The 288358-nt window shown below is 38.4% G+C and overlaps 23 protein-coding genes, 4 long non-coding RNA genes, 1 other non-coding gene and 4 pseudogenes across 34 annotated transcripts; 20 read left to right on the top strand and 12 right to left on the bottom strand.

The window, feature by feature from the left end:
- Window positions 1-9947: 9947 nt before the first annotated feature.
- Window positions 9948-12184, top strand: LOC121811254 (patatin-like protein 2). The gene is made up of 5 exons (XM_042212077.1): window positions 9948-10375; window positions 10450-10631; window positions 10957-11137; window positions 11219-11380; window positions 11495-12184. The coding sequence occupies exons 1-5, from the start codon at window positions 10262-10264 to the stop codon at window positions 12047-12049; spliced, it is 1194 nt and encodes a 397-aa protein (XP_042068011.1). The 5' UTR covers window positions 9948-10261; the 3' UTR covers window positions 12050-12184.
- Window positions 12185-17014: 4830 nt separating this feature from the next.
- Window positions 17015-18352, bottom strand: LOC121742644 (transcription factor HHO6-like). 3 transcript variants are annotated; one of them, XM_042135844.1, is made up of 5 exons: window positions 18092-18352; window positions 17849-17994; window positions 17586-17775; window positions 17404-17480; window positions 17015-17314 (listed from the first exon to the last, which is right to left on the bottom strand). In XM_042135844.1, exons 1-5 carry the CDS (start codon window positions 18234-18236, stop codon window positions 17168-17170), a joined length of 705 nt encoding a protein of 234 aa, XP_041991778.1. In that variant the 5' UTR covers window positions 18237-18352; the 3' UTR covers window positions 17015-17167. The 3 variants fall into 3 exon arrangements, with proteins under 3 accessions (XP_041991778.1, XP_041991779.1, XP_041991777.1); XM_042135845.1 differs by having other exon boundaries at window positions 18182-18351; XM_042135843.1 differs by having other exon boundaries at window positions 18056-18348.
- A 17955-nt stretch (window positions 18353-36307) lies between these two features.
- Window positions 36308-37222, bottom strand: LOC121810384. Its single transcript, XM_042211168.1, has one exon. It carries the CDS (start codon window positions 37220-37222, stop codon window positions 36308-36310), a length of 915 nt encoding a protein of 304 aa, XP_042067102.1.
- A 6201-nt stretch (window positions 37223-43423) lies between these two features.
- LOC121741954 (serine/threonine-protein kinase SRK2I-like) lies at window positions 43424-49670 on the top strand. Its single transcript, XM_042134944.1, has 8 exons — window positions 43424-43799; window positions 46788-46862; window positions 46936-47037; window positions 47128-47181; window positions 47274-47366; window positions 48057-48149; window positions 48590-48793; window positions 49147-49670. Exons 1-8 carry the CDS (start codon window positions 43623-43625, stop codon window positions 49414-49416), a joined length of 1068 nt encoding a protein of 355 aa, XP_041990878.1. The 5' UTR covers window positions 43424-43622; the 3' UTR covers window positions 49417-49670.
- Window positions 49671-53627: 3957 nt separating this feature from the next.
- TRNAW-CCA lies at window positions 53628-53699 on the bottom strand. Its single transcript has one exon. It is a non-coding gene; the product is annotated as a tRNA-Trp (tRNA).
- A 904-nt stretch (window positions 53700-54603) lies between these two features.
- Window positions 54604-56961, top strand: LOC121811602 (pentatricopeptide repeat-containing protein At4g37170-like). The gene has a single exon (XM_042212472.1). It carries the CDS (start codon window positions 54686-54688, stop codon window positions 56720-56722), a length of 2037 nt encoding a protein of 678 aa, XP_042068406.1. The 5' UTR covers window positions 54604-54685; the 3' UTR covers window positions 56723-56961.
- A 1693-nt stretch (window positions 56962-58654) lies between these two features.
- Window positions 58655-60713, top strand: LOC121811603 (L-ascorbate oxidase homolog). Its single transcript, XM_042212473.1, has 6 exons — window positions 58655-58795; window positions 58908-59017; window positions 59085-59358; window positions 59437-60233; window positions 60306-60384; window positions 60462-60713. The coding sequence occupies exons 1-6, from the start codon at window positions 58655-58657 to the stop codon at window positions 60654-60656; spliced, it is 1596 nt and encodes a 531-aa protein (XP_042068407.1). The 3' UTR covers window positions 60657-60713.
- Window positions 60714-68134: 7421 nt separating this feature from the next.
- Window positions 68135-68805, top strand: LOC121810383 (annotated as a pseudogene).
- Window positions 68806-72888: 4083 nt separating this feature from the next.
- Window positions 72889-73820, bottom strand: LOC121741131 (dof zinc finger protein DOF3.4-like). The gene has a single exon (XM_042133831.1). It carries the CDS (start codon window positions 73569-73571, stop codon window positions 73011-73013), a length of 561 nt encoding a protein of 186 aa, XP_041989765.1. The 5' UTR covers window positions 73572-73820; the 3' UTR covers window positions 72889-73010.
- A 4299-nt stretch (window positions 73821-78119) lies between these two features.
- Window positions 78120-79854, top strand: LOC121741235. Its single transcript, XM_042133946.1, has 3 exons — window positions 78120-78800; window positions 78922-79407; window positions 79767-79854. The coding sequence occupies exons 1-3, from the start codon at window positions 78426-78428 to the stop codon at window positions 79782-79784; spliced, it is 879 nt and encodes a 292-aa protein (XP_041989880.1). The 5' UTR covers window positions 78120-78425; the 3' UTR covers window positions 79785-79854.
- Window positions 79855-96108: 16254 nt separating this feature from the next.
- LOC121741896 lies at window positions 96109-99910 on the top strand. 2 transcript variants are annotated; one of them, XM_042134843.1, is made up of 2 exons: window positions 96109-96360; window positions 96770-99910. In XM_042134843.1, exon 2 carries the CDS (start codon window positions 96934-96936, stop codon window positions 99694-99696), a length of 2763 nt encoding a protein of 920 aa, XP_041990777.1. In that variant the 5' UTR covers window positions 96109-96360; window positions 96770-96933; the 3' UTR covers window positions 99697-99910. The 2 variants fall into 2 exon arrangements, with proteins under 2 accessions (XP_041990777.1, XP_041990778.1); XM_042134844.1 differs by having other exon boundaries at window positions 96109-96430.
- A 1195-nt stretch (window positions 99911-101105) lies between these two features.
- On the bottom strand, window positions 101106-103840 carry LOC121741744 (annotated as a pseudogene).
- Window positions 103841-104006: 166 nt separating this feature from the next.
- On the bottom strand, window positions 104007-107967 carry LOC121741745 (splicing factor U2af large subunit B-like). Its single transcript, XM_042134630.1, has 5 exons — window positions 107828-107967; window positions 106151-106264; window positions 105090-105382; window positions 104882-104995; window positions 104007-104143 (listed from the first exon to the last, which is right to left on the bottom strand). Exons 2-5 carry the CDS (start codon window positions 106193-106195, stop codon window positions 104059-104061), a joined length of 537 nt encoding a protein of 178 aa, XP_041990564.1. The 5' UTR covers window positions 106196-106264; window positions 107828-107967; the 3' UTR covers window positions 104007-104058.
- A 4889-nt stretch (window positions 107968-112856) lies between these two features.
- LOC121741746 lies at window positions 112857-115450 on the top strand. The gene is made up of 4 exons (XR_006037919.1): window positions 112857-113632; window positions 113712-113780; window positions 114725-114787; window positions 115247-115450. It is a non-coding gene; the product is annotated as an uncharacterized LOC121741746 (long non-coding RNA).
- Window positions 115451-116416: 966 nt separating this feature from the next.
- On the top strand, window positions 116417-118824 carry LOC121810382. The gene is made up of 3 exons (XM_042211167.1): window positions 116417-116642; window positions 116721-117245; window positions 118778-118824. The coding sequence occupies exons 1-3, from the start codon at window positions 116417-116419 to the stop codon at window positions 118822-118824; spliced, it is 798 nt and encodes a 265-aa protein (XP_042067101.1).
- Window positions 118825-120934: 2110 nt separating this feature from the next.
- LOC121741747 lies at window positions 120935-123003 on the top strand. The gene is made up of 4 exons (XR_006037920.1): window positions 120935-121193; window positions 121273-121341; window positions 122278-122340; window positions 122800-123003. It is a non-coding gene; the product is annotated as an uncharacterized LOC121741747 (long non-coding RNA).
- Window positions 123004-125155: 2152 nt separating this feature from the next.
- Window positions 125156-131684, bottom strand: LOC121741743 (splicing factor U2af large subunit B-like). 2 transcript variants are annotated; one of them, XM_042134629.1, is made up of 14 exons: window positions 131526-131684; window positions 130608-130740; window positions 129634-129911; window positions 129428-129541; window positions 128340-128407; window positions 127694-127764; window positions 127562-127606; window positions 127420-127479; window positions 126981-127041; window positions 126774-126886; window positions 126196-126642; window positions 125932-126070; window positions 125630-125697; window positions 125156-125520 (listed from the first exon to the last, which is right to left on the bottom strand). In XM_042134629.1, the coding sequence occupies exons 2-14, from the start codon at window positions 130719-130721 to the stop codon at window positions 125383-125385; spliced, it is 1716 nt and encodes a 571-aa protein (XP_041990563.1). In that variant the 5' UTR covers window positions 130722-130740; window positions 131526-131684; the 3' UTR covers window positions 125156-125382. The 2 variants fall into 2 exon arrangements, with proteins under 2 accessions (XP_041990563.1, XP_041990562.1); XM_042134628.1 differs by having other exon boundaries at window positions 130608-130721.
- Window positions 131685-143236: 11552 nt separating this feature from the next.
- On the bottom strand, window positions 143237-148370 carry LOC121811689 (protein TPX2-like). Of its 2 annotated transcripts, none has more exons than XM_042212589.1 (13): window positions 148052-148370; window positions 147797-147934; window positions 146843-147008; window positions 146580-146682; window positions 146090-146145; window positions 145912-145996; window positions 145745-145807; window positions 145515-145565; window positions 145139-145189; window positions 144990-145073; window positions 144855-144899; window positions 144701-144768; window positions 143237-143501 (listed from the first exon to the last, which is right to left on the bottom strand). In XM_042212589.1, the coding sequence occupies exons 1-13, from the start codon at window positions 148203-148205 to the stop codon at window positions 143483-143485; spliced, it is 1083 nt and encodes a 360-aa protein (XP_042068523.1). In that variant the 5' UTR covers window positions 148206-148370; the 3' UTR covers window positions 143237-143482. The 2 variants fall into 2 exon arrangements, with proteins under 2 accessions (XP_042068523.1, XP_042068524.1); XM_042212590.1 differs by having other exon boundaries at window positions 144990-145055.
- A 424-nt stretch (window positions 148371-148794) lies between these two features.
- On the bottom strand, window positions 148795-149905 carry LOC121741122. The gene is made up of 2 exons (XM_042133823.1): window positions 149165-149905; window positions 148795-149083 (listed from the first exon to the last, which is right to left on the bottom strand). The coding sequence occupies exons 1-2, from the start codon at window positions 149819-149821 to the stop codon at window positions 148973-148975; spliced, it is 768 nt and encodes a 255-aa protein (XP_041989757.1). The 5' UTR covers window positions 149822-149905; the 3' UTR covers window positions 148795-148972.
- Window positions 149906-164708: 14803 nt separating this feature from the next.
- LOC121741071 lies at window positions 164709-165391 on the top strand. Its single transcript, XR_006037768.1, has 2 exons — window positions 164709-164935; window positions 165071-165391. It is a non-coding gene; the product is annotated as an uncharacterized LOC121741071 (long non-coding RNA).
- A 434-nt stretch (window positions 165392-165825) lies between these two features.
- On the bottom strand, window positions 165826-170713 carry LOC121741331 (annotated as a pseudogene).
- A 5409-nt stretch (window positions 170714-176122) lies between these two features.
- Window positions 176123-177894, top strand: LOC121741200 (probable pectinesterase/pectinesterase inhibitor 46). Its single transcript, XM_042133898.1, has 2 exons — window positions 176123-177128; window positions 177215-177894. The coding sequence occupies exons 1-2, from the start codon at window positions 176123-176125 to the stop codon at window positions 177892-177894; spliced, it is 1686 nt and encodes a 561-aa protein (XP_041989832.1).
- A 4126-nt stretch (window positions 177895-182020) lies between these two features.
- LOC121741020 (65-kDa microtubule-associated protein 3-like) lies at window positions 182021-186884 on the top strand. Of its 2 annotated transcripts, XM_042133702.1 has the most exons (14): window positions 182021-182226; window positions 182611-182627; window positions 182710-182797; window positions 182939-183145; window positions 183496-183744; window positions 183959-184168; window positions 184255-184410; window positions 184538-184697; window positions 184794-184945; window positions 185031-185118; window positions 185222-185295; window positions 185385-185459; window positions 185572-185854; window positions 186116-186884. In XM_042133702.1, the coding sequence occupies exons 1-14, from the start codon at window positions 182086-182088 to the stop codon at window positions 186607-186609; spliced, it is 2394 nt and encodes a 797-aa protein (XP_041989636.1). In that variant the 5' UTR covers window positions 182021-182085; the 3' UTR covers window positions 186610-186884. The 2 variants fall into 2 exon arrangements, with proteins under 2 accessions (XP_041989636.1, XP_041989637.1); XM_042133703.1 differs by lacking the exon at window positions 182611-182627 and having other exon boundaries at window positions 182097-182226.
- Window positions 186885-187762: 878 nt separating this feature from the next.
- On the top strand, window positions 187763-191376 carry LOC121742345 (AT-hook motif nuclear-localized protein 1-like). The gene is made up of 5 exons (XM_042135460.1): window positions 187763-188579; window positions 189376-189443; window positions 190295-190426; window positions 190576-190737; window positions 190845-191376. The coding sequence occupies exons 1-5, from the start codon at window positions 188246-188248 to the stop codon at window positions 191133-191135; spliced, it is 987 nt and encodes a 328-aa protein (XP_041991394.1). The 5' UTR covers window positions 187763-188245; the 3' UTR covers window positions 191136-191376.
- Window positions 191377-195464: 4088 nt separating this feature from the next.
- LOC121810381 (peptidyl-prolyl cis-trans isomerase FKBP53-like) lies at window positions 195465-200716 on the bottom strand. Its single transcript, XM_042211166.1, has 10 exons — window positions 200701-200716; window positions 199823-199893; window positions 199407-199654; window positions 199091-199227; window positions 198028-198170; window positions 196979-197289; window positions 196536-196847; window positions 196296-196411; window positions 196158-196209; window positions 195465-195759 (listed from the first exon to the last, which is right to left on the bottom strand). The coding sequence occupies exons 1-10, from the start codon at window positions 200714-200716 to the stop codon at window positions 195678-195680; spliced, it is 1488 nt and encodes a 495-aa protein (XP_042067100.1). The 3' UTR covers window positions 195465-195677.
- Window positions 200717-215633: 14917 nt separating this feature from the next.
- LOC121742022 lies at window positions 215634-218410 on the top strand. The gene has a single exon (XM_042135034.1). It carries the CDS (start codon window positions 215916-215918, stop codon window positions 218133-218135), a length of 2220 nt encoding a protein of 739 aa, XP_041990968.1. The 5' UTR covers window positions 215634-215915; the 3' UTR covers window positions 218136-218410.
- A 17740-nt stretch (window positions 218411-236150) lies between these two features.
- LOC121811137 lies at window positions 236151-237505 on the top strand. The gene is made up of 2 exons (XR_006052511.1): window positions 236151-236475; window positions 236757-237505. It is a non-coding gene; the product is annotated as an uncharacterized LOC121811137 (long non-coding RNA).
- A 7600-nt stretch (window positions 237506-245105) lies between these two features.
- On the top strand, window positions 245106-245803 carry LOC121810380. Its single transcript, XM_042211165.1, has 2 exons — window positions 245106-245162; window positions 245237-245803. Exons 1-2 carry the CDS (start codon window positions 245106-245108, stop codon window positions 245801-245803), a joined length of 624 nt encoding a protein of 207 aa, XP_042067099.1.
- Window positions 245804-250187: 4384 nt separating this feature from the next.
- LOC121741258 lies at window positions 250188-251171 on the top strand. Its single transcript, XM_042133968.1, has 2 exons — window positions 250188-250327; window positions 250423-251171. Exons 1-2 carry the CDS (start codon window positions 250271-250273, stop codon window positions 251008-251010), a joined length of 645 nt encoding a protein of 214 aa, XP_041989902.1. The 5' UTR covers window positions 250188-250270; the 3' UTR covers window positions 251011-251171.
- A 400-nt stretch (window positions 251172-251571) lies between these two features.
- On the bottom strand, window positions 251572-260411 carry LOC121810379 (annotated as a pseudogene).
- A 6287-nt stretch (window positions 260412-266698) lies between these two features.
- LOC121741204 (putative late blight resistance protein homolog R1A-10) lies at window positions 266699-270459 on the top strand. Its single transcript, XM_042133907.1, has 3 exons — window positions 266699-267205; window positions 267890-270131; window positions 270298-270459. The coding sequence occupies exons 1-2, from the start codon at window positions 266792-266794 to the stop codon at window positions 270116-270118; spliced, it is 2643 nt and encodes an 880-aa protein (XP_041989841.1). The 5' UTR covers window positions 266699-266791; the 3' UTR covers window positions 270119-270131; window positions 270298-270459.
- Window positions 270460-271202: 743 nt separating this feature from the next.
- Window positions 271203-272862, top strand: LOC121741205 (40S ribosomal protein S20-2-like). The gene is made up of 4 exons (XM_042133908.1): window positions 271203-271360; window positions 271451-271585; window positions 272009-272122; window positions 272634-272862. The coding sequence occupies exons 2-4, from the start codon at window positions 271474-271476 to the stop codon at window positions 272774-272776; spliced, it is 369 nt and encodes a 122-aa protein (XP_041989842.1). The 5' UTR covers window positions 271203-271360; window positions 271451-271473; the 3' UTR covers window positions 272777-272862.
- The last annotated feature ends 15496 nt before the right edge of the window (window positions 272863-288358 follow it).

The raw sequence follows: 288358 nt of genomic DNA, 5'->3' as shown, positions 1-288358 counted from the left end.
ATGAATCTCGACTAGAAAGTGTCTCACCAGTGCAATATTAAATTATTGCAACGTAAACTTGCTCCTACAGTTATAACTCAACGGTTAATTCATATTTTCACAGATTTAAAATGCTTTTTAATTTTAAGTCAGATATTTAAATGTCAAGACAGTTTATTAAAATGTCAACACAAATATGTGTTGAAATTTTAATGTGATCGTATTGACATTTTTTAGAAAATGTAGCATTTAAACACACTCTTGTGTCTATGTGGGGTTAATGTGATTGAAAAAGTATAATCCAAAGTAAGAGGATGTCGAATATTCTTTTGTTTATCATTTCACAACTTTTATTTCGCAAATGAAATAAATATGAAGAAATTAAAATGACCCGTGCATCGCACGGGCATGACACTAGTTAGTAATTTAAATTGGACATTTATTTCTCTTTAAGAATTAAGAATGACTGATCAGTATCCTATTTATTCATCCTTCAATTTAAGTAGTATATAAAATAAGATAACATACAATGAATTAAACACTAATTAAACGATTTGATTCATTTTCAGCTGCACATATTTTTAATTGACATTTTATGAAGTGGGACGAAGAATAAAACAAAATTTTTAATTACTTTGTATATTTGGAATATGACATTACACAAAGAATCATATACTAAATGGTGTGAGTTAATACAAATTCTTTCAAATGTGGTCTGTTGAAACATATTCCCGATATCGTATTTCCAATCTTCTTTCGGTGTTATGTGCTATTGTGTTTATTATATTTAATAGGATGAGTTGATAAAATAATTCAGGTTAATTTTGAATTTGTTTGAATAAATTATCATTTGAATATTTAATTTTATTGTATTAATTGATGTATTAATTTTTTTTAATATAATATATATATAAATGTAATATATATATTACAACATATTTAATATTATTATTAATATATATATATATATATATATATATATATATATAGGGATGTATTAATTTCTTTTTGCATCTTTTCTCCTATTTCCTTCTTAATCTCGGCCATTCATTATAAGGATCTAACCGCCCAAATTAATCCCAGATTATATTAAATTAATTCATTAAAAATTGTGAAAAGGCTAGTTTAGGGAATTAACGTTGGCGGTTGTTATGAAAAATCCCATAATTTTCTCTTCCAAACTCAGCGGTTATTTTGATTGCAGATCACGTTCAATTTGTGGTTCTCTTCCATGTGGTTGTAAATCCTCAATTCGTTCCATCTATCCTCAATTTCATCGGAAACTGCGTGGATGTGCTGGAGATTCGGTTTCAGAATCCTCCGCTTATCCTTCTTCCTAATCCTCAACACGAAGCTCCGGCTTCCGCTGTCTCTCTCCACTCGATTCAGCCACGAGACTCTCGTGCCGAGGAAATCGTCGTCGATCGTCTGATTGTCGTCGAGCGAAAAAATGATGTCGTTTGATTATCTGATTGTGTTGCATGCGACATACGAAGTATTCATTTTCTCCTTTGTAATTTTCTCAACATTCTCTATTTTATATCAGTGCTCCTCTAGTTCGAATAAATGCACTGACTTTTGCAACTTGCTTCGCAGACTCCTCAAGGTAATTGCAATCTTTCCTGGGATCTATTACCTGCTGTTGTTTTATGTTATTTCTACTATAATTTCTATGCTATTGGATATCATTACACAATAACTAGGTTTTTGGATCTTTTACAGTTTATACGATGCTGCATTGGCATACTCCAAGCGTATCCAACATTTGGTTGTTTATAAAGGATACCAAGGTTGTAAATGGATACCATTTTCTGATTAGCTTTTCCTATCTCTATGCAAGTGGTTGTGTTTTTACAATATCTAGTATGCAGGTTTGTTTTTTATCTGCAAATTGGTCTTACTGCTAAGTGCTAAGTCCTGGGAAAGTCTTTGTTGGGACTGGACTTTTCTTCCCAATTGCTTAGTTTCTCCAGTGCCAAAGAGACAATCTATTATTGAATGCAGTGAACTCACGAAGTCACATGCACTGTCTGCAGAGAATAGCGCGTAGGTAGTTTTTTTACTGATACACATAATGTACATATTGTATAGTATAATGCGTAGTTTTGTTTCTGTAATGCATTATTTGTGATATGTAATGAACATTTATCCCAGACCCGTTTAATTTAAGTTGTGTCGTGTTTCGATGTTTGGCGCACGTTTATTGTTTTCCCTAAGGGTTTAACAAGCCTAGGGGCTAGGGTGTAGTATGTTCATAGTCTAAAAAACATTGTCCAAATACACGAGCTGCATTAATTCGTCTGTGTTGCACATAATGTATATTTTGTATAGTATAATGCGTAGTTTAGTTTCTATAATGCATTATTTGTGATATGTAATGAATGTGATTTACCGTGTTTCGTTGTTTGGCACACGGTTCTTGTTTATCCTAAGGGTTTAATAAGGTTATGGGCTAGGGTTTAGTACGTACACATTAATAACGAATCGTAAACAGCTACTAATAATGCACCACATTGAAACGAGTTATGGATATAATTGATATGTGATATGCATTGCATACGAACAAGATGTACCGTGTTACGATGTTGGCACACGTTTCTTGTTCCCCCCAAAGGTTTAATAAGATTAGGGGCTAGGGTATAGTACGTACACATTAATTACAAATTGTAAAACAATTCGAATAATGCACCAAATTGTAGCGAGTAATGCATATTATTGACTGTATAATGCAAATTATGTGAACTGCAATGCATACGAATAAGATGTACCGTGATACGATGTTTGGCACACGTTTCTTGTTTCCCCCCACGGTTCAATAAGACTAGGGGCTAGGGTATAGTACGTACATATAGCAACTTCTTGTGTCTTGCACTAGGTCATGTTTTTGTTTTGTTATTGGAACTTTATATCTGTCATAATGCAACGTTTGGTTTTTATTTAAAGAAGTCAACTTTGTATCAGTTGTGTTCTGATGAATTATTTTGTTTGTTCCCAATTTTTATTTTTTCTAGGTCATAATGCAATGTTTTAGTAAAATAATGCACTAAAATGTCTATTGCAGAATTGATATCCGATTTTAATATTCCATGGACCCCTGAATTCTGGCGAAATGATTAAATTAAAAAATTCACTTATTGGAATAAATAATGCAGCCCGTTGATATGTCTTATTCAATACAAAATTTTAAATAATGATAATTTCTTGGTAAATAATGCAACGTTTTAATCAAATAATGCACTAATTTATCTAATGTTGAATTTATATCCAGTTGAAATAAACCATGCACCCCTGAATTCTGTCGCAACGTTTATATCCACTTTAAATTTACCATGCATACTTCTTATAATGCATAATTAACTGTAAATAATGACAATATAATTACACATAATGCTCAGACTTTGCATATACACAATTATTATCGTAACGAACACTATATTGCAAATAATGACAGTTGATAAAGGAGTAATGCACAGATTGTAAAACACAATGCACACTCTTTAATGCTGAATACGAACAATTTACACAGTCTCAAAATCATTAGCTAATATCCAAACGCACTTATTAAGTTGCGAAAAAGTACAGTTTTAAATTGAAACATCTATTCGAATATCAGTTAACCCATTAACCAAGATCTCCCTATAGCCGAACCAAGACTCACTCCAAACCATAATTCTCATCAACTGGAATAACATCGTCAACTGCATCGTCAATGTCTGATCTTAGCCGCTTCTCTGATATGGAACAAACAAAGTAATACATCAAAACATTATCAATAAATCAGAATACATAATGCTGCTAGCATTTTACAGATTAATGCATATATCATATGAAATAATGCATAACACAACCTCATAATGCATTAAAAATTACTAATAATGCATTGTCTAAACACAAAAATGCACATGTGTTACACAGAAAATGCACAAAAAATGTACGTAATGCACATTTTAAGTTATATAATGAACAAAAAAATTTTCTTGCTATTAGTCTGTACATCACTCATTCCAGTAAATACACCTTTCAAAAGCAAAAAAAACTGCAATAGGAAAGATTAATGCATACAAACCAAACACATAATGCATAAGATAAAGCAAATAATTATCGCACATCAAATCATCAAATACACCTCCTTATCTACACATAATGCATAAGATACAGAAAATATATAGCTTATTTACTACTATGAATCAGTCCACAAGTACAATAAACCACATCAAATACACAATCACATTTTCATATTACACTGCCACAGCTTATACGGTTAATAATGCTTAATATACTTTCAGTAATGCATATATCATGGTACATAATGCACAATTTAAGTTATATAATGAAAAAAAAAAATTCTTGCTATTAGTCGGTACATCACTCATTCCACTAAATACACCTCTAAAATGCAACAAAAACTGCAATAACAACGACTGATGCGTACAAACCAAGCACATAATGCATAAGATAAATCAAATGATTATCACTGTAAATTCACATTTAAACATTTTATATGCAATCATCAAACTGAATCCTCTGTAACAAATAGGATATTGAAAAGCACAAGTAGCGACGCCAATATACATGAACCCTGTGATGCTTGCGAGCGTGGACGTCCTCTTTTCGACATTTTGGATCTGCCAAACAACAAAAATATAAGAGACCTAAATCCATGCCTGTTCAACACATCTCATTGACTACCCGTGATAATCATAGGCAACCGTAGACGAATAAGTAGGAAATTGTGAATTTAAATAAACACGGTAAAAGCGAAGCTACATTTTTTATTTTTCGGTACTACAAAATCAAAACAAAAAGACCCAAAATCGCAGGTCAAACAAACCTAATCGATTTGTTGAAAATAACATGAAACGAGTCAACGATGGTCGATTTGGGTTAGACGAAATCACCGGTAGACTTGAATCGCCGAAATCTGGGTTGGCTGCTGTCAATTCTTCACGCTTGAAGAACGACTAGGGTTTTAGAGAGTGGAGGGAGTGGGGCGAGTGGAATCTGATGAGAGAGTGATGAATGAGGGAGGTTGAAGAGACGGATGATTTCATATCCCTCAAAATTCGCGATTGCCAAAAATATGGCGGTTCAATTTTCACCCAATTCCTATATTACCCCCATAATGCATAAAGAAAGGACCTATAATGCAACACGGAACCAGTTTTATAGAATCAATCTGATCCGTTGATGCCTTAGATCTAACGCGTAATATTAAGAAGGAAAAAAGATCTAAGATGTGAAAAGGAGAATAACGCTCCCCTATATATATATATATAATAATCTATCGGTATACCACGGTATACCACGGTATACCGAATCTTCGGTATATACCGAATATTCGGTATACAACGGTATACCGATATACCGTGGATTCGGTATATACCGAAGTTTCGGTATACCGTGGTATACCGGTATACCGTGGATTCGGTATACCGCGGTATAGAAAAATTGATACCGTTACCGTACCGAAACACTGCGGTACGGTATCATACCGTACCGGAAACTGCGGTATACCGAAAAATCGGTATTTTCGGTATTTTTCTGGTACGGTAAGTCCGGTATTACGGTATTTCGGTATAATTTCCCACCCCTATCTATAATGCCCTTTTGAAGGCAAATTTGAATAATTTGAGGTGTGAAATTGACTAAACTAGTTTTCCGAACACAAGCAGTGCTCAGACAACACAATTTTATTGAGCACAAAACCTCTCATTATTTTCTAGCAGCGGAACTATGTTTGGACAAAATGTCTCTGTTAAGCACATATGTATGAGTTTGGAAATGAATGATTCGCAACAGCACACGAGAACTTTAACCGTCAAAAAATTGTCCGAACGCATTCATTGCGACCGATAAATTCTCGCTGATTAACTGCACATTCCCGCGGCCCTGAAATTGCTAGGAATTGGACATCAACAGTTTCATCCTTTTTCTTTTTCTTTATAAAACGTAAATAAGATTTAAGTTAGTTGAAATAAAGGAGGAGACAGAGGTTAAACATTAAAAAGTTGAGTTCGTCTCGTCGTGGACAAAATAAAACCACCTACCTGAATGTTGGGGGCCCCATAGTTTGTTGCGCGTGCCATTATCTTTAGCTTACCGCCCAAATATTAACCCTAAAATTAAAATTACTTCAATTTAATTTCTTTGATGGCAAAAAAATAAAGAGATATGAATCAAATCCATAATAAATGAAGCCCAATAAATACACTTCCTTCCCCCTTTCACATCTTGAACAGTTGGATATTTTAAAAGTAATTCTTGAAAAAGTTATGTAGCTTATTTCGATAAGCATATTGTATAGCTTATTTTCATTGAAAGGCGACCAATTTATTTACCCATGCCTAAGATGTAAACTTATTTGTGAAACGGAATTTAAATCTCTTTTACGTAAATGTATGCTCTCAGTACCGTGCTTAAATACATGTCCTATTTTGCTTTAGACCATCTCCAATGGCTTATTACATAAAAATAAATTTTAGTCAATTTATTCAAACACAGTAATTCGAGTGTCACCTAAAAACATGATAGTCGTTGCCCGTGCACACTCACAGTCACAATAGCAAGAATTGTGCCAAAATTATTAGTGCTGCATCTCCCACAGACATATTGTAGAAAATATAATAAACTTTTCCAGCTATATATGGTGTGAAAACTAAAAATAATGATGATGGAATTTTTAGGTGTGTTTGATTAGTAGTGTAATGAGCTAATTGTGTAATTAACTTACAACGTTTTGAAGTATTGCATCCGGCTTGCCTATGTCAATTTTATATCACTTTGAAATCATGACGGGGATATAACACATAGTAAAAAAAAAGAGCATATAGAAAGAATTGAGAATATGAAGGACCATATTGTATAGTAATATTGTGAGCTAATAAACACAAAACTCAAGTTCGAGGTTGCCTGAAATCTGAAGCATCTATCATACTCCTAGTACATAGAAGAGAGAGAGGTCAACAAATCCCTTACTTTGATAAGAAACATACATTTCATGCATGCTTACACCAACGATCCATCACTCTCAAATTTCGGATAAGTAATTGTCTTTTTGAATGGAACATACTACATATAATTGCTACTTTTGTTTTTAAAATATACTCCCGTCCTTAAAAGTTTGTCCCATTTTTCTATTTCCGTTCGTCCTACAAAATTTGTCTCATTTCACTTTTTACCATTTTTTACAGTGAACCTTATATTCCACTAACTCATTCATAGTCATATTTTATTATAAAACCAATATACAAACATAGAACCCACATTCCACTAACTTGTTCAACTCACTTTTTATTATATTTCTTAAAACCTGTGCCCGGTTCAAAATGTGACAATATTTGAGGGACGGAGGGAAGCAACACACCTCTGCATTGACAGTTTCTAAACAGATTTTGTATCGTGAATCTCAACATATATTGTTTTGGCTATTGGATAACTAAGCTTTATGGATATTTTTTTGTTAAAAAACGTTATTTATTGTAAATCTCCATGTAGTAGTATTAAATAAGATTTTTTATATGAATTTAATAAATAAAAGGACATATAAAGTAGTAGTATAATATAGGGGTTTTTTATAATATATTATGTAATAATGTGATATGGGTTCCTCAAAATCTGAGGTATTATATATTTTAATTTTTAGTAGAATCTTCCTATTTAAAATATAATGATTTCTTTTTCTAGAAGAATATGATGAATTCGTTGTCAAAATCAATGATTGCAAAAAATTGGAATATACGCTTTCTATTTGATTCGAATATAGAGTAATCATTCACCGTAGTTTTCACAATACAAGTGGGATGTGAGTGTAGCCCGCAACTCATAGGCTGACGCGAATAGTTTGCCAAATTTTTGGATTAGGGTTGGAAATTTCTAGTGCGATAAAATCAAAACCCGATTAGCCTGCACTCGATTAACTCGCAGCCCATTAGGGTCAGTCACAAAACCCCGAGGGGCTGGCCCGAAAATTCGGCTAAATTTCTATTATTATATTTTTTACTCGTAATTCAACACTTCATTAATTAATTTTATAATATAGATAACTAAAAAATGACTCTCAATTTTATATTAAATATACAAATTATATATTAAATTTATATTAATATAATAATTAATAAATAAATTATAAACTTCAAATTCACTAAAAAATATTTAAATTTCTAAAACATGCATTAAAATTTCACGAAATATCTCAAATATTAGTATTTAATCATGTTTATGATTGAGTTTAAGCATATATCTCAAATTTATCATAATTAAATATTTTACATTTTATGAATATAACTAATGTTCATCATTATTTATTAGATTGATCGTATGTTAATCTTATCGGTAGCAACCCGATTAACCCGCTGGGCTAGCTCGAAACCCGAGCTTTTAGAGTTAAGGTTGAACTTTCATAACCTGGAAGAAATCACAACCCGATTAGCCCGCAATCCGAATAGGATTGACCCGAAACCCGACTGGCCAACCCGAGTGACATTCCTAAATACAAGAAGTATATAAATTTTTATTCTTAAATAGTACTCCATTCTTAAAATTTAAGTTTTCACCGTAGTATATTTGTATTTAATCTATAATTGGGCTAACCATTCACACTTAGCTAAGCAGATTTGGCCCATTAGAAGGCAGCTTAAAGGATCCCAAACTTGGGCCATAGGTTGGAGTAACTTGCTGACCTGGCCTAAGGTTGGGAATTTCATGCCCGAGTTACATTCGATTTCCAAGCATAGATATAGGGAAAAAAATTAATCCTTTATTTCTAGGTTCAATAATCCTTTTGTGCTCCACTTGATATTTATATATGTGGCCAAATTCAAGATAATAAACTTTACTCGTCCCAAGAAAGCTATTTTTGTCATTTTTATTGTTCATCCAAATTTTACTTTCACTAATACGATTTTAACTATTTTTTTCTTTTTTTTTAAATTATTAAGTTTGCATTAAAATGTCATTCCTGAAATATTTTATTTTTATAGGACATGAGAAATAGCAAATTACAGTCAATTTTTGAGTTCTTGTAAAAATGCTCTTGGCAACACAATAATTTCCTAGATTTATTTAGCCGATAATTTCTCTCTCCTTATAACTCCCGAACACTATAATTTATTCTCTCTTTATCTGTGACCAAATCTTCTCTCCATCTGCATCAAACCATCTTTACAAAACTCATCCCGCATTTACCTTATTAGCAAATGGCACTTCAAAATATTACAATATTAAAAATGAATGAAGATAATTACAGTGTTTCATTATATAAGAAATTAGATACTCCTTAGTTTATATTGTACTTACATATATTGTCTAATTACAGAGTTTATGGCATGTGAATAATCCTTAGGCTGAAAGGGCAAAACAGAATTTCTTGAAATATCAATACTAAGCCCCAAAAAATGAAATACCGATGTTAATTCTTGCAAGGCATGCAACCTCTGAGCCTCAAAAGCAACAAGGAAGTTGCAACATTTGCGTATCCTACCTAATTTAATCATTAATCAACCAATGAATTATGAAACATTCCCCTCCCATTTAAGGAAAGTATCGCCCAAAGTTGAATTGTTCCAAGTGTAGCTATGCAACCTTATGTTTTTCACCCACAACCCTATTGCAATGGGGATTCATTAAAAGCGAAAATAAGGCAAGAATCAATGAACCAAAATCAATTCAAAATAATATACTTACTAGAAGTCTAGAACTAGAAATAGAGTCTATAAATTTTTTTTGTAACAATTGACAGTACATACTCGAGTATAATACAATATATTTATGATTCTTCTAGTTTTTTATTTTCTGCATTAATCTTTTTTTTTCATATTCTGTTTTCTGTCAAACCCTACACCATCCATTATAATTCATTGATTGTATTGACATCCTCAATCTCAATATATTTCCTCACTTGAATGATGTCATCATGCAATCAAAGAACATAGAGTTGTGAGATTAGAAAATTTTGAACACTAAACGTTACACTACTTACATTATTCATGAGTTGCACAATTAATTTAAGTACAAATTTACTCACAACTATTGAGCACAAAAAACAGAGCATTTGCAGTGTGTATAGGCCCTACTTACTTTTTCTGAATTCTTGATTTTTTACTTTTTTATTTATAAATTAATCTACCTATTTGACACGGTAGACACAAGTTTTATTGAGACGGAAGAAACATTAGATGTAATAGAAGAATCTAGATTAGAGCCGTGAAAAATGAGAATGATATTCCTAACCCAAAAACCATCCTATAAGTGATGATGAGGCCTTGATGAGTGTTGCACAAGAGGTATGACTCCTGATCCCAAAAAGGGAAGCCTTGTAACCATCCTCAGCATCGACGGCGGCGGCATCCGAGGCATCATCCCTGCTACCATTCTTCAATTTCTTGAATCCAAGCTTCAGGTCTTTTTTTCTTCTTACTGAAAAGTAGCAAAATTTATATATGTTGATTTTTGCATGACAAAGTAGTTTTGCAGGAGCTAGATGGTGCAGATGCAAGAGTTGCAGATTACTTCGACATAGTAGCCGGAACAAGCACTGGTGGCTTGCTAGCCACCATGATCACCGCCCCCGACCACAATAAACGCCCCTTGTATGCCGCAAAGGACATCATCGACTTCTATCTCAACCAATGTCCCTCCTTCTTCCCTGGTTGCGAGTTAGTATCTTTCATCTCAATATTAAATAGCACTACCCTATCTATGAAAAATAGTCATATATTTTTTTATTTTAGGTTGTCCACCCAAATTAGTTGCAGTCTATTAATAATAAAGTCTTTTTTTTTTCTTTCGAATGAAGTGAGCTCCATTTTCTTTAATAATAGTAAGTTTTTTTTTCTCTAACTCTCATGTTTTACCAATTTCACATTAAAATTTATGTTGTTCATTACTAAGTCTATTTTTTTGGACGGAAGTAGTAGTAGTATATATACACGACTTGGGTTGTGATGTTTTAATTTATTAGAGCTTGTGTGTTGATTGAAGCCGGCATAATGTGCTCAAGACTCTGAAGAATTTATTTGGACCCAAGTATAACGGGAGGTGTTTGAGGACATTGTTGAAGGAGCAATTAGGAGACACCACAATCAAGGAGACCTTAACAAATCTAGTGATTCTTGCTTTCGATATCAAGCGGCTGCAGCCAGTCATCTTCACCACTAAAGACGTGTGTATCCCATCTCAATTTTCATATTTATGCTATCAAAACAAAAAATGCCAATTAACAATTTTTGCTCACTTGAAAAAGGCCAAGGAGAAGGCTTACAGAGATGCCAAACTGTGTGACATCTGCATAGGCACCTCCGCAGCTCCCACCTTTCTACCCGCACACTATTTCGAGACGGTTGATGAAGCCGGCAACACCACCACCTATGATCTAATAGATGGCGGCGTTGCAGCAAACAATCCTGTAAGTGATTGAAATGTTGTTAGTAAAAAATGAGGAATATTTTTCTATTTTTTATTTATAAATAGATAGAAACTAATTTTGGTGAACAGTCTAAAATGAAGCTAATAATTGCAGACGTTGATAGCAATATCCCAGATATCGAACGGGATACTGGCGGGAGATTCAGATTACGCAGAGATGTCAGCGTTGGATGGGAGCAAGGTGCTGGTGCTGTCACTGGGGACGGGGATACCAAAGCAGGCGGAGAAGTACAGCGCGGAGGCGGCAGCGGGGTGGGGGCTGCTGGGATGGGTGTACAAGTGGGGGAACACGCCACTGATGGATGTTTTCGGAGACGCGAGCTCGGACATGGTGGACATTCATGTCTCCACGCTCTTCCAGTCGCTTCACACCAAGAAGAATTACCTCCGAATACAGGACGACACGCTCTCCGGCGACCAGACTTCGCTAGACATCGCCACCTCCAGCAATCTGCAGGAGCTCGTCGGCGTGGCGCAACGGCGCCTCAAGATGCCGATGTCGCGAGTTGACCTCGAGACAGGCCAGTTCGAGGAGGTGGAAGGAGAGGGCACCAATGAAGAGGCTTTGATTCGATTTGCTAAACAACTTTCGGCTGAGAGAAAGCTGAGAGAGTTGGGCGAAACTCATACAACACTTGTTATCCATTGATTCATATTAAAATATTTAATAATAGTATGATTCATTATTTAGCATTGTGTGGTGAAATTCGTCCTCATCTTGTCATTTTCTCATTAAAGCTATATGCATATATACCATAAATGTTTAGATATTGATTTTCCTCAACCTTTGTTTTGCTGGTATATTGATTGTTGTCTTGTAAACTACTTCTGATGAAGCTGCTGATTCACGGTTCAACCGGTCCAACCGGTTTAATCACTGATCGAACCGTTATACTGTTGCAAATACATATAATTAAATATGCAATATACAAAAATTATATTAAATTTACATATAATTAATAATATATCAAAAAGTATTAACCTTATCGATAATTAGTTGTAAATAAAAATATTAAAATTTAATAAATGATAAAATTTCCTAAATTTTTTGTCGATAAATAAAATTAAATATATAAATAATTAGTTATTGTAGATAAAAAATAATAATACTATATATATAAATAGATAAAGTTCATTTTAACTAAAAAAACGTGTTGGAAGAAATAATATTGGAATACTCACCCTGTCCACTATTTAAAGAGCTATTTTGACTTGACACGAGTTTTAAGAAATTGTTTGACTTTGTGAAGAAAAGTAAATGGAGAAAGTAAGTGGAATGTGAGATCCATTTAAAGTATTAGTTTTATATTGGATTGTGAGTGTAAAAAATTGGTGGGATGTGGGATCCGCATACTAAAAGTGGAATAAAGTAAATAGTTTTATAAATTGTGGACAAACTAAAATGCCAAAATGGTTCTTTAAATCGTGGACGGAGGGAGTATGAAGTAAAACATGAATCATTATTTATTTTAAGTAAAACTATATATTAATATCAATAGTAAGTGTATATAAATTACATATATAAAATATTAATATCAGGTAATAATAAATTATAATCAATAATATTAAAAACTATTAAACTATATGTATAATTATAAATTCCTATATTGTAAAGTATAATTAAAAATTTTCTTAAAAGAATATAAAATTAAAATGGATTATTAGTTTCGGTGGACAAAAAATTTCATGTTTAATGTAAAACAATAATTAATGTTCATAATATTTCAAAATGACCATGTAGTGGAGTGGTAAATGAGTTTGTATTTAGAGATGACGTCATGTGTTCAATCCCTAGCAACAACAAATTTTAAAAAAAGATATTTTGAAAAGTGAAAAACCGGTTCACGGCCAACCGGTCGGTTCCACCGGTGCACAACGGTTCAACATACTAGTGGTTTTTAGGGGTGAACCGGACTACCTGCCGGTTCACGGTTGAACCGGTCAAACTGGCCGGTCCAGTCCGGTCTGGTTTTTAAAACACCGGTGGGAAGAGATGTCGTGTACACGTAGACTCCTGCTAATATTAGAATGAAAATACCAAAAATGAATTGAATGGAAAAAAAAAGAACGAAATTAATGGGGGTGTATCTACTACACAAGGTAAGTCCAGCGAATATCTGTCAACTATAATGGTGAATCTAGGAAACAATTTTGGAGATGAGAGAGTTGAATTAATTGCATAGGAGTGAACGAACGAGGGTGAACAAATGAAATGGAATGGAGTTTTTCTTTATACATGAATGGTGGTTACAATTGTTAATTTACAAATCAAGCTTTAAACTATCTCAAAACAATATCGTTTATCGTCTTTTTCTTTCAAACAGCAAATCAAGGTGGCCACCATAGCGTTTCGGCGTTTCCTACTTATGAAACAATTGGTCATCCTTGCATAAAAACTGTATGATATCCTGAGAACTTGCGCCACATAACTACCATATATATAGGGAATGACTACCATTATTAGGAATGAAAATATGAGAAACTTTAAACATTTTATGGACCAAATATGATGACTAAGATATAATTTTAAATTAAATTAATTCATTTCAAAATTCACTTAATATTATTTTAAGCTGTTAGTATTAACTAAATCCTAGTTACATTTTATTACAACTCTCTCTATATATAAAATACAATTAGTGAAAAACACATCTAAAAACTAATCTTTTTATAAAAACCTAACGCAACTATGATTCTAAATTTACATAAACCTAATACAATTAGGATAAACACATCTAAAATCCTAACGCAACTATGATTACAAACATAGGCGGACCCAAGTGTATTGGGGGAGGGGCTTAAGCCCTCAATTTTTTTTCTATTAATTGTTTTTAAAATTTATTCAAATCTAGTGTAAATTATAGTGTAAAAACCCCTACAAATTATCTAAGTTACTCAAATATATAGTTTAAAATAAAATTTAGAAATCTCAGCCCCTATCGATAAATATTTCTGCCCCTTATCGATAAACATTTCTACGTCCGCCACTTATTACAAATATACCTACAATGTTCCTAATAGTTTCATAAGACCATCCACTACGCTATCTCTATATCGTCCCTTAACTACTATTTGACCACTATTTGAGGGCCCCACTGTCCTTTTTTCCTCAATCCCTTAACTAAGGGACGGAACCTGCAACACTCCATCCCTTAACCGTCCCTTAATTACTATTCATTCAATTTCATTTTTTATTTTTTTCAACCCAATTCAATTTAAACAAACACAATTTATTAAAATTAAAACAACATTACAACTTAAACTTAAAAAAAAAAGAAAAAAAGACATAATTAAAATTCTAAAAAAATAAAAATGACATAATTTAATCTTCTCAGCTAAAGTTTTTCCAAATGTGCTCAATTAGATCCTCTTGGAGTTGGGTGCGGGCGCTAGAGTCGCGTGTCCTTGCCCGAATAGCCAACCGTTCTTGTATAGACGGATGCGCTCCACTTCGTGGCGGACTACTTGAAGTTGAGCTTCCGGGGGATTCGGGGTCGAACCAATTTCCCGCATCGGGTCCTTCGTCTCGGACAATCATGTTGTGCAAGATTATGCACGTATACATGATGTCGACCATGCTCTCCATGAACCACGAACGAGCCGGGGCTTTGATGATGTTGAAGCGCGCTTGGAGAACCCCGAACGCCCTCTCCACATCCTTGCGCGCAGCCTCCTGCTTCTGCGCAAAAAGAGCCTGCTTTGGGTTCGCAGGCCTGCTGCACGTCTTCACGAAGGTCGGCCACTTCGGGTAGATGCCGTCAGCGAGATAGTACCCCATTTTATACAGTCGGTTGTTGGCGACGAAGTTGATGGCCGGCGCTTTACCATCCAAAACTTCGGTAAAGAGGTCGGACTGGTGGAGCACGTTTACGTCGTTGTTCGAGCCAGGGACCCCGAAGTACGTGTGCCAGATCCAAAGCCGGTAGTCGGCAACGGCCTCGAGTATAACGGTTGGGTGGGTGCCTTTGTGGCCGCTCGTGTAGGACCCCCTCCAAGCCACCGGGCAATTCTTCCATTGCCAGTGCATGCAATCGACACTGCCAAGCATCCCGAGGAATCTGTGCACTTGTTCGTGCAGGTTGAGGAGGAACTGACAATCGTCCGTGCTTGGCCTCCGGAGAAATTCGTCACTGAAGGCTGCCCGGACGCCTCTGCAGAAGTTGAGCAAGCACATGCACCCAGTGGTGTCTCCGATGTGGAGGTATTCGTCGAATATGTCGGCCGTTTGTCCAGTCGCAAGCTGACGGATGGCTGCAGTACATTTCTGCAGCGTCGTGTGGCTGGGACGACCGACCGCGTCGAACCCTTCTCGGAAGAACTCTTCCCGGGCCGCCAAAGTATTCGCTATGTGGAGAAATAGCGGTTTACTCATGCGGAAACGGCGACGGAAGTATGTATCTCCCCAAATCGGGTTATCGCAGAAGTAGTCGCGTACTAACCGTGCGGCAGCTTCCTCCCGATTCCGATTGATGTACTTCCGGGAGCGTCGTGGGGGTGGCGCGACTTCCTCCGCCTCTCGTCGTCGATCTTCTTCAAGTGATTGTTCCATTAATTGACGCATTTGCTCAAAAGGATCCATTTGTTTGAGTTGATTTAAGATGGAAATTGGAGTGATAGAGAGGATTTGAGAGGAATAGATGTGTGTTTGTGTTTGAAATGAGTACGAAATAGGATTATTTATATAGTAAAAAAAATTTTAAAAAAAGAAAATAAAAAATTAACGGTAATATTACCGTTTGAAAATTAATTTTTTTTATTAAAATTCAATTTTTTTTTAAAAAATGAATTATTGCGTCATCCGTGACGACGCCCACTCGCGGGCCAGCGAGTGGGCGTCACGCATGCATTGGGGGCGCGTGACGAGCCGGCGCGTCCCTTGTCTCGCGGATACGGGCTACGGGACGGGACGAACGTTGCAACGCGTCCCGCGGCGGAACCGTCCCTCCGGGACGGAACGCGAGCCGCGCGGGACGCGTTGTGGATGCTCTAATTGTGTTACAAACTTACAATGATTGGAGTCAGGTCCGTGTTCGTACTTGAAAGTTACGATAGTACCACACCTTCATTTTGAGGAAAATAATCTAGAAAATCCATAACGACGTTGGATATAATAGTAATAATCTACAAAATCATTTGCCGACTATTATATCATGCTATTCTTACATATGTCCCATATATTATACTAATAAAATGAATATGTGCACTCTGCACTTTTGTAGTAATTTTTATTCATCAAAACACAAAGTTAACTCCCATGAATCGACCCACGAACTTGAAGATGCATTACATTTTATAACTAGAATCATCTCGACAAAAAGCATAACTTTTATAATACTATACTTGTATAGGTGCATGCCTATATATGTATTACTACTGCTACTTTTACTAAAGCAAAAAGTGCAACCATACTTGTGTTGTACACTGGCTTGAAAATTTTTATTTGACTTTATTCTCTAAACAAGTTATATTCCAATTTTCCTAACACATGCACTACCGGCAGGTGATGAAAAAAATTTGATACAAGAAGACAGGAGAATAAAATTAGTGCATGCATTTGAAAAACATAAATTAAATTGGCATCCTAAATGAATTCCTCAGAAAAACATGGTACTAGTAAATATCTCAAAACAGCTTTATATGAAGCAATATGAAAATCGATTTTAAATTGTCTTGCAAAGTGTAGAATGAAAGTAAAATTAATTAAGAAGTAGGAGGAGTATATGATGTGTTTTTGTATGGAAAGCAAGGTCCTTGTTGCTCTCACCAACTAGTCGTCGTTTTCGTCTTCATTTCCGATACTCTCACCGCTGGTGGCTGCAGAGCCCCCTTTAACCACCTTGCCACCATCCACAGGGAACCCTGAAACTGCTATCGGCTCCGCTGAATCAACTCTCTTCATATAGATTCTGTATTTCTGAAATTTGCAATCCAAATTTATTTGCTTAGAATAAAATGTAATGCATGGAATTAGGTGATCATAACAGTCTTGTAATCTTAATTTACCTGTAAATGACTTTTAACTTCATCATTAGTGAGTCCTTCAACCTTCATACGCTCCCTAATCTGCTTGGGTGTGGCCGCTGCTAGAATTCAACGCATTATAAACTTGGATTAAACATTTATACTTATAAAAATACATTAAAAAAATAGTAGTAGTATGATTATTATGAAAAGAGATATGTTACTCTGCGCGCCACCAAGCTGTTGGAGGGCATCAACAAATATCTTGTGCAACTCCGGAGACCAACAACGCCTTTGTTTCTTCTGATCTTGCCTAGGAGTTCCATCATCGCTCAAATCAGCCTCACTCTTTGCTCTCTTGAATGCCGAAAATGCCCCTCCTTCTTTCCTATTTCCCAGCCCTTCCGTGAATCTCTGAAATCGTAACCTATTTTTAATTCATGCAAATCCAATTAAAATGAATACCAAATATGAAAGATAAATTTACTGATTTCAGGGGAAAAACAGAGGCTTCATCTCTTGACATCGGTGTACAGATCTGAATACAAGTCCTCCAATCTTTCTTCTCGGTGAATTCATTTGACGCTTTTACCCTTCCATCTCTTCCGCTCTCTGCCTTCAACCTTTCAATCACTGCAAAATAAATAAAATCAAAACAAATGTAAACAAATGAGAGAGACAGAGAGAGAGAGACCATGTTTGAGCAGGTGCATGCAGTGAGGAAGTTCACGTTTGAAAGCTTCAATCTTATGCAATTCTTCTTCCAATGCATGGACATGAAAATCCAGCATCGATGATTGCTTGATGAAATCATCCATACCCGAAACTTCTGTGAGGATCTCTGGAATGTTTTTAGAGCCCAAATTAAAATTCATTGCGTTTCAATTCTCACCAATATTCCCCCTTTCAAAAATGCTTTTTCTTCACCCTCAAAAATCTGTTTGCCTAGTTGGATGTAATATACTCATACATGAAAGGTGGCTACATACGAGATTACACACAAGAATAATATGCTCTAAATAGTGGCTTACTTGGTACTATCACACATGTATATTGAGATATTACTATATTGCCCTTGGGGTCGGTTAAACATAGAGAAGGGGATGATCATGATGGAGGGTAGAAAAGGCAATGCACGATGATTCTTCCAATAAAAAGATTCTAGCAGCTTCCAGATTTCTTTTCACACTCTCGATTCCTAACAAAACCAGTGGTTAGTACGGTCAAATTGAGGAATCTTGACTCTTTTGTCTGGAGATATCATCTTTTTTACAAAGAGTGCTTTTTCAGATTTTATATCAAGGGTGGGGATTTTTATATGCAATTTTTATCTGGGCCAAAAGAGAGGGCTAATTCGTCTATTTGCGTTAAGAATCACTTTCCAAGTAAGAATATCTGATTATGTGTATTTTATCATTCAGATAGTGTATCATACACTCAATCTCATCAAATATTGATGTAATACTAATATTCTGTGTTTCTTTTATTTTTTCTTTTTATGTTCAAAATCTTGCCATGTTACTTTTCAATTTCACATATACTTATAGTAAAATAGTCAAATAGAAACTTTCAATTTTCTACCATACCTTTATTGAATATGATAATAGCATTTTATAATGGAATGCAGAGCATCATTTGCTAGTCCAATACGGATCAAGAGTCACAAAATATTTAAGGGATAGTATATTTTTTTATCATAATAATATTATTAGGGATTATGATTTTTCGAAATATGATTGTAGTGAATATGATCCTAATAAATTATTTATCGTGTGTTCGAATATATAAAAAAAAGTTGTTAAAATTATGAATTTACAGTAATATATTCGTCCCAAACATATATACTGTCCTCAGACAAGAAATTATTTAATTTTGTTCTTTTAAATCAAGAATCTTCTTTTAGAGTTTTTCTTTTTGCGATTTCTTTTTCTTTCTTCTTTTGGTCCAAGAAACCTATGGGTTTTGTCACTACATAATCAGCCTATTGAGATTGTCTTCCAATACAATGACAATGAGTATGATTTTGGTCAAATGTCTATTCTCTTATAATTTTCTAAATAAATAAATATTTTTGTATATGTTTGTATTTAAATATATATGTTGGTAATGGAAATTAATTGGATTGTGTGTATCAGTATCCAGAATATAGACGTACCACATACCATTAAAAATTAATAAATTATTAATTACGTTATTCTTGAGCTATCTGGTTTTAGGTCTAAAAATTTATTGAATCTAGTCACTCAAGTGTGATTAGCTCTTATTATAGACATACCACATAAGTTGACTATTTGGTTTTTCAGCAGCTCATATGTAATACGTGGATTTATTTAATCTAGTCATGTATGATTTTAGCCTAAAAATGATTTACAAAAATTGATCATCAATGGAAGGATAATCCATTAGGTCTCTAGTTAGTAAATGCATTGGAAAAAATATACTGAAATACCCATATTTATCGTAGCGAAAAAAATACAATATTGCAATTTTGATATACCGAAATATTTTAGTATTGTAATTATATGAAATTTCATATAATACAGTATAATGTGCCATACATACCAAAATTTTGGTATGTACTGGATATTAGGGTACGTACCGAATATACACCGTAAAATGGTATATATCATAAATAAGAAATATATTTGCGTATATTATATGTTTAATCCGTAATTGACAATTTATAAAACGTGCATTTTGTATAACTATGAAATTAGACGTCCATATTTATTAAAAACTTAGTCTTAATATGAACATGTTCTGCTGAAAATTTACTTTTTGTTAGATTTATAAGTTAGAGCTTTTAATTATATATTCTTTTAAACCGGATCACCATTTTCCCAAGAGAGTTTCCCTGTGATCGAAAATTTCTTGGTCATGGTCAGTAGCGTATCCAGAATTTATGATTTTGGGGTACGAATTATAAAACAAATAATTACGATATACTAAACTATAACAAGAATTTTTATTTGATGTACAAGTTGTATTGAAAATAATATTATACTATAAAATAATGAATATAATATAAAAAAACAAAGCAATTAAAAAAGTAAAAAAAAATTGAATTATGAGTCTTACTACAAGTAATATTACATAAATGATCAACTATAGTAATCCGGTGTTATATAGAAAATCAAAGCAATTAAAAAAATAGGCATAATATGAAAAACAAAAAACAATTACAACATACTAGCTATTATTATAATGTAATATCTAGAAAAGAAAATAGAAGTACAAATAATTACATAACTACAAGAACTAATTTCATAACAAAAGAAAAGAAAATGTGAGTTCAGAAATAAAACATTAGAAATGCATGTAAAAGTACAATAAAAAAAACATAAAAAGCAGAATAAGTATTACTCCCTCCGTCCCATAGTAGATGTCACACTTTCCTTTTTAGTTTGTCTCACAAAAGATGTTACATTTCATTTTTTTGGAAAAAGTTCCCTCTCACATTAATATAAATATAATATTTTCTCTTTCTACTTAACATACAAAACAACATCTCCTAAAATCCCATGTCAATCTCCAAGTGTGTCATCTATTATGGGACGGAACACGGGAATAATAGGTAGAAATGTCAAGCCAGTTGCCACTAGAGGCACTAGAGCAAACATGATTCATGTAAATCCATACTAAAAGTTATATTAATATTATCAATTTTGGAGATACAGTTATACCCCTCTTGTTTCTACCTAGATACGCCATTGGTCATGGTATTATTTCTTGTGACTTTCTACATTACTCATTAAACACAATTTGATACTATCAATCATATGTTTACAAGTTTTCCTAAAAATCACATGTATATGAAAACTATATACCACCACATGTTTAAGTGCATATCCAAAATCGACTTTTTAGCCATAAATTATATAGGGGTGATCATTTGATTTTCCATTCATTTTTTAAAAACTGAATTGAACAGAAAATCAAAATTTTGGGAAAATTAAAATCAAATCTAATTGAATCATACGAAACACCAAACCTTAAAATCCGAATTAAGAACTACAAAAACTAATTTGAATTAAAAAAAATGAAAATCGTACCAAAATTCTGAGAAAAATAAGAAACCCAGAAATTATTTTTCCAATATTTACATAAAAATATCATATCAACCAATTTGCATATCCAATAAACCAACATAACTAGGGTATTTTAAAGTCTAATATATTATAGTATATAATATTATAATTAAATTCAGTTTTTCATTTTTTTTATTGTATGTAGATCTGAACTGAACTAAATAAAAAACCAAAAGTTTCTAAAAATATAAATTGGACCAGATAAAAATCCAAAAGAGCTAAACTATTTTTAAATTTCAATTTGATTCGATTCAAATATTTAATTTTTGAATATTTTACTTAGCCTTATATTATTATAATAGAAAGGAGGTTCATACTCAAATTAATACTCCATCTCAATTACTATGTTGATAGCAAAGGGGCAAAAGTCCCAAATAAATTTTTGAAAAAATACAAGAATCACCAAGTTAATCAATTTAAATTTCTGTACTACATACCTTTATTCCCGATCCTGATTAATACTCCATATTATTATTTCTCACCATACATTCATGCTGCAAAAGCAACAGCATCAATTCTCCTCTATATTCTTATAATCTTATCAAAGATAATCACTAGAACACGTATAAATACTAGAATTCCAAAAGATCAATTCGAAGCCAAATAATGAACAAGAATCCTTTATTCCAAAGATGTTCTATTTTCTCATCTCGATAGAATAGTGTTGTAGTATTAAAAAGTGACACTGTGACACGGAAGTTGCAACAAACCTGAAAATTGTTGAATATTATCATGTGCAATTAAATAATTAATACAAAGGTCCAAAAAAGAATAATTTCAGAGCAGCACCAACAATGGCATGGAGATGATTTCAACAAATTCTCTTACTTAAAAATCCTATCTATATTGTGATTCCACAAAACAGATAAGGAGATAGTCTTAAAAGGCAGATTCCATAAATATTTGGTTTAAAATTATGGACATTCTAAACTAAAGCAGGGTCTATGATAAAAAAAATATGAGGACCTTTGCTTCCATGTCTGCTCATTTTAGGGAAAAAACTACGTGTTTCCCACTAAATCTCTTGTTTAATAACCGCTAATCAAATTCCAAATACTTGGACTCGGTTTATATGCGTTCACCTTTTTAGAGAGGGCCAGATTTTGGATTCATCTTGAATTAAATGTAATTACTCCTACAAAGTTTTTCAAATTTAGATTAGGTTGTAACTTCAGTTGTACGGCAGAACTCGTATTGCTGCAATAGTGTGTTTTGATACACGAGATTAAACTTGTCCGAAGAAGTTAGCAAGATTAATTATGTCAAAAAAACTAATCCCTTCGTGACACTGTTCTGAAACTAAGTACTATGCTCAATCAAACTACATAATGAGACTAAGTCCTGTCTAATGTCTACTTGTCAAACTATGCAACCATGCGAGCGGTCGCAATGAGAGAGATATTAGAAATTGACCACTCACCCCTTAAAACGTCTTATAAGGGGGAGGATTATCCACACTTATATAGGTGAACTAGGATCGTTACCAAGTCGATGTGGGACAAGAATTATGAATTTTAACACGCCCTCTCACGTGTGGGCCAGAATGACACATCAGACTTCCATCACGTGGGTAGGCAAGAGAAGAGATAAAGAGATATAATCCATCATCGATTTGGACCCGCTCTGATACCATATTAGAAATGGGTCACTCACCCCTTAAAAGACCTTATAAGGGGGGAGGATTATCCACACTTATATAGGTGAGCTAGGATTGTTACCAAGTCAATGTGGGATAAGAATTATGAATTTTAACAAGATAGGTTATATTGTTGGATTTATTAGCATGACCTTTGGCCTTTCCGCTTGTGAGGCTTTGGCTTTTTGGTTGTTCGCAATCACCAATCACCATAGACCTTATATTGCGTGTTGATGGCGAGACCTTCCATGTTCTCTGTATGCTTGCATATAGACGTGATCTTAGAATATAAAGCCACACCCACACTTATCTTACAGCATTCCTTAAATGCACTGCGTCGATAATTCTGCCTACTTGGGGAAATTTTGCTTGTCGAAATCTTTCGTACCCTTTTGTTGTTTTTTGTTTAGATAATTTAGGATCCAATTTGTTTACTTTATTGACTCTCTCAAAATGATTTACCCTTTGATATTCAAATTTTATTTTTGTTATACTCTTAATTTTAAGAGTTGTCCCTTGCCCTTTCATGTATATATCTAGTCTAGTTATACTCGAGTTGTCCCTTATCCTTTCATGTACTATTCTAGTTATGCAGCTTTTAGCTTTAGTACTTTTAAGTCGATCTTTTCTAAGTTAATGAGACCATCCACTACGCGTCCCGCGACGAGCTCGCGTTTCGTCTCGGAGGGACGGGTCCTCCGCGGGACGCGTTGCGACGATCGTCCCGTCCCGAGCCGCGCGCCAGCCCGTCCCGTAGCCCGTACACGCGAGACACGGGACGCGCCGTCCCGCCACGCGCCTGGGCGACGTGTCGCACGCCCGATGCATGCGTGACGCCTACTCGCTGGTCCGCGAGTGGGCGTTGTCACGCTGACGCAATAATTCAATTTTTTTTAAAAAAAATTGAATTTTTTAAAAAAAATACTTTTTATTTATAAAAATTGTTTTTATATTTAAAAACAATTTTTACAAATAAATAAATACAAGAAATTCGTAATAGCCAATATATATCTGATGGGCTTGCGAATTTATGAAACTCATTCTTGATTGTCTCTCTTTTATAGAGAGATCCTTGAATGTTTTATGTTTCACTTTCGATGTGGGACAAACTCATTCTTGGTTGTCTCTCTATTATAGAGAGATCCTTGAATGTTTTATGTTCCACTTTCGATGTGGGACAAACTCATTCTTGGTTGTCTCTCTATTATAGAGAGATCCTTAAATGTTTTATGTTCCACTTTCGATGTGGGACAAACTCATTCTTGGTTGTCTCTCTTTTATAGAGACATCCTTGAATGTTTTTTGTTCCACTTTCGATGTGGGACAAACTCATTCTTGGTTGTCTCTCTTTTATAGAGACATCCTTGAATGTTTATGTTCCACTTTCGATGTGGGACAAACTCATTTTTGGTTGTCTCTATAAAATTGTATTTTAAATTATGTCATTTTTATTTTTTTAGGATTTTAAGTTGTTTTTTTTTATGTTGTAATGTTATTTTATTTTTTTAGAATTTTAATTATGTCTTCATTTTTTTTTAATTTTAAGTTGTAATGTTGTTTTAATTTTAATAAAGTGTGTTTGTTTAAATTGAATTGGGTTGAAAAAAAAATTATAAATGAAATTGAATGAATAGTAATTAAGGGACGGTATAGAGACGGTTAAGAGACGGAGCGTTGCAGGTTCCGTCCCTTAGTTAAGGGATGGATGAAAAAAGGACAGTGGGGCCCTCAAATAGTGCTCAAATAGTAGTTAAGGGACGGTTTAAGAGACGGTATAGAGACAGCGTAGTGGATGGCCTGAGTCGTCTTAGGCCATCCGCATCGCGTCTCGATGCTGTCTCTATCCTGTCTCGGAGAGACGAGACGGCATCGAGACAGCGATGCAGCCATCCATCTCGGTCTCGTCTCGGCGGGCGTCTCGGCCCGGATGGTGGGTTGGCGAGCGCTGGCGCTAGGCGTGACGCCCACTCGCCGGCCCGCGAGTGGGCGTCGTCATGTCGACGCAATAAATATTTTTAAAAAAAATTCGATTTTAATAAAAAAATAAAAACTAAAAAACGGTAATATTACCGTTCAACGGTAATTTTTAATTATTTATTTGTTTTTTCTTTTTTTATTCTATAAATATTCCTCTTTCATTCTCATTATACACACAAACACACATCTATTCTTCTCAATTCATCTCTCTTTTCTCTCCAATTTTCATCTCAACTCTCCAATTTTTATCTCAAAATGTCCGGCGACGGAAACTCTGGCTGCTCCGGCGGCTATGACTTGAACACGTTTGGCGACTGGGGGGCATGTACAATGTCTTGGGTGCTTCCGGTTCCGGTTTGTCGACGTCGGGCACCCAAGGCTCGTCGACGCCGGCGGCGTACCAACCACCCTATTTTGATGTGGATGCATACTCTCGTCCCTCCGCCCCGTGGTATGGGCAATCGCAGGGATTATCCCAAATTAGGAAGGATTTTCCGGATGAACCCAATCCGGAAGGAGGACAAGGCGGTGGAAGCTCTGGGGGTCGCGCATTCGACGCCGTGGAGGAAGAGGAGGAGGCGGCCGAGGAGGAGGAGGAGGATGTAGGCCGTCATCCATACAGCCGCAGCGACACGATGACTTTGTTCAACGCTTGGGTCAGCGTCTCGTACGATCCCATCGTCGGGAATCAACAAACCCGCAAGTGTTTTTGGAAAAAGGTCATCGACGCCTACAACGAGAACAAGCCAAAGGGGTCCCGCCGCCGCACCATGAAGATGCTCCGCAGTCATTTTGACCGAGTCGACAGAGATGTCAAAAATTTTTGCGGGATCTACAAGAATAAAGCGGCGAATTACCAAAGCGGAGCTAGTGGAGCCGGCATTCTGAGAGCGACTATGCGAGTCTTTTTTGACGACAACAACAAAGAATTCAAACATGTCGATGTCTGGGAGGCGGTAAACGATGTTGAAAGGTGGGCTGGCTGTGTCCAGTCCAGCACGGGCTCGAGCTCGAAACGCACGAAGCACACAGCGGGTGGCCAATACTCGTCTAGTGAGGGCGGGTCAAGCAACGCCTCACAAGAGGTTGAGGGCACGACCACCGATGCAGGGGGCTCCTCCAGTGGGCGTCGTTGGCCGCAAGGGACCAAGGCGGCTAGAGGGAGGAGGGGCCGAGGCGAATCAAGCCAGGCCGGCTCGGTCTCGGGCTCGAACACCCTATTGTCCGTGTACTTGACCGCCACGATGGTTGACACTTCCCGCATGACGCCTCCCCAATATCAAACCCATCTTGCCAGAATTGAGTAGATGGCAAGACAAATTGGTATTCCGCCTACAGGTGGCTTGAGTGCACCGCCACCGCCTTCGGGGGATGATTCGCCAGCGGAGTAGTTTTTAAGTGTGTAATTTTTAATTTTTAGTATTTTAAATTATGTCTTTTTTATTTATTTTTTAAGATTTTAATTATGCATTTTATTTAATTATGCAATTTTTTTTATGATTTTAAATTGTAATTTTATTTTATTAATGAAGTGTGTTTTTATTAATTGAATTTGTTGGAAATAAAAATAAAAAATGAAATTGAATGAATAATTAAGGGATGAGATGGTTAAGAAACGGTTAAGAGATAGAGGGATGCATGTGCTGTCTCTTAGTTAAGAGATGGGGTGAAAAGTACAGTGGGGCCCATGAATAGTGAAGAGATGAGACGGTTAAGAGACGGATAAGAAACATGGATGCGGATGACCTTAGTCTTAGGAAGTCAAGTCGTAGCCTTGAGAGAATGTCATTTACTATATCATGTATGTCAAGCCAAGTTCAATTTACTTGTTTTTCATTTTGTCTTTGACCTTAATTACTTCTCACGCCTTAGCTACCCAACTCAAGAGAGTTAGTCGTATCTCATCCGAAATCAAGATGTGGGGTACCGCCCAACTCCAAGACATAAAAGCATCCCCATCACTACTCGATGGGGCGGACGGCGTCCGTGATGGCACGGCGCTGCTCGATATATCGAGCACGTCTGTGCCGCTGAGCAGGGCGACGTGGCAGCATTCTATTGGCCAACGACATTGCCGTTGGCTTTTTCTATTTTTTTAAAAATTTGAATTTAATTTAAAAATTATATTTAAATAAAAAAAATATTTTCCCACTTCCCAATAAATTATATCCGTTTTCTCTCCACTTTTACTTTATTTTTCAATTTTCCCCAAAATTCACATTTTTCATCTATAAATACCCCTAATTTCCACACAAAATATTTCACACCACACTATACAATTCTTATCAAAATTCTCTCATCAATTCTCAATCTTTTCACTCTTGCAAAAAAATGTCCGGCTTCGGCGATCACTCCTCCGACTCCCGCAGATGGAACCACGAATGGTTCAACCCAACACCATTCCCTCATCCGGATACGGAATTCTTTGCCCCTCCTCAAACCCAAGGTTCTCAAATTCCGGGTTGCATCGGCCTTATCCGGTGGACGAGAAAGATGCCACCGATGGGCGATACGGGTGGACGCCCGAACAAGGATCGGGAGGGATCGGCGGCTCCCAAACTCCGGAGGACAACCCCAGCACTCCTCGTCCTCGTCCTCATCCTCGTAGTGTTCCTACTCATAGTCGTGGCGGTGACGTTCACGTCCGCACCGCGTACACTCCGCCAGAGATGGAGAAGATGTTCAAAGTCTATTTCGAAATATCCGAATATCCGGAAACCGGCACGAACCAAATCTCCCAGAGAGGTTTTGGTGGCGCGTCTCTCGCCGGTACAATGCCAACCGACTGGAGGGAACCATCGAGCGCAACGAGAGTATGGTTTTCAATGCCATCTTCAAAGCCAACAAAGAAATCCAAAAGTTTCAAGGGTATTACCTCCAGGAACAACGGTTGGCGGGGAGCGGCATGAGCGAGACCGACATCATCACGGCCACCATGTCGACCTACCATTCCATGCATTACAAACCATTCAAGCACCTCGGCGCTTGGCAGTAGGTGCGTAGAAATTCGAAGTATAGGGGAGGCTTATCATCCTCCTCCAGCAAACGGTCGAGGTCGTTATCCCTATCCGACGGCGGCTCCGATGAGGTGGCTAGCCAGCTTTCCGGAGCTAACTTGGGTAGCCCCGACGCCGGCACGAGCAGTTCCCAACGCCGGCCGCAAGGAAGGAAGAAGGCGACGACCAACCGCCATCGCGTCGAGACTCCATCCACCCCGCTCCCTTTGTGCCACCTCAACCCCCTACCAACTCGTTGTGGACCCTTTTGGCTCAACTCAATTTGGCCGATAGGTCTCGGATGACTCCCGAGCAACTTGATTCACATTTGGCAATGATATGGGTCTCCGGAAAATATTGGGGATATGGCAGATGACTAGTCTTCCACGGGGGTATTTTTAATTATGTAATTTTTAATTTGTAGAATTTTAATTATGTAATTTTTAATTTTTAGGACTTTGATTATGTAATTTTTATTTTTTAGGATTTTAATTATATACTTTTTAATTTTTTTTGTAATTTGTAATAGTATTCCGGGTATTTTTAATGCATTTTAATATTGTGGAAATATTTTTATTTAAATTGAATAATAGAATGGTGGGACCTTGAGCATGTTCTTGCGGAATAGTATGAATGTGAGTGTTGTGCTCTTGGAGAAGAGTAGAGAGTAAAAAATGAATAAAAGTGGGTCCGGACCCACTTTCATGCTCTCTTGTCTAAGAGTATGGAGGTCTAAGGCAATTTGCAACATCACGTAACTCTTGTTCTCTGCAGATTTGACCCTGCTTACTTTATACTCTATAGAGTCTGAACCATCAGAAATTTTGAGGCACTAGTTTGGAAGCTGGCAACAACCTTAGGCCATCCACAATAGGAATAGCCCAGCAATAGCCCAGCCATAGCCTAGCCACTGCCACATCATCAGCACTAAAAATCCTCCTGCCACATCATAAATAGCCCAGCCATAGCCTAGCCACATCATAAATAGCCCAGCCACATCAATAGCCACATCACTAATAACAATTATATAAAATGACATAATTAACAATCACACAATATACGGAATTTAATTTACGAGACATATACGGGAAAAGTTTAATAATACTATTAAAATTTAAAAAAGTACAATAATTTAAAAAAAGTAAATTAATTTTTAAAAAAAATACATTAATAAAAAAGAGTGACAATTCACTCCTCGTCTCCGTCGTCGTCGCCTCCGTCGCTGTCGCCTCCGTCGCCACCATCGCCGCCGCCACCATCGTCGTCGCCTCCGCCGCCTACGCCGCTGCCGCCGCCACCGGTCTCCCTCCGTATAGCCTCCAACTCGTCCTGCAGGCTCATGAGCAAGGTTTGAAGCACGCTCTTCTCCACGGGATCCGTCGCCACCCGCCATTCGGCCATCGTCTTGATCAACTGAGCGCGCGTTTGGGCGCGAGCGAAGAATTTGAGCTCCTGGGTGGATTGGCCAAGGGGGGATGCCGACTGGACCTCCTGGGAAGCCCCGGCGTTCCCTCTCGCCGCCTGCTGAGCGCGCTTGCGCCCAATCGGGCGAGGTCGGCCACCGACCGAACGCGGCGTGGGGAACTCCTGCGTCGTCTCGGGGAGGTCGTGGGAACCTCCGCTGCTGCCGCTGTAATCGCCGGTGTAGTTCAGTCGTTGCTTCTTCGGCCAGCCAGAGTCGACACCTACTCGGAACTTCTCGGACTCGCTCAGTACAAGATAGCAGTTCCAGTAGGTGAAGTCCTTGTATAAACCCTTCAGTGGGAAGGCTTTCTCCGCTATTCTCCTGCAGTCATCCTCCGTTTGGCCACTGCTCATCATGCGGAGTGCGTTGGTGTACAAACCCGAAAATCGGGAGACCGCCGCCCTGATTCGGTTCCAGCCCTTCCGGCAATCCTCCCCGTTGCGGGGCCTCCCCTCCGGGCAAAATCTCTGGTAGGCTGCTGCTATCTTGCCCCACATGTTGACGATCCTTTGCTCGTTCGAAACGAGAGGATCGTCGCAAACACTCACCCACGCCTTGCTGAGCGCGACGTTCTCGTCGTCCGTCCACCTCCTCCGTACCTCCTCCTCACCCGGCTGCGACGACTCGCCGACCTTCTTCTTGCCCTTCTTCTTTGGGGCGCCACACCCCGGCACTGCCCCTCCCCTTGAACTAGAGTCTCCGGAGCTCCGAGAGTATCAAACCCCAACTCATCTAAGGAGAAACTATCAAACCCCCAAGGGTGTTTGGGTCGATGTGTGCGAAGACCCAGTCGAAAAATCAAAACTGGGGCGATAGACATCCCCCGCCGTCGCCGGGGACCCCCCAGGAGTCCCCTGTGTAGCCGGTACGACCCCCGGAGTCCCCTGTGTAGCCGGTACGACCCCCGGAGTCCACTGTGTCGCCGGTACGACCCCCGGAGTCCGCTGTGTCGCCGGTGCTCCCCCGGGCATCATCTGCATCCCGGGTACCTACCCCGGTATCGGCGGAAACCCCCCGGCGGACTCCCCCCCATTGGGGCCCCGGGCATCATCTGCTGCCACGGGTACATGTTGTAGTACCCGGGCACCTGACCCCATCCACTTCCCACAGGGATCGTCGGAGTTTGTGACCCGCTACTCCCGGAACTAGGCTCGTTGTTGAGATCCATTTCCCGTTGTTGATCTTGAACAGAAATTAAGATAGAAAGAGTACTCGTTAAAATGACGAGCAAAGCGCGTATATATAGTGTTTCGGAAAAAAAAATTAATTTTCGCGCTAGGCGGTGCGCTGGGCGATCCGGGCGCTGCAATAGCGCCGAACGGACCGCCCAGCCGACCGCCCAGCGCCACATAACCGCCCAGCGCTGCGCGGTTTCTCTCTCCACTCAGCCGCTGGGCGGCTGCAATAGACCGCCCAGCGCCGGCGCTCGGATGGGCGGTCGATGGGCGCCTATTGTGGATGGTCTTAGAAACGGATATCTTCACGCTGCCCGATTAGCTTCACTAGCCCAGCCCAGTTTACATAATATTTCCCAAATAAGAAAATTAAGGTGCATGCAAAACAATTGTTTTTGAACATGCTTTTCTCTCATACTAATTCTTATGTAAAAATCCATTAATTACAATCTGTTAACATGACTAGCACAGTCTTTTTATCGCTAGCAAATATGGGTTGTTCGGTTTGCAAGATTATATCCTGGATTAAATATGTTGTGCGTTTGGTTCATGAGATTCAATCCCATAATTCAATCCTAGATGAATAATCATGGGATAATTAGTCATAGCTAATCTCATATGACTAAATTAATATCACAACTCAATCCTAGATTGTATGTTGATATTATTTTATCTAGGAAACCGAACCCCACCATAAAGTTCACAAATAATGTATTATAAGGACCACAAATATATATAGATATCGAATCTAAATAAATTTTTCAGAAAAACGATTCAGTCGAGCAATAATTGATTAGAGTAATAGCCAAAACATAAATAAAACCTGTTGAATCCAAGTAGCATTTTTAGTTACAGATTAATTTGATTTTTTTTATTGAACTTAATTTAGAGTTGACTACTGCATTATCATACTCATGTAATCATGTTTTACAAATCACCCAGCATATATATATATAGAGGTTAGTGATCAAGATATAACTAATCTTAAGTGTGTAACTAGAGAACAAATCTCAGTCACACATCATCTTAATCCAATGATTAATAAAAGTACACATTATTAGTTAATAAAAATAGCAGGGGGGTATTTTTGGAAATAACCGATTTGTGTAAATTTGCAGGTACGTGGATCATGTATTGGCGAGCGAGAGGGAGAAGATGAAGTGTTGCAGCATCGAATACATGATCCTTGAATTCTGATTTCTTAGTCAGAAATTTTAATAACAAAAATACCAGTAAAGAATGAATCATTGCACCGACTGTATTGTGAAAGAAACAAAGATATGAGCTCCAACAATGAATCCGGCCTCCGCTCAATAGCCGAAAGACTACGCCGTCACGACAACACCAATTCTTCACCAACTGCCGGCGAATTGGAGACTAATCGAGCTGCGGTTTTGATCTGCTTGTTCCAAGGAAAAGACGGGCATAATCGCGTTCGCCGCAGCAAACTCGCAGCAAAACGACAACATCCTGCACCAATTTGTTCAAATATAAGCAGATCAATGGAAGCTGATTCTGGAGAAAAAAAACAGAGAAAATATTTTGGAGATTGAATGTGCATATCTTAATTTTTATTACCTCAATTACAAATATAAAGATAAAATTAGTAATACATAAATTTATTATCACATAACCAGATAAGGTTTTTTGTAAATTCAGTAATCATGTAGAACAGTGACAATTTTTTCACAAGTTAAAGTAGATAAAATATTTTATATTCATAACTATCTATAATTAAGTTCAATGAAGTTAAGAAATTAACAGCATGAGTAATTTCAAGGATGGTACCTTATCAAGTTATGCCTCACTTCCTTCAGGCAACGTAATCAAACGAGTCTTGGAATCGTACACCAATGATCTTACTTCATTGTTGTTTACAAAACACATCACTCTTAGCATGATCTTACTTCACTGTTGTTTACAAAACACATCACTCACTGTTATTTACAAAACACACCACTCTTATTATGATTTTACTTCACTCTTGTTCACAAAACACATCACTCTTATTATGATTTTACTTCACTCTTATTTACAAAACACATCACTCTTATTATGATTTTACTTCACTCTTGTTCACAAAACACATCACTCTTATTATGATTTTACTTCACTCTTGTTCACAAAACACATGACTCTTATTATGATTTTACTTCACTGTTATTCACAAAACACATGACTTTTATTATGATTTTACTTCACTCTTGTTCACAAAACACATCACTCTTATTATGATTTTACTTCACTGATAAGGTTCCTTGTGAGGGAAACCTTCCATGTGCCCAAGAAATACCCAAAGCGGTGTTTGATTTCAATTTTTTTGTGTTTTCAAAGATAAAGTAAAGATAAAGAGCCTAGCCTCCAAAAACTAAACTCAAAATGGTTTTGGATGGAGAGAAAGAAGGTGAGAAGAAAGTGTAAAGAAGGAGGAATCCTCTTTGAGGACCTATGACCTCCCACAAAAAGATGTGGGCAACCCTAGGCTACTTTCACCCAAAGCAAATACTCCATTGGCTCCACATTCATGACTACACAACCATAAATGCATACCTATACTTGATTTAGACAAATGAACATAAAACAAGCAACCTACAATGTAGGAATTTGGATAGAAATCTCACATGGGAGATGCTCTCAAAGGAGTCTTCATAATAACATTCATCAAAGTCTGCCCTTAAAGTCTTACAAAGAGGATATTTATAGTTAGGGTTGGAAACCCAAGAAAAGGGCTAAAAAAACAAGGAAAAACGGCTGTAAGAGTTGAATCGCCCGGCCGGGCGTTTTGGGAAAGTGAAATCGCCCGGTCGGGCGAACTTTCTGGATTCGGCGCTGCTTCTTCAAACGCCCGGTCGAGCGTTCTGGGATGGTGAAATCGCCCGGTCGGGCGAACTTTCTGGACTGTGGACGATGCTCAGCGCACAAACGCCCGGTCGGGCGTTTTGGAGGTGTGGATTCGCCCGACCGGGCATTCCATCTGCCTCCTCCATTCCCCTCCTAATGAAGTTTGAAACGCCTTCCCGAAGCCTTTGTCTCATTGATCTCGTGACGGGCCTTGCGGGCAGCTTAAGGGGAGTCGTGGTCGGGTCAGCCCGGGCCTTGGACTTCCCGTTTGTATCATCCTCTCCCTCTTGAGAAGGATTTGTCCTCAAATCTGGGTCGTCCCCTACAAAATCAAACGGGCTCAAGTCAGCCACATTAAAAGTACAACTCACGTTATACTCACCGGGAAGATCAATGATGTAGGCATTGTCGTTCACACGCTCTACGACCATAAATGGGCCATCCCCTCGCGGGGCAAGCTTGGATCTTGCTTTGTCGGGAAAACGTATTTTCCGAAAGTGTACCCACACCCAATCTTCGGGGTTGAACAACATTTTCTTTCGCCCTTTGTTCACCCTTTGAGCTACTTGTTCCCCCATCTTGCGGATTCGTTCTTGCACTCGAGTGTGCACGTCTTGTACAAACTTGGTCTTCTCCATCCCACCTACATCAACCATATAAGACAAAGGCAAATCGGCCGTGGACAAGTCCAACGGGGTGAGTGGATTGAAACCATAGACAACCTCAAAAGGGGATTGTTGGGTGGTGGAATGTATGGTCCTATTATAAGCAAATTCGGCTATAGGCAAACATTCTTCCCAAGAAGTTTTATTTTCAAAAACCAAGGCACGGAGAAGAGTTCCCAATGAGCGGTTTACAACTTCCGTTTGACCATCCGTTTGGGGATGTGCGGTGGTAGAGAAAAGGAGTTTGGTGCCCATCCTACCCCAAAGTGTTTTCCAAAAGAAACTCAAAAATTTGACGTCTCTATCACTTACAATAGTTCTCGGGACCCCATGGATTCTTACAACCTCCTTGAAAAATAAACTAGCAATGAATTTAGCATCACTTGTCTTCCGACATGGAATGAAGTGAGCCATTTTGGAAAACCTATCCACCACCACAAAGATGCTATCATTTTTCCGAGGAGACATTGGGAGACCTAGAACAAAGTCCATGGACAAGTCTACCCAAGGATGTGTAGGAGTAGGCAAAGGGGTGTAAAGACCATAATTGTTAGATTTAGACTTGGCTTGCCTACACTCTAAGCAACTACTACAAAACTTTTCAACATGCTTCTTCATGCAAGGCCAAAAGAAATGCTCACTTAGTATGTCAAAAGTTTTAAGCAACCCAAAATGACCCATTAGGCCCCCTAGGTGAGCCTCCTTAATCAACAAATTTCTCAAAGAGCTTGAAGGTATGCACAACCTATTCTCTCTAAAAAGATAGCCATCCAACTTATAGTATTTATCAAAAGCACCTTTTTCACAAGCTCCGTAAATAGAAGAAAAGTCATGATCATGGTCATAAAGGTCTTTAATAAACTCAAATCCAACATATTTGGAGGCACACATAGTAAGCACACGCTTTCTCAAACACACGGTATCACTCACAAGTAAAGTGCCATCATGCAAGGTCTCAAAAGGCTTCCTAGAAAGAGCATCGGCAACCACATTGTCCTTTCCCTTCTTGTACCTAATGACATAGGGAAAAGTCTCTAGGAAAACACTCCATTTAGCATGCCTTTTATCAAGTTTGTGTTGACCTCCTAAGAACTTAATAGACTCATGATCCGTGTGTATCACAAACTCCTTGTGCATCAAGTAGTGTTGCCAATTCTCAAGGCAACGGACTATAGCATACAACTCATTGTCGTATGTGGGGTAGTTCAATTGGGCTTGATTTAGTTTTTCCGAGAAGTAAGCTATGGGCTTACCCTCTTGCATGAGAACTCCCCCGATCCCCACACCACTTGCATCACACTCAAGTTCAAAAGTTTTATCAAAATTAGGGAGTGCTAGTAAGGGAGCATGCGTGAGGTCATTTTTCAAAGTACTAAACGCTCTCTCTTGCTCCTCCCCCCACTTAAACTCAACATTTTTTTTGACAAGGTGGTTCAAGGGTGAAGCTTTTGTGGAAAAATCCCTAACAAACCTCCTATAGAAGCTAGCAAGGCCATGAAAGGACCTAACCTCACTCACATTCCTAGGTGTTGGCCATTCCCTAATGGCTCTCACCTTTTTCTCATCTACCCGCACTCCTTCCTTTCCCACAACAAAACCAAGAAACACAACTTCCTCAACACAAAAAGTGCATTTAGGCAACTTGGCATATAAAGTATGCATTCTCAACACTTCAAGCACATTCCTAAGATGACTAGCATGCTCTTCAACACTACGACTATAAATCAAGATATCATCAAAATATACCACCACAAATTTCCCAATAAAAGGACGAAGCACATGATTCATCAAATGCATGAATGTAGAAGGGGCATTAGTTAAACCAAAAGGCATCACAAGCCATTCATATAAGCCAAATTTGGTTTTGAAAGCGGTTTTCCATTCATCTCCCTCTTTCATGCGAATTTGGTGATATCCACTAGCCAAATCAATTTTAGAGAAACATATAGAGCCACAAAGATCCTCTAACATGTCGTCTAACCTAGGTATAGGATGTCTATATTTGATGGTGATTTTGTTAATTGCCCTACAATCTACACACATCCTCCAACTTCCGTCCTTCTTAGGTACAAGAATGACGGGTACGGCACAAGGAGATAGAGATTAACGAATTAGACCTTTGGCAAGGAGTTCCTCGACTTGCCTTTGTAGCTCTTGTGTCTCCTTGGGGTTCGCCTTGTATGCGGCCCGGTTTGGGAGTGATGATCCCGGCAAAAGGACAATTTGATGCTCGATCCCCCTCATGGGAGGGAGTTCACTCGGGAGTTCCTCCGGGAATACATCTTCAAATTCCTGCAACACACTTTGGACAATCAAAGGATACGGGTCAAGGTTAGTAGCTAAGCACAAATCCTTACGGACCACGAGGAGAACGGAGAGGTGATTGTTTAGTGCCCACCCAAGGTCGGTTTTACTAGCTATCAAACATTCCTTTCCCCCTCTTGTTTGTGGGTGCTCTCCTTTGGGCACTTTTATTTTTCTCTCACCACCCCCACTCTCACTTGGCTTTTTTAGCTCACATTCTTCTACTAGCCTTTTTTCCCTATCTCTCTCTCTTTCCTTTTGTAGATGTTGGCTAGCCTCAAACACGGCACTAGGTAGCAATGGCTTCAAACGAACCTTCAACCCGTTGAGCATGTAGAAATACTCATTCGTGAAGCCATTTTTGTAGGCCCTTCTATCAAACTCCCATGGCCTCCCTAGCAAAACATGACATGCCGTCATAGGAATGATATCACATAGGATTTCTTCCTCAACTTCCCCAATCTTCAATGGAACTTTGCATTGAGCCTTCACCCTCAACTCTCCGGAGTCCCCTAACCATTGCAATTTGTAGGGGTTTGGGTGTTTAAGTACCTTCAATCCCAACTTGGCCACCAACCGGTCACACACCACATTTGTACAACTCCCTCCATCTATAATGACCAAGCACGTCTTGGACTTCACCTTACACTTCATATGAAAGATGTTGCACCTTTGCTCCTTATGCTCCTCAAGGTTGGGTTGTACATTGAGCATTCAGAGTACAACCATTGCCCTTAAGGGTGTATCTTCTTCTTCGCACTAGAAAAAGCTATGTCGGTGTCCGGGCTCACTTCTTTAGTGCCCACACCCTCCCCATCTTCTTCATCTTCCTCACTATACACGCTACCATCTTGCCCGATAACCATTACCCGTTGGTTTGGGCACTCGCGTGCATAATGGCCATACCCCTTGCACTTGAAACATTGAACCTTCTTGTCTTCCATAGGGGCTATAGCTTTAATAGGTTGAGTACCCGGTAAAGCCTTCGCGATCGGCCTCCCTTGGGTGTTTGGATTGGCCATGTTTTCCACCTTCTTGCCGGGAGCACTCCACTTGCTAGTCCCCGTCCCTCCGGTTTGGCTAGACGCCCATTTAGCCCGGCTAGAAACCAACTCCTTACTTTGCCTCTCAAAAGTGTCGGCAAACCCAATCACCTCATCCAAGGAAATTCCCCTCAATGCCTCCACTTGCACCTTGTGCTTCAAGTTGATGTTAAGGCCATGGATAAATCGATCTTGAGTCGCCTCTTCTCGCTCCTCCACCCCTACCTTGCTCATCAATGATAGGAGTTCATAGTAGTACTCCATTACGCTCTTCGTCCCTTGCTTCAAATCTTGAAACTCCCCTCGAAGTCGGAGGAAATAGGACTTTGGTACAAAGGTAGTCCTCATGATCTCACACAACTCCGCCCACGAACCCACTTCCCCTCCCCTAACCATCCTTCTCCTCCTCATCGTATCATTCCACCATGTATCCGCATTGCCACGAAACTCGGCTATTGCCACCTTCACCTTATCACCTTCCGAAAAGTTATGGAGTGAGAAAATTTTGCTCATTTGTGACTCCCATTCCAAGTAGGCCTCGGGATCAAACTTGCCGTGGAACTCGGGAAATGTGTGCTTGATAGACTTGGTGGGATCATCATACCGCGGCTCCATCTCCCCCTCATAGTTTCTATATCTTCCATGCCTACCATTCCACCCATGGTGCCCCATGTTTCCATTCCCTCTTCCGCCCATCATGTTCCCGAACCTACCATTCCTATTCCCATTCCGTCCTCCTCCTTGTCCCCCACGCCCCCCATGATCGTACCAACCATATGACTCTTCCTCTCCATTACTCCCCTCGGAGGCATCATGATGTGTGTGATTGCTCCTAGGGGTGTTTGATCTTGATAGTCGCACGACCTTCAAAGCGTTGAGCTCGTCGTGGAGAAAAGTTTGGTTTTCATGGATGGATGCTTGGTTCTCCTTGAGTTCCTTCAAATCCCCGAACATAGCATCTTGAGTGACATGCATTGTGGTTTGGCCTTCTTTTAGATCCCTCAAATCCGTCATAATTTTTTCCATCAAGTTTTTCAACTCATCCCCCGCCACACTAAGACTCGTGCTCGCACCCGGTTGCGGATCCCCCATCGTGGTGGATCTAGTACGAGGTGGCATTCACAATGGTACCTACAATAAGAAATAAAAATAAACTAGGATCTAGTCCTAAGGGTTAGTAAAATCCACACTCACACACACAAGAAGGGGAGATTTTAGTAAGAACTCACTTCCCAATTGGTAATCCCACCCCCAATTCACTCACCAATGTCACTCGGAAAAAGGCTTAGAATATAGTGAGGGCTAGGTTCACTCACTCTCAATATCCAACTTCCAAAATGCAAGTGCTAAGACAAATCAATCAAGGTATACAAATAGGCAATATAACCAAGCAAGTAAAGCCAATCAAGCATGTGAAAGTAAGGTTCAATGCCTAAGGAAGCTAACAAAGAAACTTAGTTGAGCTGAAAATTTATGTAACTCTTGGCTGATCTTTAGGAATTTTTTTTGATATGGCTACCCAACCCCAAAATTGATGAAACTTAGTAGATAACAAGATTAAAGGGTTTAGAATGAGGGAAAAATATCCCCAATATAGCAGGTTATCAAGAGGACCCTCAATTTTACGTTTTCCCCAAATCTGTCAAACTAGGGCACAAAACAGGGCAGCAACTTCACACATTAATTTGACCTATCAAATGATGGAATTTTTGGCTGAGATTTTTCAGGAAAATAGTTCATATCTCAAGGTTCATGCACACCAAAAATCAGCTCAATCCTACAATAATTGACCAATAAACAAGCAAAGGCTAAAACAAAAGAAATAAGGAAAAACAAGGAAAATGAAATTTCATAGAGGTTTAAAATCAAACACTTGGTAGGCACCTAGGCTCTGATACCAAATGATAAGGTTCCTTGTGAGGGAAACCTTCCATGTGCCCAAGAAATACCCAAAGCGGTGTTTGATTTCAATTTTTTTGTGTTTTCAAAGATAAAGTAAAGATAAAGAGCCTAGCCTCCAAAAACTAAACTCAAAATGGTTTTGGATGGAGAGAAAGAAGGTGAGAAGAAAGTGTAAAGAAGGAGGAATCCTCTTTGAGGACCTATGACCTCCCACAAAAAGATGTGGGCAACCCTAGGCTACTTTCACCCAAAGCAAATACTCCATTGGCTCCACATTCATGACTACACAACCATAAATGCATACCTATACTTGACTTAGCCAAATGAACATAAAACAAGCAACCTACAATGTAGGAATTTGGATAGAAATCTCACATGGGAGATGCTCTCAAAGGAGTCTTCATAATAACATTCATCAAAGTCTGCCCTTAAAGTCTTACAAAGAGGATATTTATAGTTAGGGTTGGAAACCCAAGAAAAGGGCTAAAAAAACAAGGAAAAACGGCTGTAAGAGTTGAATCGCCCGGCCGGGCGTTTTGGGAAAGTGAAATCGCCCGGTCGGGCGAACTTTCTGGATTCGGCGCTGCTTCTTCAAACGCCCGGTCGGGCGTTCTGGGATGGTGAAATCGCCCGGTCGGGCGAACTTTCTGGACTGTGGACGATGCTCAGCGCACAAACGCCCGGTCGGGCGTTTTGGAGGTGTGGATTCGCCCGACCGGGCATTCCATCTGCCTCCTCCATTCCCCTCCTAATGAAGTTTGAAACGCCTTCCCGAAGCCTTTGTCTCATTGATCTCGTGACGGGACTTCCGGGCAGCTTAAGGGGAGTCGTGGTCGGGTTAGCCCGGGTCAAAACACATCACTCTTATTATGATTTTACTTCACTCTTGTTTACAAAACACATCACTCTTATTATGAATTTACTTTACTCTTGTTTACAAAACATATCACTCTTAGTATGATTTTACTTCACTCTTGTTTACAAAACACATCACTCTTATTCTGATTTTACCTCACTCTTGTTTACAAAACACATCACTCTTATTCTCATTTTACTTCACTCTTGTTTACAAAACACATCACTCTTAGTATGATTTTACTTCACTCTTGTTTACAAAACACATCACTCTTAGCATGATTTTACTTCACTCTTGTTTACAAAGCACATCACTCTTAGCATAATTTTATTTCAATGTTGTTTACAAAACACATCACTCTTAGCATGATTTTACTTCACTCTTGTTTACAAAACACATCACTCTTAATATGATTTTACTTCACTATTATTTAAAAAAACATCACTATTACAATGATTCAGTTTTTTTAAGTAATACTAAATGCTCAAGCTAAAAAATTAGTATAAATGCAGTTTATAGTATAAACAACAACAACAAAATAAGTAATGAAATCAATATAATAATAACATCAAAATTGGTAAGAACTTACGGGCAATATGATTTGGAGAAAATGGCAATTTTATACTACTTATCCTAATTAACATCAAATGCACAGTATGAATATCTAATAGTGTGATACACACTGTTAGAAGTCACACATAAAAATGTCGAATGAATATTACAAACCGAAAAAGAATTTCAAAAACCCCAAACACAGCAATTCAACTGATCCAAACCCCCAAACACCGCAAATCAATATATATTACATACACACTCCGCCATAGCCTAGAAAGGAAAATAAAAACTCAGGTCCTGAGCGTCGCGCCGACGACGAACGAAGCTACGGCTACGGCGAGCGACGGAAGCCAGCGCCGGTGCGGGACCTTCCTGCGCGGCTGAGCTACCGATGAGAGCGAAGACGGTTTCGGCAACCGCCATTGTCGCCACCAAAACTCTCTTCTGCGACACCGCCAACTGCGACGAGAAGAGGAGAAGAGAGAAGAAGAGAAGAAGACGCGACACGGTTTGAATTCAATTTTCAAAATTGGATTTAATTCGCTGTGCAATGACCAAAATACCCCTGACTTGTTATTATGGAGTAAATTTGTGATTGAGGGAGCTAATATCTCATTAAATTCGAAATTTAATATTAGCCCTTGATTTTTTTGATCTTGTGGCTATGATTTGTTCTCTAGTTATTTGCTTAAGGAGTGTTTGCCAATTGAGATTTTTTAGCCTAATTGAGAATTGAGATGGATTATTAGCCACTCATTTTTATTAAATGAGTGGTCCAGAATTTACCACATGAAAAATATTTTTACATTAATTAATTGTGAAAGGGCAGAATGGTAATTTCATCATACATTTTATTTAATAAATATTTTTTTATTTTTTAAAAAAAAATTAAATTTTTTTTTCGATTTTTTATTTTTTTTGTCAACTACATATACAATTCATGTCAACTACACACATATAATGTCAACTACATATACAATTCATGTCAACTGTACATATATAATGTCAACTACATATATGATTCATATCACCTATACACATATAATGTCAACTATAAGCTGTTGACATTTGATGTGCAGGCTATTGACATTTGATGTGCAGGGCTATTGACATTTGATGTGCAGGCTACACATCGTAGTTGACATCGCGTGAAAATTAAAAAAATTAAAAAAAAATTTAAAAAATTTTTTAAAAAATTTTTAAAAAAATAAAATTTTTTTTTTTTAGTTGTTGACATTTTAATACGAGTTGTTGACATTTGATATTCTGGCTATTGAAATGAAATGACGATAATACCCTTAGTTGATATAATCTACTTGTAGTTGACATTTCAAAATGAGTGGCTGAAAATGCATCTCAATTCTCAATTAAGCTAAAAAATCTCAACCTAACAAGACCCTATATATATATATATATATATATAGGGATATGATCAAAATAAGTATGTGTTTAAATCCAGAAATGCAGACCAAATCTCAGCCCTAGGATTAGATGATCTAATGGTCAATAATTAACCAAAAACACGGAAGATCATAATTAAGCAATTTTAGGTCATATTATAATATTTGGATTTAATGTCATACTAAGATCGTTTTAGGTCATGCTTTGTTAGCATGACCTACAAATTACCTAATTATGACCTAAAAGTGCCCTAATTATGATATTGTTCTGCGTTTCTGTATTTAAATCCAGTTTTGCATAGATCAAAACCCTATATATATATATATATATATATATATATCATGTAATTAATTATAAATGTATATATTCCATCCTAGAGATACCCAGATTTAATAGAGTATAGTATACATTCATTAGTCATATTTTAGATAGTGTTTTCTTTCTCGTAAATTATTTGGTAACAAGATTCAGAAATCATGTACATATAACAATTCAAGACATGGGCTAAATAGCAGTGTTTGTCTTTAGGAGGCACCTTACTTTGACTTTACAGTTTTGAAAATAAATCGTTCATAAAGATGAACTGTGTAATTAACTTTATACTACTATAAAATAAAGCATTTTCCCACACGCACAAAAGAAAGACCAAAAACATAAACAAATCTAATCAAAATACTAGCATTCCAATAAGACTAGACTTTAAATCATATGTAAGGCAGTTGAAACATTCACCGGTAACCTAATTAAATTATATTTAGACAGACCTAGTTTACTCATAGTGTCCATAAAAATCATTATCAATATAGAAAATATAAAATGTTTATTTATTGTTTCTATACTTGTATGCTTGCATTGAACACACAAAATGAACTTGAGACTTAAGGGACAATAATTAATGCTTTCAAAAAAGGGAACATAATGGAAAAAGAAACAAGCTACTTCTATTTCAAATACTCTCTCTAATTTTGAAGGTTATGATTGCAATTTTTTCTTTTAAAAAAGGAGAAAAAAAAGCATAATTATTATCTTAAAAATGTAAAAACAGAGAGCAGTTAGATAGAATCAAAGTTTATCCAAAGGAGGGGCAAAAGCGTCAATATGTGGTTGCAACAAACCCCCAATTACAAGTAAGCCGAATTCAACGCCTCTCAGCTCACACCAAACGACACCGTTATAGGTGCAGAAACCAAGGAGATAATAATCCGATCCTTGGACACCCACCGCCTCACTCTCTCTCTTCAAATCTGCCACCTCACCGACTTCATCAAATCGCCGATCATCCTCTGCACCGGCGCCGCCTCTCCGGCCCGGTAATGTGAGATAGCTAGCTGAGTTTCTGTCACAGGTTTTTACTGAAATGGATCGGTCAGGAATGCCACCGGGCCCCGGTATGGATATGCCGATCATGCACGATAGTGATCGCTATGACTTCGTCAAAGATATCGGCTCCGGTAACTTCGGCATCGCCCGATTGATGAGGGATAAGCAGACCAATGAGCTCGTTGCGGTTAAGTATATTGAGCGAGGCGATAAGGTCGGTTTTAACTTAACTTCCTCCTTTTTTCTGTTACTCTTAACTTCTCTATCAAATATTTGATGGATTTATGCTCGGAACTATGGTATTACCCCGACTTGGTTTCAGTTATTCTTTATTTGTTTTAAGCTGGAAAGTTGATGTTTTGGTGGCAGTTTTATTTCTTATTGGCGAGCTATTAATGGAAACAAAAGATAAAAATATGTGAAACTTTAATAATCAAGAACTTCCTTGTTTTAGTCGACACTTTGTTCTCCCCAAATTTTTATAGTCCAATTTTAGAAACTCGGGCAGTAACGAAGATCTATGGCAAGGATCCAGTTTGCTCAGGGTTCTTTGGAGCAGTGAAAGCGGAGTTAGATGCACTTGGCTTGGGAATTGGGAGAAATTTAATAGCCTTTCGTAGCTGCCTTTCCCATACTCGATCAGCAAATTGGGAAGGTTGAGAATGTATCCTCTGCTCTTATGTCAACTATTTATTATCTACTATAATTTACCATAAATGTATCTACAGTGTTACAAATAACTATACCAATTACTATGGGAATGTGATTTTAGGAAAGCAGCTGCCTCTGCTATGGAAACGCAAAAGACTAATTTCTTGCACTTGTTGCGATTCATGTAACTGATATATGACCAGCTGTGAAGACATTAGTAGATAAACTTTGGGTGAACATGATGTATGAGAATTGAGCTGGATTCCACGGATTAAATGCATTGAGATAAAGCTTCCATGGTTACATAGATTTGCTCTGTAGAATTAATATAACTTAACAAAGTAATGAGAAACAACAGCTCATTCAGTTAGCCCTCTCTCATTATGTTCCAAGAAGAGAACCTCTACATTTGGAAGGTTGAAGATTCTGCTGCAACCCCGAAATCATAGAGCCGTTAAGAAGATGTTAATGAGTAGTAAGTCGGATTAAAAAACCTAGTCACTTCACATATTATCCCAAATAGGTTTCAACCAATATTTAACCAAATCTTCTGATTTCTTGACTGCTTTTTTTCTTTTGTTACTGTTCATACAACTTTGATATTTTGCTTCCAATTCTTCGTTCTGATTACGGATGTTAGCTTCGAGGATCTCACCAGTGCCCATGTGTATTTGGATATTTTGTAATATTCATTCAGTCCACTTATTATTTTACTCCAGAGAATAAGATATTGGCCTGCAGGCGTGATCTTGATCTTGATAAGCATATAAGATAGGGAGCCATAACATAACCCAAAACCATGGTCAGATGTAAAATGGTTGAATCACTCTTATATGCCACACCACACTTTCATGTTGAACGGGTGTGGGTTTCGTATCAGATCTTGTCACCACCTTTGCCTCCTCCCCAAATTACAACAGTATGTATGTGTGAATGGAAGTGTGTTGCCATTTCCTCTTCGGTTCTTCCCAGTCTTTTACTGGTCTCAAAAAATTGACTTTGGATCTTTTAGGTGATTTTGAAGGCTAAAGTACTCAGTAAATTTTCTCAACTTGGGAGCTGCCAAAGCTTGGATATGGCCGATAAATTTGGTGACTGACTTTGTGTTTTTAATGGACAATATTTAATAAATTATATTAATCCTCGCCAAAGTATGTTATGTACGATAATAGTACTGGTCCAAGATTTGTTTCATGATACTAAAATGATAACAATAGCCGGCATTGTGAGAAATGTTTTGACAGGTTAAATATCCGGATACTCGTCATGTAGCAGTGACTGATAGGTTGGAAGTAAGTTTTGTAAGGACTTTGATGTCGATCAAATCTAAAGGAGTTATGGCATGTTTACTTCTTGATATCAAGATATATTTATCTTTAGTGATAGTTTGGTTAGTATTTATCTTTTATTGTTTGATGAGACATGTTAATCTTTAAGATTAGATTTATATTTAAAGTATTGTGTCTTTTAATAATTATAGTAGTAATAGGAGTCTTTTGTCTTCTCATAAAACCTTCACCAGATTAGATAGGTGGTATCCGGAATATTAGTGAAGTCCAGCATGTAGCTGTTAAGGCCCTCTTCGGAGGTGGCATTACATTTGTAATTATATTTTGTTTGAGTGTTTCTTTATTCAAGTAGTTCAATTTAGTCTTGTTAGTCACTTTCTCGGTTCTGCTCCATTAAACTTCCAGCAGTATGACTTTTATCTCTAACAGATGTCCTTATGTTTATCGCTTGCATAAGCTATAAATTGAAGACTTGTTCTGAAGGATAAAATTTAGGAAGGCAAAGAGATGAACAATTTGAATTGCATATTGATCAGTAAATGACTAAAGAACTTTTGGAGTTTGTGGGTACCTAGTGGAACCCTAACTCTTATTGTATGCCTTTGCATGGAACATTAACAAAACATGGGATATATTAGAGTAGATAAGTTTTAAAATATTTCTTCCACATTTTTGATAGTAAGTTGCAATTTTTTTATCTGGCATACCCAAGCTGTGTGTTGTTTGTCATAGGTTAAAGTTAAAACTCCCTAGAAAATAACACAATCAATCAGTGAAATTAGGACAACATTATGTGGGATGCATTCTTACCAACTGAAATGGAACATGTCAGAAAGGAGAGCTTAAGGACATGAAGAAAAGTTTATGCTGTTAGTATATAAGAAAAGTACTGTATCTGTAACTGCCTAACTAGTGGAAAATGACATTATGTTGCCATACACTGTCATACACAGATGGTAGCATATAGTTATCTGACTTCTAATGTGCTGGTGCTTGTCGTTAGCTATTTGTACACGTGTTTTGAGTGAAAAATGGGTAAATGAGTCAGTTATAATCGTAGTAGAGTTTGTGCTTATGCTAATCAGCTATAGAATGGATTTTAATTCCCCTAAAAAAATATCCACGTGGTTCTACCATTTACTATTGATGCTGCTCTGTCTTTGATTTCACGAAGGATGATCTAAGATTGACAAGATTTTTTTTATTGGTTCTTTAGTTGGTTTTCAAAGATTAGCATGTAATTATCTGGATAACTTTTGCAGATAGATGAGAATGTTCAGAGAGAAATTATCAATCACAGATCTTTGAGGCACCCAAACATTGTCAGATTTCGAGAGGTTTGTTGCTGATACTCTTGACATTTAAGCGACTTTGATTATATTAACTGTACTCTTAAATACTCTGCTTTAGGTGATTCTAACACCCATCCATCTTGCTATTGTGATGGAATATGCATCTGGTGGAGAATTATTTGAGCGCATATCTAATAAAGGACGATTCAGTGAGGATGAGGTTCTTTTACTTACTGTGATGTGTTTGTTTCCTGGTGTACATATGGCTTTTGAGTAACTCGGTTCTTATTTGCAATCTTTTCTCATGCAGGCTCGTTTCTTCTTTCAACAACTTATATCTGGAGTGAGCTACTGTCATTCAATGGTATCAAATTCTTCAGTTAGAAATACTTTCCATCACAATCTCTTAGGATACAACTTTAATTTGATTTATCTTTTCATATTCCCTTACAAAAGCAAATATGTCATCGAGACTTGAAGCTGGAAAACACACTGTTGGATGGGAGCCCGGCTCCTAGGCTGAAGATATGTGATTTTGGGTATTCCAAGGTAGTTGCCAAATCTGTTTTCTACTCCATCTAATCTGTTGGTATCATAATTCCCCATTTTCTGAGATTTTAAATGGGAAAATGTCTAAACTATTTAAATTTTATCAAAAATGTTTGAAATATAAAAAGATCATTTTCAATCTCAAATTATTATCATCTTGTAAAAAAATGTCTGAAACCATTGAAATATCAAGTGAAGTCATGAATAATCGCTAAGTGATAAAAATATGTCCTGAGATTTCTTTGCTGGCTCAGAAATGTTGGCGTGGCTCGCTGCATGTCTCCACACTGAACATACATATTCAGGCCAGGCCAGGCCAGGCCAGTTTTTAATAAAATTTAATTAATATTTCCACTGTGACATCCGACAAGCCACGTCAGCGTTCAGCAGCTGGAAAATGAACACCAGAATTTTTTTATAAATTATCGATAATTCATGACTTGAGCTGATATTTTCTATGGTTCATGACATTTATGATAAATTAACTATTGATGGTTAATGATTTAATTGACATTTTAAAAAATGTAGAGCTTTTTTTATATAGAAAAGAAATGTTTGGGGTAAAAGGGATATTTTCCTTTTCTAAATCGAGGATTTCACATTTTTCTCAGAGATATTATTTTATCATTTTTTACGCCTGGTTATCAGAAATTTTCTGTTAATTATCTGATTATAAATGTCCCTTTACAGTCTGCTTTGCTGCATTCACAACCAAAATCTACAGTGGGTACTCCTGCATATATTGCTCCTGAGGTGCTACACAGAAAAGAATATGATGGCAAGGTAAAACAACTCCTGGCATACTGAGTAATACTTGAAAACCATATTGTAAGCATATTATTTCTTTCTGTCTTTCTTAGGTGCTAATCCAATTCTCATACCAAATTGTTACATGCTCTCCATTTTCTCATATACTAAATTGTAAATGCTCTCATTTTCTCATGCTGAATCGGTGAATGCTTCCTCCTGGTCCAACTGTTTAACAACCTAAGTTGTTCCCAAAACAAATAGCTATTCACCTAGGATTCCTCAATTCACTTTTCTTTACATATCTTTTTTAATCTTCTAAGTTGGTACGTGGCAATTCTTTAGTCTATGAATTGGTTTACCTGTTCAATGATAATGTTTATATTTGAATCTTTTGTCTATGCTTTTGTTTCCCTGTGATTCCTTTACTGTGTAATAATGTTTATATTTGAATCTTAATGCTACTTCTGTTTCAGATTGCAGATGTGTGGTCCTGTGGAGTGACATTGTATGTTATGCTGGTTGGTACCTATCCGTTTGAAGATCCTGAAAACCCAAAGGACTACCGTAAGACAATTCAGAGAGTCATAAATGTTCAGTATTCTATTCCAGAGCATGTCAATATATCTGCGGAATGTCTGCATCTGATTTCGAGGATCTTTGTGGGTGATCCTGCTCAAGTGAGTGATTTGATCCTTGACTTGCATTTCTATTTTTTGAAAGTTTGAATTTTAATCTGTCTTCATATACGAGATTGCCTCTGTAAGATGTCTACCTAATCTGTTCCATCTATCCGGTCATAACTAAACACATACTACTTGATATAGTTTTAACTTGAAAGAATTTGTCCCAGCAATAAAAATAAATACTGGAGACTGAATTTAGGTCTCACACTGCCTTCAAAATAAAATGAGTTATGGAAAAAGTGAACAATGGTTCATCTTTTCGTTTCCAAACAAAAGTGGGTAGCTTTCTATTTTTGGTCATTTATATTTGCTCAGTATTCGAGTGTTGGTGAATTGTGATGTGTCAGCGCATCACCATACCTGAGATCAAGAACCATGTGTGGTTTCTGAAGAACCTCCCAGCAGATCTGATGGACGATACGACAATGGGCGACCAATTTGAAGAGCCGGAGCAGCCTATGCAGAGCCTTGAAACCATCATGCAGATAATCTCGGAGGCTACCATACCTCCAGCAGGTTTGTACAACCTGGACATGATGGACGATGACTTGGAAGACCTAGACTCTGATCCTGATCTTGATCTTGACAGCAGTGGGGAGGTCATTTATGCAATGTGACTACGTAAAACACGTATCGAGGGGCAATAGTGTCAGTATAGCGTTCCTGTTTTATGGTGAGGGGACGATATAGTGTTGAGAATATACAGAGAGAGCTTATAGTCCTTGCTTTCTTATGGCATCGCTCTCTTGTCTACTACTTTATGGCATGTTTTATTCCACTCTATTTCGTATGCACTGAGCTGTACAACTGTTTGCGGAGCTTGTAATAATTTTCAGTCATTGTGTGTATCGTTTAATATTGGTTATTTTAACAAGTCTAGCACCGTCTGTTCTGGATAATATATAATCTCAGAATAAGATCAAATGTCAGATTTTCAATCTAAAAAAGCATTTGGTACTGTAGAACAACATGTGAATGTTCGGCATGGAGGGAAGATCACCACACCAATCCTTCTATATGTCAAGTGATGAGAAAGAATCATATACTAGGCTAGGCTAGGCTAGGCTAGGCTGGAAAATGCCTATGTAAGAGCATCTCCAATGGCGGACATCCGGTCGGACGTCGCGACGGGCGACCGGGACGTCCGCCATTGTGGCGTTTAGGGTCGGATACGGACGTCCCGTGAGGACGTCGGGTGTCCTCGGACGTCGGCGCGACGGGCGGGCGGACGTCCGCCATTGTGGCGTCCAGTCGGACGTCCGGTCGGACGTCTCGTTTTTAAATTTTTTTTTTAAACTCTATATATACGGCTCGTCGAATTTTATTTCATTCGCACCACTTGTGTTAACAAGTTACACTCTCTACATCTCTAATTTCAAGTATATCTAGAATGTCTAGTGAAAGTGATAGCGAGAATGAGTTGGAGGTCGCTGTTGAAGGTGCGATAGAGAGGCTGCTACAACAGAGGTTGCAGCGGCGGTACCTCGGCCGATCCATCGTCGAACTCAAGTACCCCGTGACCACATTGCTGCACATATTCGGTTGTATGCGGACTACTTCGCTCCGCAACCGCGTTTTGGGGAAGCCTTATTCTGGCGACGCTTTAGGATGCATCGTCCACTGTTTCTGCACATCGTGGGTGCTTTAAAGAGAAGATACCTGTATTTTAGGATCAGAGAGGATGCAGCTGGCAAACCCGGACTCACGCCCTTGCAGAAGTGCACTGTCGCAATCAGACAACTGGCGTATGGAGGCGCGGCCGACATGTTTGACGAGTACCTCCACATTGGCGAGTCGACAGCCGTCGAGTGTCTGCAGAATATTTGCGCGGGCGTGAGAGCGATATTCGGGGAGCGGTATCTTCGGAGTCCGAGCCCCGAAGACTGCCAGATGCTGATAGATATGCATGGGTCGGTGCACTGGTTCCCTGGGATGTTGGGCAGCATAGATTGTATGCATTGGGAGTGGAAGAACTGCCCCGCCGCCTGGAAGGGGATGTACACTACCGGCTTCAAAGCCAAGCATCCCACGATGATCCTTGAAGTTGTAGCTGACTACCGGTTGTAGATATGGCATGCTTATTTTGGAGTCGCCGGATCCAACAACGACATCAACGTTCTCCAGTCGTCGCCCCTGTTCAACGCTCAGTGCAATGGCGTTGGTCCCGCCATCAGTTTCGTCGCCATCGGCAACCAGCATAATATGGGGTACTATTTGGCGGATGGGATATACCCAAACTGACCCGTCTTTGTGAAGTCAATCAAGCATCCGCTCGGACAAAAGAAGACATACTTTGCGAGCCGTCAGGAAGCAGCGCGCAAGGATGTGGAGCGGGCATTTGGTGTGCTCCAGAGTCGGTGGGCGGTTGTGAAGGGTCCTGCACGGCTGATGTGTAATTTTCGAGTTTTAATATCAAGTGTATAATCACACAAGTTTAATTAATTAGCTCTAATATTACAATCTATCTGCAAGAGTACAGAGTCGACTGTAGTACTTCGAGTGTCGAACCACAGGGAGCCGTAGGTTATTTAACAAGAATTGACAAAATTAATAAACTAAATTTACAAACTAAGGTACGAAAATGGAGAAACTCAAGAGAAAAAGAACGTCGCTCCTAATATGCTCCAGATGTGAATTAACTTAACAGACCAATTAACCTATGGGTTAACGATTAATCTAATGAAAGTTGTAAAAATCTCGTTCATTCTACTCACACTGAACATGTTCATAGATGCTTGAATTTAACCTTGCTGAACACTAAGATCAAATTCGTACTCATCAGATTATCACTCCTACAGACGCATAGTAAGCTCTAATCCAACTTCTAAGTTCCAACGTACATAATTCATTTACAAAATCAATTGAACATTCCTACAGACGCATAGTAAATGTACAACAATTATTGTAACGACATGTAAATCAACTTATCCAAGATTCATATGCTGAACACGATACAAATCTCAAACTCTTTATCTACGTTTCCACCTTTTAACCAAGTTAAAGAGACATTGGCTAAGAGATAAGATTGAATAATAAATCAGGCCGGAATTATTATTCAAAGTAAAAAGCACCGTAGAAAAGATCATAGAAAAACATTAATCCATAGAATCCTAAAGTAATTCACATCTTTCACAAATTAGGAGCAACGGAAGAGCTTAGCCTAAGCACATGGTAATAATAACAATTACAACCGTAGGAAGCTTGCTCTTGTTGAGTAGAATGGAAATATGGAGATGGATCGTCGGAATGTTGGTCGGAATTTCTTCCTTCTCTTCTTCCTTCTCTTCTTCCTCCTCCCTTTCTCTCCTGCCAAAAAAACGTCCAATCCGTCCCTTTCTCTCTGTATTTATTTTTGCAGCCTTTTTTCCCTCTTCTCACAACCGTCCCCTCACTCTCTCTCTGGAACCGTCTGCTACAGTAACTGCTGCAGTGCTGCTACAGTACTGCTACAGTACTGCTACAGTACCCCCTACAGTAACAGCCACTTGCAGTTAGATTTGAAATACCCGGCCGGGTGTATTATTGGGCATAAAATTCACCCGGCCGGGTGGCCAATTTTGAGGACTTCCTGGAATTTTCGTATTCTGAACATTATACCCGGCCGGGTAGAATTATTAGGCATAAAATACACCCGGCCGGGTGGCCAATTTTGAGAGCTTTCTGAACCGTTTTTTCACCATCCGAGCTTCATTCCTACACCGTAAAACATACTTTTGCAAGCATCAAACTATATAAATCATGTAAAGTTAGGGGAATAAAAATGTACAATTTAATTCACATCAACGGCAGTGGTATATTCCCAACATCGGCGATATCATGTACGCATGTATCATAATGCACAACATGATTGTCGAAAATGAAGCTGCGGAACTGACTCAGTGGACCAACGAAGATGATACGGGTGCAGGTCCAAGTCACGGCGTGGCCACCGCGAATGTGAATATGGGGGTACCTCATGGAGAGGTCGCGCGGCTGCGTGCATTTGCCGACATGCGGCAAACAGATGCTCATGTTCGACTTCAGCAGGATATCATCGAAGAGGTTTGGACTCGGAGGGGTTGACGTGATAATGTATGAAGTTTTTTTTTATTAGTATGCAATTTTTTTTTTCGAATCATGTATGTTTTTTCCGATGAAGTTGTTAATTTTTCCGATGAAGTTGTTAATTTTTCCCGTAATTTTTTAATGTATGAGGTTTGGACTCGGAGGGGTTGACGTCCAATTTTATTTCCGTAAATGTAAATTGTTTTATTTGTAAATGTATGATTTTTTTTTTTTTGCGGGATGTCCTAGTGGGAAGGGCGATGGGAAGGGCGGACATAGGAGGGGATGTCCTAGTGACTTGGCAGTGAGATGAGAAGTCCTAGTGACGTGGCAGGAGGTGTTTTTGGGATGTCCTAGTGGGATGTCCGCCCACTGGAGATGCTCTAAAGGCATGCCTAGGTTGAAAAAAATATTCTATCAACAACATTATACTTCCAGATACTTATATGTTAGTTCTTACTATCTGGTGCATTTGCTGATAATTGTGATAAATATTCGTGTTTGAATCAAGCTGTATCTTAACTTCATTATTTTGTAATTGTAAAGCACTGTAATTAGTTTATTTTGGCAAAGTATTGGGGAAATGAGTCAAGTGAGGAGAATCATCATAATATTCATTCATTTGCCGCCGAGAAAATAATAGTAATTCCTAAACGTTTATTGTTGTATTCAAAATTGAAGTAATATTTAATGCAAATCAGACTCAGTTATATATTAAAACAACGAAATAGAAATATCATAAAAAGTTTAATGAAAAAATTGGAGCCGTATGGAATCAGGAAATTGAACCCGACGTGAATCGAACACGCAACCTTCTGATCTGGAGTCAGACGCGCTACCATTGCGCCACGGATCCTGGCGGTGATATTTTGTGTAAACTAAATTAATACATACGTTATGATTTAAGTCAGTTTTTGAGATCAGCTGAGTATTCCTCTACTTACAAATTGATACTACTAGAATTTTACACGAACTGAGACATTTGATTCTTATTTTCCGTACATTTTTAGTATTTGAGTTATCTCCAAAATTAATCCATAAATTTTCATTTTTAATACTATTTTTTGTAATATTTTTATTTATTTTATTAATTTTCTAATTAAAACGTATCATTCACTATTAAAATTATTTTTTTTAACGGATTAAATATAATTGAATGGATTATTATTAATTTTAGGGCAAATTGCCTAAAAAGTCACAAACTTTGGGGAAAGTTTGGTTTTTCCCACAAACGGTAAAAGTTGCGCCTAGAGTCACAAAATTTATCGGATCGTGCAAATTTCCCTGACTACCCGACCTGACGACATTCAGTTAAAAACTTATCCCACGTGGCATGCCGGAAGCGTGATTTGGCAAAATATCTGACTCGGCACAAAACGACATCGTTTTTTTTATTGAATCTTCTTTATACGTCGCTGATTTCATCCCCAAACTGTTTGTCGACGATTTCTCTCTTGTCGATTACGTTTTCCGTCGATTGAATTGAGGTTGCGCTTTCAAAATCAGCCAAAAAGAGGTTATATTACATGAGTTCAGAAATTTTGCCAAGTCACGCCTCCGGCATGCCAAGTGGGATAAGTTTTTAAAGGAAATATGTCGTCAGGTCGGATAGTTTGAAAAATTTGCACGATCCGATAAAGTTCGTGACTTTAGACGCAACTTTTATAGTTCGTGCAAAAAACCAAACTTTTCCCAAAGTTGGTGACTTTTTAAGTAATTTCCCTTTAATTTTATTTCTTCAAATGGAGTACTTTGTTTAATTGGCTCTTTTCCGGCATGGGTTGAAACTTGAAAGTGTCAGTATGTGGAAGAAAGGCGTCAAGTAAATCTATCAGTGAAGCAATGAAGCGAAATCCATTTCAGCTTCGAAAATTACTCGGCTGTTCGTATTCTTCCACACCCCATTCCATTCAACTAACACCATCGCCAAATCCTTTCTTTGCACCGATTCACTCGGGCAGAGATGCCGATTTCATTGAAACCATCCAACATCTCTGCCACCAGAAACGATTGAAAGACGTGATTCCATTCCTAGAAAATCAAGTTCGCCCCCCTCCCGCTGCTTATTCTAAAATCCTGCAGCTCTGCATTGAGAAAAGGGCTCTAAATGAGGGCAAAAGAGTCCATGACTATATCAATCGCTCTGGTTTCCTGGCTGGAGTGTTTATCTCCAACAAGATTCTTGAGCTGTATTGCAAATGTGGCAGTATGTCGGATGCCCGCAAGCTGTTTGATGAAATGGGCGAGAGGGATTTGTGTTCTTGGAACACTTTGATATCGGGCTACGTGAGATTAGGCATGGTTTTAGAAGCAAGGGAGCTGTTCGATGAAATGTCTGAAAGAGACAACTTTTCGTGGACGGCCATGATTTCAGGCTACGTGAAGCATAAACAACCTTGGCATGCCTTGGAGCTGTACAGATTAATGCAGAGAAATGAGCATCTCATGTGCAATAAGTTCACCGTGTCTAGTGTCCTCACGGCTTCGGCTGCCATGCATTCGTTGCGGTTAGGGAAAGAGATTCATGGGCGTATAATCAGAACAGGGTTGGATTCTGATGCTGTGGTTTCGAGTGCTCTGATGGATGTGTATGGGAAGTGTGGGAGCCTAAACGAGGCAAGGTACATTTTTGATAGGGTAGAAGGGAAAGACATTGTGGTTTGGACAGCAATGATTGATCGGTATTTTGGAGATGGGAGGTGGGAAGATGGCCTTTCTTTGTTTTCTGATTTCTTGTGTTGTGGGATTAGCCCTAACGAGTACACGTTTGCAGGGGTTTTGAACGCGTGCGCTCATCAAACTGCCGAGGAATTAGGCAGGCAGGTCCACGGGCACATGATGCGAATTGGGTTTGATCCGTGCTCTTTTGCGGCTAGCTCGCTTGTGCATATGTATGCCAAGTGTGGTAGCGTGGATAGAGCCGATAAAGTGTTCAAGTGGCTGCCTAAGCCTGATTTAGTCTCGTGGACCTCGTTGATCAATGGATATGCTCAGAGTGGGCAGCCCCATGAAGCTCTTAAGCTGTTTGATATGCTGCTTAAGTCTGGCACTCAGCCTGATCATGTTACGTTTGTAGGTGTTTTATCTGCTTGCACTCATGCAGGTTTAGTCGATAAAGGTCTCGAATGTTTCCACTTGATAAAGGAGAAACATGGGCTACTTCTCACTGCTGACCACTATGCTTGTGTGGTTGATCTCTTGAGTCGTTCGGGAAGATTCAAGGAAGCACAGGATATGATTCGTTCAATGCCTATGAAAGCCGACAAGTTTCTGTGGTCTTCTTTACTTGGTGGATGCAGGATTCATGGGAACTATGAAATTGCAGAGCAAGCTGCGGAAGCCTTGTTTGAGATTGAGCCGGAGAATGCAGCTACTTACGTCACTCTTGCTAATATCTACGCCACTGCAGGGAAGTGGAATGAAGTGGCGAAGGTTAGACAACTGATGGATGAGAGAGGAGTGGTGAAGAAACCTGGCATGAGTTGGGTTAACATCAACAGAAAGGTCCATGTCTTTTTGGTTGGAGATGAATCCCATCCAAAATCGAAAGATATATTGAAATATTTGGGTGAGATCTCAAAGAGGATGAAGGAAGAAGGGTTTGTTCCTCACACGAATTACGTGCTGCATGATGTAGAGGAGGAGCAGAAAGAGCATAATCTGTCCTACCACAGTGAAAAACTTGCTGTGGCATTTGGCATCATCAGCACTCCTCCTGGAACACCGATCAAGGTTTTCAAGAACTTGAGGACATGCATGGACTGCCACACAGCCCTTAAGTTCGTGTCAAGGATTGCTGAGAGGAAAATAACCGTACGGGATTCGAGTAGGTTCCATTGTTTCGAGTCTGGGAGGTGTTCTTGCCAAGATTACTGGTGATCCCTCAGATATGGAGGGAGGAGGTGTGCTTTCATTTTTCTGTGGTTTGAAGTTTGTATTCTTAGTCTTATTATTTCTTTATCATACTTTATAAAGTGGCTTAGTTGATTGGAGTTTGATTGGTACTTGTTGCTGATGAAATCTAGCCTTTTCTTTTAAAATAGGTCATTTTCTTGTTGTACCATCAACTATTTGTATTCATGGATTAAAGGAACTGAACTCTTCTTATACAATACAGGTTAATTAAGAGGAAAGTTATGTGATTGTAAATGCAGGTTAACTAAGACTCATCTATTACAAACAAAAGTTGATTGCCTAGGAAACCAAAAACTGGACACACACACACACTAGCCATATCATTTGAATGAATAGGAAAAATCAACATCTTATTCCCAGTTTGAATCTGGTATTATAAATGAATACGACCAGTGGTCAATAGATCATTTCTCCTCTCGTATCCAAGATTAGCGTCGTACTTTTAATTCGGTGCAGATTTTAAGAAATGTGAAATAAAAAGACTGAAAATAGTTAGTAGAATATGTACACAAGATAAGGATAATTTTTTTTTTATGTCAGTAAATGATAGCTCGTGTAAATCTCAGTTGCTATTATGACAGCTCGTCATCTCTTTAAATAAATCATGTTTCAGTCACTTGTGCATTAATACTCTCTCAGTCTCTCTATTCTGAATCTGATGATCGTTATCACTTATCAATTATTTATGGGCATGCATTAGTATAGGATACAACTCTAATTCTTTGTCTTATATTTTATATTTTTGCATAAACTCCATTTAATTTTACAAGTATAGTAAAACCAATACGGAGTATGATCTATGAAATGTTAATTATATAGTACATGAAAGGGATATGCATTAATATATTTTCACCAAAATTCAAGGCCAAAGTGGTTGTACTTTTATTGGAAGCATCTCTTGTTAGTTCTATGCAAATAATGTCAGGCATGCGTTTAATTAAGTTAATTAACACATAGCTAAAGTTATTGTTTTTTTCAATATTAGTAGTTGTAATTTTTATTCGTTGCTTTTCTACATTGGAAATCCTCGAAATTTTTTTTCTAGATCTAATCATTTATGATCCATGTCCCTACACCTTAGAGATAATAATGCTTCAAAATATGAAAACATGAATTCTGTTATATTATAGATCCAGATATTTAGAACTCACTCTAATAACTTCTGCAAGTAGCTTTACATTGAAATTTTAAAAAAATTAGAAAGGCCTAGAATACTAATACTAGTCCTAAAAAATATAGAAGTCAAACTAAATGCATTCTTAAAACTAATGAAGAAGATGTCTCTAAATTAACGTATAAGTGAAGCATGTCGCTTCGGTAGAGGAAAGCGTTTCCGGTTGAAAGAAGGTCCTTTGGGGATTAAAAAAACCGAAATCAATAGTGATTTTTAAGATGTTAGATTCAAATTAAATCGATAAAATGACAGAATTAATAGTTAACATATACTAATCATTTTAATTTCTGGGGATTTTTTTCATACACAAGAAAAAATAGACTTCTTTTACAGGACTAGTGAACTTTTTTTCAATCATATTATTGGCATTATTGAATTTGACTCGATGAAAAAAACTTTATGATCCTGATTTCGAATTTCAAGAACCCTAACTAAGAATTGGAAAATTCCTCGTTCATTGGTATAACACGTTAATATACTATTAATATTGGAATAGTAAAATTTCAGATCCGCACTCAACGTCCGAGGTTTTTTGGGTTTCCAATAAATCTGTTTTTATACCCGTTTAAGCCTAAACAGATAGAGAATTTGAAGGAAGATCTACTCTAAATTCTCTACTTGTTTTTTGCAATAATCATCGCTCAAATCCGGTAAATTCAAAGTCCAATCTGCCATTTGCTTATAATTCTTGATTTGAGGCACAATAATCTGAGGTTGGAGATATGAGGAGCAGGATGATACTATTACTAATAGTATCATTGATTGGATTTTGGAGTGGTTTAGTCTCAGGTGAAGATGCTTATATGTACTACACATGGACTGTCACATACGGCACAGCTGCACCACTCGGTGTCCCTCAACAGGTCATTACTCTACTATTGTTTTATTGGCAAATGAAGAGAAATTTAAAGATTCGCCCTTTAGTCTCAGGCATTACCATTATATCTTTTTGCAAAATAATGTGTTAATTTTCAGGTTATTCTCATCAATGCCCAGTTTCCTGGACCCAATCTTGATTGTGTGACCAATGACAACATCATCCTTACCCTCATCAACAAATTGGACCAGGATTTCCTTCTCACATGGTGAGGCTGAGGGTCTTCCTTTTTTGTTTTTAATATGACTTATATACATATTTATAAATAAATTCAGGAATGGCATCAAGCAGAGAAAGAATTCATGGCAAGACGGTGTGTTGGGAACCAACTGCCCCATCCCTCCCAACTCCAGCTACACCTACAAGTTCCAAACTAAGGACCAAATCGGCACCTACACCTACTTCCCCTCCACTCTCATGCACCGAGCAGCCGGAGGCTTCGGCGCCCTCAACGTATACGCCAGGTCCGTCATCCCCGTCCCCTACCCCACCCCCGACGGAGACTTCACCCTTCTCATCGGTGACTGGTGGTACTCATCTACTCACAAGGTTAGCCTTTTCCATATCATACATCACATCGACATGACAAATTGGTGATCATCCTGACTCTTCTATAACCCATTTCAGGCGCTGCAGCTGACGCTGGATTCAGGAATGCCGTTGCCTTACCCCGAAGGCATCCTCATTAACGGCCAGAATGCATCCACGTTGAGCGGCCATCCAGGGAAGACATACATGTTCCGGGTCTCCAACGTGGGGCTTTCGACGTCGTTTAACTGGAGGATCCAAGGGCATCAAATGAAGGTGGTGGAGGTTGAAGGGTCACACGTCATCCAGAACACATACGACTCGATAGACGTGCACGTGGGGCAGAGCGTGACCGCTCTAGTCACCTTGGATCAGCCTCCCATGGACTACCGCATTGTCGCATCCACCATATTCACCGACTCCCCGCTCCTCACCGCCACCGCAATATTGCATTATTCCAATTCACAAGGCATTGTTGCGGATATGCCGCCGGGAGGAGGAGGAGGAGGCGACGTGGAGTGGTCGGTGGAGCAGGCGAGATCGTTCAGGTGGAACCTGACCGCCAACGCGGCCAGGCCGAATCCGCAGGGCTCGTTCCACTACGGGGAGATCAACACGACGAGGACTTTGTTGGTGGCCAATTCAGCGCCGGTTATTGAGGGGAAGCAGAGGTATGCGGTGAATGGGGTGTCTTACGTCAACCCGGACACGCCGCTGAAGCTGGCGGATTATCTGAACATCAGCGGCGTGTTCAGGCTAGACGGGGCATGGGAGGGTGAGCTTGCCACTGCTGTGGTGGGAACTGCCCTCCATGACTTCGTCGAGATCGTCTTCCAAAACCACGAGGACGCCATCCAGACGTGGCATCTCGATGGCTACGATTTCTGGGTTGTCGGGTAGGTATGTAATCATCAAGTATGCTTTAGAGAGTTACAATCATTAATAGTATTAAGCATTGTGCTGTGCAGATTCGGAAAGGGAAATTGGACGGAGAGCAGCAGGGAAGGGTACAATCTGGTTGATGCTTTCACTAGACACACAGTGCAGGTGGTGTTGATAGAAATTCCATCCGAAAATCAATTTCAATTGGGGATATATTTATATTTGTTTGATTTTTCCAACAGGTGTATCCAAAGTATTGGAGTGCAGTGTTGGTGTGGATGGACAACCAAGGGATGTGGAATTTGAGGTGTAGTATGTGGGGGAGGCAGTATCTAGGGCAGCAATTGTATATCAGAGTGTATGATCCGGTGCACAGTCTTTCTAATGAATACCACATGCCTACCAATGCTCTTCTCTGCGGCCGAGCCCTCCCTTAAATTTCTAACACTTTACCTCATTTTATTGACTTGTTGGTATTTTTTTGGTTGCCTTGTAGCCCCAAGTTTTATTTCTAGCTAACACTCTATAGCTCTTTGAGCTTTCTGGAGGGACTACCTATTTTGCTTTTTCGTAACAACACTCCTTAAAACCTCTAATTACTTAAATAATAGGAGTAGTACTAGTTAATGAAGTAAAAAGGAAAAGTACAAGTACTCCATAAAACGAAGCAAGACAAGTTAAATTTACCTTTGGAAAACACATAATTTCCTATTGAGTTACCTAACATAATGAATTGAACCCAATGTATAATTACTGTGTATTCATTTACTTTGTTCAACACTTCAATAAAATAAAATCAATCCTCAAAATTATATAGGGTCCTATTAGATTGATATTTTTGGGTCTAATTGAGAACTAAGGTACATTTTCAGCCACTCATTTATAATTTTCGCGCAATGTCTGTAGGAAAAACATGAGAAATGTGGGGAAAAAGAGAGAGGCTTTTGGCCTTTCATGTGGCTAAGTCCTTTGGCCTTTCAACCCCATTTTCTTTATGTCTTGTCTTGATTGCAAGACCTTTCACTTGTTTTTATAGCCTATAAATAGGCTTTGATCTTGAAGTAGAAGACACACCAACAACACCACAAAATATTCTCTCTATTCTCTCTAGTCTCTACATCATAGTATGCATCTTAGGAGCATTGTCTAGCTCGATTCTCGGAACTCTATCAAGTTCGCCGGTGCCTAGTGGGTTTGAGGTGCTTCTACACGCTAGGAGGAAGTCGTTTTATCTTTGGGGCAATACGTCATTCCGTGAGCACTAGCCGGGGCGTAATTTGTCTTGCGGAAAGAGGGTTTTCCTCGACTCGACTTATAAATTTGATTTGCTTTATTTCCGTTGTAATTTGCATTCCTCTTTTTGTTGCAAGTTTCCTTTCTATTGTAATAGTTAGAGTACCGCCTATACACGGCTTGGGAATTTCTTCCCATTATTTCTAACAATCGCAAGACAAATTAGTGTACTCTTCTAAGACAGGATTATACCAATTGAAGTTGGAGGAAACATGAGCACCAAAGCTGGAATGAAGAAACGAGCAGTCGCAATGTTCATGGGCTACGAAATGGTTAATTCCCTGAGATCAATTCTCTTGAGAATTGTGTTTATCGTTTGTCAGTTGACAAGCAAGACCAATTAGACTTGGTAGTAATAATTGGGATGCTTGTGGTGTTGAATATACCAATGCACATATGGTTCGATATAGTTGTGTACTTATTGTTGGAGACGATATTGTGCAAATTATTTGAACGTGTTGTTATAAACAAAAAAGATCATGAGGTGGTCGCAATGGTCTCCGACGTGGACCATGGTAATAATCCAAATGAATGGTTTGTTGATACGGGTGCCACATGTCATGTTTGCTCCGAGAGAAGCGTTTTTTCTACTTACAAATCTGTTGGAGGTAGAAAAGTACGCATGGGAAACCAAGCCTCTTCTGAGGTGGTTGGTGTGGGTAATGTGTTCCTAAAATTTGGATCCGGAAAAATTCTTACCCTTAAGGATGTACTGCATGTCCCAGACATCCGAAATAATTTGGTGTCAGGCTCACTTCTAGTAAATCATGGATTTTCACTAGAATTTGAGTGTGAAAAGGTTTTATTGACCAAGTATGGAAAGTTCATAGGTGAAGGCAACCTAGTGAATGGACTTTTTGATCTGAACGTTACGGTCATTCACCGTGGAAAAGGAATAAGCAATAAGGAAGATAACACATCCTCTTATTTGCTTGAAAGCTCTGATTTATAGCATAATAGACTGGGACATGTAAATCTAAATGCTATAAAAAGATTAGTAAATCTTAATTTACTAAAAGTAGATAAGTTTAACTCACAAGAAAGATGTGAAGTGTGTGTTGAAGCCAAAATGGCTAAACTGCCGTTCCATTCGGCAGAACGAAGCACAAAACCTCTTGAATTGATCCATACAGATGTATGTGATTTGAAATTTGTGCAAACAAAAGGTGGTAAAAAGTACTTCATCACATTTATAGATGATTGCACAAGGTATTGTTACCTTTACTTATTAAGAAGTAAAGATGAGGCAATTGAAGCGTTTAAAGACTTCAAAAATGAAGCTGAAAATCAACTTAATTGTCGAACTAAGTGTGTTCGAAGTGATAGAGGTGGTGAGTATGTAGCTCCGTTTGCAGAATCATGTCATGCAAGTGGTATAATTAACCAAACCACAGCTCCATATTCTCCTCAATCAAATGGTGTTGCTTAACGCAAAAATCGAACACTAAAAGAGATGATGAATGCCTTGTTGATTAATTCAGGATTACCCCAGAACATGTGGGGGGAGGCTGTGTTAACAGCGAATCATATCATGAACAAAATTCCACTAAAAAATAGGGATGTGACTCCTTATGAGTTGTGGAAAGGAAAGAAACCTTCGTATTCATACCTCAAAGTGTGGTGGTGTTTAGCGAAGGTAGAAGTACCACCTCCGAAACAAGTTGCAATAGGCCCTAAAACAGTCGATTGCATCTTTATTGGCCATGCACTTAATAGTAGTGCCTATCGTTTCCTAGTCCATAGATCAGCTGTGCCTGGCGTGGCTGAAGGAACAACGATTGAGTCAAGGAATTCTATATTCTTTGAGAATGTTTACCCTTGCAAGAGGCAAGAGGATCGTTCTAGTGAAAGAATGATGGATGAATCCACTAGTTCTAATCCTCCAAAAAGGACGAGGTCAATTCCTGAGGATGTTGAACCAAGACGTGGTAAAAGAGTTAAAATTGCTAAAACATTTGGTCCCGACTTCATAACTTTTATGTTGGATGACGAACCAAAGTCATTGGCAGAAGCTTTGTCTGGCCCAGACGCAGCGTGGTGGCAAGAAGCTATCAATAGTGAAATTGAATCCATCATGAGAAATAACACTTGGGTGTTAGTAGACTTGCCTTAAGCTATAAGGCTTTAGGGTGCAAGTGGATTCTGAAAAGGAAATATAAGCCCGATGGTACTATAGATAAGTACAAAGCTCGCCTAGTTGTCCAAGGCTTTAAGCAGAAAGAAGGGCATGACTTTTTTGATACCTTCACCTGTTACGAGAATCACTTCCATTCGGGTGCTTCTTGCTATTGCTGCTTTGCACAATCTCGATATTCACCAAATGGATGTGAAAACTGCGTTTCTGAATGGTGATCTGGAAGAAGAAATATATATGGAACAACCCGAAGGGTTTGTTGTGCCTGGGCAAGAGCGTAAAGTATGCAAACTGGTAAAGTCATTATATGAGTTGAAGCAAGCACCATTACAATGGCATTTAAAATTTGACAACGTGATGTTGGCAAATGGATTCACTATCAATGAGTGCGATAAGTGTGTTTACATTAAGAACACAGATAACGGTTTTGTTATTGTGTGTCTTTATGTAGATGATATGTTGATTACGGGCAGCAATAGTGCCATTATCAACGAAACCAAAAATATGTTGAAGAGAAATTTCGACATGAAAGATATGAGTTTAGCTGATGTGATTCTCGGAATCAAAATTAAAAGGAATCATGAGGGAATTGCTCTGACACAATCTCATTATATTGAGAAAGTGCTAAAGAAATTTCACTCGTTCGATTGTGAGCCAGCTAAGACTCCATTGGAACCCAACGTGCATTTGAGTAAGCACACGGGTGAGCCTATAGCTCAAGAAGAATATGCAAAGATCATAGGGAGTTTGATGTTTATCAAAAACTGCACCCGACCAGATCTTGCGTGTACGGTGAATAAGCTGAGCCGATTTACGAGCAACCCAAGTAAGGAACATTGGAAAGCTCTGCGTAGGGTTTTGAGATACTTGAAGTATACTCTTAACTTTGAGCTGCAGTACACAAGATATCCCCAAGTACTTGAAGGGTACTGTGATGCAAATTGGATCTCTGATTCAAAAGACTCATTCTCGACGAGTGTTTATGTGTTCACTGTGGGGGTGGTGTTGTTTCGTGGAAGTCGACGAAACAAACGTGTATAGCTCGATCCACCATGGAATCTGAGTTTATCGCATTGGATAAAGCAGGGGAAGAAGCCGAGTGGCTCAGAAATTTCCTAGAATGTATTCCATGTTGGAAGAAGCCAGTGCCGACATTAGTGATATACTGTGATAGACAAGCAGCTATAGGGAGAGCACATAGTGGCCTATACAACGGTAAGTCTCGACATATTCGTCGGAGACATAATACCGTCAGACAATTGATCACAAGTGGTGTTATCACAGTTGACTATGTAAGGTCAGCTGATAACTTAGCGGATCCGTTAACGAAAGGTTTAAACCGTGATCAATTGCATAAATTGCTAAAAGGAATGGGACTGAAAACCACATCTTAAAAGATGATTATAGTGGTAACCCAACCATACGATTTGAGATCCCATGGGCTTGGTTCAATGGGAAAACGAAGCTATATGAATCTAGTTGTAATACTCGAAGATTTTTAATCTTCGCCCATTCTTTAGAAAGCATTGAGTGTTGTAACTTGCATGTGGTAAGAGGCTAAGTTTTGACTTTTAATGATTCTTAGAAACCTCGAGGAGGTGGGTATTGCAGGATACCTGGAAAAGAATCACCTATGTAAGTGAAGAAGTGTGGGCCGCTTCAACATGTGAATCACTTATGAATCCAAAGTGGTGTTCCATGGCCAGTAAAGGACACAAACGTGAGAACTGATGAGTTTGTAAATAATATTGTGTCAATATTATTGTCTCGGTATACACCAAGGATGAATGGTTGAAGGCATCACGTCCACCAGGCCGCCGGTATGCCCGATAGTGTTGACTATGGAAAGTTCAAAGCCCCAAGCTACTATTCCAAATGCAATATTATTTCTCGAGAATTGAGCATAGAGTCTGCATGCATGCATACACGTCTTGTGTTGGTTTGAGCTTGCAGTGCTCTAACCAATGTGGGGGATTGTAGGAAAAACATGGGAAATGTGGGGAAAAAGAGAGAGGCTTTTGGCCTTTCATATGGCTAAGTCCTTTAGCCTTTCAACCCCATTTTCTTTATGTCTTGTCTTGATTGCAAGACCTTTCACTTGTTTTTCTAGCCTATAAATAGGCTTTGATCTTGAAGTAGAAGACACACCAACAACACCACAAAATATTCTCTCTAGTCTCTACATCATAGTATGCATCTTAGGAGCATTGGCTAGCTCGATTCTCGGAACTCCATCAAGTTCGTCGGTGCCTAGCGGGTTTGAGGTGCTTCTACACGCTAGGAGGAAGTCATTTTATCATTGGGGGCAATACGTCATTCCGTGAGCACTAGCCGGGGCGTAATTTGTCTTGCGGAAAGAGGGTTTTCCTCGACTCGACTTATAAATTTGGTTTGCTTTATTTCCGTTGTAATTTGCATTCCTCTTTTTGTTGCAAGTTTCCTTTCTATTGTAATAGTTAGAGTACCGCCTATACACGGCTTGGGAATTTCTTCCCATTATTTCTAACAATGTCAACTACGGAGACATTATGTCAACTAGGGGGCATAATTGTCATTTTCGCGCTATGTCAACTACAGAGACATTATGTCAACTACGATTTCAAAAGCAAGCGTTATTTATGTCAACTATTATGTCAACAACAACGTTTTACATATAATATATGTAGATATATGTAGTTGACATTATATGTACGTAGTTGACATGTATTATATATAATTGACATGGATTATACACATAGTTGACATGAATTGTATATGTAGTTGACATTATATGTGTGTAGTTGATATGAATTGTATATGTAGTTGACATTATATGTGTGTAGTTGACATGAATTGTATATGTAGTTGACATGGATTGTACAAGTAGTTGACATTATATGTGTGTAGTTGACATGAATTGTATATGTAGTTGACATATATTATATATGTAGTTGACATTATATATGCGTAGTTGACAATAAAGAAGGGAGATAGCTAAATCTTGAATCTAACTCTCAGCAACTAATTTCCAACTGGAGAATATCACCAAACACCTAGAGTCCATTATGATTAGAGATGCCCACCGGTTCCGGTTCCGGCGGTTAACCGTCGAACCGGAACCGTGGCAATATTCCCGAACCGGAACCGTCGCAATTCGGGTCGCGGTTCGGTTCAGGTTCAAGATATTTCGAACCGGAACCGTCACCGAACCGGCGGTTCGGGACGGTTCGGAACCGGCGGTTAACCGCAGAACCTCCGGTTCGGGTGCGTATATCGAGGCATGGGGGATGGGGCCGGCGGCGACAGCTTTTCAGCAGCAAAACCGGCCGGAACCGCCAGTTTTTCGGCGGTTAACCGTGAAAACCGGCGGTTAACCGCCGGTTCAATGGCTTTCGAGGCGGCGCGGAATACGAGGTGACAATGGCGCAACTTTTGCAGACGGTTCGTTGACCGAACCGACGGTTTTATCCCGGAAACCGGCGGTTCCGGCGGTTCCGGTGGTTTTCCACCAAAACAGCCGGTTTTGTGAAATTTCAAATTTTTTTTTTTTTTTCAAATTTCAAATTCGAATTCTTCCATTTTCCCCCTCATTTTTATCTATAAATACCCCCCTCTATCCTCATTTACATTTACCCCACTCTTGTGTTAATAAGAGTTTCTCTCTTCAATCTCTCAATTCTCTCTCTTTGTCTCCAATTTCTCATTTGTGCTATTGTGTTTCCATTTAATTACTCAAGTGCTACTCTTATTAAGCATTGTTATACTCAAGTGCTACCCAAGGTAAGAGAACTACGTGGGCTTTGATTCCTCAATAAAATTGTGGATACGTAGACAACTCAACTTAAATTTGAAAAGTTTAACTTTGAAAGTTTAAGTTGATCCCAAGCCCTTTTCAATTTTTCATTTTCCCCCCCATTTCATGTTTTTTTTATTTACCTTCCGAGTCCGACGAGGCGACGACACTTGTAAATTATATTACATTGTTGTATGTTGTTGTATTGTATACTTATGTATTGTAAATTGTAATGTATCGTTGTCCGTTACAACTCAAAATCAATAAAATTTATTTCATTTTCTCCTTATTCGTCTTATTTGTGCTTGAATTATGCATTGTCTTGTTCCGATTCGTTGTATAAAGCCAAATTTCAAATTTAAAAAAAAATAATAATAATTGAACCGCGAAACCGCCGGTTCGAAAACCGGAACCCCCAAAACCGCCGGAAAACCGACGGTTCCGAACCGGAACCGGAACCGCCGGTTTTCGAACCGGAACCGGAACCGTGAAATAGCCTCACGGTCCGGTTCCGGTTCCGCCTCCGCCAAAACCGGAACCGCCGGTTTTCGAACCGTGGGCAACACTAATTATGATTAGGCTGGGGAAATACGGCCAAAAACCGATCAAAGGCTCCCCATATCCCAGGTCATTACTAATACTATCTTAAATTAATTAATCACCTTGTTTGATTGAAATTAGTTAAACTAATTCCATAAATCACTGTTGATTAATTTTCCAGAGGCTATTATAGATGCAGCAGCTCCAAGGGCTGCCCTGCGAGGAAACAGGTGGAGAGAAGCAGCGCCGATCCAAACATGCTAATCGTCACCTACTCCTGCGACCACACCCATCCGCCGCCGTCCTCTCGCAACATCCACCACCGCGATGCGCCAATTTCAATTTCTGAAGAGGAAGATGAATTAGGGGAAAACGAAAAATCGATGGATCTAGGTCATAATCAGTTTCACGAGTTCAATTTAGAGAATAGATTTGGGGAGAATTTGATTTATGGCGGTGAATTTGGTTGGTTACCGATTTCGAGTCGAGATCTGATAGGATTCTCGAGACTCCGATTTTGATGGAGAAGAGAGGGAATACAGAGAGAAAAATGGCGATGATTTTCGGCTTGAGAGGGGAGGAGGAAGAAGAGGATCTGTTCGGGGCTCGGGGAGCTGCCGGAGTGCTCGACTGTGTTCCGCCATGGGATGGAGCAGAGGGAGGCGGAGCTGCGGCGGCGGAGATTGGCGACCACGGGTTGAGGGTGGTTGAATAGTTGAAATCGGAGAGAAATCTCACAGAAATCGCCCAATTCGCCAAACACGAGTTGATAACCCTAATTAAAACATGAAATTATTATTCTACCATTTTATAATTAATTAATCTAAAAATACTTTTTATATGTCAAATTCTAGACCACTCATTTAATAAAATTAAGTGGTTAATATGTATCTCAATTCTCAATTATACTAAAAAATCTCAATTGATCTCGTCCCAAATTATAAGACATATATATATAGATGATTTTAAAATTTTCAAAGTTTGTTTAATGTAATAATTAAAAATGCATCACACTTAGGACTTAGGAGACAAATACTACTCCCACTCAATTTTGGGAATAACAAAATTGTCATACCCTTATTTAAGAATAAGTTTTATTCGGGAATAACTTTGTAGTTTCCAGAATATTTCACACTTGGGATTGTACTGACAATTCAATTATGTAAAAGGTTAATGCTGTGACAACTGACGAACAATTCATAAAATTATGAATACCAATATAACGATAAAACTAATTGAACACGAGAGTAGTAATATATGTGAACCAGAAGTGTTATAATTGTGGAAGAATCTGATTTGTGCGTGTTAGTGTGTGTTTGATCGAAGAAGACGAGTTGGGAGAAACTTGTGAGGAATTTTATTCAAAGCTCTCAACTGAATCACAAAAGAATTACATCACAACTAACTACAACAAACTATATAAATCTGACACAACTAGCGGTCGAATCTAATCGACGGCTAGGATTAGAATGCGGTTTATTAAACGTTGATCCAACGGCTGTTGAACGTTGTCATCTCAGTCAGCTTCCGTTCACAGCTCAATGCAGCTGATTCATCACTTCATCCACAAACTCCACCTTGATGACTCAACAGCAACTCAGCAAATCCTTTTAAGCTTCACCAAATCCATGCATAACTCCAGCTTGGTTCTCGGCAGAGGTTTCGTTAGCATGTCAGTCGGGTTCTCAGCCGTATCAACCTTGAACACCCTTATTTCTCCCTCTTCTATTCGATCCCGAATGAAATGTAAGCGCACGTCAATGTGTTTACTCCGCTCATGATAGACTTGATGTTTTGCCAGACACAATGCATTGTTGTTGTCGCATCCAATACTTATTGAATCTTGAAGCACACCAAAATCTTTCAACATGCCCTTTAGCCATGAACTCTCCTTCACCGCTGAGGTCAAAGACATGAATTCAGCTTCAGTAGTGGACAAAGCAACCACTGATTGAAGGCTACTTTTCCAACTTATGACTGAACCATATAGAGTGAATAGGTATCCAGACTGAGATCTCCTCGTATCCAAGTTTCCAGCAAAATCAGAGTCACTCCATCCCATAAGAGCATCTCCCTCATGTTTACTTCCTCCATCAAATAAGATCCCAATATCAGTAGCTCCCTTCAAGTATCTCATTAGCCATTTCAAAGCACACCAATGTTCTTTCCCATAACTAGTCATATATCTACTAGTTACTGATATGGTATCTATGTTTATGTGATTGCGCAATCAATTTTATGAAATGAAAGGAATTTAGTGACTCGGGGCTTTTTAAATAAAAACCCCGTGTTCACTCAACTATGGTTGACAAATTAAATAAAACTGTTTTTGGCACTGTGCTCACTGAGTATATCACGTACTCAGCCCTGCATGTTTCTTTTCCAACGTGCAAGTTGAACGTGATTGAGGCGACGAGGGTGTTGGGAAGAGGCCGTTAATAAGTAGTTAAGTAGCCCAAAGTAGTATGTCTTCATACATACTATTTTGTCTTGGAACCTTCCGCTGCATTTAAATGTTGTTCTCGGAAAACTATGAATTTGGTTTCGATACTCTGATTATGACTTGACTTTGTACCCATTCGCCTTCGAGACTATTCCCTCGAGTTAATTATTTCTTTTATGATGAGTTCATGATTGATGAGATTATTTTAGTTGCGAAATAGCTACGCTCACTAGTACTAGGGAGTTGTGGTCGTGACAAGCACAACACCGACATCCGTGCTCTTCCCCAAGGACAAGCTCAAGGGTCCCACCATTCTGTTATTCAATTTAAATAAAAACATTTCCACAAAATTAAAATGCATTAAAAATATCCAGAATACTATTACAAATTACAAAAAAATTAAAAATTACATAATTAAAATCCTAAAAATTAAAAAGTACATAATTAAAATCCTAAAAAATACATAATTAAATTCATAAAATTAAAAAAACCACTACTCGTGGCCGAATTTCGCCCAAATGTGTTTGATTAGGTCTTCTTATAGCTCAATCTGGGCTCGGGTATCGCGCATTGTGTTCCTTGTTTCGATCCTCTCGCCCACCGTCGTATGCACACCTCGACGTGGGGGAGACCTCGTGGTTGAGCTTCCGGCTTCATCCTCGTCGTAAAAGCTAGCCGCCATCGGTCCTTCGTCAGCTATAATCATGTTGTGCAAGATAATACACGTGTACATGATGTCGGCGATATTTTTCACGTACCACAGCCGAGACGGGGCCTTCACAGTGTTGAATCGGAAACCGTGGCTGGTCGGAAAAATGGTCGGCAACGAGCCTTTCGTTGGCTCCCTCCCGGTCACGATGGATGTAGCGGTGAGTTGATCTAGTTGGTCGAGGAGGAGGGGCGGGGGTATTCGCGGTGACATAGGCTTCATAGGCGGCACGATATTATTCATAGTATTCTTGTTTTTCGCGCTCTGCTTCCACAATGAGATTGGTGAAATTCATTTGAGAGGGTTTGAGTGAGAGAGGAAGATGTAGATAAGTTGTATGAAAAAATATGAATGAGAGATGATTTGATGTGAAAAATGGATGATAAATGTGTGTATTTATAGATGATTTTGGGAATAAAAAAATAATAAAATAATAAAAAAATTCCAGAAAAAGGGTAAAAAAACGGCAATATTTTTGGGAATCTGAATTTTTTTATTTTTGGTATTATTTTCGATTTAAAAAAAAATCAACGGAAATGCCGTTAGCCAATCAGAACGCGCTACGTCATCTGCTCGCTGGCACGGATGTGCTCAATGCATCGAGCAGCGCCGCGCCAGCGGTGAGCAGGCACGAACGGACGGGTGTCCATTCACCGCTGTGGATGCTCTTAGAAAGAATAAAGAAAGTAGCCAGTGACAAAGAAAGTTGTCTAGTACCTTTGATTCATGAATGATAAAATTAAAAAGTAGTAACTGATCACAAAATGAATATCCTACTTAATATAATTAAATGAGATATCATTGTTCTCTTTTACATTTCCAGAATGTATATTAACAAAGGAAAAGGAAAAGGAAAAGGAAAAGGAAATCTAATTCCCCTCCTGACTGTAGTGTAGTGTCGTCTTTTGGCCTTTCCTATCTCACATAAAAATATAAAAAAATAAATAGAATAAAGTTGAGTGAAGTGTCGTACTTGTGATCAATTGGAAACTCACACTTATCGACTGCAAATGGAAACAGAATAGATTAGCATTTTTTTTCTTTGAGAATAACACACTTGAATTTGGGTGGCTATGTTTAATTAGGAGCCGCCTTCTGCGTTTTTCATATATGACTAAATAGCATCCTCTTCATTTAATTAGGAGTACCTATTTATTTTATATTCTGTTGGTTTCCTATGCTCTTAAACTTAATGCAACTGACAACGACTTTCTTTATTCTCTTGCAAAATTAAATTTTCCCCCTATTTAGCCTTCAAATTATTGAATACAACGTTGGGACAACAAATCAAAATTAAATACCGCCTGTAATATTTATGATTCAACATATTAATCAACTAATCCTACTTATCCACTAACATTATGATTGGTATTTTATTATTACGTTACTAAACTATCCCGGCCAACACTTCATATTTTAGCTTTATGAATTATGAGAATTTCTTGTACCGTGTATTTGAGGATACAAGAAATACTATAATACAAATACTTCTTCGCTTTGGCAATAAGAATTTTATTGTAGGACAGTGCATTATTTAAGTAAATTCTTCCAACTACTTGCATCGATTTAGTAATTATACTCCTATTTTTATTTATCAGGAAATTTATACTAAATTCTTCCAACTACTTGCATCGATCTAGTGAATAATTTGGGACAAATATAACTTGATGCGTGACATAATATACTGAAGTGCTAACATTTACGAAAATTTGACATTATGTAAATTAGTACAGTAAAATAAAGTTAAACTAAAAGAGATATGGGCCATCACATTTTCGTAATAGTAAATAAAATTTAAAGCCAAAGAAACATCTTATGTTGCCTAAAAAGTAAAACTGATGATAATTTAACTGAAGTGCTAATCTTGATGATAAATAAATCAATTACAGTAGGAGTATGTTTATTTGAAAAAACTAGCAGGAGTGGAAATAGCAAGATCAGGAAAAGCAAAAGAGTCTCCACCAACAAAACCACTGTCTCCACTCTCCAGCTGCCACGTGTGCCATGCCACGCTGGTGTGACCTCCACCGTCGACAACCGCAGCAAACGGCCAACTCGGCCTTCCGGGCCCAAACCCGACCTCATCAAGCCCAACGCCAAGCGCAAACGGCATAGCGCCGCCGTGGCTAGCGGCGAGAAGCTGGGAAGCGGCGGCAGCAGGAAGGTGGAGGAAGTCGCGATGATGATAACCGGGAGAGAAAACGGGTGTGGGAGTGTAGGAGGAGGTTCGGGAGCGCTTGCGGGTGCCGCCGCCGACGGGGATGTCGCGGAGGGTGCCGCCGTGAGTCCAGTAGCGTCGGCAGGCCTTGCAGAAGTGGCGCGGCTGCGAGAAGTTATAGTTGTTGTAGTAGCAGAACTTGGTGTTTGTGGAGTCGCACCGCGGGCATGGGAGCTGCTCCGGCTCCTGCGCCGGCTCTTGCCCTGACTTTGTCGCCTTCTTCTCGCTTGCGCCTGTGGCCATCTCAATTTTCAACTCTCTCAACCTCAAAGGAGGAATAAGTATATATGCAACTGAAAATCTGGATTCAGATTTTATTGTGTGAAGAGAGAGAGAGAGAAGAGAGTGTTGTGAGAGTGAAGAGCAGCTTTTGCAGAGGTTTTTATTAAGCAGAAAACATATTTGCAGAATATATAGGCTTTTCTGTATACATATATATACATGGAACAACTAATGAGTTCAAAACACTTGTCTTGTACACACACATTTCATACTAGCATAATAAATTTATAATCAATCTACAAATTTTTCTGTTTTATAGTATGTATTTTAGCTCTAAGAATTGAGGCATATAATAGAATGACATTATGCAACGGTCCTATAAAAAACGTAAACACTATATAGCTGTTGCATGGAGTATGTTTTACTAGCATTTATTGTCTACGCGCGCAGTTTAGGAATATACATATAGGTAGCTAGTAAAATAAAGACAAGCTAGGAATGGAGTAATAATATAGCACAAAGAGCCATTTATCTTGCATTAAAATTATAGTACTCGCTTCGCGGTGTGATGGATATTATAGGATGCATCGAAATAACAATGATAAAATATATATGCCCATGCATCTAGCGTGGGGGTGCAAATATTGGATTGCTCCTCATTCTGTGAGGGCCCACTGGTTCTCTACATTCATTTGTCTCAGGTTCCAATTTACGAATTGGAAACAATATTATTTGAAGATAAAAATATGTAGAAGATGTAGAGATGAGTGTTGGGGATGAAACCTTAGCTATTTCTATATGTTTTTAGGGTTAGATCAACAAACAATATTATTTGTGACGTTGAAAGCAAAGATGTGTAGTTTGTTTCAAGGTTAACTGGTGTGGATTCAAGAGAGCAGTATGAACATCTCCATCTCCAGAGGAAGGTGACATTTGAACATTATTTAATCAATTCATAGTTTATTAATAGCCAACATAAGTAAAACTAATGACAAAACAGAAATTTGTTAGTTGTGTATATTTAGAAAACATTGCATGCCTAAAGAAGTGGATGCAGTGACTGACAGTGCAGTTCTGTAGTGTGTCGGCCCAGGCTTCTATCTCTCTCCTGCTGAATTTGGTCTCTCCAATTCCATCCACTCATTTTCAATACTAACAGACACTGCCACTACTTGCATGCTCTATCCTCTTTCTCTGTCCCTAGACACACACTATGTGTATGTGTATGTGTATGTGTATGTGTATGTGTATGTGTATGTGTATGTGTATGTGTATGTGTATGTGTATGTGTATGTGTATGTGTATGTGTATGTGTATGTGTCATACTTATATTTTTCTGCCCGTTGCATACATACATACATACATACATATACATGAGTTTGTAAGGTTTATCCACAATTTTAGGATATGACATACATCCAAATGCTGTAACATTTAATGTTTTGGTGCAGTAGCTCATGTCAAATTGTAATGTTTGTGAGTTGGTGGGTGGGTGTCAGTTTCCTAGTTTAAAAATAAAATAAAATAAAATAAAATAAAATAAAGGGAAACAAACTCCTTTTTCCTTTTGGCTTATAGTACTAGGAAGAATATTACGATCTTCACAATCCATGTCAGAATATCATTTCTCAATCTCGGTACAAATACAATTACAACCTTTTGTTTCTCCAAAAAAATATTTATACTCCATATAAATGTATTCATCTAGGATCATTACCTTATACTATAAAAACTAAGAACTATTATGGGCCTTTATCAAATAAATTTTTTTCAACCCATATGATTTTTTCATAAAACTTTGTCAAATAACAATTTATAGTAGTATAAAATAATATTGCAACATTTGCAATCAAACAGTAACATTTAATTAGTGAAATGATTGAGATTGGTAATACTATTTAACAGCATCAATAATTTAATTTGTTTGGCAAAATCAAATATACGAGGGAAAAGTTAATTTATACTTTATGGTCATAAAAGCACTGCAAATTAATATAATAATACTAATATGCGATAATATATATACGGGGATTTTCATTTTTTTCAAGATTTTAAAAAGAGTGGTCAAATTATTGGGTCGGCCCATGGAGCTGAGTTTCTCTTTTTAAATATTGACCTAGGTCAGACCCACTTGATAAATGGATTGGGCTGGGCTGGGCTGCATAAAAACTGTTCTTTTCATTTATAACCAATATGGCTCTCGTTAAAGTACGAAATTGCTTTGCCAAGGTCGCCATACATAATTTTGTTTTTATTTATGATTAATTTAAATTATTAATCGAAGATGATAGAGGCGAGTGATGAGACAATAGGTCGATATTTTATCATAAACTTCTTTACTATGTCACTCGGATCCATTTAGAAAAGTTTTTACACCCAGCAAAAGTGTAACAGAAAGAGATAAAATTAAGTCTTGCATAGCTGTAAGTAGGCATGCACAAACCGGCCCGCCGGTTAACCGCCGGTTCGGGCCCGCCGGTTCATGAACCGGAACCGGGCCCGGAACCGGCGGTTTGAACCGGCAGGCGGGTTGAAGGGTCGGAAGGGCCGGTTCAGGTTCGGCAATATATTGAACCGTGAACCGGCGGTTCGGCGGTTCGAACTGCCGGTTCAAAGGATCGAACAGTGTTTCGTAGGTTAGGGGTTCGTAGGGTTCGCGTAGGGGTTTAGGATAGCCGTTGGAACCGGTGGTTTGCGGGGTAAACCGCCGGGTTGAGTGGTTAATCGGCGGTTTGTCGGGGTAAACCGGCGGTTCGGGAGCCGGTTTCCGACGGTTCCGGTAACTTTTCAGAGGCTAGGTCGTAGGGTCAGTGTTTAGGCCTGCAAAACCGGTCATAAACCGCCGGTTTTCGGTCAGACGAAACTCAACATTTAAAGTTGAATTGCTAAATGTGTCCTTAATTTAGTTATGTAGAAAGATCTTCTTCGCCGGTTAAGAGTATATATATGATACACTTATTCGTTTAAGAACTTCAACGTCGTTTCTTGTCATTTGTAATTAGTTCTTCACTAGTAGTCTCATTTGTATTTAAATTTTGTTTAAGACTTCAAGACCGCCATATGTTTTCAATTTGTAATTGTTGTAACTTGTAACGTGTAATTTGTAAACATGCAATTTCAATAAAATTGCAACTTTAGCCGTATTTTTTTCAATTTTATTTACTCACATTTCATACAAAAACAAACTTGAAAAGTGTAATGTAATTTGATTAAAATTGAAAAGTTGAAAAATGCAAAAAAAAAAAAAAAATTCGTCGAACCGGCTCGGAACCGGCGGTTTTGAACCGCCGCGTAAACCGCCGGTTTTTTGAACCGGAACCGGAACCGCCGGGAGCTAGGCAGGCCGGTTCAGGTTCATGGATTTCTCGACCCTTGACCCGCCGGTTCGGGCCCGGAACCGGCGGTTCCCGACCCTTGTGCATGCCTAGTTGTAAGCTATGTATGTTCATTGCAAAAAAGAAAAGAAAAGAAAACCAGTGCAATCATAAAAAATATGACATGTATTTAATATAGGAATGATGATTTCATCATAAAGTAATAAACAATATGTATGTGAATCTGAATCATCTACTACCACTTAACTATAAACAATAAAGAAGGGAAAGAAATACTATGTTGCAATTCGTTGTTAGCATGCACACCCATAATTAGTGCAATATTGGAAGTGGAAAAGTAGTATAGTAGTAGTACTATCTTCCAATTAAGCTGAAGTAGTTTGACTTCTACATCACTAACCTTGTTTCAACATGAAGACAACTCTCTGCTTTAATTGGTTAATTCTAATCATTCTCACTATTATAAAATACTATATTTTTATAATAGTATGAGTCATACTTAACTTTTACTTTAAAAATTGAAGTTAATTATACGAGTTAACTTTGGATTTCTCAATCCCAATAATTAATTAACTAATAAAGGGAAATTAAATAAAAAATTATACTACTACATCTTAATTGGATGGAATAAATGTCAATTAATAATTATAATTATACTAAAGCATAGAAAATTGATATCTAATGAATGCGATGATAATCCGATATTAGAAACTTGTGACATTATTAAAAAAATATTGAAATTTATTACTCTCTCCATCCTAAAAAAATAGATTAGTTTTTACAATTTTGAGGCGTCTCCCAAAACTCAATCAAGTCTAATATAAAAAGTTTTTAACTAATTACATACCACTAACAATATGAACCTCACAATCCACTAACATTACTTAATTTCACTACATTTCTCCCTCTCTCTTATTTTTTTTATCATCTCTTTAAAATTTAATGAGTATTAGATGTAAAATGAAGTTGGACAGGTGTTATCCTCACACATTCATTATTGATTAGAAATTAAAGATGTGTAAACAATGAATGATATAAACGATAGGCTTGGTTGGCATCGGCATATGCATATATTGGTTTATAATTTGACAAGTGCACCGTAGCTAAGTATATATATGTCACATGGCCTATCAATAATCTTTGATTGTTTCACACTTCAACTCAATATATATACAAACACATAGTGCACTCCGAAATTGCATAGAAAAATATGAAATCAAGAGTGATAGGGCAATGCAGCACGCTAGTGATAATATTCCTGATTCCACACCTAATCAACATTTCATGCATAAACAAACAGCTCAATTTCTACAAATCCTCATCGCCAGAAATTCCGACTCCCACTAATCTGAGCCACCTGCTCTTCGGGATACTGGGGTCGGAAAAGGCGTCGCACCAGCGCAAGGCCTACACAGAGTCGTGGTGGCGGACAGGGGCTACCCGAGGCGGATTCTTCCTAGACAAGCCCCCAACAGGGCCGTGGTCGCCTTCTCTCCCGCCTTACAGATGACCTGAGCGGACTGCTGAAGAAGCCCAGAGGATGGTGCACGGGATCTTGGAGCTGATGAGGGATTTTGGGGAGCAGGAATTCAGGTGGGTGGTAATGGGAGACGATGACACCATTTTTTTGGTAGATAATATAGTCGATGTGGTGGCAAAGCTGGATCACACCAAATATTTCTATCTTGGGGGGCAATCGGAGTTTATATTGTCGGGTCATTGGTTCTCTTTCGACGAGGCATTTGGTGGAGCTGGGATCATCATGAGCTATCCTGTTGCCAAAGCTTTGGCTGAGGATATGGATATGGATAACTGTCTCAACAGATATGCTTACTTGTTTTCTTCTGACAATACAACTAAAAACTGTATTGCTGATATTGGCGCCAATCTCTCTCCCCAGCTCGGGAATCACCAGGTCACCCCAGTCAATTTTACCGTTTGTTATCAATTGTACATTAAAACCTGTTTTACAGATTGATATACATGACGATATATCCGGTCTGCTATCATCTCACCCCCTTACCCCGTTGCTTTAGCTCCACCACTTGGACGTGGTTGAGCCAATATTTCCATCCAAGGACCGTTTCGAGTCAACGCGCCACCTCATGACGGCGGCAGCAGCCGACCAGTCGAGGATGCTGCAGCAAATCATATGCCACCGAAGGCAAAGCAACTGGACGATCTCTATTGCTTGGGGTTATTCAGCACAAATATACGAAAGTATCTTCCCGCGCAGCTACCTGCGGATGCCCCTCGAAACGTGGTTTAAGCGTAGCTGCGGATGCCCCTCGAAACGTGGTTTAAGCGTCCCGACATACGCCTCCCTTATTACAGGTTCGACACCAGGGCACCCTCCTTGTGAAGCCCCGCACAATTTCTTTTTCGAGACGGTCGACAAATCGGATGAGGTTATCACTACATATGCTCGAGCATGGCCCCCCCATCTGCCACCGTGTTTCTCTCATTCCGCGGATGGTATTAATATCATTCAAGTGTATTCACCCGCCACTACGCGGTATCAGGTAGTATTTATTGATCCTCTTTAAAAAATACATATATGCATGCATGATTAATCACGCAACATTACATAGTAACTCGTACTCCCTCCGTCCCTCTGTAGTAGAGACATTTCTTTTCGTCACGAAATTGAAGAAAAATTGTTTTAAATGAGTTAAGTAAAAAGAGAATAAAATAGAAAGAAAAAAGGTAAAGAGATGAATAATGAGTAAAGTAAGAGATAGTAAAGTACTTTTTGTCAAAAAAAGAAATGACTCAGCTACAGTGGGACAAAAAGGAATACGACTCAGCCACATAGAGACGGAGGGAGTATTTGTTTGTTTTATTTGACCTAAAATGCTAATTAAGTTATTTTTTTTCTCAGATGGATCGATGTGAGTGAGTAGACATCACCAAACCGAACCGGCCCGGCTGAACCGGCCCGGAACCGTCACCGGCGGTTCCGAACCGGAACCGAAACCGGAACCGTCAGCGGCGGTTCCGAACCGTGACCGGAACCGGCGGTTCCGACGGGCCGGTTCAGGTTCATGAAATTTGCGAACCGTAACCGGCGGTTCCGAACCGCCGGTTTTCACCGGAACCGGCGGTTCCGAACCGGCGGTTCGCCGGTTCCGACACCTTTTCAGGCTACCACCGGCCTAGACGTAGCCTTTTCAGAAACCGGGTCAGAAACCGCCGGTTTTTGCCAGAAAACCGTTGACGAAACCGGCGGTTTCTGACCAAAAACCGGCGGTTCAACGAGTAAACCGGCGGTTCCGGCGGTAAACCGGCGGTTCCGCCGGATTTCAAAAATTTGAAATTTTTTCTTTTTTTTTTCTTTTTTTAATCACATTTTTCCCCTATAAATACCCCCTCATCTTCATTTTCTACTTACCCCATTCTTGTGTTGATAAGAATTTCTCTCTCAATCTCAATTTCTCTATTCTCCATCCTCTTTCTCTCAAGTTGTTTACGTTATTTGCGCTCATAATTTACTCACGTTGTTCTTGTTTACGTTAATATCACATAAACACTACTCTATATTCTCTACTTCCAATTTCCATAATATCATGTCTTCATCTCGTCGTGGTGGTGATCGGGGCAAGGGAATTGCCCAAGATCAAAGTGACTCTCGTCGTCGTCGTGCCCCTTCTAGAGCACAAGTTGCGGAGGAGGTGGGAAGGCGAGCCGCTCTTCGATTACAAGTAAGTTCTAAACTTCTAAATTAAATGTTTTACTATGTTAATATGTTATAATAAGTTTTAATATGTTAGTAGTTTTTTAATATGTTTTATTATGTTATATGATATAAGTTTTAATATGTTAGTAAGTTTTAATATGTTATATGATAAGTCTTTAATTTGAGAGCACCATTTGGTATACTTGCTCGGAAAAAGATTATGTGCGGACTACCGCCTTTTCTTATATCCAATTGGCGGACCTATACGCCTTCAGCAGCGGAGAAAGGACGGCACATTCGGTAAGTGAGTTAGATTTATATTTAGACTCACACTTTTCATTCAATGAGGAAGAAGGAGGTCCCGTTCCCCAACAAATCGACGTCCTAGATTGGTGGTCTTCACACGAGAAAGATTTTCCCATCCTTGCATCAATGGCCAAGGAAATCTTTTCGGTTCCGGCTTCCACTGTCGCCGTCGAGTCCGCCTTTAGTGTTGGAGGCAACGTCTTGGACGACCGAAGAAGTAGGCTCACCGGACAAAACATGGAAGCCACCATGTTACTTGATGATTGGTGCTCCGCCGAAATTAGAGACCAAGAACCGGATTGGGACAAACTAGTAGTACAACCCGACCAAGACTACTTCCCCAACGAAGAAGAGTAGGCGCCAATACTTCCGATCAAGCCAAATAGGTAAGCAAGGTAAGAGAACTACGTGGACTTTGATTCCAAAATGCAATTGAGCATTGAGGATACGTAGGCATCTCAACTTATATTTCAACTTAAATTTTAAATTTAAGTTTAAATTTAAGTTGAGCTCAAGTCCTTTTCCTTTATTTCTTTTTTCTCCCCTTTATTTCGAATATGTAATTTTGTAAATTGTAATGAAGACTTTAAGTCTTTTGTAATTTATAATTTTGAAGTTGTAATTTCTAATTTTTATGTTGTAATTTGTAAATTTTAACTTGTAATTTATAATTTTAAAGTTGTAATTTGTAATTTTGAAGTTGTAATTTGTATCAATAAAATTACATTTGTACATCGCTTCATTCTAATGTTATTTACGCAAGTTTTTTTACATTTTAAACTTGAATTACAATTTACAAAATGCAAAAAAAAAAAAAAAATCAAAACGAACCGCCGAACCGGCCGAACCGGCCCGGAACCGGCCAATCACCGGCGGTTCCACGGTTCACTTGAACCGGCGGTTCCACGGTTCACGAACCGGAACCGCCACACCTTGGCCGGGCCGGTTCAGGTTCATCAATTTATTGAACCGGAACCGGCGGTTCCGGAACCGTGGTGACGTCTATGAGTGAGTGTTGTGACATCATCGATACTGACAATCAAATGGAAAAAGTCAGACTCAGGGAATGCATGGATGATGAAATAATTACTTGAATAAATTTGCAAGAACGTATGTAGGAATATTTATGGGATAGGATGTTCAGTGGATTTTGGATATGATATATGACAAGCCAAATTAAGTTGCCCTTTATTTTTGATAGATTGTTAATTAACGAATATCATGATGAATAATCTCTTTTCGCTCAATTTGGGAACTTGAAACTCTAAATTATATGTATTTATGTTCGGATCATGAAATTAAAACTCACAATATATTCTCGAATGGATATTCTTATAAGATAATGAAGCATAGTCACCCCCTTCAACGAAATTGGATCATCTTAGCGTCAAATTAATGGTTGTATAAATTTATTGTTTTACTTTTTCACAAATATTCAAGCTCTTTAAATAGTAATTATAAATATTAAAGTTAATTAAGTAAATTTATAAGTACTTTGTTTGAATATACATATATTATTATTCTAACTAATTAAATAATTTTTTTATCATAATTCAATCTCTTCTTATCTCATTGTATTATATTTACTTATAATATTGTCAAAATCAGCACAATATAAAGTAGGAAAAGATTGTGACAGAATTTCAATCTTAGATAAAAGTAACTTCACCGTTAAGCTCGAAATCATTGGATCAGCCGATCAAATATTTCTCCTCTCGTGTTATGTTGACCTTTTAGTAGCTAATGATTGAAGCAACATAAATTTTTAACTCAATCAATCACTTAATTAATTAGTAAATATTAGTAAATATAAAAATATGACGATGATAAATATGGATAGTGAAGAGAAAGTTACACCAACATGTTGCAATTTTCCAAAGCAAAAATTGCTATAATTGATGCATTGGAATACAAAAAATAGTACTCCATATTTGGTGTATCTTCCATTTAAACTAAAGTAGTTTGACTTCTGCAGTACTTAACATCTTCTTAAGCAATATCCTTATTCGCAACACGAAATTATGAGTATAAAACCAACACGCAAATACTAAAAAAAACAGTAAATTTACCAATGGAAAATGTATAAAACTAACACGAAAATACTAAAAAAACAGTAAATTTACCAATGGAAAATGTATAAAACTAACAAAAAAATACTGTACAAAATACAGTAAATTTACCGAGGAATTTTCCATCGTTATCACTGTTTAACGACGGATTACTATTATTGGCGGATTACCAGCGAAAAATTATATATGATATAAATTCACACAAAACATCTTCTCGTATTTAATACACTATGATATCAGAAAAATCACAAAAATTGTCATATTATGACAGATCGACGATATTACCCTTTTATTGATATTTTATCTACTTCCTCCATTTCATAGTAGTAGATTCATTTTGCCGTTTTGGTTCGTCCCATAGTAGTGGAATCGTTTACATTTTTAGTAAAAATCAATAGATTTTTGTCACTTACTTTACTCTCTCTTATTTTATTCTTTCTTCATCTCTCTACCTTTTTCATTTCCTACTTTATTCTTCCTTTATTTAACTCACTTAACACAATTTTTCTTAAATTGTGTGCCGAAAAGAAACGTCTCCACTATCGCGGAACGAAGGGAGTACTATTTATTGAAGCTTGTGAGATTTATCTCATCTACTCATTTTAACATCTAATGGTGTAGGATGGGTCTTAGTTTTAGATTGAAATACTATAAGCATTTTAACATGACCCTTGTATAGATATACTATATCTGAGCCAATATAAAAAATCTTGTTGTTGTTATCTCCCTCTCATGCTTTATTTCGTTCTGTTTTGCAATTGAGGGCAAACTCGTCTTTTCTCTCTCTTCCCCTCCGCACATCTATTTTATTGTATAATTCTGTAATTATTTTGTTGGGAAAATAGCCATTTAAATCACCAAGTTTGGTCAAAATATGGTCTATCCCACAAAGTTTGAAATTCGCTAATTAAATTACGAAGTTTCATTTTTTCTAAGTTTATCCCATGAGCCGAATTTTAGGTGGAATCTTGATGTGTGGGTTTATATGACTATTTACCATATCTTATATATCTATATATAAAACCTCTACTAAGCAATTATCAAAGCACGAAATCCTTTTGCCAATGTCACAATACGTAATTATGTTTATGATTAAATTAATTATTAATCGAAGATGATAGATGTGAGTGATAAGACAATAGGTCGATATTTTATCATAAACTTCTTTACTATATTATATATGTCACACGCATCCATTTTAAAAAGTTTTTACACTAGCAAAAGTGTAAGAGAGAGAGATAAAAGTCTTGCTTAGATATAGTGTATGTATGTTTATTGAAAAAAAAACCAATGCAATCATAAAAAATAAGACATGTATTTATTACAGGAATGATGATTTCATTATAAAGTACTAGGAGTAATAATTAGAGATTAAAAAACTCATACATCCTTCATGGCCTAAAGGGCAAAATGATCATCAGAAACACTTCGTATGTAATTTTTTATTGTCCTTTTTGAAACGTAATTTTTCATATTTCAAAGACCTAAAATGAACAAATCTCATTTTCTAGGGTCTAATTATTAAGTCCACCCTAAATTAAACCAAGACAAATAGACAATTTAGTAGTTAATATCAAGAACATTGAACGAATAACATATTTGCCATAAACTTAAAATTTGTCTGTAAAAATTATAGGTTTGTTGCTTTTGAAGATTTCCTACAATTGAGGACGATTCCGGTGAAAAAGTATAGAGGAGGTTGGGGATGAAGTGAGAGACAATACAGCTGCAGAAGATCAACTGGGCCTATTGGGCTTTACCTCTATTAAACCTGATTATCCAAAGTAGACCAAAACATTTGTACAAATGGATATACCCATCAAAATTAAGTGTTAAATGATTCTGATGAAATGAGTAATAGTGCGGCCTTGAACTGATTCAAGTGGTTTCTAAAACGAGAAGTTGTGATCAAATTTATTAATCTCAGAAAGTAAAATATAGTAAGCATAATGGAATATACTTCAATATGTAGTCCACATTCTTGGATAGATTAATCAAAATAGTGGCACCTTGTAAAAGTGCTGGTTTTGAATTAGCACCACCACCTTTAAAAAAGTGACCAAAGATCATAAAGCAAAAGCACTCACATTAAAGAAAACACAATAATTTCAAATTACTCCTGCATGAGTTGGTATAGTAAAGATTCAAAATTACTCTACGCAGGGACGGAGCCAGGAAGTCTACATAGGTGGGGCAAAAATATACATAGAGATATTTTAATACATTAAGAAGGGGCAAAAATAAGGAAATTTAAAAAAATTTAAAATTAATTATTAAAAATAGCATATATGAATTTTTTTAGGTGGGGCAATTGCCCCTTGTGAATGCCATATAGATCCGTCCCTGACTCTACGCATTTACAAATATATAATTCTCTTGAAGAAAATACTAACTTTACTAATAATGTAAAGATTTTTTTTTTCCTCTTGCAAAAGTGAATGGCAGGAAGTAAATCTGTGTATCTTGGTACCAAATTCATCTAGATTTATTTTCATTTCTACCAATGAAAATCAAACCGAATGGATAGTAGAAAAGGACGAGGTGTGTATTGTATTGGTCTATATCAAAAACATGAAAAGGGACAGCAACCTGATCTCCTAAACAACGTGATTATCACAATTAAGTTGACCAAATATATACATATACATATATTGCCAGCGCATGCAATTAAAAATCAATAGTCTACGCCACAGAAAACAATATCGAAATAATAATAATAATTATTATTATTGTTGTTGCTGCTGCAAATTTCTATGGATTTTGCGTGTTACACCCGGCGCAGTGCGTGGTGGCCCCTTGCACCATGACGTTCAACATCACCAGCCCATGGCTCGACTCGAACTCTCAAGCATTGTAAGGGGTGCCTTGTTATCCGATTCACCTCCCATATTTATAGAGTACTTGTTGGGCTTTGCCAGAAATTTAAAGTGATTTGGATAGGTCTTATTTTAGTAGACTTTGCTTAATTAAATTAGCTCAATTTAATTAAAGTTTATAAGAAATATTAATTAGTATTACTGTCGTGATTAATATTAATTTATTATTTAAATTCATATTACATAATTCATGCTCCTTTTAATTTAATTCACTTTTCGTGTTTAAGATATTCCATGTCCATTAATTAATCGAACTTTAAGATATTCCATGTCCATTAATTAATCGAACTTGCTTGCTTTTAATTAGCTCAATCTAATTACTTTTATTTCAAAAGAGTGCTAAGAGTTTCAGCATGGCCTAATTTATTGTACTGGAATAAATTCCTACTAGCTAGGTTTTTGTAGAATATAAAATTGATCAAAAAATCTGTTGGGGACAATATCAACCTAGGCATAGCTAAAACACAATTTTATAAAGTAACATTACTATTTCTTCTCGTATTTTGATCACCGCTTCCCAAAATAACATTGTATTGCGAAAAATCGGCACTTATAGCGAGTCAAAGTAGCTTATTACTAGGACTGTATGCTCAATGTTACTTATATAGGTTAAGAAATCAATTACCGCTTAGACCTCGTACTTAGTTTAGCCAACAAGAAGTACTTATCTTAACGCGACTCGTTCAATGATACACCACACTCTAGTGTTATCAGTCATCCAAGATATGAAGTGACTTCAGATCAACACTATCAACCTTCGTGATAGGTTGTCCACATCTGTTAAGATTGAGAATAACGATAACTTAATTCTACATGGTCCGGATAGAAAGATCTTCTGTAATCATAAATTGAGAATAAGACTGATAATTATATTATTTATTATTTTCTATGAATATAATCAACAAATAATATATATAAATAATCATACGGTAAATAAATTTCTTCACATAAATGCTTGGAAATTAAATTTTACAAGAAACATGTTTTTCAGTATATATCCTAACAATATCATATAGTAATATCAATAAATTTAATTATTAAACTTTGCTCTTAATTGTAAGAAAATTATACTTTCATTCATTTTTTATCATCTAAATTAAATTTCATTATGGATTTTATTTCTTGAATTAAAGATGCTTAAAAAATCAGCAAAAAAATATTTGAAGTATTTGAATCATTAAATTGACAGATATAAAATTTAAAGATATTTATGATTTATTTTGTATTATGTTGCTTAGCTGCTAAGGATGTGTGATAATTTAGCATTTATAACTAGGGATGTCAATGTAGCCCGCAACCCGTGGGTTGACCCGAATAGCCCGCCAAATTTATAGGGTTAGGACTGGAAATTTCTAGCCCGATAAAATTAAAACCCGATTAGCCTGCACCCGATTAACCCGCGACCCGTTAGGGCTAGACCCGAAAACCCGATGGGTTGGCCCGAAAACCCGATAAAATTTCTATTATTCTATTTTTTACTCATAATTCGACATTTTATTGATTAATTTTATAATATAGATAACTAAAAAAATAACTTTCAATTTTATATTAAATATACAAATTATATATTGAATTTTTATTAATATAATAATTGATAAATAAATTAAAAACTTCAAATTCACTTAAAAAAATATTTAAATTACTACAACATGCATTAACATTTCTTGAAATATCTCAAATATTAGTATTTGATCATGTTTATGATTGCGTTTGACCATATATCTCAAATGTATCATAATTAAATATTTTACATTTTATGAATATAACTAATTTTCATCGTTATTTATTGGATTGATTGCATGTTAATCTTATCGGTAGTAACCCGATTAACCCGCTGGGCTAACCCGAAACCCGAGCTTTTAGGGTTAGGGTTAAACTTTTACAACCCGAAAGAATTCACAGCCCGATTAGCCCGCACCCGATTGACCCGCAACCCGAGTAGGGCCGGCCCGAAACCCGATGGGCCGGCCCGATTGACATCCCTATTTATAACAGAGCGACTAGCACTTTTTCAATATTGTTGGCTCTTTTAATGTCGAAGTTATTTTTTATAACAATAATTTTATATGTAATTCTGGTTTCCATAGCTTATTCTCTAATTATTTCTCTCGTTACTTATATCCTTCACTGTCCCCTACTACCTATTGAAAAATATCACATTGTATTAGTAGTGGCTTGGATCCAAAGTTAAAATATCCATAAGCATGAAGATCGTTTAGACATTAGTTAAATATTTCTCACCAGAAAACATTTTTTAGATGTTATTGATGTATATAACTGAAGTTCGTTTTCGTTCTAAAATAAACTACAATTACTCTGAAAAAATATCAATTATCCTAATATGTTTCACTATAGAGAGTTCATAAAAATAGTCAAATATCAAGAGATATAAAAAAGTAGGATTTGAGAGCATTTGCATCGGTGCTCTTGCCGACGGCAAGAGCACGTCCATGCTCACCGCTGTGAGCTGCTGTGCTCTTGCCGACGGCAGACCCTGCTCGATAGCTAGAGCACCGCCGTGCCGAAGAGCACGCCTACGTAGCGCCTCCTGATTGGCTCGTTTTTATTCCGTTAATTTTTTTAAAAAAATTATAAAAAATCAAAAATGATCCGGAAAAAAGAAAAAAAATCGGATTCCCAAAAATATAGCCGTTTTTTTTACCATTTTTTCAATTTTTTATTTTTTTAAAAAAACTTTTATCCCAAAATCATCTATAAATACCCACATTCATCATCCATTCTTTGCATCAAATTATCTCTCATTTATACTTCGAATTTTTTTATTTTGAATTATGTAATTTTTAATTTTTAGGATTTTAATTATGTATTTTTTAACTTTTTAGTAATTTGTAATAGTATTTCAGATGTTTTTAATGCATTTTAATATTGTGGAAATGTTTTTAGTAATTGAAGTATTTAAATTGAATAATAGAATGATGGGACCTTGAGCATGCTCTTGCGGAATAACATGGATATGGATGTTGTGCTCTTGCGGAAGAGTAGAGAGTAAAAAATGAATAAAATGTGGATCCGAGCTCATATCCATACTCTTGCGGAAGAGCATGGATATGTGGATGCTATGAAACCCCTGGTGACTTGAAACAGATTGCATACAATTTCATTTATAAGGAATCATATTATTGTGGATATCACATTTACTGGAAAGGTAAAATGGGCGTGCATTAAAAAAAGTATGTTATGCTGAACCATTCATTAGATAGAGCACATGCAAATGCAAAAGCAAAATCAGTAAATTGCAATAATTGATCAGTCAGACTGACCAAAATAATTAGCAATCAGCACATCATAAATGTTTAAACACCGATTTGGCACTATTCATATTTCAAAAGTGAAAGAAGACCGACTTGGCAGTTGGCAATATTCATACTTTCAAAAGTTTTAACTTATATACGTATTATTTCCTTAAAAAAAACTTATATACGTATTATTTGTCATATTTATGCAAAATTGAAGGTGTACTAGGATAATTATACTCATCTAATATTTAGAAAGTGTGTAGCATAAATACTTCAATAAGATTCTCAAAGTAGTGTAAATCGTTTTTGAGGGACTTTGATTAAAACAAGATTAATTTTAATACAAAACGCAGGTCAAATCTTGACCACGAGATTTGTCAATATAATGGTTTAAAAAATACTATATCTTATACAGATGTCAATTAGTAAGTTTTTTATGTTATTTAAAAAAATTCGAATTCCAGGTCACATTTACATTATTTTAGATTATCCTTCTATAAGGACCTTAAAATAAACTAATAATGACATACATAATACCTAAAAATGATCTCCGTATTTTTAGTTGTTTGTTATGCAATAAGATTGAGTTTTGCATATATCACAAACTTTGTTTCTGATGTTATAATATCCATATAAGATGTCAATGTATTTAAATTTTAGGATAATTATTACTAAAGTCACGAGCTTTGACCAATTCTAAGTTTTTACAAACTACAAATAATCCTATATTTTAATTATTTCTAATATAATTTTCTAATACTCCACAAAGTATGTTTATCCTAGATTTTTGTATTAATTTACATTTTAAAAAGTTTCTCCTTATAATTAGTTAAATTTGAACCCTTCAAATATAACTTTTTCTAGTTTATAGATTAAAAAAATTTAAAATACATGAGAAATTGAAGGAAAAAAAAGCACATTAAAAAACATACTTCATCTTGCTAATATAGAAAGAGGTCACTTCAGACAACCCCAGAAAGAAATGTTGTCATCTTGAATTGGACGGGATGAAGTAATTTTATGTATAGACTCTGTTAGAAAGGAAAATATGTAAGTAAGGAAAATAGGTAAGCAAGGAAAAAAAATTAATTAGGGAATGAGTATTATGGCAAATCTTGCCAATTTTATGTAACCCTTGGCCTATTTAAAGGAGGCTTACCTATTGTAATTCTCAGAACAAGTTGAATGAATAATACTCATATCTTTCAACATGGTACCAGAGCAAAGGCTCATAACAAAATCATCATAGCCTAATACCTTTCCCGACCAAGAAGGCGGTTATTTTCAACCTGCAACATTTCAGACGATGAAGAGAAACCAAATATGGAGGAGACACGATTAAAGATGAGTAAGAATGTTACTCTAGCCGTTAAACTCAACGGGATGAATTATCCCCTATGGAAACGGCTGATGAGAGTAGCCATCGTGGGAAGACGAGCAAACAGGTATATCACCGGTACACCGCAGCCGCCGGAACCTGGAATGAAGGGGTACACAGAATGGGAGGAAGCCGATATGACAGTGTTCTCATGGATAATTGACAACGTCGAAACAGAAATTGTTGTCGACTTTGCACATCACCAAACCGTGCAAGCTCTGTGGGAGAGCCTACAAACTACATTCGAAAGTACTGCAGATCCATATCTGTTGTACGATCTAGAGGAAAAGGCAGGCAGAATCGTGCAAGGGGAACATGGGCTAGAAACATATTGGCGACATCTCCACGGAATCTAGGTCGAAATTGACCGATGCCAACATCAACCTGTGGATTGCTGCGACAAGGGGATTAGCCAACTTCGAACGTATGTAGCAACAAGACGATTGTTCAAATTTCTAACAGGCTTGAATGCAAGATATGAAGGGATCCGAAGGGATATTCTCAAGGAAACCCAGTTGCCCTCAGCCGAGACCGCATACGGTCTGGTAAAACGAGAAGCTACGCGGTTGAAAATCATGCCGGCAGCAGACATCGATCTCCAGACCGATGCAATCAACGATGGATCATCATCGGGCCAAATCGGACACGGGTTCGCCGTCAGAAACCAGCCACCACCGCGACCAAAACAGCCACCACCACGAACCGCCGCGCAACAGCCCAATCGCCAAGGCGGTTTCAAACCCGACAAATCAAAATTTTGGTTCTCTCATTGCGGAAAACAAAGACATACTCGAGATACATGTTTCCTCCTCGTTGGATTTCCGGAATGGTGGGATGAAAATCCAAAGGCTAAAGCTCGATTAGCCATCGGAGTCGAAGATGGAGGCGGATTATTTCTGCAAGGAGCAGGGAATAGGGAGATGACTAACACCCGTGGGAGAGCAGGAGATACCGGTCCTCAACCGGGTGGAGGCGGCAGGCCCGGCGAGGCAGCCTTCGCGGAGAAGAAAGGAGACGGGTCATATGGAGGTAACGGATTGGGGTTGAGAAACCCCGATCCCCAATTTGATTTTCAGAATAAACCCCAAAGCATGAGTAATTTAATTTCTGGTCCTTACAGTTCAGAATATATGCAATATGACCCGGGAAAATTACAGTTAGGACCCCAGAAAAACTATATTCCACGTTTGACCCCAAAACTGTCTGAAAGTTCCGTCTTAAGCCCAAATCGTTTTGCACCCTTGGAAAATATACCTATTGCATGCATTGCCCAAAGTAAAATTGACCCTAAGGAGAGTGAGTGGATTTTGATTGTGGGGCAACTGATACTATGACCTACGATCTGAAAGATTTTTGTGAATTTAATGGGGCAACTAAAAGCCAAATTCAAACTGCCGATGGAGAGTTGACCGCTGTGGGTGGGAGTGGAACCATTGAAATATCCCCAACCCTGAAGCTTACAAATTGCCTCTATGTGCCCAAATTATCTCATAAACTTATGTCTATCAGCCACGTGACGAAAGAATTAAACTGTACGTTACTAATGCATCCAAATTTCTGTGTATTACATGATATCAGGACGAGGAGGATAATTGGGCGTGGCACTGAGCGTCAAGGTCTTTATTATGTGGATGAGATTACTCAACAAGGTGGCACCGCGATGCTTGCTCACGGATCTGCAAATCGGGAAGCTTGGTTGTGGCACCGCAGATTGGGGCATCCATCATCGGGTTATTTAAAATTGCTTTTTCTAAAGTTTTCCCATTTTAAGGATATTACTTGCGAATCTTGTGTTTTGGCAAAAAACCACAGACAATCTTTTAGATCAAGTGATACTCGTGTTAAGACTATTTTTTCTCTAGTGCATGCCGATGTTTGGGGTCCAGCTCCTATTGTTGGTGATCATGGTTTTAAATATTTTCTCATTTTTGTGGATGACTGCACTAGATTGACTTGGGTATATTTTTTGAAGCATAAATCTGACGTTTTTGAAAAATTTACCCATTTCTTTACAATGATCCAGACACAATTCCAAACCACGATCAAAATTCTTAGATCCGATAATGGTAGGGAGTTTGTTAACAAAGACATGACTGATTTTTTTAAAGAAAAGGGGTTAGTTCATCAAACTACTTGTCCTTACACTCCTGAACAAAATGGTGTAGCTGAACGAAAGAATAGGATAATCCTAGAGGTCACGAGAGCCCTGTTTTTTGACTCAAATGTTCCTAAATTTTTATAGCCCGAAGTTGTTGCCACTGCTGTCTACCTGATTAATCGTTTGCCTACAAAAATTTTGGGTATGAAAACTCCTTTGCAGACTCTCGCATCCCTTACTGATATTCCCACACCTCTCATACTTCCGCTCAAAATCTTTGGTTGTTCCGTTTATGTGCATGTACCGAAACACGAAAGAGGAAAATTTTCTGCATGTGCAATAAAATGTGTTTTTTTGGGGTATGTGGTAAATCAGAAGGGCTATCGATGCTATCACCCGGGGTCTAGGAAGGTTATAACAACCATGAATTGTAATTTTCTAGAAAGTGAATACTTCTATCACACCCAACCTCGGGGTCAGGGGGTAGTGCTGTTCAGGGGGAGTGTGATAAAATTAGACCCCTCAGTTTTCCGATGCCACATCCAAGTATCTCGAACGTGGAACCAACAGAACAAGCTAGTGTCACTGCCGAGTCAGTCACATCTGCTGTAGAGCCTCCTCAACCGCCTACGCCTGAATCAAGTCCTCCTCCAGTGATATCCGAGGTAATTCCTGAAACTAGCTCAGATAATACAGTTATTACTCCTGACACTTTTGGTGTAGACGAGAATGCAGCAATTGATGGTGATACCGGCCGCTATATACTCCCCAACAGAACTACTCGTGGGGTCCCGGCTAAGAGATACAGTCCTGAGAGGATTAGTAGAAGCCGATATTCTATGGCGAATCTGGCTAAAGCAAATCTAACAGAGATGGCTAGGGCGTTTGAAGCAGCACTTTACGAAGAAGAAGAAATCCCATATACGGCCGAGGAGGCTATGAAAATTACTCACTGGCGAGAAGCAATGCTAGTAGAAATGCGGGCTCTGATGAAGAACAATACATGGGAAGTATGTCTTAAACCTGATGGAGTTCGAACTGTGGGATGCAGATGGGTCTTCACTATCAAACGGAGGCCAGATGGGTCGATTGAAAGGTATAAGACGAGACTTGTGGCCAAAGAATACACTCAGACTTATGGAGTTGATTATGCTGAAACATTCTCACAGGTAGCAAAAATGAGTACTATTCGAGTGCTCTTCTCAATAGCGGCAGTCAGGGAATGGCCACTACATCAGTTCGACGTGACAAACGCATTCTTACATGGGGAACTGAAGAAGCCCATTTACATGGAGCCACCACCTGGATTTGTTGGAGATTTCAAAGGAGGAAAGATTTGCAAACTAAAACGAACATTATATGGGCTAAAGCAGTCACCTAGAGCTTGGTTTGGGAGATTCTCTGAGGCAATGAAGAAGTATGGGTATGAACAAAGCAACTCTGATCATACATTATTCTTGAAGAAAAGAGAAGGAAAGATTACATGCCTCATCATCTATGTAGATGACATGATTCTCACGGGAGATGATGAGGAGGAAATAAGCAAGCTAAGGAAGAATTTGTTTGCAGAGTTTGAAATGAAGGACTTGGGATTACTAAAGTACTTTCTGGGTATAGAAGTGCTAAGGTCAAAGAAGGGGATCTTTATCAGTCAGAGGAAATATGTACTTGACTTGTTAACCGAGACAGGACTACTGGACTGTAAGCCAGCAGATACTCCTATGGTTCAGAATCATAGTCTGCGGATAGTTGAAGGAGCTGAAGCCACTCAACGCACGAGATATCAACGTTTAGATGGGAAATTGATATACCTATCCCACACTAGACCCGACATAGCTTATGCAGTTGGAGTAGTTAGTTAGTTTATGCATGCACCTCAAGTAGCTCACTGGGAAGCAACACTGAGGATTGTTCGATATCTGAAAGGGACAGCGAACCATGGGATTCTATTCGAGAATCATAGACATTTAGAGATTCATGGATTCACGGATGCTGATTGGGCAGGGAACCCAAATGACAGAAAATCAACTGCTGGATATTTTACCTTTGTGGGAGGAAATCTTGTCACGTGGAGAAGCAAAAAACAGAAAGTGGTAGCCTTGTCAAGTGCAGAAGCTGAATTTCAAGGGATTAAGAGTGGGTTGACTGAGATTCTGTGGCTGAGGAAATTGATGACTGAGTTGAACTTAAACTCACAGAAGTCATGTAAGTTGTTCTGTGATAATAAGACGGCAATCAGTATATCTGAAAATCCAGTTCAGCATGATCGGACAAAACATGTCGAGGTGGATCGACATTTCATCAAGGACAATATAGAGGCCAAGACGGTAGAACTTCCTTTTGTGAGATCTGAAGATCAGTTGGCGGATATACTCACGAAAGCTGTCGATGCAAGAAGCTTCCATGAGGTATTGGGCAAGTTAAGTATCGGTAATCCCATTACTTAACTTGAGGGGGAGTGTTAGAAAGAAAAATATGTAAGTAAGGAAAATAGGTAAGCAAGGAAAAAAAATTAATTAGGGAATGAGTATTATGACAAATCTTGCCAATTTTATGTAACACTTGGCCTATTTAAAGGAGGCGTACCTATTGTAATTCTCAGAACAAGTTGAATGAATAATACTCATATCTTTCAATAGACTCAAACCAATCGGCTTTAGTTGTGGGCTTGAACTAAGTCGGGACCCAAGATGCCCGGCCTGAGGAGTGTCTAGGCTGACCTAGTCCATTTAATGACTCTATTTGGGCCGACACTTAGATTATACTTCACCAGTTGCACCCGAACTTTGCATCCTAATCAACACATCTGATTTGAACATATTAACAAGTCTTTTCTATTAACACCATCAATATCAATACTCGTAAAATCCACCTTTCACTTCAATTTAACTGAAAATCTTCATAGTAAATAATCATTAAATGTTAAACTTTTAGGGTTGTCAATTAAATTTACAAGATATAGGAAGAATCTGAATTAACTCGAAATTAATGATTTTAGCAGGTAACTTTGTCACCTAAATATTTGACGGATGCATCCAAATTATATAAATGACACTATTAATCTATATGAAGAATTTGAGTTAAGTCGAAATTAATGATTCTAGCAGGCAATTTTGTTACCTAAATATTGAACCGTTAGCATCCAAATTATGTCAATAACGCTATCTATTAATCAGTAAAATTATCACCTGAATACTTAACCATTTGAATCCAAATCCAAATAATAATAAAATGACACTATCTACTAATCCATATATAAATGACAAAATATGATTTTAAAAACAAAAAATCCCCTGCAGATTGATCTTTCTTGAGTGGGTAGCAGTTGGACTTTTGGGCGAACCAACTTTCTACAGAGATGCAAATTATTTGACTTTGAGAAAAGCGAGCAGGTCCCACCATCAATATATTTTATTGTATTTTCTATTAAACGAAATCGCTGTAATAAAAGATTTATTAATAACAGAATGATAACTTTAAATTAAGAAAGTCAATTTGTCATTTCCCGTCAATTCATGTTTGGGTTAAGTGTGTTTTACAATAAAGAATTCCACTAGCTTAGATAGAGCCCCCAAAAAGGTCAATGTTAAGAGAGAGAGTGTGTGTGTAGTGGGGTAAATGTAATCAATTGAAGTAGTAGGAGGAGGAGTATGTTTTTTGCGATTCACAACTGTAGTAAATGTGCGTTCGATGTGGATGGTCAGCTTTAAATTTGCTTGCAGAAACGAAGAGAGAGAGAGAGTGGTGATTGTTTAGACAAATGTTTTGAAGATTTTATAGCTCATAGTAGCTACCTCAGGTGTCAAGAACAAGAGGTAGGGGGCTTCTTCATTCGATTTGCGAAAAGCTTCAAAATTCCCAACTTTGTATCTGCGCATATCTAGGGTAATTTATTGTCTATTTTGATTACTCCATTTATGAGGTTTTTGTAAAATTGGATGTTCGAAACTTTAATCTTAAACGCCTCATTTTGCGATTTCATTTTCATCTTTTCTGAGTTAATTCTCGAAGAAATACTGAGTTTAGGGTTTCATTAATCTGCCCCGATATTTACTTTTGTCCATTTCTTTTGATTAAACTCAAAAATATCTATCCGTGCTGTTTGAATGTTTGCCTAAAGCAAATGCTCTTGCCCTTTCCCTCCTTAAGTTGGGGATTTTTTTGGTTTTTTTTTGAAAGCAAAGGTTTATTCTTGTTTTGATTCCTTTTGCCTTTTGAACTTAGGTTTTGAATTGAGTCTCCTTTATCTGGGTTCAGCGGGTAGAAGGCTTCACCAATAAAGGGGGAAAAAGAAAGCTTCATTTTGATTTCCCTGGCTCTATTGAATTATTTTCAGTTTGAATTTCTTGAATTCTAAGAGCAAACAACGGGGAAGAAAGCAAGATTTAATGCATCTCTCTCTATGGAAACCACTCTCTCATTGTGCTGCACTGCTATTGGATAGAAAGAGCAGAAGAAGAGATGGTTCTGAGCATTCAAATGAGGAAATTCAGGCTAATCCTTCAATTCTGAGGAAATTGCAAGAACACAAATTGAGGGAGGCTCTTGAAGAAGCTTCTGAAGATGGCTCCCTTATTAAGTCCCAAGACATTGATGCGGAGTCATTGGCCAATCAAGATGAGGGGTTAGGCCGTTCGCGGTCACTGGCACGGCTAAACGCCCAGAAGGAGTTCCTCAGAGCCACTGCTCTTGCAGCCGAGCGCACATTCGAGTCTGAGGACTCAATTCCTCAGCTCACTGAGGTCTTCTCCAAGTTCCTGACGATGTATCCAAAATACAAGTCGACAGAGGGGATTGAGCAGCTAAGGCAGGATGAGTACTCGCATCTCTTGGGGGTTGGTTCAAAGGTATGCCTTGATTACTGTGGATTTGGATTGTTTTCATTGCTGCAAAGTGTGCATTATTGGGAATCATCAACGTTTAGTTTGTCAGAGATCACAGCTAATTTAAGTAATCATGCTTTGTATGGGGGAGCTGAGATTGGGACGGTAGAGTATGATATCAAGACTAGAATTATGGATTACTTGAACATACCTGAGAATGAATACGGCCTTGTTTTCACTGTGAGCCGTGGCTCAGCCTTCAAGTTGCTTGCTGAGTCATATCCGTTTCACACTAACAAGAGGTTGTTGACCATGTTTGATCACGAGAGTCAATCTGTGAACTGGATGGCTCAGAGTGCTAGAGAGAAAGGCGCCAAGGTTCAAAGCGCGTGGTTTAGATGGCCTACTCTCAAGCTCTGTTCGACTGACTTGAGGAAGCAGATTTCGAACAAAAAGAAGAGGAAGAAAGATTTAGCAACCGGTCTCTTCGTGTTCCCTGTTCAGTCGAGAGTCACTGGTTCCAAGTACTCATATCAGTGGATGGCTCTTGCCCAACAGAACAACTGGCATGTCTTGCTCGATGCTGGAGCATTGGGCCCGAAAGACATGGATTCTCTTGGATTGTCTTTGTTCCGGCCAGACTTCATCATCACGTCATTCTACAGAGTGTTCGGCTATGATCCAACTGGTTTTGGATGCCTTCTGATCAAGAAATCTGTGATGAGCAGTCTTCAAAATCAATCGGGTCATGCTGGGTCGGGTATAGTCAAAATAAGCCCCGTCTTTCCTCTCTACTTGAGTGATTCTATGGATAATATCCCTGGATTTGGGTTTGATGAGGATGAAGAAGTGAGTGGGACTGGTGAAGTGAATTCTGAAAATCGTCCCGAATCTCAGCTGCCGGCCTTTTCTGGTGCTTACACTTCTGCTCAGGTGAGGGACGTATTCGAGACAGAGATGGAGCATGATAATATCTCTGACCGAGATGGGGCAAGCACCATATTTGAAGAAACTGAAAGTATTTCTGTCGGGGAGATGATGAAAAGTCCAGTCTTCAGTGAAGATGAATCATCTGATAACTCACTTTGGATTGATTTGGGTCAGAGTCCATTAGGATCAGATGCTGTAGCTCCTTCAAACAAACATATGGCATCCTCTCCCCTACCGCCGGCGTGGTTTAGCCGGAAGAACCATAAACTCACTTCTCCGAATGCCTCAAAGTTACCAAGCAGCGGAATGTACGACAATGAGTTGAACCCGGGGCATCATGAGGTGCTGTCATTTGACGCTGCTGTTCGATCAGTTTCTCAAGAACTAGACCATTTCAAGGAGATACCTGAAGAAGAGCCGTTCTCGGAAGTATATCCAGCTTCACGAGAATATAGGACTCCGAATAAACAGCAATTCCAAGAGATTGAAGATGAAGTCGATATCAACAATTCATCTAGGGGCTCCAATCGTCTGACTATTCAGAATGGCTGTGCTTCTGAGATATGCCTCGAGAAAGAAAGTGCGATACGACGAGAGACAGAGGGAGAATTCAGATTGCTGGAAAGGCGAGAAAAGAGTAGAATTGCTGGAGGCAGGTTTTTCGGGATAGAGGAGAGTGAGGCAGCTGGAAATAAAGGGAGAAGGGTATCATTTAGCACAGAAGACAACAACAGAGCTCATATCAGTCAGGCTCCGGAGCCAGGAGAAATGTCTCCTAATAGTATAGATGATGATGATGATTATTTGAGCAATGGGGAGTATGACGAGCAAGAATCAGCAAGGGGTGAACCCGAGATAATCTGCAAGCATCTGGATCATATAAATATGTTGGGCCTGAACAAGACCACATCCCGGCTCCGTTTCTTGATCAATTGGCTTGTGACCTCTCTGCTGCAACTAAGGTTGCCTAGTTCGGGTAGGCAAGACAGTGTGCCGCTTGTTCATATATACGGGCCAAAGATTAAATATGAAAGAGGCGCTGCAGTGGCTTTCAATGTGAGGGACAGAACTAGGGGTCTGATCAGCCCGGAGGTTGTACAAAAGCTGGCTGAATCACATGGTATCTGTCTAGGTGTCGGAATATTGAGTCACATACGTATCATAGAAGGGTCGAAGCAGCGTGGACCTGTGAGTGTTGATGATACCACACTTTGCAAGCCGATGGCGAATGGGGGAAAAAGTGGGTTCATCAGAGTAGAAGTTGTGACTGCTTCACTTGCATTTCTGAGTAATTTTGATGATGTATATAAGTTGTGGGCTTTTGTGGCTAAATTTATTGATCCAAACTTCTTGAAAGAGGGCGTGTTGCCATCTGTTACTGAAGAGGCTGAAGAATGAGATGGCAAACCATTGCTGCAGCTCTCTGCATTTCTTGATTGTTGTTTTTTTGTCCTGCTGGTTTGGCTTCTTGTAGAGTATGATTTTCGAATGATTAGTATGAACTGAAGGAGAGATACACAACAGCATTACACTCCTCTGTTCAGAATGAATTGTCACTCATTGGATTTGCAACAATCTATTTTATATATAAAAAAAATTGATGGGTTGCCTAGCTTGAGAGAATGGGTCTCTGTTGTGGAGACACCCAGTTTTCTATTTGGGAGATTTTGAGTTTCTAACATGGAATACCCAGAATTCGAGGTCTCAATTTATTATTTTTTCTATGACTTCAAATAAATTAATAATAGGATAATCAAATGTTGATATTTAGGTAATTTAATGCCAATAAAAATATTTAAAATATTGGAAATTAACTAAATATTTGTAACAGAAAATTATAACTAACATAGACTAAACGAAAACGATGTTAGCTAATGGTGATCAGTACGTAACAAAACATTTCTCCCTCTCTATGTATAATAGGGCTGGAAAATTGTTTTGTTGGATCGTTATCAGGTTAAAAACGATCCAACCCAATAAAGTCTACACAAAATCTGAACTGTTAGGAAGGAATTAGCCTGAACACGAACATGACTTGTTATCTACAAACTCGCACACTAGAAGAATCTGTTTACCACAAGATACAGTTTGAGTTGACATATACATGAATCTGGGCTCTAGCCATTCCATTGACAGATCAGTTTTTTAATGTTCAAAGTTCTATTGCCTTTTGAAAATATTGGTTCTCATTTTTCTATAAGTCATTTTAGAGAAATTAGAATTGGATAAAAATGCAAGTCTCATGATTTTTTATATATGTCCTTTTCCTTTTCCTTTGTGAGAGCATTGTGTATGTTATATTCATAAAACATAAAACACACATGATTCGAGGATTTTTTACGGATGTCGATGTACTCATTAATTTGTGTACATAATATAGTAGTATTACCTTTGTGACTTTATCCGTATTAGATTAATAAAATTTGAGTTCTTATACATTTGTTTGGCTTTGTGCATTTACAGTGATTGTTGAATTATTATTGGAAAATTAAAATGATTTCTCGTTACTGGCAGCTCTATATCTCTCTCTCTATTTGCATGTCTATAAAACTATAAAAGAGAGTTTTAAGTCATCATATAAACATAACTTTAACAAAATGTGTTTTTATCAACTGGGGTATCTGATTTTTTCAGTTCAAAATATTCTCCTAAATAAACAAGATTGCATGCATCTAACTATGGTGAACTCCACTCTCCTTTGCATAATTAAGCTAACACTTCAGTATTTTAGATCAAACCCCTGTCCAATTCTCTTCCCTTTTTATCAAAGATTTGAGAATAAGGTCTATGAGGATATAAAATACAAGGAACAAAGAACAGACAAGGAATCATCCTATCAAAATCATAACATCATACAGTCATTGTTTTAGAAGCCGTTACAAGCAAGAACTAAATCACAACAGGTCTTTGCAGCAAAACCTACTTCAAATTTAAATAAGTGAAAACTTCCTACAAGACGGAACTATCCGCTATAATCTCCCTCCCAAAACTTATCTTCTGGGTAGAAAACTGCAACAACTTCATTTCCCCCAAATTTCCTTCCATTCAGTCCTTGCCGAGCTTTTACAGCACTTTCAGCGTCCGCATATTCCAAATAAACCTACATCACCAGTTACAATATTCATAAGTAGCGAAACCGAAATATTTGATTGCAGGCAACACATCTCTTCTGATGGGATGAAAGGGATGCTTAATTACTAACCTTCCCTACACCAGGTGCATTTTCTACATCGGGAACTGGGCGGGGGATTATCAAAGTCACCAATGTACCTGCAAATTTCAATTCAAAACTCAGAATCAGGCAATCAGTGTTTTAACCACTGAAGACAGTATAACAGCCACATTTATAACAGGGTTTTCTTGTATGTAAATATTCCGTATAGCAGAACAAGTTGTTAAAAACGCTGCCCGGAAAATGAACTCAGCACCACTAAAAACTAAGAAAAACAGAAAAAGGTGATTTTAGAAGCAGAGGAGCTCAGATTACTAACCAAACTTTGCACTTTCAATTCTCATGTCTTCAACTATATCTTCATAATCTTCGTCATTCATGAGCTCATCCGGGGTAACCACATTTGTCAAGCAAACAACCTTTGTAACTGGTGCAATAGTCGGTGCTAACATGAGTCTCTGCAAAAAGAAATGACACTCATTTCAAGTTTCAACAACTGTACCAGTCAGACTCATATTTGAAATCAACAGCCTTTAGGATCATGATAAGAATACACGGATATCAGAGAACATGAGTATTATTACCTGTAATGCAATTTGTTGTTGCGCATGTAATAATACACTCTCCTGCTCGGGTTTAGGCTGTGTTGTACCTTGATTAGCATGCCTAACAGTGAGCGTTTTATCACCCATCTTTATCCCATTAAGAGCTGCACAAGCAATATCTGTAACAGATAAGTCCTGTTAAACACAAAATGCATAGCCTTTGGAGTTCCCTGTTTCTCCATCTTTGACCAGATCAAAACCCCGAAGTGGTCCAAAGGATTCGAGTAGCTCCCTGATTTGCGATTCTGAGAAATAATATGGCAACCCACCAACAAATATGCGGTCAGGACCCTCAAGCCCCCCAGCAGATCCCGGTGTTAACCCAACAGTTGCAAGATTCAGATTGGGATTAGGTGCACCCTGAATAATGAAGGAAAATTTTAGTTGAAATGCATAGTAGCAATGCATGCAATTGGCATCTCAAAACAAGCAATAGGTAAACAGATTGAAGGAAAAAAAAATTCAACTTGCAGTAAGCATTGCTAGCCTCTTCAACGGATCTCATCTCCACAAAAGCAAATTTCTTCTCATGGTTAATGTAAACATTCACAACAGCATCTCCTGAATAATGGAAAGAACAATATGATTTTATTAAATCCCTCACAGATATATGGATAGTCGAAGGATTTATAACAGTGTAGAGATGTTACCTGGACCGGCAGTATTTCCTCCTATTGCTGACATAACATGACTAAAGAACGTTGCTACAGACTGCACAAGGAGAACATAAAAATGAATTACTTGTTGATCACACAGAACAATGAAATAAAATTCATATGAGCAAGGAAAGAAATACACAAATCAGGGATTAACATCAAAGTCTATGAAAAGGACAGGACTATGTTAAAATAATTGAATATGCTGCCCTCAAAATATTAAAGAAAACTGTGGATGTGGATACCAACAGAATCACTCCATTCCATGCGAATAACAGCATGGGAAGAATCATAACTTCATATACTGGTGGCGGAAGAGTTAAGACTTAACAAGAAAAATCAAGACATTATGACATCTATCTAGTGCCAATTGCCAAATCTAGGAATGGATATACCCAGCTACAATACAAGAACTGTAGAGATGGAACGTAGCATCACCTGCTCATTAGCAATGGGTGGAAGTCCACCAACATAGACCCTGCGAGCATGCCTAGTAGCCTGACAAAACAAAATTTCTTAAAGGATTTCTCAAATTAAGATTAAACATATAATACATAAAGCAACAATAGGAGACCTGCTGAGTCATTGCCTGCACAGGCATAACAGGGAGGGCTCCAAACTGAAATTAAATTTAAGATACGTTTTCAGGAACTATATTAAAGAGCTACAATAAATGCCAGAGGTCAAAGTTAGAAAACCTGTCCTCCTGGCAAAGATAACATATTGGGGAACATTCCTGGAATCGTGGGAGTGTCTCCCGAAAGTTGACCTGTAAATGCCACACCAAGTTACATCCAACATTAAAAACACATCCATCTTATTCTCAAGTGATGGAGTTGATATTAGTTAATATATTGTCTCCATGACTATATTCCAATATAGGCTATTTATATACAATAGAACTCTAACATCTATTAGAAATTCTGTAAAAGCTACCAAACATGCAATCCTGGTCAGAGATGGACAATACCTGTATTCATTCTTCCTTGTACATAAAAGCTACAGAAGTCAGCTCAAGCCCATTGTCAGCACAGTGGGGCTAGTGGCCCAACATTGCCTCCTTAGAACATAACATAGCACATACAAAACAAACAAGAAAACACAAACACAACAAGAAACCAAAAACACTCTCAGTTTCCATCACCAAGAAAATAATTTAATAAAAACTGAACTGTCAATTTTAGGGACTACTACTCCAAAATGTGATGTGCAATTGAAGGACCGAGTGCGCTTACCAAAATGAAACCAATTTTTTGATACGACCATTCCACACTATATCACAGAAAAGAAACATAATAGTTAACAAAAAAAGAAAACTGTAGGCCAACTATTTGGCTGTACCTGCAACGACAGCGGCAGTATTTGGAAGCAATGCAGTAGGAGGATGCATGTCAAAACCACTCATCCTTTTGCTGTAAAGTACTATATTAATGCCAGAGACAAGCAAAACATGTGGCGGTAATAGTTGAATTTAAAACACGTGAAATAATTTGCACGAGATATTGAACCCCAAATTAATTAATTCTGATATTACAGAAGGGCAGGGATTAATATTAGTAAAACAATAACAGGTGGAAATAGTAACTAAATTCAAGCAATATTACAAACAAGTAACATGACTACTCACTCACATACTCTAAAAAAACGAATATCAGTAACTCAGAGTGCCAAATGAGTATGGTGCGATCATAACATATCCAAGCAACAATGATGTTTAAGCCAGTTATGTGTAACTAGAACCTCCAACCTTATCAGCTAATAAGATGATGTTTTCACTTTTTTTACCGACGACAAAGTAGGTGTGGCCTATGGTATCTGTTAAATAGGTGAAATCAATTACATTTACTTAATAAATTTGATTATATGCATCAACCCCAATACATGAGTACAATAAAATTATTACAGAGTACTATATAAGATAAGATAGTAGAATCAGAGTCATTTAATCAGAATTCAGTACCTATTTTTTTTCCACCCCTTGCCCTCAAAAGCTGAATATAATGTTAGGAATTAATAAACAAGATATAACATTCTGCAATTGTGATGGATTATCTTTGCTAATTATAGCACCATGTTGATAAGGCTTTCCGATCTCACAGCGACAAAAAAGAGAACAAGAGAAGACTCAGAAGAGTACAATCACAAACTACCTTTTGGAGCGTGAACGTGACCGTGACCTCGATCTGTGCTCAGATTTATCCCTTGAACGAGACCTAGATCTGTGCCGGTGTCTTTCCTCCCTATCTTTATCATAATCTTTCCGCCTGAAATTAGAATGCTTAACTTTCAGTCCTTAACAGCAACAAGGAAGGAAATTGTTGGTAGAGAAGATACAAAAAAAAACTGCACTTGTCTCACCTCTCATAGTCTCGGCTTCGGTAGCAGTCATCAGCATCATCCCTATCTCCGGTCCTCTCCCTTCTCTCACTTCGGTCTCTGTGGCAATCTTGGTGATGTCGATCACGATCCTTATCCCGTTCCCTTTCCCTGTCTTTATCCCTGTCCTTATCCCTTTCCCTGTCTCTGTCCCTGTCCCTGTCCCTGTCCCTTTCCCTATCCTTCTCTCTGTCCCTGTCTCTACCTCTTTCCCTTGGCCTATCTCTGCTTTTAGACTCCCTCTCCCGGTCTCTTGTACGATCACGAGATTCATCCTGCAAAAAGTGAAGTTTGATAAATGTAACGTTAGGCAACATATAGATAACAGACAAACAGAGAAGTGTACGCTCTGCCACTGATCTTTCTGATGAATATAAAATTGTGAAATAGCACAACCAGAACATGCAACAGTTTTCCTGTGGACCTTTTCATTTGTGAGATGAAAATATATGGATGCTCTGAGCCCCACATTGTTTCCAGAATGCAATGGCGTTTGATTTTTTTGTCATTTAAACTTTTTTTCTCCATTGCTATAAAACAATATAGCTTTTTGGCAAACACCAGTTGTCTGCAAAAGTTTATCAACTGTCATTCTTGTTTTCTAAGTGAAACAAGCATTCTCCAGACGGACATGATTTTTTATATGGAATATCTAAACCTACCAGCCAAAATATATCTAGCATCCAATTAATTTATTTTACTTAACTAAAAGCAGACCCATTAGCATATCCCATTTTAGGGTGGATAGAGAAACTACCCCCATAAGTCACTAATCTTAGTCCTTAAGCCAATAATAAAACCATCCAAATCCACAACATGAGAAAAGTTCAATTAAGAAATCCAGAAAAATATATCTTCCAACCTAGTAAGATTAACCATCAAACAAAAAAGGAAACAATGTCACATTAATTTATTTAAACTGGTAACAGCATTTCTGGCACTTAATAATTTTAAAGGGGCGCTTGCAGCATGAAATAACAATTAAAACAGAAAGGAGATGAACCACCAACAAAATAAGCTAATTGTAACTCAAAATTCCTGACCTTGGATCCAGAACTTGTAGAACCTTTGTGAGCTTTCTCCTGCATGGCTGCTAGTTCGGGTGATTCTATATGAGATGGAGAAAGGGAATTTCCATCAGCCTCGTGAGTTGCAATCTGAAAACAGCGTTTGTGCCTGAGTTAGGATGGAGAGGATATAATAGAATGAATTTCATATCCTCAAGCAATAGATCAGTACAGTGAAATTCCATGCATAACCAGCAGCAGAATACAAATCAGCAATTACAGTATTCATATACCTGAACTCTACTTGCATATTGTTTCATACATTCCTAATTCATCAAACATATTAAAATGGTCTCTGATTAATGAAGAAATGTACAAATACGGGCTGCAGGGACCCTAATGTGATAGCTAAAAGATACTACTCCCTCAAGTCCCCATTAGAAGTCTCATTTTTCACATTAGTGTGTTTTAAGTAATTGTTTGACTTTATAAATGAAATTGGTAGAAAAATTTAGTGGAATGTGGGGTCCATTTACCAAAAATAGTAAAAGTGAGATGGGACTTTTAATGGGGACTGGACGAAAATGGCAAAATGGGGCATCTAATGGGGACTGGAGGGAGTATAAGATAAGGGGGATTATGCTATGCAGTTCATCAGATTCTTATAACCACATAATATACAGTCTGTGGTTATTTAGACATGGCATGAACAAAGGATGTGCCTTCCAGGTGTTTAGGAAAGAAATTTGGACCAACAGACTACACTATCCCAATTACAAGTATTCCTGATTCCATAAAATAATTCACTTAGGTGGTATTCGGTTTCCTAGATAAAATAATACCAAGATATAATCTAGGATTGAGTTGTGAGATTATTTTAGTCATAGGGGGTCAACTACGACTAATTATCCCATGATTATCCATCTAGAATTGAGTTATCTCATGAACCAAACACACTACATACATAGTCCATACAGTCTTGCAAACCGAACACCGGGTTAGAGAAAAAACTCGATGATAGCAACTGCAATAGTCGAGCTGTCCAGGTAATCTATGCTAAATACAAAAAGCAGATTTTTGGGGAAATTGCATAAATTCCATTTTCTCTCCAAGAGCTACTGTGACTGTCCAATAGACCACCAAGAGTACTTATTTGCAATGTTATCAAATAGCGGATATGATGGCGCTATGGCATGGCGTTCGATGGTGGAAACGCCATAGCACCATGACGCTGCCATAGCACCGCCATATCCGACATTTGACAGCATTGCGTGTGTACTGCATTTAGGAATATGGCATTATGCAAGAAACATGGTGGTTAGAGCGGTATATTATGCTTTATTAATTATTTAAAGTGTTTTAGATGTTATATTTTTAATATTTTTTCATTTTTGAATTATATATAAATATACAAGTATTATTTTACTTATTTAATTTTTTACCGCCATATCCGCCGTACTAATACGCCATATCCCTGTGGCGGTTTTTAGGCAAACCGCCATAAGCCGCCATACGAGATTGATAACATTGCTTATTTGATCAATAAACTTTTACACTTCACAATGAAAATCAAACAATTTGACAATAGATCACAAATCTTACTATTATTCTAATTTTTAGGTACACAAATTCCAATTCAGGGAAAATAAGCAAACCTGCAGATCGTGGACTGAGATGGAAGAAGAAGATGAAACGTCGAAGAAGAAAACTGACCTGATGGACAAAGAAAATGTGTTGATGGAGAGAAGAACACAGCGAGCACAAGTACACGGCGGCAGTGGCGGGGGGAGTCGACGAGTTGGCTGGTCAGCCAAGAATAAGAGGGGGCTGAGGAGGCAGCGACGGCGACGGCGGTAGACTAGTGGATTGGTGTGTTTCGCTGGATACTTTTTGAAGAGAAGTGCTCGTGCCTCGTAGGAGATCGCTAAGCATCTCCAATGGCGGCTAGCGGACCGGCTAGCCGATTCCTGGTGCTGGCCGGTCCGCTCGCCAAACCATTAGAGTCGGATAGCGCCAAATCGGCGAAAAAATCGGCGGGCGGACGCCGATTATCGGGCGCTGACCGATCCGCTCGCCGGTCAGCTGGCCGCCATTGTAGGCGGGCGATCGGCGAACGATCGGCCAGCCTTTTTTTTAAATTTTCGAAATACTATATATACGCGATTTGCACGTCATTTTCATTCGCACCGCTTAATGAGTTTTCTCTCTCACTTAATTTCTGTACAAGAGCAACAACGTAAAATGAGTAACGCGGATGGTAGTAGTGGTGGGGATGCTGAGGAGTACGAACGACAAATGAACGAAGAGTTGGAGGCCTATACGTCCCGCGAGATAAACCGGTTGCTACAAAGGGCCTTGCAGCCGGCGGTACCTCAACCTCCACTCATTGTCCACCGACGAGCAGTGATTGATCGGGATCACGTAGCTGCACATCAGCGGCTATATGAAGACTACTTTGCGGAGGAGCCGCGGTTTGGGGCGCCTCTTTTCAGGCAGCGTTTTAGGATGCGTAGGGCAGTGTTTATGCGTATCGTTGATGCTTTGGAGCGTCGATATTTATATTTCCGGTTCAGGTACGATGCGCTGGCAGACCCGGCCACACACCTATACAAAAGTGCACTGCGGCAATCAGGCAGTTGGCCTACGGAGGCGCGGCAGACATGTGGGACGAGTACCTCCACATCGGTGAGACGACTGTCCTGGATTGTCTGAAGTATTTCTGTCAGGGCGTCATTGAAATATTTCGTGATCAGTATCTTCAAAGCCCTACCCTTGAAGAGTGCCAGGATCTGATGTAGATGCACGGGGAGAAGCATGGGTTCCCCGGGATGTTGGACAACATAAATTGTATGCATTGGGAGTGGAAGAACTGCCCCGCTGCTTGGAAAAGGTTCTACACGACCGGCTACAAGGGAAAGAATCCCACGATGATCCTTGAGGTCGTAGCTGATTACCGGCTGTGGATTTAGCATGCATATTTTGGGGTAGCTGAGTCGAACAACGACCTCAACGTCCTCAACTCGTCGCCCCTTTTCAACGAGCAGTGCCAGGGTGTCGGTCTGGCCATCAGTTTTATCGCCAACGGGAACCAACATGATATGAGCTACTACTTGGCGGATGGGATATACCCTAGGTGGCCCGTCTTTGTGAAGACTGATGCGAATCAAATTGTACATTTTTATTCCCCTAACTTTACATGATTTATATAGTTTGATGCTTGCAAAAGTATGTTTTATGGTGTAGGAATGAAGCCCGGATGGTGAAAAAGTTGTGCAAAAATTCCCCAGACTGTCCAGAAAGCTCTCAAAAGGAGGCACCCGGTCGGGTGTATTTTTAAGCCTAATAATTCCACCCGGCCGGGTGAAATTTTTAACTCATGCGGAGTCCAGAGCATATCACCCGACCGGGTGAGTTGTTCACCGATATATCACCCGGTCGGGGTGTTTTCAGCGAGGCCTCCAGAATCAGTTCGCCCGGTCGGACGATTTTCTCTTCTAATTTCGCCTGGTCGGGCGTTTTGGAATTCAAACTGCAATTTGGCAGTTTCTTCTCGGAGTTGAAGAATTAAAAAGGAAGAGAAATTGAGTAGGAAGGGAGGGTTCTGGAGATACGAAATTGGAGAGAAAAATCAGAGGAAAAGAAGGAAGAAGAAGAAGGGAGGAGGACCCCGGAATCCAATCTTCATCATCTCGGAGACGGACTACCATCGACTACCGGAAAACACCATTAATCTTTCGGTTTTTCTTCTTTAGCATGAGTGGCTAGTTTGTCTTCATTGCTCTTAACACTAGTAGGATGAATTGATTGTAGAGATTCTATATTTAATCATTCGCTTTGGTTTTCGTCTATGGTTCGGATTTTATTTATGCTATGTTTTGATGCATCAAATGTAGTATATTAATTGCCTCTTTCCAACGTCTCTTTAACTTGGAAATTGGATGAAAACTTAGATGAAAAACTTGTTAATTTTATCTTGTTCAGAGATAAATGTACAAGTGAATATTGATGTAAAAAAGTCTTCAAAGTTGAATTAATACTTACTATGCATCCGTAGGAGTTTAGTTTGATGAGAAGATGTTTATGTGTTAAGTGTTCAGCTAACCATAATATTTGTTAGTCTCAAGAAGTTAGTCTAGTATTTGCCACGCTTCCGCAGGAATATTAGTCTAATGAGTATGTACTTTTGGCTATGTGTTCAGCTAGCACTAGTACTATAATTCTTAAAGTATGTTTAGTACTTTTTAGAGTGTAAAATTGATACATCGTTCTCAATGGATTATGAACTTGAATATAGAATCAATGCAATAGTGATTCATCCGAATGTTGTTAGAAGCAATCGTTCTTTATCTCTTGAGTAACTCTATTTTCGTACTTTAGTTTTTAAATTTAGTTTATTAATCTTATCAACTCAAATTAAATAACCTACGCCTCCCTGTGGTTCGACACTCGAAGTACTACATTCGACGATGTATTCTTGCAGTATCGTTGTAATATTATAGTTATTTTTATTAAACTTGTGTGATCTTGCACTTGATATTTGAACTAGAAAATTACACATCAAAGACGATCAGATGCGCATCAGATGAGAGGAAGGCCTACTTTGCGGAACGACAGGAGTCGGCGCGTAAGGACGTGGAGCCCGCATTTGGTGTGCTCCAGTCTCTATGGGTAGCAATTAGGGTCCAACGCGTTTGTGGCATGTCGACTGCATTGCTGATATAATGTACGCCTGTATTATCCTGCACAACATGATTGTCGAATATGAAGGTGTACAACTGACTAGTTGGGCCAATGACGATGCTAATGAAGCCGGCCCAAGCCACGGCGTGGCCGCCCCCAACGTACGAAGGGGGGTACCTCACGATGAAGTCGGCCGCCTCAAGGCACATGCCGACATGAGCCAGTGGATGTTCATATTCGACTCCAAAAGAATTTAATTGAAGAGTTATGGGTGCGGAGGACTGCACGTCGTTAGATTTTTTTAATTAATGTAATTTTTTTATTTAAATATTATTATTGAATTTTCCCGTATCTGTGTCGTAAATTTAATTCCGTATTTTGTGTGATTGTTAATTATTTTTTTTATAATTTTGTTTATTGTGGCTAGCCTATTGCTTGTCCAATTGTTTGTCCTGATGATGTGGTAGGAGTAGTTTTTAGTGCTGATGATGTGGCCGGAGGAGTTGTGGCTAGCCTATGGCTAGCCTAAAACCATCGGAGAGGCTCTAAAGGGATTTTAAATCTTGTGTTTTTATTCAATAAAAAATTGGCCAGATTTGTGTTAATGGAAGTTATGGTGCTTTGGAAGATGTGCCAAATAAGTGGGCCGCCTAGATTAATAGATTCTTTTATTTTATCGTTTTTTTTATTAAAGACACCCAGTGTGGGCGGGGTTAGGCAGACCTCCAACCCGTAAATAAAAATCAAAATATGACGTTCCAAAACATGATCCAAGACCAAAAGTGGCTGGGATCCAAGACAAAAACATGAAAAGATAAACTGAAGGTCCCACAAGTCGGAAACCACCATACTATGGAAACTAAGCTAAAACCAAAATGAACAAGTGGAAGAAATAAATGTGAAATACCAAAAACTACCATAATAACAAAATCAATCCACATCTCTCCATCGGAAACAGAAGTTAGGATATTCCAGCTGGTCCATCATAACAAACGTCTTCAGGTACCGAGACGCAGAAACTCAATCGTAAAAGGACAGGCAGGGGTCTAGGCCCCCCTCCGTACAAGGAAGTCGGCAGAACGATTTCTCTCTCTGTAAATGTGTGAGAATTGAACCTACCGCTGAAAAGTCCTACTACAAATCAAAGTCATATGATATCTAAGATCCGCAAAACCAAGCCGTTCAGATGACTTGAAAGTAGATTGAAGCAATAATAATTGCAAAATATACATAAGTAGAGGAAATGTTCGTAATTTTTTATGACTTATAATCTATATTATATCGATAATATCCACAAAATATATACTCCATGTATTATAATTTTCTGTTATTAGACGATGAGTTAGTAAAATTGTTATGGTGTACTTACAAAATAGGTATTTGGCCTATATTAAAATTTGACTTGTTCTGAAATTGGAGAAATGGGATTCAATACTTATTTAGGGACGTTATTTAAGGGGAGTAATCAATTGCCAACTCATCATTTAATTGCTAACTATAACTAATTTAAGACAATAGGATTTTAGAAATCTTGTGGTCTAAAATTTGTCAGGTATAATTTTCGTTTTTACTAATTAAATCGAAAAAGATAAAAAAAACTACCAAATTAGGGTTTTGGATGAAAATGTCAATATAGTGTTTCAAAAATATCAACACAATGCTTTGAGAATGTTAACACATTGCTTATATTGACATTCTACATGTATTATATTGACATATTTTATATACTATGTTGACATTTGTTGTTGTACGAAAAAAATTGAAAAATTTTGAAATTTTTTTCAAATTTTGACATCGTAACATATGCAAGTGAGATCTCGTTAGAATCCTTATGAAATTATCTTTAATTTGATATATGTTGTGCGAAAACATAATTTTAAAGTTATGAGATATTTTTCAAAAGTTAGTTATAACTAATTTGTTGTAAATTGACCTTAATATCCTTATTGACGTTTTTTTATCGTATTGATATTTCGGGGCTGATGATCTAGGCCATTGATTTGAATATATAATAGCTATTATTTAATTGTAGTTAGCAATATAACACTCCCCCCGTTATTTAAATAGTTAAATTTGGTTAAATTTTAGTATCTTTCATAGTTTTTAAAATAAAAATATAAAATCATGAGATTTCAATTTTCTCAATAATCTCATCCATGCACAAAATCGACGTCTTTTAGTGATGTTAAAAATGACAATATTTCAATAAATAAATAAAAAGATGAATGAATAAAGAAAAAAGAAAAAAAACTTATTTTTTATGAAACATGTTGTTTTGAACATCATTAAAAGATGTCATTTTGTGCATGGATCAGTAGTAGACCCAGTGTAATACCCGTTTTTTTTCTCTATCTTTTTAAGTTAAGATTTTTATTTTGGGAACGAGCGTGTGATAGACTTTGACTAAAATACCATCCTTGTTATGTTTGGTTGATTTTGGAAATATTAAATGGTCGAATCGTTGTTGGTTAATCGTGTGGTGAAAGTAGTCGGCGAGATTGAAAAATAAAATACCACAATTTAATTAATACTCTAAATCAAATATTTGGGCCTATCATTTTATCTCTATTGCTCTAGCCTTTATTTCTTTGTAGTGGACCAATTTTTGAGAAGCCCAAATAATAAATAATTATTCTACTCCTCCTGCAGTCAAATTTTAGTCAAATAAATTTCTCCCAATCCCACTACTGTTCGGTTTTCTCCATATCTCCTTCCCTCCTAAAATCTCTCCAACCAAATAACCCCTTTTGACGCCACATACGTATATACATATATCTTCCCTTTAATCTCAACAAATTACCGTCTTCCGTTCTGCAATTCTCCTCCTCCTCCGTTAAGGTAATTTTCTCCTCCTTCAATTGAATTCGAAAACCTCCATATTTGTTGATTCCATAACCAAAAATCTCAAACATTACAGTGTAAAGGAGAAACTGGGAGAGTTGTTATTACCTTCTGTTGTGCAAATTTTTTCTTCTTCTTCCCAAAGGTATTTTCTTTTCTCCAATTCCATGTCATATATCCATACACTCATGGTAGCCACGAAATCAGATTGTAGTTCCTAAATTGAGACACTAAAATTTGAGAGATGATTTGTAAATTGTGGGAGAATAGCAGTAGAGAGAGTTTGATGTTGGTTGGGGAAGAAGACGGGTAGGTGATTGGGAGTATTTTATGTACTGACTTCTTTCATTTCTTTCTCTTTCCTCATCATTAATTTTATCTTCTTTTTACATATTTTCGTGTGTATGTGAAAAGGGTGTATACGTGTGTTGTGTATGGAATAGGGAGTATATTATTGTTTTAAAAGATATAAGGTTATGTTTTTATGTTTAAAAAAGAAAGAGATGGAAGGGGAGGCAGTACGTGTACTTTGAAAAAAAATGGGAGTTCTTGACTTTTATTTGCTAACGTGTTTTAAATTGGAAGTATATATTTAAGTTACACGTTTTTTCCTCTTCTGTTATTCTTTAGTTTTTGTTTAATGGGCTTGACTAATTAGTTTGAGTTGGTAGGAATATAATATATGCAATGCCTTTTCATTTATTTTGTTTTGGAAGCAGAATGGGCAGGGAGTATTGACGTGTTTGGGAGTATTTTAAGATACAAACTCCTTTCCATTCTTTATTGGATTTAATTGGATTGACCTTTTGAGTTTGGGTAATTTAAATTTATATATGGTTGGAATTTACATAATTGGCTTATATCAGTTTAGTGACTATCGGAAGTTTTGAAGTGAGTTTTGGTACTGTTATATATAATTGATGAGTCCGAATTCTTAATTTTCGAGTGACGTTGGAACAAGTTTGACATATGAGGTTTTGCTAAGAAAAGAGAAAGGGATAAATTGAACACACACACTTAGGATGCATGCATTGTTAAATTAATTATTTTGCAAAGTCTGATTTTTGCATATCATGTTATTTCGAAAAGGGTGAGCTTGTGCACGTTGTTTGCGGTGGGAACAGAAAGTGATTAAGGAGTTAAGCTGTTAAGGTGGGCTTTCTTTTTTAATAAGGACTATGTCCTAAATACTTTTTATGTGAAAGGAGGTGGAAAGTGTTTGTCTTGCCATGTTTTGTATTTGAATGAACCTATCTGAAGTGGCTATGCCATGTATGTTAAATCGAATTCGGGTCCCAGTAGGGCCGCAAACCCTGCTCGGACTAGTGTACACCCCGTAGATCGTGTGCTATCTCTTTGGAGTTGGCCGGTCTAGTGACTTGGTTCGTGGCCACGTTCCTTTTCATGTATGTTCAGATATGGTGATGGTGAATGTGGATGGAAAATGGTTGGCCGACCGAACTTGTGAAATATATGTTTTGGTGTACTTGGGTTTCTTTTAATTAAAACCCCCAAGGTCACTTGATTATGGCTTGACAAACTATGTTTTGGCATGTGTCCACTGAGTGCATCAAGTACTCAGCCCTGCATATTGTTTTTCTTAATGTGCAGATTGAGCGGCGATGGACGTGGAGGATGTTGAGCAGAGTCCATGGATTATTTTGTCATGGTTAATAATTGTTGGTTTTGTCGTGTCTTCATACTCGGTATTTTCCGTGTCTTGAACGCTTCCGCTAAGAGTCCTTTTCTTTAGAATTGTTTATTCGTGGAGAGTCTAACTCGTTTGAAAATTGTTTATTGTCCATTCTTTATTTACTTAAGGTTGGTATTATTGTTAGGATAATATTATGACGTTTTCAAAGTTAATCCAATTATTAAATTTTTGGTCAAATGTGTATGTTTTTTCCCCTTTCTTCCCCGCTCCTTTAATCCTCCCCTAGTCGCGATCATCCTATTGAGATTTTGAGGAACATGATGTTGTTATGTGTTGTGACGTCTAGTGATAATTGTTTGTGTATGCTCTATTATGTGGCCTTTACACGATGATTTGAGTCATGACTCGTATATATTGAAATATGATATTATGAATTCCTTGTGTGATTGCGGACTGTTTGGGGATGAACGTTAGACCTTACATTATCGATTCTAATTGTATGTAGCAACTCAATTATTGCTTCTCTGAGCAAACTAAATGAACGTGCAACAACGAACCACAGTAAAACTCTAATACCGAAAGGATAAAAGAAAAATAATAAGTATAAATGTTCGGAAAGTGTGAATGGAAGTTTGAGTGATGATAGTTGGTGTTACATGCGCATACGTAGCTTGATTTTGTATACGTATTCTATAATCATTATATATGAAAGGTTGCGTGAGAAGTCTTGATACGATAATGTAGTGATAAATAATTGGAGCGACCATATTAATCTATGCGTTTTGAATCAGAATGCCACCGAGACGTGGACGTAGACCTGGGCGTGGACGTGGAGAGGAGGACCCTGTGGACCCTCAGAATGTCGAGGGAGAGCAACCACCACCACCACCACCGCCTCCACCACCACCACCACCCCCGCCTCAACCCAAACAATACATTGATACCTTTTTAGGCAAAAACCCCCACAGTTCGATGGACTGGGAGAGCCGTCTAAGGCAAAGACCTGGATACGCACCCTCGAGCGCATATTTGATTTTATAGAGTGCACCGACAAGGAACGCCTCGCTTGTGTGACTTTTCAATTAACGGGGCCAGCAGATTTTTGGTGGGATACCAAGCTAAGGACCATGAACCCTGAACGCCGTGAAGCGCTTACTTGGGAGATATTCAAGGAAGAGGTGTACAATAAGTACGTTCCCATGAGCTATAGGCGAGCAAAGGTAGTTGAATTCCATACTTTAAAGCAAGGGAATATGACGGTGACAGAGTACGACCGTGCACTATGTGAAATTACTCGATATGCTCCCGAGTTGGTGGATACAGATGAGAAAATGGCAGAAAAGTTTCGTGCTGGTCTCAAGCACGAAATAAGAGTAGCAGTGGCAAGTCGCAGATGACTTTCATATTCTGAGATTTTGGCTTGTGCATTAGACGTGGAAGAAGCGTTGCCTAAGGAGACGACAGTAGCAAATACTACACCAGTGCCACTTCAACAACATAATTTCAGAGATAAGAGGAAATGGGATGGAGATCGGACTCCATATGATAACAAGAGGCAGCAACCCATCAGAAACCCACCGCAATATGGAGGTAGGAAGAGTGCTCCCTATCAGAGGGGTGACTTCCGGCCTAGAGCCCCCCAGTGTGCTAAGTGCTTTAAGAACCATTTTGGGGAGTGCAGAGAAAAGAGCAATAAATGCTACACTTGTGGTGGAAATGGCCACTTCTCAAGAGAATGCCCGAGTAAGATTATGGGGATGGGAGCAGGACAGAACAATCAAGGGTTCCGTCCGCAAGTGCGGGCACTACAAGCCGAACCGAGGGGATACTTACCCGCACCACAGCAGCAGCAGCAACAACGTCGTCAAGGACTTCCCACTCAGGCAAGGGCATATGCTTTAAAAGGGAAACAGCCGACGAACCAGCAAGGGAATCAAGAGCAAGGAAACTTGGCAGGTATGGGCACGCTCCTCGACATGCCTATTGTTGTTTTATTTGATACGGGTGCATCACATTCTTTTATATCAGCATCATGTGTAAATACTTTAGAACTGCCTATCAATAGAACTGAACAAAGAATGAGTGTGACTTCACCCGTAGGAGGAACTATAGATATTTCACAAATTTGCTCGAATGTAGAATTTACTATGGGAGAACTTAAGCTAGTTGCACACAAATTACAAGTTATGTCGATGGGGAGTGTAGATATAATTTTGGGAATGGATTGGTTGGCCGAGAATCATGTTACCATTCGCTGCAAAGAGAGAGAGATCTCTTTTCAAACCCCGGGAAATGAGCCGACTATATTTTACGGGATTTCTATGAACCGACGCAAGTCCATAATTTCTGCACTTCAAGCGACTACTATGATGAGGAAGGGATGCTCGGCGTATCTCGTCTATCTAAGTGGAGAGGAGAAGAAAGAAAGAAGCATAGAGGATGTGGCAGTAGTGAAAGAATTTCCCGACGTTTTTCCTAATGCCTTGCCAGGACCGCCACCCGATAGACAGTTGGAGTTTACAATTGATTTGGAGCCAGGATCAGCACCGATATCTAAGGCACCATACCGTATGGCGCCTAAGGAATTGGAAGAACTTAAGATACAACTACAAGAGTTGCTAGACTTGGGTTTCATTAGACCCAGTGTGTCGCCGTGGGGAGCACCGGTGTTGTTCGTGAAGAAGAAGGATGGGACACTAAAGATGTGCATAGATTATCGAGAGTTGAACAAGTTGACACTCAAGAACAAGTATCCACTGCCGAGGATAGATGATTTGTTTGATCAACTCCGTGGAGCTGGAGTATTCTCGAAAATGGATTTGAGATCGGGATACCATCAACTGAGAGTCCGACGAGAAGATGTGCCCAAGACAGCTTTCCGAACTAGATACGGCCATTATGAGTTTATAGTGATGCCTTTCGGATTGACCAATGCCCCGGCTGTATTTATGGACCTTATGAATCGTGTATTCCATCCATACTTAGACAAGTTCGTCTTAGTCTTCATAGACGATGTCCTTATCTACTCAAAGAACGAGGAGGAACATGAAAAACATTTGAGGACTACCTTGGAGACATTAAGGGCCGAGAAACTCTACGCCAAGTTCAGTAAGTGTGAGTTTTGGCTCAAAGAAGTGAATTTCCTTGGGCACATAGTGAGCGCAGATGGAATTCGAGTAGACCCCGCAAAGGTGGAAGCTGTACAGATATGGAAATCACCAACCACACCTAATGAAATTCGGAGCTTCCTAGGACTGGCGGGATATTATCGGAGATTCATCGAGGGATTTTCTAAGATAGCGAGGCCAATGACTCAACAACTAAAGAAAGGGGTCAAAGTGAATTGGACGCCGGAGTGTGAGGCCAGTTTTCAGTTATTGAAAGAGAAGTTGACCACCGCACCAATTCTCGCTGTGCCAGAGCCAGACACTAACTACGTGGTGTATACCGATGCATCAAAAGTTGGACTTGGATGTGTACTTATGCAGGATGGGAAAGTGATTGCGTATGCATCAAGGCAGTTGCGGCCGCATGAGTTGAACTATCCGACGCATGACTTGGAGTTGGCAGTAGTTGTACATGCTTTGAAGATTTGGAGACACCATCTTTATGGAGTTCGATGTGAGATATATACGGACCATAAAAGCCTCAAGTACTTCTTTGAACAAAAGGATTTGAACATGCGCCAGCGTAGATGGCTTGAGTTGGTGAAGGATTATGATTGCAGTATAAACTACCACCCAGGAAAGGCGAATGTAGTGGCTGATGCCCTAAGTAGAAAGTCTCAACCTCAATTGGCCACTTTTCTCACGAACGAAGAGAACTTGATACGAGAGTTCAGTAAAATGCGATTGGAGGTAGTGAGAGCACCCGAGACAGTGGAAGGAAGGATCGCCACCTTGGTAATGGAACCCGACCTAAGGGCTAGAATCGTGGAAGCTCAAAGACGCGATACTTTACTTGAGAAAATTCGTTCGGAAGTGAGGACAGGGGAGCAAGAATATTTTCACGAGGAGGCGGATAGTGCCCTCACATTTAAGGGCAGGTTGTGCGTGCCTAGAGATGAAGGGATTAGGAATGAAATCATGAGGGAATCACACGAAACACCGTATACTGCGCACCCGGGGAGTACCAAAATGTATCGAGATATGAAGAGACAGTTTTGGTGGAATGGCATGAAAAAACATGTAGCGGCATTTGTTGAGAGGTGTCTAGCATGTCAGCAAGTGAAAGCTCTACATCAACGACCTTATGGGAGACTACAACCACTTGAGATACCAGAGTGGAAATGGGAGCACACTGCAATGGATTTCGTGACAGGATTACCGAGATCACAATGAGGAAATACTGTTATTTGGGTGATTATTGATCGTCTCACAAAATCTGCTCACTTTGTACCGATTCGTGATACCTATGGAGCCAATAAGTTGTCTAAGATGTATGTGAAAGAGATCATACGTTTACATGGAGTACCAGTGACTATTACATGTGATCGTGATGCGAAGTTTACCTCTAGATTTTGGATGAGCCTACAACGAGAGTTAGGCACTAAGTTGAATTTCAGCACTGCATTCCACCCGCAGACTGATGGGCAATCAGAGAGGACGATACAGACTTTGGAGGATATGTTGAGAGCCGTAGTGCTAGATCAATGAGTAGATTGGGAGGAAGTGTTGCCACTAATAGAGTTCGTTTACAACAATAGTTATCAGGCGACTATTAACATGGCCCCGTATGAGGCATTGTATGGGAAGAAGTGTAGATCACCACTTTACTGGGATGAAGTGGGTGAGAGAAGAGTTCTTCGACCAGACTCGGTGGAAGAAATGATTGAGATTGTTCGACAAATTCGTGAGAGGATCAAGGAAGCTCAGGATCGACAGAAATCATATGCTGATGTTCGAAGAACCGATCTCCAATTTGAGGCAGGAGATAAAGTTTTTCTAAAGGTAGCCCCGTCAAAAGGAATAACTCGGTTCGGTGTGAAAGGCAAGTTGAGACCACGATTTATTGGACCTTATGAGATTCTTGACAGAGTGGGTACCGTAGCGTATAGATTGGCGCTACCACCAAGCTTTGGGAGAGTACACAACGTTTTCCACGTGTCACAATTGAGAAAGTATGTGTTCGACCCTAACCACATAATTCATCAAGAGGAGATGATGATTTTGAATCCGAATTTGAGTTACGAAGAAAAGCCCGAAGCCATTCTGGATCGGAAAGTGCAAGAGTTGAGAAATAAGTCTATTGCTTCGGTGAAGGTTCGGTGGAGAAATCATGGCATTGAGGAAGCTACGTGGGAATTGGAAGACAAGATGAGGGAGAAGTACCCAGAATTATTTGAATGATCTAAGCAAATTTCGGGACGAAATTTTTGTGAAGATGGGTAGATTGTAATACCCGTTTTTTTTTCTCTATCTTTTTAAGTTAAGATTTTTATTTTGGGAACGAGCGTGTGATAGACTTTGACTAAAATACCATCCTTGTTATTTTTGGTTGATTTTGGAAATATTAAATGGTCGAATCGTTGTTGGTTAATCGTGTGGTGAAAGTAGTCGGCGAGATTGAAAAATAAAATACCACAATTTAATTAATACTCTAAATCAAATATTTGGGCCTATCATTTTATCTCTATTACTCTAGCCTTTATTTCTTTGTAGTGGACCAATTTTTGAGAAGCCCAAATAATAAATAATTATTCTACTCCTCCTGCAGTCAAATTTTAGTCAAATAAATTTCTCCCAATCCCACTACTGTTCGGTTTTCTCCATATCTCCTTCCCTCCTAAAATCTCTCCAACCAAATAACCCCTTTTGACGCCACATACGTATATACATATATCTTCCCTTTAATCTCAACAAATTACCGTCTTCCGTTCTGCAATTCTCCTCCTCCTCCGTTAAGGTAATTTTCTCCTCCTTCAATTGAATTCGAAAACCTCCATATTTGTTGATTCCATAACCAAAAATCTCAAACATTACAGTGTAAAGGAGAAACTGGGAGAGTTGTTATTACATTCTGTTGTGCAAATTTTTTCTTTTTCTTCCCAAAGGTATTTTCTTTTCTCCAATTCCATGTCATATATCCATACACTCATGGTAGCCACGAAATCAGATTGTAGTTCCTAAATTGAGACACTAAAATTTGAGAGATGATTTGTAAATTGTGGGAGAATAGCAGTAGAGAGAGTTTGATGTTGGTTGGGGAAGAAGACGGGTAGGGTATTGGGAGTATTTTATGTACTGACTTCTTTCATTTCTTTCTCTTTCCTCATCATTAATTTTATCTTCTTTTTACATATTTTCGTGTGTATGTGAAAAGGGTGTATACGTGTGTTGTGTATGGAATAGGGAGTATATTATTGTTTTAAAAGATATAAGGTTATGTTTAAAAAAGAAAGAGATGGAAGGGGAGGCAGTACGTGTACTTTGAAAAAAAATGGGAGTTCTTGACTTTTATTTGCTAACGTGTTTTAAATTGGAAGTATATATTTAAGTTACACGTTTTTTCCTCTTCTGTTATTCTTTAGTTTTTGTTTAATGGGCTTGACTAATTAGTTTGAGTTGGTAGGAATATAATATATGTAATGCCTTTTCATTTATTTTGTTTTGGAAGCAGAATGGGCAGGGAGTATTGACGTGTTTGAGAGTATTTTAAGATACAAACTCCTTTCCATTCTTTATTGTATTTAATTGGATTGACCTTTTGAGTTTGGGTAATTTAAATTTATATATGGTTGGAATTTACATAATTGGCTTATATCAGTTTAGTGACGATCGGAAGTTTTGAAGTGAGTTTTGGTACTTTTGTATATAATTGATGAGTCCGAATTCTTAATTTTCGAGTGACGTTGGAACAAGTTTGACATATGAGGTTTTGCTAAGAAAAGAGAAAGGGATAAATTGAACACACACACTTAGGATGCATGCATTGTTAAATTAATTATTTTGCAAAGTCTGATTTTTGCATATCATGTTATTTCGAAAAGGGTGAGCTTGTGCACGTTGTTTGCGGTGGGACCAGAGAGTGATTAAGGAGTTAAGCTGTTAAGGTGGGCTTTCTTTTTTAATAAGGACTATGTCCTAAATACTTTTTATGTGAAAGGAGGTGGAAAGTGTTTGTCTTGCCATGTTTTGTATTTGAATGAACCTATCTGAAGTGGCTATGCTATGTATGTTAAATCGAATTCGGGTCCCAGTATGGCCGCAAACCCTGCTCGGACTAGTGTACACCCCGTAGATCGTGTGCTATCTCTTTGGAGTTGGCCGGTCTAGTGACTTGGTTCGTGGCCACGTTCCTTGTCATGTATGTTCAGATATGGTGATGGTGAATGTGGATGGAAAATGGTTGGCCGACCGAACTTGTGAAATATATGTTTTGGTGTACTTGGGTTTCTTTTAATTAAAACCCCCAAGGTCACTTGATTATGGCTTGACAAACTATGTTTTGGCATGTGTCCACTGAGTGCATCAAGTACTCAGCCCTGCATATTGTTTTTCTTAATGTGCAGATTGAGCGGCGATGGGCGTGGAGGATGTTGAGCAGAGTCCATGGATTGTTTTGTCATGGTTAATAATTGTTGGTTTTGTCGTGTCTTCATACTCGGCATTTTCCGTGTCTTGAACGCTTCCGCTAAGAGTCCTTTTCTTTAGAATTGTTTATTCGTGGAGAGTCTAACTCGTTTGAAAATTGTTTATTGTCCATTCTTTATTTACTTAAGGTTGGTATTATTGTTAGGATAATATTATGACGTTTTCAAAGTTAATCCAATTATTAAATTTTTGGTCAAATGTGTATGTTTTTTCCCCTTTCTTCCCCGCTCCTTTAATCCTCCCCTAGTCGCGATCAACCGTATTTTCTATCCTTAGAAAATGCGGGCGTGACACCCAGGATTTTCATTATGGAGGATCCAACTTATTCATAACAATTGTTGAATATTTTTAGTGTTGACGATGTCAAAAATAGCCCGACCCATTAAAGAACCGAGAGTGAGATGGATGAGAAGAGATAAATAATTTGAGAATAAAACTAATGATTGCCTTGTAGAGTTTTGTATGATTATATACTTCCTCCCTCCATCTCTACGAAGTATGAACATTTGGTTTAGTTCAGGGTTTAATATTCTCAATATTATTCTTTTTGGTTTAATATTCTCAATATTATTCTTTTTCTTACTTTACCATTTCTTCACTTTAACTATTTATTACTCACTCCGTTCCATAGTAGTGGAGTCATTTTGCTATTTTGGTACGTTCCATAGTAGTAGAGTCATTTTCCTTTTTAGTAAAAGTCATCACATTTCTTCTCACTTACTTTTCCCTATCTCTTACTTTATTCTCTCTACTTTCTTCTTTCTCTTACTTTATTACTCCCTTCGTCCCATAAAAATATATGCACTTTCTATTTTCGTCTGTCCTACAAAAATATGTGCATTCAATTTTTGAAAAGTTATATCAATTTAATAATGTAGGTCCTACTATCCACTAACACTACTTTAACTACCATTATCATCATCCTCATCTCTCTTACTTTATCAATTTTGTCTTAATTCCCGTACCATACCCATTGCCCATATTTTTATGGGACGGATGGAGTATCTTTTTATTTAATTAATTACATATCATTTTCTTAATCTCCGTGCCGGAAAGAAATGCCTCCACTACTATGAAACGGAAGGAGTATCATTTTTATGAAACGAGTGCATAAAAGTGACCGAGACTTCTAAAGTGGGACAGAGAGAGTAATTGATAAAGTAAAAGAGAGAGATAAAGAGTGGTGTAAGTTTTGTTAGTTGAAAGTGGACTCCGCATCATTAGAAGTGTAGTGTAATGATATAAGTTGTAAATAAAATGATATGTAAAAGTAATGTGTTGTTTAACTATTCTAAAATTAGAAAGTTCATATTTTTTAAGGACGGACTAATAAGAAAGTTCATATTTTTCAGGACGAATGAAGTAGTAGATGGAGTAGTAAAAACACAAACTATTGGGGGTTCCAAGGACCTCCCTCATGCGCCCACGTAGGGCCGCCACGGGAATGGATGTGATAATTAAAAAAAATGAATTTTTTTTTTTATAATTTCAAAGGTCATGACGGATCAAAATTTGCTAAATTTCATAATTTAAAGACTATTATCCCATTTTTTAGTTAGTCAAACTTCGAATTAGTTTACTAATATTTAGTTATTTTAATATTCTCATCCGTCCTTAAAAAATTGACAAACTTGTAAATGACACGAGTTTTAATGTGCAAATGATAAAGTAGGAGATAGATGAGAAAAAGTAAGACAAAGGGAGATAGATGAGAAAAAGTAAGACAAAGGGGAAAAAGATAGTGAAAGTAGTACTCCTATTAGCGTATTAATGAATTGTGTAGTTAAAAACTTTCCATATTTAGAATTGTGGGACAACACAAAATGATGAAACTATTTTTTAAGAGGGGGGAGTATATTTTTTTGTGAATAATGTATAGTTATTCTGGATTACCGATGTCTAAAATTTGTTATTTGAAATTATGAGGTTTGAATAGTATATAGTGGACCAATCTGCTCCTATCTTATGCCCCTTCGATTCCAACCTATGGGGAGGGTTTTGCCACAGTTCGTGTCCCTTGTCGCGAGGCTAGGTTCGCCCCTGTAATGTTTACTCTTCCGCCGAAGACTATCTCAACTGTGCCTTAAACTAGGGAGCCTCATGGTGACCATGGCGTACACACTCTCATCTTCATCTGACGAATCTGACTCCCATTTCAAATTTGTGGTGATTAGAGTTCTAATACACAATCAGTAAAATAAGAGAAAAAATGATGCAAAAATTTATATAAATAAAAATAGAACTAATTTTGACAGACGAAACCAAATAAAACTATTTATCATGGACAATGAAGTTCTATTAATTGTTAAGCAACTTTGAAGAAATAGAGTCTCAGTGGATATAAGAAACAAGGTAGCAAGAGTAGACTAGGAAACATCCTATAAAAATCATAACACCATACCCCACAGACATAGTTCTAGAAGCGCAGAACATAATCACAAGAGGCCTATGCAATAGATCATACTTCAAATCCAAGTAAGTTGACTTCCTACAAGAGGGAACTATCCGCTGTAATCTCCCTCCGAAAACTTCTCTTCTGGGTAGAAAACTGCAACAACCTCATTTCCACCGAATTTCCTTCCATTCAGTCCTTGCCGAGCTTTTACGGCACTTTCAGTGTCCGCGTATTCCAAATACACCTATACATCACCAGTTACAATTATTATAAGTAAGACTCAACACAATATATGATTGCAGCCTAATATATACATCTCTTCTAGTGGAATCAAAGGATGCTTAACAACTAACCTTCCCTACACCTGGTGCATTTTCTACACCAGCAACGGGACGAGGAATTACTAAGTTCACCAACATACCTGAAAATTTTTTTATTCCAAAAGTCAGAACCATCGTTTTAATAACTAAATAATGTATATCAGCAGCATTTGGTGCTACAAAGTAGGGTGTACGTGTGTGTAGAATGTTCCTTGTAGCAGAGCAAGGAGTTGCAAAAAAATGCAAAAGGCGAGGACAGCCCACAAAAACATAATTAAAGACTGACAAAATAGAGAAAAGGTAAATTTAGAAGCAGAGGAGCTAAGATTACTAACCAAACTTCCCACATTCAGTTCTCATGTCTTCGAGTATATCTTCATAATCATCATCATTCATGAGCTCATCGGGGGTAACCACATTTGTTAAGCAAACAACCTTTGTAATCGGTTCAATATTGGGTGCTAACATGAGCCTCTGCAAAAAGAAATGACACCATTTCAAGTTTCAACAACTGCACCAGTCAGACTCACATTTGAAATCAACAGCCTTGAGGATCATGATAAGAACACAAGGATATCAGAGATCATGAGTATCATTACCTGTAATGCAATTTGTTGTTGCGCATGTAATAGCACGCTCTCCTGCTCAGGTTTAGGCTGTGTTGTACCTTGATTAGCACGCCTAACAGTGAGCGTTTTATCACCCATCTTTATCCCATTAAGAGCTGCACAAGCAATATCTGTAACAGATAAGTCCTGGTAAACACAAAATGCATAGCCTTTGGAGTTCCCTGTTTCTCTATCTTTAACCAGATCAAAACCCCGAAGTGGTCCAAAGGATTCGAGCAGCTCCCTGATTTGCGATTCTGTGAAATAATACGGCAATCCACCAACAAATATGCGGTCAGGGCCTTCAAGCCCCCCAGCAGATCCTGGTGTTAACCCAACAGCTGCAAGATTCAGATTGGGATTAGGTTGACTGGGGCCCAGAGTGGCAGCAAGCGAGGGGTTATAGTCACTCGGTCTTCTAACTTTAACTGGGGCACCCTGAATAATAAAGCAGAAATTACTTTCAAAAGCATACTACCAAATGATGCAATTGTCATTTCAGAACAAACAATAACCAACTCAGAATCAAGTAAACTTTAATTTCCACAAGCAGTTAGATGAGTTGCTACCTCAAAAATAATGCCATCTAAAGCCATTGCATTGCTAGCCTCTTCAACTGATCTCATCTCCACAAAAGCAAATTTCTTTTCATGGTTAATGTAAACATTTACCACGGCATCTCCTGAATAATGAAAAGGAACGGTATGAATGATTGATAAACTCTCTCATAGATACATGGGTGACCAAAGGATTTACTAACAGTGTAGAGATGTTACCTGGACCAGCAGTATTTCCTCCAATTGCTGACATAACATGACTAAAGAACGTTGCCACAGACTGCACAAGGAGAACATGAAAATGAAATGCTTAGCTGATCATACAGAACATTGAAATAAAATACATATGAGCAAGAAAAGAAATAGACAACTCAGGGATTAACAGCAAAGGCCGTGAGAACGACAGGACTTTGTTTTAAAGATTGAAAATGTAGCCCTCTAATTTCAAAGAAAACTGTGGATATGATGTATCAACAGAACCACTCCATGCACTTGCAAATAACAGCATGGGAAGAATCATAACATTCATAAACTGGTTGCAATAGGGTTAGACTAAAATAGAAAATATTAGGCATTAAGCCATCTAACTAGTGCCATATTTAGTAACGGATACAATACGAAAACTATGGAGAAAAATTGAGATAGAACTCAGTATCACCTGTTCATTAGCAGTTGGCGGAAGACCACCAACATAGACCCTGCGAGCATGCCTGGTGGCCTGACAAAACAAAATTTCATTAAGAACTTCTCATATTTACGTATTCAGAATTAACACAATACATAAAGCAATATAAAGAGACCTGCTGAGTCATTGCCTGCACTGGCATAACAGGGAGGGCTCCAAACTGCAATCAGATTTAAGATACGTCTTTAGAAGCTATATTAAAGAGCTAGTGAGCTACAACGAATGCTAGAGGTAAAAGTAAGAGAACCTGTCCTCCTGGCAATGGTAACATACTGGGGAACATTCCAGGAATTGTGGGGGTGGCTCCAGGAAGCTGACCTGTGAATGCAACATCAAGTTACATCAAACATAAAAAGGCAGTCTATTCTAAAGTTACAGGTGCCAGAGTTTATATTAGTTAATATATACTTTTCCATGATTATGTTCTGATACAGGCTATCGATTTACAAAAGAACTCTAACATCTATTATAATTCTGTAAAAGCTACCAGACATGCAATCCTGGTTAGAGATGGACAAGACCTGTAATCATTCTTCCTTGTACATAAAAGCTACAGAAGTCGGCTCATGCCCATTGTCAGCACAGTGGGGCTAGTGGCCCAACATTGCCTTCTTAGAACATTACATAGCACATACAAAACAAACAAACAAACACAAACACAACAAGAAACCAAAACTCTCTCAGTTCCATCACCAAGCAAATAATTAAATAACAACAAAGTGAACTGTCAATTTTAGGGACTACTACTCCAAATTGTGGTGTGCAATTGAAGGACCGAGTACGCTTACCAAAATGAAACCATTTTATTGGTACGACCATTCCACACTAAATCACAAAAAAGAAAATACAATAGTTATCATCAATAAAATTGTAGAATAAGTGTTTGGCTGTACCTGCTACAGCAGCAGCAGTATTTGGAAGCAAGGTAGCAGGAGCCATGTCAAAACCACTCATCCTTTTGCTGTAGAGTACAATATTAATGCCAGTTACAAGCAAAACATGTGGGAGCAATAGTTCGATTTAGACCAATAACATAACTTTCATGAGTAATTGAACCAAAATTAATTAATTCAGGTATTATAGAAGGGCAGCAGATATGACGTAGAAGCAGAGTTCATATTAGTAAAAAACAATTCTGGTGGAGCTGCCTTATCTAGAAAGAGTTAAGAAACACAAACATAATCACTTTAAAAATCTCCCAAAATACTGCTCGGAAGAATAACTAATTTCAAACAATATACACCAGTAGCATGTCAGGTCAATGACATACTCTAAATAACGAATATAGGCTACTGAGAGTTCTAAATGAGTATAATGCAATCATAGCATATCCATGCAACAACGACGTTTAAGCCAGCTATGTGTAACTAAAGCCTTCAACCTTGTCTGCTAATACTATAATTGTTTTCATTTTTCTCCAAAGACAAATTAAGTGTGGCCAATGCTATCTGTTAAATGCATGAAATCTTTTACGTTTACTTGACAAATTTTACTATAAGCATCAAACACAATGTGTATTACTACCAATGACACGGTATTACTACCAATGACACGGTATTCTACGATTTTTTTCCTCAATCAGCAAAAGATAAAATAGTAAAATCAGAGTAATTTAACACTCTCTCCGTACCACCCTAAGTGACACATTTTCCTTTTTAGGAATCCCACCCTAAATGACACATTTCTTAAAATAGAAATGCCATTCTCTCTACTTTTTCTCACTCTTACTTTATCATCTCTCCACTTAACTCACAAAACAACACTACATAAAATCTTGTGCCAAAAAGGAAATGTTCCACTTAGGGTGGGATGGAGGTAGTAGTACTTTTTTTTTCTCAATGTAAAGTTCGAAATTAAGAAATAAGCATTCTGCAAATTTGATGGATTTCCTTTGCATTTTGAAGCACTGCGTAGAGAGGCACTTTCAGATCTGAAAGTCCTAAAAGATAAAGAACAAGAGAAGAGCAGCATCACAAATTACCTTTTAGAACGTGAACGGGAACGCGATCTTGATCTGTGCTCAGATTTAGCCCTTGAACGAGACCTGGATCTGTGTCGGTGCCTTTCTTCCCTATCTTTATCATAATCTTTCCGTCTGAGTTTAGAATATTTTACTTTAAGTCCTTACCAGTAACTAATAAATTACCACTGTTGGTAGAAAGATATAGAAAGTTGCACTTATCTCACCTGTCATAGTCTCTGCTTCGGTAGTAGTCATCCTCATCACCCTTATCTCTGGTCCTCTCCCTTCTCTCACTTCGATCTCTGTGGCGATCTCGGTGATGTCGATCACGATCCTTATCCCGTTCCCTTTCCCCGTCTCTGTCTCTACCCCTCTCCCTTTCCCGATCCCTATTCCTCTCTTTTTCCCTGTCTCTATCTTTGTCTCTACTACCTCTTTCCCTCTCCCTGTCTCTGCTTTTAGACTCCCTCTCCCTATCTCTTGCATGTTCACGAGATTCATGCTGCAAAAAGTGAAGTTTAATAAATGTAACACTAGGCAACATATTAAAAACAGACAAACTGAGAAGTTCACTCTCCACCTGATCTTTCCAATGAATAAAAAGAAACAGCACAACAAGATGTAACAAATTTTTTTTGTAACTTTCCATATGTGACATGGAAATACATGGATGCGTGGATCTCCTAATGGCTTCCAAAATTAAATATTTTTCTCATATTAAACTTTTCTTTTCCCTCCACTGCTATAAACTAATCTAGTCTTTTGGCAAACTCCAGTTGTCTGAAAAAGATTATCAACTGTCATTCTAGTTTTCAAAGCATCATAGAGAAACAAGCATTCTCGAGACAAGTATGATTTTATATGGAATATCAAAAACCTAGCGGCCAAAAATGCTGAATATAGCTGGCATTGAAATAATTTATTTGTCATAAATAAAAGCAGACCTACTAGCCTGTCCCATTCTGGGGTGAATTGAGAAACTTCTCCGATCAGTCACCAACATTAAGTATATAAAACCTCCGAAATCCACAATATGGGAAAAGTTCAATAAACAAACCCAGAAAAATATATCTTCAAACTAGTAAGATAAACCATCAAGCAAAAATATCACATTTAAAGGGGCACTTGCAGCATGCAATTAAAATTAAAACAGAAAGTAGATGTTCCAACAAAATGAGTTAATGGTACATCAAAATACCTTGGGTCCAGAACTTGAAGAACCCTTGTGAGCTTTCTCCTGCATGGCTGCTAGTTCAGATGATTCTATACGAGATGGAGAAATGGAATTTCCATCAGCCTCGTGAGTTGCCATCTGAAAAAAGTGTTTGAGCCTGGGTTAAGATGGAGAGAAATTAACAGAGTGAATTTTGAATCCTCATTTCTTAGCAATGTAACTTTCTTAGCAATGTGACTAACGTAAAGTCAATATTATGTCTTTAATATCAAACATATGAACCTCCACATATAACAGATGCAAACTACAAATCAGCAATCACAATATTCATACCTACAATTTTTGTATATACCTGAACTCTACTTGCATCATGCATTTCCTAATTCATAAAACATATCAGAATGCTACATGATAATTAAGAAATTTAGGCTGCAGAGACCCCCAAAAGTGTTAGCTAAACAGGGGATTATGGCATGCAGTTCATCTGATTCTCATGACCACACAATATATAGCCTGTGGTTAATTAGACATGGCATGGACAAAAGGTGTGCCTTGTAGGTGTTTAGGCAAGAATTTGGGCCGACAAGCTACAGTATCCCAATTATAAATCTTCCTGATTCCATAAAGTAATTTACTTAGAAACAAAAAACTCGATGATAGCAACTGCAACTGCAACAGCACCGGCGGTAATCTATACTAAACATAAAAGCAGAGTTTTGGGGAACGTTGCCACGTTTCCTCTAAGAGGGACTATTAATTTCCAATACTTCGCAATTAATAAAAACAAACAATATATCAAACATCAATATCTCATAAATCTTATCATTCTAATTTTTAGATACATAAATTCGAAATCAGGATAAATGAGAAAACTTGCAGGCCACTCTTACAGTCGGCTGAATTGGGAAGAAGAAGGTGCAACATCAATTAAGAAAAATTGACCTTATGAACAGAAAATTAGGGCTATGTGGTTGAGTTCAAGCAGAGTAGAACAGATAGCTCGGCGGCGGGGGAGTCGACGAACTGGCTGAGGCGGCGGCTGTTGTAGATTGGTGTGTTTCGCTGGGAATTAAAAAGGTTGGGGCATTTATGTTTGGGCCTATAATTACTGGGATGTGAATGAATTTATAGGCGTGGATGTACGGTAGCTAGATTTTGTATTGCCACGATTTTATTTGTGTGGGCCTAAAGCCCAATTGTTTAATTAATCATTAGAGCATCCACAACCGTGCTCTTGCCAGCGGCACGGTTGTGGGCCCGGGCGGTACTATTCATGCCTGCTCTCTGGCAAGAGCACAGTACCCACAACTGTGCTCTTCCGCAAGGACGAGCACAATTAATATAAAATTCAATTAAACAAAAACATTTCCATAATATTAAAATTCATTTAAAAACCACAATAAATATTACAAATTACAAATAAAATTAAAAATTACATAATTAAAATCCTAAAAATTAAAAATTACATAATTAAAATCCTAAAAATTAAAAATTACATAATTAAACTCCTAAAAATTAAAAATTACATAATTAAACTCATAAAAATTGAGATTTAGAGAGTTGTTTAGTATAGTGTCATTTTTTGTGTTTGAAATGAGAGTATTTATAGATGAAAGTATGAATTTTGGGGTAAAAATAATGAAAAAAAAATAAATTAAAAGTGTGGAAAAAATGGATATATATTATAAGGAAGTGAGAAAATATTTTTTTTATTAATTTTGAATTTTTCAGATTTTTTCAATTTTATTAAAAAAATAATAATAAAAAATGATAAATCAACGGGCCAATCAGAAGCTGCCACGTCGCCACCTCGTGCTCTTGCCGCTGGCACGGACGTGCTCTTAGCTAAGAGCACCACCCTGCCAGCGGCAGGGCGCATCAACGGACGAGCTCTGTCCTTGCCAGCAGCAAGGACGGCGGTGAGCATGCTGCTCACCACTGCGGATGGTCTTAGCCCGTAGATTCTTGGTTCACAATGTTATAGATGGAGTACTATTATTATTCTGTATTATTATTATTTTATTTAAAATGCAATATATTAGTAAAATAGTACATGATTTTCGCTAAGCAAATAGGATTAGTTAGATTATAAAAATATTTATTTGACTAATTTATAATATACCAAAAATAGAAGACAAATAAATTAGGGTTAATGTTTTTGGATTTTTTTGCTATTTTCTTACTTTTTTGTATTGTATCTAAACTATTTATTTCTATTTCGCCTTATTTCATTTATGATTACACTCAGCATCACTATTTCAGTATTTTTGTAGTCTCTTCTCTCTCCTCTCTCTATTTTTGTTAAGTAACAAAGATAGATAGTCTTAAATTGTTTCTTAGCTACAATGACGGACTAGGATATATAACTCGTGGGTCGAATATACTAGATACTTAATGTATGGAGTATAATATTTAAATAATAATTATTTAAAAATATAGATAATATTTAAATACTAGTAATATTTTTGAAAAAAATGCATTACAATTCTTTTAGTATCTACTAAAATAAGTACCTAATAAAGTCCCATTTCATTTTGAAGAATTCACCATACAATAATATTGCACAAACTACAATGCATCTTCATCACCACATTTCTATGCAGAGTTATCTTGGTACAGCTCTCTTTATTTCAAAAAATTTCATCGATCTCTCCTCTCAATTTTAATCCATATCGATAATTTAGTTGTATATCTCTTCTCTCTCTCTATTTATCTAAATCTCAGTTTTCAACACTTTTTCGTTTATCTTTCGTGGAGGCGTTGGCCGTTGGGTCGATGTTGCGGGATCGGCCGACGAATTCTAGTATATTCCGGTGGCATTCATGGACCCGCGGTGGGGTCGGCCGACCCCACCTGGGTCCTTCTCTGCCTAGCTACTTCCTCTTGAGAAAATATTAATCATCTAGACACACCAAGTAGAATGATCTTTTTATTCAATTTTTAACATTATTTTAATTTGGACATCAGACAACTTGTATAGTTGTTACAGGTTACATAGATAAGATGTTTGGTTGTAACTGGCAGATTGTGGGGTAGGGGTGTCATTAGCGGTGATCATTCAATTTTTGGTTCGATCCAATGTTTTAAAAACCGGACCGGCAAGCGAACCGGCGACGTTACTTGTTCACGGTTCAATCGGTCCAACCGGTCGAACCACCGGTCTAACCGTTTTACTATTGCAAATATATATAAAAATATATTAAATTTAGTAAATGATTTACAATTAATAATATATCACAAAACATTAAACCTTATAGATAATTAGATGTATAAATATAAATAATATTAAAATTTAGTAAATATATTCAGATATATATATTTAATATTAGTTAGTCTAGATAAAAAATTTAATATTTCATGTATTAAAATAGATAATGTTTATATTAATTTAAGAAAATTTATTTCATAAAATAATATATAATTAAATACGAATTAAGTACTTATTAATTAATTTAGATAAAATTATTCATTAATGTCAATAGCTAGGGTATATAAATTAAGTATGTAATATAAAAAATTTATTTATAGTAAATAATGAATCTTATATGGTACTAATAATAATATAGGTGGTAAGTAGAGCATCATTATAATATAAAAGATGATAATTATATATTATAATTAACAATTATATTAAAGAATAATAAAATTAAAATTAATTATTAGTTTTTGTAGATAAAATTAATGGTTAATGTATAAAAATATTTAATTTTTAAATTGTTCAATGAGCCCATGTGGTGGAGTGGTAGAGGTCTTCTTAACTAGAAGAGAGGTCACGAGTTCAACCTCTACCAACAATAAATTTTAAAAAATTTTGAAAAAAAAATAGAAAACCGGTTTCCGGTTCACGGTCCAACCGGTTCGACCGGCCGGTTCCACCGGTTCACGGCGGTTCAATGCAGCGGTGTTTTAAAGGGGTGAACCAGACCGGACTACCTACCGGTTCGCGGTCCGACCGGTCGAACCGGCCGGTCCGGTCCAGTTTTTAAAACATTGGTTCGATCTAATTTGAACAAATATATCCATAAAATCTTAAAAAAAAAATTAAACCCTACAAAATCTAACTTGCACAAATATATTTAATTTTCTATAATGTACATAAAAGTATAGTGCTCCCTCCATTCGCCGTTAAATATCCTTTTTTTCTCCCGTCTGCTAATAAATGCCTCATTTCACTTTTACTTTTTTGGTAAGTGGTCTCTTCATTCCACTAACTCATTTCATTCACATTTTATTGCACAATCAATATATAAAAGTAGGATCCACCTTCCACTAATTTTTTTCCCATTTCATTTCATAAAGTCAAACAATTTTTTAAAACCCGTATCAGTCAAAATTGGAATATTTATTAGCGGTTGAAGGAGAGTTTATTTTATCTACTAATTAACATATCCAAACAAGTATAATCTTCATAATAGCTAAATATCATAAAAAATCAAAAATTAATTTTTTATAACTAAGCCCCTAACCAACACATGTAGAGTTTGTTTTAGGTATGTATATTAAAATTATATTCAAGTTTTCAGTTTCTATACATATGAACAAATATAAATGAAAAATCAAAATTTGCCAAAAATTTAATTCAAATCAAACTGAAATCCAAAGAAACTTGAATCATATTTTAAATTTGGATTTGTTGGGATCGGATATTCGAATATTTTGCTGGTCGCCCCCTTCCGCCCGTTCAGAGAGCTTATGGTCCCTTATTACGAGCTGGAAAATACTATGTTAGTCTATTGAATTGTACAAATATATTGTTGGTCAATACATATTATAAAAAGAAGTATTCTACTGTAAATTTCTAAATTTTTGTCAAATTCTGCTTTTGCATACCAGCTCTAAAATCCACCTATAAATTGTAAAACTATTGACTTGTTGATTATGCAGCCAATAAAAATTTAACTCTAATATTGCTTCATATAAATTGTAATGTTGTTTATTTATTAGATGTCACGTAAATAATTCATCCGTCCAACTTCCAAATATACTACTCCATATTTTTTACGAACTTCATATATTAACAATTTACTCCCTCCGTCCCTGAAAATTTATCACTTATTTTCATTTTCGTCTGTCCCTAAAATTTGTCGTCTTTCACTTTTACTATATTTGGTAATGGACCACACATTCCACTAACTCAATCTCACTCACATTTTATTATAAAACTAATATATAAAAGCAGGAGTCACATGCCTCTAACTTTTTCAACTCACTTTCTATTACTATATTTCTTAAAATTCGTGTCAAGTCAAATAGTGACAAATTATAAGGGACGAATGGAGTAACTCTTATCAAATTTCTTTCTTCTAATAATTAGTGCCCTTCGTCCTCCAAATATTGACAAAGTTGTATAGGACACAGGTTTTAATGTGGAATTGGTAAAGTAAGAGAGCGAGAGAGGAAAAAGCACTCCTCTCGTTCCTTATTAATATAGACATTTCTTTTCGGCACAGAGTTTAATAATAGTGTGTTAAATGGATGGTGAATAAAGTAAGAGAGATGAAGAGATAATAAAGTAAAAGGAAGAATAACTTTTTGCCAAAAGTATAAATGACTCAATTAACTTGAAATTTACCTAAATAGAAAAATGACTCTATTAACATGGAACGGAGGGAGTAAGAGAGAAGAGAAAAGGTAGTGAAAGTAGTGTTATTGGATTGTGGGTCCATATTATTAAGAGCATCAATAGTGGCACGGAATTCCAGGCGGAATTCCCCGTGGAATTCCTAAAAACACCTCCTGCCACGTCATACGGACTTCCCACTGCACTGCCACGTCATAAGGACTTCCCACTGCACAGTGGCGGACATCCCCAAGGACTTCCCGAAGGACTTCCCACAATTAAATGCAATAACGAGATTTCCGCGCGGACGTCCGCACGCCCGTCGCGACGGAATTCTGCGTAACGCCGCAGAACTGCGGTGTCCTCGGCGGAATTCCGTATCCGTGCATACCATGAACAATGGCGGACATCCGCCGCAGAATTCCGGCACGCCGGTCAGAATTCCGCCGGGACGGGCGCCATTGCTGATGCTCTAATGGTGTGTGTTTGTTCAAAACTTTCCTTATTTAGACTTGTTTAATTTTGATGGATAACCTAAAATGAAAAAAAATTGTCAATTTTTTGGGAAATGAGGAAGTATATAACTTTTATTTTTATTCCAAAAGAATATCATCTACTCTTCTTTTCATGCAAAAGAAGACGTTTCAGGTGTTGTGGGTAAGCAAATGAATTAAAAGCATCCACAACCGTGCTCTTGCCAACGAGCACGGATGTGGGCCCGACCCCATTTTTTCTGTCTGCTCTTAGGCAAGAGCATAATACCCACATTCGTGCTCTTCCGCAAGGACGAGCACAAGGGTCCCACCATTCCATTATTCAATTTAAATAAAAATATTTCCATAAAATTAAAATACATTAAAAATACCCGGAATAATATTACAAAATACATTAAAAATTAAAAATTACATAATTAAAATCCTAAAAAATAAAAAATACATAATTAAAATCCTAAAAATTAAAATTACATAATTAAACTCCTACAAATTAAAAATTACATAATTAAACTCCTAAAAATAAAAAATTACAAAATTAAAGGCTAAAAATACCCCCGTGGAAGACTATTCATCCGGCGGCACTACCCCCAATTGTTTTTGGAGGCCAAATATCATGGCCTCATGCGATCAAAGTTGCGCGGGGGTCATAGTTGACCTATCGGCCATATTGAGTTGGGCCAAAGTCCCCCACAACGAGTTGGTGGGGTGTGGAGGTGGCGCATAGGGAACGGGAACGGGTTCAGGAGCATCGCCGGATGGAGTCGCGGCGCGACGACGGTTGGCCGCTGTCTCCTTCCTTCCTTGCGGTCGGCGTTGGGAACCGCTCGGGCCGGCGTCGGGGCTACCCAAGTTAGCTCCGGCAAGTTGGCTAGCCACGTCTTCGGAGCCGGCGTCGGATAGGGATATCGGCCTTGACCGTTTGGAGGAGCCGCTAGAGGAGGATGTTACGTCTCCCCTATACTTCGGATGCGACCGCGTCTCCTGCCAAATGTTGAGGTACTTGAACGACTTGTAGTTCATGGATTGGTAGATCGACAAGGCGGAACTGATTATGTCGACCTCGCTCCGGCCGCTCCCTGCCGACCGCTCTTCCTGGAGGTAATACCCCTGGAACTTTTGGATTTCTTCGCTGGCTCTGTATATGGCGTTGCGCACCATACTCTCGTTGCGCTCGATTGTTCCTGCCGGCCGGTTTTCATTGTACCGGCGACAGATGTGCCACCAATAATGATCGCCGGATTGGTTCATGCCAACCTCCGGATCTTCGAAGATTGACAAGAACGCCATGAACAATTGCTCCATCTCCGCCGGAGTGTACGGTGTACGGACACCGCGAGTAGGAGGAGTCGGAGTTTGGGAGGGGCCGCTCGACCTCGCTCTAGGCTCGGGTGTCCACCCGTATTGCCCTTCGGGGGCATCTTGGTCGTCGATCGGGTAAGGCCGGTAGCCACCCGGAACTCCCGAACTTTGGGTTTGAGGAGGGGCCGAATATTCTGTTTCCGGACTAGGAAACAGTTGTGAACCGAACCAATCAGGGTTCCAACCGTGGGAGCCCGGGGGGTGATCGTCGTGGCTGGACATTGTTATGTTGTAGGAGTGGAAGAAAGATTGAGAATGGAAATGAGAGAATGTAGATGAGAATTGTGTAGTGTGGTGTGAATTTTTGGGTGTGAAAGTGAGGGTATTTATAGATGAAAATGTGTATTTTTGGGGGGAAAAAATTGAAATATAAATTAAAAGTGGGTAGAAAACAGATATAATTTTTTGGGAAGTGAAAAAATATTTTTTTTTAATTTTTAATCAGTTTTTTTAATTAAAAACCGATTGTTTTTTTAAAAAAATCAAATTGCCAACGGCCATGCCGTTGGCCAATCACCGAATGCCACGTCACCTGCTCGCTGGCACGGACGTGCTCGATGCATCGAGCAGCGTCGTGCCAGCGGCGCGAGCGTAGCGGCGGACAGCGTCTCCGTGCCGCTGGCACGGACGGATGGACGAGCTGCAGCTCGCCATTGTGGATGCTCTAAGTAATCTGAATTTGAACAGTAAATCAGATTAATATTCTTAAAAGACTTTAATTTGAAAGAGTTAAATTTAATTAAATAAGTTTATTAGGACAAGACATGTTCAGATATCCTTTTCTTTATCTAAACCTAACCAATACTTACTCTATAAATAAGGAAAGAAAACCAGATATGTACTCCTTCCATCCCTTATATTTTGTCACCATTTAAAGTAGGTCGAAAAAATTAGTGACACATGAGTCCTACTTTTATATATTAGTTTTATAATAAAATGTGAGTGAGAATAAGTTGGTGGAATGTGAGTCCATTATAAAAAATGGTAAAAGTGAAAGGTGACAAATTTTTAAGGATAGACGAAAATAGAAATAAATGACAAATTTTCAGAAACGAAAGGAGTAATAGATAGAGAGGTTGTCCCACACCTTGTGATTTTAAAATTATCAAAAATTGAGAATTTCGAATTGTCTCAACTCCGTACTTATTACTATATTTTTTATTACATAAGTTTAGAAGTTTGATAGTTATTGTCTCACATTCTACTAATTCATTTAACTCACATTTCATTTAAAATTAATATAAATGTGACTCACTTTTTTCCACCTACTTTTCTTAATAATTTTTAAAACCCTTTGTGACATTCCTAACCCGAAACATGTATTATTTTGCATATTATCATATTATATTGTCATTGCATATTAAATTGTCATTTTTACTACATAGATATTAAATGTGTCATAGAGAATATATTCATTGTTATGACGACTCAATATAGTCGAATATATGGATAGTTTTGATTTACGAGAATTGTTAAAAGGGACGTGTATATACTGTATAATTAAATTAGTGTATATATATGACATAATTATTTAAATATGTGTGCATGTGTTTGTGTACCATATAGTACTAATACTTACATACGTACTTATAAATATAATATCTATGCATGTATTTGGATAGAAAGTTACATGCATTAAATAAATTGTTTATGTACATTTTGATAGTATATTGTACTACGCTCTTATATTATTATTTATGTAGGTGGCGTGTTGCATAGTTAGCAAAAGAACATGACACTTGTACTTATAACATTCATTTAATTAGTATGAGTCGGCAAAGTAGCCGACGTACATATTTATGTACAAATATATACTATATAATTTATCATTTGAAAAAAAAGAAAGGGGTTTGAGAAAGTTTAGAGGAAAAATAGAAGTAAAGAGAAAAGTTTCGGATCAAGGGATATAAATCAAGAGTTGGAGTCGGAAGGCAGAAAAATAGTCCGAAGGATCAAGGAATGTAGATCGGGAATCAAGAGCTAGTGTTCGACCAGATTACCTATCGTGATAAGGTGTGTATAAATCACACTTTTAGTTTTACATGTGTTATGTGGTTGATTGTTATATGTTGAATTGGAGTGAATTATTGGATTATATATTGTGAAATTGATATGATTATGAATTATTTGATATAGATGGTGGAATATGATATGGATATGTGATTGGTGCAATGGATATAATGTTGTAAATGAATTATATGATAGAAATATGTAATTGATGTTTTACATATGGTATTGAAAGTATATGAATCATGTGATTAAAGATGATCTGTGACAGCCTTGTACTGGATCTGAAATTTTAGAGGGACCTATGAGTCCAATTACAAAGAGGCCTTCGGGTCAAATACAAAGGACCTATGAGTCCAATTACAGAGGGACCTTCGGGTCAAATACAGAGGGACCTATGAGTCCAATTACAGAGAGACCTTCGGGTCATAGAGGAATCTCGGGCAGATACCAGACTTGACTGTTACAGAATAATAAACTGAATAGAGTGGCATATGCATATGAATGTGAAATGGTTTGTTTTTAAATTATGTTATATATATATATAGGGGAGCGTTATTCTCCTTTTCACATCTTAGATCCTTTTTCCTTCCTAATATTACGCGTTAGATCTAAGGCATCAACGGATCAGATTGATTCTATAAAACTGGTTCCGTGTTGCATTATAGAAGGTGGTTGTATGCATTACAGGGTTATTATTGACATTTGACGGAAAAGTACTGTCACATTTTGGTATCTGCGAATAATGCACCACATGGTCACGAGTAATGCATATAATTGACTATATAATGCACAATATGTGAACTGCAATGCATACGAATAAGATGTACCATGTTATGATGTTTGGACACACGTTTCTTGTTTCCCCTAAGGGTTTAATAAGCTTAGGGGCTAGGGTATAGTACGTAGACACGTATGTAATCTTCACATGGTAACGAGTAATGGATATAATTGACTATATAATGCACAATTTGTGAACTGCAATGCATACGAACAAGATGTGCTATGTTATGATGTTTGACACACGTTTCTTGTTTCCCCTAAGGGTTTAATAAGCTTAGGGGCTAGGGTATAGTACGTACGCATTAAAAACAAATTATAAAACGATACGAATAATTCACCAAATTGTCACGAGTAATGGATGTTATTAACTATATAATGCACAATATGTGAACTGCAATGCATACGAATAAGATGTACCATGTTATGATGTTTGACACACGTTTCTTGTTTCCCCTAAGGGTTTAATAAGCTTAGGGGCTAGGGTATAGTACGTAGACATTACTAACAAATTGTTGTTATTGGAATATACGTATGTGCATTATTTGGTTTAGGTAGTGCATTATGTAGCTGTTAATTGTCATTATCTCAGTATATTATGCATTATTAGAGGTATTGTGTATATGGGTTAATCAACGGATTGAAGATTACATACGTGCATTTAGTAATGTCTACGCACTATACCCTAGCCCCTAAGCTTATTAAACCCTTAGGGGAAACAAGAAACGTGTGTCAAACATCATAACATGGTACATCTTATTCGGATACATTGCAATTCACATATTGTGCATTATATAGTTAATAACATCCATTACTCGTGACAATTTGGTGAATTATTCGTATCGTTTTATAATTTGTTATTAATGCGTACATACTATACCCTAGCCCCTAAGCTTATTAAACCCTTAGGGGAAACAAGAAACGTGTGTCAAACATCATAACATAGCACATCTTGTTCGTATGCATTGCAGTTCACAAATTGTGCATTATATAGTCAATTATATCCATTACTCGTTACCATGTGAAGATTACATACGTGTCTACGTACTATACCCTAGCCCCTAAGCTTATTAAACCCTTAGGGGAAACAAGAAACGTGTGTCCAAACATCATAACATGGTACATCTTATTCGTATGCATTGCAGTTCACATATTGTGCATTATATAGTCAATTATATGCATTACTCGTGACCATGTGGTGCATTATTCGTAGCGGTTTCCAGCCATTATTAGATTACTATTGTACCCTCATAATGCACAAAATAGGACAAATAATGCAACACGGGATTAATTACCCAATGTTGATCTTGACCGTCCATTTCTCTAATCTAATGGCTGATATTAAGAAGGAAAAAGGAGGAAATATAGGAAAAGGAAATGAATACATCCCTATATATATATATATATATATATATATATATATATATATTGTTTCTGATTATATGTATTGATAAAAGAATATGCTTGATGTTTGTATCATGTGAGATTGAAGGTGGAATTTATATATACTGAGTTGTGCCTCATATAAACCACTAAATTTTTCAGGAATAAGGTAGCAGTAAAGTTTTGACTGACATGGGTCATAGGAACTCCACGTGTTATCAGGTTCGGTGGCTGACGCATATTGGCAACCTTCTCCTCCTCATCTTTTTGCATGTAGATAAATGTATAGGATATAGAGTGGTGAGAGGGTTCCACTACTTTACAGGATATTTTGAAATATGTATTGGATAAGTGTTGGTTTGAACTTATATAATATGAGTGTTCTATGAATTAGACACGTGTATTGATTGCTTTTATGATAAGGGATTTATTTATTAAAAGAGTATACGTCAGAGGGGTTGAGGTGTGACAGTTTAGGTGGTATCAGAGCGGGGATAGAATCTCGCTGGGACATAGTATTCATGTATATCATATGATACATTTATGTTATAAGTTTCATTTGCATTTGTATTGTCATGAACATATCTTATCTCACTGAGGAGAGAAGGGTCAGCCGCCCTGCATCATCAATTAATTATAGAAACATCTCATATACATATTGCATCATATGGTGATTTTCAGTAAATACATGGACCAATGATGAGTCAAAGAGGTAGAAACATTAAATAGCACCGAAAAATGGAATTGGAAAAAAATTAATCAATATAAATTTATCTTTTTTCGCTATTAATTCACCAATTTGTAATAGTGCATATACTAACATACCAAACATAAGAACACACAACAATATTATGCGCGGGCGCACATGCATTAGATATATTCTTTCACTTGTACACTAAATATTTCCCCAAAAAAATGCCACTTACTATTTTTCAAAAATCACATTTCCAGTCAAAAAGTTCCATAAATTCTAAATTCAGTCACGCTTGTGACCCTTCACGCCTGGAAGGGTGTATATATCAATTTACCTTGATTTGATATGAATAAAGCTGACTACAGAGTTCAAAGAACATGGTGACATTTTTTCTGTTGTTCTTTTTAATTCGTTTTTAATCTTTAAAAAAAAGTAAAGATCTTGGTACGCTCTTGTGAATTGGTTACTGATAGAAAACATGAGTTCTATTTGACCGTATATTACATTTACTTCTGATTTTATCAGAAAAAATATCTTGCCAAAAAAAGTTGGAGTAATTTTTTTTTACGGAATTTAGCATAGCCACCCACCGGCATCGGTAGTAAAAACCTCTTGTGTAATTTCAGCGAATATCCAAGCTTCTGCAAAGAGTTCAGCGCTGAAGTCAGGATTTCAAACAAAATAATGAACAAGTTACAAGTAGCTCTAGATTAAATCAAACATGCATTAGTCATTACAACATTTTTATTTAACATACATCATTTTAAAAATCAGTAGTATATATTTTTAGTTATATTTAGCGTAACGCCTATGTCAAACAATCGTAAACATTCAAACGAGTCTACGAAATGACACGTAATTTGAAAGACCAAGTGTTGGCTAATAAATAAAACTTAAACTAAACTATTATATTTGTATTGAATGATGAAACATTAATTCTTTCGAAGAACAATAAATTTATATCGTTGTAACCCCAATTTGCTGATTGTTAAGGAAACCATCCCCAAGGAAAGCTAAAGCAAGCCATCTCTAAATTTTGAGTTGTTGAATGGAACTATTTGATTATAAATTCTTTAATTAAATTCCTAATTTTTTGTATATTTCTATTCAAGTTAGTGCAATATTTACTTGAAGATCTAGGATTAAATGGTCAATAACATTAAGTTAAAAAAAATTGTACATAACATAGACTTAAATATCGAGTGAAGTCTGAATTTCCAATTTTGTCCAAACACCAAGTCAATTAAATGTGCAAAATAATTACTAATATGATCCCGATCAAATTAGAAGTAAAAACCGAAATAAATTAATAATGATAACAGAGAAAATTTGTCAATCAATTAGAATACAACTGTACCAAAAACAAAAACAAAAACAAAAACAAAAACAAAAAAAAATCGAAAATGCGTCTGTTATACTTAGATACCAATAAGGGCTAAGGGGTTTCGAATATAATCTTTTATATTGGAGATTTAGAGGGCATGAAATTCGAAATAGTTCATTTCAAATCTGTTTTACAAAAATACTGTGATCTTCAAGATATCCAAAACAAGTGCTATATTTTTTCAAAAGATAAGCTAAATAACACAGTTTTTCTTTTATATTTAAAATTTATCAAGCGGTAGTCCTACATGTAAATGTTGTACCATATCCAATTTTAAAATTAGATTAGCATGGGGAGCTTGAGCCTGCCAAAAGCGATAGATACAGTGGAAAATCGGCATTCGGTAATATTTTTGGAGAAAAGTATATTGAGAAGTCAGGCTTTTTGTATATTTTGAAGGTGATCATATTTTTACAAAACGCAACACAATTTAGTTTATTAAGTAAAGACAGTTACCTAGTGATGTTGGGTTGATGAGGCATTGCACGAGCTCCACAATGCTGATTAGGTCTCTGCTGACATGTCTGCATTTTTTTAAATCTCTGATGATCAGCATATCGTAAATTATATCATCACATAAAGCTTATAAGATGCTATATCTAGATCTTACCCACAACTCTGGCTGAATAGAACCATGGCTACTTCGACTCGTACCCTGTATTTAAAGCCCAAACATATTACTACTTCGTAGTACAACATTATCATATCTCGTTTACGTAGTTTTTGGACTTGTCTTGGAGCTCACCGAGAATGTGGGACTTGTCTTGGAGCTGGCCAAGGATGAACTATCCGACTGACACGTTCTCTTCGACTTTGGTCCCAGAGAGAGCTGGAAAGGTAAGGGATGAGAGAGAGAGAGAGAGGTGATAGATACACCGGCAACAAATATTCTACCTTGTTGAACTCCTCTGTGAGAGGACTTTCCTGGTTTTTTGATGTGTTTTCCTGCAAAAAAATGAAGCCTATTATTATTGAATACAAGTAAATATAATGGCTGATATTTTACTGTTAATTTGTCCCCTCTTAGAGTAAATGTCAAGAGTAGAAACTTGAACATGCCACATTCTGTAAATTCTTAATCACTTTCATGTTGGTAAGTACCGTTTCTTAATTGTACTACTACTATATTTGTATGTTGTAATAGTAAATTTCATTGTTTGGATTGGATGCTGATTTCAATGTAAATACTAGTAAAATTTGTTTGAAACTTATCAATTAACTCAAGAGTCAGACACTGCTTTGATTTTGAGGTATCAATGATATGACTTACCTTAGCTGATGAATGGTGATTGGCCCTCTCCCTAGTTTTGAAGTTAAATTCCTGGAATTGACGACATAAAAGCAAACTCAGATGCCAAAACGCAATAGATTAAACACCTCATTGAATTACCGAGGGAGTTTCTTTTGTTTTTCTTTCTTCTTCCTAGAAATCATAATTTACTTGGGGATGCAAAACTAAAATAAAAAAATAAGTTAATGCAGCAGGAAAGCATAAGTTACTTGAAACTCTGTAAGTGGTGTCTTGCTCTTTCTTAGTGGGGGTAAAGAACGAGACTGCAAAATCTACAAAAAAAGGGAAAATGGATGATAATGTGAAAAGTTTTTATATGTAAACACAATGAAAGCCAAAAAGGATCAGAGAAATCTGGTTTACGGCAAATACTAACTTTTCTGTGTGAATGATTTTGAGCTTTAAAGGGACCCTTGCTTTCCTGGCTTTCGGTTGTGCTTGAAGCAGAACTGTTCTTGGACCTGAGATCCATGAGCACAGGAAACTTCATTAACACATTGGAAGTCTACATTGATGAGATGTACAAAAACTGTCTGAGAAAAAGTTGCATATACCTTTGCCTTTGTGATCTGAGCAGTGTTCCCCGCTGCGGTTCTCTTGGAACATTAACCTTTGCATCAAAAAGAAGTATGACATAAAACAGCATCAGAGTTAGTATCCAGTTAACAAAATTCTATATGCAACAATACTTTGATGATTTATGAGACAATGAGAACTTGTACCTCATCTAGGACCCCAACATAACACATTATTCACATACCAATCCCCAACCACCTCTTTAAATCAAAATAGCATAGTAACTAGTAAGTGACATATAATTAGTCATAGTAGAAATTGACAAAACTTGCAAAAAATTCCAAATAATGGAACCATTCTTTTCATTCGAAGTACAAACTCTTATTTTATCCAAACACTACTAATAGTTATTCGACTTTGGCTCTTGAAATAATGGGATATCATTGTTATGTTCATATTACGCATACAAAAGGGTCGGCTCACTTTAAAAACTTAATCCTCTGTGACATATAATGTATGAATTATTACGTTGTTCAAGAACCCAGTCTCAAGCTTTTGTCGCTTCGTTGCATGATTTTGATATCCAATTAAATTTATTTTCTCGTCCTGCATGGTCCCCATTCTCTGGAACCTGGTATATGAGAGACAAGAAAATACACATAATCAAAATGAGAACATTAGTACTTCAGTATAAAGATTCAACTACATGGAACAATAACTTTTGGCAGTGGGAGAGCAAGAATGACACAAACAAAATTGTCTATCCCCAATTCTTAGAATGAAAGTTAAACCTTGTGAAATGGTTGCTGGATTGTTGCTTGTCATGCAGTACTGCATTTTTCTTTGCCAAATGGCTAGCTGTAGGTTCCATAAAGTTTGCACTCCGCGTTTGAGATAAATTATGAGAAGCCTTGGGTTTCGGCTTTGCTGCATCCTCAACCGCAAGATGGCCTTTTACTGAAGAGAAACATAGAATACAAGAGATCAATACATGTGAAAAAGAAACAATTACACATACCGAAAGAAGCTGATAGAAACTAGTGAACATAACAAGAACATATTGGTAACAACTAATTAAACCGAGCACAAAATTCTGCATTAAACGAAATTCCCAGAGTGTTCACATAAAAAAGAGGGAGTCTGATCTTAAACCCAAATGAAAGCTAGTGTAACTGACATCATGCATCCAACTTTTTCTCCTTTGGGGAAGCAATTCGCTAGTAGGAGTTAATAATCCATGACTTTTGAAGGAAAATCAGGCATAACAAATGGGTTGAACCGAAAGGAAACTTGGGAAAGAGATAATTCTTTTAGTCCATATGGATCACAAATACCATGAGCTTAATATCCAGTTTGCTAAAGTTTGAACAGATGCTTGTGATATTGCGAATAAACATGACAATGAGATAGTACAAGATTTGAGAACCAGCTTCTTTCAGGAAATTGCTTCCCTAAACGAACACAAGTTTTCCTATTGAATTATAAGTCTGCAATACGTATCAGACTAATATAAATTGAAAAATGACCCAGAAAGTCATATATGCTTTAGAGACCAAATTAAGCAATAATGTTTGTTTTCGTATGACTGAAAAATGAACCAAGAACAATCAAGAGCACACCACATAGTTACAAGAAAGCTCAAATCTAAATTTCATCATTGCAATCATGCTAAAACTAAATCAATTGATGATCAGCAGCAATAGCAAAACACACATTGAGAGAAATGGACAGCCCTCCTATTTTACCTTTGGCATTCTTTTTAGAAGGGGGAAGCCCATGCCTGCTATCAGTATCCGAACTGCTGCATACTTTTTTAGGTTTTGATGAGTTACAGGAGCTGGGCACAGAGAGTATTTTGCCTATATTCAATTCCACGATAAAAGCTGGATCCTCACCCAAATAACAAAAATACCACAAGTGAATAGACAATCAAAACGATCGAGATCAATTGAATCGTCAATCTCACAAAAATCAAAGTCGGAGAAGGGATAGAAACTGACGAGAATTGGGATAATCTCCAGAAATTTGGAACCAGCGCTCAACCTCCTGAATCTCAGAATCAACCTCGGTCCTGGTGAAATCGAAGAACTGAGAGGCGTCGAACTCGTACTCATGGTCAATCTCGACGTGACAGTCATCAACAAAATCCTCCATTTGTGACAAAAAAAAGGCGCCTATTGTTACATGTGGGGTGTTGGTAGAGGAAATCGCTGAGTCCTGCTTCTCAGGGAAAGCAAACGCAGCAGAGCAGAGATTTCGAGGAGGGATGAGAGGAGGAGAGAATGAATTTGTTTGAAAATGATTGAGCTGTTTGGATGACAATGCGATCTTCCCGTGCTCATTGGAAAAGAAGAGGACCAAAATATTGCTGCTATTTCTTTTACAAATTTAGCGCCCGATTTAAATTTGTGGGGCCTTTTTCGGAATATCAAATTATTTGACACACCACAAGATCCCCCTAAAACGATCTTAATCTAATTCTGATGTATATTATTCGTATAAAGCAGGCAAAATATTGCAGAATCTGTTATTTTACGGTCATGTACTAATATTAATCCAAACACAACAAACAATGAATCTTTTAATATACTCCTACCTTATACAACAGAAATATTTCCCAAATTCATAACAATTCAATTTTTCTGAATGGATTGTCAGTTTTTAGTGAAAGAAATGGTAGTTAAACTTGAATATTTTACATTCTCACAATCATTCATTTTCACAAATTATAAATGGAACTCAATTTAATTATAAAATACCTCTCTTAGAAAATAGGGGAAAGTACAAACAAGATACTCCGTTGGGAATACATTAGAAAATGGGAACATTTCCTTTGGTGAAACATCATAATAGTAGAAACATGAACATTTAAATGTAAAGCAGGAACATGCTGATCTTAATCTTCTAGTGAAGGCGATATTTCACATCAATTTAAGCTGCAGCTGTCTCTTCTTCCACTTGAGCGGCAACCGATTGATTCCGTTTCCAGACTGAAAGATGCAGCAACCAAAGGCATTCCCCCTCATAAAGTCCTGTCATCGGTAAAAGAATCTTTAGTTGCTGCCGAAAGGTAATTCTGTTTTAAAGGCAAGAGAAGTAAAGAATATGGTTACCATGGATTGCTGCTTATGCATTTTGTTGACTTTCCTTTGGCAGCTCTGTCGTCGGCTCATCATAATCAACTCTCCAAGGGTGAGCAGCGGCCTTCTGGCTTGACTGCAGTTGCTGCCACGCTGATACTCTATAGCTTGCACATCGTTCCCCTGAGAAGGAACCTTTTCCAGGTAGCCTATCTTGTTCGTGATGTTTGAATTCGACACCAGCAGAGGGAAGAGCCACTCCAAGAAGGAAGCTCCAACCAAGATCGCGCTGCAGGTACTGTCAGTTTCAGAAGCTGGCGAACCAGGACTCTGCACAAGTCTGCTATTATCTGTGGTCACCAGTGCAAGACAAGTTTGCTGAACAGGAACAGCGCTTGTGGTTGATATTGGGGCATTGGCTAGGAGGGACTTGGCCGAGCAGAAGGAGACATCAGTGCCCACACTGCACGTGTCAAGCTCCATCTCTGATGATTCATCGCCTTCACTGTCACCTTGATCATCATTCCAGTTTCCATATTTAATGGTCAATAGTTTCGGAGGTTGAGTGAAGGATGGGAGTGGCGTCCCAGGCTTCTCTTCCCATCCGAAGGGGACGGATACGACGAACTTGGGAGGTGGCGCAGGAGGCTCGACCGGTCGGCTGAAAGGTTTCCACTCTTTCTTGGGCATCCCAGGTCTTTCTTCCCATATGAATGGAACAGAAATGAGCTGCCTCTCTCTCTTCCTCTCGCTTTTGGAAGGGTTTGGTTCTGCCATTTGCATTAATGGATTCTCTGAATTTTACATTGAATCGGAGACTCTTATATAGAGCTGCTACTGTTAGAATTAGTGGAGTAGTAGTTTCTCAACTAATTCATTCGACTCTGCTAATTAACAAAACCATTTTGTTTAGAAAATTAGGCTTACCTAATGTCCCATTTGAATAAAGAATTTGACTTGATTTAACGTGGAGTTTTGCCAGTTTGTTTAAGGTAGTGCTCTTATCTTTGACTTCTTTTCCAAATACGCACACGTGTGATAAGATTAGGTGGAGTCTCAACTCTCAAAAATTTTTAGTTTTATTATTTTTGGTTTTTGTCAGAGCACTCGCATCCAGGGACGGAGATAGCATAGGCCAAGCCGGCACTCCAGCGGGGGCTTGGCTGGTGCCGTCTTCTGAGAATCGCCTATAGTGTTTTTGTGCTTTTTGTGCTTTCTTTTTTACAACAGAAAGCTTGAGAAAGAAGAAGAAATGGAGGAGAGAGTGGGAGAAGAGAAAAGAGTGTTGAAAAGGAAATGTAATTATGACCTCCATAACATGAGATCACATTTAAATCTGATTTCTTGTTTTGTGTTATTATTAATTTAGGAATATTACTAATATTTGTTCTTCTTGAAAAATGTTTCAAAATCAATTACTGTACGATTTAAAATTTTATTATTTTTATTTATATAGTAATTTATTATATCAATCAATTTATTTAAATTTTATAATTTTATTATTTTTATTTGTATAATAACATTATTGATTAATATTTTGGCAGCAATTATCCTATCTCATATTTTATTTTTGTCTATCTGCCGTACATATTCATTTATTATCTTTCATTAATTTTGATAAATAGATTTCACAATCTACTCATATTATTTTATAAAATTACTATATAAAATGATGCATATTTTTCTAATATTTTTCTTTTTACATTTTTAATACTATTAAAAACGAGTCAAAGTAATTGCAAATGGATAATACTAGTATTACGGAAGCATCACACATTTAGGCATATATATCGTTAAATTTTAGCACCGACTCATTTCGATTTCTAGTTCCGTCCCTGCTCGCATCCAAGGGAAGAATTGTGAAGGAGGTCGCGCTCGATACTGCGGTAGGCGGTATGAGCCGCACGCACATGCCATGCCGTCACTCCTCTTGATCAGAGAGAGAAGGTCAGTGCACGACATCCACCTCACTTGTGCACGACATGCACTTCATTGCACTCATTTTCTTTAAAAACAATTTTATTTGTTTGATTTAGCATATTTAATTTTAATTTATTTATATTACCATTGATCGTTGGATCTCAATATAATTTTTGTTTATGATTTTAATTTATTTATATTATACAATTGATTGAACCTCAATGGCGTATAAGTTTTGTTTTCAAGGCATTGTGAGCTTTTCTTATCTTTCGTTTGTCTCATCCTAAGTGACACATTTTTTCTTTTTTGGCATATATCATTCTAATTGATATCTCTAAAACTAGAAACATTCACTCTTTCATTTTTCTTCTTGTCTTACTTTATCTCTCCATTAACTCACAAAACAATATTCTCTAAAGGGCACGAGTTTTAATATGCAATTGGTAAAATAAGACAGATGAAAAAAAGTATAGACAGAGGAAAAAGGTAGTGAAATGAGTGTTAGTGGATTGTGGGTCTGATACGAGTATATCACTAGAGAGAGATGATATGATGGGAGCTCATTGTGAGCGCCTCTTGAGCGTCATTCTTTCTCTCTCTCCACGTCACCTACTCTTTCCATTTTTTAATATGTGAAATTCATCCAATTCAATTCATCTTCTCTTCTTCAATTCTCCAAATCAACATCACTTCTCTTCTTCAATTCCCTTTCGTGTTCTCATTCAGTGCAATTCTTTCAAATCAATTTCACCTTCTCTTCTTCAATTCTCAAAATCAGAAGCTATACCATAAATTACCTCTCTTCCATTACTCTAAATCTACATATCAATGTTTCTTTTTCACTTTCTTATCTGCAATGTCAAATACGTTCACTTTGGATATATTATAGAAGAAGTGTTTGATGAATGTGTAAATTGCATTTGGATTGGATTTGGAGATGCGGAGAGTGATATAACTGAATTAATTACAACAATTTTGTTGACTGGGGAGGCAAACAGGTTAGGGAAGAGTTTTCATGGTTTTGCTTCAGCAGATATCTTGATCGCGATGATTACCATGAAATTAAGGCTGATGCCTTCCGGAATAAAATTATCATTTTTAATTTCATCTTTGATTCTTTATTATATTTTAATTTTTGTTAATATCCTTTTTTATCTCTTCACCGTATCTTCATTGAGAATTTACCTACAAATTACCTTGATTCTTTTTTGCTATCAAAGATGCAATCTTTTTTTCCTAAATAAATCCGAGGTTATTCTGTGTTCAATTGTCCATCTTGATAGTTTTTCCTCTGATCCCACACGTCCACCTCAAGTATTAGTTGGTGTGGTTTGCCCCAGTTTTGGTATTCACGTCCGGACAAGCAAAGGTTTGATTTTTCACTAGACCTAGTTTGTTTTCATATTTATTAGGATCAAGAGATTGTCATCCATTGGTTCCTTTTAAAGTTACTTCTGATTTCTTTTTGTAATATTGTTTTGCACTCACCTTATGGAAGAGGATGTTCATGTAAGACCTTGAACCTTGACCTCTGTCTTTATTCATTTTATTATGTTTTTATGTTTTTTTCATGTGAATTATATAGCATAGAATGTTACTGCCTCAATATTATGCATATTGAGAAACTAAGTTGCACAATCATTTTTACATGCAGAGAATAACGAAGGGGAAATCAACTACTTAAGTGAAAATATGAACGATGAACTATATATTCCTCAAGTTGCAAATGATCGGAAGCCAGAGATTGGAATGAAATTTGCAACAGTAGATGATGCATTTTCATTCTATAATCAGTATGCACGGGAATCCGGTTTTAGTGCATGATTAAGCAGTAGCAAAAGGAACAAGATGAATAATGAAGTTGTTTGGAAACAATTTGTATGCTTCAAAGCTGGTCAAACTGATGAAGATCGTTCAAAGAAAAGAAAAACGAGTGGTGACACAATCAAGACAAGAGCTCGTGGGGAAGTTAGAACTGGTTGCAAGGCAAAAATTACTATTGTCAAACAACAAACTTGACCTGATTGGAGTGTTAGTGTATTTGTGAAAGGTTATAATCATGTACTTTCTACTCCTTCAAAGGTGCATTTGCTTCGATCACACCGTAGTGTTTCTATGGTTAAGAGAGTATTGACTCAGCAATTGTCCGAAGCTAATATACCGACATGTCAACAAATGCAATTATTGGAGATAGAATGCGGTGGACCTGAAAGTGTTGGTTGCACGGAGAGAGATATTAGGAATTTTGAGAAAGAATTAAAGGATGAGCAAAAGGGATTGATGCTGAAACTCTTATAGAATTCTTTACCTCAGAGAAAGAGAAGAATAAAGCATTTTTCTTTGATTATGAGACAGATTCAGACAATAGGTTCAGTAGATGTTTTTGGGCAGATCCTAAATCAAGGGGGGCCTATAGTGTATTTGGTGATGTCGTTGTCTTTGATTCCACCTATAACACCAATAAGTATTCAATGATTTTTACGCCTTTCGTAGGGGTTAATCATCACCATCAAACAATAGTTTTTGGTTGTGGATTTCTTAGTGACGAGAAGAATGAATCATATGTTTGGATACTTAATAAGTTTATGGAAGCTATGCCAACAGGTCCACCAAAATCAATCATCACTGATCAAGATCCTGCATTAACAAAAGCACTTGCACAAGTTTTGCCAGGAACAGTGCATCGTTATTGCTTGTGGCATATATTGAACAAGTTTCCTGAAAAGATTTCTCCTGTAACATTTCGGGACCACTACCAAAGCATAAAAAATGTTATAAAAAATTTTATATCTCCTGAGGATTTTGAGCATGGTTGGAGTGAGGTAATCAGAAGTGCTAACTTAGAGCAAAATAAATGGATATTGTTGATGTATGAACTGCGGCATAAGTGGATTCCAACATACTTTAGCCATGTATTTTTTGCTGGGATGTCAAGTAGTCAAAGATCTGAGAGTTCTCATTCGTTTTTTAAGAAATATGTCTCCAATAAGAACTCACTGATAGATTTTATCACACGCTTCAATAGAGCACTGAGGCGTCAAAGACATAATGAGTTAGTTGCAGACCATATTGACATGAATGAGCATCCAAAAATTAAAACAAATTGGCCGATGGAAGCTCAAATGGTCAAAGTGTACACGAAAAAAAATGGATGGAGTTTCAAGATGAAATGAGTCGAAGTCATGGTTACTTTGTGGAGCATGCCTCTACAAGAGATGATATTATGATTTACAATGTGGTGAGTTGTCAAACTTCATCGTCCTCAAAACCAAGGTTACTCATGCATGATAGACAGGGAGATCATATATCTTGTAGTTGTGGAAAATTCGAGTTTGATGGTATTCCTTGTAGACACATGCTAGCTTTCTTCCGCATTAATCAAATATTTGAACTACCTGACAAGTATATACTCAAGCGGTGGACACGAGATGTCACGACCGCACTACCTAAGGATAGAAAGCACAGCGGATCGCGACTAGTGGGGGAATTAAGAAGCGGGGAAGAAGGGGTAGCAATCAAGGAAGTACGACATGTAGATCAAAAGACGAAATTTCATTATCAATTCAAGGTTTCAAATCCCGAAAGTACATAACATGAATTACATAGTTTGACAATCCAAAGGAAATAAAAGAAATTCTTAAAACGTAGAGTAGCGGAAGCAATTGAGAGTTTGACTACTACTATGTATGAAGACACAATAGCAACCGGAACATTTATTGAATACTGTCTTTGTCCAAATGCTCAACATCCTCCGTCCCCCGTCCACGCCCAACCTGCACATAGGGAAAACATATGCAGGGGCTGAGTACTTGATGCACTCAGTGAACTCATGCCCGAAATACATTTCATCAATTAAGTTATGTCAAGCCATCGTTGAGTGAAACTCGGGTTTTACTTTAAAAGGCCGAGAAACACTAAAATCATTTCCTCATCATTTCAAAAACAATCATTTCTCCTTGATTTACTTAAGAAACTGCCATATCTGTTCTTTAGGGTGCCGTGTAAGGGGCCACTTACCACAAGCACGAAAACCGACCAACCCGTTCGATGACTCACGGTCCTCATCGTGTGCACTAGTCCGAGTAGGGACGCACCCTTGCTAGGACCCGAATTCGATTAAACTCATAGTAGGGACTCACTCCCCACTAAGCAATCATCAACATCAACATCAATCTCATCAACATCCTGTGAACGAGAATGTGGCCGCAAACTCGTTCACTAGACCGGCCGACCCAAAAGACGACTCACGTTCCCCATTGGTGTACACTAGCCTGAGTATGGACTCACTCCCCAGTCAGACCCGAATTCAATTTCAATAGGTCTAGTAGGGACAACTCCCTTGCTAAACAAACAGATAGGCATTTCTCCAAAACAAAAACATGGCATGACATACCCTTTGCAAACTTTATTTTTCCTCAAAAACATATTTAAAACATAACTCATTTTTTTGTCAAGGTCGAGCATCATCATATCACATCCACAAAGTTGAGCAATTCACAACCACTCAAAAGCTATCATTTTCACAATCAATTCACAACATATGATCATCACTTTCACACCTTAAACACATATAACACATCGTCATGGAATGAAATAATACTTGGCAATCACACTTAGAAAGCAATTCATCACTTTAAAAGATGCTCAAACCGGATATAATAAATCGCAAGCTCTTGAAAATAATTTAGTTCGAATGCTCACAAAATACTTAGTTAGAAAGCCCACCTCAAAAGCTTAGGATTTCCGTAAACAGTTCCTCGTTCCGACTTTTAGCGTGTGTGCGAACCACCTTTTCGGAAAATACATAAAGTTCACATCAAATCTCGGTAACGAAGGTATTTAGAATGCATGCACTCTAATTTAAGTCTTTTATTTCGTTTTCTCGGTTTTCGTGTATTTTCGATTATTCGGCGGCCGCCCAAGGCGTCGCTTGCGGCGCCGGTCGGCCATTTACGCTTATAACTCCTTCGTTGACTCCTCATAATTTTCCTCCACGATGTCGGAATAAATTCCCAAAAATTATTTAAGCGTATAATTAAATTATCGCAACTATTTCTCTTCGCAATTATATTTATTTCGCACTTGGAATAAAATTATTTGCCTTTCGAAATTCTGGGATTTAATTAGTTTGGCCCAAAGATTTAATTACTTAGCCCACCTTATCCCTCCAAATTAATTGGTGAGACCCAACTACTAATTATATACCCACCTTATATCTCCAAAACAAAACAATTTCCCAACAAAAAAAAATATGAGGCCCAATTCAAAAACAAACAAAAGAGGCCCAATCCTCATTCTCTCTCTCATTCTTTTCCTCCTTCCCTCTCTCTCTTCGACATCTCCCTCCCTGCTTCTTCTTCCTTTCTTTTTTTTTTTTAAAAAAGCCACCGGAAATCGATTGCCCAGCCACCGGAAATCGACGGGAGGTGCTGCTGCCCGTCGGAGATGCTGCCGCCCGTCAGGAGCTGCTGCCGTCCGCCGCGAGCTGCTGTCTTGCCGTCCGCCGAGAGCTGCTGTCTCGCCGTCGCGGCCTGCACCGGCGCCGCCGCTGTCTCGCCGGAAAGAGGAGACGTCGCGGGTCGTCGCCGTGGGAGGTCCAGCCTCCGGGGCGCTGTCCGCACCGGGGAAAGTCGAGCGTGGCTGTCCGCCGCTGCCCATCGCCGGCGGCGGCTTCTTCTTCTTCGAAACAACCCCGAACGACCCCGATTCAACCCGCAAGGTACGTTTTTATTACAAAGTTGTGTTCTTTCGGGCTTTCGATTAAGTTCGGTGAGTGTTCGATAAATTCTTAGTTGTTGTATTGTTTGAAAACTTGTGGTTGTGGAAGGTGAATCATGAAATGATGTAGGTAATATATATACATACAACAATTCATGCTTTAGGATGGGAGAGAATTATACCTTCAACTTGGTTGGTTTTGGTGGTGAATGAACGAGAATGGTGAAAAAGGATCCTCCTCCTCTTGCCTTCGATTTCTCTCTCCGCTCTTTCTCACTCTCTCTCTTTTTTTTTTCTTTTGTAGTGTAATGTGAGGAGGAGAGTTTGAAAGGCTAAAGTAGTGGCTTTGGGGTGACCCTTGGATGGAAGCATTGATGGTGGAAGAGGGAAAGTGAAAGAGTCGGAGGTAGAGAGTCCTTGTGGAAAAACCGTCGACTACTTGGAGAAGAAGAAGGAGAAGGGAGTTCTTTGGGCTTGCTCCCATTTTTTGGAAAATGATTGGACTTCTAAATTAATTTAATGAACTTGGGCTTGGTTGTAAGCCCAAATTGATAATATTATTATTTTGTTAATTAGGGTCCAAGCTATTTTGTAGATAGACAATTGGACTCTAATTAAATTTGCAATGCCCAAAATAAATTCATACTTTATATTTTCGTATTTTCCTTCGATAATTAAAATTCACGGGTCTTTATTAAATTTTGTTATTTCGTTCTTCACAACCAAAAAAATTAAAGTACGTTTAACGGCACAACTTATATTTGGTGTTGTTCCAAATATAATCCTTTCAACCATTCCTCGATTTACGCACGTCGTCTTCCTTAAAAAAATATTCATTTCCACGTATTTCATTCGTCTTGCTAAATATAGCAATATCGTCGTCATTCCTTCAACGAGACATTCAACATGTCTCTCAAAGTTCATAATTAAATAAAATAAGTAAGTTCCTTTTCACATTAAACACATAAAACATACTTTTTCTCAAATCACATTTATTGAGAAACATAGTATTTGAAATAATTTTATCAATTATCTCGTTACATAAATTAGATTCGTACTTAAAAGTACGGGTGTTACACGAGAAGCTAAGATTAGTCTTGTATATACAATAGATGATGAGAACTCCAATGATGATCCAACAAGATTTTTGATGTCACGACATTCCAAGTTATCATATAAAGCTTCGATATTGATTGATGTTGCATCTTTGACTGATGAAGGCACAAAGTTTTTGGATGAACAACTTGATTTCATAGATAGTAAACTCAAAGAAATGGGTGTTAGTTCAACAACTGAATATGGAAGTCAAAGAAGGAAAATCTCGGATAAAGCCATAAATATTGGCGATCCTTGTCAAATAAGAGCAAAGGAGTGCGGTAAGTGAATGCTATCATCAAAAGAGAAGTCAACTTTAAAGCTTAGGGCTTGTCATGGATGTGGGCAACGTGGAGTATCACATGACAAACGTAATTGCCCAAGTTTAAATGATGGGTATGTGCATAATTGTTTCATCATGTATATTGTATAGTATTTTAGTACCCAATAAATTTCACTTCACTAACTTAACTCTCATATTTAAATTTCAGATCTGTTGCAGGTTTTGAAAATGAGCAACAAGAATGAGAAGACTTGATATGTTATGCAAGTTGAAGAAAAAATCTAGCTTCAAGATAGAATGATATCTCTTTTTTTGCAAAATGAGTTGCAACTGTTATGTTACTTTTTCTTGGAATCAGTTACTGATGTTGGATAATATTAGATGTTTTTGCAAAATTAGTTGCAACTGTCAGGTCTTCGTATAATCTTAGGTGTTTTTAGTATCATGCTTACCTAGTTTGGTGACCTCTTTTTGATTCTTCAGTTTAAAACAAAGTTTTATTTTATTATTAATTCTTACATAGTATTAATTTATTTGTGGTAGTATTTGCTAACTTTGAACTTAATAATCTGTAGTAAGTAATAAATGCTTGACATCTTCTGTTGTTGTTACATTATATGTTGCTTTGGTATATTATTTTCAGTTGCAATGTATATATGTCATCAGTTTAATTCTAGTAATTAGTCATAATGAAATGATATTTGTAGTCTTGCTTGTATCCTTTTAGTTGATGCAGATTGTCATCTTGCCTGTGTCCTTTTGGTTGCTGCTCAACCTGACTTGTCTTATTACCTGTCTACTTGGCTGAACGGTTACTCTTATGTGAGAGGGAATCATTGAGATTGAGTCAAATACTATGCATGCAGATTCACTTGGCTGCAATTTTTTTGGTAAAATGACTTGAGGAAATTTTTACTTGTAGAATATTTAGCCTTGTGATATTTCTGATTTGTTGTGTTGCTCAGTTTCAGTTGATTTTGATGAAATATTGAAGAGTCATCTCATTAGGTAGAAGCTATCCATTTGTTTCTTCTTTCTCAAATATGTAGACTATTTTGCAACTTCTTAACATATTTATATTGCAAGTGCTATCATGAAATGCAGTAATCATGATGCACTTAGCCACATTTTGGTATTGCTGACACACATGTAAATAACGTTAATTCTAGTAATCTCTGTTACAAGATGACTAATAAACTCTCAATTTCATCAAGCCAATATCCAACTTAACCGATTAATCAAAAACAAAATTCAAACTCTCATTTTTATCAAGCCAAGATCCAACTTTGTAGATCAACAAAAAACTAACTCCAAATTGAAATTAGGCTGAAGGAAAAAAGCGAAGAGTGTTTATTGAATAAGTCGTAAAAAGAGTGTATATTGAGTAACTGCAATCATTGTTTTAGCATTTTCTCAAACAGTTGGGTTGCAGGCATGAATGATCAATTAAATTCCTCACAATCTTAGTATCAAGCAATTCAATTTTCCAGTAGCCAAAATAACACTATGAAAGATCCAAATTCATTATCAACATTCATAAACTAATTTTACAATCAAGTACACTTAATCCCTCTTAAGTACAATGAAACCAAATCTTAAGCCCACCCAGACTGCATCAATTGTCGGACACTACAACTCCCTTCGACACGTAGGTGGCTCTTCCAATTTGCCTCAGCATTGAGGTTGTGAATTTGAGAATTGAAGAAGGGAAGTTGAAACTGATTTGGATGAATTTCACAGATTGAGAAAAATGAAAGGGATTTGATGAAGAGAAGTTAAAAGTGATTTGGATGAATTTCACATATAGAGAAAAACGAAAGGCAATCGAAGAAGAGAAGGTGATATTGATTTGGAAGAACTTCACATATTAGGGAAAACAATTCTGATTTTGAGAATTGAAGAAGAGAAGGTGAAATTGATTTGAAAGAATTGCACTGAATGAGAACACGAAAGGGAATTGAAGAAGAGAAGTGATGTAGATTTGGAGAATTGAAGAAGAGAAGACGAATTGAATTGGATGAATTTCACATATTAAAAAATGGAAAGAGTAGGTGACGTGGAGAGAGAGAAAGAATGGCGCTCAAGAGGCGCTCACAATGAGCGCCCAGCATATCATCTCTCTATCACTAGAAATATCCCCATATATCTATTATTTGGTTTAGTATAGATTTAGCATATCTTTCCATATATTCTTAGTATCTTTATTTTCTTGTTCATTAAGTTAAGGCTAGTCTTATAAATAGGAGTAATTGGGCTAATCTTATAAATAGGAGTCATTGTATCATCCTCATTCATTGAAGAAATACAATTATCCTATTTTATTTTTACGCTTTTATTTCAATTCGGTATTTTTCTTGGTTTGATCGAAGGGCAAAGCTCCCGCGACTACCTCGACTACCTTTTATTCCTCCATCGACTACCTTTTATTCCTCCTCCAATCGCAATCGCGATGCCAGAATCTTGTTAAGGGAAATTATCCCTTAACAATTGGTGCTTTCATCTTCGTACTCATGGCTCATTACACCAACGACGAAATCAGTTTGTCCTCCCTATGTAACCGGATAATGGCCTTCTGCAACAGATTAAACAAAAGGTTGGAGGCGGCCGATCGTCAGGCTTACAGGGAGTGGCAGTTGCCCACCGATAATCAGTCCGCCGTTGCTCAATCGTGGCAGCAGGACCGTGCTTCCTTCTACCAGCCAGACTGGTATCTTTCTCCACCTGATCCAGACCCGCCTTATGCCCTTCCGGTATTCGCCAACCACGCTGATCAACCCATGGATTGGTAGCAGCTCCAGGTTAGGGACCTCCGGCCGCCCGATGTTGCACCGCCCTACGACATGACTCATCGATTCGATCACCACCAAGATCGATACCAGCCGCAGCCGACGCTGTTATATCAGCAACGCCACCCACCCGTAGTGAACACGGGATTTCATCCGTCGCACGCTCAACCTCCTGATCATCTGGAATGGCAACAGCTATATTACGACCAGAATTTTGCAACCTCGGCCTCTGGTCAGCCGCAACCTGAACTACCGTCGCCTCCATACCAGTCAGAGAGATACCCACCGCACGAACACCCTTGGTCCACAACCGCCCTTGGTCCACATACATATCCAAACTTGGATCCCCTCATGCTGCACCAAATCCCCACCACCGGTCACACCAACAACGCTGTGACAGATTCATACACGCTGTCGGAGTGTTCGACCTTGCCCCCGATTGGATAAGAACTTGATGGTCAGCGGCGAACATCTCAGTTTTATTATGATTGGCAGCCGGTTTCTCGACCTTCGGGACCACCCTTTCCTGATCCGGTACCGCATCCACCGCCGGCGATGTTGCCCCGCCTTACACCGTTGATTCACTTTATGTGAATAATATTGGTGTTAGCCCAGCGGTGGTCCATAATGTTGTAGTTCATGTTCCTGAAGAGCCAGTTCTCATCCGAGTTCGAGTTCAGGAGAATATTGTTTCTGAGCGGAGCACGTCATCTGTAGAAAAAGTTGTTTCTGGAGAACTGTACAACCTCCCAGAGAATGGGGACTTGCCAGCAATTGAAGAAGAAGATATTCATGTGTCGAAGGATGTTGATGAGGCTCAGGATGATGCAGAGCTGGTGATTGAAAACCCCACCATAATTGACGAAGCACCAAAGAAGTCGTATGCTCATATTGCAATGCATCTCAAGGTAACAGCTGCAACTTTATCGTTGTTTCCAGCATCTGTTTTTGTGCCATTTATCAAAGGGAAGAGGGTTAAGGAAGAAGTAAGAAGTTTGATTGTAGGTGTAGCACCAGCAGAGTTTAAATTCATCGATGATGGATGGCAAGCATTGGGCATGGACCCTATTATTACAGAAACTAACCTTGATTACAGTGCCAATTTTACAAATATGTTAATTAGTTTTAAAGAGAACCACAAGTTCCTAAAGGATGGAGTTGGTGAATGGTTGCATGATCCATATGCTTACTACCAATATAGTACATATGGTTTTGGGAAGAGTGGAATCGTCCAGCTTTTTATTGCAGAATTTGGTTCTTTCGGAGTGTTCGGATCCATCGTTGGATCTCTGGCAGAGAAACATGGGAGAAAGAGAGCCGGTGTTGCTTATTGTCTCATGTATATACTGAGCTTCGTTACCAAACATTCTCCTCAGTATGCTTTTGATCTAGGAGGCACACCTCGCAAAGCTGCTGTTATCAACGCTAAATATTGCTTCTTAATTCCCACCTTGCGTCAAAGGCTTCTTCCATTGGCTGCCAGGAGATATGTAACTGCCTTAGAAAGGAATCCTAATGAGAATGGATGCTATGTAGATTATCTTACCCACAGATAGTCGCCAACACTTGACGACAGTCCAGGTAGCTTTTTGGGTAGAGATGGGCATGATTTGAGGGAACAAGACCAAAGGTTGCTTAATCCATCGAGTTTAGATGATCAAAAGGCTATTGCAAACTTGGCAATAAATGCTAAGGTTGCGAAGGTTGTGGCAAGGTCTGAAATTAAATGGATTGTCAAAGTTGTTGCAGGAGGACTCGGGAATCTTAAGGTTGGTGAAGAATACCGGTATGTTATTGATGAAGATGGTGAAAAGAGATGTACAACTCTTCCATTTGGTGCAAACAGACGATCTGGCTCATTTGATCCAAGAGATTATGTTTTTCTTCCGAAATTCTATCTAGTTCTTTGATATCTAGTGGTGCAAAGGATAATTGCAAAAAGAAAAGGAATATTTTGGACTCATGACTATCCAGAGTCTCTTTACCTTGGAGTAGTTGATATGAAGTTACAACTTGGTATATCAAATAAAGGAGTTCCCATTGTAGTTGCTAATGCGAGCCAATTGATGGATGTGTTAATAAAGAAGAAAATGAATCTAAATAAATGCAGATTTCTGACATTAAATGTGGCGGAGCATTTGGTGGATCTTAGGCATATGAACAGTTTTGATCCAGGGGATACCTCGCAAAGCACTCGCAAAGCAATCCTCATCGATGCTTTTTGTGGCTTCTTGGTTTTCACCTTGAGGACAAGGTGAATTTTAACCGTGGGGGAGTTGATACGAGTATATCACTAGAAATATCCCCATATATCTATTATTTAGTTTAGCATTGAATTAGCATATCTTTCCATATATTCTTAGTATCTTTATTTTCGTGTTCATAAAGTTAGGGCTAGTCTTATAAATAGGAGTCATTGTATCCTCCTCATTCATTGAAGAAATACAATTATCCTATTTTATTTTTACTCTTTTACTTCAATTCGGTATTGTTCTTGGTTTGATCGACGGGCAAAGCTCCCGCGACTACCTCGACTACCTTTTATTCCTCCACCGATCACAATCGCGACGCCAGAATCTTGTTAAGAGAAATTATCTCTTAACAGGGTCCACATTATAAATGATGTGTAAGATTATTATTGGTTGAAAAATTTCCATATTTAGACTTCGTCTAATTTTGGGATGGCCCAAAATGATAAAAGCAGTTAGTTTTTTGCGGGGACGGAGACTACATAAAATCTCGTACCAAAAAAGAAATGTTCTACTTAGAATAGGACGAGGGGAGTAATATTATTTAAAGTAAAGGTCAGTTTTGGTCCTAAACATATGACCAAAATACGAATTTAGTCCAAAACATTCACTTTTTGAAAAACAGGTCCATAACAAATGAAATCCTTATCGGAGTGGTCCTTTTTTGACGGTTCCGTAAAAAAACTAACGGTCATGCCACTGTGTAATTAGCGTTGACCGTTAATTTTTGACGGAACCGTAAAAAAAAGTACTACTTCATCGATATTTTCATTTGTTACGGACCTGTTTTTCAAAAAGTGAATGTTTTGGACCAAATTCGTATTTTGGTCATATGTTTAGGATCAAAATTGACCTTTACTTTATTATTTATTGTTTTTTTTGTATCATATTCTTGCATTTCCTTGGCTCCGACGGTATGCTTCCTACCAAGTCGTTGTACCAGGCTATCAGTTGCTCGAAATTCTTGAGATTTCCTAATTCATTTGTGTGTCGTTCGATTACTATGCTTCCTAAATCATTAGGCTAAAATTTAGTATTTTTTATATTCAAAATTTGGTCCAAACAGTCCAATAAAAATAGACCATATTTCCTTTTTCGTTCATCCCATAGAAATAGTCCATATAAATGACAACTTTTTTCTCCTTCTCTTTTACTTTATCATTTATGAGCCCTACCATCTCAACTATTTTTTCTCCTTCGCTCTTACTTTACCAAATTACGCATTACAACCCGTGTCAACTCTAAAGGGTCTATTTCTATGGGACGGAGTGAGTACTACTATAAATTTAAATTTTTAGTAGTAAATTTTCTACAAATTTAGTATTTTCTAAAATTGAAATTGAATTTGTAGGAAATTAACTACAAACTCATAATTTTTGCAATTTGAATCCGTGAAAATACCAAAATTTTGACAATTTTTTTTGATATAACGGATCAATAGCTCTGTAATTAAACATAAATTTAAATAAATTTGGTCATATTGCGATTGTAATATTACACGTATATACTGTGAAGCGCTTAGAAAATGAATTACTCCTCATTAATACTATTGTCGCTACTACTCCATAAATTGCAGGTGAGGGAGGAGGAGGCAACATATTCCGGAAGAAGATTAGAAAGATGAGACGAGCGGCTTCTTTTCCTCAATTTGTGGTGGGTGTTTTTGCAACTTTAGTTGTTCTCATCTTGCTCATTGTTTACGCTTTGAAGGGATTCTTGACCAACTCTGATATTCTCTTTCTCATTTTTTTAGGTAACTCCTCCCTCTACTGCGTTTTTCTTTTCTCTTCAATTTTATGTTGAAATGGATTTCAGCACTCATATGCACATCCTTCATCTTTGAAATTTGTTGATTAATTATACTGTCAATTTAATCTGTTTTGTGCAGTGGGTGGGTTTTCGTATACGACAGTGGAAATTGGATTATCGTTATGTTGGGAAGGGAAAGGGGGAGAGGAAGAGGAAGAGAGCAGCCCATTATTAGGTGAGGTACCACCATCTTATTCCGTGGACATCCCTATTGGATCACAAGATTCACAACACACCCAATCGTTACCGTAGATATCTTATCATTCATGTCAAACCCTAAATCTCCCTTGTAATTTTTGCTCAAATTCTCCCGTTAGAGGGTGTCTCATTTTCAGAAATTAAATTGTTAAACTCTAATTTTTCCATCTCAATTTACTTGAGTTTATTCTGTTCTTGAATATTTCAAGTTAAATGAAACAAAAATACGCCCTCCCTTTGCAAAAATAGTCTCATTTGTGAACGGATTTTAATGTGAAATTAATAAAGTATGAGAGAACATAAAGTAAGAAACATAAATATTTTTATTTTTCTCTAATACTTTATTCTCTTATATTTCATTCTTTCTTATTTCATTTACTTTATTCTATCTTAATCTCTACTTTTTATCCTCACTTATCTATACCTTAGGATCTTCCCATTTATTTCACTAAAGGAGTAATGGATTTAGAAAATTATCAAAGGTAGAATACGGGGAACACTCAAACAAAACAGTCTACGTTCATTCAGTTCGAAAGCAAGCATCATCCAAACAATAGCCATTGGTATATTTCAAAAACAAGAAACTAAGAGCTCATATAGCTATTTGGCAACTCACAAATTAATTCACATGCACCATTGTGAAGGGTAATGAATGTCATTCTCATCCAATTTTCATATATACAATGGGGAAGAAAGGTACAAGACACTTAAACTAACAACAAACAGTTGATGAATGAATTGAACGACGCCTTTATTTATACCTGAATAAAATGTTAATCTTTTCAGCTTCCTATAGCAAAATACACCCACCAAAGCGAAAACATGACTATCCGTCATACAGCTACAGATACAAATTCATATTGCAGACGGGTCTATTAAGGGTGACATCTAATGTTCGCTAGTGTCTAACGGGAAAATCAAAACTCATAAGCACCATTCCTGTTGAAATTAGCCTATAAATCGATGTCATTCAGCTAAGAACCATATCCCTTTCAAATTTACCTGAATGAATGTTTCAAGATTCTCAGACAAATTAAAGAGGTCACTTGGAGCTCGAAATTGTATCCTTATCCATCTGCATGCATGTAAATGAGAGCAGCTTTAGTGAACGAAACTGAAGTGACGGGGAGTTATTTTGTGATATTCAAATATTACTCTTAGCCTACATTTTTAGCTAGTTCTGCAGCCTTCGTATCATCAAAACCAAATCCAGCCAATATCTTATAGCCTGCAGACTCTTTTTGTGACCAAATTCCCAGAAGTATATGTGTCACTGTTATTTCACCACTTTCACCTGCATATTCAACTAATTTTAGTTATAACCAATGAATATAGCAAAATTGAAAGTTAGCTATACCGCATAGCCTTCTCATAGCATTTGCACGAACTATTCAAGATTGAGATTGGGTTTTAATCAATACTTGGCATAATTGATACACATAAGACTTAAGAGCAAGGTTGGAATCAGGATAACCTTAGAGGGCATTTTTTTGAGTAATATGATAGATTAATGTAACAAATGATTGAGTATTGAAGGATAAGATAGCCAAACAATTTCAAAATTAATCAATCTATAAAAGTAAATGGTACCTTAGCATGGATTATTTTTATCCATCCATATTATAACCCAAAGTAAACATGTTTGCTTTAAATGATAGGATAGATTGATAAAATATAGGACTAAGTATTCAAATGATATAATAGTCAAACAAGCTTAAGACTAATCAATCCATCAAAGTAAACAGTGGATTGGAATGGATGAGTTTTATCAATCGATCTTGTCACTAAAAGTAAATGCACCCTTGTGTCAACATTAATATTATCAAGACAACAAATTATTAAACCAAGCCAATTTGAATTATACAAACATGTGTTTATGTAGTAAACATTGAACGGAGAAAACATGGGATGGGAGAGAGAGAGAGAGAGAGAGAGAGAGAGAGAGAGAGAGAGAGAGAGAGAGAGAGAGAGAGAGAGAGAGAGAGAGAGAGAAACAAGTTTCTCACCCCTAAGTGTGAAAGAGTTGCATATATTTTCAAACCAGGAAATGCAGCTAAACTCGAAAAATACTGGATTGCAAATTACTCCACTATGTCTTTAAAACAAAATCCATAAATCAACAGTAGTACATTTCAACTACTGACTACAAGTCTACACCAGGCTTCTATGACATCTAAACAACCCCTATTTAATTCCATGTGTAACCCAAACTTAGTACCTGAGGGATGAATGTGGGTCAGGATTGATAAATCAGCAGCTCTGGATCGAGAGAATTGGGTGATATTATTTTATAATGAAAATGAGAAAGAGCTAAGCTAGTTGGGTATATGCATCCTGATGGAATAAATTTCTAATGAGTCTATCCTGTAGAGGTACTCTAATTAGACTACTAATCAACTTTTCTAGGTTTTGCTGTAAATCTAACTAGAAGTAAAAGAGAAATCATTATATAATTTAAGTAGTGCCTTTTGAGCGAAGTGCACCCCACATAAATCGCATCCACAAATATTTAATGAGATGGCCTTGTTCTTCTAGATCAATGGGGAAGAGGAGTTTTTATAGTCAGTGGATTACACCACTCCAATTCAAGCTGGACCAATGGTGTGTTGAAGACCCAAATTCATCAGTTTCCATATCACCTTTCTCTTACTTTGCATGTGATTGAAAAAATGCAGCCATTTTCAGGCTCTCTTTTAGTTCCATAAAGTGAGGGGAAACGATTAGTTCCAGTTTTGGTTTCAATGAATTCAGGATATGTACTAATCAAATGACAGAATATCAAAGTTTGCCAAAACATTCTCTCAAAGTTTCTATCTAAAAACTATCCCCAATCCAAGCTCCAATTCATCAACCTCTCTTCTTCTGTGATTCTCCATCATAAGGAGATGCCTAACTTGTGCTTTATATGTTCTTTTTACCTCAGGTAGAAGTTTCTTCTTTCTTCTTGTGCGAGTCAGTTTCATGTGTTACATAAACAGATATCAGGTTTTTAGGGTTCATTTAGCCGATTCTGGATTACATCCAAAATCCAAATTCTTCATCAAATTTGCAGACCTGAGAGCAATTTGGATATCAGGTCATCTGCTCCTTTTGGAAGTGTGAGAGGATTTACTCAGAAAATTTCAAAGGTTATTATATTCATTTCATTTGCTAATGTTTTCCTCTTCTAGTGCTGTGGAGGATTTCTCTCTTCGTGAAAAAAAACTCTATGCACTAAGATATACTTACAGTTCGATGCATTTTATTTTGGTTTTTGCAACTTCTTTTTTTCAACAAAAAGAAGTTCCTTTTTCTCTCTCTTTTTGGTTTTTATAGGAAGACAAAAAACCAAAACCCTGTAGGCATTGGCTTCTCAAAGGGCAGCAAAATATAAAATTATACTAATATACAGTATTTCCTTTTATTTAAAGAGAAGAAAATAAATTGAGACAATAATACACAGCAGAGAAATGGTATTATATATGAATTTCTACAATGATGTGATAAAAAAAGAAAGCATGAATAGGACAACATTATGAACGAAGACTATGCCATTGCATAATACGTATGATATTATTTTGACAAGCACATACAATTAAATACAGATTCAATGTTGATTAGTTGGTAGGAACCATTTTTAGTGATCAAATAAAGACTCAAATGAACTATTGGTTGTTGTTGTCAACAGTACTTCAAGTTAGAGGATGCTCATTTAACATTCAACTTGGTATAGTTCACTAACATTTCATCTAATTGATGATCAAAGTGAGCTTACACCACAAACCCTTTCCCATGCCTCAAAATATTCACTAATAAGAGGCCAAATACTCCATTGCAACACTATGTTACAAAATGAGCCAAATGTGGAAACGATAAATTATTATGTAAGCCACCATGTAGAGTTTTTCCACTTAAACACATTAAGGGGTGATTGGTTGATGGGTTTGGGACCGAACTGGGATTCAATCACATATAGATGCTTAGTAAACCTGACAAGTACTTTGAATCATTACTCTCAGGTAATGATCTACAGAATTTGTTTATTCCCCTAAAAAAACTCCAAATTTCGAGCACATTAAGAAGCACTAGTATTCAAAAAGTACACCAATAAGAAAGATAAGAAGATTAATAGTATATAATATCTTCTACTCAAGTTTCTGTGGAAAAATAGCTCTACATAAATGTGGTGAAGAACAAATCAGGAATAAAATTGAAAAAAAATAGTATTTGACGACGGCGATGATGAGATAAGGATATGAAAGAAGTCCACCATTCAAAGACAAACTTATAAATGATACAGTCCGTGAAAAAAATTGGTACTAGTACCTGACTTTAGCTTCTCCTCAACTGCCCAGTCAAGAGCCTTTTGGGCAGGTTCAGTCAATGGAGGATGCTCAGGACTGAAAAATACATGTCTGATTTCCCTATCAATCTTACAATTTCGTCTCGCTCCTTAAAGATTGTAATACCATTCTCCCTCAAAAACTTTGCTGCCAAACTGGTTCCTGCAGGAACAACACTTGAGCTTCATGATCTACTTTCAGCACATATGTTAACTTGGCTCTAAACTAATAGAAGGCTTTGTTGAGTGAGCAATTTTCAAGGATTCAAACAGTTACCAGCTTTATAAACAAAATAAGATTCTTTTCCATATCCGCATTCCTGAGAAAATTTATATTTGGTATGAATATGAAACAACCTAGGAGCTAAGCATATTTTAGCAACATAAATTTAGATTGCAACACAAATATAAGCTTTAAAGAACTGGAATAGAGCTGCAATAGGTTTATATCATTTCATCCTACACAATAGCAGACCTTCAACCAGAATGCCCATGAGTAGAGCCTCCGTCCCAGTATTCGGATATTTAAGTTTCCGCGCCTCCAATTCCCCCATAGCAAACGATTTAATCGACCTTGCTGACCATCTGCAATCACCAATGTTGGGGGAGGGCAACAGAATCACAAGAATGCCCAGTACTAATTTCGCGCAAATTTTTTTTTGCAACAAGGAAAAGGGGAATGAAACAAAAAAGAAACATAACAAAAATCTTACTTGGCCTTCTTATCAGTATTAAGCCCCTCTGTCTTTCTGCAAAAACCAAAATAACACATCAAATTTGCTTTTAATACGGAACAGAATAATGGTTTTTCATACGATAAACTGAGTATTACGTGTTGGGCAAACTGAAGGAAATGGTGGCGACAGCGTAACCACGTCGTTTCGAAGCAACGAGACTTAAATTTGACAGCTGAGTCGATAGCTTGGCGCCCAAAAAGGTATTCGGTGGATTGAAATTCAACACCTGTTCTTCAAAGTGTTTTGTGCGAGATTGAACTGCAGCTGAAGAAATGGGCGTAATCGACAACACTGAAAGCCCTTGGGTGGCCATTAATTAACTTGGAGATTATTCTTCAGAATTATGGTAATGGAAATTTATGCGGAATTTCACCCGAAATACGATAAACCGACGGATTTTTTAAATTTGAAGTATTTTTACCGGAGAAGATCGACTGTTGGGCTGGGTGGAACCAGCTCAATACGGTCCAAGACTCGGTCAGGTCGGTCTAAAGTTGACCCATTAGCTCATTTTCAGGTGTTTTGGTTTCCTCTGAAGTTTTTGACATTACCGGACGAGTAAGTCTGAAGTTTAGAGCATCCACAACCGTGCTCTTGCCAGCGGCACAGTTGTGGGCCCAGGCGATACTGTTCATGCCTGCTCTCTGGCAAGAGCACAACACCCACAACTGTGCTCTTCCGCAAGGACGAACACAATTAATTTAATATTCAATTAAACATAAACATTTCCATAATACTAAATAAATATTACAAAATACAAATAAAATAAAAAATACATAATTAAAATCCTAAAAATTAAAAATTACATAATTAAAATACTAAAATTAAAAATTACATAATTATTGGCTAATATTACCCGAGGAAGACTACTCATCCGGCGGCAACAACCCCAATTGTTTTTGGAGACCCACTATCATGCCCTCGTGCGTTTGAAGTTGCGTGGGGGTCATAGTTGACCTATCGGCCATATTGAGTTGGGCCAAAAGGGCACACAACGAGTTATTCGGGGGTGGAGGTGGAACATAAGGCGGACACGCACAATAGCCCCGCCCCAGTTTTTGTCCATAGCCCCAATTTTATTGTCCATAGCCCCAAAATTTTGTGTCTGCCACTATAGTGGACACCTCCAATAGCCCCCAAATTTTATAATCAACTTTCATTTTATAATATTTCAAGTAATTATGAACAAATTTATCGGGCTCTTAGTGGATTAGAAGAAGCCGACTATACGAATTAAAAATAAAAATAAAAATAAAAATAAAATACAAATTAAAATTAAAATTAGAATTAGAATTACACACTAAATTAAAATTAAAATCACACACTACATTGAATCCAGTAGTGAACTGGCTTTTCCATGCCACGGGGCAGTTCCTCCACTCCCAATGCATGCAATCGATGCTTCCTAACATTCCTGGGAAGCCGTGCACCGACCCGTGCATATCAAGTAGGCGCTGACACTCATCCGGGTTGGGCTTCCGTAGAAACTCCCCACCGAAAATTTCCCGGATCCCCTTACAGAACTGCCTAAGCACCGTGAGGCTAGTCGTCTCACCCATCTGTAGGTATTCATCGAACATGTCCGCTGGTCCAGCGTAGGCAAGCTGTCGGATTGCAGCGGTGCACTTCTGTTGTGTGGACAGCCTGATCCGGCCAGCCGCATCACGCCGGAGGGTGAAGCACCGGTAACGCTCCGCCAAATTCGTCGCTATATAGTTGAACAGCCGCTGCGACATCCTGAATCTCCGGCGGAATATCTCGGGTGGATAACGGGGGTTATCCTCGAAGTAATCATCCATTAAACGTTGGTGAGCACCGACGTGATCTCGTGGGATTGTCCGCCGATGAGTAATGGTGCGAGGGATCGGATCCTCCGCATCCTCCGCCTCCTCCGCCAAACGGGCCGCTACCTCCTGGGCGGCCTGGTGTTGCACCTGTTGAATCAGAGCATTCCAGTTGTCTCTTCACAAATTGTTCATTTCCGACCCCAAATTGTAGTGAGAGAAATTTGTATAGATGTTGTGTTTGAATGGTGTGAAAATAATGAATGGAGTGGGGTGTATTTATAGGTGAATTGAAGTGTAAAAAAAATTTTAAATTCGCATGCAACCGCCGCGGCTTTATCTTCGTGCCACTATAGGCGCGGGTATAGCCCCCCCGCCGCGTCCTCGCCCCGCACACGGCGATTCCGCGTCCGCCGCCCCTCCCCCCACCCGCCGCGTCCACCCCCCGCGGCGGACACCCTTCCCACTATAAGCCGCCCCGCTTCCGCCCCGCTCGCGGCTATAGCCGCGTCCACATTATAGTGGACGCTCTTAATTAACTTGGAGATTATTCTTCAGAATTATGGTAATGGAAATTTATGTGGAATTTCACTCGAAATACGATAAACCGACGGATTTTTTAAATTTGAAGTATTTTTACCGGAGAAGATCGATTGTTGGGCTGGGTGGAACCAGCTCAATACGGTCCAAGACTCGGTCAGGTCGGTCTAAAGTTGACCCATTAGCTCATTTTCAGGTGTTTTGGTTTCCTCTGAAGTTTTTGACATTACCGGACGAGTAAGTCTGAAGTTTAGAGCATCCACAACCGTGCTCTTGCCAGCGGCACGGTTGTGGGCGCAGGCGGTACTGTTCATGCATGCTCTCTGGCAAGAGCACAACACCCACAACTGTGCTCTTCCGCAAGGACGAGCACAATTAATTTAATATTCAATTAAACATAAACATTTCCATAATACTAAAATTCATTAAAAAATCACAATAAATATTACAAAATACATATAAAATAAAAAATACATAATTAAAATCCTAAAAATTAAAAATTACATAACTAAAATACTAAAAATTAAAAATTACATAATTATTGGCTAATATTACCCGAGGAAGACTACTCATCCGGCGGCAATAACCCCAATTGTTTTTGGAGACCCACTATCATGCCCTCGTGCGTTTGAAGTTGCGTGGGGGTCATAGTTGACCTATCGGCCATATTGAGTTGGGCCAAAAGGGCCCACAACGAGTTATTTGGGGGTGGAGGTGGAACATAGGGTGCGGGTTCGGGGGCGGGGGCCGATGGAGTCGCGGAGCGCCGGCGCTCGGCCGCCGCCTTCTTCCTTCCTTGCGGTCGGCGTTGGGAACGGCTTGGTCCGGCGTCGGGGCTACCCAAGTTAGCTCCGGCGAGTTGGCTAGCCACTTCTTCGGAGCCGGAGTCGGATAGGGATACCGACCTTGACCGTTTGGAGGAGCCGCTAGAGGAGGATGTTACGCCTCCCAGATACCTCGGGTGGAACCGCGTTTCCTGCCAAACGTTGAGGTACTTGAACGACTTACCGTTCATGGATTGGTATGCGCTCAGCGCCGCAGTGATGATGTCGACCTCGCTCCGGCCGCTCCCGGCATTCCGCGACTCCTGGAGGAAATAGCCATTGAACTTGCCAATTTCGTCGTTGGCTCGGCCGATGCAGTTGCGCACCATACTCTCGTTGCGCTCGATCGTTCCCGGCGGCCGGTTTGCATTGTACCGGCGAGATACGCGCCACCAAAAGTGATCGCCCGATTGGTTCGTGCCAACCGCCCATCTTCAGAGATTTCGAAGTACGCCTTAAACAATTTATCCATCTCCGCCGGCGTGTACGGTGTGCGGACACCGCTGCCGCGAGTAGGAGCTTGTGGAGGTTGGGAGAGGGCGGTCGGCCTAGGCTCCGGTGTCCACCCGTATCGTCCTTCGGAGGCACCTTGGTCGTCGATTGGGTATGGACGGTAGCCACTCGGAACGGCCAAATCTTGGGTTTGAGGAAGGGCCGAATATTCCATTTCCAGACTAGGAAACGGTTGTGAACCGAACCATTCGGGGTTCCAACCGTGGGAGCCCGTAGGGTTATCGCGGCCGGACATAGTGATGTTGTAGGGTATGAGAGAATGAAGATGAAAATGAATATGAGAGATTGAAGATGAGAATGGAGATGAGAGAATGATGATGAGAATTGTGTAGTTTGATGTGAATTTTTGGGAGTGAAATTGGGGGTATTTATAGATGAAAGTGTGTATTTTTGGGGTAAAAAAAATTAAAAAAAAAATTAAAAAGTGGGAAAAAACGGTTATAAACGGATATAATTTTTTTGGGAAGTGATTTTTTTTTATTTTTTATCGGTTTTTTTAATTAAAAACTGATTTTTTTTTAAAAAAAATTATTTAAACCCAACGGCTATGCCGTTGACGAATGAGGGAGCGAGCGTAGCGGCGGCGGGTGGCGTCCGTGCCAGCGGAGCGGACGGCGGTGGCTACCAGCGCCACCGTTGCGGATGCTCTTATTTCCCTAAGATAAATTATTTTCAAGTTTTAATAAATTTAAATAAATATATTAGAAAAATTTAGGGAAAAATTTCAGTTTACAATTTAATATTTCAAATAATCTAATATACCAAATCATGCATTGTTTTTATTTTTTTTTTTTTTATGTACCAAACAATAATGTACAAATCAATCATCTTTTTTTATCTATTGGCCTCATAGCCCCATACTAATTAGCTAATCTTGAAGTATTGGTTCTAATCCATTAGGGCAACCTATTGAGTCCTAAATTTTGAAAGAAAAAAAAATATAAACCCTATTGGGGTATATCCCTAAAAACATCATATCGAAATAAAATTGAATGAGAATAAAAAATGAGACGAAGAATCCGAAATATTCTAGATTAGCTTTGGAGCATACATTATCAAAGACAAAACGGGGAAAAGTCTTAAGTTTGGAGTTCATATCCTATATATTGCGACTAACTTTTCAATTTGGTTTTGTCTATTCGATATGGTTTTGACTTTTGAAGCTATTACAAATTAATATAAACAAAATTTAAGTTGGATGTTTCTCTTGTCTTACATTTAATGAGAGCGAATGTAACAAAAATAGAGCATATAATTTCAGAATAAAAATAGAATCCATGAAAAATTTGTGATACCCCTCGAGTTAAGAGCATCTCCAGTGGGCGGATGTCCCACTCGGACATCCACTAGGACATCCCGAAAACACCTCCCGCCACGTCACTAGGACATCCCATTCACAATCCGTCCTTCCCACTAGGACTTCCCGCAATAAAAAAAATCACAAATTCACAAATAAAACAATTTACGTTTACGGAAATAAAATTTCAACACGAATACGAACGGGAAAAATTAACAACTTCATTTAAAAAAAACATACATGATTTGAAAAAAATTTACATAGTAATAAAATAAAAAAAAGTACTAACATCGACGTCAACCCTTCCGCGTCCAAACCTCTTCGATAATAAAATTCAATTCAACGAGCCGTATATATAGAGTTTAAAAAAAATTAAAAAAAATTTGGGTATATCCCATCCGCCAAATAAAATTCAACGAGCAGTATATATAGAGTTTAAAAAAAAATAAAAAAAATTTAAAAATAAGACGTTCGACCCGGACGTCCGACCCACGCCACAATGGCGGACGTCCGCCCGCCCGTCGCGCCGACGTCCGAGGACACCCGACGTCCTCACGGGACGTTCGTATCCGACCTCCCCTGCCATAATGGCGGACATCCCGGTCGCCCGTCGCGCACGTCCGACCGGACGTCCGACATTGGAGATGCTCTAAAGACGTGGTCCGTTCACAGAATAATTAATAAATCCACTTCAACACCCTTGACTTTACACTTATTACTTAATAAATCAATAAACAAACATTCCATCACATTATAACACGAGAGCACCACTTCCCCTTTAAAAAATGGTGCCTCGCACGTAATATAATTCTCCGCGTTATTCAATACCAAAATTGTTCAAGTGAAGTGTATATATAATAAACAGAGCAAGCATTTTGGGCTTCAACCATTCAATCCCATAAAAACAAAAACAAAGCATGGCCAGCCTCAACCCCTACGGCAAGCTGAACGAAGCCGAGCAAGAAAGGCTGGTGGCGCGCCGCAAAACGCGCAGACGCATCACCATCATCGCCCTATCCAGCATGGTCCTTGTGGCCGTCGTCGTCGCCACCGCCGTCAGCGTCACTCAAACCCGAGACAACGGAAGCAAGAAACAGCCCACCGTGTCCACCTCCCTCAAGGCCTCCTGCGCCACCACACTCTATCCGGACTCTTGCTACACCAGCCTCTCCCCTCTCGTGAAATCCCGCAACGTCACCCCTCAAGAACTCTTCAAACTCTCTCTCCAAGTCTCCATCGACGAGCTCTCCAAAGCCTCCACCGCATTCCTCGAAAACACGGTCAAGTCCCTCAACATCACCGACAAAAAAACCCTCGCCGCCGTCGACTGCTGCCACGAGCTCTTCCTCCTAGCGCTCGACCACCTCAACGACTCCATCTCCGCCGCCGGCCTCCACGACATCCGCACGTGGCTGAGCGCCGCGGGGACGTATCAGCAGACGTGCATAGACGAGCTCAGCGCCACGTCTGGTATGCTCAGCTATCTCACGGAGGAGCATCTCAGGAACACTACGGAGTACACCAGCAACAGCCTGTCGCTCATTGACACCATCGAGGAAAAAATCGACGAGCTCAAATCCAAAGCGGGGCGCCGCCTGATGAGCGCCTCCCCCGGGGAGTGGATGTCGCTTGGGGATCGGAGGCTGCTGCAGACGCCGAGCGCGAAGATGAAGTTCGACGCGGTGGTGGCTAAAGACGGGAACGGTGACTACAAGACCATCGCGGCGGCGCTGAAGAAGGTGCCGGAGAAGAGTAAGCAGAGGTTTGTTATATATGTGAAGAAGGGTGTTTATGTTGAGAATGTGAAGATCGAGAAGAACATGTGGAATGTTATGATGGTTGGTGATGGCATGGATGCAACTATTGTCTCCGCCGGCCTCAATTTTATCGATGGAACTCCCACTTTCCAAACCGCCACCTTTGGTACTTTTAAATTTATATTCATTTGTCTATTAAAAAAAAAGCTTGTTCATTTAAAACTAATTAAATAAGTAACATTTTTGATATAGCTGTGACCGGGAAAGGATTCATCGCTCGTGACATGGGGTTCGTAAACACGGCCGGGGCAAACAAGCAACAAGCCGTGGCCCTAATGTCGACGGCTGACCAATCGGTCTTCTATCGCTGCAAAATGGACGCGTTCCAAGACACGCTCTACCTCCTCTCGAACCGCCAGTTCTACCGCGAATGCGACATCTACGGCACTGTTGACTTCATATTCGGAAACTCCGCGGTTGTGATTCAAAATTGCAACATTATGCCGAAGTTGCCCATGAAAGGCCAACAAAACACCATCACCGCGCAGGGCAAGATCGACCCCAACCAAAACACGGGCATATCCATCCAAAACTGCATCATTAGACCCGCTGCCAACCTCTCTGGGGTCAACAACTTCTTAGGCCGGCCGTGGAAAAATTATTCCACGACCGTTTTCTTGCAGAATAAGATAGAGGGGTTCATCGACCCGAAAGGGTGGCTCCCGTGGGTTGGTACCTCGGCCCCCGATACCATCTTCTACGCCGAGTATGGAAACTGGGGGCCGGGAGCCGACACCAAGAAGAGGGTTAATTGGAAGGGTTTGAAGCTCAACCTTGATGCAAAACAAGTGAACAAGTTTACTGTTGACAAATTTGTCAATCAGGACAAATGGATTAAAGACACAGGTGTTACCTACAAATCGGGACTTTGAGTTTACAAATCATTTATTCTCAACTACATCTTGCCTTGCTCAATTGCTTCATTCTTACACATGGATTTCTTTTCTTTAATTTTCTGTTAACATATACTCCATATGTTTTTTTTGTTTTTCTCTCCTTTTTGTTCGTTGTTCGTTTTTCTATCATTGTCAATATACAGAAACCAAAGTGGAAATATTTCTTCTTCTTTAGTTTGAGACAAGTTCACTAAATAACTCGTATTATATGGGCCATATATTTCTATTGTCATTTGCTTTTCACTACTACTATATATAATGAATTATTTGGTTGAATGCATTAACATTTTCTATGAAATTGTAATGCCTAATACTCCTATATCTTTTAATATTTTCGTTCGCTTATCTCTTGAGAAAGTTAACTATTCTATTTTGTATTTGCGGATTAAAATATACTAGTACTTAGCATAGGGTTAAAATGAATCCTAATTAGATTAAATTAAGGATAATTATGAATCCTTTGATTAAAAAAAATGGATTGCGGAGCTCTATAGTTTTCGCTTGGCAGTAATACGGCAGCGGAAGCATGCATCAAATAAATCAGAAAATGAAAACGATCTATTTAGCAGATTATTTAGATAAATTCTATTCGCGCAATTATCACACGTATCATGCTCATAACTTGAATTAAACATGCTTTAAGTATAATTGAAACCTAAAACATGCTTTTCTACGGAGTAGGAATAATACCTTGAATTCTCCAAATAATCGAAGATTGCTCGCGACTTCTCCATGTGAGGCATCGAGTACTAGACCACGGATCTTCTGGCTGGTTCCCGAACTGTATTCCGATATCAGTGTGGACTGATCTCACCGGGATACTAGGACTTAAATAAAATAGACAGAACAAAGGATCTCACGGAGGAGAGCTGAAGGAGAAAAATCGTCCTCTTCAAAGTAGGAGAGGGGGACGAAAATTTTAGGGAAAAATAAAGTGTATTTTCTATCTCATTTATTCTCATATTTATATTAAGTTCCTTTTGGGCTCAGACAGGGATCTATGGAAGGTTTTGGATATGACCTCCCCCAATTAGCTTTTTACTAATTAAATTGAACCTTAATTTAATATAAGCTTATATTGGAATATTACGAGCAACCACTACATTGTAATATTGCACTGCACATCCAAATCCGAAATTATTAGTAATCCGGGTTTACGTGTTGTTGTTCAAATCCCGCGCTTAAGATATAAATGTCCATTAATTAATTATTGTCTGCTATAGACTTAATTAATTAACATCTTATTAATTTCAAGAGTGGACTTAGCATGAAACGCTTATTTATTATTTATAGAGTAATCAAACTCCAACTAGCTAGGTTCCGAATAATAAAACCTTGTTTCGCGCTCTTCTTGAGGACATTATCAAATGAGACTCACCTCGCGCACGATTGAACATAATAGCAATCCTAGCACCGCTAGATATTAATCACCACTACCCAATATATCAGGATTATTGGGTTGCGAAAAACTCGCACCATTTGATAAGTCAAAGCAGTGCATAATCAATATCGTATGCTCAATGCTAACATACATTGATTAAGAAGTAAACATTTATCAAGACCTCGTCTAGGGGTGTGCATTCGGGTTTCGGTTCGGTTTTTTGCCAAAACCGAACCAAAACCGAAAAACCGAATTTAGTTCAAAATCCAAACCGAACCGAACCTGAAAAACCGAAAAACCGAAAAACTGAAAACCGAACTTAAAAAACCGAAAAACCCGAACAAAACCGAAAAACCCGAAAAAAAACCGAAAAACCTGAAAAAAATAAATATAATATAAATATATATTTATATATGTGTATTTTATTTTATTTTATATATACTAATAGACTATTTATATATAATATAAAATTAATAATACATTAGTATATATTATATAGTAGAATATATTAAAAGAATATATATTATATATAATATAATATATTAAATTAATAGAATATATATATATATATATAATTCGGTTTTTCGGTTTTTTCTTCGCCCGAACCGAACCGAACTGAAAAACCAAAATTTTTTTATTTTTAAAACCGAACCGAACCGAACCGAAAAACCGAAAAAACCGAACCGAATTTCAAAATTTCGGTTTGGTTCGGTTCGGATATTCGATTTCCGGTTTTTTTGCTCACCCCTAACCTCGTCTTTCAGTAGATAGCATAAAGACTTGTCTCGGTGTTAGATCCGTTCAGTGCTCTACTACAGTATTGTCATCTTATTTCAGTAAGGCTTAGAAATATCGGACTGACATTGCAACATTTCGCGATAGGTAGTCTAGCCTATCTAGGTTGTGAAATTCTTATTTTTCTTTGTCTAGAATTGACCGTGTTACCTTAAAGTGGACGTCGCCCACAACCAGTCTACTAAAACAAAGACATAGACTTTGTTAAGTTACTTATACATTTAAACATGCAATAAACATTCATTAAATGTAAAACATAACAACATTATGATAAAAATAATCTGTTTTATTCATTGAAAAATAAAATAAGAGTTTTTACAGTATTCAAACACTCGAAAGGTGATTTCTAGTTTACAAACTCTAACAAATACCATGTAAATAGGGCATTAAGTGGTTAAATAGTTCAATTGATAATAGTTCAATGTACTTATGTCATTACATTATTGAAGTCGATACATAAATATTCAAAATACATTTTTGTGCCATTTTTTTATCAAAACGTTTGCAATTGAGATTTTATTAGAATCCACGCAAAATTTTCTTTAATTTTCTATATGATGGTAAAATAATAATTTAGATTGAGAAAATTATATAAAATTTAAGTTGTAGGATTTTATTTTTTATTTTTAAGGGCTTTCATTGATTTTCTAATTTAACCTTACTTACTAGTATATAAAATAAATTCTATAAATATGAGAAATAATGTAGGCTCCCAATCTAATTATATTACTCTAGTTTAGCCTTAGTTTTTGTATAAAGAAAGTTTTAATATGTAATTAATTTTAAGAAAACTTAAATTTGTGAAGCCGAATTCGACTATAGGGATAAAATCAATTTGAAAAGCCACTCATACTTTACAAAACGAGATTTTTTGGAATGATGAAGACGAAGAAAAGTGCAAGATAAAAAATTGTGAGATTAGAGAAATGATTGTGATTAAAATGACAAAAGTGAAAATTGAGAGTCAGATTTCGAAACTAATTTTTGTGGGAAAATGGCCACAAATAGTAACATTTGATAAAAATTTTTTTTTGAATAACGGTAAGAAAATAGACATGAAAATAAAAAATGGAAAAGAAAATAAAAAAGGATAGAAATAAAAGAAAAAGAAAAAGAAAAAAAAGGAAATTGGTGATTGGGGTTAGTGTGTCCCAGTCTATTGGGAATTTGATGTGGTTTTAACTACAATCCAAAAGTTTGCCCGAATATGTTATTCAAACCAATTTAATTTCACCAATTTTGGGCAATTATTCCAATTTTAGGAAAATCATAAATTTGATATAAACTAGGTAACTTATTTAAAATTTAATATTACTACAAAATTTACCAATTAGTATGTTAAATTCTACTACTACTATATTTTGTTGAGAAATAACCTCTACCTAAAATACTCTTCACTATTATTCATTTTTTGTCGAATAAATTGACCAAATACTAAAAACATGCAGAATTTAGTTTAAAATGACTAAGTTTGCTTGGAGATTGATTTCACAGGGGCAAAGACAATATGATCGAGTTAACTACATAGTAGTATTGAAATTATAAAATAAATTATATCGAAATATATATAGATCTAACAGCACAATGATTAATCTTTGTGGTAAAAAATCATGGAATCAAATCAACTATGCAATAACAACAGGCAGCCTAATTATCGGATCACAAGCAGGGGTCAACACGTGCCGCATGATGAACCCGCCTGTCACTTAATCTTGGTCACAGTCAGTAGCTCAATACCCGAAATATTTTACTCACATAATCTTTAATTTCGAAATTTGAAAACATGTGCTCTGTCATCGTTCCCTCACTTGCCATAATTTAAAAATCCCTCCTATCATTTCCTCTCACACATTCAACGGTCGAAATTTTCAATACCCAGTTACCCGATTTTTTTTCGGGATATTAATATCTAATATCATGAAACTTTCAAAAAAATTGGGTTTTCATATTAGCAAATAATATCACGAACCGGGTAAAGTTCGTGATATTAGATGCCAATATCTTTTTTTTTTCTGGCATTCGCTCTTCACTCCCTGAATTTTAAATACAGCACCATCTTCTCAGGATTAAGTCCTAGATCTTCACCACTGCAACAGAATTGTTGCGATTGGAAGTATTCTCTTCACTCCCTGGTACGCTCTCAGATTTAACTTAAAACCTCTCTCCATCTCCTTTATGTGCTTTCTGTTGATTGTTTCACTAAAATTCGGTGGTGGAATTTGTTGTTTTCTTCGTATGAAATGAGTTTCTGGGGAGTTATGATGTACTGAGCTTCTCAATTCATTTCGGAAATCTGTTGCTTGGTTAATTAGGGTAATTCTATGTTACTTCGTTATCACTCGTAATGAACGTCGATATTGGTGGCATGAGAATTGTAGATTGGTAGCTCAATCGATTCATATACATTGGCATAATTTGATTTGGCATTTGATATTAGGAGAAGTTTGGTTGTAGTTTGTTGGAACCGCTGTGTATCCTTTTTTTGAATTATTCTCTTTCCTTTTGACCTATGTAAGCTGGGCTGGCGTTGGAGGTTCGATAACTACTCAAAATGTGATAGTCAGATAGAATGATTTCATTTTGCCAGTGTATTACTGGTTGGCTACTATCTGCAGGTGCAGTTTGATTCAAATGTCAGCAGGTGAAAACAAGATGCTTACCCTAACAGAAACTACATGTGGTACTCTTCTGAATGAACTGCAGGTTGGCTACTTATGGTACTTTACTGATTACATTTTCGACACTCTTCTTTTTTCCATCTGTTCTTTGCCCTATTATTTTCTTGTTCATATAATAGAAATGAATTGTTACTATTGTTCATGTGCCATCTTCCTTATCTGTCAGATAATATGGGAGGAGGTTGGGGAATCTGATATTGAAAAAGACAGAATGTTGCTTGAGCTAGAACGAGAATGTTTAGAGGTGTACAGGAGAAAAGTAGATCAGGCAAACAAGTGTAGGGCTCAACTGAGGCAAGCAATTGCTGATGCTGAGGCCGAGCTTGCTGCCATCTGCTCTTCCATAGGTGAGCCTCCCGTACACATAAGACAGGTAAGCTTATAGATGTGTCTGTTTTCTATTAAATAGTGATGTGTTTCTTATTTAGTGTTCCAACTCAAAATTGATTTCGTACACAATTGACGAGACTAATCATTGTTCAGTGATGATAATTTTTTAAACCATATCAAAGTTTTAAAAAGTTGGAAGGCGTTTATTGGCACAAAAGCACATCGCATTTGAAGCAAAGTTGTTGTGGTAGGGAGGTCATATAATGCTAAAACTCACAAGGACAATGGGGGCAAATATGATTTGACAACTTAGCTGCTAAAGAAAGATCTTTAATTCATCAAAAGAGTTCAATTTTCTTCTTTTACCTTAATGGATGATCTTTCTTCATATAGTCTGATCAAAGCACTGGAAGCTTGAAAGTTGAGCTGAGAGCAATACTTCCACAAATAGAAGAGATGAGAAAGAGGAAATCTGATAGGAAAACCCAATTTATAGAGGTGAATGGTGAGATACAGAGTATCAAGAATGAAATATATGGTGGAGGTTATGCTTTGAAGGATGTGTCAGTGAATGAAACTGATTTATCATTGAGAAAGCTTGAAGAATTGCATATTGAACTGCAGGAACTCCAAAATGAAAAGGTAGACTCATGAAACTACCATATAATTTTAAAAGATTTTTTCATGTTTCCTGACATTCTCCCTAGATGCAATGAGAATGTCTGAAGCATGTTCTAGAGCACCTAAATTTTATTTACACTGGTTGCTCAGTGCTTGGTTTGGATTTTTTTCAAGATATGAAACTTATCATATCCTTATCTTCCCATTGTTTTGTGACGCCCTGGATTGCTTGCAGTGTGAACGTCTGAAGCATGTTCACGAGCACCTGAATTATTTGTACTTGGGCTGCTCAGTGCTTGGTTTGGATTTTAAGCAAACTGTCAGTGAGATTCATCCAAGTCTAGGGGAACCTGAAGGTTCAAAAGACATCAGCAATGGTACCATTGAACAATTGAGGACTGCTATACAAAGAATGCAGGAGGTTAAAATACAGAGAATGCAGCAGGTATATCATGATTTATTAGGATTTTCTTTAGTACTCTATAATTTCCCTGTAAGTTAGCGAGTTGTTAACTGCAAAATGCTATTCAGTTACGAGATCTAGCATCTTCATTACTCGAGCTTTGGAACTTGATGGATACACCAATTGAAGAGCAACAGATTTTTCAGAAAGTTACCTGTAATATAGCTGCTTCAGAAGATGAAATAACAGAGCCTGGCATGCTTTCTGCCGACTTTATCAACTACGTGAGTCAAAGATTTTTGTTTGTGAGATATGTTCTTTCAGACTGTGTTACATCTTGCTTGAATTTGGAAGTTGAAGTTTCCAACATGCCAACTGGTTTTAAAATCTCCACAAAACTCTATCATTCAGGTCAAGGCTGAAGTTTCACGACTGGAGGAGCTAAAAGTAAGCAAAATGAAGGAGCTAGTTTTAAAAAAGAGGGGGGAGCTAGAAGATATTTGTAGGAAAACACATTTAATTCCAGACTCAGATAATCCAGTAGATTTGGCTATAGAAGCTGTTGAATCTGGTACTATGTCTTAAACTTTAAACAATATTTTTTTCCTTCAGTTCTTCTTTCTCATTAAGAGGAGCCGTTGAATCTATCTTTTCTGATCAATAACAGGAGCCATTGATGCCTCTTGTGTTCTGGAACAAATTGAGCTCCAAATATCTAAAGTTAGAGAAGAGGCTCTAAACAGGAAAGACATTCTTGAAAGGGTTCAGAAGTGGATGGCTGCATGTGATGAGGAGAGCTGGCTTGAGGAGTATAATAGGGTCAGACTCCTGTAGAACATCCTATTGATTACTTCTTGAGTTCTAATGCTTGACTGCTTATAATGCCTCCCCTTATTATTTGTAGGATGACAATCGCTATAGTGCTGTGAGAGGTGCCCATCTTATTCTGAAACGTGCTGAAAAAGCTCGTGTTCTAGTCAACAAACTACCTGGTATGGTCGGAATTTTGTTGGGGACTATTATAGTTGATTGGTGAATCACTTTCAAAATATATTCATTTATGAGGCTTTGACATTTCTTTGATCGTTTATATAGCAATGGTGGAGACATTGGCTTCAAAGATTACTGCATGGGAAAAAGAGAACGGAGTCTATTTTACCTATGATGGTGTAAGTGCTAGCATAGCAACATGAACATTTGTTTCTTAATACTTTGAGATTAAGCAAACATTATTTTCATTCATCTCTTCTATGTCTAGGTTCGCCTGCTTTATATGCTTGAAGATTACATGACTTTGCGGCAAGAAAAAGAATTAGAGCGCAAAAGGCAGAGGGTATAGAGCTTTTCTATTGATAATAACTAAAACTGTGATTGTGGTTATGATTCGTTCTCTTTCTCTAGCCCTTGTTACATCTCTGTATATGTATTATTTGCTATAACAACAGGACCAGAAGAAACTTCACGGGCAGTTACTTACTGAGCAGGAGGCTCTTTATGGTTCCAAACCAAGTCCTATGAAGAACCAGAGTGCAAAGAAAGGCGCTAGATTGTCATGTGGTGGTGCCGCGACGAGCAGAAGACTTTCTCTTGGTGGAAATATGCTGCAGACTCCTAGGCATGATATGCCTCCTCCAGCAAAGGCTACTCCTGTTACTCGCAATGCCAAAAAGAGTGAACGTGTAATTAATGACTCTCTTAAGGGGAACGGATTTCAAACTCTCTCTACTGGTAATTTTTTCCGATTTCCTGGTTATTTGTTTCTCCGCTATTCAAGTGTTTAGCCACAAGTTGCCATGGTTTGTATAGTCACAGAAAAGATTTTACTCTTGTTACGACTACTGATACAGAATTGCAAAATTTATATTAGTTTGAGACATGGTGTCAGAATATACTAGTTTGAGTTTGAGACATCTCTGTCTATGTATTATTTGCTATAACCACATGTCTTGCTTCAAATTTCTTATTGAATTTCCCGTCTCTTGATTTCAGGGAGGAGAGGTTTGGACTTGGCTGGTCTTCCTGCAAGCCAGCACTCTCTCAACTTGCTAAATGGTCGAGAAATAGAGTCATCCATGACGCGAAAGCCTTTCTCTCCCATTTCTTCCACAGACTCATCAAGGTCGAATGCCACAAATATTTTAGGTGACCTAAAGCAGAAGCATAATGACATGATGCCAAAGATGCTCACAAGTAACAACAGCACACCATTCAGCACTCCTTCTAAGATGATATCAGCAGCCGAAGTAGAGAACAGAATGCCTCAAGTGATGGCAACCCCAGTACCTTCGACACCGTCAACATTGTCCATCCCAATGCATCTGGCTTTGACGCCAATGCAGAATCCCCTACCTTCGTCAACACTGCAGATGGCCATCACACCAGCCAAGTCAGTCAATGAGGAGATAGAGTACTCGTTTGAGGAGAAGAGAGCCAGATTTGTGCTGCCTAGATCACATCTAGTGAACTTGATGCAAGTATTGTAAGTTTGAGCTTTCGCAAAGTGCTGCCATTCTGTATTCATTTTTTATATCTTACTATGATAACATTCAATTCCATCTCTTGTACATAGTCCGCGAACAAGTATACAGGACTAAGATCTTTAAATGCTCTTCCCCTCAGAGCGATCCAACGTTCTAAACTTCGATGGTAAATGGTTTATTGAATCTATTAGTAGATTCATTATGCTTTTTCCATCTTATAAGGCTGTATGAATCATTCCTATTTCATTTCTTTAGTAACGTTGTTTTAACAGTTTCCAGTTTCCTATATCTTTTGATATTATCTTCAAACATGTGAGAGATTTGCATTTGACTAAGCAGATGAGATACTTTTGGTGTATAATAGTATATCTATGATACTATCTTGTTTGGTAAAAAACAAGCCGCAGATATTATAGTGATTTGTGGAACTATGCATATCACCTTTTTAGGTGGTATAATTAATATAAATCATATTTATAGCATGCTCTACATAGGATACACTTTTGAAAAAGATTTTTAAAGTACTCCTAACAAACAAGCAAGTTTGGCACAATTCTAAATTTGTGATTGGGTTGGGTGTAGTTGGATAATAAGTAGTGTTAAATTCATGGAGTATTAAGTTATTATAGTTGTAATCGAGAAAGTCAAACTGGGTGTCTGGTAATTTCATGAAAATATGAACACTGATCTACTTTGTTTTCCTGTCATTTTTTTATTAGTTCAGAAGGAGGGATTTTGGTGGAAAACACACTAAACATGAGCTGGGAACTTATATGGCGTAATAAAGCCAAAAATACAGTGACATTAAAAGTTAATTATCCCTAAAATCAAGGGTAGGAATTTCGTAATAAGTTGGTCGACTTTTATTTACCTAAAAAAGACAAAGAACAGGTCAGAGTTGAAAGTTGAATGGCTCCAACGTTAACTTTACAGCTTTAAATAATTAAACACTCATTTTTAAATTCAAAATATTTATCATTTTCCCAAAATTACCTTTATTTTTATATTCAAATTCGTTAACTTTGTTATTTTTTTAAATGTCACTTATTAAATTTCCATGACGGACCTGAAACCATTTTCTCAACCATAATTAATACTTTGAATTTTGCAATTTAAATATTGCTTCCTACCTAATTAATTTTTCAATATATTAAAATTGATTCCCTTTTATTTCTTAATTTTCTCCAACTTTATTTTCTTCATCTACTTTTTCTTGCAAAAACCCTAATTTTTTTCAGTCACAATTTTCCTTTTTTCTGACATCAAAATTTAATTTTTCCATTTCATCTCTGTAACTCTGTTCTTGCTCTGCAATGGCTTGTATTATGCATACGTAATTTTACAAAAAAACGCGCAGTAAAACAGATTCTTCTAGCAGTAGAGTTCAGCTGTACTGTGTTGATCTCTGATTTTAAGACAACCTAATTTTTGTTTCTAGACTTACAGAGTGTCTCAGCAGACTGCGTCATGTTTGTGTTTGTACAATTCTTCACTCTTCAAAGAATTTCGTGTTTGAATGTGATTTTCTCTGTTGGTCCAAGTGTTTGAGGTGAAAAAGATTTGATCTTTATTAATCTAGTGATTAGGGGCTAAGCATTTTGGAATTGTTTTTCAAGGGTTTAAGTTTGTTAGTATATGAATGGAGGAAAAAGAAGGGATAAATGGTTCAGGCATCACAGTAAAAGGTGATGAAACCCCTCAAAGCTACAGTGTTGAGCCAAGAGTTGAAAATTCCAGCAACTTTGTTGGATCAGCCACTCCTCCGCCAACTGCGGCTGCATCCACTGGGGATGTGAAGAAGAAGAGAGGGAGGCCAAGGAAGTACGCGCCAGATGGCTCCATTGTGGCATTGTCTCCTATGCCGATATCAGCCTCGATTCCGCTCACCGGAGATTATCCGGGTTGGAAGCAGAGCGGAGGCCGGCCGGTTGACTCTTTCAAGAAGAAGCATAAGCTGGATTTTGCAAATGCAGGTAGCTGTGCTTACTTTTTTCTATTGGTGCCTGAGATTGTTGTTGGTTAAAGTGTTGAGTAGTTAGATCTAGTGGTGTTTGCTTTTTCCATATGTTTTCTTTGGGGGGTTAAAGTTGAATAGCATATTTAAAGAATCCAAATTTAGAATTGGGACCCCTTTGAGGATGTGGATTGCGGCAGTTCTGGTTGATGCTCTGGGCAAAATGGAATGGAATATTGTTGAGAATCATCCTTGTTACTGGTGTTGTCTTTTTATATCTGATGTGACATGACAGAGGTTGTGTCTTTTACTCAATAATTGCTGTGTGCACAAATGGAAAGAAATAATAAATGATAATGATGAGGAGATGATGTAACATATGTGGATCTTAACTGAGATTCTGATCTGTATATACTGTCTAAGAAGAGTTAGGATTTTTGCAAGCGGAGAAGTCTAACTACAAAACACATCTCAATATGATTTATTCCCATCGTTTCTTGTTTATTTTCTAAGTTGGGACCCTGCTGCAAAATGAGCTAATAATGAAGAAGGCTGCATTGTATAACTCCAAAATTTATTCTTACTTGTTCTTGAATAAAAAATATGCATACTACTGCTTCCATGTAAACTTTTCAGATTCAATTGGAAGGAGCCAGTGTTTGGGACATCCCTTGAGCTAATAAATATGATGCATAATCAGCGGTTTCCTGAGATTCTGTGTGATATCCAAAATTGGGCTTATAGACTATTGAACCATATTGATCATCTATAATATTTGTGCATTTTACTCAAGTAAATTCTTTTATTTATTGTAGGTAGTACTATGGCATACCCTGTTGGTGGATGTTTTACTCCCCACATGATAACTGTTAACTCTGGCGAGGTACTTCTAATTGTTTCCTTGTTTTGGTTTTATTTTACTGTATTTTCTTTTGAATGGTTGCTGTAATTATTGTTGATATTGAACATATACTTCTGCTAAATTGGCAAATTTCTGTTACTTAGGGTTCCATATAATATCCATGTAAATTAAAACTAAATGGCATTGTCAGTTCTGATGCACAGAATTAGCTACCTGTGGTAGTAGAACTGGAGAAAGGGGTATACTAGCAATTAAATTTAGTTTTGAGAAATCAGGTGAAGATTCTGAGGAATTTACTAAAATTTATGTTCGGATGTTATATGTTTCTCTAACTTACTCAAAGCACATGTCTTCTTTTGATATGTGTCTATTTCCATTTTAGTTCAACAGTAGCCATCTAAAAGTTTTTGGACAGTATGTATATCCTGTTACATTGTCACATTTTTTGTGCTTAACAGCTGTGCCCCTCCGGAATACGTTGCTGAACCTATGACACTAAATGTTTGATCTGGTCTATTGTTTCATTATTTAAGTGCTGTATTTGAAACATTTTTAATGGAACGAGTGTATTCCACATACCCAAATAAGCAAAATCATAAATACATTGAGTGTGAATTTGTACCTGAGCCTTTGAACTATAAAGAAACACATTAAACATTGATATTAAGCCGTTAGCACTATTTTGGTTGATTGAGTCGAGTAACTGTATCATCAACCAAAAGATATTTGAAGTAGCTGTACAACAATATTTAATTATGTATATGATACAGCTTAAAGTTGGATTCTCACACTGACTGCAAGTTATGCCATTCTAGCTCTGGTACGTTGCTGAGTTCAAAGATTCTAATGTTTAGTTTTTCCTATCGTTTCAGGATATCATGATGAAGATAATATCCTTTTCCCAACAAGTATCCCGAGCCATTTGCCTTCTGGCTGCAAATGGTGCTATCTCAAATGTCACCCTACGTCAACCGAATTCTTCTGGTGGTACTTTAACTTATGAGGTGAGAGCCTTCTGAGCAGTTGTACATTTTCCTGATCAAACTTCATAAAACACATAAAGTGATGCAGTTTGAAGGACGGCCTAAATCCATTTGGTTACTTACATCTGAGTTGTAAGGATTACTGAATTATAGTTTCGTGCTTTCTACAGGGTCATTTTGAAATCCTCTCTTTGACGGGATCATTTATGCCTAGTGATAACGGAGTGACAAAAAGCAGATCAGGTGGATTGAGCGTCTCTCTGGCAGGCCCTGATGGGCGCGTATTGGGTGGAGGACTAGCTGGCATGCTTGTCGCAGGCAGCCCTGTTCAGGTAAGTGAACGAGCTACAATTGAGTGCGAAGACACATCCTTTTGCGTACAATTTGGATGCAAGTCCAGAACTGGCATTGTTTTCTAAAGCTACTAATGTTCCAACAGATTGTGATTGGCAGCTTTGTTCCTGGTGGTGGATCCCACGCCCAGCCAGAGCAAAAGCCTAAGAAACCGAAATACGAGCAAACAATATCATTTGGGGCTATCCCCGCTAACCCTATTTCTGAAGCCCCCTACGGTGGGCCAAAGGCGAATCTGACTACATCTGTTTCCTTCCACGGCGACAACCTCTCCTCAGTGAACTCCATGCATGGTTCGAAGATCGCTGACCCTGGTAATAATGTATCTTTTACCGGTGACGAATCCAGAGAGCAGAACCATGACTTAACGTCCTGATGGCGTATGCGTTTTACTGTATTTGCATCTTTGGTTTTTAAATATGGTGTAGAAGTTTTATAGGCTCACCTGTCCTGACCCCTGTTACAAAGTAGAGCTTGATTTGTCTGTTAAATTTTTCATAGGAAGTTAGGATTAGAAGGATTCTGTTGTAGGATTGATTACCTTTGTTGTGTGCAACTTTGATGTATTATTGTTATTATTATTAAACTGGAATCATCACTTGTAGTCCAGACTTGAATTATCTTGTCACATTTATTATTAGAGTAAAGTACTATTTTTGTCCTAAACATATGGTCAATTTATGATTTTGGTTCAAAACATTCAATCTTTTTTAAAAATCGAGTCCAAAACATACGAAAACACTCTCGAATAGGTCCTTTTTTGACGGTTTCCGTCAACTTTGACGGTCAACTGTCATTTAGCCCAATTTTGACCCGATTAGCTGAATTTGTTTACTGTAGCTAATTTAAATTATTATTATTATTATTATTATTATTATTATTATTATTATTATTATTATTATTGTATTTTACATTTGATATGTTAAATGAAAATTCTGAAAATTGGGTAATATAATCGTTTTTTCCAACTCTTCATTTCATTCAAATTTCTTCCCCCCTTTCTCCCCCTCCTTCTCCCCCTCAAGAACCCTAATTTTTTTTTTCTCCATCTCTGCAACAACCAAACACCTTCGAACATGGGGTGTTCGACGTGCAGCCGGGACTCCGTCGACAGCGACAACGTTCGTGACTTCAGAGACCTTCGATTTAGCTACGCTTTCTGCTACTGTAAGAAGACGGCGGCGCTCCGTATTGTCACCGGCCAAAGCAAACCGTCGCGGGGGAAGCTTGAACCAATAAATGGACAACAAAATACAATACAAAGTAGTCCTTCATATTAATTTTCTACTTCGAATTGGTCCTGAACATTTACACTACCAAAAAGACATTGTCATAAGGTATTGCATCTATCTTAACACCAATAAAACTAAAAAACAACCACAACTAGTGTCGAATTACATCCACAAAAAAATATCGTCATAAGGCACTGCATCAACCTTAACACCATCAACACCCAAAAACCATACTGCATCCGCCTTGCTTCTTCTTCGTCGTGAGAGCTAGGGTTAGAACCCACAAATCCCGACGCCGCTGACGGCACTTGTTCGTTGCGTTGTTTGTTTTGCTTCGACGAATCAGCCGACGGGCCATCTCCGGTGTCAGGCGGATGTCTATATTTGGACTTCCTCTTCCTCGCATATGTTTTTTTCACGTCGACGAGACCGTCGCTGGAACGGGAGTTAGGGTAGGGCGACTTCCAACTCATGGAAACCAACAATAATCGGTCGGAATCGGGCTATTCTTGGTCGGAATCCTAAACTAGGGTTCTTGTTCTTTGGAGAGTGACGAGAGAGAAGATAGAAAAGAGAGAGAGTGACGGTGCATGTTCACTTAGTAATATTTTAGGTGAGTTTTAGAAGATTGACTTTTCATATTCAAAATATTAAAAATTGAATTATTTAGCAAAATAATTAACATAATATTAAGCTACTAATAATCTCATATTAAGTCTAATCGGGTCAAAATTGGGCTAAATGACGGTTGACCGTCAAAGTTGACGGAAACCATAAAAAAGGACCTATTCGAGAGCGTTTTCATTTGTTTTGGACTCGATTTTAAAAAAGTGAACCTTTTGAACCAAAATCATAAATCGACCATATGTTTAGAACCAAAATAGTACTATACTCTTATTATTATTACTACTGTTAAATGCAATATAAGCTTAAATTTGTTGAGAATTGAAACATTGGCAAGAAAAGTAGAATTTTGTGTGGTCATTGCATTGCACATGCTTATGTATAAATATGAGTTGCTTTGCACGCGCAACACTTATGATTAAAAAATTGTATGGGTAAATTTACTAGATATTTATTTAATTTTTTTAATTAATACATTCCCTTATAATAAAGATCTAAATGAAAAACTATGACATTATCTTTTCGTAAAAGTTGAAATATACACTTGTCAATAACCAAGTCTGGATTAGCAGATAAGATTGGGGTAGAAAAGTAGAACTAGTGCTGAGGTGGAGTAGGATAAACAATATTTGCATGAGATTACTTTAAAGATATAATATGAGACTCATAAATAAGTGTGTGTGCAATGCTACATTTTCTGTGGTCCATATGAATCCAATCCAAAATTGATTAAAGCTAATCCATCAATAAGCATCTTCTGACGATGCATTCTTACTAATAATCTCTACTTCTTTCCTCCTATGAAAACTAATCCTTTTTTTAGATTGTTTCAAATTTTTGTTCGTTTTCTTAATTGCGATTGTGTTAATTTGGGTGAAATTATATCTAATGTGACATCCAAAAAATTTTATAATAATAAGACCTTTCTTAAATTTTACTACTATCATTTTTATAATTCAACTATGTCATTAATTCAAAACACACAAATCAAATCAACAATATACACACATAATAAATCAATTAATTAAACAAGACTATACACTAAGCACGACACATATTGTTTAGTAGTAATAATAAGGTAAAAATGTTTATGTAAAAAATGTTCAAAATATAGTTATACTTATCCACCTTTTATTTATCATCAAAATTTCAATATTTTGACGTGCTTAGCTGGCAGGTAATAAAAAAAATCATTGAAACGATACTCCAAAATCATTTGATTTGTTGATGCAAAAACAGAGTAAAGAAGAATTGCGAAAACAGAGAGATTGATGTCATTGGATCAAAGTAGCTGTATATCTAATCCTCTTTTCTGCCTCCCAACCTCTGTTGGTTTTCTCGATGAACTCTTCCACTCTTTTTCTCAACTCATCTTCTTCTTCTTCTTGCTCTTCTTCATCTTCGTTTTGGCTGTAAACCATGTCAATGCTCACAGACGATTCTTTCTCATCTGAGCTTTGGTTGAGGCAAACAATGGTAGGACTATGCCTCGTAATTTCATCAGACTCTGAGCTTGTTTTTGAGCCGCCAACAACAAGAATCGCGATTAACACATTGCAAAAACAGAAAACAGCAAGGGAATTCGAAGCAGCTAGGCTTATCAGCTCAATCATCCAAACCACCATTTTTATATTCCTAATGGAAATATCAAGAATGATTTAATAATTGGTGTATTTGATTAGAGAAGGTGAAGATTGATGATTGTTTGTGATCTTTTGGTGGGAGAGAGTGGGAATGGTTCTGGGGTTTATAAAGGCTTTTGGTTTGAAGAAAAATGTGTTGAGGAAGCTGCTTTTTTTTTTTGCAAAGGTTTAGGATTAGATGAGGTGTGGTGTGAAAGCTATCCAATTTTATTAATTATTGACCAATTTGGAGCTTCCCCTCTAACTAAATTTGATTGATTATGTAATAGATTAATCAAAGTGTGCTGAACAACCCATATGGCTATTTTCTCGATGCCTATGCAGAATTAAAATTCTTACTAGTACTCCCTCCATCCCATAATAGATGTCACACTTAAAGAATAACACAAGATTTTAGGAGATGTTGCTTTGTGTGCTAGGTGGAGAGAGAAAATGTAGTATATTTATATTAATGTGAGAGGGAGTTTTTTCTATAAAAGGAAATGTGACATCTTTTATGAAACAAATTAAAAAGGAAAGTGTGATGTTGCTTTGTGTGTTAGGTGGAGAGAGAAAATGTAGTATATTTATATTAATGTGAGAGGGAGTTTTTTCTATACAAGGAAATGTGACATCTTTTATGAAACAAATTAAAAAGGAAAGTGTGACATCTATGATGAGACGGAGGGAGTATAATTTTAGTTTTTGACTCTATAAATTAATTCCATATTGTCAAGTAAATCCATGTAATGAAAGTGGAGTCTTGGATCTAGATATGAACACCGTTGATGCAACATTCATTAATCATTATTGAAACATGGTAATGTGGGAAGAATCACAAAATTACTAGCCCAAGTTCAATCAAAACTTTAGATCGACTCTAAAGTTCATGGATTAATTTGAATTATAATGTTAGGTTATCTGATGATTGGTTCGAAGTGATTTTTTTTATATTTGGATAGTACAGTTGACATTTGGGAGTCAATGAGATAATAAAAATAAAGAAAAAAATCATAAGGAAACAACTCATTGTTAGGTGGCGCAAAAATTGAATGGATGCATGATGGCCATAAAACATAAAAATTGGCATAAATTAGCAGCCTGACAAACAAATTGAAGTTTTACGAAAATTCTTGCAACTTTTAGTCATAAGAATGGATAGCTGTATAACTTCTAACTAATGCATAAGATATGAATGTGAAATACTGAAGATCCACTCATGATCCCTGCCAATGCCAAGAAATAGATTATTATTCAAAATTAATCCCTAAATTCAAAATATCATTCGCAAAATAAGTTTGGCCCTCTGGAATACTGCCAGTGCCACTCTTAGCAGCCAATACAAATCTTGGGATACACCATAAATACAAGACATAGGTGAAAGAATAAAATTTAATGATATGGTGGTGCACAAAAATTAATGTTACAAGGTAGAGTTGCTTAGTTGGCATCTACCAGCTCCACATCAAACACCAGCCAGGAGTTGTGAGGTATTGCTGGAGGACATCCTTTGGGACCATAGCTGCATATTATAACAAATACAGTAATAATTAAAGATTCTATTGTTATGCAACTACAGTTAGCTACACAAACAACCTCCTAATTCTAAAACTGTGCCTCACTCAGACTTCTTTCTTGTCATTATCTATATGTCCAAGTATGGTGGCACTATGAATTCAAGCACATAGAAGTATTCATCCTGTATCTATTCTCATAAATTTTAATTTTTCACTTTTTAGGCCACTTTACAATGGTGGGGGAAGGGCTAAAGTATGGGTTTTGTGTTAAATCTTCTTATACTCCAAGTTACAAAGTTTAGCTATTAACAAGAAGTTCTATAAAAATCTAATTTGCAGCAGTCACCAAACCTTCCATTTTTAGTACCATCATTCAATATAAATATGGAAGAAGATATCATACCCCATAGCTGGAGGGATTGTAAGTCTCCTTTTGTCCCCAACGCGCATGCGTGCTCATTCAAATAAATTTAATTCATTACATAATAGAAACAGGTAAATAGTTCCAAAATCATGCATTCATTAACTTAGCAATAGTTACCATTTACACCAACATCCCATCCCTTAATAACTAGGCCAATACTAACAAATTTTCTGACGTTTGAATCAAAGATTTTTCCATTTTTCTGCAGCTTGCCAATGTAATGGACACTAACCAGCATACGACAACATATCAGAGTGTCTTTAAACACACAACAATTGGCACTCCCAATGAACAGCATTTGCATATTTAGGTGCAAACTCATTTTCAAGAAGATCAGAAAAAAGTTGTCAATTCACCTTTTTCCCTGGAGAAGCTCTTTTTCCATTAGGCCTACCCATTGCCAACTCCTCAATTACCAGACCATTCGAGAATGTCCTCACTTGTAGTGATTTCGATGCTCCTCCATTCTCTTGTTTCTCCAACTCAGTTTCATTTTTATCTACTACTTTTCCTGCACTCGGAATCTGTGCATTTTCTTGGACTTTGCTTTGTTTTCTATTTTCCAGGGAACTGTCTAATTTCTCTACTACCTTTTTCTTCTTGTTCTTGTTTTGTTTTTTAGTTTGGGTGGTGTCAGGTTGGGCAGAAGAACTGTGTGGTTCAATTTCGCTGCAAATAGCAAAAGCAGATAAACTTATAAAAAAAACTTTTTAAAATGTCCTCAAATGAAAACCTTCTGAATCCTAATCAGTAGTAGATTCACAAGTTCAGCTAATGAAGTAGCTTGAAATATACTCTACCTTGCAGGTTGTTCATCTTGGTCTCCAGCACCACTCTTTCTTTTCAAGTTAGCATCAGCTTTTTCAATCTTGTTCTGGGATTTCTTAGGACTACTTTCATGTGCAGTTTTTTCTAGGTTTGCTTCAGATTTTTTATCACATGCATGTACAGGAAAACCATCTTCATCTTCACTTTCAAGGACGGAAACACTAGTTCCAGCCTTAGGAACAGTCTGGCTGTTGACGTTTTCATTTCCAACAGTTTTCTTCTTCTTCTTCTTCGCTTTTTTAGATAGAGGGAACATCATTTTAGGTCTACGAACTTTGACAAAGTATCATTTTAGGTCCGTAAACTTTGAAAATCTTATTTTAGGTCCGTGAACTTTGAGTTAGTATCATTTTAGGTCCTTTTTACTATTTCCAAGTTTTTTTGGACGAAAATACCCTCAATACATTAAATGTATATATTTTTAATAAATTTATCATATACTCATATTTTTTTTATAAATATCTTTACAATATATTTTTGACAAATTTTCTAAATATAATTTGACCTTAAATATTATCACTTAATTTTGTGACATGCAAGTAAAATTGCTTCTTCAATTTTTTATCTTATTTTTTTTAATGTTGAATAAATAACTTTTCTCTAATAAAAAAAAATTGAATAAAGATCTTTTCTTGCATGTCACAAAATTAAATTATAATATTGAAGGTCAAATTATATTTAGAAAATTTGTCAAAAATATATTGTAAAGATATTTATAAAAAGATCTTTATTCAATTTTTTTATTATTAAAGAAAAGTTCTTTATTCAATTTTAAAAAAAATTAATATAAAAAATTGAAGAAGCAATTTTACTTGCATGTCACAAAATTAAGTGATAATATTTAAGGTCAAATTATATTTAGAAAATTTGTCAAAAATATATTGTAAAGATATTTATAAAAAATATGAGTATATGATAAATTTATTAAAAATATATATATTTTAAGGTATTTAGGGTATTTTTGTCCCAAAAAACTTGGAAATAGTAAAAAGGACCTAAAATGATACTAACTCAAAGTTCACGGACCTAAAATAAGATTTTCAAAGTTCACGGACCTAAAATGATACTTTGGCAAAGTTCGTTGACCTAAAATGATGTTCCCTCTTTTAGATATGCCATTCTCATCACTGGGCTTTCCTTCATCCACTCTCTCTTCAATTTTCACTGTCACGATTAACAGAAAACAGAAGAAAAATCAGTAAAGTGTAAACTGAGATAATCTTACATACTCCCTCCCTCCGTCCCTGTCACTTATTTCTATTTTCGTCCGTCCCTAAAAATTTGTCACTTTTCACTTTTACCATTTTTTATAGTGGTCCTCACATTCCACTAAATCATTCTCACTCATATTTTTTTATAAAACTAATATATAAAAGTAAGACCCACATGCCACTAAATTTTTCAACCCACTTTCTATTATAAATGGTGACAAATTATGGGGAACAGAGGGAGTAGAAAATAAATATCAGCATTATCAGTGAAACAAGATCAGGAATTCCAGACTTAAGTAGCAATTTCAAGACATATGCATTCGGCCGTCAAAGGCAAAACTTCTTCCCTTAAAAGTTAAACCCGTAGGGTGAACTTTTAAGATCAAACAGTATGGAAAACTCAGTTGTGTATGGAGCACCTTCAACATGAAAATGTTAAATGGCCCTTGAAATTCTCATGCAAATAATATTAGCCGCCTTAAAACATTTCTCTGAATATACACATTTCTACAAGGGGGAACGAATTAACTTGGTCCAACATCCCCACCCCCCACATGCACTTAACCCCAACTAGGTAGGGAGCTGGGGCGAGCTCAAGCAGCCATCCTAGCCCAAAATTCTTATAGTTACAGTTGAATTGTTTCAACTTTAACTCCATTCGAGCTATATACGACAGCTCAATACTGAAACATCATTAAACTCTAAGCACTATGACGACCTATCTAAAATATTGTTGTTATGTAAACATCCTTGCTCAGAAACGCAATTCAGCCGCTAGGTACGTCTATGTCTGATTATTATGAACAAATAACCATTCTTAATTGTCAAACTAAATATAATCTGACCAAGAGCAATATTCTATAAAAAAAATACCTCCACTGTTGCGAACAGGTGACTGGGGGTACTCGCAGCAGAGGTCATCCTCAGAATAGTCCTCATTTTCAGAATCATAGTCAAAACCTACCTCATCTTCACAACCAATCCCCATTGCATCACCCTCATAGAGATTGCTTCACAAGTTAAAGAAAACAGAATGCAAAAGTAGACCAAATAATGCTACTTCCTTTTCCTCGGACAACCTAACTAGCTTGTTTCATTGCAAAGCAAGAAAGGAGCCAAATACGATATTATAGTAATACCACCAAATATATGGAGTTCAATTAATTTAGCTACAACACTAAAAGGATACCATCCATAACCATCTTCATCAGATTCATCCTCATCATCAGATTCATCACCATAAAAGAAACCACAGAGATGCACACTCTGAGGACCAATGATCGAGAAGGTAACTTTTTCGTCTTCCTCAAACTCGAGGTTCAACGGGCATGTCTCCAGTCTATCGGGCAACAAGGAGCACAGGTAAATTGGCTTTTTATCTCCCACTTCACACTGTAAAATGCTCTTCTTAGTCGATGCCCCTGAACCTAATGTGGCCTGTAAACAAATCAAACAATGACTAAACTCACAGTTTCAAACTGAATACTCTTCTTGCACCATGAAATTTGAACATATGAAACTAAACAGTAAAATATTAAACACGTTTTCTGCAAAAACAAATACAGTAGATAGGTAAAACTAATGCCAAATTCAAAATCGACAAACCTGAGTCACATGAAGCCTTCCTCTCTCCTCATCAGACAAAATGTACGGTTCTCCTGGTTTTACTTCAATCCCTGATTGTCCAAAAAAGACAAATCTGTCAAGCGTGAAGAATAGTAGATTGTCTATAATGCTCTAAGAGTGTCCACAATGGGGGAGCCGCGGCCCCCCATTGCAAAGGCCGAGAGCCGGGGCGGTGAGGCGAGAAGCTTGGCTGAGCCACGGCCGCGGCCTTCACGCGGCTGAGCCGTGTGAGCCGCGGCCATCCAATTGCAAGCGGCGCGAATCGCGACTGGGCCGCGGAAATTAGTTTTTTTTTTTTTTTAATTTTCAAAATTTTGTTATAAATATACACTCTCACTTCCATTTTTTCACTTCATTCTACACTTCAAATCCCTTTATTTTACACTCTCAAACACTACAAAAAATGCAAGGTGGAGATGGTAATTCCCCGGGGTATGGCAACGGGCGAAGCAAGCGGTAGTGGGGCCGGTGTCGACCGCGGTGGAGGAGGTGAAGATGATGTGCCGGATTCCGATGACGCCACCGAGTAGGAAGCGGTGACGTTTTTTTCTTTTTATTATTATGTTGTGTTTTTAAAATATTTTCGTTGTAGAATTTTCCCATATTAATAGTACGACGAAAATTTGTCTCTACTTCTCTCTTTATTAAATTGTTTTTATTATCCAAATTATTAATCTACTAAAATTTAATAACATTAAATTAAATTAAAAAATAACATTAAAAAAAAGCAAAAAAAAAAAATAACATTTTAGAGGGCCACATTTGGTGGCCCTTTGAATTTGCATTGACTTTTTTACATTTGCCATTACAAAGGCCACATGGGAGCCACAATTGGTGGCCGGGCCACAAATGGTGACCTTTGAAGGCCACCATTGTGGACACCCTAAATAAAGTGTTAACAATTTAAAGGATGGCACTAAAAAGATAAAGAATTGATTGAGTGTATACCCCAAAAAGCCATTGTTGTGGCGCAATTCAAATGCCGACTGCGGTTTTACGTAAAACCTCAGGGATGGCAACAAGGTTGTGTTAAGGCCACCCGCAACGCGTCACGCGGTGGCCCGTATTCCGTCACTAAGGGACGAGATGGCGGCGTGACGCGTTGCAGCGCCCCGTCTCGTCCCCAGCCCGCTCCGCGTTCCGTCCCGTCGGGACGAATGGCGAGACGTCTCGCCACGCGCCGAGGCGACGTGGCGCCCACTCGCCTGCCCGCGAGTGGGATCGTCACGCTGACGCAATAAATATATTTTTTTAAAAAAATTTGAATAAAAAAAAAATAATAATAATAATAATAATAATAATAATAATAATAAATGAAAAACGGTAATATTACCGTTTTTTCCTTTTTTATTTTATTTTATTTTTTTTATTTTTTTTACTCTGTAAATACTCCTAATTGATCATCATTTCACTCAAATACACATCTATTATTCCCAAATCATCTTCATTTCCTCTCCAATTTTCATCTAACCTCTCATCACAAAATATCCGGCGACGGAAACTCTGGCGGTGGCGGCTCCAGCTGGTTCGACATCAACGCGTTCGGCGACTGGGGGGCATGTACAATGTCCTTGGTGATGGATCCGGTTCGTCGACGCCGGGCACCCAGGGTTCGTCAACGCCGGGGATACCAACCATCCCATTTTGATGTGGATGCATACGCCCGTCCCTCCGCCCCGAGGTATTCGCAGGGATTATCCCAGATTCGGGAGGATTATTCCGTTGAACCCACTCCGGAAGAAGGCCGAGGGGGTGGAGGAAGCCGAGACGGTGGAGGAGTCCGAGGCGGGGGAGAAGTCCGAGGCGGTGGAAGCTCCAGGGCGGAGGCGGACAAGGAGGAGGATCTAGGCCGGCAACCGTATAGCCCCAAAGAAACGCTGGCGGTGTACAATGCCTGGATCAGCGTCTCGTACGATTCCATCGTCGGGAATCAACAGCCCCGGATGTGCTTCTAGGAAAAGGTCACCGGGCCTACCACGAGATTAAGCCGAAGGGGTCCCGCTGCCGCACATATAAGATGCTTCGGGTTCACTTTGACCGAGTCGAAAGAGAGGTCAAAAAATTCTGCGTCATCTACAAGAGTGAAGCGGCTCATTACCAAAGCGGAGCCACGGGAGCCGACATTCTGAGGTCGGCTTTGCGAGTCTACTACGACGACACCGCCAAACAATTCAAATATGTCGATGTTTAGGAGGTCGTCAAAGACGAGGAAAGGTGGGCTGGCGGTGTCCAGTCCAGCTCGGGCTCGACCTCGAAGCGCACGAAGCACACGGCGGGTGGCCAATACTCGTCTAGTGAGGGCGGTTCGGGCAGCGCCGCACAAGAGTTTACCTCGCAGGAGGTTGAGGGCACGACAAACGTTGTCGGGGGTCCTCCCGTGGGCGCCGTCGGCCGCAAGGGAGAAATGCGGCGAAGGCGGCTAGAGGGAGGAGGGGCCGAGCCGAATCAAGCCAGGCGGACTCGGGCTCAGGGACACCCTCGAACTTTCTAATGTCCATGTACATGACCGCCACAATGGCGGACACTTCCAGCATGACGTGTCCCCAATACCTAGTCTACCTTGCCGGAATTGAGTTTATGGCAAGACAACTTGGTATTCCGCCTTCGGGAGGCTTCAGTGCATCTCCACCGCCTTCGGGGGATGATTCGCCGACGGAGTATTTTTTTTATTTTTTACAAAATTGTATTTTAAATGATGTAATTTTTATTTTTTTAGGATTTTAATTATGTGTTTTTTTAAATTCTAAGTTGTATTTTTATTTTATGTTGTAATTTTATTTTATTTTATTTTTAATGAAATGTGTTTTTATTAATTGAATTTGTTGGAAATAAAAATAAAAAATGTAATTGAATGAATAGTAATTTAAGGGCGGTTAAGGGACGGATAAGAGATGGAGGGTTACAGGTTCCGTCCCTTTGTTAAGAGATGGAGTAAAAAAAGTACAGTGGAGCCCATGAATATTAATTTAAGGGACGGATAAGTGACAGCGTTGCGAATCGCCTAAACCCTACCACGGAATTTCTTTTTTTTTTGTCTTTCATTTTTTACTCCGCATATATTAAGTGGGCCGCTCCTGCTCTGGGTTGAACTTGACGCAGGTCCATTTGGACTTTTTTTGTACTTCATCTATTTTATTTTGGTTAGTCCATTTAAATTAGTCTCATATTTATGAAAATTTAATTTTTCACTCAAATTTTATTTTTTTATTTTTATTTTTCTCTCATACTTAAAACATGTGGAGTATCGTTTACAAATAAAATTATTTTTCATTAATGAATATGAGCATCGGCGGATCCAGGTGGGGTCGGGCGGGGTCGGCCGACCCCACCATCGGCCTCGGAGTTCCGCTGGAAAGCTCCTTTCATCAGCCTCCGACCCAACGCAGTGAGATTATGAGGAGACTAGCATAGAGAAAAGAAGTGAGGCAGTGGGAGGCGGTTGTCGAGAATGAAGAGATGGAGAGGTTTGAGAAAGTGAAACGGAAATTGGTTTTGCGCAGTGGTTGAGGAGACAAGTTGAAGATGGTGAATACAAAATGTCTTTCTGCTCATTATTGATTTCTATTCCCTGTATTATTATTTACTCCTAGCAAGCTATAATTGAATACTATAGCATATAGAATTACGTGTATTTGATTAAAATTAATGCTCCTACTACTAGATTAAATATCTTGAATTATGTGTATTTGATTGTAAAATAGGCTTTGAATTTTTCTTTCTTTATTTGTATTAGTTCTTTAGAAAATATGTCTCATCTAATAATTTTATTTAAGGTTAAATTTATTTTTTATATATCAATATATCATTTTATTTAACTTAAACACATACTTCAATAAATATAAAATAAATACTTCTTAATTTCTTCTAATTTTGATTTTATAATTAAAATTTTCAATATTAATATTCATATTCATATTCAAATTCAAATTATTTTTACATTTGTAAAACTTAGGATGTTACAAAAAAAATTTGGGATATTGGTACCAAAGTATTTTGAAATTTCCCAAAAATTTGTTTTTTCTACAAATATTAAACTTGGCATATACTATCACAAATTTAAATAGTTGTTGAATTTTTTCCACCAACTAAAAAACCCGGCTTCATTTCATTTGTTATTACACCACATAAGATATGATTACCACTTAAAAATAATAGTGGTGTGTGATTACAAAATCTCTAGATGCCAGATTGGTTATTCATCTCATTTTAATGTAGGAGTAATTAGATTTTGTCGCCGGTGAGAAAAATTCGACAACTATTTAAATTTGTGATATTATAATATGTCAAGTTCAAAGTTCGTGGAAAAAATAAATTTTTGAAATTTTTTGTAATATTAGGAGCCAATATCCCCAAAAAATTATACATGTTGTTTGCATACTATCGGTACTCAGAATAATTATATAAATTAAAATATATATTTATAAAAATAATAATTTAAATAATTATTTTAAACAGTACTATTATTATTTCGTTCGACCCCATGATATTTAGTTCCTGGATCCGCCACTGAATATGAGTATATATTTAAGCTCAGCTTAGCCAGACCTAATTGGTAAACAGGTTGGCTAGGTTAAAATATAAATGTCGTTATATAATTTGATAAAAGCAAATTACAGGCTCATTGGTTATTTGAAGATCAGAAATTCAATCACAAATTGAATCATTTTGAAGGTTATAAGATTTACACAATGAGGGTAGTGGTGGTTACCAATACACTTTATATTTATGGAATATTTCATCCGCTAGCCATTAAATGTCTCATTTTACTATTTTCGTCCGTCCGCTAATGAATGTCTCATTTCACTTTTACTATTTTTAGTAATCGGACCATACGTTCCACTAATTCATCGCATTCACATTTTATTATAAAATCAATATATAAAAGTAGGAATCCACATTCCATTAATATTTTCTACCACTTTATTTTATTAAGTCAAACAATTTTTAAAAAAGTGAACTACAAAAACAGTCTCTGGACTATGCGTTTATCTCGCCCTTAGTCCATGGACTTTCAAAATATCCCCAGACAACCCTGGACTAAACGTTTATCTCGAAAATGGTCATTTTCATTGTTTTCGGTCGAAAATACCCTTTTGGGGGTTTTGGGGTGGTTTGGGCTATTTGGTCTTTTTACACTTTTAACATTTTAAATCTGATATTATTTTAGTGATGTACTAAATATAATATTATTTCAACATTATCATTCTTCTTCCCTTTTGTCATCCTTCACTTTGTTTCAATATTAGATTTAATTTTATAAAATTAAATTTTAAATTTCGATTTTTAAATATCAATAAATTTTTTTAATTAAAACTATTAATTCATGGACACTATAAATATTGATTAAAACTATTAATTTTTGTTATTTAATATTCAACTGAATTGAAGAAGTACAGATTAATCATGATGGAAAACTAAGAGCTATTCTATTTAGCCTTTGTTCGGTTGTTATAATTGCTTGTGATTAAATATTATGAAGTTGACTAAAAATTTGATACTACTAAAAAATTGATATAGGAGAATTTTTGTTAAATTTTTCTAGTTAATTTTGATTTTTTTCAAATTAATTAATAAAAATTATATTAGTCTTACATTGGATGCATATTTATTTCAGAATAAATCGTGTTATATGATATATTTATGTTTAAAACTATTAAATATTGATTAAAACTAAGGCGTCGTCGTACTTTATTGATTAAATATTAGACACTATCAAATATTGATTAAAACTATTAATTTGTTATTTAATAGTAATTTTAATAATTAATAAAATTTATTGATATTTAAAAATTTAAATTTTAATTTTAATTTTATAAAATTAAATCTAATATTGAAATAAAGAAACAAAGTGAAGGATAGTAAAAGGGAAGAAGAATGATAATTTGGAAATAATATCAGATTTAGTACATCATTGAAATAATATCAGATTTAAAATGTTAAAAGTGTAAAAAGACAAAATTGCCCAAACCCCCCAAAAGGGTATTTTCGACCGAAAATAGTGAAAATGACCATTTTCGAGATAAACGCTTAGTCCATGGTTGTCTGTGGATATTTTGAAAGTCCAGGGACTAAGGGCGAGATAAACGCATAGTCCATGACTGTTTTTATAGTTCACTCTTTTTTAAAACTCAAGCGGGTAAAAAATGATACATTTATTCGCGTACGGAGGGAGTAATTTTTAATGGAATACTTTTATTATTTATAGTATTATACTCATATAATCCCATAAGTACCATTTCCGATATTTTGAGTTGTCTTATAAAAAGATCAACTTCTAATTTCTTCATTAGTAATATTTTAATCACTTTTTCATTCTATTTTTTTTATTTTATTAATTGTGTATTAAAATCCATGCAAAACAGTGATTTATTTGTATGGAACATAAGAGTATAAGTTTTTAAAATGGATGATAATTAAAAAAAAAATTAAATTTATTATAGTAGAAGTACATGAAGGTTTATATAGTTATATAAGTTGTGTCCAGATCTACAAATTAAAGGAATCAGTGATGTAATAATATTAGAGCATTCCCATTCATGCTCTTGCCAAAGAGCATGGATGTGGGCCCGGACCCACTTTTATTAATTTTTTACTTCATGCTATTCTCCAATAGCACAACACTCGCATTCATGTTCAATTATTTAATTTAAATAGTTCAATTACTAAAAACATTTCTACAATATAAAAATACATTAAAAATACTCGAACTATTATTAAAAAATTTAAAAATATAAAAATTACATAATTAAATTCTAAAAAATTAAAATTACAAACTTAAAATCCTAAAAAATAAAAATTACAAACTTAAAATCCTAAAAAATAAAAAATACATAATTAAAATCCTACAAATTAAAAATTACATAATTAAAGGTTAAAAAATACCCATGTGGAAGACTAGTTCTCCGTCCCTATCCCCAATGTTTGTCGGAGACCTCGTATCATTGCCCGATGCGCTTCAAGTTGCTCGGGAGACATGTGAGATGTCTCGGCCATATTGAGTTGAGCCAAGAGAGTCCACAACGAGTTGGTGGGGGGTTGAGGTGGCACAAAGGGAGCGGGAGCAGGAGCGGCGCGACGGCGGTTGGCCGTCGCCTGTTTCCTTCCTTGCGGCCGGCGTTGGGGCTACCCAAGTTAGCTCCGGTAAGCTGGCTAGCCACCTCATCCTCACCGGCGTCGAATAGGGATACCGACCTCGACCGTTTCTTGGAGGAGCTGGAAGAGGATGATACGCCTCCCTTATAATTTAGATACACACGCACCTCCTGCCAAGCGCTGAGGTACTTGAATGGTTTGTAATGTTGGGATTGGTAGGTCGCCATGGTGGCACTGATGATGTCGAGCTCGCTCCTGCCGCTCCCCGCCGACCGCTCTTCCTGGAGTTAATACCCCTGAACTTTTAAATTTTTTCGTTGGCTCTGAAGATGACATTGCGCACCATACTCTCATTGCGCTCGATGGTTCCATCCGGTCAGTTTTCATTGTACCGACGAGAGACGCGCCACCAAAACCTATCCCCACTTTGGTTCGTGCCAACCTCCGGATCCGCCGGAGTGTACGGGGTGCGGACGTGATGACTGTCACTGCCACGACCCTGAGCACGAACACCACGAGGAGTAGGAGTAGGAGTAGGAGGAGTGTGAGTGTCGCCGCTCCCTCCCGATCCGGGTTCGGGTGCCTACCCGTATCGCCCATCGGGGGCATCTTGGTCGTCCACCGGGTAAGGCCGGTAGCCACCCGAAATTTGAGAACCTTAGGTTTAAGGAGGGGCCGAGAATTGTGTTTCCGGACTAGGGAATGGCTGTGAGTAGAGGTCCCCAAACCGAACCGAACCGGACGAACAGGCCCGGAACCGTCACCGGCCGTTCCGAACCGGAACCGGAACCGGAACCGGAACCGTTGGCAGCGGTTCGAACCGTGACCGGAACCGCCGGTTCCGCCTGGCCGGTTTAGGTTTCATTTTTTGACGAACCGTAACCGGCGGTTTCACCAGAACCGGCGGTTTGGCGGTTCCCGACAACTTTTCAGGCTACTTCCGACCTACCCTAGCCTTTTCAGAAACCGGTTCAGAAACCGCCGATTTTCGTCAGAAAACCGTTGACGAAACCGGCGGTTTCCACCGAAAAACCGACGATTTCAACATAAAATCGGCAGTTCCACTGGATTTTCAAAATTTTGAAATTTTGATTTTTTTTTAAAATTTAATCACAATTTTCCCCTATAAATACCCCCCTCCTCTTCATTTCTACTCACCCAATTCTTGTGTTAATAAGAATTTCTCTTCTCAATCTCAATTTCTCTATTCTCCATTCTCATTCTCTCAAGTTGTTTACTTTATTTGCGCTCATAATTTACTCACGTTGTTCACGTTATCATATTCACACAATCACACTACTCTCTATTCTTTACTTTCAATTTCCATAAATATCATGTCTTCATCTCGTCGTGGTGGTGATCGGGGCAAGGGAATTGCCCAAGATCAAAGTGATACTCGTCGTCGACGTGCCCCTACTAGAGCACAAGTTGCGGAGGAAGTGGGAAGGCGAGCCGCTCTTCGAGCGCAAGTAAGTTCTAATATATTTTCGGTTGGTTTTGATAATGCAACCGCCAACACTGCAAGTATACCCGATTTAATTGCAGCTTGCTCCCCGGTGATAAGTGGTAAGTATTTTCACCAACGATGTATTTGTCATATTTTAAACTTATGTGTACAAGATGCTTTGTCTTTATGGCAAGGACATATTCAACCTATTACAACAGCTGTATCCTTGATCCACTGGAAGCCTCAAATTGGCAAGGCGTGGAAGAAGTATTGTCACTCGACGAAAATAAGGTACACAACTTTTACTTTAGACTTATCTACTAGATGGAACTCTACATATGATATGTTGCATTCTACATTAGAGCATATAGAATATTTGGTTGATTTTTATAGAACTTTCCATGTTGATGATTTATATCTAACCTCTTCTTGTTGGGATCAAAGCATGAGTTTATTTAAATTATTCAAAGGTTTTAGAAATGCCACCGTTGAGTTATCGGGTGTTTATTATTGCACATCCGTTCGTGTTTTAGAACATTGCATGTACATATCACTTGGTTTTAAAACTGCAATGAAAAATTCCGCAAATAATCTTGAATTAATGTGTGTTTTATATTACATGGTTGAAAAATGGCTCAAGTATTTCAATGAGATCCCAACGGTTTTTTTGCTTGCAAAAGTTTTGGATCCAAAATGGAAACTAGTTGGTACTTTAAAAATTTTAGAATTTTATTACAACAATTTGACTTCTATTGATCTTGAACCACTCCGAGCTTTGCAATCGAATGACGAGGACGACGACAACTACATAAACCTAGCCCAAACATTCCAAATAAACCTCCCCCACCTCCCAACCCTGCAAAGAAGTTTTGAGTTCGACTTGCGGGCTCTCTTTCACGATTACGAAGCCAAGTACAACAGTACCCACCAAGTGAGACCTAGACCCCCCGCCAAACACATAACTTTGGCTTCTTCCAAGTTGATGACCCCGACGCCCAATCCCAATTGGCGGACCTATACGGCTTCAACAGCGGAGGAAGGACGGCAAATTCGGTAAGTGAGTTAGATTTATATTTTGACTCACACTTTTCATTCAATGAGGAAGAAGGAGGTCCCGTTCCCCAACAAATCGACGTCCTAGATTGGTGGGGATCACACGAGAAAGATTTTCCCATCCTTGCATCAATGGCCAAGGAGATCTTTTCGGTTCCGGCTTCCACTGTCGCCGTCGAGTCCGCCTTTAGTGTTGGAGGCAACGTCTTAGACGACAGAAGAAGTAGACTCACCGGGCAAAACATGGAAGCCACCATGTTACTTGATGATTGGTGCTCCGCCGAAATTAAAGACCAAGAACTGGATTGGGACAATCAAGTAGTACAACCCGACCAAGACTACTTCCCCGACGAAGAAGAATAGGCCAATTCCTCCGATCAAACCAAATAGGTAAGCAAGGTAAGAGAACTACGTGGACTTTGATTCCAAAATGCAATTGAGCATTGAGGATACGTGGACTTTGATTTCAAAATGCAATTGAGCAATTGAGCTCAAGTCATTTTCCTTTATTTCTTTTTTCTCCCCTTTGTTTCGAATATGTAATTTGTATATTGTAATCAAGACTTTAAGTCTTTTGTAATTTATAATTTTTAAGTTGTAATTTGTAAATTTTAAGTTGTAATTTTAAAGTTGTAATTTGTAATTTTAAAGTTGTAATTTTTAATTTTGAAGTTGTAATTTGTATCAATAAAATTGCATTTGTACATCGCTTTATTCTAATTTTATTTATGCAAGTATATTTACATTTTTTACTTGAATTACAATGTAAAAAAAATTTGACATGAACCGCCGAACTGGATGAACCGGCCCGAAACCGGATAGGAGCCGGCGGTTCACGTGAACCGCCGGTTGACGGTTCAGGAATCGGAACCGCCGAACCTAGGACGGGCCGGTTCAGGTTCATGCTTTTCTTGAACCGGAACCGGCGGTTCCGAACCGTGAACCGCCGGTTCCCAAACCGTGGTGACGTGTAGCTGTGAGCCGAACCATTCGTGGTTCCAACCGAGGGAGTCGGAGGGGTGATCGCCGAACCTGGACATTTTTTTTGTAAGAGTGAAAGATTGAGAATTGATGAGAGAATTTAGATGAGAATTGTGTGGTGGGAAATTTTTTGTGTGAAAATGAGGATATTTATAGATGAAAATGTGAATTTTGGGAAAAAAATTGAAAAATAAATTAAAATTGAGGAGAAAACAGATATAATTTATTGGGAAGTGGGAAAATATTTTTTTTTATTTAAAAACGATTTTTTAAATTAAATTCGAATTCTTTTAAAAAAAATTTTGAAAATGCCAACGGCATAGCCGTTGGCCAATCCCGTCGTGCCACGTCAGCCTGCTCAGCGGCACGAAGATGCTCGATGCATCAAGCAGCGCCGTACCAGCGGCAAGAGCGCAGCGACAGACAACGCGTTGTCGTGCCAACGGCACGGACGCTGTCCGTCCCGGAGATCACCGATGCGGATTCTCTTGTTAACATGAACAGCGGTACTAGTAGACATCACCAAACCGAACCGGCCCGGCTGAACCGGCCCGGAACCGTCACCGGCGGTTCCGAACCGGAACCGGAACCGTCGGCGGCGGTTCCGAACCGTGACCGGAACCGGCGGTTCCGACGGGCCGGTTCAGGTTCATGAAATTTGCGAACCGTAACCGGCTGTTCCGAACCGCCGGTTTTCACCGGAACCGGTGGTTCGCCGGTTCCGACACCTTTTCAGGCTACCACCGGCCTAGACGTAGCCTTTTCAGAAACCGGGTCAGAAACCGCCGGTTTTTGTCAGAAAACCGTTGACGAAACCGGCGGTTTCTGACCAAAAACCGGCGGTTCAACGAGTAAACCGGCGGTTCCGGCGGTAAACCGGCGGTTCCGCCGGATTTCAAAAATTTGAAATTTTTTCTTTTTTTTTTCTTTTTTTAATCACATTTTTCCCCTATAAATACCCCCTCATCTTCATTTTCTACTTACCCCATTCTTGTGTTGATAAGAATTTCTCTCTCAATCTCAATTTCTCTATTCTCCATCCTCTTTCTCTCAAGTTGTTTACGTTATTTGCGCTCATAATTTACTCACGTTGTTCTTGTTTACGTTAATATCACATAAACACTACTCTCTATTCTCTACTTCCAATTTCCATAATATCATGTCTTCATCTCGTCGTGGTGGTGATCGGGGCAAGGGAATTGCCCAAGATCAAAGTGACTCTCGTCGTCGTCGTGCCCCTTCTAGAGCACAAGTTGCGGAGGAGGTGGGAAGGCGAGCCGCTCTTCGATTACAAGTAAGTTCTAAACTTCTAAATTAAATGTTTTACTATGTTAATATGTTATAATAAGTTTTAATATGTTAGTAGTTTTTTAATATGTTTTATTATGTTATATGATATAAGTTTTAATATGTTAGTAAGTTTTAATATGTTTTAATATGTTATATGATAAGTCTTTAATTTGAGAGCACCATTTGGTATACTTGCTCGGAAAAAGATTATGTGGGGACTACCGCCTTTTCTTATATCCTTGTGCAAGATGGCCTATTGTGGAATGCCTCAGCGTGGTCCTTCCTTTGATTTATATGTTATAAGTTTTAATATGTTTTAGTAAGTTTTAATATGTTAATATGTTTTAATATGTTTTAATATGTTTTAGTAAGTTTTATATGTTTTAATATGTTTTAGTAAGTTTTAATATGTTTTAATATGTTATATGATAAGTCTTTAATTTGAGAGCACCATTTGGTATACTTGCTCGGAAAAAGATTATGTGCGGACTACCGCCTTTTCTTATATCCTTGTGCAAGATGGCCTATTGTGGAATGCCTCAGCGTGGTCCTTCCTTTGATTTATATGTTATAAGTTTTAATATGTTTTAGTAAGTTTTAATATGTTAATATGTTTTAATATGTTTTAGTAAGTTTTAATATGTTTTAGTAAGTTTTATATGTTTTAATATGTTTTAGTAAGTTTTAATATGTTTTAATATGTTATATGATATGTTTTAATGTGTATAATTCTCGTAGGAGGAAGAAGATCGAAATGCGGCCTTGTTACTTGCCACCCTCGGCGACGAAGAGCCACATTCGGATTCGCGTTTCGAATACGATGTGAATCTATCATCGGACGAAGGCGACGATGGATCGCATCAATTCCCACCTTCTAGCGCCGGCCAAGTTGGCGAAAATGACGAGGAGACCGAAGCTCCTCCTCCTTCCGGGAGACAAAAGAAGAAGATGCCTCCAAAGTTGAAATCCGACATCTTCACCAAACATTACAAGAAGGTCCCGGTGGTAATTTCTAATCCTGATGATTCGACCACTACCGTGGAGACAGGCGAGTTCAAAGCTTATTGCAACTATTGCGATAAAGTCTATCCATTTGTAATCGGTGGGGGATATGGTACTCTCACACGCCATTTGAAGGTAAAACACCCCGTGGAATTTGGGCATTCTAGATCCCAAACCCAAATCAACTTCCCCGCCGGCTCATCGTCTCAAACAGGTACGCCACTATTTAAATACGATCCCAAAAATACTACCGATACCATGGTAAGATGGGCGGCAATGAAACATTTGCCGTTCAATTTTTTTAATGACAGAAAATATGAAATGACTATGCAACAAGCTTTTAATGTTGCTGCAAAAAGAATTCCCCCCTCTACTGCTCAAAGATCTAACAACCGGCAGTATTTTGAAAAAAAATGGAAATTGCAAAGAGTCTATCCACCTTGGGGCACAAAGTTAATATTTGCTCCGATGTGTGGACGGATTCTTTCCAACGAAATTCTTACATGGGTATTTCTTGTCATTTTATAGACAATAGTTGGTCTTTAAATAAACGTTTGATTGGTTTTAGACAATTTCCTTCCCCACACACCGCACAAGCAATTGCTTCTTTAATTATTCAAGTTTTGAATGAGTATGAGTTATGCAACAAGATATTTTCGGTTGGTTTTGATAACGCAACCGCCAACACCGCAAGTATATCCGATTTAATTGCGGCTTGCTCCCCGGTGATAAGTGGTAAGTATTTTCATCAACGATGTATTTGTCATATTTTAAACTTATGTGTACAAGATGCTTTGTCTTTATGGTAAAGACATATTCAACCTATTACTACAGCTGTATCCTTGATCCACTGGAAGCCTCAAATTGGCAAGGCGTGGAAGAAGTATTGCCACTCGAAGAAAATAAGGTACACAAAGTTTACTTTAGACGTTTCTACTAGATGGAACTCTACATATGACATGTTGCAATCTACAATGGAGCATATAGACTATTTAGTTGATTTTTATAGAACTTACCCTGTTGATGATTTATATCTAACATCTTCTTGTTGGGAACAAAGCCTGAGTTTATTTAAATTATTCAAAAATTTTCGAAGTGCAACTATGGAGTTATCGGGTGTGTATTATTGCACATCCGTTCGTGTTTTAGAACATTGCATGATCATATCACTTGGTTTTAAAACTGCAATGAAAAATTCCGCAAACAATCTTGAGCTTATGTGTGTTTTATATTACATGGTTGAAAAATGGCTCAAGTATTTCAATGAGATCCCAACAGTTTTTTTGCTTGCCAAAGTTTTGGATCCAAAGTGGAAACTAGTTGGTACTTTCAAAATTTTAGAATTTTATTACAACAGTTTAGCTTCTATTGATCTTGAACCACTCCGAGCTTTGCAAACTGACGACGACGACAACTACATAAACCTTGCCCAAACATTCCAAATAAACCTCCCCCACCTCCCAAGCCTCCAAAGAAATTTTGAGTTCGACTTGCGGTCTCTCTTTCACGATTACGAAGTCAAGTACAACACTACCCACCAAGTTCGACCTAGACCCCCCCCGTCAAACACAGAACTTTGGCTTCTTCCAAGTTGATGACCCCGACACCCAATCCCAATTGGCGGACCTATACGCCTTCAGCAGCGGAGGAAGGACGGCACATTCGGTAAGTGAGTTAGATTTATATTTAGACTCACACTTTTCATTCAATGAGGAAGAAGGAGGTCCCGTTCCCCAACAAATCGACGTCCTAGATTGGTGGTCTTCACACGAGAAAGATTTTCCCATCCTTGCATCAATGGCCAAGGAGATCTTTTCGGTTCCGGCTTCCACTGTCGCCGTCGAGTCCGCCTTTAGTGTTGGAGGCAACGTCTTGGACGACCGAAGAAGTAGGCTCACCGGACAAAACATGGAAGCCACCATGTTACTTGATGATTGGTGCTCCGCCGAAATTAGAGACCAAGAACCGGATTGGGACAAACTAGTAGTACAACCCGACCAAGACTACTTCCCCGACGAAGAAGAGTAGGCGCCAATACTTCCGATCAAGCCAAATAGGTAAGCAAGGTAAGAGAACTACGTGGACTTTGATTCCAAAATGCAATTGAGCATTGAGGATACGTAGGCATCTCAACTTATATTTCAACTTAAATTTTAAATTTAAGTTGAGCTCAAGTCCTTTTCCTTTATTTCTTTTTTCTCCCCTTTATTTCGAATATGTAATTTTGTAAATTGTAATGAAGACTTTAAGTCTTTTGTAATTTATAATTTTGAAGTTGTAATTTCTAATTTTTATGTTGTAATTTGTAAATTTTAACTTGTAATTTGTAATTTTAAAGTTGTAATTTGTAATTTTGAAGTTGTAATTTGTATCAATAAAATTACATTTGTACATCGCTTCATTCTAATGTTATTTACGCAAGTTTTTTTACATTTTAAACTTGAATTACAATTTACAAAATGCACAAAAAAAAAAAATCAAAACGAACCGCCGAACCGGCCGAACCGGCCCGGAACCGGCCCGGAACCGGCGGTTCCACGGTTCACTTGAACCGGCGGTTCCACGGTTCACGAACCGGAACCGCCACACCTTGGCCGGGCCGGTTCAGGTTCATCAATTTATTGAACCGGAACCGGCGGTTCCGAACCGTGAACCGCCGGTTCCGGAACCGTGGTGACGTCTAGGTACTAGTCTTGTTAACTTGTGTGTGCAGGTTCCAAAAGTTTGAAGCGATTGTAAAATAGATGACATAACGAATGCTAGAGTTGACTAGTAAGTGAATCTAATTGGCTTGTTGTCTTCGGCCCACACCTTTTTGACAAATCTTAAAGCTCTCATTCGTGGATTCCTCACACGCGCCTTTATCAGCACGTGCTGCCAAAATTAAATAGCCACCTTCTAAACATTAATTAAATACTCAAATTTACATTCACAGACACCCACTCCTCCATCATCTCTCATTTCTTCCCTCACTCTCTCTACATGATTCTGCCACTGCTCTTCCAATCTCTTTCCTGCACACCGTATCTTCTCTTCCCTCCCTTCTTTCACCTTGTCCCACTCTAACCCATTTTTCGGTACACTTGTTCCCTTCGCACTCTCCGGCCGCCGCCGCCGCGGAGGAGCCCCCAATCCCACGTCAATTATGAACCGATCCCACTAACGTCGACCCAGCTTATAAATTGAGAAACAAAAGCCTGCTTCAAAATGTCTAATGCTTCAATCCCAATCGAAGACGCGGCGGCGAAGGCGGTTTTCAAGCGCTATGAAGGTCTTGCGGCCGTCCGTACAAAGGCGGTGAAGGGCAAAGGAGCTTGGTACTGGGCCCATCTCGAGCCAATTCTGATACGGGAGAGCGAAATGAAGCCGCCCAAAGCCGTGAAGCTGAAATGCACTCTCTGCGACGCCGCCTTCTCTGCATCAAACCCGTCAAGAACTGCCACTGAGCATCTCAAGAAGGGGACTTGTCCCAATTTCAACTCAATGCTGCAGCTGCCCCCTCTGGCCTCGCCTACCCCTCGAAAGAATAACAATCGCAAGCGATGCTTGCAGTCTCAAGAATCGGTTGATGCTTCCCTAGATGTATGCCCGCTTAGCATGGTTGATCCCTCGCGTTTCTTAACCAATGAGGTTAGCTTTCTCCCTGCTCCGCCTCTGTATCTGAAGCCGCTCCAGTTGTCCGGCGGGAAGGAGGATTACGGGCCGTTGGCGCGGCTGGAGAGCAGTGTGAAGAAGCTCAAGAGCCCCGGCGGCTCCTCGCCTAGTCCGGCCTTGAGCAAGAATCAAGTGAAGAGAGCGTTTGATGCTTTGGGAGACTGGTTTTATGACTCATGTGGGGTGGTGTCCTTTTCAAGCCTTGAACATCCCAAGTTCAGGGCTTTCCTTAACCAGGTGGGGTTTACTGCGACCTTGAACATGGATTTCTTGAGCTCGAGGCTCGAATCCAAGTTTGACCAAGCTAGGATGGAGTCAGAAGCTAGGATTTCAGATGCAGCATTCTTTCAGGTTGCTTGTGATGGGTGGAAGGCCGGTGTTGGGAGCCAGCGTTTGGTTAAGTTCACGGTGAACCTTCCCAATAGGACAGCCATTTTCCGAAAGGCGATGAGCGTTGATGGTGCTGCCGTGCCATCACAGTATGCGGAGGAGGTTCTGTGGGAGACTATCCAAGGGATATGTGGTGGCAATGTGCAGAGATGTGTTGGGATCGTTTCAGATAAGTATAAAGCTAAAGCATTAAGGAATTTAGAACTCCAGAATCATTGGATGATCAATCTATCTTGTCAGGTTCAAGGATTCTTTAGTTTGATAAAGGACTTGTATAGAGAGCTTCCATTGTTTAAGACTGTAAGTGATAATTGTACAAAAATTGCTAGCCTCATCAATTCCACTCCGCAGATTAGGAATAGTTTCCACAGGTTTAGGCTGCAAGGGTATGACATTGCTGGATTTATTAGAGTGCCTCATCCTAAATGTGAAATCTCAAAGATTTGGTCTCCTTTCATTGCAATGCTGGATGATTTATTGAGCTGCTCTAGAATTCTAAACCTAATTGTATCGGATGATTCGTGTAAAGTTGGCTTATTGGATGTTTGTGGTGGGGAGGTTGCAGCTGTGATTCAGGATGTTGGATTCTGGAGACACGTTGAGGCTGCTCATTCCCTAGTGAAAATGATCATGGCGATGGCTCAAGAAATTGAGGCTGAGAGGCCGTCAGTTGGGCAGTGTCTCCCTCTTTGGGAGGAACTGAGGGCTAAAATAAAGGAGTGGTGCACAAAAAATGACATTGCTGAAGGACCTGTGGAGAAGATTCTCGAAAGGCGATTCAGAAAGGTGTATCATCCAGCATGGTCTGCTGCATTTATTCTTGATCCTTTGTATTTGGTCAGAGATGCTAGTGGGATGTATCTTCCGCCTTTTAAGTGCTTGACACACGAGCAAGAGAAGGACGTTGACAAGCTTGTGTCGCGGCTGGTTTCAAGGGAGGAAGCTCATATTGCTTTAATGGAACTAATGAAGTGGAGATCGGATGGTTTGGACCCACTATATGCTCAGGCAGTTCAGGTAAGACGGCATGATGCTGTGACGGGGAAACTGAAAGTTGCCAATCCCCAGGGTAGTAGGCTTGTCTGGGAAACTTACCTCAAAGATTTCAAGATATTGAGTAAAGTTGCAGTCAGGCTTCTTTTCCTTCAAGCAACCTCGTGTGGAATCAAACATGATTCGTCGTTCACAAGGTGGTTTTGTAGACAAGGAAATTCAAGATCGGGTTCGGATAGGGCTCAGAAGCTTATATTTGTCGCAGCTCATGCAAAGCTCGAGAGACAGGACTACTCCAGTCCTGAAGAAAAGGATGCAGAGCTTTTTGGGTCCATATATGGCGATGAAGACATGCTGAATGAGGTTCTAGCAGATACACCATCTACCTAGTGTCTCTGTTGGTTAACTTTGTAGAATTGTTGTTGTAGGATTTAATTGATATTTATTGTTTCCTTTCTTTCAGTTTTCTTTGGTTTGTTGAATCTGGAGTTAGGTCCATATGAAGGATATATAGGGTTTGGGAGGGAGGGGGGTTATCAGTTATGGTATTATTGTTGTGTAGATAGCAAATGCATTCTTGTTTGTAGTGACTAATATGAATTTTAGAACATGAAATTGTTGAATGTTAGAGGCTTTGCTATGTTAATAAGAGGAGTGTTTTCATATAGTTGATGAAGCCATGCACAAGTGAATATGTGCACAACTGATATCTCAAAAATAAGCTTTCACAACTTTCTTAAGCTCACTGTGATGTAAAATATTATTGTAAAAGATGAAGAAACAGAAATTCACTTGTAAAGAAGCATCTTCACTCTTGTCTAAGTCATAGCCCCACCAAAGATGGTGGAGGTCTATCACAAAAGTATAGCTTTCAGCTGTCAATGGTGAAAGAGAAGGTTTGAGCTACTCTCTTCTTTGTGGTGGTCAAGGTAAGGTGCACATTTTTTTCTTGATCAATTACTTGTAAATGATTGTAGCACAAGTCCTTTGAAGCAATAGTGAGATGCAAAATCAGCCCTTTTCCTTTGAAATGGATGCAGCAACGAAGAGGGCTCGGGTATCACGGCACCAGTCACGTAAAAGGTTGCAATCAAGTAAAAGTAAGTGTATGATTATTCCTTTCCATGATGGATAATAGTAGTAGCAAAAGTTGGGAAAATGTATGGAAACAAGTAAGACCTCATAGTCATAGTGAAATGGGGATGGGGTCATAATAGCTACACTTTGTGTGTTTCTTCTTTTGGTGCTCTTTATTCTACCACCACCTGCAATGTCTGGTTAGGACAGGGGCTGTTTTCATTTGGCCTTGTTTTGGCGTATCCAACTGTTTTTGAGTGTCAAAATTAATGAGGTTTTTTACTCCAAATTTCCTTTCACTGTGCACAACAGATGATTGCAGCATGAACCTTAATGATGGTTGTATCCTTCTCTACCTACGGCAGTTGCTAACTAATGTGTCGGCAAGCGATGACTGCTCACCAAACTAGAGAGAGAGAGAGAAAATAGAATGATGGTGCAAAAAGAACTTTTTTAGATGCTATTGGTTTAGTAGGCTAATAAGAGCATCTCCAGTGGGCGGACATCCCACTAGGACATCCACTAGGACATCCCAAAAACACCTCCTGCCACGTCACTAGGACTTCCCATCCCACTGCCACGTCACTAGGACATCCCCTCCTATGTCCGCCCTTCCCACTAGGACATCCCGCAATAAAAAAAAATCATATATTCACAAATAAAACAATTTACATTTACGGAAATAAAATTTGACCGAGAATACGAACGGGAAAAATTAACAACTTCATCGGAAAAAACATACATGATTCGAAAAAAAAAATTACATACTAATAAAAAAAACTTCATACATTATCACGTCAACCCCTCCGAGTCCAAACCTCTTCGATGATATCCTGCTGAAGTCGAACATGGGCATCTGTTTGCCGCATGTCGGCAAATGCACGCAGCCGCGCGACCTCTCCATGAGGTACCCCCATATTCACATTCGCGGTGGCCACGCCGTGACTTGGACCTGCACCCGTATCATCTTCATTGGTCCACTGAGTCAGTTCCGCAGCTTCATTTTCGACAATCATGTTGTGCATTATGATACATGCGTACATGATATCGCCGATGTTGGGAATATACCACTGCCGTGCAGGACCCTTCACAACCGCCCACCGACTCTGGAGCACACCAAATGCCCGCTCCACATCCTTGCGCGCTGCTTCCTGACGGCTCGCAAAGTATGTCTTCTTTTGTCCGAGCGGATGCTTGATTGACTTCACAAAGACGGGCCAGTTTGGGTATATTCCATCCGCCAAATAGTACCCCATATTATGCTGGTTGCCGTTGGCGACGAAACTGATGGCGGGACCAACGCCATTGCACTGAGCGTTGAACAGGGGCGACGACTGGAGAACGTTGATGTCGTTGTTGGACCCGGCGACTCCAAAATAAGCATGCCATATCCACAGCCGGTAGTCAGCTACAGCTTCAAGGATCATCGTGGGATGCTTGGCTTTGAAGCCGGTAGTGTACATCCCCTTCCAGGCGGCGGGGCAGTTCTTCCACTCCCAATGCATACAATCTATGCTGCCCAACATCCCAGGGAACCTGTGCACCGACCCATGCATATCTATCAGCATCTGGCAGTCTTCGGGGCTCGGACTCCGAAGATACCGCTCCCCGAATATCGCTCTCACGCCCGCGCAAAAATTCTGCAGACACTCGACGGCTGTCGTCTCGCCAATGTGGAGGTACTCGTCGAACATATCGGCCGCGCCTCCATAAGCTAGTTGTCTGATTGCGACAGTGCACTTCTGCAAGGGCGTGAGTCCGGGTTTGCCAGCTGCATCCTCTCTGATCCTAAAATACAGGTATCTTATCTCTAAAGCACCCACGATGTGCAGAAACAGCGGACGATGCATCCTAAAGCGTCGCCGGAATAAGGCTTCCCCAAAACGCGGTTGCGGAGCGAAGTAGTCCGCATACAACCGAATATGTGCAGCAATGTGGTCACGGGGTACTTGAGTTCGACGATGGATCGGCCGAGGTACCGCCGCCTGCTGCCGCCGCTGCAACCTCTGTTGTAGCAGCCTCTCTATCGCACCTTCAACAGCGACCTCCAACTCATTCTCGCTATCACTTTCACTAGACATTCTAGATATACTTGAAATTAGAGATGTAGAGAGAGAAACTTGTTAACACAAGTGGTGCGAATGAAATAAAATTCAACGAGCCGTATATATAGAGTTTTAAAAAAAAATTTAAAAAACGGGACGTCCGACTGGACGCCACAATGGCGGACGTCCGCCCGCCCGTCGCCGGGACGTCCGAGGACACCCGACGTCCTCACGGGACGTCCGTATCCGACCCTAAACGCCACAATGGCGGACGTCCCGGTCGCCCGTCGCGACGTCCGACCGGATGTCCGACCGGACGTCCGCCATTGGAGATGCTCTAACAGCGTTGCTCAAGTTCTTTTGTTAAAGTGAAACTAGCTTCAATCATTTTGCATTCTAAATATATCTCTTTCTAATCCCACTTGTGTGAATTATACTAGAATTCATGCTTTCTGTGATTCAAATTAGTAAAATCCCAAATAAATCATAAAGTCGAGTGTTTTTCGTCTCTTCACACTGTAAACATAATTACCTAAACGCGTATTCTACGCTTTCTTCTTAACTGAACAATGCTATTAACTCGCCAATATAAATTTTCACCATTTTATTTTTTATTCCAGTATTATAATATAGTAGTTGGTAATTAAAAATATATAAAGCACCGTCAATTAAGGTGAAGCAATCATTATTCTAAAAGAATAGCAGTAAATAGAGTAGTATTTGTTAGGTGAATTGAGTATTTGGATTTATTGAATTAGAGCGAGCAGACCGGAGAAGCATTAAATTAAGTATTAATTGCAAATTGATTAACGACTTCTTAATCCAAGAAATCAAACTTTAAAATAAAACTAAGATAAAATTTGTCATTCTTAATTTGATAATTCTGATATCGTGTGATATATATTACTTGACACTAAAATAAATTGAAGCTTATCATTCTTACTAGAGCATCTCCAAGAAAAGAGGTAAAGAGAAATAACTTCTACTTCTTCTTTAAAAAATTTCATGCTCAAATAAAAATAGTATTTGAGGAGGTATTTACATTCTTTCATTTTAAGAAGGTATCTTTTCATCTTCTTGATACAAAATGTAAAAAGCTATTTTTTTGCCTTTTTAATATACATTATTTCGTTTAAGAATGTATAATTACATTTTTAGAAGGTAAATGAGAAACATACGTTCTCAATTTAACTTTTCCTTAGAGATGCTCTTAGGGGTGTTAATCACATCAGTTTATCGAGTTTTGGGTCAGTCATATTCAGCTTGCATGCTAATCGGATGCATACTAATCAAATTGTAATTTTTCAAATAAAAAATTTTCAACCTTAATCCTAAACATTCTAGTTTCGGGCTAATCTAATAAACTAATTAACTAAATACTAATGATACAAATTAAGTTTGTATTTTATTTCATTTTTAAGGATATGGCAAGCAAAAAATTTAAGATGTAAAATATTTTTAAAAGTGCAAAATTACATAACTTAAAATTAATGATAAATTATTTAGCCACATAGAACCAATCCCAAAAACATAAATCTAAAATCTTCATTTGAATAACATTGTTCTTCCATATCGATAATATTTGAAATTCTAACTTGATTATTTACTCTGAGCTCAATGCCTTTAAATTTGTTCACCATTTATTAAAAAAACTATCCTACTATTACTATAATTTGATGATTTAGAATTAATAAGAAAAATAAAATTTTATCATTATAATCTAAATGCAACCCTATCACAATTATTATTGAACTTTTACATTAATCATCAAAAAAGATGAAATAATAAGTAATAGTACTCTCTTCATCCTAAAGTAGATGTCGCACTTAGATGATGACATAAGATTTTAGGAGATATTGTTGTGTGTTAAGTGGAGAGAAAAAATATACTTTTATAAATTACGGTGAGAGATAATTTTTTTGAATAATGACACAAGATTTTGGGAAATGGTACTTTGTGTGTTAACTGAAGAGAAAAAATGTATAGTATATTAGTACTCCCTCCGTTTCACTATAGTTGAGTCATTTTTCCATTTCGGGAAGTTTTTTCATAGTTGAGTCATTTCCATATATGGTAATTTTTTTCTCTTTCTTACTTTACACTCTCTTACTTTATTCTCTCTACTTTATTCACTTTATACTTTATTCTCTCTACCTTTTCTTCTCTCTTACTTTTTTAACTATTTATTTAACACACCCAACATCTTTTTCTTAGACTCCGTGCCCAAAAGTTCCGCCTCAACTATAGTGAAACGGAGGGAGTATTATCTTTATACACCGTATATTATTGTGAAATCAAACTTTTTTGAGAAAAAAAATGTGAAATCTTTCATGAGACCAACTAAAAATGAAAATGTGACAATATCTTGGACAAAGGAGATAGTAGTACTCACGGAGTTATGGCTGACAATTTTTGATCCGACACGAATCCGCACGAAGTTAACCCGACACGAACACACACGTTTAGGATTTGGGTCCTTATAGGGTCGACCCAATAAGAACCCGAAAATTTTGGGTTGGGCCGGGTTGGGTTATCCGTTAAGAAAAAAAATTATTTTGATTATTTTTATTAATTAAAATAATATATTAAATTTTAATTTTAATTATTTTTATTAATTAAAAAATATTATATTTAAATTTTATTAGTAAAAATATGATTAATACTATTATTAATTATTTTTTATGATAAAAAAATATTGCTGCATACTTAAATTTTATTAAAAAATAATTGTTTTAATTATTTTAACTTTTTTATTTAGATTTGATTTTATTATTTGGATTTAAAAATTATTTGAATTAATTATTTTAATTTTATAATATCTTATTTTATCGTATAATATCAAATTTGAATTATATAATCTCATATGTCGGTCGTTATCGTATAGCGTTAAACTATATTGTGTAGTAACTTACTATCATTAAAAGATGACCGATATTTTTTGGATGACACAAAATCGACACGAATCCGACACGAATCTGTTGGCTTGTACCCGATAAAAACACGATGATTTCGGGTTGAGTTGGGTTGGGCTGGGACCCGATAAGGTTGGGTCGATATTGGGTTGACCCAAAAGCGACCCAATCCGCACGATTTGCCAGCCCTACACGGAGTTATGATGACTTCATCAGGTTTCAAGTCAGCCATCTTCAAATTGCAGGTTTAATCTAGCTGAAATTTTATCAAATTAAAAGTTCTACTAGCCTGTTATTGCTAAAGAAACAAAAGAACAGATTAAATAACAAACTGACTAAATGTCACGAATCATTTTTGAGAGGATCGGACATGTACTACTATTGTACAGTGCCATATATTCATAATTTTAATATTGATCTTTAAATCCAATTATATATCTAGCGAGACATGTACCATTGTAAAGTGGTATCATAATAAACTCAAATTCAAAATTTATAAACATTAATTATTTTATTATTAGACCAATACACGCACAATATGAGTGAGTACTACTTTTTTACACTATATATGTAGCTTGAAGTATATTTTCATCATATTTGTATCATTGTATGACCACATACATTTTTTCAATTTGCAGCATTTAAATAAAAATGAAATTGTTTGTATCATTGTATGACTACATACTTTTTTTTAATTTGCAGCATTTAAATAAATACAAAATTGTGTTTCTCAAAAATCACACATTATAGTTAGTACTTTCATTTTCTTGTCCGGTCTCATTTGATTGATCAATACGATTGAACAATTAATGTATTTACAACCTAAACAAAAAGTACATAAACATAAATAAAAAGGAATAGAAAAAGCCTAAAAATTGCACGACTATCGGTATAATGTTTCCATAATTTATTGGCCGATCACCATTAATTGTGTAATTTAATCTATTAGCGATATGGGTGCATCGGAATTAAGAGAGCTAGTTAAGGAGTACTACTGATAAAGATATGAGTAGAAAAAATTAAAGATTCTCCATTTCCTTGCAACACTAATGCATTGCATAGAAGTAGTGGCATGATACCATACAGTCACACAGAAGTGGCAAGCATAATTGGATTCTATTGAATCGTATCAAATCATTTTCTGATTTTATTTAATTATAATATTTGAGTGATTATGGTGAACTAATCTATCCTATGTTTTACTGTGATTGGAAGTTTTTAGTGAAAATTGAAAACTTTAAAAGTTGGTGCTTAGTAGGGCCTGTACTAATAATCGTGGATTTCGTGGTGCTTGGTAGTATATGACTTGTCTAAAAAGCAAATAACTTCGTGGGGCTATTATCAGATATTAGTAATTTATACTCCTATTTTTATGTTTTGTCGTTTTTTTTTTCAATTTCGGTCTTCGATACATTAGTTTAAAAAATTGATGTTGAAATTCAATCCATGTCAAGTATTCATGAGTTTTGCTTTATAAAAGCCGCAGCAATTAACTAATTCTGCTGTCAAGCATGTAAATCAAATAATGTTAATTCTACTCCAAGATTTCTCCAATTTTTTTATATAAAAATCATTTATTGATTAATCATTAAAGTTTGATTTTTATATATTAATTGATAGATGTATATGTGGAGCGAAGGCATACAATGAGCCAAATCGGATCTGGTGTCTGATTGAAACTGTTCGTTGCCTATCAAGACAATGTCCAAATTCTTTTATCTTACCACCGTTATCTTCGTATTTGAAATAGCTTCGCGTGGGTACCTTGTACGCCTCAATCGGAGCTCGGAAGAGTACATTTAATTTTCCAAATTTTATCCCGCCGCCTCCTTTCCCAATCGAGAAGAAGAAGAGAAAGAAAATAATTCAAGAGAAGGGACTCGATTGGATGATGAATATCATTAGGAAAGTTAATGTAGATGTGTCCTTGGTGGATTTGTTCCTACACTTTCCTAAATTCTCCAAGTTTTTCAAGGACATTATTGCAAAAAAGGAGAAGATTCAAGAAGATGGTGTAGTGGTGTTTAGCGCATTTTGCTCACAGTTGGTGACGGGAAAAATCCCGGCTAAGAGAAGAAATCCCGAAAGCTGCGTGATCCCTTGTGAGATAGGAGAGAAGAAGTTCCCGAGGTGCCTACTTGATCAAGGCTCGGGAATATCGTTGATTGCTTTGAAGACTGCAAGATCAATTGGTCTCGAGGAAAGAATCGAACCAATCGATATTGATCTCCAACTTGCCGACCACTCAATCATCAAGCCTAAGGGTATTATCGAGGATGTATTATCAAGGTGGATAAGTTAGTGTTGCTAGTTGACTTCATCGTCCTTGACATAGAAGAGGACAAGGACATGCCTATCCTCTTTGGTAGGATGTTTTTAGCAACGTGAGATGTTGTGTTGGAGACTAAGACAAACAATGTCACATTTCGAGTTGATGGGAGAATGTTGTGATTGAGTAGGAGAAGACGAAGAGGCGCCTATTGGAGTTTGGATAGGAAAGTTGCAAAGAAGAAGGTCGAGCCAATGTCTATAAACAAAGGCGTTGATTGGGAGGCAACCCAAGTTTTTATGTTGTTTTCTTTCTTTTTATTTTCATATGTGGGAGGTTTTGTTTGCTCAATTCTTTTCTCCAGCATTTATTTTGAATTGAGTGTTTCTTTATTTTTTGTTTTGTTTTGTTTTGTTTGTTTGTTGTAGGAGCACATTGAAGATTATGATGGAGCATACCTACAATTGAAGATACAACCACCCTCCCACCCATATACTACTGATTTCATGCCAAGTTTGGGGGAGTATTCTATCCCTTTACTTTTTATGTTCTTCTTTTCTTGCATTGATGACAATGAAGCATTCAAGTTTGGGGGGTTGTTTGAGTTTAAATGATTTTTGTGCATGATGCATGTTTATTGGGTGTATTATATGCTAAATGTGTTTTGAATTAATGTAATTGACGGGTGCATGCTAGATCTTTGGCTTTTTGGTTGGGAAATCTTCCTTGCTTTTACTTGATCTTTGAAGTTTAGGATGGATAGAATTTGTGCATTAATTTATTTGAAAGAGCATTTTGTGACTACAACCGATTTCTTGAGTTGAGGAGAGTATGAAAGTCATATGCCTTGTGAAAATTATCTTGGATTGATTTGCTTTATTGAGTTGCGTGCTTGCATTCATATGTGTTAATGATAAGGGACGATAAGACACTAGGATGAACTCCATGGCCAAATATTCACATGCCTAGTCCAACAAATGATCCCCTAGAAGCCACTTTGAGCTTATTCCCTATTTTTTTTTACAAACACTTAGCTAATCACTTAGCTACTAAAATAAGTCTCATTTTAGCCTCATCATTAAACCTTACTATTATTTGGGTGCTAAATACAAGTTTGAGCTTTGTTGATTGTGTTGTAAGTTTAGGGTGGTGTTCTATAAAGTGTAGAGATTTTTAGATTTGATGTTATGTATAAATGTTGAGAATGAAGTTCTTTGAAAGGAAAAAGACGGCCTCCAAATTGTAAAAGTCGAGGCCTTTGAAAAAAAAGTGAAATAAAGTTAGAACTTCTATTGCTTGCAAAGATGTAATCTTGTTTAGAAAATATCTCAAGTTTGGGGGAGTGAAAGTTTGGGTTGTAAAATGTATATTGTTTGGTTCCTTGGAAGGAAGTTGTAGGAGTGAAGAATTTGACACTCAAATTTGTAGTTTTTGAGCTACTATCCTTATCCTACCTCATCCCTAGCCTCATTACAACCTGTAATAATGGAGTGCTCATTTCAGTTGGAAGAAGCTCGGCTAGAAAGGAGTTCGGTAAGCTCGGCTTACCGAGCTGGAACTAGCCTGGTACTAGCCGAGGAGAAGAAGAAGAAGAAGGCAGAAGTCGGTAAGCTCAGCGGTAAAGAAGCTCGGTATGGAAGCTCGGTATGGAAGCTCGGCGTTGAGCTGGAATGAGCCGAGAAGGAAGAGTTCGGTTGTAAGCCGAGAAGGAAGAGCTCGGTTGTAAGCCGAGAATGAGTTCGGTATTGAGCCGAGGAAGGAGCTCGGTCTTGAACCGAGAAGGTAGAAGCAACCTAGCCGAACTAGCCGTTGGAGCAGCAGTTAGTTAGCTGAAATGTAGCGGTTATTCTTCTTGCTTTCTTGATTCTTCTTGTAGTTAGTTAGTAGCAGTTGCTACGTGATTATAGAGCTTTAAATAGCTCACCATGTATGTAGTTTAGAATAGAGGTTTTTCAATAAAGAGTTTTCCAGTTTTCTCTCCAAGATTATCATCTTCAATACTCAAAGTGTGAGTGTGTGTGTTTCCTGCATTGTGTGATCTCATACAACAGTGAGTGTGTGTGTGATCTTATTGAGTGTGTGAAAGCCTTGTGTGCGTAAATCCCAACAAGTGGCGCCGTCTGTGGGAAAGGGATATTGAAGCTGATTTGCAGAGGATCAAACGGTTTCAGAGATGGCAGCAAGGCTTGATGCAGAGAAGTTCACAGGCAAGAATGATTATGGCCTGTGGAAGATGAAGATGAAGGCGGTTTTAATTCAACAAGGCTTGGCGGCAGTTCTTGCAAAACCAGATGAGAAAGGAAAGGCTCCAGTGCTTGATGAAAAAGCTCAGGCAAAGATGGAGGAGATGCAGCTCAAGGCACATTCTGCAGTGATTCTGTGCCTTGGAGATAAGGTCTTGAGGGAAGTTCAAGAAGCCAAGACTGCGGTGGAGATCTTGGACAAGTTAGATGAAGTGTACTTGGCCAAATCCTTGGCTAACCGGCTGTATCTCAAGAAGAGGCTGTATGCCTATAGTTTTTCTGGAGATAGGTCCATCATTGAGCAGCTAGAGGAGTTCAACAAGATCATTGATGACCTGGGATCTGTTGATGTCAAGATCTCAGATGAGGATAAGGCCATTCTCACATTGAATGCCTTGCCTAGCTCGTATGACCAGCTAAGTGATGCAATTATCTATGGCAGAGATAAACCTATCACCTATGCAGAAGTCTATTCAGCCTTGATGGCCAAAGAACTCCAGAAGACAGCCAACAGAGGCTCTGCAAGCTCCAATGTTCAAGCTGCAGAGGCCTTGAATGTGAAGAAGTTCAAGAAGCAGAACTTCAAGAAGAAGTTTGAGGGCCCTAAACCCTCAAGTTCAGATGCTCAGAAGGAAACCATAGCTTGCTATTGGTGCAAGAAACCTGGACATTTGAAGAAAGATTGTCATGCATGGAAGAGAAAGATGGCCTCAGAGGGACACAATCAATCTGATTGTGTGGAGAGTGCTGATCCCCCTGCTCAACTCATGAATATCAGTGATAGTGGGGTCAGTCATAGGTGGATAATGGACTCGGGGTGCAGCTTCCATATGTGCCCCAATAGAAGCTGGTTTCATGATCTTCAAGAAGCATCGGGTACGGTTGTTCTTGGTAATAACCACATTTGTCAGATCAAAGGAATAGGGAAGGTAAAGCTAAGCCTACAAGATGGCTCTATAAAGATCCTAACTGGGGTGAGGTATATTCCAGAAGTAAAGAGGAACCTCATCTCATTGGGAATGCTGGAACAGAAAGGGTTCACCATATTGATGAGTCAAGGAAAATTGTTTGTGAAATCTGGAGATGCAGTGATGATGGAGGCTGACAGAGAGCATATTCTCTATTATCTGAAGGCTAAGGCTGTTGATGGAGAAAGCAATGCAGTGTCAGATGATTCCATAATGCTATGGCACAAGAGATTGGGCCACCCAGCCGAAGGAAGCTTGAAAGAACTCATCAAGAAGGGTCTGATCTCTGGAGATTTCAACAAGATGGACCCCTGTGAGCAATGTATACTTGGAAAGGCTAAGAAGGCACCCTATCCTACAGGTATTCACTCTTCTACAGCCCCATTAGACTACATTCATAGTGATCTTTGGGGGCCTTCACCGGTGTGTTCAATTGGTGGAGGAAAGTATTATCTAGCTATCATTGATGACTATACAAGAAAGTTGTGGGTATATATTCTTAAAGAAAAATCTGAAACACTCACAAAGTTCAAGATATGGTGTAAGGAGGTTGAGCTAGAGAAGGGTAGAAGTGTTAAATGCTTAAGGACAGACAATGGCCTAGAGTTCTTGTCTGCTGAGTTTGATCTGTTCTGTAAAGAGAAGGGTATGAAGAGGCACCGGACTGTTCCTGGTAATCCTCAGCAAAATGGTGTTGTGGAGAGGATGAATAGGACAATCCTAGAGAGGGTGAGGTGCTTACTTCTTGGGTCTGGTTTGAGCAGCAGATTCTGGGGTGAGGCTGTGTATACAGCAGCCTATCTCATCAATAAATGCCCATCTACTGCCCTGAAATCTGAAACTCCTGATTACATGTGGTATGGAGCTCATAGTGACTACTCAAAATACAAGGTGTTTGGGTGTGCAGCCTATGCTCATGCTCGGCAAAGTAAGCTTGATGCTAGGGCTCTGAAATGTATCTTGCTGGGGTATCAGAGGGGTGTTAAGGGGTATAGGCTCTGGTGTATTGAGCCCGGCAAGCAGAAGGTCTTGGTGAGTAGGGATGTGGTGTTCTTGGAGGATCAGATGCCATTCCTGAAAGATAAGCCGGACTCCAATGAAGATGAGGGTGATTTCTTCAAGGTGGAGCCTGTGGGGGTTGGCCTAGGAGCAGGTGGAGTTATTGACTCAGGGAGAGAGTCTGATTCAGATAAAGAAGAGGCTCCAACTCAGGGCAACCAGGCTGGTGAGTCTATATCAGACTCCATCAGAGACTATCAGCTTGCAAGGGACAGAGTTAGAAGAGAAACAAGGCCACCAACAAAGTTCTCTGATGTTGTGTATTATGCTCTGTGTGCAGCTGAAGGTATTGATGGTGCAGATCCACTCACATATAAAGAAGCTATGCAGAGTAAAGATAGAGAAAGATGGATTGAAGCCATGAATGAGGAAATAGAGTCTTTACTCAAGAACAAAACATGGATTTTGGTGGACAAATCCAAGCTGAAGACAGATGGAAAAGAGAGGAAGCTGATCAGTTGCAAGTGGTTGTTTAAAAAGAAGGTAGAAACCACTGATAAAGACAGAATCAGGTTCAAGGCAAGGCTGGTGGCTAGAGGCTTTACACAGCAAGAGGGAATCGATTTCAATGAAGTGTTTGCACCTGTTGTGAAGCACACTTCGATTAGGATTCTATTGGCTGTGGTGAATCAGCTTGACTGGGAGCTACAACAGCTTGATGTGAAGACAGCCTTCCTCAATGGAGATCTAGAGGAAACTATCTTCATGGAACAGCCAGAGGGCTATGTGAAGATTGGAGAAGAAGGCAAGGTGTGCCTGTTACAGAAAAGTCTTTATGGACTTCAGTGGAATAAGAAGTTTGATGCACAGATGAAGAAGATTGGCTTCTCCAAGTCAGAATATGATGATTGCATCTACATCAAGAAGGCAGGCAAGACTCCCATTGCCTACCTATTACTCTATGTGGATGATATGCTACTTGCAGGGCCTTCTATGACAGAAATTCAGAAAGTTAAACAAGATCTGAAGTCAAGCTTTGAAATGAAGGATCTAGGAGAGTCAAGGAAGATCCTAGGCATACATATTCAGAGAGATAGAGGCTGCAAGAAGCTGTGGATGCTGCAAACTGACTATATTGAGAAAGTTTTGCAGAGATTCAAAATGGAAAATGCAAAAGCTGCATCAACTCCTCTGTCCCAGAGTTTTAAGCTATCAAAGGAACAAGCCCCTAAAACTAAGCAAGAGGCTGGTGAGATGGAGGCTATCCCTTATGCTAGTGTGGTTGGAAGTGTTATGTACACTATGATTTGTACAAGACCAGATTTGGCTCATGCTATCTCAGTGACTAGCAGATACATGGCAGACCCGGGGAAGGAGCATTGGAATGCTCTTAAGTGGATATTGAGGTACATGAAGTCAACTAAGGACTGGGGGATTGTGTTCAATGGCTGGGAAGGTGAATCTGAGGAGGTTGTGCAGGGCTATTGTGATGCAGACTATGCTGCAAACCTGGACAACAGAAAGTCCCAAACAGGTTATCTTTTCACCATGTTTGGAACTGTAATCAGCTGGAAGTCAGGGTTGCAAAGTGTTGTTGCTCTCTCAACAACAGAATCAGAGTATATAGCTCTCACTGCAGCTGTACAGGAGAGTTTTTGGATTCAGGGAGTGATTTCTGATTTTGGTTTTGACCAAAAAACAATGGTGATTCATTGTGACAGCAGCTCAGCTATGTGCTTGGCTAAACATCCGGGTTTTCATGAAAGGAGCAAGCACATAGACATAAAGTTGCATTTCATTAGAGATGAGATTGAAAAGGGGAGAGTGAAGGTGATTAAGATTAACACCTTGCACAATCCGGCTGACATGCTAACAAAGTCTCTAGGTAGAGACAAGTTTGATCATTGCAAGAAATGGATCAATGTTTGTGCAAGAACTGAGATGAGCCCTCAGGTGGAGAATTGTAATAATGGAGTGCTCATTTCAGTTGGAAGAAGCTCGGCTAGAAAGGAGTTCGGTAAGCTCGGCTTACCGAGCTGGAACTAGCCTGGTACTAGCCGAGGAGAAGAAGAAGAAGAAGGCAGAAGTCGGTAAGCTCAGCGGTAAAGAAGCTCGGTATGGAAGCTCGGTATGGAAGCTCGGCGTTGAGCTGGAATGAGCCGAGAAGGAAGAGTTCGGTTGTAAGCCGAGAAGGAAGAGCTCGGTTGTAAGCCGAGAATGAGTTCGGTATTGAGCCGAGGAAGGAGCTCGGTCTTGAACCGAGAAGGTAGAAGCAACCTAGCCGAACTAGCCGTTGGAGCAGCAGTTAGTTAGCTGAAATGTAGCGGTTATTCTTCTTGCTTTCTTGATTCTTCTTGTAGTTAGTTAGTAGCAGTTGCTACGTGATTATAGAGCTTTAAATAGCTCACCATGTATGTAGTTTAGAATAGAGGTTTTTCAATAAAGAGTTTTCCAGTTTTCTCTCCAAGATTATCATCTTCAATACTCAAAGTGTGAGTGTGTGTGTTTCCTGCATTGTGTGATCTCATACAACAGTGAGTGTGTGTGTGATCTTATTGAGTGTGTGAAAGCCTTGTGTGCGTAAATCCCAACACAACCTTTGAATAAAGACCTTGGACTTTATTGTTGACGACTTATGGGTGTTTTGTATATGGCTTGGTAGAGTTAAAGTAGTTTGATTTGAAATCCACGGGTCTTTGTGATAAGTATTGCTTGACGAGTCAATGATGACGGTTTGAGTTGTAGGATCTTATGTTTGGACTTACTTTGAAGTGCACCTTGACTTGAAGTTCTAGGTGGATGAGTGATGGTTCTTGAGAGTGAGAAATTTTGATTAGAAATGGTGGGGGTTTAAATTTTGTCATTCACATCCTTACTCGATTCTTTGTGATGAAAACTTTTGAAAACTTTTGTGAGTTGAGTTTTGAAACATTGAGCTTTAAGTGGTCTTGCTCGAGGACGAGCAAGTAAATAAGTTTGGGGGTATTTGATGTAAATCAAACAATGATAATTCTACTCCAAGATTTCTCCTATTTTTTTATGTTAAAATCATCTATCAATTAATCATTAAAGTTTGATTTTTATATATTAGTTGATAGATGTACATGTGGAATGAAGGCATACAATGAGTCAAATCGGATCAGGGGTCTGATTGAAACTGTTCGTTTCCTATGAAGACGATGTCCAATTTTTTTTATCTTATCACTGTTATCTTCATCTTTGAAATAGCTTCGCGTGGGTACCTTGTACGCCTCAATCGGAGCTCGAATGAAGAAGTTATGGCCATTTGATGAAGGTTGCGCGTAGCAGTGCGAACCCGGCGAAAACGCCCGGGTCGGGCGTTTTTGGACTTAAAAACGCCCGGGTCCAGTAGAAACGCCCAGGTTGGCACCATTTCACCCGGGTCGGGCGTTTTTCTCAAAAACTGCCTAATTTCAGTTTTCAAATAGGTTTCTGGAGTAGTTTTTGGGGATATTCAAATAGATTTGTATGAGAAAAGAGAGAGGAAAAGAGAGAAAGAGGGGAGGAAGAAGTAAGGAAAATTTTTTGGCCAACATTCCGACGAACCATCTCCAAATCTCCGTTCCACTCAATGAGAGCATGCTTCCTATGGTTTTCATTGTGATTTTTATCATGTATTTAGGCTAAACTCTCGATGTTGCTCCAAGTTGTGATTTAGGCTTGTTTGAATGTATCTACACCTTTGAATTCACGTTTTGACATCGTTGATGTGTTTAATGTTAGATTCTATCACTTTAGAGGCCTCTATCGTTATAGATGTTTAATCCTTATTTATCGTCTCTTTAACATAGACTTGGATGGAATAATCAATTTATGTGTTGTTGAGTTTGAATTGTTAAGAGGATAATTTGACAACATATTAGGTAAGTTTATATAGTAGATGATCTTTTATTTCAGCGCTTCCGCAGGAATTTAATATCTTTGAAAATTAGTTCATGGAACAAGTGTTCAGCTGACTGTGAACTATACGTCGCAAACATGTTCAGTGCAAGCGATTAGGTTGATAAATTAATCCCAAAATTTGTGCTTTTGATAGGTGTAGAAATATGTAAGTCTATTGAGCAACTTGGAGTGACATATTTTCTCGTTTGAAAAGTCTTTCATTAGTGAATAATTTACTTTACTCTGTCAACATCTTTCGTAACCAAAAATCAAATCTTTATGTTACATCTTTTTAAGTTTTTGAGTTTTAAACAATCTCCTACCTCCATGTGGATCGACACTTGAAGTACTACTTACGACGCTGTATTCTTGCAGTATCGTAGTATTATTAGAGTTAATTGATTAAACTTGATATATTGTGTGAACTGAATTAGATACTCTAAAATACGCATCACACGTGCAACGGTGGATTGCACTGGAGGAGGATGGGCTGCCAGTTGGAGTCGTTGGCACGGTTCTCCGGCGGTAAACGTTGCCACTCACGACTCTAGCCCAATGAGAGGGCGATTATTGTACTACATGACTTTGCAAAATGGCAAAAAAAACAACGATTTTAATTTTGTAAACCAAAAACTAATTTTGTAATTTGTATTGAGACCATTTTAATAGTCAACGACGATTATTTAATGTTTTTACATATTTCACCCGTTTCATTAAAATAGAAACTCTTTCCATTTTCGTTTGTCCCATAGAAATAATATACTTCTATTTTTGATAACTTCTTTCTTTTTAATGAGATTGAGTCACATTCTGCATTAACAATATTTCAATTAATTTTTCTTTCTACATCTTTGTTACTATACCAATTGTGTAGTACTATTAAAACTCACATGGTCCCAAAAGTTTTTATTTTTATGGGACAGAGGGAGTAATAAGTAGCAAATTACTATTTTCAATAGGGATATTGAATTCTTATAACTTTAGCACACAATTTAGTATTTTCCATGAATTATAAAATTGTCTAAACAAATTTCATATTTCGTGTGTTATTTCCCAACAACCCGACCTAAATACTCCATCCGTTTTTTAAAAATAGCAACTATTTACATTTTTTGCCGTTCTTTAATAATAGAAACTTTAGAATCTTTCTATTTTAGGACATGGACCCCACAATCCACTAACTTTACTTTCACTACTTTTCTCTCTCTTACTTTACTCACTTTTCTCTTCCTCTCTCTTACATTACCAATTCTTCTCGCTTACTTTACCAATTATGCATTAAAACTCGTACCGTTTCAAATGTTTCTATTTTCTGAATACGGAGGGAGTATGATATTTTCAGCGAAAACTTATTTGAAGTTGGCAATCGTGAAATATTTGTAATATTTTTTACAACAGTTAAAGTTCGCAACAAATAAGATAAAAGGTCACGTAGAAAGCCTTGTGCGTTTAGTGGTGTAAAGTAGGATAAAACAACAACGTAAGACCAGTCGAATATGACTATTGACCCGTCATGGAAAATAACATATGAAATGTAAAGATTGTGATATTTTAAATCAATTTTGAAGTTCATGAAAAATACCAAATCGGGAGACAAACCAATATCCCTTTTTAATATTTAAAGGAAAGAGTGGTTTACTTTTCATTTTTTCTTTATGTGAATACCCAATTCACATTATTTTTTTCTTCTTCTTCTTCAATCTTATTCAGCCAATTTTGCTATGCCCGAAAATATATCCCCAAAATCCAAGTCTTGAGGGCTGAGGCTATTTAACTTCTTCTTGACAAAGAGATTGATATATCATTGTTATATGTCTTCAACAACTTCTGAATTCCCCTGTATAAACTAAATGTTACAGTGTCCCATTAGTTATGATAAGAAAATGAACAAAATATGCAAAGTTGGACTGTAAAAGTGTAGAAAAATCATTAGATTAGATATACACTAAGGCTGTGTTTGGTAGTAGCCAGGAGCAAGGTTAAGCCATTTTATCTATGCTCTTCTCTTCGTTTGGTACAAAATTAGGAAACCCATAACGGACTCAGATAGAGCTCCGTTCCGTCCAAAAACCACTGTTCCACCCCAATTTTTAACATCTCGATTTGCTGCGGATAAATTTTATGCCTCGGAATCTACAACAAGCAGCCAGTTATTTGACCAAAATATCCCTTCTCATTTACTCTATTTTGTGATAAATTGAATTATTTTCTACCGACAATTGAACACCAAATTTGAAATAAAAACCCTCATCTCCTCAATTATTTCTTCATCGCTGAAGACGACGGAGAGAACCCCACACACTTGGAATTCTAGGTAATTCTCCAAACTTTGCAATTTTGTTTCCCATGTTAGTATATTTCGTCTATTTACCGGAGCTTTGAGTTCTGTTTTGAGTTCATGGGTATTTCTTCGGTTTTGAGTTCTGTTTTCTTCTTTGTATGGTCACATACATGAACATCTTGGGTATCGCCTGCTAGTACGAAGTTTGTGGGTTATGGATTTGGTTGTTTTGTTGATTTGCCGAATTTTTGCCCAAATTGCAATTTCTTTGTGCACTATGTTATTTATTCACCCAAAAACCCTCATATTCCCAGCATTCGGATATGTTGCCTGTGAGGTCTGGTAGTCACGAACGTGACGCTGTGTCGCTGGTTGTGGAAGAGTATCAGGAGGTCAATCGTGTGAAACGGCTGTTGTTTATAGCTATTCTGGAATGTATGCGCGACTACAGGTCACTTCGTCAACGAAGATTAAATGTTCGGCCTTATCGAATATTAGAACGTGTTCCGGCACAAGTCGCCCACGTAACGCGGCTGGTAGGCCTTACTGACGTTGATTGTATAAACAATCTTAGAATGGATCGTAACACATTTGGTCGATTATGCATTCTACTGCGCGAGCGGACTAGCCTGATTGACGGAAGGTGGGTTACCGTCGAAGAGCAGGTTGCAATGTTCCTTTGTGTTTTGGCGCATCATAGCAAAAATCGCATTGTGGGCTTCAATTTTCGTCGCCATTATGGAAAACATGTGAAATCCTTTATTTGGTGTGATGATTACCAGATCAGGACAAGAGGTGCTACTGAGAGGGTTACATCGGGGGCTCGGGAAGTGTATGTTGATCGCCTACTCCATATCCACGTCGTCTTCATGTTTATGGCTGTTGTAATATTTTTATTTGGGATTGTAATTGGCCGCCTACTTTAGCAACTTCTATTTCTTACTATCTGGTAGTTTTTGAATGGATTGTAATTGACTATTCTATACTTTTGTTATATGTAGTAGTCACGCAGACAATCTACTTGTTCTGAATTCAATTGTAGTATGATGTTAGTTTGATGTTATGTTCATTTCAACAAGTTATTTTGAATTTTGAGTATAACTTTGATGTTATGTTCATTTATGATGCAAAAGTATCATTTTATCATAAAAAAATCTAAAACTATCATTATTAAACAAAAGTATCATTTTATCCATTTGAAACTATCATTTTATCCCCTCAAAGTATCATTTTATGATGCAAAAGTATCATTTTATCATAAAAAAATCTAAAACTATCATTATTAAACAAAAGTATCATTTTATCCATTTGAAACTATCATTTTGTCCCGTTAAAGTATCATTTTATGATGCAAAAGTATCATTTTATCATAAAAAAATCTAAAACTATCATTATTAAACAAAAGTATCATTTTATCATTTGAAACTATCATTTTATCCCCTCAAAGTATCATTTTATGATGCAAAAGTATCATTTTATCATAAAAAAATCTAAAACTATCATTATTAAACAAAAGTATCATTTTATCCATTTGAAACTATCATTTTGTCCCGTCAAAGTATCATTTTATGATGCAAAAGTATCATTTTATCATAAAAAATCTAAAACTATCATTATTAAACAAAAGTATCATTTTATCATTTGAAACTATCATTTTATCCCCTCAAACTATCATTTTATGATGCAAAAGTATCATCTTATCATCCAAAAAATCTAAAACTATCATTATTAAACAAAAGTATCATTTTATCCATTTGAAACTATCATTTTGTCCCGTCAAAGTATCATTTTATGATGCAAAAGTATCATTTTATCATAAAAAAATCTAAAAACTATCATTATCAAACAAAAGTATCATTTTATCATTTGAAACTATCATTTTATCCCCTCAAACTATCATTTTATGATGCAAAAGTATCATTTTATCATCCAAAAAATCTAAAACTATCATTGTGTGATTAATGATGGTATTATTAGAGGATATTATGTGTTCTGATTGCTTAAAGTCTTATGTATACCTATTTACCACTTTGTGAACCAAAAAAAAGATGAAATCATACTACACATTCAGAACATATCACATACAAAAACTTAGGAAACTTCATTACTTCTTTACTTCCTTACATAGGATACCCTAAGTACTATGAAACTTCACTATGTGGTCCTCGATATATGACTGCAAGTCCCATCCTAGTTATTACTATTTACAAGACAAAAGCCATAGACCACATCAGAAGAGGGATTACTTGCAATAGCCATTACATACATATATGTTAAGACAAAAGCCAAACTACTAGATCAAACCAAGTGAAGTGAACACCCAAGATACTACACCTGCCCAGCTCGTTTCTCGGCAAGCACACGAAGTGCATATGCAGGACGAGCAATTGGCGGCATCCCCATAAAGAAATCATGACGAGCCGGGTTAGCAACAAGAACTTCACCAATGTCAAAGATGTCCAGCATTGAGAGACCATCAATGGTGCTCAGAACCTCATATGCATCCTTTCTCGCCTTGCTCAGATCCACCTCGTACCCAATCCTCGTGGACAACATCTCTAGGCGTGTGTTGGAGTCATCATGAATCTGCTTCAGTAAATCCACCATTCCACCAATATGGGTGGAAAGTTTAGCCCTCTTTGCCTTTTTGGATGTTACTGGGGCACCACGGTCCACCCCCTCGGGGCTTTCCCCTGCAGATTCTGATACAGCTGTAGCCGGAGATCCAAGGTTTCCCCAATTTTCATCCAACGAGCCTACATAGTCACTATCAGGAGTTGGTGTAGGCACATTTGCCCGGACTCTGGCTCTGATCGCAGCGTCAGAGATGTCTTCAGCGCTGGTCCCGCTAGCACGATCTTTACCAAAGATCTCTTTCCAATCATCCCACAAGGGCCAAGGTCTGTTCCTAATGAAACGGGCGTGACTGTCAACCTGTAATAATTAACCAACTGTTAGAATTTGTGTGTATACTATATCAATGTGCCAATGTGAAGAAGATGAGACCTACCCGTATGATATGCTCCCACTGCTGATCATCACAATCAACCATGAAATCACCACGCAAGTTGAACCCCACACCACTGTGGTTCAGCACCCCTTGAAGGCTATAGTAGTTTTTTTTCCAAGCGCTAATTTTGGATGTGATGTTGGGGTTCACCTTCAAATCAGTGGTAGGGAACTCACGTCGGAGAGCCTCTTCTACCTTTGCAAGGTACCCGACTCTAAATCCGTTATCGGATTTCCAACCTAGTGCAGCAAGATCTTTCAGCGTGGAAATCAGAATTTCCTCCTCCCTCCGCGACCACACGCGACGATGACGTTCGACACCCCTTTGCATAGCAACCCTGCCGAGTCCATTGCCAGCTACAAAATCGACAAACATGAAGGAAAACATAGTATACTTTACACGTCGCTGATGGAAATATTAATCAATCCATGATTCATAATTAAATGACGGGAATCTACCTTGAGGATTAACTCTTCCACCCAAATCCATGCTCGCTACTACAATCCCCTGAATATAACCAGCGGCACATGCCGAAAGATATTAGAAAAAAACAGAACTTAGTCCCAAATTAGGAAAAATATCAGTCCATAACAGAGCAAAGCGTTGGAGAAGAAATTACTGCAATAATGCTTCAAAGACCAAGAATGTTCACCGCTACGCTGGAGTGATAGTCCAATGAGACAACGGTGTTAAATAGGCGCTCCATAAAAGCGCCAAAATTTTGATTTTTTCCCCAGCTAATAAAATTCCCGCCTGGGTTGATGGATATGGCGGAAAAAGAAACCGCCAAATTTTTTGTTTTGTCTTACCACCAAAAAATGAATTCCCGCCACTGTGATTTGCAGCCAATAATTAAATCCCACCAAGGGTATTTGTCAAATACGATACGACTCCCCAATTCACTACCAAACATCTGATTATTTGTATAACTGGGTCCCGCAATTCATATCAAACAGTGGATAAATTTGAGTTGACATGAGGGAATAGTGCAATATGTATAATTAACTAACTACATGTCATCTAACCTGTCAGAATACCAAACACAGCCTAATAAATGAAATGTTAAAAAACAAATATATTCAATAGGACATCATAAATAATTCGGTGTTTTACCATGTGGTATGTATACAGTTGAAAACCTAATGAAATTATAGATGCAATAATAACATATCTCCCAAATCCCAACTTTAAGGCGGCGAATCCTCTCTATTCGATTTCGGGAAGAGCCTTATGACACAATCTTACTCGAGATCGATTAAAGACTTGTGAGTTCTTCTTTACACTTTTTGTGTGCTCATAATAATTTGATGATTTCTTTTTTCTTCAATCCAATCAATATCTTGTATGTTGAATAATTAAGGCAATTTTATGAAGTATTCGGCGGCTTAAAAGTGAAGTCATTCTACAATGTCTAATCAACTGAGAAGCACTACGCTTATTTGAAATATGACTAATTTATCAACGCTATTGCTACACAACAAGATTGATTTGTGGCGGCTAATGATAATGACTCTCATATAGTAGTAGTATCTGAAACCATCAAAATGATGATGTTGGAGGAAAAATGGGTGAGGTAATCTTGATCATTCAAATATATTCAATTGGTTTCGAATCAGCCCAACTATTTGATTCGGGTCAGTTGGCATAGAAATTCTGGTCATTAGCATTCTATTAGTTCTATGCGGGCCAATCCTGTTAATTTCGGGCCCATCCAAACTATTTTAATTAGGCCCAGTAAGTGTTCTCAACTACGAGTTTTCATTGAAGTCCTTAGAAGTTGGAATATTTTAAATTTCTAAAATAAGAGAATTATGAGGTCTATTCGAAAAATCAAATAAATCTTCGAATGAGACAAATGACAATAGTCAATAAATTGTCACAAAATGATAAAGTAGGCTCACATGAACTTCCTAGCTAGGTAGAAGCGATGGATATATACATGAACCATCACCCAAAATCGAAACGGATAGAAGTTTAAAAGCTCTATCCATAACCAAAAACATATTCAGCCCATGCTCCCATGTCTCTCACAAACTTTACCCTAATAATAATACTAGTAGTAGTAGTATTTTTTTTTTGTAAAGGGAAACTGAACCTTAGAAAACATATTATATCCACACTGTAACTCCATATCTTGTCTTCAAACATGTTTGTTTTCTTACTATTTAGTTACCATTACACAATTTCCGACACGACAAATAAACTATATATAGCATATACAACTGCAGACAAGAATATTGCAGCTGGGGTATCTCTGTTACCAAATCAAATCATCCGGATATTTTTAATCTTTGTAACAACATTTTTTCAAGAATATTATAATGGAGTCCCATTATTCACAAATCCACTCTTAAAGACCGAACCACCGAACCATACCAAATTAGGATTTTTTGATCTAGTTTTTTATGGATGAGAGGCACAAATTTATAATTTATTTTCACCTTCATCATGAGCCTATTTTAATACATACGAAGGTAAATAAGTCATACAAACATGTTACAAAGATTTAAATTCATTCCAGTAGGTTTTTACTTCATTCCAGTAGGTTTTTACTTCATTCCAGTAGGAATATTACTTCATTCCAGTACGTAAATGCGGTTTCACCGTCGCGTGTCGTTCTTTCTCTCTACAATATCTATCACCACCGCCACAACGCTGATATGATGTAATAAACACATGGAATGATGCAATAAATTATTGGAATGAAGTATGTGAAGTCCTACTGGAATGAAGTAAAAACCTTATCCAATGAAGTAATAACGTTTCTGAATGAAGTAATAAACGCACTTGAATAAATTGCATTTTTTAATGTAAATAAAGTAAAAACTCAGGTCAATGAATTCAAATGAAACATATGTTGAATCATTTCAAAACCTACTGGAAGAAAGTAAAAACATGTTGTAGTTTCAAGGTATTACGTATGGAATGAAGTAATAAATCTATACAATGAAGTAAAATGGGCTTGTAATGAAGACCGAAAAATTTACACAGCAACACATCTCATCAAAAAAACTAGATCTAATGGCCCAGATTTGGTCTCTAGTTCGGTCTTTAAAATTGGTTCGACATTGATCACAACCCTATTATAATGTGTGCATCTATATACAATATTAATATATAGATTCTTAGCAACATTATACAATTTATACTTGATAATTATTCAAACTAGTATTAACACCCGAGCTATGCACGGGACATAAGAGTTTCAAATAATGAATATAAAATATAATAAATATATAGAAAATAAGAATTGAAAGCAATATGGAGATTTAAAAAAACAGAAATGTACTTATCTTGTCTCACTCAAAATAAAGAATTTACTACTCCCCAGTGAATGAATCATTTATGCAATTTTAATTTATAATCTAAGTGAAGTAAAAATAATAAAATTAATGACAAAAATAAGATGTGTGACTAATGATCTAAGAGTATGAATTAAGTAGAATAAGATATACAAATAAAGAAAATATGTGTGAGTAAAGATGTTTATTGAAAGTGCTATGCAAGTCATTAATCCAAATAAGAGGCAAATTAATATATAAATTTAATAGCTTAATTTATAAAAAATTAATTTGAAAAAAATATATGGAATATTAAACATATCCACATTAAATATATGAATAATTTAAATCATATAAATTTAAAACTTCTTTGAGAAGTCAAGTTAGAAAATTTGTATTATCCAATAATCATATATGGTAGTGCACTATTTAAATGTGTTTTAAAACTTCTTCAAGAAGTTGGCATTTTATTGGACTATTATTTGTCCAATTGTTTTTGCCTTAAAAAATTGTTTTTGAATAGAAGACACCTCATATTTCTATTTTCCCTCCAAAAAGGACATTAAGGACTTTTCATCAAACTTGCACTTTAGATTAGGAGAGATAATTGTACTTGCATGTACCAAAAATTTCCTTGTCTTTAATTAAAAACAAATTTATCTAATGTAGAAAGGAAAAAAAACTTGTGTACGTCTTAATGTACGATGCATCTTCTTCAATAAAGATTCACCAACCCCGGCCATAATTAAAATTCATTAATTTTAATAATCACAATTATGATTTAATTAAGACAAGACGATAGAGTGTGCCTCAAATACAAATGTGAGGAACAAGTAACTATTCTTTACATTAATACTTTATATGTAAGCACACGTGTAAATAATTATTGATTAGGATTTTCTCAAGGTGTTTTTTTTATATAGATCAATGTTTTAGAGAAAGCCAATAACGCACTCTCTCCATTCCATGTTAATTGTGTAATTTTTTTTATTCCATGTTAATTGTGTAAATTTTTTTTTTATTTTAGAAAGTTCTAAAATAATTGAGTCGTTTCTATTTTTGGCAAAAAGTAATAGTCTCTTTTACTTTATTTTCTCTTCGTCTTTCTTAATTTATTCTCAATTACTTTATTCAACATCTACTTAATACACTATTTGATACAGACAAACATGAGAACTCAGCCCAAAAGACTAGAGGTGGGTCCATACGATATATCGTATCGAAAATGTTGTATCGTTTATCGTATCGAAAATATCAGTATAAAAAAATTTCATATCGTTATCGTATTTAAAGTTTCGATATATCGAACTTTCGATACGGATAATATCAATATCATTACCGTATCTATATTTCGATATATCGTACCGAAATTCAGTATACCGTTTAGAACGATATATCAAAGATCAATACTTCAATATCGTATCGAAATTTCAATATATTTCGATATATATGGTATATATCGATAATTCAATATGTATTGATTTTCAATATAGTTCGGTATACCGAAAATATCGATATATATCGTATATTCGTTATAAAACGATATATCGCGGTATACGGAAATTTATATCGAAAACTTACGATATGATATTGTATCGTATCAAAAATTACGATATACCGAAAATTCGATAATTTTTCGATATTTTTCAATACGATACGAGCGATATATCATTTTTTGGGTATTTTTCCCCAGCCCTACAAAAGACTAGCATGTTAGGAGAGAGAGATAGAGTGCTCATTTAATCTATATACCACACACCTGTTGTGGTCACAACCTATATGAAAATTGAGTCCGTAATACTATTCTTAATCTTCGTGCCGAAAAGAAATGCTTTTATTAACAAGGAACGGAAGAAGTTCGTACTTAATTTGGCATTTGATGAGCTAAATTTATTGATAGACGGTCGTCTTAAAATATTAGTACTATAATTGATAATTATAGGTGCGTAACTACGGAATCATGAATCCGGATTATTTAAATTAATATCGTGATTACGAAGAATACGCGTTGATTTACGTGTTCGCCAAATTAAGAAATATAGGTGAAAACAATAATGTCGCCTCTATTACTTAATTAATTTTCCAGGCTTTTCTTTTAATTTTTGAAGATATTCCGTCGACGTTGATACGGAGGTACAATTAACAATGTTTTCAGCAAGTTGAATACATGGCTTCTCATTGATAATCTACATGTTAACAAATAGATACCTCCAAAATTTTCTTCAAGTTTCCACTTTAATTGGGACAGGATAATGCATTTGTCTTTTTCTATCCTCCTCCACACTATATATAACACTGTGGTAGTAGTCTGTACTTGTATACCCCTCCAATATATTTATTATTCTACCATAAGTACTATCAAATTAAAGGAAATGGCTGTCTGGTCTGCTGAAAATGCTACTAACGCTTATCTCAGAGCAATAAAAATGGTGAGCATAAACATTCCTACAATTAAAATCTTGTTCATTTGAAAATTCAATTTGTAATGAAAATGGTAATGCAGGGAGAGAGAAACAAGGAGCCAGACACGGCGGAGTTCATCTCCGCCCTGGTGGCCGGCACCAGTGCTCGCCTCATGGTGGTTGCATGCTCGGGCGCCGCCGACTGCACCACCTTAGCCCTGGTGGCTGCGGCCTACCAAACTGGGGGCCAGGTGGTGTGCATTGTCGGCGGCGCCAGTGAGGTGCAACAGTCGAGGCGAGCGTTGGGAGAAAGCGGAGCGGATGTGAAGTTCGTTGTGGGGAGTGCGGAGTTACTATTGGCGGGTGAGTACAGAGAAGCGGACTGCGTGGTAGTGGATTGCAGGATCAGAAACTGCCAGAGGATTCTAGAAAGTGCGAGAAGCGAGGCGTTGGTTTTGGGGTACAATGCTTTGTGCGGAGGCTTGGAGTTTGATAATGATGCGCATTTGCTACCAATAGGGGAAGGGCTGCTCGTGAGGAGGGCGGCGACGCAGCATCGTCGCCGGACGGAGAAGGGCGGCCGGTGGGTTGTGACGGTGGATAAGTTCACTGGTGAAGAGCATGTTTTTAGGGTTCGGAGTAAAGGCAAGTTTTGCAAGAGTAATTAAGTTTTCGTAATATGCCGTTACTTGCTTCTATTCTATATAAGTGGTAGAGAAATATGAGTTTTTGTTTGTTTCGATTATGAAGATCCTAATTGTAAATACTATATTGCGATTTATGTAGGATGTTATGTTGAATTTTGCTACTATTAATTTGAATTATTCAGTGTAAGAAACTGATTCTGCAAATTGAGAATCAATATTCATTTTGTATCTCAACCATCACTACCACTAATTATTTTCTAACGTAAGTGACATTAAATTAAAAAATTATATACCTTAATTAGTTACATTAAAGTCTTAATAATAAGTTCATGATTCAAATAGAACATAGAAACTTAAAATTAAAGAAAAAGATACTGTATGAAAAATAAGAGTGATACATAGAGTGAAATATAAAAACTGGACTATTTTTCAGTGTCAGATAAATTTGAAGTTTCAACGTACGGCATTTAGTGATCGATTAATGACCATCTAAACAAAAAAATTAGTAGTACTAATTTTAACCAAAATAAAAAATTCTGTCGCTAGATGATCTGTGGGCCCGTGGTAAAACAAATTTCTTACTTTTTACAATTTTCTAAAAATAAAAAATTCTTTCCCTTTTTGGTTTGTATAAAAAATAGAAGCTTTCCATTTTAGAAAATGGGCCCCTACAATCCATTAACATTAGAGCATTAGCAATGGGGACCGATAGCAAGGGCCGCGCGATCGGCGCCCCCATCGGCTCCCATTGTGGAGAGGGAGCTAATGGCCATTCCCTTTCGCCTCCACCCGAAGCACGCTGCATCGCCCCAGCCGATAGGCTCATCAGCCCTCATCGGCTTGCCTATCGGCTTCCATTGCGAGGTCGTTGGGCCGATGAGGAGCCGATATCAAACTTTAAAAAAAAAATCATCTCATCTACACACTATATGTACCTCATTCCCCAATTCACATTCATCTCTCTCCAATTTTAATTTTTTAAGAAAGATGGGTCTTGTCGAGGAGGACGAGCCGGAACCCGAGTCCAATTGATGTGTGTTTCCATTGTTTTCTATATTTTTTTTATATGTCTTTATCTTGTTTTATTTAATGTAGGATTTTTTTTGTTTTTTGCCGTATATTACGTTGTCTTTAATCTATACCAACAATTAAAAGTTAAATTTATAAAAAATAGTGATTATGTGGAAATGAGATGGGCTCTGAGATATGCTTTGGGATGGACTCTCATTGCAGGGAGATGGGCTCTGAGATGAGCATGCTGACGTGACACAGGAGAAAATTGAGATAGGCCTGAGATGGGCTCCAGAGATAGGCCACAATTGCTAATGCCCTTAATTACACTATTTTTTCTCTTATCTTTTTTACTTTATCCATTTTTCTCTTCCATTCTTTTACTTTACTCATTTTTTTCTTACTTTCTATTATTTTATCAAATTTGCATTATCTTCCGTGTTTCACTTATTTTATTTACAACTAATCACAATTTGTAAGTATTTTCTTTATTGTTTTCCTTAACTGTTGCTACTGTGTTTTAGTTTAAACTTACAACTACTTCCTACGCTAATATGCATCTCATTTTTTTGGTATAGAATATGCATCTCATTTTATAATCACTGTTTCATTCCACTTTATTATGGTAAATACATTACGTACGACTTCCATTAACACATTATTTTGGAGTAATATATAAAATTGAGTATGGTCTTCATTTCACTTGTTTCAATAACATTTCTTGAAATCTACGTCGACAAAAAGTAAGACATCTATTGGCTATTGCTGATGACGGATAGGATTGATTATATCCGATTGATAATTTAAGATTCATATAGCATCTAATTTTATGGTTTTGTTAATAATTAATCATTAGGCGTCATTCCATTACTTTATAGGAAAATATTTTAATTTTGTGTAGTGTATATGGATAAAGTAATAAATTTAATAGTGATATACAAATGGGCTAAAATAATCGGGGCAGAGGATATTCTGAAATGTAACTTCAGAAGTCAGAAGAAATACAATTAAATGAAGACCAAAACAAAAATAAGCCTCATATAGCAGTCAAGGTCGAATTATGCAACCCGAGTTTTATGACTACTAAATCAAATTCATATATTTGTACCTCCCAAATAACTCTTCAAATCAATTATAGGAGTAGTAAATAATAAATATGGCTAATCCAACATTTTAATAAAATATTCTAGAGGACACATCTGTAATTCTAAAATATTACTTAATAATTAGGATATTCTAATTATAATCATATTTCTCAATTTATGATTAGACTACTCCATGGAGAGGTGTTGTTTGGTTGGGTCCGCATGATGAGGCCGTCTGCCATGGAGAGCTGTTGTTTAGAGATAAATAATGAACGGATTAAAATTTCGAGCAAATCTTTTATCAACTTAGCTGGCATAGTGTAATTACCAATTAACCTAAACTTTATCTTTTATGACCTCAATTTGAATTTATTTTTAGAATAGACCCAATTTCGCAAAATTATGAAACTATGGTCTGTCAAAAAACGTGACATGTAAAACATTTTTCTCGAGATAAAACTAAAGAATTACAGAAGAATACAAACTTAATTATAAAGGTTAATATATTTTAATTGTATCTTTTTTACAATAATAATTACATAGTAGTAACATTTATTCTTACTTTGCCATGATTACACTAATTGATAACACTTTTACTTATTTAATTCTTTCTTCTTTCTTAGTCAGAAGATAGTACTGTATTAAAATCAACTTCATTTTTAGTCCATGAAAAATTGGGTTTGCACTTTTGGATTTGGATAAGAAATTTTAGAAAGTGAAAAATTGCACAATTAAAAACCTACAAAATACAACAAAAAATCAACTTAGAAAATTAGTACTAGAACAAATTATCAAAATAAAAAATACTTGTGGGATGCAACCATTGTAGGCCTCGCCTCGTCCGCGTGCTTATGCACTCATAAGCGTGTAATCGGCGCGTGCTTATAGCAGCTCATTATAGTGCTTAATGCAGCCACTGAGCACACGGTGTCTGATGCTATAAGCAAATGATGATCTTCAAATTCTTGATGAGTAGATACTTGCAAATTGCAATGCCCATATTTTGTAAGATTCTTTTGCTTAAACACTAGATCTGATTTATCACCTACCTTCATGCATATTTCCATCGAAGCTGGCCCACAAGCAAGCAATCAAGAAAAAAACTGAAATGAAGTCCAATTAATAGTGGCGTGGGCAGATGCATGCCATTTCAAATCTCTGCATCTCTCAGCAAACTGCTCCCCCTTTGCCTTTGGATACAGCTCACACTTAATTCCCTCATTGTGATTTGATATCTTGTTTTTTTTTACCCTTTGATCGACAGATGTTTAGACAGCAACGAGGCATGCCTCTTTGTGCTTGTGTCTGAGGTTGGAAACAACTTGATCTCATCTACATCTCTGTATTCCTGTCCGGGGACAGTGGAAACCGCCATCCCTTCTCACACTTACAAACATTATTCAAATCAAACTCACCACCATTTAATTATATGTGGAAACAGCCTTTTTATTACTAGTGTTTAGCACTTAGTTTTCCAGCAAATACTCTGTTAATTAAGTTGACTTCGTTATTGTCTAGGTTTCAGTTGTCCCTCTCACCTACAACATTACAGCTAATATGCATAATTTTCAACGTGCGTTTGGATTAAGATAAGATTAATTATATAGTATACGACTCTCAAACATCACCACTAATTACGATAATTAACTTCCACGAAACTCACTCCTCCATACCATTTGTTAACTGCTTAAATAGTTAGCCAATGCCTTAATTCAACTTGTATTTGGAAATCATATTTCATCTCCTACTTTGTAGTCTAATCAACTTAAACTTGTAGTATTTGTATGGAAATAGTAGTACATTTTATCTTCTTGGAAACAAGTTGGTTTTTTACATTATTATTTATATAATGTCCAAGTATGGCCAGTTGGATACACACAGTCCCCACATGCTTCTCTCTCTCTCTCTCTCTCTCTCTCTCTCTCGTCGCTCGGAGCGCTCTCTAGGCAGAGCGACGCGACAGTTCGGATATCTGCCTGCGAGAGACTCGAGAGCTGCGCGCGCGCCTCTCTAAGATAATCTCTCTCTATCTAGAGAGCATCTCTCTCTCTCTCTATCTCTACTCCGATCTAGCTCTATCTCTCTCTCTCTCTCTCTCTCTCTCTCTCTCTCTCTCTCTCTCTCTCTCTCTCTCTCTCTCTCTCTCTCTCTCTCTATCTCTCTCTCTCTCTCTCTCTCTCTCTCTCTCTCTCTCTCTCTCTCTCTCTCTCTCTCTCTCTCTCTCTCTCTCTCTCTCTCTCTCTCTCTCTCTCTCTCTCTCTCTCTCTCTCTCTCTCTCTCTCTCTCTCTCCATATATAGTATATTTCTCAACAAGAGTTTTGGAAAATCACACTCACCAACACAATCCACTACTGCTCTTAGGATTCACCATTTTCCCAACATTTGCAAGAAATGGCTTACTGGTCTGCTGAAAATGGCACCAAGGCCTATCTCAAAACCATGAGAATGGTGAGTTCATTAATACTATGTTCAAATCCCAAATCAAGAAACTAATGAATGATTATTAGCTTTTGCTTATTAGTACTTCTTTTATGTATTTGCAGGGAAAGAATGCTAAAGAGCCAAATGGAGCAGAATTCATCTCAGCCATGGCAGCAGGGAACAATGCTCAATTCATGGTGGTTGCCTGCAGTGGAGCGGCAGACTCCACCGCCCTCGCCCTCCTAGCAGCAGCGCAGCAAACCGGAGGGCGCCTCGTCTGCATTCTCCAAGGCCAGGACGAGATCCTCTCCTCCACAGCCGCCCTCGGCCCCAATGCAGGCAACATTGACTTCGTCATAGGGGACGCCAAGGTGCTCATCCCAGGCTGCTACAAGGACTCGGACTTCATTGCCATTGACTGCAACCTTGAGAACCACGAGGAGATCATAGGGGTCTCTGTGCAAGAGAATGCCAGGGCTCATGGAAACACAATTGTGCTCGGATACAACGCCTTCTGCAGGGAGACCTGGAGGAACAGCCCTCTGCGCACGCAGCTGCTGCCCATCGGAGAGGGACTGCTGCTTACAAGAGTGGCACCGCCTGCTGCCAAGAGGAGTAAGAGCAACTGGATTGTGAAGGTGGATAAGTGCACCGGTGAAGAACATGTCTTCCGAGTCAGATCCTCTGTGGGGAGATTCATCAGAGCCTGAAATCTTGATCAATCTTTCTTTTTTTCCTTTGGTTTAGATTTTTAGCTTCATTGAAAGATATTCTCGATTAGGATTAATTTTGTCAACTGTATATAGAGTATCACAATCAGTAGAGGTAGAGAAGTATCAATTTTGCCAAACCAACTCAAAAAATTTAGTCATGATTGCATCTTAAACAGATTTAGATTTTTTTTCTTTCTTGATCAGATTATTCACCAAAGCAAAGCCACAAAAAGGTGATCATATGCTAATCTTGTTCAATCCAAAATCCTGTATTTATATGCAAAAACAAAGTAGAATTGATCGAAGGAGAAGTCAAAACTGATGAATCAATGAGGGAAAAACAGCCTTCTCAATTACACTACAAATCTTGATAAATTCAAGAAGGTGGAGATAGAGAATCTCCCAATATGCATTAACTAAAGGCTATACTAGACTATAACAAATTCAACATGCATGTAAAAGGATTCAAGCGGTTAGTACAAGTCTACTACACATACTAACCCTAACACATTTACAATTGCTAAGAAATGCCACGGCTTCGGCTATCGTGACCTTAATTTAGTAGTGGTAGAGTTCACGTACAACTGCTTCCATTGACGGCCTCTCTTCTGGAGATTCATGGGTGCACACGGCAGCAAGATTTGCAAGCATTGCAGCTTCAGATTCTTTGAACACCCCATGGAGATTAGTATCTATGAAGTCAAGGCTGCAAGACTCAGCAGAAGATCTCATAGAAGCCACATATTTCCCCTTTCCAGACAGGATCTGGAAGAGCATATGTTAAGGAGTAAAGGCTAGTGCTTTAGGAAAGGAAAACTCGAAGTGTTTATTGAAGGAAAAGAACAAGTAACACTCCTCACGAAGAGGCCTAACGACTACGTCGTCCACAAATTGATCGTCCAAAAAGATGATTTTCTTCTTCTTGGTTTACATCTATTTATAGCTTCCTAAGTCGCTAGGGTTACAACACAAAAGTAGGAACTGCTAGCTTATTTGAATTTGAAATGCAATAAAATAGGAACAACTTTCTCTCTCGTAAACTTCTCCAGCTGCTTCCTTCTTTCTCTCTGCCGGCCAAACTACCCTTCTATCTCCACGCCTATAAACTCTCCAGCTGTTACCCGTATTAACTGCCTCGCCGGTCAAAACAGCCTTGTCCGCAAGGCTGAAGAAAGGAAATTGGCCTCGAACATCCGCCACATCCATCCAAGTTGCTTCCTCTTCATCCAAGTCACCCCACTTGATTAGAACCTGGTCTACCGAGTCCCCCTCACGGTCCACGGAGCGACGGTCTAACACTGCCTCAGGAAGGAATGGGGGTTCATGCTCGACCACCCCGTCTGGTAACGTCGGATCAGCCACCTCCCCCCCGATGGCTCGTTTGAGGAGGGAAACATGGAAAACCGGGTGGATGCGAGAGGACGTCGGAAGCTGCAGGCGGTAGGCTGTGCTGCCGATCCGAGCCTCGATCCGGAAAGGGCCGAAGTAGCGAGGGGCCAGCTTTCGATTTCGGGCGGAGAATAAAGTGGCCTGCCTATGCGGTCTGAACCTTAAGTAAACCAGGTCGCCTACGACGTATTCCACATCTCTGCGGTGTTTGTTCGCCGATACAGTCATCCGGTGCTGAGCCCGACGAAGGTGGTGCTTTAGAAGTTCCAAGGCTTCGTCGCGCGCACGCAGGCAGTCGATGGTGGCTTGGGCCTGAATCTCCCCCGGCAGGAACGCATGGATCGTCGGTGGGGGGCGACCGTAAACCGCCTCGAAAGGAGTCGTTCCCGCCGCCGAATGGGAGCTCGTGTTGTAGCAATATTCCGCCCACGCGAGCCATTTATACTAGTGCTTATGCCTCTCCGACGAAAAACAACGCAGATATGTTTGCAGGCATCTGTTCAACACCTTTGTCTGTCCATCCGTCTCCGGATGATATGCGGAGCTCATTTTTAGTTTAGTTCCGGTGGCGCGAAACAGCTCTCGCCAAAACGAGCTTAGGAAGATGGGGTCTCGATCAGAAACGATTGATCGGGGGATGCCATGGAGCCGGATGACCTCGCTGGTGAAAGCGTCCGCCACCTGTCAGGCCGAGAACGAGTGACGCAGGCCGATGAAGTGAGCATACTTCGATAATCGGTCAACGACGACCAAGATGCAGTCGATACCGTCTGCTCTGGGTAGACCTGAAATAAAGTCCATGCTTATATCTTCCCAAATTCTGTCCGGGATCGGAAGGGGTTGCAGGAGACCAGTCGGGGATTTGGTGTCTGATTTATTCTTTTGACAAGTTGCGCAGGCTGCAACGAAGTTAGTGACGTGCTTCATCATTCCCGGCCAATAGACGTTAGATGCTATGCGGCGATAGGTCCGATAGGCACCGGAGTGGCCGCCACTTGGCGTGGTGTGGAACTCGGCCAGCAACTTCTGGATCCATGGGGAATGGGGCGGAATCACTAGTCGGCCTTTATAGAATAAGGCGCCGTGGATCAGCTCGTAGTGGGACTTCGCCGGAAGCCCTGCCTCCAATTCTGACCTGATCTTGGCCAATGCCGGGTCAGCTGGTATCTCCGACTGAACGGCTGCCCATTCCGGCCAAATCGGTCTAGAGATCGCCGATAGTTCTATCGAGGCCTCATCATGCCGTGAAAGGGCATCGGCGGCTATATTTAGCCTCCCCTCCTTATAGATGATAGCAAAGTCATATCCCAATAGCTTCGCAGCCCAATTTTGTTGCGCCGGGGTCGCGAGAGGGCGTGCCAGCAGTTGTCGAAGACTCTGCTGATCTGTGTGCACGATGAAACGGCGGCCAAGTAAATACGGGCGCCAGTGGTGGATGGCGAGGACGAGGGCCATAAGTTCCTTCTCATATGCTGATTTTGCTAACCAACGAGTCGCCAACGTCTTGCTAAAGTAAGCTACGGGCTAGCACTCCTGCATTAGGACCGCGCCCAAGCCCCGGCCCGACGCGTCGCACTCGATAGTGAACTCCTTGGAGAAATCCGGCGTATACAAGAGAGGGGCCGAGGTTAGAGCTGCCTTCAAAGCGTCAAACGCCGCTGCTGCGTCAGACGGCCAGACCCAACGTGGTTTGGATAAGGGGGGCTGCGGTTTCTTTAAGAGGGCGGTCAGGGGAGCCACAATTTTGCCATAATTCCTTATGAAACGGCGGTAGTATCCGGTGAGGCCGAGAAATCCCCGGATGCCTTTTAGAGATGTGGGGGTCGGCCAACGTAGCACCGCCGAGACCTTGGCTGGATCCATCCTTACACCGTCATAGGATACGATATGTCCGAGGTATTCCACGATGTCACGTCCCAAAAGGAACTTCTTCGGATTAACCACCAGCGAGTGGGCGTGTAGGGAGTCGAACACCAGCCGTAGGTGACTCATGTGGGCCTCCCAAGAGTCGTTATACACTAAGATGTCGTCAAAGAAAACCAGGACGAATTTCCGCAGTGCCGGGCGAAATATATCATTCATCAGACTCTGGAAGGTTGCCGGTGCATTGGTGAGACCAAACGGCATGACCAAAAACTCATAGTACCCTGAGTGGGTGCGGAACGCGGTTTTATGTACGTCGTCTTGTGCCACCCTGATTTGATGATAGCCGACCTTAAGGTCGATCTTGCTAAACCATCTAGCCCCATGCAATTCATCGAGGAGTTCCTGGATGACCGGAATCGGGTATTTTTCCGGCACTGTCCTCTTGTTGAGCTCCCTATAGTCGACGCAGAACCTCCATGATCCGTCTTTTTTGCGGACTAAAAGAACCGGGCTCGAGTATGGGCTGGTACTCGGCTGGATTACTCCTGACGCCAACATTTCCGCCACCAACTTCTCCATTTCATCCTTCTGCAGGTGGTTGTATCGGTATGGGCGGACTGAGACGGGTTCTGCTCCGGGTAACAGAGGAATCTGGTGGTCCGTGCGACGGGCCGGCGGCAGCCCTGGACCAGTTGTAGTAGCTGGGAGCGGGCAGCAGCGGGCAGCGAGCTACTGATCCTGAACCCGTCCGGTCCAGTCTCCTTCTCCACAGCGTCGAGGCAGCGGAGGTCCTGGGGGGAGCATGCGCGACACATAAGGGTGGGGTCTCCTTGAATGGTCACCGGCCTGCCGTCGACCGAAAATTTCATTGACGAGTGCAACCAGTTAGCTAGGACTTTGCCCAAGGAGGCAAGCCAAGAAACGCCCAGTATGACGTCAATGTTGCGGAGGGGAAAAATGTAACATGATAGGGAAAATGTTTCCGACGCCATCGTCAATGGCACCTGATGGCAAATGTCGTTGGCCCGCCGTTTCGACCCGTCTCCCAGTAGAACGGAGTAAGGCGAGGTCGAGGTAATTGGTAGCCTCAACGTGCTGGCGAGCTGCTCCGAAATGAAACAATGGCTGGCGCCGCTATCCACCATAACCTTGACCTGCTGTTGCCCGGTAGTACCAAAAAACTTCATGGTTCGCGACGTGTCGATCCCATGGCGGGACAGCTCCGACAATTGCAGTTCCAGGTCCGGGTCTGCAGTCTCCTGGTCGTCACACGGAGTGTCATCTGAGGTCTCGTCGTCGTTGTCCCAGACGAGAACATTCAGGGTCTTGGGGGGACTCCTAAGAGTCGGCCCAAATTTCAATCGGCATTTGAAACAAGTTCCCGCCGTGATGTGTCTCTGATATTCCTCCGTGGAAATGTTCCGGAAACTTTTCGGTCCCGGTCGAGACGAGCCTGACGAAAAGGTTGGTGAGGTGTGAGAATATCCCTTCGAGAAGGGCCCCGCCGACGGCCTGGAATGTGAATTGCCAAAGTGAGGGACTGCCCTGACTTTGACCCCGGGGCGTGTGCGGCTGTGAGCGAGTCGATATCTAATGCCAGTTCGACTGCATCCTCGTAGGTTGTGATTTTCGCTGCCTTCATTTGGAGGCGAACCTCAGGACGGAGGGCCGCCATAAAAAACCCGAGATACTGGTGGCTGGCAATGTCTGGTACCTGAGCAAGGCGCGCCTCAAAAGCAGCCACGTAGTCGACAAGAGATCCGGTATGTCGCACCGCGGCGAACGCCTCATACTCGTCCAGCGCCCCATTACCACCGAAACGCTTCATCAATTCACGTGCAAACCGAGCCCAAGAGAGATTTGGGACCCGTTTACGCAGTAGCTGGTACAACGGAAGAGCTGGGCATGCAAGCGCTACCATCGCGATGCCAACTCTATTCTCGGGGGTCGTCTCCGCAATCAAAAAGTATTGTTCTGCCCGTGCCAGCCATGCCAGGGCATCAGTACCCTCAAATGTCGGCATTGGTGATGGCGTCTTGCCTCTCGTGGGCACTGAGTTTGACTCCGAGCTCTCCAGAGGGTCGTTCTCGCCCGTACCCGTACCGAATTTGGTGTTGATCGCCGCGAACCCTGTTTGGATTTCTGCCACCAAGGCGTCGACTTTTGCCGCCAACGCTATCGCCCGTTCATCCGATAGTTGTAACCGAGCGTTGAATTCTTCGGTAGCCTTCTCCAACCCATCCAATCGCATATCCGTTCTAGAATTAACCATCGTCACCGCACCAATTTGTTAAGGAGTAAAGGCTAGTGCTTTAGGAAAGAAAAACTCAAAGTGTTTATTGAAGGAAAGGAACAAGTAACACTCCTCACGAAGAGGCCTAACGACTACGTCGTCCACAAATTGATCCTCCAAAAAGATTATCTTCTTCTTCTTGGTTTACATCTATTTATAGCTTCCTAAGTCGCTAGGGTTACAACACAAAAGTAGGAATTGCTAGCTTATTTGAATTTGAAATGCAATAAAATATGAACAACTTTCTCTCTCGTAAACTTCTCCAGCTGCTTCCTTCTTTCTCTCTGCCGGCCTAACTACACTCCAGCTGCTGCTTCCTTCTTTCTCTCTGCCGGCTAAACTACCCTTCTATCTCCACGCCTATAAACTCTCCAGCTGTTACCCGTATTAGCATACACATCACTTTTCTCAGTGAAACGGCCAGTGTTTGTGTACTCAGAAGCAAGGTACCCCATAGCAGCGCTAGCTTTGAGTGCTGAGAAGACTGTGTCATCAGTGACAAGTTTGTGCAGGCACGAGTCAGATAGCAAGGGCTTCGACCACTGGTTGATGAGCACATTCTTACCAGAAATGTTTTGATGAACCATAGACGGCTTGTTCACCTTGCACCCATGCAAATACTCCACACCTATTCAAGTCAAAGAGAAACCTTAGATTCTTAATTTGCTTAGCTATGGAATGCACAACTACTGTTGCTAACAATTTGAGGATCAAGAAATCCTGATATGAGTTATATCTTAAATTCAAACTATAAATAGTTTTGATCATGTATCTGTTGCACTGAACAGATAACACATTTTAAACAGGGTGAAGCCTACTTGGATTATAACATTCTTCTGTAGAGTGAGCCTTTACTCATATGAACATAAAGCATAAAAAAGACTGTAGGGAGATGAAATGATATTCAAAAGAATGATGCCTTTAGCAATCCCATTGATTATGGAAACTCTAGTAGACCATTCAAGAACATGGCCGTCGCCCTCCTTGAGATCAAGATACCGGAACAAACTTCCATTAGGTATATAATCATAAACGAGGAAACCTTCACCGCGGCCTCTAGAACTGCAGAACCCTCTAAGCATGACCAAATTTTCATGCCTCAACGAGGTGAGGATGTTCAACCCCTTCAAGAATTCTGCTTCCTCGGATTTGCAGCTACTCTTAGTAATCCTCTTAACAACAACAATGGATCCATCTCTCAAAGTTCCTCTATATGTCACAGAGTAGTTACTCTTTCCCAGTAAATTCTTATCAGCAAAGTACTGAGTAGCTGTCTCGACCTCCTGCAGGTTTAGCCTAAAGCTCTGCATAACTACTTGCAAACCACCAAAACGACGATCCTCAGCCAACAGATCCCATCCATTTGAGTACTCAAGGCTGACAAGTGGAGATCCATTCTTTCTGTAACCCTCCTTGACACGGTCAGTACTGAGTCGGCTCTCAGACATTTCAAATGCACTACCAAGCTTCTGCTTACGCCTACGGTAGATTTCAAACGACAGAACGCCAACAGCTGATACAATAACAGAAACTACCACTACGCCAACAGTCAACGAGACACCCGAAGTATTCGATTTCTTGGAGCAAGAACCCTGGCTGCAGTTCAAATTGAGATCAGCAGTCTCTGGTATATTCTTGGTTAAGAGACCATCCCCTCCTCCTGCATAAGGCTCTGGCCTCTCAGAGCTGGGACGATCCGAATCAGTACAGCTCCTCAGAGAAGAGAAACCAGAACCACACAGCCCAGGATTATTATCATATTGAAACCCATCCACCAGCCTCTTTAGAGCTTCAACCATCAAACACCATATAAAATCAAAAATCATGTAAAAAGAGAAAATATACTATACTTTACCAAGAGGCACATTGCCAGAGAGGGTGTTGTTTCGAACATCCAAGACTTCGAGCAACGGTGCATCAGCCAATTTGGTAGGGATTGATCCGAAGAGGTGGTTGAAACTGAGGTCTAGTCTTATTAAGACTCTCAAATTGCCCAACATGGCAGGGATTGCACCACTCAAAAGATTGGATTGCAGAGCTAGAACGTTCAACTTCTTCAGAGAACCCAGCTGTGTGGGTATACTCCCACTCAGCTGGTTATAACACAGCTGCAAAACTACACGTAGATACCAAAATTTGACTTCAAAAAGAAATTAAAACTTCAACAAACAAGCAAGATCTTAAAATGAGAAAAGATAGAGAAAATGCCAAAATCCTACAACTGTAAACACATGAAAAAAAAAAACAGAATTGTGATGGAACTGGTCAAGAAAAAGTCTACAAAAATCCTACCAAAACTGTAAGGTAGTTCAATTTGAAAAAATCCAAATATCTGACAAAGTTCTAATCTTTCAAGAAAAGATCCAATCTTTCAAGTTTCAACATAAACCCTAAACGCAAATGCGAATGAATTGTTTCAACAGCTCCAAGTTTTCAGCAAAATGATATCTTGGGATGGAATACAAAACGTAGTAAGAAAAGAGGCGAAAATATAGAGCTAATAAGTGCTATAGACCTTGCAGATTTTGCATGTTACCGAGCTCCGGCGGAATCTCGCCGGAGAAATGATTAACGTTGAGGTACAAATCGCTGAGCTCAGTCAAGTTAGCCAGCTCCACTGGTATTTCTCCGTACAAGGAATTGTAATGCAGATACAAACCCGTTAAGTGGTGCAGGCCGCCAACCGCCGGCGACAATTTCCCGGCGAGGCCTTTCCCCTGCAGCGTAATGTTGGTCACCTTCAGAGAACCTAGCTGTGTGGGTATATCTTGATAATATTTCTGTCATATGTATTAATCAAAATGAACTCAGTCATTCTTCATCTGGAAAATAAAATACAAAATGAAAGCCAGTTTGATTGCTTGATCAAAGTGGGGTCTGTATTTGTTGTGATGTTCTCTGGTTCCACACTTGCGCTAATGTAAACTTAGAAGCAATATGTATTTGATATGCGCCATAATTGAGTGAAAGTTGGGGTGATGCCATACTTGTCATTGTATTTATGTATGTTTTGGTTGCAAGTGAATGACATAGTGGTTGTGTGATACGAGTCCTTCTTTAGTTTAGATGTATTTTATCTTCCATATCTTTTATTTAGTTATCTTTTGATTCATAGCTATCTTTAGTTGTTTAATTTGTTTAGATATTATAGGGATTTAGCATATCCTTTTGTATCCACACATATTATAAATATGTGTGGAGTCTTTCATAATAGTTAGTCAATGAATATATGAATGATCGTTTATTTGGCTCAATTAATTGTGCATCAAGAAATTCTCTTTATCGCTGCCGACGAGAACCTCTCTCGCGCTTAGCAACCATCCGCCGGAAGTCATCGCCGACCCAAATCTCTTGGGCGCTCGACGACGACAGCACTCGTTTCTTGATTGTGTTCGATATTTTGACGTTGAGGAAGGCATTCCTTAACAACTGGTGCTTTCATCCCGTACTCATCCTCCGTCTTCGTTCATCTATATCCAAAAAAAACACACCTTTTCAACCTACACCTCCGATAAGAAGCACAAGTTCTCTCCCTCTTCTTTCATACATCATTTCATGGCCGCTCCCCGGACCTGCTGGGACCTGCCATATCGATCCCACCACCAGCAATTGGGGCAACAGAGACAGCCCTGGGACCTGCCACGACAGAGACAATCAAGGGGAGTCCAGCCCTATGTCTCACGGATCAGCCACATCAAGCTAATGAGTCACCGACCAGCGCCGCCTCACCGAATGAGGTCAGTCCAGCCCTGCGGCCCCACTTGTTGGGATCCTCCTAGTAACCGACCACTACCGAGTTTTCAGCCCTATGACCCACCATAGTCGCAACGACCCTCTCGTTGGTAACCATCACCTCACCGAGCATCGCAAGGATACTCGAATTCTGATCAGCCACTGCCGCGTTGGCCTAGTTGCTGGGATCCGCCCCGACAACGAACCGACCATTGCTATCGCCCGTTGCAGCTTCAATATCAGTCTCGTTCAGCCACCAAAGTGGACAGCTTATTGGAGGCGTTGGACAGGGCATTGGACAGGATGGAAACTCGTATTGATGCCATAGATCGCCGGGTGAGCAAAATCCGATCGTCGCAGCAGCATGTTCGTGATCAGCCAGATGTCTCTCCGTATCTCCAGAAGATAGAATATTCTCCATTGAGAAATACTATACCTTCTTTTGGGACGTCAGGTTTACCCCATAATGATCCATCGTCTCCGCCGTAACACCGCACCAATGCCAATCAGCCCCCAGCACGCCAGCCTCCGTGTGGGGAACCACCTCTAACGGCAACCACTGCCGCAGACCAGGTCCACCAACCTTACCAGCCGCCACCGCTGCTGCGATTAAATTGCCAGCCGCAGCAGCCGAGTCCGGCACCGGCTGTGGAGCTACTGCCGAACTCCGCTCCAGGACCTACCCAGCCCGTACACCCGCCGCCCGTGACAACTCCATTTTTGGCCACTAATCGTCGTTCTCAAGCTGTTGTCCTGAGCTCAAGGACAAAGGAGTGGCAAACGAAACTGCAGGATGATGATGAGTGTTGTTTAATAAATGAAGTTGTGCCTTGCCTTCATGATCTTGTTTGGGGAGAGAGCATTATTGAAGACAAAAGGATTGAGAATGAGATAGGACCGAAAGGTTTAGTTGGTTGTAAAGATGTTGAAGATAGTGATATCTTTAAGATGATCAACATGATCATAGTGCGCGCATTCGATCCTGGTATATGCGTCGGTTTTAGCAAAAGAAACTGTGAATTTCTTGCCTTGACAAGGGAAAAAACGGATCTACATGATAGCGGGCAGGAGCTGCCACATGATGAATTTATCACGTGCTTGTTTGCCACAGAGACCTTTCGCATCGAGCTACACAGTCCTGCAAAACCCGTTGTCTGCACTCGTGTTCGAAAATTTAATGGGGATGATGGCGGGGGATGCACAACTATTTCGTGGGTGTTTGATCCAGGAGGAGATATTTCAACCCTCTTCATTGCTTCGTGGTTTTCACCTTGAGGACAAGGTGGATTTTAACCTAGGGGGAGTTGATACGAGTCCTTCTTTAGTTTAGATGTATTTTATCTTCCATATCTTTTATTTAGTTATCTTTTGATTCATAGCTATCTTTAGTTGTTTAATTTGTTTAGATATTATAGGGATTTAGCATATCCTTTTGTATCCACACATATTATAAATATGTGTGGAGTCTTTCATAATAGTTAGTCAATGAATATATGAATGATCGTTTATTTGGCTCAATTAATTGTGCATCAAGAAATTCTCTTTATCGCTGCCGACGAGAACCTCGCTCGCGCTCAGCAACCCTCCGCCGGAAGTCATCGCCGACCCAAATCTCTTGGGCGCTCGACGACGACGGCACTCGTTTCTTGATTGTGTTCGATATTTTGACGTTGAGGAAGGCATTCCTTAACAACTGGTGCTTTCATTGAGAGCTGACCCTCCCACCATCTCGAACCGAAGCTACACCGCTGCCCGACGGAAAACATTCCGCGCACAACAACTGCTTTGGTTGTCGAGTCCCGCCTGTCCGCCGAGCTCTAGCCGCAGGACAACACTACTTCTGCAACGCCGACGGGAAGGATTCCCGCGTGCCGCGTCGAAGTCAGACGATCATCATCCACCACAGCCACGCCTCAGTCCGTCAACATGTCATACGACTACGCCGGCTATCGCCGTCGTCAATACGACTTCCCTCAGGCCACACAGCCATTCCGTCCCTACCAGCCGGCCCAACCTCGCCGTGTAACCAGTTGGGACCCTCCGAGCAGCCGGGTGGAAGTAATCCGTCCGCCCTCGTGGCCTGATCCAGAATCACCCTACGTCTCACACCACTTGGATCCACCTGATCGTCGCCCACGACCGAGATACCAGCCCATCGGGTTCCGCGATCGCGCGCAAGACGCCTGGCCCCGACACCGCGGTGGCAACGTCGAGAGGGGTGGCCACCTATCTGATCGCGGAGATCATCAGACCCAATTAGGGTTTGATCGCTACCCGCCAACCGCAACGCAGCGGCACCGCCCAACGTGCTGGGACCCACCGGCTCAACAGCAGGACCGTGGCTACCCGACTGTTGACCGGCCCCGACGCTCTGAGACGTGCTGGGACCGACCTCGCCCTCGGGAGGAGGTGAGAGCGCGAGTCCAGCCCGCCTCCCACCAGCCCTGCTACTCCACTGAAAAGCCAACGTGGGACCTGTACAGTCAGCCCGCGCGTGTGACCAGTCAAACTCCAGAGCAGCCACACCTTCCGCTAATACAGGTCTCCCAAGCGGAGAAGTCAGAACGGTCCAGGTTGGGTCTCTGCTGGCACTGTCCCGAGAAATGGGTGAGGGGACATGTGTGTAAACAACGCATTCTATGTTATGCGGAGGATGAGGAGGAGTTTGAGGAAAACATTCAAGATGAGAATTTAGCCGAAGAGAAAACTGATAATACTCCCACGATAGTATTCGGTGGTGATGTTCCCAATGACGTTACCGATGTTCACAATGATGGCGCTCCTCTTGATGTTCCAAACAACGAGTCCCCTGGAGAGTTCGTCAAGAACAAAGGGATTGTCAACAACGACAATGAGTCACCGCAAGTGCTCGTTGGGGTATATGATGAGAAGATTGGTGAAAAGGAGGAGACATTGCTAGAAGATAAAGAGGAGGATGGTTCTATTGGTGAAGTGGAGAAGATAATCGCCTCACTCAATGTTGTTCAAGTGTCATCCAAAAATGTTGTTGGAAATTGTTGGGGCAAGAAAGGAGATGGTGCTTACACCGATTTGCCCGTGATTGCTTGTGTCTATGTGGATTTGAATGTCGGTAATGTTCCAAGTATGAATCATCGATCAACATCGCTCGACAAAGATGCCTGGTTGATCCCTCCGAGTAATGACATGCTATGGTTGGGCATTCTGGGAGGCATGGACAAGCTTTTCGATTTGGCAAGGAATTTTTCCGACAAAGTTGGGTCTCCTTTGTTGATTTTTTATGGAAGTGAAGAAGGGAGACGTTCATCTGTTCGGTGTGTGTTTGATCCAGGAGGAGTTGCCTCGCCGAAGCTTCTGCTTTCAACTCTCCTTTTTGTTTCGTGGTTCCCACCTTGAGGACAAGGTGGATTTTAACCGTGTGGGAGTTGATACGAACCTCTATTATTATTATTTAGTTTAGATATTATAGGGGTTTAGCATATCTTTTTCTATATCTTTGTTTTTTTGTTCATTAAGTCAGTAGCATTATAAATAGGATAGACTGTTATCTTTTTTATTCATTCAATCAATATATGAAATTATCATTCTTTTGGCTCAATTGAGTAGCAAACAAGAAACATCTCCTAAGGTTGCCGACGAGGCTGATCTCGCGCTCAACCGCCCCTTTTTGCCGTCCAAGTCACGACCCAACGTTGGGCGCTCGACAACGACGACATCTCGTTTCTTGATTTTGTGTGGAAATCGACATTAAGGAATTAGGTCCTTAACATTGTGCTGTGCGTTTGACTTGAAGCAGGAAGCTGTGTGTTTTATTCAGCGTAGACTGGTGTTTTGACGTGCTGTTGTACATCTTTATAACTTAATTATGGTGTTTGTGTAAGTTGACTTAAACATGTGTTAAAAGTTAAAACCCATGACATTCAGTAATACTCTGTACCTCTTCTTGGCTGCGGGGGCAGTATCTAGTGTTTGCTGAATCTGTGAAAATTGCGGATTAGCATCTCAATCTTGGCATCGGTGCTTCTTTTATTTTTTTTCATTGTTCGTTTCTCGTTTTTATACTACATGTTGAGTAAAGCTTAAAAAAATCAGTGGTCACACTAAATCACTATATAATTTATCAAGATCTAGAACAGATTGGCACTATTGGTTAAACCTTATTGAAGTCACCTTATTGATTTCTCATATTTGTATCTCTTACTAGATATACTTACAATCAAATTAATTTATTTCCTTTTCTTATATGACTAACCCAAATGACATAGTTTTATTTTGAAAAATTAAAATTAAAAAAATATTTCATACTCCTTTGCCCCATTAAAATAAGGACGTCAACACCGGTATGACAATGAAATTGGTAAAATATTAAAGAGATTTGAGTATTGTAAATGAAAAAAAGGCCATCTAGGATTGCAAGTTGGGTTACCATCGGGTTAACCTGATATCTATCTATCCTAATAAGGTCAAACCCTAACCCAATTTGAAATCATCGAGTTCTTATTGGATCACAACTCATTAAGTCGGTGTCATGTCGAAAATCATGTATATATGTCTTGAATTGATAATGTAGTACATACATCTAATTCTCTATTTTCGTATTCAATAGAATGATTTCATTCACGTCAGACAGGACCAGTTATCAATCTTACAACTTGTCAGTAATTATTCAAAATTTTAGAATAAGCTAAAATTTATTTTTCAAAGAATCTGCCTTTCATTAGACCATCCACAATAGCGCCCAGCCGACCGCCCAGCCGAGCGCCAGCACTAGGCGGTTCGCTGGGCGGTCTATTGCAGTCGCCCAGCGGACGAATGGAGAGAGAAACCGCGCAGCGCTGGGCGGTTTCGTGGCGCTGGGCGGTGCGCTGGGTGATCCGCTCGGCGCTATTGCAGCGCCCGGATCGCCCAGCGCACCGCCTAGCGCGAAATTTAAATTTTTTTTTCCGAAACACTATATATACGCGCTTTGCTCGTCATTTTCATTTGCACCACTTGTTTTAACGAGTACTCTATCTATCTTAATTTCTGTACAAGATCAACAACGGGAAATGGATCTCAACAACGAGCCTAGTTCCGGGAGTAGCGGGTCACAAACTCCGTCAATCCCCGTGGGAAGTGGATGGGGTCAGATGCCCGGGTACTACAACATGTACCCGTGGCAGCAGATGTTTTCCGGGATGCCAACGGGGGAGTCTGCCAGGGGGGTTTCCGGCGATACCGGGGTGGGCACCAACGGGATGGGCACCCGGGATGCAGATGATGCCCGGGGGGGTACCGCCGACACAGGGGACTCCGGGGGTCGTACCGGCTACACAATGGACTTCTGGGGGGTCCCCGGTGACGACGGGGGATGTCTATCGCCCCAGTTTTGATTTTTCGACTGGTTCTTCGCACACATCGACCCAAACGCCCTTGGGGTTTGATAGTTTCTCCTTAGATGACTTGGTGTTTGATACTATCGGAGCTCCGGAAACTCTCGTTCAAGGGGGGCAGAGCGGGGGCGTGGCGCCCCAAAGAAGAAGGGCAAGAAGAAGGTCGGTGAGTCGTCGCAGCCGGGTGAGGAGGAGGTACGGAGGAGGTGGACGGACGAGGAGAACGTCGCGCTCTGCAAGGCGTGGGTGAGTGTTTGCGACGATCCTCTCGTTTCGAACGAGCAGAGGATCGTCAACATGTGGGGCAAGATAGCAGCAACCTACAAGAGATTTTGCCCGGAGGGGAGGCCACGCAACGTGGAGGATTGCCGGAAGGCCTGGAACCGAATCAGGGTTGCGGTCTCCCGATTTTCGGGTTTGTACACCAACGCACTCCGCATGATGAGCTGTGGCCAAACGGAGGAGGACTGCAGGAGAATAGCGGAGAAAGCCTTCCCACTGAAGGGGGTATACAAGGACTTCACCTACTGGAACTGCTATCTTGTGCTGAACGAGTCCGAGAAGTTCCGAGTAGGTGTCGACTCTGACTGGCCGAAGAAACAACGACTGAACTACACCGGCGATTTCAGCGGCAGCAGCGGTGGTTCCCACGACCTCCTCGAGACGACGCAGGAGTTCCCCACGCCGCGTTCGGTCGGTGGCCGACCTCGCCCGATTGGGCGCAAGCGCGCTCAGCGGGAGGCGAGGGGGAACGCCGGGGCTTCCCAGGAGGTCCAGTCGGCATCCCCCCTTGGCCAATCTACCGAGGATCTCAAATTCTTCGCTCGCGCCCAAACGCGCGCTCAGTTGATCAAGACGATGGCCGAATGGCGGGTGGCGACGGAGGACGAGTTGGAGGCGGCACGGAGGGAGACCGGCGGCGGCGGCCGTGGTGGCGGCGGCGATGGTGGCGGCGATAAATAAATTATTTATCAAAGCCAAGTGGCTCATGTCATGACATACACAAGTAGACAGATATTATAATTCATTATTTAGTAAAGTACTTTCATATTGCAGACTGGTAAGTGTATTATTTGTGTTGTGATGTAGAAAGGTAAACGTGAGAGAGAGAGAGAGAGGAAGAGTCAACTAGTCAAGCGAGAGAGGAATGGCGGATGCAGCAGTGGAGTTCCTGCTGAACAATCTCAAGGAGCTTTTGCTGTACCACTCTCATCTCATCACTGATACTAAGCAGCAGATCGAGAGGTTGGACACAGATCTACGCCTATTCAACGCTTTTCTCAAGGATTCGATGAGAAAGCGGAGAAAGGATGATCGGACAAAGGAGCTTGTTAGAAACATTCGAGATGTTGTATATGAAGTGGAAGATGTGATCGACGCTTTCATTACTCAGGCCATGGAGAAAAAATCTACCTCTGCTTTCCTCAAATTTTGGAAGCCTTCGGTTAAGCTCCACGACATTGGAAAAAAGGTCGAGGAGGTCAGAGAAAAGGTCGACAAGGCCAGGGTTGACTTCGCTAACCTCTCCGTCCACGATCAGGACGACTATGAAAAACCTGAGGTCACTTTCTCTCTCCTCCCCTCCCCTCCCCTCTTTTAGTATTTCCATTTCTTCTTCCTTATCTTGCAAATTTTATTGCGTATATAAACTCAAATTTCAGTAAAGCAACATTTATTAGGGGAAACTTAAGAGCATAACCTAGCAATTTTTAGTCAAATATAAGAACATAACTTTATTATTAAGTGAGTCTAATGAATTAATTATATTGAAGATGGGTGCATATTTACATTGAAGAGTGGCATAATTTTATTAACTTAACGCATATTTCTAAATAATTTAACTAATAAAAATGAAATAATGAATTGAAATTCATATTCTAACAAGTTTTAAATAAATTATTAGTATTAATTATATTTTTAATAATTTGTGATATTACATACAACCTGATTTAATGCTATAAGTAGATAAATTATTGGAAGTGTCGGGGGATTAATGTGTAATTTAAATAAATATGCAGATAAGATTGTAAAATTATAAAAAGTAGGTTAATATGAAATATTCTTTTGGATTTGGTTTGGTGTAAGTGTGAAGGTTGGAATAAAATTATTGTTTGATGTGACATATATCGAAAAATGAGTTTGAGTTTGGGTTGGTATAAATGGCCTAAGATGTTGAATTTTTTATTTAGTAAAGGAAGATAGTAGAGTTTCTTGTATTTTAATAGAAATGAAACTTTTGAAATAGGCTCGGCCGCCAAGACAGAAAGACGTTGTGGGATTCAAAGACGTGACAGATGAACTAATAGAACGTCTGACGGGAGATACAGACTATTTTGATGTGGTTTCTCTGATTGGTATGTTTGGACTAGGCAAGACAACATTGGCATGGAAGATTTTCAACGATCCGGAGATACGCTACAAGTTTCCTTTCCGGATATGGCTTCCGATTTCTCAGGAGTTCTCAGATAAGGATATCTTTCTAGCCATTCTCAAAGAGTTCACTACTATAGATGATGAACTTCGTCAAAAAGACAGCATGCTGTTAGCCCCTATAGTTGCTGACTATCTTTCGAGAGCAAGTTTCTTGATCGTCTTTGATGATGTCTGGAGTCGGTCTGATTGGGAGAGACTCAAGGTTGCTATGCCTCAGAACAATAATAAGGGTAAAGTACTTATCACCAGTCGCATGGAGGATGTTGGCGTGTCTGCTAGTTGTCCCCAACACCCTACCAAGTTGCGTTTCTTTACTCAAGGTGAAAGTTGGGAGCTGCTCCGATTGGAAGCCCTCCACAAGCTGGACTGCCCTCCCGAATTGGTAAATGTCGGCCAACTGATTGCAAGAGATTGTGAGGGACTTCCTCTTGCAATAGTCGTCATTGGAGGCATCCTTTCCGCTAAGTTCTCAGCCAAGGATTTAACTGAAACGAGGAAAGCATGGGAGAAAGTATCCACGCGGGTGAATACATACCTTAGTGAGAAAGATCCTGCAAATCGCATGAAGAACTTTATATCTCTAAGTTATGATAGATTGCCTTACCACTTACGTGCATGCTTTCTTTATTTGGGAGTGTTTCCTGAAGATTATGAGATCACAGTTTCAAGATTGATCCGCATGTGGATTGGAGAAGGATTCATACAACAAAACAATGACTACAGCTTGGAAGAGGCTGGAGAGATGTATCTGGAGGATCTTATCAATAGAAACTTGGTCACAATCGAAAAGCTTAAACCTAATGGTAAGGTTAAAACATGCCGGATTCATGATGCCTTACGCGATTTCTGCAGAACTGAAGCTGGAAAAGAAAATGAAAATTTCTTTCAAGAAATCAAGCTTAACAGTGGGACTTGGGCACCTCCAATTTCTGACTTACATAACTTTCGACGTCTCTCTGTTCATTCTAACTGCTGGGACTTCATTGCTTTAAAACCTTCTGGTTATCGTGTCCGCTCATTTGTCTGTTTTTGCAAAGATGAACTGATCTTGTCAGCGGATCACATTCCACACCTCTTGGGAGCTTTCAAACTTCTCAGAGTCTTGGATGTTAAACCCATCAAACTCATCAAAATTACCAATGACATGTACCAGTTGGTTCATGTGAGGTATATTGCCTTGTCGACCGATATGTCCATCCTTCCTTCGAAATTCAGCCAGCTTTGGAATTTACAGACTCTTACAGTCGACACAACATCTCGCACTCTTGAAGTTAAAGCAGATATATGGAGATTGACTCAGCTAAGGCATTTCAAGACAAATGCGTCTGCTAGCTTACCCGAGCCGAGTAAGAATAGTAAACATGGCGCAGAGCTTCAAACACTCAGCACAATCTCAGTGGAGAGCTGCACGGCAAAGCTTCTTGAACATGCTTCCAATCTAAAGAAATTAGGCATTCGTGGGCGACTTGCCTTGCTTCTTGAAGGAAAGATTGGTTCCTTCGATAGCGTGGGGAAAATGAAATATCTTGAACAGCTGAAGCTAGTGAATGATGTGCATCCTAAGCCACCTATAGATGGTCAACTACACTGCCTTCCTCAGCCTTATCAATTCCCTTCTAAACTAAAGAGCCTCACACTAGTTGGGACTTTCCTCACTTGGAATTTTATGTATGTCCTTGGGTTGCTGGAGACTCTGGAGGTGTTGAAGCTAAAACATAAGGCATTTATGGGGAATACCTGGAGTGCAACTGATGGAGGTTTTCGACGTCTTGAATTCTTGCACATTGAGCAGACGGATTTAGCTGTTTGGGAGGCTTCATCACATCATTTCCCTAGACTCAGAGCCCTTGTGCTTAAGAACTGTGAGAAGCTTATTGCCATTCCGATTGGGCTGGCTGATGTAGCAAGCTTCCAGATGTTGGAGCTGTTCGTTTGTAAACCTGCAGCTGCGTCTGCCAATAAAATTCACGAGGCCAAGAAGAAGGAGGCACATGCTAATGGCTCTGTATTCAAGCTCTCCATTTTCCCACCTACTGATTGATCAATCTTAACAGGTAACTTATCTTTTCAACTCTTGAGACCAACCGAATCTTTTGATATTAACTTGAGTTCTAATGTTAATTGCATTTTACATTTTAATCTTCTTATCAGCTGCCACAATAATGTAATTAAAAATTCATTTATAATTTCTTGTCACCTCTAAGAATTTTGAGTTTGCAGGGGTGCCATGCTATGCTACAGTCTGGTTTGCTTGAAGAATTTCGTGTAAGACTTTAATCTGTTTCAAGTCCAAAATGTTGCACAATCTTGTTCATTTGAATTTGATTATTTGTGTTGAAAACTTGGTCGTGTTGGATGAAATCTCTTTTTATTTTTGTGTTAGCAGAAGATTGTTTATTCCTTATTTCTCATCATACTTTAATCAAGCATCATAAGAATGAAAACTGATCTGTCTTGCAAACATGATATTCGAATAGAAAAAAAGTGCTGCAAGAATGTAACAATAACCATGCACGGTATAGTTTGTGAAATCTCGAGGATTTTTTGGATAGGAATCATGTTATTAATTCATTCGAATAAAATAGGATTAGAAAACTAGGTATGAATGTGTCACAGATCCATTATACATATACTGATACTGCAATGTAAAACCACACCCATTGTAAGTTCTAAATAAATCAAAGAGCAAAACTGCAATATCCAAAACTTTAATTAATATCTAAACAACATTGTCAAATCAAAGAAAAAAATTCTTGGAATATATGTGTCATGCCGAAATTCATAATTTGCCCAGTCACAGACTGCATCTTTAGTGCTCACATACTCTTCTAGGCAATTCCATAGCCTAGGCCACGAGAGTGCTTGCAGTCGTTGAGTCACTGCAAAACAAGAAGATTTGTGAAAAAGTTGCAAATGATGCATGGCTTATATTTAGAGACATGGATATAACATGCCAAGACACTGGAACAATGGTACTATGTTTGGTCTGGATGTTCGAGGTTTGGTTTGGTGCAATTGGCATATATGTGAAACAATTATCCATTCAATAAAAGGCCAGGCTTTCAGTTGAATTCCAAAACAGAAGCCCATCATGATAAGCGATATTGGTCTTAAACTCGAATAAAAAAAATAAAAATAAAAATAAAAAATAAAAAATAAAAAATAGAATCAAAGGTATGGTCTCAAACCCTAGATTTATAAACACACCCAACACTTAATCTCGCCTCAGTTTGGAGCAGTCGACAGTTTCCTCCGCCTCCCGCCGTCGCGCTCCATTCCTCAGGTACGGATCTCATCGGCTGTGTTAATTAATGTGATGCTATCTCCAAAAGGTTTAATTTTCTCCTTCTGCGTCTTTTTGCTCTTCTGTCAGAACAAAGAAGCCCCGAGTAAATTATGGCGTTCGCAGCGATGAAACCAACAAAGCTAGGGCTAGAGGAGCCCCAGGAGCAGGTTCACAAGATCCGGATTACTCTTTCTTCCAAGAACGTGAAGAATTTGGAGAAAGGTACAGTTATTTTGTTGCAATTCTTAATTTTTGTGTCTACTGCTCTGTTTCAACGATTATGGAATATTCAATTTGTTATTTTCCGTATGTATTCACTAATGTAGAGATCATATGTTTTATTATATACGTTACTAGGGCTTAGATAATGGTTTGATTTTTTTGATTTATGCATTATAGATGGTCAGAATTGAACCCCATGAACTCTGTCTCTTTTCAAGAGGTGAAGTCCACTGATTTGCTAAAAGTTTGTCTGTTGTGTTATTTTTGGTGTGCTATTTATTTGTAATTTACTATGGACACTGAACTCTTAGCTTAATCAATCTTATTAGTGTGTCTTTGGCTTTATATACCATGTTTCATCAGTGAAGATTTTTGCTCCATTTAATTGATATACAATGGAATTGATGATGAGTGTTGCGACAGTGTGTGCCGATCTAGTACGTGGTGCCAAGGACAAAAGGCTCAGAGTCAAGGGACCAGTGAGGATGCCCACTAAGGTTCTCAAGATTACTACTAGGAAGTCTCCCTGTGGTGAAGGTAAAAACTTTTTTCTTGCTGTCTTGAATTTCTGTTGAATGCATATTGGTGTGGTTTTAGGCTTTGTATTAGTATATTGTGGACAGATATCCATTTTCTCATTTTAAAGCAATTTCTATTAGTATGTTTGCTTTTTTTTCAAATCTGTTCCTTTGGTTTCACTAGTCTGACTTGTTAGATTGTAAAGCTTGTATTTTGTCATAGTTCCAGATTTCAGTAATTATAAGTTTAAGTAAAATGTTAATCCTCTAAAATTAGATCATAACCTTGAGTGAATCTTCTCATGAATCAAATTTTGTTAGTCCTTTAAAATTCTTATTCTAGCAATGTGACTTTCTTCACTTTGAAATGATTACACAATCTATACTTTTCAATAGTACAAATTGGATTATTTTACTTTTTCATTGGAATATTTGAATCATTTTCTTGTGATGTCCTAGTGAACTATGATTAGTAATTGAGCTATCTATCTTGATATGATGAGCTAACTTTCTTGATTTTGTTTATTTAGGTACCAACACCTTCGATAGGTTTGAGCTTAGGGTTCACAAGCGAGTGATAGACCTTTTCAGCTCCCCTGACGTCGTGAAGCAGATTACCTCAATTACCATCGAACCTGGTGTAGAGGTTGAGGTTACAATAGCAGATTCTTAGATATCTTGTTTGCCTATTTCTGCTTTTTATCATTATGTTTCGAACCAAAAATTCTTGAGAAGATATAATGGGGCAAGTTTGTCATACGTGTTCTTTTAGCTGTTTGCAATTTTGAATTACCAAGATTGCTTTATTATTTTGAGTACTTTTGAATTGTTGAGATATTGACTTCAGTTAATGTGACAGCACTGGAAACTAGTTGATTTTGGGACCTGTTGCATGTCCTTGTTGAAATCACGTCTAGTAATCTTGTGCTACCTCAGCCGCATGCGAGCAGACACTTTTTTTTAGTTCGTCTCACAAGAATTTAGTTTTGGAAAATCTTTTCTCAGGTGTGACTCATTCTCCACTGCCAATACTTCGATATTATTTTCTTTTAATTTCTCTTACTTTATTAATTGTGTATTAAAACTTGTGTTTAACTAAAAGTGCATTATCTTATGGGACGAAGAGAGGATAATAGATTGTGAAATGAAGTTTGAATTCTGAAATATTTAGCGTGCAAATGTGTTATACTTTATCTATATTCAGTTGGATGAGTTTTTGATGATTGGAAATCTGAATGGATCATATAAAATTATAATCGTCAACCAAGGAGCATATCATATCTTCTTTTTTGTGATTGTATCATTACCTATGCTACTACTCATTGTCTTTAACTGCTTAACGTAACGTTCAGGGGAATTATTCGGTCACAAAGGAATTCCTAAACTTTTAACATCTAACTTTAATTAAAAAACAAAGAATTTTTCTAGCTAATCTATGGAAAACTTGAAAGTGCCTTGCACATTTAAATTTGGTTTGTAGACAACATATTCCATAGTATATGAATAATTTTGAGAAAAGAATTAGTGTGTTATTTCGTACAACTTGCTAAAATCTAGTATCAATAAAATTATACCGCGAATCCCTCTTCGTGCAGTGAATGGATTGGGATAGCATGTTTATGACCGTAAAACTATTGTAAGAGCATCTCCCATCATTTATATTAAATTCAGATTCATTTTAGTATAATGTCACATTAAATAGTGAATTTATCTCAGCTATTTATATTAAATTCAAATTTATAAGAATATATATTTTTTACTTTAAAATTTTGAAATTGGGTTTGTTTTAGAGCATTCATAATAGTGTGGACATCTCAATAGCCTAGCACTAGGACTAACCAAAAACACCTCCTGTCACGTCACTAGAACTAACCATTGCACTGCCGCATCACTAGGACTAACCACTGCACAATAATAGCCTAGCGCTAGGACTAGCCGACGCCGTAGCTAATAAAACAAATTGAAAAATACGATTAATTCATTTTAATTGTTGGTGTTTATCAAATATACAAAAAATGAAGTGCAATGAGTTGCAAATATTGAATATAAATAAAAAAATAAAAAATCGGGACGTTTGTGCTCTTGTCCAGCGGCCAGACCATGGAGGACGTTAAGAAATTGTCGCTCCAGCAGTTCCCCTGCCCAGGGTGTTCGACCAGTTTAAATACTGGGACTCCAATGTGGTGCTGATGGATTCCAGCAAGTTTCGTGTTGGGGTTGCTGCTGGCTAGCGGAAGCGAACGAAGCTCAATGTTTGCGGCGTGTACAGCAGCAGTGGTGGTTCCCAAGACCTCCCCGACGATGCCGACGATACCCCTCCACCAGTTCCCCGCTGTCGTCGCCCGGTTGGGCAAAAGAAGGTAATGCGGATGTCTTGGGGAGCCTCTAGCGGGCCCCGGAGGTCCAATCTGCAGCTCCCAGTGCCGAGCCCAGTCCTGCTCTCGCCATCCTTGCGCGCATGCAACAGTAGAGGAACTTGTTCGAGGTCATACATGAGTGGAAAGCGGCAACGGACCCCTTGCACGAGGAGATAATGCAGAGCCTCATGATCGATATGAGGCGCGGTTTGGGGATCCCACCCCCCGTCGGGGGTGCCACTGGGGGAGCCTCTGGGGATTCCGATGCCGCCGGGACTGGCGAAGGGGACGGCGAGGAGTGAGATGGAGGCAGCGTGTGTCGAAGCTTTGGGATTTTTTTTGTTTAAATATGCATTTTTTAAAAATTTAAATATGTATTTTTTAAAAATAAAATGGTTGCACTTTTTTCCGTATCCGTGTTGAATTTTTAATTCCGTATTTGTGAATTTATGAATTTGTTTTATTGGCTAGGCTGTTGGTTAGTCCTAGTGCTAGGCTATTATTGTGCAGTGGTTAATCCTAGTCATATGGCAGTGCAGTGGTTAATCCTAATGACGTGACTTGAGATATTTTTAGTTAGTTCTAGTGCTAGGCTATTTGGATGTTTATGTTATCGTGGATGCTCTTAGTTTTCAATTTTTATGGAATGAGAAATTATTCGAGAGAAGAGACCCCACCCCTTACTATGGATAGGCCCCATTTTTTCAGTCTTTTTGCAGTTGTAATTATAGAGTTCAACGCCAATCACTCCAATATTCCACAACACAATATCAGTTTCTTCTGTAATTTACTACAACTATCATATACTCACTCCCCATTCTCCTGTGTTTCCCCTTTAATACGTTAATATTTTTCTTCATTTTCTCATATTTCCAAATTCTAATGAACATGAGATTAAAAAAGAAAGTGAGACCTACTAAAAAGTACTCCCTCCGTTCCAAGGAAGATGATCCCTTCTTAGGACGGCACGGGATTTTATGCATGCTAATTTTATAGTATTTAAAAAAGGAGTGGGAAAATTGTTGGAAGTTTAAAAGTATGAGAGATAAATAAAGTAAGAGAGATAAAATGTTGTTGATGTTTAAAAGTAGGAGAGATGCAAAAAGTAAGTGAGAGAAAAGGTTGTTGGGAGTTTAAAAGTAGGAGAGATGAATAAAGTAAGGAAGAAAAAAGATAGTTGAGTATATTTAATATTTCCTAAATAAGAAAGGGGTCATCTTGGTTGGGACGTACGAAAAAGGAAAGTGAGTCATCTTCGGTGGGACGGAGGGAGTACTATTTCCTCCGCTAAGGTAGTTGGGATATTTTTTTTAGGCAAGAGATTTAAGAAATTAATTTGTTAAAGTTTAAAGTGGAGAGAAAAAAGTAAAAGAAAGAATGAAGTAAGAGAGGTTAAGAGAAAGTAAAGTAAGAAATGAAATAAAGTTTTTATCAAAAAAATAAAATGATTCAACTACTTTAGAATAAATAGAAAAGGAATACGACTTAACTAGCTTGAGACGAATGGAGTACTACCAATCAAGTACTACTATTTTCAGAAGATATATTAATTTATAAATTTCCATATTATTCCAGTCCTATTGAAATAGGTCACGAGAATGTTAAGTAATGAGTAGTTTATATCAAAATTTAATCAATAAAATATGAGAAAGTGAAAATGAGAACTTTTAATCATATTATGTAATAATGGATTTTTATTTTGATTAGATTTTGAAATTTTGCTATAGTTAGGCTATTATTATTTCAACAACAAGATCTTTTCTTATATAACTGCACTCATGCTCCCCTGCGTGATATGTGCGACCTGGATCGGGCTCGAATCAAACTCGGCATTGGTCTGATTTTTTACAGTAATTATTTTATTAAAACAATCATTTTTGTTAAGAACAACTTTTACTTTTACAATTGTCCCTTTTAATCATCAGAATTATCACTTTTCACTTGGGACATACTAGTACTATTTTTATAATAGTATTTTTAATCATGACAATAATTACTTACACATCAATATTTTTATTATTAGATCAATTATTTTAATGTATGCATACAATATTTTTTCTTAAAGCTCATAGTTAGTGAGAGATAGCTAGCTAGCACAAATGATTGTCTTTTTAAACCCTTCGTTTGTAATGGTATAGTTGTAACTAAAGAGAACACAAGTTATGTGAAATAGGTGTATGGCATAGTAAATACCATGCATAACTTATTATAGTAATGAAATGAAATAATAAAATTTGATTCAAATTAAATAGTGTCTATTCTTGAAATTTCAATTTGGGATGAATGAATAATAAAGTTAGGAAATTTAATTGGAAATGCAAATACCCCATATTGGAAAAGTGAAGGAAAAAAAATCCACTAATAGATGCAATCACACGCAACTGTTGAAAACCAACTCTGCCCCCACCATGGGGCACCCTGTTTGTTTTTAGTTAGTCAATATTTTGATAGATATATATAATACTCTAATCCAAAAGTTATGAACAATAAATTTCATACTAAAGACCAACAAATCAACAAGAAAACAAACTTCAAGGTTCACAAAGTCATGGGGCATCCACAATATTTCAACCAAACAACAGACACAACAACACACAAAGAGACAGAAGGGGAAGCAAAATATTAGAAACAAGCCACCAAAAATTATTTTTCCTTAAACTCTTAGTTGGGTTTGAAATATTGAAAGACAAATTTATTTCTTATATCCTGAAATAAATATAAATAATTAGTCAATTTATAGCTAGCCCAAGTGCTCACAAGGATCAGCTGAAGGCAACCACAGCTCAATGCACACAAAATTACTTAAATATGATTTATGTTCTTATTTTTATTATTTATTGGGCAAGACGGAGTAATTAAAAAGTTAAAGAGATCTTAGCTAAGAACAAATATTATAAGAAAGCTAGCAAAGTTAGCCTCAATTTTATAGGGAAATAGATGAATTATTTAAATTGGTTATAAAGTTGACATTTAATTTAAATCTGTTGCATGTGTGTGGTCCAGTATTGAATGGGTATGTGATACTGATACCAATCTCCAGATAAATAAATAAGGGATTGCCGTTCATTCAACTATACAATTCAACTTTAAATATGGTCGCATAAATAATAAGTATTTGAATGCATGCCGAGAATATAGTTAAGTAAAACTGTGATTTTATAGATTTTTACAAGAATAGAAAGAGAGTCCATTTAACAAAATTTAACAAATTTATGAACATGGCTAAACTTGATTTAGATTTAGATTTAGATTTTAGAAGTTGTTTATAAACTTTTTTTAATGAAAATTTAACAAATTGATGTACATCGCTAAACACCATCAAAGTGCATGCGTACATGCAATGTACTAAGGCCACCCGCAACGCGTTCCGCGGGTGGCTCGTATCTCGTCCCGCCGAGACGAGACGGTGGCGAAACACGTTGCAGCGTCCCGTCTCGTCCCGGTCTCGCCGAGACCCCCGTCCCACTGAGACGGATCGCGGGCTGTCTCGCCACGCGCTCGCGCGACGTGGAGCGATCCGGCGCCACGCGTGACGCCCACTCGCCGGCCCGCGAGTGAGCTTCGTCACGCTGACGCAATGAATCATTTTTTAAAAAAAATCAAATTTAATAAATAAAAAATAAAAAAATAAAGGTAATATTACCGTTATTTTCGACCGTTTTTTCCTTTTTTTAATTTTTTATATTTTTTTACTCTATAAATACTCATATTTCATCCTCATTTCACACACAAACACACATCTATTCTTCCCAAATCATCTCCATTTACTCTCCAATTTTCATCTAACCTCTCATCACAAAATGTCCGGTGACGGCAACTATGGTGGTGGCGGCTCTGACGGGTTTAACATCAACGCGTTTGGCAACTGGGGGCATGTACAATGTCTTGGGTGGTTCCGGCTCCAGTTCGTCGACGCCGGGCACCCAGGGCTCGTCGACGCCGGTGGGGTACCAACCACCCCATTTTGACGTTGATGCATACGCTCGTCCCTCCGCCCCGAGGAGTTCACAGGGATTATCCCAAATTCGGGAGGATTATCCGGATGAACCCACTCCGGAAGGAGGACGAGGCGGTGGAAGCTCCAGGGCGGTGGAGGAAGAGGCGGAGGCGGCCGAGGAGGAGGAGGAGGAGGAGGATGTAGGCCGGCATCTGTACAGCCACAAGGACACGATGGCTGTGTACAACGCCTAGATCAGCGTCTCGTACGATCCCATCGTCGGGAATCAACAAACCGGGAAGTGCTTCTAGGAAAAGGTCACCGAGGCCTACAACGAGATTAAGCCGAAGGGGTCCCGCCGCACATTGAAGATGCTCCGCGCTCACTTTGACCGAGTCGACAAAGAGGTCAAAAAATTCTGCGGCATCTACAAGAACGAGGCGACTCATTACCAAAGCGGAGCCACGGGAGCCTACATTCTGAGATCGGCTTTGCGAGTCTATTTCGAAGACACCGGCAAAGAATTCAGACATGTCGATGTTTGGGAGGCCGTCAAAGACGAGGAAAGGTGGGCCGGCGGTGTCCAGTCCAGCTCGGGCTCGACCTCGAAGCGCACGAAGCACACGGCGGGTGGCCAATTCTCGTCTAGTGGGGGGGTTCGGGCAGCGCCGCACAAGACGTTGCCTCGCAGGAGGTTGATGGCACGACAGACGATGCCGGGGGTCCTCCCGTGGGCGCTGTCGGCCGCAAGGGACCAAGGCAGCTAGAGGGAGGAGGGGCCGAGGTGAATCAAGCCAGACGGGCTCGGGCTCGGGGGTGGCCTCGAACACCCTAATGTCCATGTACTTGACCGCCACGATGGCGGACACTTCCCGCATGACGCCTCCTCAATACCAAACTCATCTTGCCGGAATTGAGTATTTGGCAAGACAAATTGGTATTCCGTATTCAGGTGGCTTCAGTGCACCGCCACCGCCTTCGGGGGATGATTCGCCGGCGAAGTAGTTTTTTTTAATTTCTATAAAATTGTATTTTAAATTATGTAATTTTTATTTTTTTAGGATTTTAATTATGTGTTTTTTTTTAATTTTTTGAATTTTAAGTTGTATTTTTATTTTATGTTGTCATTTTATTTTATTTAATGAAGTGTGTTTTTATTAATTGAATTTGTTAGAAATAAAAATAAAAAATGAAATTGAATGAATAGTAAATTAAGAGATGGTTAAGAGACGAATACAAGATGCAGGGCTGCAGGTTCTGTCTCTTAGTTAAGAGATGGTGTGAAAAGTACAGTAGGGTCCATGAATAGTTAAGAGATGAGACGATTAAGAGACGAATAAGAAACAACGTTACGGATGGCCTAACTACGATAAAATAAGGTGTCTCGCAATAATAGTCTTTGTGTATATTTCACACATGTGACTAATAATATTACTGTATTTCATATTGCGTATCTCGTCTAATTGATCGTGCATAAAATTATACAGTACAAAATTTGTATAACAGTAGTACATATGATTAGGTCTTGGCTTTACAAAGGGCTTTACTAAAAAGTTAGGGAAAGTGTGAATTTTTTTTGTTTTTTTATGCACGAAATGTCTAGTCCGTTGATTAAAATTTACTACTACTAAATAACAACAATTAAAATGAATAAAGTTTAATTCTATTGATTCTTTTTTAAATAATCGAAGAATGCATGAGAAAGAGAAAACAAATCCTAATATTTTGGTATTCGTCGAAGTCCCACTCTGAATATATAAATAAACCTCTATGTATTGGCTAACTACATATGTCAAGCGTCAAGCCAATAAACTGAAGTAAAAGACATAACTTAATAAATGTTAAGCATAAACTTAAAATCACAAGTAATATAAAAAAAATTGATAATTAAAAATACTCCTATGCATTTTCCTATAGATCGAAACTATTTGCCCTCGAATTAGATGTTACTTCATCCCCAAAAGAATTACTACTACCAGAAAAAAAAAGGCATCAAAAAAGTTAAAATTCACCTTGCGACGCTAAAGTTCAGAACCGGATTTGTGTTTTGTTGGTTTCTGGGGATTACAAGAGATACAACCGGGCGTAATACAACTCAAAAGGAAGAAAAAGAGAAACTGAACTGAATGAAATTACAATTGAAAATCGAAACAACTGAACCAGTATGATAGCCGAGTCGAGAATGCCTCTTCCCGTAAGACGAGATACGCCCCGGTAGTGCTCTCGGTTTGGCGTGTCGTCCCCAAAGGTAAAACGGCTACGTCTCTTTTGATGCAGCACCGCAATCAGCAGAGTTCCGACGAATTGGATGAAGGAAAAGACAGAGCTTCGACAGAAAGACAATGCAGAGAGAGGGAGAGAGCTTATGCTGTTATGCTTGTGAATAGTAGTGTCTAATGCAGTGGAATGACTAGCCTATTTATAGGCCAAGCCACCATGCAGGGTCAACCAAGCCTTGAAGTGTGCCTTTCGCGTGGCAGAGGGCGAACTGGATGAAGGAGAGGGCAGAGCTTCGTGTGGCAGGAGTGTGCCTTTCGCGTGTGGAGCGTGTGCTTTTCTCATTTGGCAGCTCTGACTGTGCCACGCTTGACGACGTGTCAAGCCACTTGGATTGCTGACTCTGCGGCGGTATAAAAAGATTAAGTTTGGGCTAGGGACAAGCCCAAGCACCAAGCCCAAAGTCCAAGTCCAAGATCGAGATCGGGCCCGAGGCCCGCGGCGCGTGCGCGTGCACGGGCGGGCAGGCGGCGGCGCGCGCTTGTGGACTCTTTCACCCATCTTGGTCCACTATAATTATTAAGTAACATAAAGTCACTTAATTTAAACACATCAAAAGATGTGTTAATCCTCCAATGTGGGATAATTAACACTAGTTAATTATTCCCTAAGCTCCAACTCCAAGCTTTAATTAAAAGCTAATTATGTCCAACTTTAATCTACTATTTCCCACTCACCGGAAATCGGATTTGAGAAGGTGAATATACTACATTTATCTACGTAAAATGTAGATCGACGCTATGTCATTTAATTTCACAAAATTAAATGTCTCGTCACATTTATTATTTGGTCAAAATCCATTAACCGGACATATTTAATCCATGATTTTTACATGTTTAGCATTAAAAACGCATATTTCACAAATGAAACCAATTCAGTGGAACATGAAAATCAATTTCATATCCATTATTTCAATTCAATTTCATAGAAATCTAATTTCAATTTCGTATACCAAATGGATTCTAAGTGTTGTCCAGTAGAACTTCAAGGAAGCTCCAAGCTCTGTGTGGCCCCTTGGCACAAGGCTGGGTGTTGTTTCCGTATGCAATGGGTGCACGAAATTAAAAGTACAAATATAATTCTAAAAATAAGGAAAACAGTGCTAACTTCTACCATTCTTATACCAGTGTGTATTCCCACACGAAAATTAGTACTACTAAAATTAAGAATTTGATGGACAAATTAAAGAGTGACAAGTGTAGGTGCATAGCATGAGTATATGGTACTTAGAAGGGTACTTTTGTTTTGGAGTTCAAAAGATAAACACCCTTGGTCCACTTAACAAAAGAATATTTATGCCCCCCTTCCTCATCTCATCTCATCTCATCTCATCTCATCTCATCTCATCTCATCTCACCTTTTTTTTGAAGGGGACCCCTCCACCTCCATTCCTCAATACATAAACATTTTGATTTATCAAACAGTTGATTATGTCTTATGCATGCTCACATACAAATTCTTTTGTAGATATATAATATTGGGTTGGCAAAAGTTGGCTCGGATTGATCCGAGGCGTGAATAAAAACCACCCACTCTGTCAGACCAGACTTGTTTTTGTCGACTCAAATAAAATCATATAAATTGTATCGCATTTTCAATACTAGTTCATGTCAAAAATAAATGATCGAGAGGGAAAGTGACTTATGTTTCTATCAAAAACTTTAATTTATTATTGTTCCATCTAAAATAAATGATATAGTAATTACTAAAAATCATCTTTCGCCTGTTATGGAATTGGGGCACAACTGAACAATTAATAAAGTTTAGGGACTGATATGCAATTCTTGTAACTTTCTGTTTTGAATTTCCCTCCCAATATTTGAGTAGGAAAAGTGAGGGAAGTTAATTAGAATTTAGTTTTTGATTTCAATATGAATGAGAGAGAAATGATTTTCATCCATCAGCTAAGAGTTTCTCCCACATATTGAACAAAGGATCTCCATTGTTTCTCCATGTGCTTTTCTTGTTATTAGCTTTACTCATTTCAACCGATAGTGTAGTCTTCTTGCTTGTTCCGGTTTGATCTTGGTTGTGTTCAAGATTTGATTGCGTTGAGCTACGAATTACAAATTGGCGCCGTCTGTGGGAACGGAGGAAGACGACGCATTCAACAATGTCTACCGCAAAGTTCGACGTTGAGCGATTCACCGGCGAAAATGATTTCGGCCTGTGGAGGTTGAAGATGAGAGTTGTTCTGATGCAGCAAGGCGTATGGGATTATGTGAAATCCAAGACGGATAAGAAGGGGACACAGGAGGAGGATGAGGCGAAATCGCAAGAGATGGAATATAAGGCATATAGCTCCATCGTCTTGTGCCTCGGTGATAGAGTTTTGAGGGAAGTCCAGAAAGAAAAAGATGCCGCAAAAGTATGGGAGAAATTAGAGATCTATATGGAAAAGTCGATTTCCAATAGATTACATCTCAAGCAAAGGTTGTTCAATTTCAGGTTCTCTGACTCCAAGTATCTTGCAGATCAACTGGAAGAATTCCGCAAGTGCATAGGTGATCTTGAGAGCGTGGATGATGCCATGAAGGATGAGGATAAAGCTCTGATGTTACTGAATGCTCTGCCGCAGAGTTTTGATCAGTTCAAGGACTCCATACTTCTAGGGAGAGATTCAAAGGTGACCTTGGAAGAGGTATTTTCTGCATTGAAGTTGAAGGGGATGCAGAAATCAACCAGTAAGCACATTGATCAAGCTGCTGAGAGCCTCAACGTGAAAGCAACATCAAAGAAACCATTTAAATTCAAGAAACCCTCATCTGATAAATGGAAGCCACGAGCCACAAAGGAAGGAGATCAGAAGGAATCAAGAAGCTGCTACTGGTGTAAGAAACTAGGACACATCAAACAAAATTATTTTGTTTGGAAGAGGAAGCAAGCTGAAAATCACAAAGAAGAAGAGACAACAACGGTTATCACTGAAGAAGTTGAAGAAGCCAGAGCCCTCAATGTGGTTCAGAATAGCCCAATGTCCAAGCTGTGGATCATGGATTCAGGCTGCAGCTTCCACATGTCCTCTAATCTTGAATGGTTCTGGGATCTGAAGGAGTCAGATGGCTCGGTATTGTTGGGAGATGATCATGTGTGTGAAGTTAAAGGTGTGGGGAACATATGCTTAAGGATGGATGATGGGTCCTTGAGGACACTCACTGATATCAGATACATCCCATCCATCAAAAGAAACCTGATCTCATTAGGTCTTCTTGAGAAGAGAGGCTACAAATTGACTCTTTTTGGTGGAGAGATACTTGTCACAAAGAATGGCCAAGTGGTGATGAGAGCTGTCAGAAACAATGTGCTTTACTATCTACAAGCTGAGGCAGTTGATGGATCTGTGAATTCCACTCAACAATCCATCAATTGGCATGCAAGGCTCGGCCACATTGGAGACACTGGGCTGAAGCAGTTAGTGAAACAAGGCATGATACAGATGCATGAATCTTAGATACAAAAGGACATTCGATCTTGTGAAGAATGCATCCTTGGAAAGAGTAAAAAGCTACCATATGGAGTGGGCAAACACACCTCAACAGAGCCTCTCCAATATGTTCACAGTGACATATGGGGACCTGCACCAGTAAATAGCAGGAGGCAGGTATTTCTTATCCTTTGTTGATGATTTTTCAAGAAAGATATGGATAGTGATCATGAAGGAGAAATCAGAAACATTCCAGAGATTTCAACAATGGTGCACAGAGGTTGAATTGGAGAAAGGAAAGCCATTGAGATGCCTTAGGACTGACAATGGGCTAGAGTTCTTGTCCTATGAGTTTGATGAATTCTGTAGAAATAAGGGGATAAAGAGACATAGGACAGTCCCTCACAACCCACAACAAAATGGGGTTGCTGAGAGGGCAAATAGAACCATCCTAGAGAGAGTGAGGGGTATGCTAATATCCTCTGGAATGTCAAAGCCATTTTGGGCTGAAGCAGCCTCCACTGCTGTTATTTTGATCAACAAATCTCCTTCTGCTGCCATTGAGAATGAGACCCCAGATAGCAGGTGGCATGGGTCTTGTGGAGACTATTCAAGACTGAGGCCCTTTGGGTGTAGAACATATGCTCATATAAAACAAGGAAAATTGGAACCTAGGGCCCTCAGGTGTGTGATGATTGGCTATCAGAGGGGAGTTAGAGGCTACATATTATGGTGCTGTGAGGAAGGAAACATGAAAGTGGTTATTAGTAGAGATGTCATTTTCAGAGAATCTGAGATGCCTTTCCTCAACAAAGATGTTCAGAGAGTTCAAATTGAGGCGGAGGATCAGAGAGAAGCTCCATCAGATGCTATGAGTAATTCAAGAGGAGTCAACACTGATAGATCTTTTGAGCATGAGAGTGACAGTAAGACTCCAGAGAGAGTAATTGCTAGAGACAGAACCAGAAGAAATATCAAGCTTCCTTCCAGATTCAATGATTTTGATATGATGCACTATGCCTTGGCTGTAGCTGAAGAGATGGAATATCATGAGCCTTCAACTTATAAAGAAGCAATAAGGAGTCCAGAGAAGGATCAGTGGCTATTAGCTATGCAAGAGGAGATTGATAGCTTGTACAAAAACCACACATGGATTCTGGTGTTGAGGCCAACTGATCAGAAAACAGTGGGGTGTAAATGGACTTTCAAGAAGAAAATTGAGGCCTTCAACAACAATCAAGTCAGATTCAAAGCTAGATTAGTAGCTAAGGGCTTCACACAGAGAGAGGGAGTGGATTACAATGAGATTTTATCCCCCGTGGTTAAACACAGCTCCATCAGAGTTTTGCTTGCTATTGTTGCACAAAGAGATTGAGAATTGCAACAACTGGATGTTAAAACAATCTTTCTCCATGGAGAGCTTCAAGAGAAAATTTACATGGAACAACCACCTGGATTTATGAGACCAGAAGATAAAGGAAAAGTGTGTTTGCTTAAAAGAAGTCTCTATGGCCTCAAACAAAGTTCAATGCAGTGGTATCTGAGGTTCAATGAGTTCATGCAGAAGATTGGATTTGAGAAATCTTTGTATGATCATTGTGTTTTCATCAAGAGAAGAGGTGGAGTTGTTGTGGCATATCTACTATTATATGTAGATGACATGCTGATTTCTGCCAAGCATAAGGAAGAGGTGGAGCTGGTGAAGTCAGATCTGAAGGCAGAGTTTGACATGAAGGATCTTGGAGATGCAAAGAAGATCCTTGGGATGGAGATCATAAGAGATAGAGATCAGAAAAGGATATGGCTGACTCAGAAAGATTACATCAAGAATGTGGTTAAGAAGTTTCAGATGGATCATAGCTAATCAGTGAGTATGCCTCTGAGCCAGCAGTTTAAGCTCAGTGTGAATCAGAGCCCTAAAGATGATGATCAGAGAAGATAGATGGACAAGATCCCATATGCAAACATAGTGGGAAGTATCATGTACACCATGGTGTGTACAAGGCTAGATATCAGTCAAGCTATAAGTGTTGTGAGTAGATACATGGCAGATCCGGGTCTGGAGCATTGGCATGCTTTAAAATGGATATTGAGGTATCTTAATGGTACTCAGGATTATGAAATATTGTTTGATGGGAGTAAGGAGATTGTGGGGCAGCCTCTGATGGGATATTGTGATTCTGATTTTGCAACAAACATTGATACAAGGAAATCACAATCTGGTTATGTATTCTGTCTGTATGGTGCTGCAGTGAGCTGGAGATCAAGTCTCCAATCTGTGGTGGCACTCTCAACAATTGAAGCTGAGTACATTTCCTTGTCTGAGGCAGTGATAGAAAGCATATGGCTCAAAGGAATCTGCTCTGATTTTGGAGTTGATCAAGGCACTGTGGCAGTGTTGTGTGACTCAAATAGTGCTATATGTCTATCAAAGCATCAAACATTTCACGAAAGGAGCAAGCATGTGGATGTTAAACTGCATTTTGTGAGAGATGAAGTGGAAAAGGGCGCAGTAAAGATTGAAACGGTAACAACTGAGCACAATGCATCTGATATGCTCACAAAAGCCTTACCCGGATCAAAACTGAAGTATTGCATGGAATTGGTGAATCTGATCCAGCTGAAGTGAATGAAAGGAATTGGAAATGCTCTGATGATTGTCCAGTTATGTCCCAAGGTGGAGATTTGTTATGGAATTGGGGCACAACTGAACAACTAATAAAGTTTAGGGACTGATATGCAATTCTTGTAACTTTCTATTTTGAATTTCCCTCCCAATATTTGAGTATGAAAAGTGAGGGAAGTTAATTAGAATTTAGTTTTTGATTTCAAGTTGCATGAGAGGGAAAGGATTTTCATCCACCAGCTAAGAGTTTCTCCCACATATTGAACAAAGGATCTCCATTGTTTCTCCATGTGCTTCTCTTGTTATTAGCTTTACTCATTTCAATCGATAGTGTAGTCTTCTTGCTTGTTCCGGTTTGATCTTGGCTGTGTTCAAGATTTGATTGCATTGAGCTACGAATTACATCGCCCTTACCAAGTTGATCATCTGAACACCGAAAGCTGGAAATTGGAGAATGCATATGGGTGAAATTGCAAAGAAAAAGGAACATGAATGATTGTCGGAAAATAATGATTGCATAAATAGTATAGGTAGAAAAAAAAATTGAATAAGAGCCCCTAAAAGTAAAAATAGATCTTAACTAGTTGTATTTAAAGTGACAGTTACAAATTTATTTTTGGAATGCATCACTCGAAAGTGTCATGTTTCTTAAAATAAAAACACAACTATTTCTAATTTATTAAACATCTCATAAAATTTAATATTGAAACATAAATGCTCTACTTTATATTTGTACGTAAAAAATATAAGTGGGGATTTGGATTTTGTGCCAGGGGATGTGTTACACACAATTTAATATTCTCTCCGTCCCTGAAAATTTGTCACTTATTTCCTTTTTCATCCGTCCCTAAAAATTTGACACCTTTCACTTTTACCATTTTTAGTAGTAGACCTCACATTCCACTAACTCATTTCCACCCACATTTTATTTTAAAACTAATACTTCCTCCGTCCCTGAAAATTTGTCACATATTTCCTTTTTTGTCCGTCCCTAAAAATTTGTCACATTTCACTTTTACCATTTTTGGTAGTGACTCATACATTCCACTAACTCATTCACACTCACAATATATTATAAAACTAATATATAAAAGTAGGACCCACATACCACAAACTTTTTCAACCCTCTTTCTATGTACATTTATTAAAACTCGTGCCAGGTCAAATGGTCACAAATTATTAGGGACGGAGGGAGTATATAAAAGTAGGACTCATATGTCACTAACTTTTTCAACTCACTTTCTATTACATTTTTTTAAATCCGCGCCGGGTCAAATGGTGTCAAATTTTAAGGGATGAAGTGCATTCTATAGAAAAAATTTAATATTTTAATATTATAATTTAAAAATAAATTATTTGAATATGTGTAAGCATATCACATGGCAGTGTAACATGGTATGGTCCATGGCTCCATGCGAACTTCTCAACTCCTCAATAAGCTCCCTACTTAGCTGGAACTTCGTTTTGTTTTCATATATTCATGAGCCACAACCTATGACATAAAGTAACATACTAAAATGAGTTCATAAAACAGTAAAACACTTTAAAATTACATAAAATAAAGAAAATAAATAAATTACTTCATAAATACTATTCCCTCCTAGGCCACCCGGCCTCGAATGGGAGGGGGCTTA

Source organism: Salvia splendens, chromosome 7 (assembly GCF_004379255.2).
Source record: "Salvia splendens isolate huo1 chromosome 7, SspV2, whole genome shotgun sequence".
Classification (NCBI taxonomy): domain Eukaryota; kingdom Viridiplantae; phylum Streptophyta; class Magnoliopsida; order Lamiales; family Lamiaceae; genus Salvia; species Salvia splendens.
This window is presented reverse-complemented; position numbering and strand designations above follow the sequence as displayed.

Excerpts from the sequence above, each read along its gene's own strand:
- LOC121811254 (XM_042212077.1), top strand. The coding sequence starts at position 10,262 with ATGACTCCTGATCCCAAAAAGGGAAGCCTTGTAACCATCCTCAGCATC. Across the intron at positions 10,376-10,449 it reads TTCTTGAATCCAAGCTTCAG|GAGCTAGATGGTGCAGATGC; the intron begins GTCTTTTTTTCT and ends GTAGTTTTGCAG. Across the intron at positions 11,138-11,218 it reads TCATCTTCACCACTAAAGAC|GCCAAGGAGAAGGCTTACAG; the intron begins GTGTGTATCCCA and ends CACTTGAAAAAG.
- LOC121742644 (XM_042135843.1), bottom strand. The coding sequence starts at position 18,236 with ATGAATTTTAATTTGGGCTCTAAAAACATTCCAGAGATCCTCACAGAA. Across the intron at positions 17,776-17,848 it reads CTGTTTTTCCCCTGAAATCA|AGATTCACGGAAGGGCTGGG; the intron begins GTAAATTTATCT and ends TTACGATTTCAG. Across the intron at positions 17,481-17,585 it reads ACAGCTTGGTGGCGCGCAGA|CGGCCACACCCAAGCAGATT; the intron begins GTAACATATCTC and ends GAATTCTAGCAG.
- LOC121810384 (XM_042211168.1), bottom strand. The coding sequence starts at position 37,222 with ATGCTCAATGTACAACCCAACCTTGAGGAGCATAAGGAGCAAAGGTGC.
- LOC121741954 (XM_042134944.1), top strand. The coding sequence starts at position 43,623 with ATGGATCGGTCAGGAATGCCACCGGGCCCCGGTATGGATATGCCGATC. Across the intron at positions 43,800-46,787 it reads ATATTGAGCGAGGCGATAAG|ATAGATGAGAATGTTCAGAG; the intron begins GTCGGTTTTAAC and ends TAACTTTTGCAG. Across the intron at positions 48,794-49,146 it reads TTGTGGGTGATCCTGCTCAA|CGCATCACCATACCTGAGAT; the intron begins GTGAGTGATTTG and ends GTGATGTGTCAG.
- LOC121811602 (XM_042212472.1), top strand. The coding sequence starts at position 54,686 with ATGAAGCGAAATCCATTTCAGCTTCGAAAATTACTCGGCTGTTCGTAT.
- LOC121811603 (XM_042212473.1), top strand. The coding sequence starts at position 58,655 with ATGAGGAGCAGGATGATACTATTACTAATAGTATCATTGATTGGATTT. Across the intron at positions 59,359-59,436 it reads GGTACTCATCTACTCACAAG|GCGCTGCAGCTGACGCTGGA; the intron begins GTTAGCCTTTTC and ends AACCCATTTCAG. Across the intron at positions 60,385-60,461 it reads TCACTAGACACACAGTGCAG|GTGTATCCAAAGTATTGGAG; the intron begins GTGGTGTTGATA and ends TTTTTCCAACAG.
- LOC121741131 (XM_042133831.1), bottom strand. The coding sequence starts at position 73,571 with ATGGCCACAGGCGCAAGCGAGAAGAAGGCGACAAAGTCAGGGCAAGAG.
- LOC121741235 (XM_042133946.1), top strand. The coding sequence starts at position 78,426 with ATGGTGCACGGGATCTTGGAGCTGATGAGGGATTTTGGGGAGCAGGAA. Across the intron at positions 78,801-78,921 it reads CCCAGCTCGGGAATCACCAG|CTCCACCACTTGGACGTGGT; the intron begins GTCACCCCAGTC and ends CCGTTGCTTTAG.
- LOC121741896 (XM_042134843.1), top strand. The coding sequence starts at position 96,934 with ATGCATCTCTCTCTATGGAAACCACTCTCTCATTGTGCTGCACTGCTA.
- LOC121741745 (XM_042134630.1), bottom strand. The coding sequence starts at position 106,195 with ATGCAGGAGAAAGCTCACAAAGGTTCTACAAGTTCTGGATCCAAG. Across the intron at positions 105,383-106,150 it reads CTACAAGTTCTGGATCCAAG|GATGAATCTCGTGATCGTAC; the intron begins GTCAGGAATTTT and ends CACTTTTTGCAG. Across the intron at positions 104,996-105,089 it reads CGAAGCCGAGACTATGAGAG|GCGGAAAGATTATGATAAAG; the intron begins GTGAGACAAGTG and ends TTCTAATTTCAG.
- LOC121810382 (XM_042211167.1), top strand. The coding sequence starts at position 116,417 with ATGAACCCTGAACGCCGTGAAGCGCTTACTTGGGAGATATTCAAGGAA. Across the intron at positions 116,643-116,720 it reads GGCAGAAAAGTTTCGTGCTG|ACGTGGAAGAAGCGTTGCCT; the intron begins GTCTCAAGCACG and ends CTTGTGCATTAG. Across the intron at positions 117,246-118,777 it reads AGAGCAAGGAAACTTGGCAG|GATGGGAAAGTGATTGCGTA; the intron begins GTATGGGCACGC and ends GTACTTATGCAG.
- LOC121741743 (XM_042134629.1), bottom strand. The coding sequence starts at position 130,721 with ATGGCAACTCACGAGGCTGATGGAAATTCCATTTCTCCATCTCGTATA. Across the intron at positions 127,480-127,561 it reads TGCAGGCAATGACTCAGCAG|GCCACCAGGCATGCTCGCAG; the intron begins GTCTCTTTATAT and ends TTGTTTTGTCAG. Across the intron at positions 125,521-125,629 it reads ATGCACCAGGTGTAGGGAAG|GTGTATTTGGAATACGCGGA; the intron begins GTTAGTTGTTAA and ends GGTGATGTATAG.
- LOC121811689 (XM_042212589.1), bottom strand. The coding sequence starts at position 148,205 with ATGGAGGATTTTGTTGATGACTGTCACGTCGAGATTGACCATGAGTAC. Across the intron at positions 146,683-146,842 it reads TCCAGCAACCATTTCACAAG|GTTCCAGAGAATGGGGACCA; the intron begins GTTTAACTTTCA and ends CTCATATACCAG. Across the intron at positions 145,566-145,744 it reads CACCACTTACAGAGTTTCAA|GAATTTAACTTCAAAACTAG; the intron begins GTAACTTATGCT and ends CGTCAATTCCAG.
- LOC121741122 (XM_042133823.1), bottom strand. The coding sequence starts at position 149,821 with ATGCCCAAGAAAGAGTGGAAACCTTTCAGCCGACCGGTCGAGCCTCCT. Across the intron at positions 149,084-149,164 it reads TGCATAAGCAGCAATCCATG|GACTTTATGAGGGGGAATGC; the intron begins GTAACCATATTC and ends TACCGATGACAG.
- LOC121741200 (XM_042133898.1), top strand. The coding sequence starts at position 176,123 with ATGGCCAGCCTCAACCCCTACGGCAAGCTGAACGAAGCCGAGCAAGAA. Across the intron at positions 177,129-177,214 it reads TTTCCAAACCGCCACCTTTG|CTGTGACCGGGAAAGGATTC; the intron begins GTACTTTTAAAT and ends TTTTTGATATAG.
- LOC121741020 (XM_042133702.1), top strand. The coding sequence starts at position 182,086 with ATGCCAATATCTTTTTTTTTTCTGGCATTCGCTCTTCACTCCCTGAAT. Across the intron at positions 183,745-183,958 it reads AGGAACTCCAAAATGAAAAG|TGTGAACGTCTGAAGCATGT; the intron begins GTAGACTCATGA and ends GATTGCTTGCAG. Across the intron at positions 184,169-184,254 it reads AAATACAGAGAATGCAGCAG|TTACGAGATCTAGCATCTTC; the intron begins GTATATCATGAT and ends AATGCTATTCAG.
- LOC121742345 (XM_042135460.1), top strand. The coding sequence starts at position 188,246 with ATGGAGGAAAAAGAAGGGATAAATGGTTCAGGCATCACAGTAAAAGGT. Across the intron at positions 190,427-190,575 it reads GTGGTACTTTAACTTATGAG|GGTCATTTTGAAATCCTCTC; the intron begins GTGAGAGCCTTC and ends TGCTTTCTACAG. Across the intron at positions 190,738-190,844 it reads TCGCAGGCAGCCCTGTTCAG|ATTGTGATTGGCAGCTTTGT; the intron begins GTAAGTGAACGA and ends ATGTTCCAACAG.
- LOC121810381 (XM_042211166.1), bottom strand. Across the intron at positions 199,655-199,822 it reads GAAGGCTTCATGTGACTCAG|GCCACATTAGGTTCAGGGGC; the intron begins GTTTGTCGATTT and ends ATTTGTTTACAG. Across the intron at positions 196,210-196,295 it reads ATGGGATGTTGGTGTAAATG|CACGCATGCGCGTTGGGGAC; the intron begins GTAACTATTGCT and ends TATTTGAATGAG.
- LOC121742022 (XM_042135034.1), top strand. The coding sequence starts at position 215,916 with ATGTCTAATGCTTCAATCCCAATCGAAGACGCGGCGGCGAAGGCGGTT.
- LOC121810380 (XM_042211165.1), top strand. The coding sequence starts at position 245,106 with ATGGCTGTCTGGTCTGCTGAAAATGCTACTAACGCTTATCTCAGAGCA. Across the intron at positions 245,163-245,236 it reads ATCTCAGAGCAATAAAAATG|GGAGAGAGAAACAAGGAGCC; the intron begins GTGAGCATAAAC and ends ATGGTAATGCAG.
- LOC121741258 (XM_042133968.1), top strand. The coding sequence starts at position 250,271 with ATGGCTTACTGGTCTGCTGAAAATGGCACCAAGGCCTATCTCAAAACC. Across the intron at positions 250,328-250,422 it reads ATCTCAAAACCATGAGAATG|GGAAAGAATGCTAAAGAGCC; the intron begins GTGAGTTCATTA and ends ATGTATTTGCAG.
- LOC121741204 (XM_042133907.1), top strand. The coding sequence starts at position 266,792 with ATGGCGGATGCAGCAGTGGAGTTCCTGCTGAACAATCTCAAGGAGCTT. Across the intron at positions 267,206-267,889 it reads ACGACTATGAAAAACCTGAG|GCTCGGCCGCCAAGACAGAA; the intron begins GTCACTTTCTCT and ends CTTTTGAAATAG.
- LOC121741205 (XM_042133908.1), top strand. The coding sequence starts at position 271,474 with ATGGCGTTCGCAGCGATGAAACCAACAAAGCTAGGGCTAGAGGAGCCC. Across the intron at positions 271,586-272,008 it reads CGTGAAGAATTTGGAGAAAG|TGTGTGCCGATCTAGTACGT; the intron begins GTACAGTTATTT and ends GTGTTGCGACAG. Across the intron at positions 272,123-272,633 it reads GAAGTCTCCCTGTGGTGAAG|GTACCAACACCTTCGATAGG; the intron begins GTAAAAACTTTT and ends TTGTTTATTTAG.